Below are 286,818 nucleotides of genomic sequence, written 5' to 3' on the forward strand. Positions count from 1 at the left end.
AGTGCTCTAGGGCTTCCGTAGCACTGAAACTTACTTACGATTTCAAATGGAAAATGAAGTCTAGGAGCCACTTCCTTAGTTCCCGGAAATCTCAGGCCCGCGAGGTGGGAGAAGCCAGAGCTCCTTACTTCCTGGTCGCGAGTAGAGTGTGATCTTGCAGCGGCGTTAGCGTTTTCACCGCTAGAGTTTGCAGTGCCCCTTTGAAAGATCTATGCCTGCCCTTGAATTAGTTGTTTACTTATTTTGGCCCGTTTAGTTCCTGCCTGCTGGGGTAAGGAAGAGGCAAGTGAGAGCAGGGGGCAGTGGAAGGCCTCTGAGAAGACCCAATTCTTGTCTTGTTTGGATAGGCGGGCAAGTCACAATCTTTAACAAAATCTATTTCCTCCTGAGTGAAATAGAGATCAAAGACGTCTGCAAAGTTAGCTATGGAAACTACAGTCCAGGCTGAATTTTCCTGCCAGGTACAACAGGTCTGAGTCACTCAACTTGCCTCAGGTTGATCACTTTACAGCATTCAGAAGTAGGATTCCTTTCATTAACGGTTTGTGCTGGAAGACAATTCTCCACCTGTATGGTGTTTCTGTATGTTATCCAGAGACAATGCCATTTTTGAACTGTCATTTCAAGGATGTTTCTATGATGAAGAGCCTAGGAAGAGAGAGACAATGCCTCCCTTCAGGCAATCTCTCTGCATTGCAAAAGTCTTGGGTTCCCAACCCAATCAAAAAGTGGGTCAAAGAACTAAACAGACATTTCTCCAAAGAAGATGTATAGATGGCTAATAAACACATGAAAAGATGCCCAACATCACTCATTATTCAGTTCAGTCCAGTTCAGTTCAGTCACTCAGTCGTGTCCGACTCTTTGCGACCCCATGAATCACAGCACGCCAGGCCTCCCTGTCCATCACCAACTCCTGGAGTTCACTCAGACTCACCTCCATCGAGTCAGTGATGCCATCCAACCAGAGAAATGCAAATCAAAATGATGATACAGTGAGGTATCATGTCACGCTTGTCAGAATGGCTGCCACCAAAAAATCTACAAACAATAAATGCTGGAGAGGGTGTAAAGAAAAGGGAACCCTCTTACACTGTTGATGAGAATGCAAACTATTACAGCCACTATGGAGAACAGTGTGGAGATTCCTTAAAAAACTGTTAATAGAATTGCCATATGACCCAGCAATCCCACTTCTGGGAATACACACCGAGGAAACCAGAATTGAAAGAGACACGTGTACCCCAATGTTCATCGCAGCACTGTTTACAATAGCCAGGACATGGAAGCAACCTAGATATCCATCGGCAGACAAATGGTTAAAAAAGTTGTGGTATATATACACAATGGCATATTACTCAGCTATAAAAAAGAACATGTTTGAGTCAGTTCTAATGAGGTGGATGAAACTGGAGCCTGTTACACAGAGTGAAGTAAGTCAGAAAGAGAAACACCAATACTGTTTATTAACACATATATATGAAATTTAGAAAGACAGTAACAACAATCCTATATGCACGGCAGCAAAAGAGACACAGATGTAAAGAATAGAGTTTTGGACTATGTGGGAGAAGGTAAGTGTGGGACGATATGAAAGAATAGCATTGAAACATGTATATTGCCGTATGTGAAATAGATGACCAATGCAAGTCTGATGCATGAAGCAGGGCACTCAAAGCCAGTGCTCTGGGAAAACCCAGAAGGATGGGGTGGGGAGGGAGAGGGGGTTCAGGATGGGGGAACACATGTGCAACCCATGGCTGATTCATGTCAATGTATGGCAAAATCACCACAATATTGTAATTATCCTCCAATAAAAAAAAAAAGATTCGGGTTCTCTAAGCTCCATCCTCTGGCCCACTCTCCAAAGCCTTTTGGGAATTAAGTCAGGAAACTGGCTCAAGTAAGTATAATCTGACTACTGAAATTGCTGTTAGTAATAAACTGTCCTTTGTCTCTGAACCAAGAGTCTCATCTACCAGCATTCCTGAAACTTGCATACTAAAGTGTCAACTGAAAAAAAAAAATCTAAAAGTTGAGGATCATGTTTTATTTGGTGAACAAAACTGAGGACTTAAGCCAGGGACACAGCATCTCAGACAGCTCTGAGAGACTGCTCCAAGAGGTAAGGGAGGAGCCATATATAATTTTTGCAACAAAAACCAAGTAGTCAAAACTTCAAAAGATTGCTGTTAAGGAAAAGTAGATATCTCAAGGAATTTAGCACTTTTTCTGTGTACGGGAAAATACAACAGTCTGGACTCACTGAAATTATTCCTTTGGTATGCACCTCAGCTATCTGAGGCCAGTGTCCTGTGCTTTCTCCTGCTGAGTCTCTTCAAGGCACATCATTGCTGGGTGGCTGCAGTGGTTGACTGCTAGGCTGGGGCAGCTTTACTATGATGGATTGATGGCTGCAGCATCCTTTGTTAACTGATAAGGCAGGAACCTTTTTTTTTTTCATTGATAATGTGTTAGCTTGCAAGCAGGCTAAAATCTCAGACCTTTATCAGTTCAGTACAGTTGCTCAGTTGTGTCCGACTCTTTGTGACCCCATGAATTGCAGCACACCAGGCCTCCCTGTCCATCATCAACTGCCGGACTTTACCCAAACTCATGTACATCGAGTCGGTGATGCCATCCAGCCATCTCATCCTCTGTCGTTCCCTTCTCCTCCTGCCCCCAATCCCTCCCAGCATCAGGGTCTTTTCCAGTGAGTCAACTTTTCGCATGAGGTGGCCAAAGTATTGGAGTTTCAGCTTCAGCATTAGTTCTTCCAATGAACACCCAGGACTGATCTCCTTTAGGATGGACTGGTTGGATCTCCTTGCAGTCCAAGGGACTCTCAACAGTCTTCTCCAACACCACAGTTCAAAAGTATCAATTATTTGGTGCTCAGCTTTCTTCACAGTCCAACTCTCACATCCATACATAACCACTGGAAAAACCATAGCCTTGACTAGATGGACCTTTGTTGGCAAAGTAATGTCTCTGCTTTTAATATGCTGTCTAGGTTGGTCATAACTTTCCTTCCAAGGAGTAAGCGTCTTTTAATTTCATGGCTGCAATCAGCATCTGCAGTGATTTTGAAGCCCCAAAAAATAAAGTCTGACACTGTTTCCCCATCTATTTCCCATGAAGTGATGGGACTGGATGCCGTGACCTTAGTTTTCTGAATGTTGAGCTTCAAGCCAACCTTTTCACTCTCCTCTTTCACTTTCATCAAGAGGCTTTTTAGTTCCTCTTCACTTTCTGCCATAGGGTGTCATCTGCATATCTGAGGTTATTGATATTTCTCCCGGCAATCTTGATTCCAGTTTGTGCTTCTTCCAGCCCAGTGTTATAGTACTAGACAATTTCCTTCTAAACTTGTACTCAGAATAGGCCTTTAGTCACAATGCCTAGGGGATGGATGCCACTAATTCTTGTTGCCACCTGCAGTATGCTGACAAAAAAATACACACTGTGAGAGTTGTGAGTTAAATTTCATTGGGGGAAAAATGAAGACTATATTCTGAGTTTAAAAAAAAAAAAAGAGGACTATAGCTGGGGAGTTAGCATTTTAGATAGCTCTGAGAAATTGCTCCAAAGAGGTAGGGAGGAAGGTCAGTATATATGTGATTTTAGTGAGGGGGAGGTACATGAAATTAAGCACATATATTTTGCCAAAGGGGTCTGCTAGTCATAAGGAGCAGTTGTCACCGTGAAGGGTGTTAGTGCTTTTCTAAATATGAGGAGATACAAGAATTGGGCTCATAAAATCAGCTCCTGAAAATATCTAACTATTTGAAGATCTATCCCACTAGTTTTTCCCAGAGTGCAGAGCCTCATTTCTGCTGTCTACCCTAAACTCCTTTCAGAGGGTTGAAAGTCAGCATCTGCAGCGGCACATGATTTAATCCTTGTAGAGGTAGATGGCAAGTGCCAGTTTGTTGTTGACAAGTGTTTCTTGCTCAAGTGCCAGTTTGTTTCCCCTATAATCACCTGGGGAGCTTTCTAGAAGCACAGATTCTTGAGCCCAGATTCTTTGATCTATTTGCCTCTTTGGAGGGAAAGGCCTAGGAATCTGCATTTTCACACCCAGGTGATTTTCGGGTACTCCAGTTGAGTTTGAAAGTATAAAGAGTTAGTTGCTCAGTTGTGTCCAAGTCTTTGTGAACTAATGGCTCCTCTGGCCATGGAATTCTCCAGGCAAGAACACTGGAGCGGGTAGTCAGTCCCTTTTTCAGGGGTTCTTCCCAACCCAGGGATTGAACCCAGGCCTCCTCCATGTTGCAGGCAGATTCTTTACCATCTGAGCCATCAGGGAAACCCAGGAATGCTGCTCCAGTTATGTTGACTGGTTCAAAAATTAACCTTAAGCAATATCCAAAAGGGCCACAAGATGGGGCTCATAACCCCACATGATAGGATGTTTAGTTGCTCAGTCATGTCAGACTCTTTGCAATCCCATGGACTGTAGCCCAAAGGGCTCCTCTGTCCATAGGAATTCCCAGGCAAGAATACTGGAGTGGGTTGCCATTTTCTCTTCCAGGGGATCTTACCCACCCAGGATCAAACCCATGTCTCCTGCTTGGCAGGTGGATTCTTTACCACTGAGCCACTGGGGAAATCACATGCCAGGCACCTTGCTGGTAAATCTTATTTTCTAGTCTTGTTTTCTTTCACTGTTTTATCTATGTGTCCCAGTTGCTCTTTGAATCTGTTTTCCTGAATATTTGTTTCCTTCTGTTCTTATGATGTTCCTTGTTTGGTTGGTTGTTGGTTTTTTCTCAACTCTGTAAGTAGAGCCACAAATCAAACAAGGGTAAAGAGTATATATTAACAAATGGATTTTTATTTTTCCTTTAAGAAGAACACAAAGGTTAACATTAAACCAGTAAGGTCCTTCTGTCTTTCTGGAAATCTGGAAAGGATTCGGTCCTATTCCAAGCTCCACCATTAGCCAGGAGCATGACCTGGGGAATAATGTTTCACTTTTCTTACTTCCTTTTCCTCAACTGTTAAGGAAAGATTGGACTAATTGCTGCAAATTCTTACTAGCTCTGACACTCTGGACTTTTTTTTTCTTCTTTGCATGATTTCAGGGAAGAGGGTGACTAAGACATAGAGACCAGGAAAGAGAAGTCTTGGTGACCATAATTCATGTGTCAGCAGCTCCTGTTTCTTCTTCCAGTAGAAAGGACCTTCCTCAGAGGCCCTGAAGTTCAGATCCTCTGTATACCAGTTAAACTATTGCAAAACTTGACTGGCAGTTCTCACTGCTATAACTTGCCCCATTCCATATCATTCCCAGGCATTTTTGCCAGGACGTGCCACATTTCCAACCCCCTGCTGTCATCATATACATTTTTCTATTTACTTTAGTTTTTAGTGGAGGATAGTTACTTTACAATATTGTGATGTTTCTGCCATACTTCAACAGGAATCAGACATAGGTATACATATGTCCTCTACCTCTTAAACCTCCCTCCCACCTCCATCCTCATCCCACTCCTCTAGGTTGTCACAGAACACTGGTTTAGGGTTCCCTGTGTCATACAACAAATTCCCACCAGCTATCTATTTTACATACAGCAATATCACACAAATGTATGTCGGGAATGACTTATCTTTTTTAAATGCTGTGTTAGGAGAAAAAAATGTATATTCCTAGGTGCAGAAAGAAGAGTGACTTTTTGTCTCCCTTTTTTAAAGCAGTTGGTTAGAAAGTGACTACTGCAAATAAAAAGCAGAGATTGTTAGGTTAGATAAAAAGGCAAGACTCAACTTTATAAGGAAACCACTTCAAATATAACCTACAGGGAAGCTAAAAGTAAAAGAATAGGAAAAGTTATACCACACCAACATGAATCAAAGAAAGCTGGAGTGGCCCTATTTTTTTAAGAATTTTTTTTTGTGTGGACCATTTTTAAAGTCTTTATTGAATTTGTTACAATATTGCTTCTGTTTTGTGTTTTGGTTTTGGCTTTTTGGCCAACAGGCATGTGGGATGTTAGTTCCTCAACCAGGGATTGAACTCGTACCCCCTGCACTGGAAGGCGAAGTCTTAACCACTGGACTGTCAGGGAGTGCTAGGAGTGGCCCTATTAATACCAGACAAAGCAGATTTACTATTGGAGACTATTATAGGGATAAGGAAGATGACTTCTATATTTGACAATTACAGAGCTGGAAGTAGCATGAACCATTTTTAGAAACAAGCAACCAGAGATGCCGACATACTTGAACTTGTTCAGCAACATTACCAAGCACATTTTTGAGGAAATCACTGTAGTCTCACGCTTGATAGTAGACACATTGGTGGCTTGGGCCTTCTCTCAAGCCTACGCCATGAAGAAAAGGAGCTGGGGGTGGGGGCAGTGGGGCTCTGAGTTTGCCTGACTAATGCAGGGAGAACTGTCCTAAGAAATAGTCCAAGTGACTAGGGAAACATGAAATGGCAACCTACTCCAGTATTCTTGCCTGGAAAATCCCATCAACAGAGGAGCCTGGCGGGCTACAGGCCATGGGGTGGCAAAAAGTCAGACATGGCTTAGTGACAAAATGACAAAAACAGAAGAGAAACACCTGAGATAGTAAATCATTGGCCTCTGGATCAGATTCAGTTGCAGGCTTCTTTTATTGGATCCATATGCTTTTTCCCTCTCTAAATTACAACCCAACAGTAAGAGCATGATGATCTCACATAACAGAAAGTCTAGAGGCAAGAAGGCTACGTCCAAACCAGTGACACTGAGACCCCCAGATTCTTTCTGTTTTTCTGGTCTGTCCATGGCTGGCTTTGGGTTGGAAAATTACTGCACTGACCCAGGCATCTTATCCTGATATAAACCAATGTCCAGTAATGGAAAGGACCATTTCTCCTTAGTATGTCTCCTTTTCAGAGCCAAGAAACCTTTCCTACAAACCTCCAGAAGACCTTCCCTCACACCTTATGGGTCAGAACTGGGTCACATGCCCACCTCTAAATCCATCGCCAGCAAGGGAGATGAGCCCACTATGACTGACCTGAATCAATTAGGTGTTACCAGAATCAAATGCTGCAGAGATTGTCACTGAGATACATCTGGGACTTGGCTATTTATTACCAAAGAGGGGGAAATCACCAGAAATAGGCAACTGGAGGCTCAAAACAGTTGCCATCATATGCAAATTGGGAGATTTCCCATAAAAAAATTTTTTTAACTTTGCTTTCCCATTGTTTAAAAAAAAAATTTAATTGTGCTAAAATAAACATAAAATTGGCCATCCTAGGCATTTTTAAGTACAGTTCAGTAGTATAAAGTATATTCCCATTATTGTGCAACACAATACCCAGAACTTCTCATCTTGTTAAACTGAAACACCCTTTAAACAAATAGCCTCTCCCTCCCTTCCCCTCTCCCTGGCAACCACCAATCTACTTTAGGTCTCTAACAATTTGACTAGGCTAGGTACCGCAGTATAGGGAATCAAATAATAGTTGTCTTTTTGTGACTGGCTTATCTCACTAAGCATAATGTTCTCAAAGTTCATTCATCTGGTAGCATATCTTAGAGTTTCCCTCCTTTTTTTAAGCTGAATAATATTCCACTGTGCATACGTACCATATTTTTGCTAACCCAGTCATCTGTTGATGGACATTCGGATTTCTCCCACCTTATGGCTATTGTGAATGATGCTGCTGTGAACATGAGTGTCCAAATGTCTCTTTGAGACCCTGTCTTCAGTTCTTTAGAGTATATGCCCAGAAGTGGAATCCATGGATTGATTTTTACTTTCTTTAGGAACTGACATACTGTTGTCTACAACAGATTCACCATCTTAGCATTCCCAACAACAGTGCCTAAGGATTGCAAATTTCTCTACCTCCTGGCCAACATTTGTTATTTTCTTTCTTTCTTTCTTTTGTTTTAATGGTAGGCATCCTAATGGAGGTGAGGTAATATCTGCATGTGTTTTTGATCTGCATTTCCCTATTGATTAGTGATGTTGAACATCTTTTCCTATGTTTGTTGGCCACCTGGATATCATCTTTAGGGAAATGTCTATTAAGTCTTTTGCCCCTTTTAAAATCAGGTTATTCGAAGTTTTTGTTATTGAGTTGTATAAGTTCTTTATATATTCTGAGTATTATCCCCTTACCAGATCACTTGAAAAATATCTTCTCCCATTCTATCATTTTGTTGCCATCCATTTTCATTTTGCTTCACAGAATTTTTTTTAGTTTGATGCAGTCAAATTTATCTCTTTTTACTTTTGTTGCCTGTGCTTTTGATGTCATATCCAAGAAGTCATTCCCAATGTCATAAAAGTTTTCCCTATGTTTTCCTCTAAGAACTTTATAGTTTTAGGTCTTATGTATAAATCTTCATTTTATTTTGAATTAATTTTTTGTACAAGAAGTAAAGGAAGGGTCCGACTTCATTCTTTTGTATGTGGATATCCAGTTTTCACACCACCATTTGTTGACGAGACTGTCCTTTCCCCATTGAATGGTCTTGGCACCCTTGTTGAAGCCCATTTGACCATATATGCAAGGGTTCATTTCTTAACTCTATCTCACTGGCCTATATGCCTGTCTTTATGCTGGTACCATACTGTTTTGATTACCGCAGCTTTGTAACAAGTTTATAAATCTGGAAGTATGAGACCTCCAAATCTGTTTTTGTTTTAAAAGATTACTTTGAGTGTTGGGCTCTCTTCAGATTCCATATTAATTTTAGGATGATTTTTTATCTATTTCTGTATTAAATGGTGTTCAGATTTTCATAAGGAATGTGTTAAATCTGTAAATAGCTTGGGAGTAGTATTGCCATCTTAACAATATAGTCTTCCAATCTATGAATGCAGGATATCTTTCCATTTACTTGTGTACTATGATTACTTCCAAATTGGGAAAGGAGTATGTCAAAGCTATATATTGTCACCCAGTTTATTTAACTTCTATGCAGAGTACATCATGCAAAATGCTGGGCTGGATGAAGCACAAGCTAGAATCAAGATTGCCAGGAGAAATATCAATAACCTCAGATATACAAATGACACCACCCTTATGGCAGAAAGCAAAAAGAAACTGAAGAGCCTCTTGATGAAAGTGAAAGAGGAGAGTGAAAAAGCTGGCCTAAAACTCAACATTCAAAAACTGAAGATCATGGCACCTGGTCCCATCACTTAATGGCAAACAGATGGGGAAACAATGGAAACAGTGTCAGACTTTATTTTCTTGGGCTCCAAAAGCACTGCAGATGGTGACTATAGCCATGAAATTAAAAGACACTTGCTCCTTGGAAGAAAAGCTATGACCAACCTAGACAGCATATTAAAAAGCAGAGATATTACTTTGCCAACAAAGGTCCATCTAGTCAAAGCTATGGTTTTTCTAATAGTCATGTATGGGTGTGAGAGTTGGACCATAAAGAAAGCTGAGTGTCAAAGAACAGATGCTTTTGAACTGTGGTGTTGGAGAAGACTCTTGAGAGTCCCTTGGACTGCAAGGAGATCCAACCAGTCCATCCTAAAGGAAATCAGTCCTGAATATTCATTGGAAGACTGATATTGAACCTGAAGCTCCAATACTTTGGCCACCTGATGCGAAGAGCAGACTCATTGGAAAAGACCCTGAAGCTGGGAAAGATCGAAAGCAGGAGAAGGGGATGACAGAGGGTGAGATGGTTGGATGGCATCACTGATTCGATGGACATGAGTTTGAGGAATCTCCAGGAGTTGGTGATGGACAGGGAAGCCTGGCATGCTACAGTCCATGGCGTCACAGAGTCAGACATGACTGAGAGACTGAACTGAACTGAACTGATGATTTCTTACAGCAGTGTTTTACAATCTTCAGTGTACCAGTCTTTCGCCTCCATTTTATCCTTTTTGATACTATTGTAAATGAAAATATTTTCTTAATTTCCTTTTCAAATAACCAGTCTGCCTTTGCTCTTAAAGAAGGAAAGATCTGCCTACAATTGCCACATTAAGCTCCCTCTCCTACATGGCAGGAGACTTGAGCTGAATAGCAGCTGCTCCCTGTAGGAGGAACATTTGTTCCTGTTTGCCATGTTCCCCATCTAGCCAGCTTCCCTCACACTCCCTGCCTCCATCAACATTTGGGGTTTTGACCCGTTGTTTGGAGGTCCCCCTGGTGGCTCAGACAGTAAAGAATCTGCCTCCAGTGCAGGAAACCTGGGTTCGATCCCTGGGTCTGGAAGATCCCCTGGAGAAGAGAATGGCTATTCATTCCAGTATTCTTGCCTGGAGAATCCCATGGACAGAGGAGCCTGGCAGGCCATAGTCCATGGGGTCGCAAGGAGTCAGACACAACTGAGTGACTAACAGTAACACTTGGAGGTCCCCAGTGAAGGCTACACATTACTGCTACTCCTTGTGAAGGAGTGAGGGTGGTAAAAATACTCTGGTACAGACTGCAACTTGACAACTTGACAAAATGAAATCTAAACCGATGTTCCATGTTCCTAAAATTTATCTTTAAGCCCCCAATTATTTTATGGCAAACATTTTCAACAGAAAAATTTTTGAATTACATCATGTGCTTTTCTCTTTCTAAAATAGAGGATGCAGAATATCATTTAAGCTTTTCTTCATGACTTACTAAAATAGACAATAATCACTGCGCTCATCTGGGTAATAATGGGGTGCCCTCAGAAGTTAATGAAGTGTGCATGATTCTTTGTCTCTGCCCCTTCAGTGGCCACAGATCCCTGTGATTTGCAGGTTCTTGCATCGGCTGGGCTTTCTTTCTTTCTTTGTTTATTAGAGCCTGCCTACAGCAACCTGCACTTCCTTCCTAGTTGATGTTTCTAGCATAGTGTGGGCTGGAAGCTGATAGCCATGTGTGTTAGAATCTCTGGCATCAACAATGGCAAAACAAGATTCACACAGTCATTTGTTACTTCAGAGCTTTTCCATAGGCTGGAGGTGGGGGGACCTGGTGAGTTCATCCACAGGTGGGGCTAAGGATTGAAAACCAAAGTCAAAGTCACAGGACACTGAGCGGGCAAGGCGGGCTCCCCTTGCATGCAGGCACCCTCCAGGAGCATCCCAGAGCCCACTGACCTGCCTCCACCTTGAGGGGCTACAGAAAGGCTGGCAGCAGTGCCCCAGGCTGTGAAAACTGCTGAAAACAAAAACACTCTTCTGCCTTATCCATCTGCCCTTCCACTTGGGTACCCAAATTAATTTCTCAGTGCATTTAATATCATTTTATTTTTCCAAAGGAGATACTTTGGATTATGTCCCAGAATTCTTCCCCCCTCTGCCCCCGTGGAAAAATTTTATTTATTTTAACTTTGTTACTATGAATATTTTCAAACACAGTGTTAGAGATAATAGTATAATTAACCCCCACATACCTGTCATTCGTCTTATGTCAGTTCTAAATTTTGCTGTTTTTGTTTCTCTTTTCCCCTACACTGTTGGAGGTAGGATATGGAATATTTCTAAGTAACCATCATTTTTATTTCAGGAACACATTTTTTAAACTTACAACAGGTTATAATACCTCCCATTATTGTCCACTATGAACCACAGCACTAGCAAGAAAACTTCCATGTATTATTTCTAGTCTTATCACAACCCTGTCAACTATTCCCATTTTACAGATGGGGATGTTGAGGTTCTGTCTTAATTTGTATATTTAAAAAATGAGCTAAATGATGGTATATTCAAATGGGCTAAAGGATGCAGTTTTGGCTTTGGTTTTCAACAGAAAAACCTCAAGGCAGTAGTAACCTGAACAACTGAAGTGTTTCTTTCTCTCTCATGTAAAAAGTTTACCCAGGTCCAGGCCAAGCCTGGGCCCAGCATGGTGCCTTGATGACATTCAGTAGGGACCCAGGCTTTGTCCCTCATGTTGCTTAGCTATTTTCAAAGCCACAGGCCAAGAAGACTGCTTCAGCTTCCACCATCAGGTAGAAGTGGAAACGGGACTAGTGGAGGGCACACCCACTGGCCTGAAGGACTTGGCCCTGATGCTGCACACACGTGTCTACTCACCAGCCATCGCCCGGAACGTAATCACCGAGTCACACTTGCAAGGCAGACTGGGAAAGGCGGTCTTTATTTTGGGCAGCCTCTGGCCAGCTGAAAATCAGGGATACTACTATACGTGGAGAGAGGAGGACAAGCAGGAGTGCTTTTGTGGATGGAATAAAGGATTCTCTAGAAGTCGAGGGCGTGGTTTTGAGTCCTTCATTTTGGCTTCAACCGTGGCCCATTTAGTACACTTAGTGGTACCTGGTTAAATTAGAGGCAGATGGCTTTGGGTCGTGACCAACTTACTTATTCAGTCCTTGTGCCCATGAGTTTTTTTCTTTGTTTTTTGTTCAGGACACTTATAACCATGCTGTCCTTTTAAAATGAAATGTATTATAATAGTAAGTTTACATTATGCGATTTAACTCCATTGTCCATAATGGAGAGACTCCAATTACAACCATCATGTCCCTGCTATTAATGATTAATGGATTCAGCTTCTCTCTTTACCACCTGGGTGGTGGACAGATTTTTTATTTACCTTCTCCAAGCCTCCTTTACCTTTCTGCAAAATAGGAGTATTATAATCAACCTGAACTGTTGTGAAGATTACTTAGATGATGGGTAAAAGTTCCGGTCATGGTGAACACTCAACCAACTGTATACATATCTAAAAATAATAATTATAGTATTTTATAGCATTTTCATAGTTGTTAACTTAAGCATCACAGAACCTTGTGAAATAGGCCGTGAAGGTAGTCCTTAATCTTCTAGATTAGGAGATACGAGCTCAGAGAGAAGGATTCCACCTGTTCAAGTTCATGTCTTCCTTCTCAACTGGATCCTTGCCATGTGCATTTAAACCTGCATCTTAAGCAAATGATTAAATAGCCATGTTTCAACCCACAAGCACCTCAGCACCCCATCTCTTCAACATTCCTTTCAGCCAACATGCTGCCTCCATGTTCTCACTTCTATTTCATTCATTAACTGCCCCCACCCAACTTTTGCTCTTCACTCAGTTTGCTCCTGGCAAGAGCCTGACCTTAAGATCTCTGCTCCCTCTCACTGCTGTCCCACACCATCTCACCTATTCCTGTGGTTTCAGATGCCAACCGGAAGCTCATCACCTCATCACCACTTTACTGAGCTCTGGATAGCAGTGTGGGGCAGATCAAAAGACTCTTTTTCTAAAGTCTAGGCATAAAACAAACAGACCGTGACCTATGATAGGGGCAATAGGACTAGAATGAAAATGATGAATAGGAAAGATGCTTAGAAGGATTCCCAGAACCTAGAGACTGAATGACTATGGGGCAATGACTATAGAGTCAAAGGTGAATCCACCTGCGAATGCAGGAGCGCAACGGACACGGGTGCCATCCTTAGGTCTAGAAGATCCCCTGGAGGAGGAAATGGCAACCCATTCCAGTATTCTTGCCTGGAAAATTCCATGGACAGAGGAGCCTGGTGGGCTACAGTCCATGGGGTTGCAAAGAGTCAGACACGATTGAGCACACACACACTGGACAGAGTATAAGAAGACCTGAAGATGGAGTTATACATTGCAGGGAATTCCTCAAGGTCTCTTTCACAAATAAAACCTGTGATGCTACAATTCCAAGAGCTAGATTTTGGAGCTTCAAAAAAATTTCCTAAAGACTTCAACAATCTAAATATCTGAAAACTTTTCTTCCCCTGAATTAGGACTCAATGAAGATGTAATTCATGGATTTGGCCACACAGAGGCAGCATACACAAATGCACCTTTTATTAAACCAGTCTGGAGTAGCTTTGCTGTTGTTGAGTACCCACTGTCAAGACCTGGCACCAGACTCTCCACAGTTCACACAGGTCCCCTTGCCTTCACACCACTGGACCGTCATCACCTCATTCCCATGCCAGGAAGACAATCAGGTCACCCGCTTTCTGATGCCCTCTGACAAGTTCCTCATAGAGTGGTCAGTTAGTGCCTCATCTTCCCCCATAAGTTCCCTACTAACTCCAGTTTACCCTATCTGATTCACCTTGTCGCCTAAGCCCTAGCCAAGGTATCCCTGGGTACCTACTTGTGTGTCTTCTCACTGCTTTGTAGAACCCGGCAATACTTGGTGCTGAGAACATGGCTGATCAGTGTATGGGATTAACAAGGTTGTGAGTTCCAACAGATGGGTTGTAAGTTACCCTGCATGAGTGGGTGGGTCCCAGGCTCAGAGATTCTGATTTTCAGTAGCCCCAGAATCACATCCAGGTATCTGCATTTTAAGAGCTACAGATAGTCCACTGATCATACTTGCAGGAAACTTTGACTTTCTGATTTTGCAACCTTGGATATTTTAATCTAAATCTGTTTTCTTTTCAGAAAATGGGAAGAATGAAAGGAAATGTTAACATAGATAAAATGTAAACTGAGTGTTCCTTGGCACAGTGATTGGCATTTAGACATACTAACCAAATGCTGGCTTTTCTCCTGGGGTGGCCGGTCCTTTGAGTTTGGAAATGGTGGCAGGAGGAGGAAGACGGGGACTGGTTGTAGTGTACACTGGGCTGTCACAGGCAGCTGCACAACACCAGGGGGCGCCATGCTCAGAGATGCCTTTGTGAAGAGCATCCTCTAACAGTGTGGGAGATCCCAGTTCTTCTCAGGATACAGAATGAAGAAGTTTGGGGTGGGGCTCTGGAGAGGAACTTTGAGAAGGTGAGGAATGCTGAGTGACACACCAGCTTTTTGACTTTATGCTAAGTCCTGTTCACCTGCTCCTACTCAAGAAAAAATCTAGAATCTTTCTAGTGACAGAGAAAGGGGTTACTAAGTGTCCTTGAGTCACTGCCTCGACTCTTGCTGCCCTGCTGGCCTAAATGAAGAGGTAAACCAGACTCTTGGTCAACAAACCAAGTGGACTGATGTGGCGAGGGGACAAGAAAAGGCTGCCCAGCATCTATGACTATTGTGCCTCTGGTCCTGGCTGTTGCAGTGCAGGGACCTGGTCCATGGCATTCAGACCCCTGGACCAGTGCTGCCAAAGCCCCTGGTGACAGTCACCAGATCTCTGGTGCCCCCCCACCACCACCCTCCCAAAGCAGCACTTTAGGACTTGAAGAGACCCGTTGGGACACCGATGCTGGGAGTGTGGCAGGCTGCTAACGGTCTCTAGCTCTGCAACAAACCTGGGAGCTAAGAGGAAAGCTTCCCAGTGGAGAGGAAGGGAGAGCGAGGAGGAGCGGTAGGAGTTGGGGTGCTCAACTACTCAGGAGGTGGAAGCGGTGGTGACACAGAATATCAGGAGACCCCACGTGGGGTTGGGGGTGGCAGAGATGGCCCCCTCCCAGGTGGGCACGTGCAGCTCCGGAAATTGGCAGCGGCGTCTATTTCAGAGTTTATGGTAAGAGGCTGGAGCCACACACGCTCCGCACCGCAGACAACACACCCCACCCTTTAAGGAAGTGGGGAGGAGAGCGGCAGGGGTGTGGTTAAGTCGGAGGAGGAGAAGGGGAAAACACAAACCTGTCAGCGCTCTTCCTCAGCGGAGGCCTCCCGAGCCGCCGCGAGCCCCTTCGGAAGCGCCCCTTACCTGCCTAGCCCCGCCGCACCTGGCCGAGCAGAGGAGAAGCCGCAGCCGCCGCCACCGGAGCCGGCGCTTCGCCCCGAGTGAGTCCCCACCCGCGACCGATCGGCGCCGAGCGCCCGGCCAGAAGTTGGAGGCTGGACGAGGAAGGAGGGGTGGGGGGCGACTCCCGGGCCGCGGACCCAGAAGTGGGCGCCTCTGGGCCGGCTAGCCCTCGGCCAGGGGGAGAGGGAGTCTATTTGGGGAGTTAATTTGAAACTCAAGGGTGTTTTCTTTCCCCTCTTAGTTCTCTTATCGGGTTCAGACAGGGAAGGCCGGGTTATGATGAGAAGACTCAGAAGGGCCCCCTGCCTGCAAAGGTCAGATCAGAGAGCTTTCAGAATCCACCTTCCACTCCAGCCTCAGAGCCTTTGCCGGCGCCCTGCGCTGCACCCCCACCCCCCGTCCCTGCCCCTGAAGACAGCACGCCCACCCCGGTCACGGGCCCGTGAACACCCCGCAGCTCCCCGCATTGGATTCTTGTTCCCCCACCTGACCACCCCACGAGGCATCTTCTGTATGTTGCACTCCCGGCAAGGGCGTAGAGGCAGGACTCGTGTGTGTGTGTGTGTGTGTGTGTGTGTTTGTGTACCTGAGGCAGGACACGTGTGTGTGTGTGTGTGTACCTGAGGCAGGACTCGTGTGTGTGTGTGTGTACCTGTGTGCCCTGGGGGACTGAAGTGAACATCCGCTGCCGCCCTGGGTCTCTGTGAAACTACTTGGGAATGCCCCTAAAGAGTTAAGCTCCCAGCCGCCTTCTCCTCCTGGCAGGCGGTGCGTGGGCAAAGCCTGGGGTGGGTGAACAGGCAGCATATGGGTGCTGTTCTGAGCCCAGCAAGAACCCCACCAACTGCCCTAACCCTCAGCCATCTGACACTCTCTACTCCCTGCACCCCAAACTTGATGCTCAATCCAGTTAGACTCCTCCAAGGGTCAGAAGAAGGAACAGAATTTGGGACGCAGGGGACACTCACCAGGGGCACTCAGAAGCCAGAGCAGAGAAGAGCTTCCCCCGACCCGTAGCTGGACATGAGCCCTCGGGGGCAGTTGGTGCCAAAGATGAGGGAAGGGGCAGGAGGAGGCCCCTCCCTCGAGGGCAAGGAATGCAGTTGTGGACCTAACCCCAGATTTCACAACTCCTCTGGGGGCGGGTGAGAGGAGGCAGAGATGAAAAAGTGAGTGAAGATGGACGAAGGGAGGGAAGTAGACACACCAGGAGACAAGCTCTGGCAGGACACTGGGCTCTCCTTCCTTCATTCTGTACACATTGGCTGATTTCCTACCCCAGGCCAGGTGCTAGCACTGGGTGTCGGGGACCACGGTGTGCACCATCCACACCCCCACCCACCCACCCACCAGCAGTGCTGTGGGGAGGAAAGCAGCAGGTGCTGACCGCCCAGTGCTGGGGACTGTGGGAGGAACTGGTCAGGGTATCCAGGAAGGCTTCCTGGCAAAAGTGGCTCTAAGTGGAGACCTGAAGGATCAGAATTAGTCCAGGAGGGAAAGAGGGGGATGAACAGCACAGGGCACAGCAAGTGCTGAGACTGGAGGCCAGAAACAGCATGACGCACCCAGAAACTGAAAGTAGCTCGGGGTGTTCAGTGCGTGGAGAGTGCAGGGGCGAGGTGACGCTGCAGAGGTGGGGAGAGAAGATCCAGGAGGGTCTGCTCGGGCTGCCATGGCAACTCCTGTCACTCAGACCCTACAGCCAGCAGCCTCTGACTTGACTCAAGGGCGGGGCTTCCAGATTTAGCAAATGAAAATACAGAACACTCCTATTTGAATCTCAGATAAGCAATGTGTATTTGTCTAGTACAAGTATGTCCCATGCACTCTTTGGGACATACTTGTACTGAAACATTATTCACTGTTGATCTGAAATTCGGGTGTAACAAGACGTCTGGTATTTTATCTGACACCTGTCTTCCAGTATGGTGGTCCCCAACCTTTTTGGTTCCAGGGACCCATTTCATGGAAGACAGTCTTTCCACAGACTGGGAGGTGGGGAAGGATGGTTTCAGGATGATTCAAGCGCATTACATTTGTTGTGCATTTTATTTCTATGACTTTTACATCAGTTCCACCTTGGATCCCCAAGAATTAGATCCCGAGAGAAAGCCGAGGATGCTACTGTGCTTGGAAGTGAGGGGTGGGTAGTGTGCAGGCACCAAGGAAACAGTCTCATCTTGTAGCCAGTCCTCCTAGATTCCACTCTGGGGCTTGTCCACTAATTGACCATGTTGTCTCTTAAAAACAAAACCAAACAAAAACAATTCCTTAGTCTTTGGAGCTGAGTGGACCTGATCAAGTACCAGCTTGGCCACCTGCCTGCTGTGAGACCCCCATAAACCACTTAGCTCCTCAGATCCCCAGAACCTCTTCTCAGAAATGAGGACAAGAGTACCTGTTTGTCCAGGTTGCAGGCTGGATCCCTGGTCATGTATGTAAGTTACCCAGGGAATGCTGAAGAAAAAGTGGTAGATATTAATGTTTATAACACTTTCCTGGGGGTGACCAAAGTAGCATCCTCAAAGGACTTGGGGCTCATTTGTTTCTGTTTATATTTATTGAGTGCTCAGAGGTACCAAAGTCTTCCCAGGTGGCACAGTGGTAAAGAATCCGTCTGCCAATGCAGGAGATGTGGGTTCGATCCCTGGATCGGGAAGTTGCCCTGGAATAGGAAATGGCAACCCACTCCAGTATTCTTGCCTGGGAAATCCCATGGACAGAGTCTAGTGGGTTACAGTCCATGGGGTCACATGGAGTCAAACACTACTGCGTGACTGAGCACACATAGGTCCCAGGGGAAATATGTGGTGGGATCCCGCTCCCACAGAGAGAGTAGGTTAGCTCCTGAGAGGGAGAGCCTGGCTCATTTTTCAACTTTGTCTTTGACCGGCTGCCTCGATGCCCTGCTTCAAGGGAAGACATACCCAGCTCTTCTATTGGAGGACACCGGGGCGGGGAGCGGGGGCGGTGGTGAGGGGAGAGGAATGATTCAAAGAATTAACTGAAAGGAAATGTGAGTGAAGTAACAGGGAGAATCCAGGTAAACGGCTAACACAGTGGCTAACAGAGACAAACATGCCATAAAATTTGGCTGTCAATGTTCCCATTTTTATATTTTTTAAGATTTATTCATTTGACTGTGCTGGGTCTTCACTGCTGTGTCTGGACTTTCTCTGGCTGCATCCAGCTGGGGCCACTCCTCTTTGCAGTGTTGAGCCTTAGACTCTAGGTGCATGGGCTTCAGTAGTTGTGGTGCATGGGCTTAGTTGCTCTGCTGCCTGTGGGATCTTCCCAGACTAGTGATTGAACCTGTGTCCCCTGCATTGGCAGTCAACCACTGGACCACCAGGGAAGCCCAATGTACCCATTTTTATACTGAGTAACTTATTAGGAAAATAGAACTCAGGGGTAGAAGTAAGGATGCCTTGTTTTGACTTTTATGGGGGTGTTTGTAAGGGCAAATTAACTGGCATCCTGAAAGGGAACCTGGAAGGAGCTAAGAATCTGTTAAGAGAAAGAGGAAATGGAAAGTGTGTTTCCCTATGAGAACCTCTGGGTTAAAAATGGCCACTCTTTCCAGTGACTGAGTCTCCCCATCCTCCTTCCCAGTAATAAGCATTTTGTCCCCAGCTCTTAGAGCAGCATTGACCAAACAGTATTCAGAGGAACTCTGTGCCATGAGATGGTTACAGGTGTTCCACTGGTGGCACGTTCCAAGGAGCCCACTCCCGGATAAATATGCATTTGTCCCACATGTTTGCATGATCTAGACCATGGTCAATTCCACAGAAAACTCATCTGTATCGCTGAACTTACTTGGTGGTGGTGGTTTACTCATTAACTCATGTCCAACTCTTTCGACCCCATGGACTGCAGCCTACCAGGCTCCTCTGTCCATAGGATTCTCCAGGCAGAGAATAGAGTGGGTTACCATTTCCTTCTCCAGGGGATCTTCCTGACCCAGGAATCAAACCCAGGTCTCCAGCATTGCAGACAGATTCTTTACCGACTGAGCTATGAGGGAAGTCCCAGAAGTCCCTAAATTTTACTATAGACCCCTTGTAGTGGGTTGTTGTTGTTCAGTAGCTAAGTCGTGTCCGACTCTTTGTGACCCCATGGACTGCAGCACGGAACTCTTCCCTGTCCTTCACCATCTCCCGGAGCTTGCTCAAACTCATGTTCACTGAGTTGATGATGCCACCCAGCCATCTCATCCTCTGTCACCCCCTTCTTCTCTTCCCTCGATCTTTCCCACCGTCAGGATCTTTACCAGTGTGAGTCAGCTCCTCGCATCAGGTGGCCCAAGTATTGGAGCTTCAGCTTCAGCATCACTGCTTCTTATGAATATTCAGGGTTGATTTCCTTTAGGATTGACTGGTTTGATCTCCTTCCAGTCCAAGGGAACTCTCAAGAGTCTTCTCCAGCACCACAGTCCAAAAGCATCAATTCTTCGGCACTCAGCCTTCTTTATGGTCCCGCCCTCACATTCGTATGTGTAGTGGGTTGGAGAGGCCACTGTTACCTTCTCAAGGGAAACAGCAAATCCACACCTAGTGATTGTTGATGTGAGTGCAGTTCTTGGACCGAGCAGATCTTTCTGTGAGCATCATTCATCCCATACTTCTAGGCTGGACTCAGTAGTGTTCAACTTATGGAAGATCTTCGGGTACTGGGCACCATGTGCTCTGTCCCAGCATCACTCATGCCTCATGGACACAAACCCCAACATGTGTCAGCCTGCAGCCTCCTACGACAGTTCCCACCCATTTCCCGTGGTTCAGAGGACCCTGGAAAAGTATGTCTCTCAGCCCATAAGCCCTCTGGGGGTTATGGAGGAGTTCCGTGTGTTCAGATACTATTAAGTACAATTGAGGTAGGGGAGGGGAAGGAGTGTACCTTGGGTTAACCCTGCATGGTAGGTCTCCTGACCCCTAGTTTTCTCCCTGCCCAGGAGTCTTAGGCTCAGAGACCATGTGGTCCCAGCCTCCCAGGTAAATGGAATAGATATGGATAATCCGAGATGGCTGGAGTAGAGATGGACAATTGCCAAGGTGTGCAGGCAGAAGGGGTGGTAATTAACACAAGTTCTTGCTGGCTCCTGATCGAGAGTTTCTCTTAGACTCTGGGCCAGTTCTAGAGTAAAAGGGGAGGAGCAGGGAGATGGGTAATGGTCTCCGAAACACTAATGTGGTTGCTGGTTCTGTGGGCCAGTGCCTGGACTTGGTCAGCCAGTCCAGGTTCCAGCTTCAGCGCTGGGACTCCTGGTATGACATTGGCTTGGCCAAGCCCTGTCACCCTCTCTTCCTCATCTCTGAGATGGAGATGATGACAAGGATTTCTGTGAGGGGATACCAGGAGTAATAGTCAAAATATTAATACCTGCTAAGGCCTGGGCAGGAATCTAACAGAACCCAGCCCGCTGTGTCAGTGGTCATGGGTAACCTGGAGGGTGGACCAGGTAGGCAGTCAGGGCGCTGAGGGAGTGGACGCTTACTAACTTGGATGGACTGCTGTGCTGTGCTAAGTCACTTCAGTGGTGTCTGACTCTTTGTGACCCCATGGACTGTAGCCTGCCAGGCTCCTCTGTCCAAGGGATTTCCCAGGCAAGAATACTGGAGTGGGTTGCCATGCCCTCCTCCAGGGGATCTTCCTGACCCAGGGATCAAACTCATGTCTCTGATGTCTCCTGCATTGGCAAGCATGTTCTTTACCACTAGCGCCACCTGGGAGGCCCTCCAACATGGATGGACTAGTCCAGTGTTTTCATCTCCCAGATGGACTTAGGCACCAGCTTCATTGCCTTGACTGTACATAAGACATTCAGTCTTTTATCGGGCACATGGTAGGCATCCAATAAGTGTCAACTCTCCTTATCATTCTGTATTCACACTTAGAGTTAATCTGAGCTGCTGGGGAAGGAGCTTTTTTTTTTCCTGGTGATAAAGGCCTTCTTCTGAGGGGCAGAAGTCATCTTCTCACATGGACTGTCTCACCAACGTGCGATCACATATGAGACAGAATTCGTGTCTTGCCCCCAACCCATACCCCCTACTCCTGCCCCCAGTTCACTCTGTCAGCAGCCTGGCCAAATCAGCTCTTCAACCAACTGAGAACCTTTCTACTCCCACACATCAGACACGAGCCTGTGTGGTCACTGAAGGTGCAGAGGGCTGACAGGAGAAAATGGTGGCTTCAGCTTCCGGGTCGCTAGGCACCCAGCACAAAGCTCTGAGCCGTGTAAGGGGGTGGTGTTGGGGGAGGGGTGCAGCTTTTTTAGTCACTCTGCTGTTTCCCAGGGTATAATTATTACTCATGATCATGGTTTGATCAAGAGAGCAGGCTGGAGACTGTGTGCTCCGATGTACTTTTTACCTAGACCCAAGGAGTGGGTTGATAGCGGTGCAAGATTTTGTCTCCAAGTGACCCTCTGGGTGGGCTGTGGGTGGGCTGCAGACCCCACCTAGCTCTGACCTTACCCAGCACTAAAGGCAGCCAGTCAGTGTGATTAGAACCAAGATCAACCACCTCCAGTGCCTCGGAAGGGAACCTTCCCCTTTTCTATCCTGGTGACCATCCACTAACATTTTCCTCCTCTTCTGTGTTCTTCCCTTTTATGTCCTGAAATTCTCCCTCACAGGACCTGACACCATCACTGCCTAGACAAGGGTTCAAGGAATCCACTGGCCTGGTGTTGAGAGCTTGCTCCTTGTCTCGTGGACTATCTCCCTTTCAATAGGTCAATTCTCCCAACAACTTTGAGGGCACTCTGTTTCATGCCCCTTTTTTCTCTGACAGTCTTCCAGCTGGCTCTCTGACTCCCCAGCTGTTGCAGTCCCCATGGGACACATGCAGGGTGACCCGTCCAGGCCCCGAGAGTGGGCTCTTGTCTGACACTTGGAAATGAATTGTCTGAGGAGACATGCGTACTGACGAAGCAAGAGACCTAATTGGGAAGGAGCGCCCGGGCAAAGAGCATTAGGGTAAAAGGACCCAGGAGAACTGCTCTGCCACGCGACTCACAGTCTCAGGTTTTATGGTGATGGGATTTATTTCTAGGTTGCCTTTGACCAGTCGTTCTGGCTCAGGGTCCTTCATGGACCCTGAGTTCACACGTTGCTCAGCCAAGATGGACGTCAGCAAAAAAGATTCTGGGAGGTAGTTGGACATGTGGCATCTCCTTTTGACTTTTCCCCAACTCTTCTGTTTGGGGGTGGCCTATTGGTTTAAGACAGGATCTCCTGTCATAAAATAACACACACAAGTGGCTACTATGGTGCCTGGTCAGGTGGGCGGTTTCAGTCAGTGTGCTTCCCCTAACAGGCCCATTGGGAACTCTACCCCAAGTTCAAGTTTTGCATGGGTACCATTTCCCACCAGTGAGAGAATAGTCCCTCCTCTGGTCTGTGCCACTTGGAGCATCACGTGTTTTTCGGGTTTCTAAATTAATGTCAACTGTCCCTCCTCAACAACCCCCCTCAACTTCCTCTCTAGCCTTAAGTAGTGTCTTTGTTCTTTAGGAGCTTTGAGGGTGAGAACCCAGCTCCTCTCTTTTTGGTTCAGGTGTATGCTCTTCCCACCCTTAGCTCCTGCTCCGGGAGGTAACCAGAGATCTAATACTCTAGCGCCTTCAAAGATGCTCTTACCAGCATCGGCTTATCTATGGTAAGACACCAGGCGCTGAAACACGGTCATGCCTGTTGAGCCAGTTGTGAGTGGCTGTGAAGTTCCCGAGTCCCCAGCTCAGCACTGGCAGATTGTCAGCTTGGGTGAGTGGGAGAACAGTCAGGGGTCAGGAGACCCAGCTCTGGTTTAAATTCTTCCAGTTGTTAGCTGTGTGACTTCGGGCAAAGTAACTTCGCTTTTCTCACTCAAAATGAAGAAATAGTACCTCAAGTTTGATAGGGTCATTGAGAGAAACACTTAACTTATGTGAAGTTGTTCCATAAGACACCCCAGGCATGATTCCTGGAAAGATGAAGAGTTTGGGTCAGAAAGACATGGGTTGAGTCCTTTTTTTCTTATTATTTATTTATTGATTGGCTATGCTGGGTCTTCATTGCTGTGCGGGTTTTTACCTCGTTGAGGAGCACAGGCTTCTAATTGCAGTGGCTTCTCTTGTTGCAGAGCACAGGCTCTCAGGTGCCCTGGCTTCAGTGGCTGTGACTCCCAGGCTCTAGAGTGCAGGCTCAGTAGTTGTGGAGCATGGGCTTAGCTTCCCCGTGGCATGTGGAATCTTCCCAGACCAGGGATCGAACCCATCCATATCTCCTGCATTGGCAGGCAGATCCCTATCCACTGGACCACAAGGGAATCCCCGTGGGTTGAGTCTTGATCTGTCACTTTTTTCCCTAGATGACATAAAGCCAGTTATGTAACCTCTCAAAGCCTGAGTTTTCTCACTTGTGACTAATTCTTGGCATTTGTTCAACATTTCTCCCCTCCTTCAGCCCCTTGTCACTCACAGAGTATATTCTTTCCCCGAGTTTGAAGGATTGTATCTTTCCTCAATGAGTTTGCAGTCTTCTTAGGGACATAATGAAAGTGAAAGTGTTAGTCTCTCAGTTGTGTCTGACTCTTTGCAACCCTATGGACTGTAGGCTCCTCTGTCGATGGGATTCTCCAGGCAAAGATACTGGAGTGGGCAAGCCATTCCCTTCTCTAGGGGATATTCCTGACCATAATACATAAAGATAAATAACTGTGAGACCAGATAGGGACTTTTGGTTCCATAAAGGAGGCACCAATAAAGTACAATGAGGTCAGAGAACAGAGAGAATTCTTCTGTCTTGGGAGTCTTGGAATGCTTCCTGGATGAAGTAGCATTTGAAAAAGCTCTCAAAAGATGTCCAGAGTATGACCCTGGAAACATGGAATGATGGTTGTTGTCAAAGAGCATGAATAAGAGGGAGGCTGGAAGGCATGATTTGAATGACTCATTTTGGCTGGAGCCAAGAGTATCAAAGGGCAATTAAGATAAGGGTGGAGAATAAGATAAGGTTGGAACATGGTGGCTGAGGGATTGGACATGATTCCGCAGGCTATTGGGAGCCACTGGACTTTGTTCTGAACATGGGTAAAGGGTTAATGATCAGGTTTGGGCAGCAGTGTATAAAGTAGATCAGAAAGAAGAGAGCTTGACCTGGAAAGAGGGGCATGGAGGAGTCTATTATAACAGCTCCTGCCTCAAGAGTCTGGATAAATTCTGTGATCTGGGATGATTTGCAGGTCCTGGAGAGTGTCTGCTGGTTAGTCGGAGGCTTCTGTGTTCTATGAGTTGAAATTGGTCCTGACGTGGATTTAAAAGATGTAGCATTTATGGGAGCATCAAACTGTTTAGGCTATATAAGTAATTCGTCATTCCCCTTAATCTTCTCCTTCCTCCACGTTCCTGATTCACATGTAAGCCATTTCCTGTGGACCTCATCTTTGGTGGAGATGCACTGTCATCTTGTCTCGAGATCCAATGGCGGCTTTCTGGAGAGGCATGCAGCTCTATCTACCGCCTCCAATCCACCCTCATCGCTTCAGACGACTCCTGGTTCCCTCCTCCTGCCTGATCCTCCTCCCTTGCTTCAGCTCTCCACTTCCAAGAAACTGTGAGAGATGTCCACTTGAGTAACTCATCTTCAATGCTGCAGGCTGAAAAAGGAAACTTGCTGTTTTCCTACCCGGAAGCCTCACCTTCTGGCTCCGCTCCTCGTCACAAAGTTGCAGTTCTCCTGGGCACACAGTTGTAGTCATCCTAGTCAGAAACTCTGGGTTATCTTCCCTTTCTCCTCTGCTCACATCTTACCACTCACTCATCCTGCAAATTCTTTCTTCGTGCCTCTCATTCCTTCCTCCCCCTTCCCATGGCCCTGCTCTAGTCTGAGCCATGTTACCTGATATCACCGGATATTACCTCACTGCCTCTCCTTGCTTCTAGATTCCTCAGAAGGTCGTATGCCTCTAGGCAGATCTGGATCCCTTACATTTACTGTTTAATGCCCTCTGTAATCTCACCTCCATTTACCGTCTCTCCTAACTTCCCCATACTTTCCAAACTAAGCCCTTCACCCCAAGTAGCCTGGTCTGCTTGCTACTGCTGCTGCTAGGTCACTTCATCTGGCCTCCATCAAACCTATGCCCAAATCAAACCTCTGCCCAAATCCTCTTGGACTACCTGCCGGGACTGCCAGCCCCTTCACCCTTTTTCAATCAGACTCCTCCCCCAGGGCTCAGGCCAAGCCCCATCCACTTGTCTGTCCTTCTTCCAAACGCCCTCAAATACCAAGGGTTGGAAATTCCATTTTCCTCCTTTACACACTCATCTGGCTTGGCTCCCTGGGGCCAGATGCAATCTTTGTCCTCTGTGCTGGGCTTCACAACAGTCGGTTGCAACAGAGAGAGGACTGCATTCTCCATGTCCACCCACCATCCCCTACCCCCTACCCCCGACCCCCTGAGGTCAGGATGCTATCCTGGCCTCTCAGGGAATGTGCAGGTTTTCCAGAGCCCAGAGAGAGGGAGTGGGTGATTTAGAGCTTGATAATCCCTTTGATCTGCCTCTTGAGAAACCTATATGCAGGTCAGGAAGCAATAGTTAGAACTGGACTTGGAACAACAGACTGGTTCCAAATAGGAAAAGGAGTACGTCACCCTGCTTATATAACTTATATGCAGAGTACATCATGAGAAACGCTGGGCTGGAAGAAGCACAAGCTGGAATCAAGATTGCCAGAAGAAATATCAATAACCTCAGGTATGCAGATGACACCACCCTTATGGCAGAAAGTGAAGAGGAACTAAAAAGCCTCTTGATGAAAGTGACAGAGGAGAGTGAAAAAGTTGGCTTAAAGCTCAACATTCAGGAAACTAAGATCATGGTATCCAGTCCCATCACTTCATGGCAAATAGATGGGGAAACAGTGGAAACAGTGTCAGACTATTTTTGGGGGGCTCCAAAATCACTGCAGATGGTGACTGCAGCCATGAAATTAAAAGACGCTCACTCCTTGGAAGGAAAGTTGTGACCAACCTAGATATCATATTAAAAAACAGAGACATTACTTCACCAACAAAGGTCTGTCTAGTCAAGGCTATGGTTTTTCCCGTGGTCATGTATGGATGTGAGAGTTGGACTGTGAAGAAAGCTGATCACCGAAGAATTGATGCTTTTGAACTGTGGTGTTGGAGAAGACTCTTGAGAATCCCTTGGACTGCAAGGAAATCCAACTAGTCCATTCTAAAGGAGATCAGTCCTGGGTGTTCATTGGAAGGACTGATGTTGAAGTTGAAGCTCCAATACTTTGGCCACCTCATGCAAAGAGTTGACTCATTGGAAAAGACCCTGATGCTGGGAAGGATTGGGAGCAGGAGGAGAAGGGGATGACAGAGGATGAGATGGCTGGATGGCGTCACCAACTCGATGCACATGAGTTTGGGTAAACTCCGGGAGTTGGTGATGGACAGGGAGGCCTGGAGTGCTGCGATTCATGGGGTTGCAAAGAGTTGGACACGACTGAGCAACTGAACTGAATCCCTTTGTTGAGCTGCTCCTCTCTCTAATCCATTGTATCCTTGCTTTCTTTTCCCTCTCATCCTCCTGCTTATTGAAATCATCCTAGCCAGGCTGAGTGACAGTGAAAAGTCAGGGAGTAGGAAAAAAGACCAGAAGCCCTGGTCAAGGGTGAAGTCACTTTGGGGATACAGGAGAGATTTGCATGGCACAGGTTGGCAAAGTGATTGGTCAGGAGTACGTACATGGTGGTAATGAGAATCTCACTTGAGATTCGGGCTTTGGATGCTGGAAAGAGTCTCTCCTCCACTGAGAGCCTGAGTGATGAGGAGATCCTGAGTGATGAGAGCCATTCTTTTTAGCCACTTGGGCTTCCACCCACCTGTGCATAGGCCTGGGGCTTGTCGTGGTGGCTGCAAATGAGCTGTCCAGAGGGTGGCTCTCCATGGTCCCCAGAGTGGCTTCTGGACCTCCTCCCTCTTTCTCTACCTGACTCTGTCTAGAAAAACTTCCTGCACCTGTTTGCTAAATGCTTAGCGGCCAGCCTGAGTTCACTCCTGGGGAGAGGCGTGGGGACAGAGAGAGCGCTGCCTGGGAAGCAGACCCAGGAAGTGGCTGCTCAGTCACCTCCCTGTCACTTGACCTTGGGTGAGTCACTTGGGTGGGCCGCTTCAAGCCTCAGGGCTTTTATTTTTACTTACAATAAGGGGGTTTGGGAGTTGTTAACCAGAGGATATCTCCTTCAACATGGATCTTAGGGGAAAGCCCAATGTGTAAACCAGGTCACAGTAGATCTTCCCAAAGTTCAAGCAGGGAGGGCAGGTCCCTCCATGCATCTCGAGGGGCCCAGAGCATCTGGGATCCTCTCCAGGCCTCCAGTTCCTGAGGTCCTCATTGTTTATGTGTCTAAACACACAGACAGTGGACAGCAGCTCTAGATTCAGGTGCATTCAGTGAAGAATGAACTCAAAGTAAGGAATGCAATCTGGGGCATGGCATGTGTACTGCAGGGGCTGAGAGGGGATTGCATACATGAGCACACTTGGAGAGATGCATAATTTCCACCTCTGAGGAAATGCACATGTTTATGAGAAGAAAGTCCAAAGCTTTCATCTAAGCTTCAAGGAACCTATGGCACCCCACCACCAAATATTAAGAATGACCCACAGGGTTTTGTAATCAATTTTATAGATTTTTAAAGGAATGATCTCCAACTTAAGCTCTGTTTTATTTCAGGTGAACTAGGCTGTAAGTTCTGTGGAGGTCAGAACACAGGTCTCAGCATTGGTACTGAGAGTGAGATGGACAGGTAGTGTTTGATATACAGCTGGCATTTGATACATACGTGTTTCATGCCTGGGCACATGTGTCTTCCAGTAAGGAGGGATGTGTACAGCACAGCTAATGTAAATATGTAAACATTTCAAAATGGGCTTCCCGAGTGTCTCAATGGTAAAGAATCCAACTGCCAATGCAGGAGATGCGGGTTTGATCCCTGGGTCAGAAAGATCCCCTGGAGGAAGAAATGGCAACACAATCCAGTATTCTTATCTAGAGAATCCCATGGACAGAGGAGCCACACAAGCGTTTCAAAATATTTAATGTATAAATTTAGAGACACGCATTTTAAAGCACTTGCTATTTGTATAAAATAATATATTACATTTAAAGTATGGCTTTCCTCCAACTCTCCCTGTTTACGAAACAGTCAACATTTCACTCACATCTTGACACCAGGGTCCTCTTCGCGTTTCGAATCAGCTTTCTGTGTTGGGGCCTGCATCACCTTCCCAACAGTCTAAAGAGTGTTGACTGTTTCTTATGAACACAAAAGCTGTTTGTATGTTTTTTAGTAACAGCCTTTTGGAGATAGAATTCATATACTATGAAGTTCATCCTTTCAAAATGTACAGTCTGGTGAATTTTGGATCTACAGAGTTGTGTAACCATCACGGCTGTCTAATTGCATGACATTTGTATCACTCTCTAAGAAACCTCATCCCGTCAGTGGTCACTCATCATTCTCCCCTCCTCCCAGTCCCTGGCAACCACTACTCTACTTTCTGTTTTTATGGATTTGTTTATTCTGGACATTTCATATGAATGGAATCATGTAACATCATAGGTCTTTTTGTGACTGGCTTCTTTCACTTACAATAATGTTTTTAAAGTTTATCCATGCTGTAGCATGTATTGGTCCTTCATGCCTTTATATTTACAGTTCAGTTCAGTTCAGTCGCTCAGTCGTGTCCAACCCTTTGCGACCCCTTGAATCACAGCACGCCAGGCCTCCCTGTCCATCACCAACTCCCGGAGTACACTCAAACTCATGTCCATCGAGTCGGTGATGCCATCCAGCCATATCATTCTCTGTTGTCCCCGTCTCCTCCCACCCGCAATCCCTCCTAGCATCAGAGTCTTTTCCAGTGAGTCAACTCGTCGCATGAGGTGGCCAAAGTATTGCAGTTTCAGCTTTAGCATAAGTCCTTCCAATGAACACCCAGGATTGATCTCCTCTAGAATGGACTGGTTGGATCTCCTTGCAGTCCAAGGGACTCTCAAGAGTCTTCTCCAGCACCACAGTTCAAAAGCATCAATTCTTCGGCGATCAGCTTTCTTCACAGTCCAACTCTCACATCCATACATGACCACGGGTAAAACCATAGCCTTGACTAGATGGACCTTGGTTGGCAAAGTAATGTCTCTGCTTTTTAATATGCTATCTAGGTTGGTCATAACTTTCCTTCCAAGGAGTAAGCGTCTTTGAATTTCATGCCTGCAATCAGCATCTGCAGTGATTTTGGAGCCCAAAAAGATAAAGTCTGACACTGTTTCCACTGTTTTCCCATCTATTTCCCATGAAGTGAAGGGACCAGATGCCATGATCTTCGTTTTCTGAATGTTGAGCTTCAAGCCAAACTTTTCACTCTCCTCTGTCACTTTCATCAAGAGGCTTTTTAGTTCCTCTTCACTTTTTCCCATAAGGGTGGTGTCATCTGCATATCTGAGGTTATTGATATTTCTCCCAGCAATCTTGATTCCAGCTGGTGCTTCTTCCAGCCCAGCGTTCCTCATGATGTACTCTGCATATAAGTTAAATAAGCAGGGTGACAATATACAACCTTGACGTACACCTTTTCCTATTTGGAACCAGTCTTTTCCAGTTAATAGTCCACTATTTGTATATGCCACATTTTAGTTAACCATTCGTCAGTTGATGAACATCTGAGTTGTTTCTACTTTTTTAACATTATGAGTAATGTTGCTGGGAACATTCATGTACAAGTTTTGGCATAGACTTGTATTTTCATTTCTCTTAGTTATAAACCCAGAAGTAGAATTGCTGGGCCATGTGATAACTACATTTACCATTTTGAGTAATGGCCAAACTGCTTTCAACAGCAGCTGCACCATTTTATACTCACATCAGCAATGTGTGATGGTTTCCATTCTTGAAACTCTTGTTATTGTCCGTAATTTTGATTCCCTGGTAGCTTAGACGGTAAAGTATCTGCCCGTGATGCAGGAGACCCGGGTTCAATCCCTGGGTCAGGAAGATCCCCTGGAGAAGGAAATGGCAACCCACTCCAGTACACTTGCCTAGAAAATTCCATGGATAGAGGAGCCTGGTGGGCTGCAGTCCATGGGGTCACAAAGAGTCGGACACGATTGAGCGACTTCACTCAGTAGCCATGAAGTGGTACCCTGTTGTGGTTTTCACTTTCTTTTCCCTAATGATTGATGATGTTGAGCTTCTTTTCATGTGTTTATTGACCATTCATACAGCACTTTGGAAAAATGTTTAATCAAACCTTATAGAAGATATTTCTTTTCAACGTCTAGAGCATAACTACTTAGTACATTGCTTTTTGAAAAATGATCTTTAACAAAATTGAGCACTTAAGGCTATGGTTGTTCCCGTGCTCATGTATGGATGTGAGAGTTGGACTGTGAAGAAAGCTGATCGCCGAAGAATTGATGCTTTTGAACTGTGGTGCTGGAGAAGACTCTTGAGAGTCCCTTGGACTGCAAGGAGATCCAACCAGTCCATTCTAGAGGAGATCAATCCTGGGTGTTCATTGGAAGGACTGATGCTAAAGCTGAAACTGCAATACTTTGGCCACCTCATGCGACGAGCTGACTCACTGGAAAAGAGTCTGATGCTAGGAAAGGTTGGGGGCGGGAGGAGAAGGGGACGACAGAGAATGAGATGGCTGGGTGGCATCACCGACTCTGTGGACATGAGTTTGAGTGAACTCCGGGAGTTGGTGATGGACAGAGAGGCCTGGCGTGCTGTGATTCATGGGGTCGCGGAGAGTCGGACACAACTGAGCGACTGAACTGAACTGAACTGAACCCCGAAATAAAGTTTCTGAATCTATATTATAGTAATATAATATGGAGATAAACTTTAAAAACATTACTGTAAGTGAAATCTATATTATAGTCCTGTGCTTCTTCTCTAAAACAGTTCTATCAGGTGACCTTTGTAAACAGTCCAAACTAACACTTATTGTAGTGGCGTCAAACTAATATGCTTTCCCAGCTTGTTCAAAATAGGGTGATTGTGAAAGCAGCCCGTAAAATGAAAGATTCGATAAGGACTAGAATACAAACTTCCTGTTTTATGACAGATAATTTGGGGAGAGAAAGAGCACACGTGATATTTAAAAATAGATGATGACCGAATGGATGGATGGATGGACAAAGGAAGGAATGTCCGCTGGTGAGACAGTCAATCAAGCAGCCACACCAACCTGGCCTCTTTTATTTCTTTATTCTCATGCAGAAAACCAGCACCGGTCTTTCATCTGTACTCAATAGAATCATATATAAGTTATTAATTTTTTTTCAAAAACTTGTAGTTCCAGGTTGGAAACAAGACATTTCATTTTATGTTGTCTGACAGTCTTTCTCATCTTCTTTAAAATGGGAGAACCACAGTCTGCCTGATTTCTGAAAGTGAGAAACCAAAGACCACGTAACAGGACTGCGTGGCTGAGGGCTATGCATTGGTGGAGCAGGACCTTTAGGGATGTGACGTGGTACAAGGGTTTTCTTGGGTTTGCCCCACCACTACTCTTCCTGCTAGCGTGAGGACTTGGGGTGTCTAGCCCTGGAGGCTTCTCTCCCTCGCTTCTCAGGGGTGGAATGGTCTGACCATCTCACAAACCACATTCCCTGGTGATTCACCAGCAGACTCCTCAGAGAGAGACTGCCCCTTCCATACTTCCCTTCCGGTTTTCTCTTAAGATACATGTGAGCTGGAGCATATAGCCCTCCTGGGTTTGGGGTATTGCTGCTGCTGCTCAGTTGTGTCTGACTCTTTTGACTCCAGGGGCTGTAGCCCACCAGACTCATCTGTCCATGGAATTCTCCAAGCAAGAATACTGGTGTAGGTTGCCATTTCCTTATCCAAGTGATCTTCCTGACCCAGAGATTGAACCCACATCTCCTGCATTGAAGGCAGATTCTTTGCTACTGCGCCACCTGGGACGTCCAGGTTTGCTATAAGAGTGAGGAAGGGAAAGAGGAAGATTGACTGGCAGGAAGACTAGAGTGGAAGTTGTGGCCAGACGTGTGAAGAAGTGACAGACAGGGACGGAAGCTTGAGGGGAGGCTTTTAGAGGCCCAGACCCTAGAGGGGAAATCAGTGATGGATAAGACTGCTCTTTAGAAAGACCTTCCCAGCAGCCACAGAGGGACAGCCATGGTGTGGGCAGTCTGGGAGGCTGTGAACAGCTCAGGGATCCTGGACCCAGCAGGACGGCAGTTCTGCTGGAGTGTGTATGGTTGGAGTTGGGATCAGAGAACAAGGGGTGCTGAAGGGAAGTGTTGATGGGGCCTGGTCCCCACTTCCTTGACAGATGGTGGTCCTCAGGGAAATGGGGGGCACATCTGGTAAGTCAGGCAAAGCCTGGGTCCCTTCCCACCACTTCATTTCCTTTTAAAGGTATATTTTTTATTTTTAAAGTCCTTACTGAATGTGTTACAATATTGCCTCTGGTTTATGTTTTGTTGTTGTTTTTGCCACGTGGGATCTTAGTTCCCTACCCAGGGACTGAACCTTCAACCCCTGCATTGGAAGGTGAAGTCTTAACCACTGAACTCCCAGGAAAGTGCGTCCAGCACTTAGTCCCTTCCTAGGCAGTGTCCCAGCATCCTCTAGTGACAGCTAGTCCTTACTTCTTTGCCGAGACAGGACTAAGTCTAAGCTCTCTTCCCCTCTCCCACCCCCTATGTGATTGTTTATCTTGATGTTAAACCTCTGCAAGGAAGGAGAGTCTGTATTCTTCCTCCCTGAAGTGCTGTTTCCTTCTTTAAGAATGTGGGATCAGTGGGAATGTTATGTGGTGAATCTGAAGCCCAGCTCCTCATCACTTAGTACCTGCCTTGAGCCAGGTGATAAGCAAGGTGTCAGAGTTACAAGGGTGCACAAGAGAGCATCCTCAAGGTGAAAGAACCATGTAAGAGCCTCATTAAAACCAGATGGGCTGTGAGATGATGGCCAAACCCTGTAGATACACAAAGCCCAGAGCCACCCACGTTATCGGGGGAGGCTAACAATGCTATACTGTTGAGGTGATGCTGGGAAGGGTTTTAAAGAATGTATAGGAGTGTACCAGGCAGAGAAAGGGCAGGGAGGCACCCCACCAGGCAGACAGCACAGCAAATTTAAAGACAAGGCATCAAAGAGTGTGGATGGTCTGGGAAGCTGTGAACAGCTCAGGGAAGCTGGAGCTGGCCAGACAGCAGTGGGAATAAAGCTGGAGGGATGCAGAGAGGCACTTTATTATGGTCACTAGGCACTGGACTTTGTTCTCTAGCAATAAGAAACAACAAGACAGATAAGAGAGTGTGTCTATAGGATGTGTAGCCATAGGAGTTTTCGAGCAGGGAAGCGAGTCAGATTTTTGTTTTGGGAAAGAGGACTCTGGCCCCAGACCAGAGTGGCTCTTGCGCCAAGTGCAGACAAGGGTTGGCTCAGAGACCTGTAGACAGGCATTTCTGGGGCACGGCCATGGCCAGCAGCGGTGCTGTGCCAATGGCCCAGAGTCCCTGTCGTCAGCTTGGGTGTCGCAGCTACCCACACCGCTGGCTGGCCAGAGACGGTGGTGACAAGAACTGGCCCACAGAGCTGGCTCTGAGAAAGAGCCTACTTCTCGTTTCCTTCCCCTGGACATCCATCCTCGTGTAGTGAGGAGGGGGCTGAGTGGACAGAGAGGGGCTTAGCCAGGGGAAGGGGAACCAGCCTGCCTTCAGTGAGTGGTGCAGTGGGTGAGACTCAAGCTGCAGGAACAGGGAATCTAGGAGAGGGTGCCTACTGCAAAGCAAGGGGGGTGCCAGGCATCCTTGTTGGCCCCTCCAGTTGGAATAGGGTGTCCCACAGGTATTATGGGATGTATAGGATATTCAGGGCTTCCCAGGTGGCGCTAGTGGTAAAAAGCCTGCCTGCCAATGCAAGAGACACAAGAGATGCAGGTTTGATCCCTGGGTCAGGAAGGTCCCCTGGAGGAGGAAATGGCAAGCCCACTCCAGTATTCTTGCCTGGAGATTGAATCCCATGGATAGAGGAGCCTGGTGGGCTACCATCAATAGGGTCGCAAAGAGTAAAACACGACTTGAAGAAACTGAGCACGCTCGAACGCACTGGATATTCAGGGCCAGAAGACTCTGGTGGAGGAGGGTAGGCAGAGGGATTTGTCACAGGATGGAAGCTCACACTCCGCCTCCCCCGTGCCCCCCTCCCCCAGAGCTCTTGGCTGTACCCTCCACTTATGCCAGGCACATGTTATCTTGAGATAAAATTATTTTTTCACAAGTACACGCCTTGTTCAATGGAATGGGGGAAGGCGGGGACCTCGCCTCCTGCCCCTGTATCTCCCGACACTATTCCAGCAAATGTCAGGCTACAAACTCGTGCTCAGTAAACACTTGTACAGACAGAGAAGAGAGCAGAGGAAAAAGTGCTTTATTTAGAGATGGTCTCCAATACTGGTGAAAATGAGGGACATCAGAGGAGTTCAGATAAAGCAGGATGTGAAAAATCTCATCAGCTACTGCAAGAGACAAGCGGGCAGAGGACTTCCTGACCCCAGGACATGTGTACCTCGTAGAACTTTCAGGGCGGAAGCAACCTAGGTCCTCCAGCGGAGCAGACAGTGGTGCTGATCAACCATCAATACCACCTCAGAATCAGCTGGAGAGCTTTCAAAAGCACAGACAACTGGGCTCCGACTCCCTCTGCGTTTCTGACAGGTTTAGAAGTGATGGCGATGCTGCTAGCCTGGGGACCACTCTGTGTGTTGTGACCACTCTGTTTCTTGGGGTGTGTCTTAGAGCTCCCCTGGAACCCCTGTGTCTGTCTGCAGTCGGACCCACACAGGCATCTCTTCCCTCTTTTGGTTTTGCTCTGTTTTGTCCTTAACGCTCCCCAAATGGTTCCGATGCCCTCCGAGGTTGAAATACATACCGCATCTCCACAGACTTTGATATGACGCCTTTCCTGTCCGCAGCCTCACTGGCTTCAGCTCACCATCCTCTCTATCCCCAACACTCTCTTCCTGACTCTGCTAGCACTTTCTTCCTGCCTTGTTTTGTCATTTGTTATGTGTGTGCCCTCTGTCTGAGTCAGTGCGGGTGGCCAAAACAAACTCAACTGAGTGGTTTAAACAGCAGTCCTTTATTTTCTCATGGGTCTAGAGGCTGGGAGGCTAAGGTCAGGCTGTCAGCACGGTTGGTTTCTGGTGAGGACTCTCTTCCTGCCTTGGACATGGCCACCTTCTTGTGTGTCCTTTCTTGCTTTATCTTTGGTGGGAGTGTGTGTATAAGAAAGCGGGAGGGAGAGAAAGAGGGAGAAAGACAGAGGGATGGAGGAGAGCACGCTCTGGTCTCTCTTCCTCTTCTTACAAAGACTAATTCCATCCAATCAAGGCCCACCCTTACAACCTCCTGCGTGTGTGCAAGGTTGCTTCAGTCACATCCCACTCTTTGTGACCCCATGGACTGTAGCCCACCAGGCTCCTCTGTCCGTGGGATTCTCTAGGCAAGAATATTGGAGTGTGTTGCCATGCCCTTATTCAAGGGATCTTACTGACCCAGGGATTGACTTCATGTCTCCTGCATTGGCAGGCAGGTTCTTCACCACTAGCGCCACCTGGGAAGCCTCGTAAGACATTCAGTTCAGTTCAGTTCAATTCAGTCACTCAGTCGTGTCTGATTCTTTACAACCCCATGAATCACAGCACGCCAGGCCTCCCTGTCCATCACCAACTCCCGGAGTTCACTCAAACTCATGTCCATCGAGTCGGTGATGCCATCCAGCCATCTCATTCTCTCGTCCCCATCTCCTCCCGCCCCCAATCACTCCCAGCATCAGAGTTTTTTCCAGTGAGTCAACTCGTTGCATGAGGTGACCAAAGTATTGCAGTTTCAGCTTTAGCATCAGTCCTTCCAATGAACACCCAGGATTGATCTCCTCTAGAATGGACTGGTTGGATCTCCTTGCAGTCCAAGGGACTCTCTTCTCCAGCACCACAGTTCAAAAGTATCAATTCTTCGGCGATCAGCTTTCTTCACAGTCCAACTCTCACATCCATACATGACCACGGGAAAAACCATAGCCTGGACTAAATGGACCTTGGGTGGCAAAGTAATGTCTCTGCTTTTTAATATACTATCTAGGTTGGTCATAACTTTCCTTCCAAGGAGTAAGTGTCTTTTAATTTCATGGCTGCAATCAGCATCTGCAGTGATTTTGGAACCCCAAAAAATAAAGTCTGATACTGTTTCCCCATCTATTTCCCATGAAGTGATGGGACCAGATGCCATGATCTTAGTTTCTGAATGTTGAGCTTCAAGCCAACCTTTTCACTCTCCTCTTTCACTTTCATCAAGAGGTTTTTTAGTTCCTCTTCACTTTCTGCCATAAGGGTGGTGTCATCTGCATATCTGAGGTTATTGATATTTCTCCCAGCAATCTTGATTCCAGCTTGTGCTTCTTCCAGCCCAGCGTTCCTCATGATGTACTCTGCATATAAGTTAAATAAGCAGGGTGACAATATACAACCTTGACATACTCCTTTTCCTATTTGGAACCAGTCTGTTGTTCCACGTCCAGTTCTAACTGTTGCTTCCTGACCTGCATACAGGTTTCTCAAGAGGCAGGTCAGGTGGTCTAGTATTCCCATCTCTTTCAGAATGTTCCACAGTTTATTGTGATCCACACAGTCAAAGGCTTTGGCATAGTCAATGAAGCAGAAATAGATGTTTTTCTGGAAGTCTGTTGCTTTCTCCATGATCCAGCGGATGGTGGTAATTTGATCTCTGGTTCCTCTGCCTTTTCTAAATCCAGCTTGAACATCTGGAAGTTCACGGTTCACACATTGCTGAAGGCTGGCTTCCTTAATTACTTCTGTAAAAGCCTTATCTCTAAATACAGTTGCATGAGCCATTAGGGCTTTCACATATGGATGGGGTGGGATGGAGTGGGAGGGGACAGTGGGAAGGCCTCTCTGTCCATAACAGGAAACACTCTGTCCATAACACTGTCTTTCCCAATTAGACTGGAAACCTGGGAGATCACAGGCATGGTGCCCACATGCCCCTCAATGGGTCTGTAGAGGACTAATTCAATCTGTTTGCTGAATCACACTGAGCATCTGAAAGAAACCAAAACAAACTGAGACCTGTTTACTTTGACCTTCCCTGGGCCCCCGTTCTTTGAAAGACTGAGGTGATGGAGAAGAGAAGGCATTTGCTGAACCCCATCTGTGAGCTGATATGGCCAGCATTGTGGATGGGCTCATCAGCCTTGAAACTAATTTGATTACTAATCTGTATCACTCAGAGAACTACCACCCCCAGAGCTGTATTAAGAATGTTTTTCTCAGGGGAAAAAAAAAAAAGTGCTGTTTTTGGCATTCAAGGCAGCCTCAGGAATTTCTTTTTATGATTGATTCTTCTCTCTGTGTGTGTTTTTTTTTTGCTCTTTCCTGTACTCCTTCCAGATCTCTCAGTTGACATATAACCAACCACCATGCTGCCCTCTCAACACTCAAAAACCTTTCCAACATAGTTGCCTTCCCCCAACACTGTCTTGCAGTTCTTGCTAAGAGAACTCACTCCTTTCCAGTGGGGCTGCTGAGGTTCACTGGGTATTTGGTCTCCCTGCCCTGAGGACCCCTTGTGAATCACTGAAGTCCGGGTGACTGGCATACATCTCTGGGCCCACGGCCCTTTGCTGTTTATTTACGACTGTCTGATGACAGGACTTCCCTGGTGACTCAGATGGTAAAATGTCTGCTTACAATGTGGGAGACCTGGGCTCAATCCCTGGGTTGGGAAGATCTCCTGGAGAAGGAAATGGCAACCCACTCCAGTATTCTTGCCTGGAAAATCCCATGGACGGAGGAGCCTAATGGGCTACAGTCCATGGGGTCGCAAAGAGTCGGACACAACTAAGAGACTTCACTTCACTAATGACAGGTGACTCAATGGTAAAGAACCCACCTGCCAAAGCAAGAGACTCAGGTTCGATCTCTGGGTCAGGAAGATCCCCTGGAGAGAAGGAAATGCAACCCACTCCAGTATTCTTGCCTGGAGAATCCCATGGACAGTTCTCCCTGGAGAAGCCTATAGCCTGGCTGGCTATAGTTCATGCGATTTCAACAGTCAGACACAACTGAGCGACTAAACAACAACAAATGACAAAGTCAGCCGGAGGAGACCACAGTTTGCAGGGGGGTGCCCTTAGTAATCCTTCCACAAGCTGTACATTATTCATTAACCTTGTCCTCTGCCTTCTGGCCTTTCCCCTCTGTTTTGTTCCTCTGGGAGCTGTGACTAAGTTTAAAATGGCCTCAGGTTGGAGAATGGGCTCCCGGACTCTGTTCTTGACCCCATCTTTCACTTCTCAGGAAAATGGCAAGCATATCAGCCGCCTTATTTGTGTGCCACTACACCCCCACCACCACTCCAAATCCTCCCCTCCCCAGCCCCCACCCACTCCCCAGCACAAGCTTAGGTCTGACATTATTGCTCCCTTAAACATGGGGCAGTTGAGTTTCCCAAGGAGGCAGAGGTTCATGCAGCTCACACACAAACAGTGACAGTCCATCAGCGAGCAACGTTGGTAACAGGAAGGAGCAGTGGTCTGCATCCTGTGCCCAAGGTGTAGCTCCTTACTCCCCAGCCATGTGGTCACTAATCCTCAACTTTCCTCCCAGCCAAGCAGTCATCAAGCTAGTGCTTTCCTTAAAGGGATACTGCAGAGATTAGAGAGACATAATATGTTTATGTATGTAAAGCACTCAGCCTGGGTGCAAGGCATGTAACAAGTACTCCATTCATGGAGCAGTTGCTCTTATCAATGGCACCTACGATTGGAAGACAGAAGTAGGTGCAACTGAAGTATCTCCGGGGGCCCTTGCTCCTCACCTGTCTGGTCACGGCTGACAGAAACCCCAGTTCCATAGCCCATGCCTGCCCATGATCTCTGGCAGTGTTAGATTCACTTCCTTGTGCCTCTGGTCACCTCTGTGCCATCAGGTCTAGTTCTGTCATGTCACTCCAAGGCCCAGAACTCAGCCCCCTTCCCCAGTTCCCTACACACAAATCCTACAACGTTCCATTCATTCTCTGGTCTCCCCCACCCCACCATTCATTGTCTCCATTCTTTCCCAATACAGTGAGCAAAGCACACCTGCTGGGATTCCCTGAGCTTCACCTTCTAACTCCAGTGATGCAGCAGAGTATTACCTGAATCCACTTGACAGCTAAAACAAGACACCATAGATTGAGTGGCTTATCAGTAGAAGAAATGTATTTCTCAGTTCTGTTGTCTGGAAATCCAAGATTAAGGCACCAGCAGATTCTGTGTCTCATGGGCACCTGCTTTCTGGTTCATAGATAGAAGTCTTCTCGCTGTGTCCTCACATGGTGGAAGGGGCAAGAGACCTCTCTGGGGTCTCGTCATGAAGGCCCCACCTTCGTGAACTCATCATCTCCCACCTCCTAGTACGTCACCTTATGAGTTAGGATTTCCACATACGGATTTTTGAGGAACACAAATATTCGGACCATAGCAGACATATTTCTAAGTAACTACAGCTTTATTCCTGGAGGAATTCTGTTACAGTCTCCTAAGGGAGTAGAGATCTCATCATTCCTTTTATTTATTGATTGATTGCTTCATCAGCGTTGGGTTTTAGTTACAGCCAACAGGATCTTTGTTGCATCATGCAGGATCTTTCCTTGCAACACAGACTCTCTAGTTGTGGCCGATGGGCTCAGTAGTTGTGGCACGTGGGCTTCGTTCCTCCACGGCATGTGGAATCTTAGTTCCCAGACCAGGAATCAAACCCTCATCCACTGCATTGCTAGGCTGATTCTTAACTACTGGACCACCAGGGAAGTCCTTCTTTATTCTTTACATGTGTTTAAACAAACACAAGATGCTGCCACATCCTGCCGACAGGACCCCGAAGTTGATGTCTGGGGATCCGAAATGGTGAACAAGGCCACATGGGACAGCTGCCCATGGCTGGGGACAGAGCAGTCAGAGAATAGAGATTATGAAACAGATGCCCACTCCCTGTGAAGGTAAACTGAGCCTGGTTGGGGTGTTTACTGCTCGTGAAGGGCGGCAGATTGCAGACCTGACATTCTGGCGATGAGACTTGTTAACCCCCACATGGACTTCCTGATCAAACAAGTCAACGAGAGAGAGAGGTTCTGTTAGATATGGTTGAGTCAGACTTGGAAAATCGAACCAAACCTAATACAGGGTTGATGCATCCCAGGGCAAGCGAGTCAGATGAAAATGTAGAAACAGCTGCCATGGAGGAGCCAAGAGCTCATGACCCTGGAGGTCTCAGCGAGGACTCCAGGCTGTGGTATGGAATTTTGAGAAGCAGGAGAGGCTCAGGGAGGGACTAAGCCTGTCCCACTTACTCCATCACAGGGGTCCAAACTCCTAGTCCCCCAAACTGCTGTTTGCTCTCACACTTTTTCCCAGAAGGGGATTCCTTGATAGTTCAGTTGGTAAAGAATCCACCTGCAATGAAGGAGACCCTGGTTCAATTCTTAGGTTGGGAAGATCCGCTGAAGATTCTGGCCTGGAGTATTACATGGGTCCATGCGGTTGCAAAGAGTCAGTCACAATTGAGCAACTTTCACTTCACTTCACTTCACTTTTTTTGCCAGAAGTGCTGTTTCATCTTCCCAAATGCTCCTCAACCCCGCATCTCACTGTTTTTAGTCACCTTTTAAAATTCTTCTCATCTTTCCCCCACACCACCCCTGAGGGGGCCTTCCTGAGTTCCTTTTGCCCATCATCAGAGTGAACCACCCTATTCTCACTGGTCTCCTAGCTCACAGCCTTGGATGACAGTGGGCATTCCCCTCCTTCCGACTTCCAGCGAACTCTGTAAAACATCTAACGTTTTCCAATCCACTTTCAGCCGTATCTAGTGGCTTTAAATGTCTGGAATGCAGTAAGGTCTCCACAAATCTTTTAGAAACCCATGCGATGAAATTCTGAAATTTCAGTTTCAACTGAAAGTCTGGTCACTCAGGACCACGTTTGGTGTCATGGGCAGTTGGCCCTCATGGAGTTTCCACTTCCCACTTGCAGGTGGGGAAGAAAGAGCTCAAGAAGGAGGTTCTGTGGATCCTTATTTCCACTCTATTCTTATAGAACTACTTGCCTTCTGCAGGCCATGCTGCTGTGAGTAATGAGAAAAGTGATGGAGAATTTCTTCTGAGCACAGAAGAGCAGAGCATCCCTAAAGACCAGAGATTACCCTGCTGATGAGAACATTATTGGGGGAAGGAGCAGGTGGCCTGCTGAAGTTGTCTAAACTCACGAAGAAAATTCTTCTATTCCTTGAGCACTTGTGGGAAATGCCTCATCCATAGAACTCATTGTTATTGGAAAACTCTTATTGCTAGAAGGTTCTCCCTTTCACTGAGCTGAAGTAGCTCTGAAACACACCTCCACCAATGTTAGATCTGCTCTCTGCAACAGCTGTGATCATGACTTTTTAAATATGGCTGCCCTGAAAGATAGGGACCACCCACCCCATGATTCTTGTTGAAGGCTTCACATAAAGAACTGTTTCACCTCTTCCTTGCATGACATAGTTTTCAGATGCCCTGCCTTCTGGCTCTCCACTTCTGCATGAGGGATTTTTTTGCCATCTTAAAAATGCTAAAGCCAGCCATAGACATTAACACTCCATGAGAAACAAGACCTTTTAGCTGGTTCCAGCCTCTTCATCACTTACAGGCTCCCATCTTTCCCCTGTCCAGTGGGACTTCTGTTTTGAAACATCCTCGTTAAACTTAAAAAGTAAAACCCATCTACAGTCCCTTTGAATTCCTCAGCCTGGCTCTCATGTTCCCAGAAACTTCCATCGGTTTCTCTCTGGTCCATTCTCTCAGTCTTGCGTCTCATCATTCTTGTATTCCTCAGCTCAGCTGCGTAACAAATACCACTGACTGGGCAGCTTAAACAAACATTTATTCTCTCACAGTTCTGGAAACTGAAAGCCCAAGATCAAATATTCACAAGATTAGTTCATAGCTAATGAACTAATTAGTTCCCTCAGTTCATATCCTTGTCTGTATTTCCTCTTCGTATAAGGACACAAGTCGTGCTGGTGAGGATCCACCCCCAATGACCTTGTTTTACCTTAATCACCTCGTTTTACCTTAATCACCTCATTAAAAGTCAAAGCTCCAAATACAGCCACATTCTGAAGTCCTGGGTGTTAGGACAATAACATATGAATTTGTGTGTGGGGGAAGACAATTCAGCCCCTTACATTCTACCTTATCTTTTGCTGGTTTGACCCAGTCTTCTCAGAACACATCCTTTACTTCATCTCTCCCACCTTTGTTCCTACTGCCTCTTGCCCTGCCTCCCCTGTTTCTCCTTCAAGGCCACTCTTCAAAGAAGCTGTCATGCCAAGGGGTTGTCTAGTCTGTGTAGACATCCCAGAGATGAAGAATTCCTGTTATCCTAAACCAGTCCATTCTCCTGGCTTCCACAGGTTTCTATACCAGCAACCTGTACCTAGAAGCTCCAGTCTTCACAAACAGAAGGAGCTTTCCCTTCCAATTCAGATAAAATGATCCCAAATAAGTAAAATGATCTCTGGACACAGTGAGAACTGAATAGCATGTGGGGGAAAAAATCTGAAATATTCCGGAAGTTGAAAACTAGTGAGACTAGATGCCTGAGAACTGTCTACCCTGAGATATCGTTCTTGAGATACAGGCTTAAACAGAACTTGGTCCTCTTTGCATATGGTGAATAGTCAGGTTTCTTCATGGGTTCCTCACAATTCAGAGTCTTGCAGTCTCCTCCATGTTCCCTCCGCAAGACAAGGCTCTCCCAGACTTCACCTGTTGAGATGCCTGAGTTAAAATGAAATCCACAGAGCCTATTTCTCTTTCCACTCCACTCTGCAACTCTTCCCCAGCATGCACACCCTCCAACACACACCTCCCAGAGCTTCAGCCTGGCATATCATCTTAATGCTGTTGCTTAGCAACGAGCAGGGGAAGTGTGATCACACCTCCGCGCACTGTCCATGGAGCACTGCAGACAATACAAACAGTTCCCTGGTTTCTCCGTGCAACAAGAGGAAGGTAACTGTCAGAGGTGGCCAGCATCATGCTCCAGAGATATTGGCTCATCCCCTGGGAGCCCTAAATTGGTTGCCGCTTCGCTCTTACTTGGCATTGGGTAATGTCTTTGTGGGGGCGACTGGGTAGGTGGTTCTTGAAGGGCCGGATCTCTCTGCTTGCACTTGTTCTCAGGATGCCTGTGATGCAGACAGGGCAGCTTGCAGATCCTCTCTGCTCCCACGCAGCCCTGCCCTGCACCAGGCCCGCGTCCCCCAACCCCCAGCCACCACAGTTCCCCTCACTTTCTTCCATTTGGAGGTTGTTCTTCAATGTGCTGGCACTGCCCTTTCCCCACCCTACCCGCTTGCAGCCTCTGTTCTTCCAGTCCCTGGTCCCTCTGCCTTTCAGATGTGCCTCTTGTGACCAGACAGCCCCCAGTTCCTCAGATCAGCAATTCCCCCAACCTTACCCCCCCACCCCCCGCCATTTCCTGTATTCCTGTATGTTCTTTACATTCCAACCTCAGGCCACTGGACCAGACACCACTCAGTGGACTGAAGTCCTCCTCCTACCCGCTGTTGGTGTCCTGATCAGAACCAGATTTTTGTGAGTTGGAGTTTACAGATGTGGTGTAGCATGAAACAGTAGAGCAGGTGAGAGTCTGGAGTCTGAAGACCTATATTCCAACTCCTGATCCTCTTTTTTCCCCCTTGATTCTATTATTTAGATCGTTTCTTTAACCTCTCCAAGTCTTTGTTTTCTAAGGGGATTGGAATATTTGCCTCACCAGGCAATGATGACAGTCATACAATGTAACATAGAAAGAGCCCAGCAAAATACATTGCAGAGAGCTGGAGACCTCTGTTTTTGTCCTTCTCCTTCCATCTCTATCTCTTTGCCCTTTCTTTGGCGGCTTCTCTCTCTCCAGAGAAAACCAGTTTTCTGGTTGGATTCTTAAGTGGCACTACTGTGCAGTGACAAGGACATGGGGCCCAGAGGGGGTGGATACGCTCCAGGTCTCGGGTCAGTTCCTCTGATCTTGGGTCCTGCCTCAATAGCCCTGAGATTCCCTCTGTTCGCCTGTAAAATGGAACTGAGAACACCTGAGTTGTCCAATGCATATTCAAACGCATGTTATCTCCTCTGAGCTGTGTGCACTCTAAGTCGCTTCAGTTATGTCTGACTCTGTGACCCCATGGACCACAGCCCACCAGGCTCCTCTCTCTATGGGATTCTTCAGGCAAGAATACTGGTGTGGGTTGCCATGCCCTCCTGCAGGGGATCCTCCCCACTCAGGGATCAAACCCACGTCTCTTATGTCTCCTGCACTGGCAGGTTCTTTACCACTAGTACCATCTGGGAAGCCCATCAGTATCCTTTACACATTTTAAAGTCTTTCACAAATTTTAGAGATCAGGATTATTTTGGACATAGCTGGTCCCATTTCCCTCCTTGTCAAATGAAAGAGTTAGATTAAAAAATGCCTAAAGCCCCCTTAAATGCAAAAACTATAGCAAACTGAGAAATGACAGTGCCCTTCAAAAGCCTCTGTGGAGAGAACTGAATCCTTCTTTACAGAGTGTATTTGTCCTGTGGCCAGAAGAACAGATTCCTCATCTCTGGACCCCATGACCAAGGTGGCTGTTTATTATCCAGTTAGAGGCTTCTTCTAGTTCTGGTTTGGAAGTATATAGAGAGCTCTGTCTTTTAAGTAATGAAAACAAATAAGTCAGAACTTGCCCAAGTTGTGACAGAGGTGCTGGGAAAGAGGTGTTTGGATGGGTATCATGGAGACTTCCACGGCGCTTCTTTGTTTAATAGTGACCTGAAAAGGCTGAATTTGCAAATACAGGAGTCCTGAAGCCAGAGACAAAAGTTTGTGACGTCAGAGGTTTACAGGAAGTTAACAAAATGCTGGGAAAGGTTGCGGGCGGGAGGAGAAGGGGACAACAGAGAATGAGATGGCTGGATGGCATCACCGACTCTGTGGACATGAGTTTGAGTGAACTCCGGGAGTTGGTGATGGACAGGGAGGCCTGGCGTGCTGTGATTCATGGGGTCGCGGAGAGTCGGACACAACTGAGCGACTGAACTGAACTGAACTGAACAAAATAAAAGTGTAGCCAAACCATAGAATTTGGATATTACTGAAATCTTGAAGGGACTTCTCTGGCAGTACAGTGGTTAAGACTCCAGGCTTCCACTGCAGGGATGGTGGGTTTTTATCCCTGGTCTATGCAGGTAACTGCATAAGTCAGGCATAAGATCCTGCATGACTCACAGTGTGGCCAAAAACAAAAATCTTGGAGCTTGGGAGTCTGGCCAAGGATGAACAAACATTGCAGAGCCTTTGCAATTTCTTCAGTGAGACTTCCCCCGGCAAGCACAGCGTCTTCATACAAAGAAGATTCCAAGAGGAAAGATGGATACTTCAAGCAACTCTCAAAGCTCTGGCTTTGCCCGGAAGATCTATTTCCAAATCCTTAGGAGAGAAGGGTCAACTTCACTCTGGGCCTTTACCCATTCTCCAATCCCATGGCTTCAGGGGAAAGATGAATAAACACATTACAAAGTTGGGAATTCTTCCTGGAGAAAGAAATGGCAACCCACTCCCGTATTCTTGCCTGGGAAATCCCATGGACAGAGGAGCCTGGCAGGCTACAGTCCATGGGATCGCAAAAGAGTCAGACACGACTTAGCTGCTTGACTAAACAACAATCTCAGGCCATGGGGTATCATTTTTTAGCAATCATTTGCAAATCACTTAAAATTTTATAATAAAAATTTGATATTTTTTAAGAGTCAACAATAAAAGTTGGGAATTCTTGCTTTGTATTCAAGCTGCAAGGGGTCCTGTTTGTACAAGCATCAATGGTTAACCACATATTACCACCAACTTTTCAAAAATATAGGTGTTTGGTGGGGGAGCACCAGGGAGACAGATCTGATCTCTGTTATGACTGGACCCATGTAATAATTGGGCTTCCCAGGTGGCGCTAGTGGTAAAGAACCCGCCTGCCAATGCAGGAGATGTAGGAGACATAAGAGATGTGAGTTCAATCCCTGGGTTGGGAAGGAGGAGGGCATGGTAACCCACTCCAGTATTCTTGACTGGAGAATCCCATGGACAGAGGAGCCTGGTGGGCCTGGTGGGCTTGCAGAGTCGGACACAACTGAAGGAACTTTGCACGTACATGTGGAATAATTAGTCATAGAATTAGAGAAAGTTAAGCTGGACAGGACCTTGGCCATGACAGTCCTTTGGTCAACAAACAAGGCAAGAGTCTGCAAACAGTACTTCATTTGGAATTGTGGAAATGTGGGTGACCACCACTTTCTACATTTTTGCTTTTCAAATAAAAATACAAAAATGAGAAACCAGGAAAGTGATTTGCCTGAGGCCCTGTAGCAGTGTCAGGACAGAACCTGCCAAGCCCCCCTGTCAACTTTTGTTCCTCTGCTTGTCCCCAGAGGATTCCACCCAGGGCTAGACCTGGGTTTGCAAAAAGACCCTTTACAAGAAGAGCAGAATCATGCCTCCAATGAGACACCACTTTAAAACCTAAAATGATCAGCATTTCCCAGGCACCCAGGTTCATCTTATAAACGTTTTCTGTTGAATACCAAGGGGCTTCACTGTGCTGGTCTTGTTGCTGTTGTTTAGTCGCTCAATTGTCTCTGACTCTTTGTGACCTTATAGACCACAACCCACCAGTCTCCTCTGTCCACGCGATTCTCCAGGCAAGAATACTGGAGTGTGTTGCCATTTCCTTCTCCAGGGCATCTTCCCAACCCAGGGATCGAACCCGGGTCTCCTGCATTGAAGGCAGATTCTTTACCGCAGAGCCACCAGGGAAGCCACCTCACTCTCTGGGGAATGTTAAAAGTAAAATGTCAGTTGTAAGTCAGTCTCTCCAAACACACCTGGTTTATGGGGTTAAACCTGCCCGCTGAAGGAGGATGTGCAAAATGGAACCTGTGTTTGATTTTCTTAACCCACAGCCCACGTAGCCCGTCCACTTGAGGAAAGAGAAATGCTGCTAATGGGTGGTAAAAGCAGTGTGAATGCTGGCCCCCGCACAGGCTCCCAGTGACAGCTTTTGTTCCCATAGTCTCTTCAATAAGTATGACTCAGTCCGCTGTTCAGGCCCCGCTTCCCCAAGCTGGGAGTTGACTTCGGCACTTGCTCTGCAGGGCCTGTCATGCATGACTCAGGGGGCATGTTGGGGGGGGGGGCGGGACCCTGATTGAGTTACCTCCCCTCTCCCTTGCTGATCCCCTTTCTGTTCTTCTGAGCTCCAAGACCCCCACCCTTCCCACCTTTCAAAATGCTCACCCATTAATACAAATGGTGTCCCCCTACCACCTCGTTTTTTAAAATGTACTCTACACATATCCTGACAAAGTGCCAAAGCTTTTTTTCTCACTCACCTACTCATCCTCAGAACTGGTAGTCTCCAGTACAGGCAACATAGGCATGATACCCCGAAGGCCAAGTCAAGGTCAACATGGGTTCCTGTGAGCAAGGAAAACAAAAGACAGGAAAAGCCTTGCAACCAGCTTGCCTCATGTCAGTGCTTGTTAGAGCAAGAACAGTATCCTCACCATGCAAAGGGGACGTGTCATCAGGGCCAGCCCACACTTGTGGACTTGTTTTGGCTCTAAGAGTCAAGAGAGGAACTGTAATTAATTGGGAGGCACGTGATTTTGAACCCAAGGGGATGGCATGGTGTCCTGCATTTTCTATCTCAAGAGCAGCAAGAAGCATTGAAGGAGAAGCGTGTCTCCTTGCCCTGAGACAGAGGAGGCCACGCCCCCTCAAGGAGACACAAGGCAGAGAACTGCATGCTCACAGGACTGCCTATCTAATCTCAGACTTGAAAGGGATTCATTCCAGAATCCTACTCCAAAAGAGATCCAAAAAGTCTAGAGCACAAATTTGCTGTGAGCTCTTCATGGATGGGGTTGTTCCTGTTGGAGGTTTGTTCTATCAGATGTTCAAGATGAAGGCAGTGGGGCAGATAAAGAGCTACCAGGCCAAGTCAGTGAGTCACCCTTAATTCGGGGATGGCCTGCCTGTCCCAAAAGTCTATTGTTTACTAGGACAATTCAGAGACAGTGTCCATTGCTCTCTAATCCATTGTCAAGTTTTTTCTCCCTCCTTTCTTTTCATGGTATTCACTCAGCCATGTCAGACTCTTTGTGACCCCATGGACTGTAGCCTACCAGGTCCCTCCATCCATGGGATTTTCCAGGCAAGAATACTGGAGTGGGTTGCCATTTCCTTCTCCAGGAGATCTTCCCGACCCAGAGATTGAACCTGGGTCCCCTGAATTGTAGGCAGACACTTTACTGTCTGAGCCACCAGGGAAGTCCAAGGAAGGAAGGGCCCAGCTTGGACTAATTGTATGTGTTGACCTATAAATTGTTCTTGTTGCTGTTTAGTCGCTCAGTCTTGTCTGACTCTTTGAGACTCCATGGACTGTAGCCTTCCAGGCTCCTCTGTTCATGGGATTTTCCATGCAGGAATACTGGAGTGGGTTGCCGTTTCCTTCTTCGGGGAGTCTCCTCGGCCCAGGGCTCAAACCCGTGTCTCTTGCATCTCTCACATTGGCAGGCAGATTCTTTACCACTGTGGCCACCTGGGAAGCCTTGTGAGTGTGAATAAGCAAAGTCCCTAGTGCATTCATTCACACATTCACAACCTCTCTCTCTCTCACACACACGCGCGCACTCAGGCTTTGGTTACCACAACATAATCTCCATGTGTACCCTGTAATGGCAGCTTGCACCAAGACCAGAACTTAAGTAAAAGAGTCACTTTGGTCACAGGATTGTTCTAAGGTGATGCTGCTTTGAAAGTGTGATCTCCCACTATTTATCTGCTTGAGGATGACTAGCCTGCAAGTGCCTACTCATGAAACATCATCAGTCACAAAGACCTTCAAAGGGTGGCTTTGGAATAAGTTTCCCAAAAGCAGGAGCAAGAAAGCATCCACAGAAAAGAACCTGCTATTGAGGATAGAACAAGAAAAGGAAGGCATTCCACACCTGTCATTGTCACGTCAATAGCCTCGTAGATGCAGATGACACAGACTCCAAAGATGCTGGTCCAAAGACAGGATTTGCAGGATCACATATCCAAACTAAGGGAAGATTCAGGAAGCAACTGAACTCAGGGTCAACTCAAACTAGGCATTTAGACATGGCCAGAGGCCCCTGGCTCTGCCCATCTGCCTCTCTGGCTCTCATTGCATGTTGGCTTCATTCTTTCAGAACAACTTCTCCAAAAGCCAGGGGCATTGCCACTAATTGTGTCAAGGTTTCATCTACAGCCTTCTCACCCACAAGGGAAATCCTCACTCCCTAAGCCAAAGTTTGAAAAATGCCAAAGAAAACTATGATTGGTCTGGCTAAGGTCACGTGTCCATTTCTAGGCCACTGACTCATTTGAAAAGACCCTGATGCTGGGAAAGATTGAAGGCAGGAGGAGAAGGGGAATGACAGAGGATGAGATGGTTGGATGGCATTACTGACTCAATGGACATGAGTTTGGGTAAACTCCAGGAGTTGGTGATGGACAGGGAGACCTGGCGTTCTGCAGTCCATGGGGTCACAAAGAGTCGGACACGACTGAGCGACTAAACTGAATGGAACTGAACCTCCTGGCCAACAGGGCGGGTGCCATTTTGCCCCAAATTGCAAAATGGCAAGGGTGTCCTGCATCCTATCTTGTAATCCAGACAGGAGGAGATGGTCTCCCATGATGGGCAGCCTCCACTAGAACCAGCTGGTTGCCATGGAAGGAGGACTAGCTGCCCACAAAGAGAGCTAGGGAAATTCTGAAGAAGGGGAAGGAGGTGTTGAAGGCAGACAAAACAATGGAGGTCCCCCTGCAGTAGTCTTGCCAACTTTGATCATACAGCAAAGTTACGTCTCCTGGAAGGTGTGTGTGTCTGTTGGGAAGATAATTCAACTTGAGGAATGGAGGGAAATGGTGACATCTAAAGTGCTTGGGAGCTGGCAATGTAGAATTATGTTACAACCAAGGATTAAATACAGCTTTGCAGAAAGGACGGGTGGTAAGGTCATAAATTATATGTCCATAAATCATTTACATACTGCTGGACTGCTTAACAACAGTTATTATATGAAGGAGGAGATGACTGAGTTCGACTTCCTGGTCATGCAGCCAAACTTGTAGGATTTCCCAGACCAAGTCACTTGCTCACTGGTCTTTCTTTCCTGGACTTGAAGGCAATGTCACTAATAGTGGTGGTCTTCCCACAGAATCATCCCTGATTTTCTTTTTTATTTACTTATTGTTTTGGCCACACCATGCACTACTTGGAACTTCCCCATCCAGGGATCGAACCCATGCCCCCTGCAGTGGAAGCCCAGAGTCTTAACCACTGGATCATCAGGGAAGTCCCATCCTCTGTTTTCAAGAATGACATTTTTATTGTACTGCTTATGTCTGAAATTTTAAAACCAGCGTGCCCTTTCGTCATGAGTGAAAGTTGTTTCTAGAGTAAATAACTATTTTCAATTCTGCCTCTTTAGTCTCTAGACTATACTTTGCTCTTGTTTAAAAGGAGTCTTAACACTTTAATACTGTGCATCTGGTATATAATGAGAACCTCCCAAAGATGGCCAGGTCCTAATCTGAAAACCTGTGAATGAGTTGATTTACAGGAAAAAGGAGACTCTGCAAATGTGATTAGGTTCAGGACCTTGTGATGGGCAAATGATCCTAGGTTACCTGGTTGCCTGTCACATGGGGTCTTATAAGAGAGTGACAGGAGGGTCTGGGTCAAAGAAGGTGATGTGATGTTGGACGTATGGCTCACATGGAGAGTGTTGAAGATGTTATTCTGCTGGCTTTAAAGACAGAGGTAGGGACCAGCGAGCTAACAAACAGTTTCTAGAAGCTGACAAAGAGAAGAAAAGGGTTTCTGAAGGAATGCAGCCCTGTGTATCTGTGTCTGTGCTCATTCATTAAGTTGTGTCTGATTCTTAGTGACCCCATGGACTGTAGCCCACCAGGTTCCTCTGGCCATGGGATTCTCCAGGTAAGAATATTGGAGTGGGTTGCCATTTCTTTCTTCCTTCTCCAGGGTATCTTCCTGACCCAGGAATCATACCCACATCTCTGCATTTGCAGGCAGATTCTGTACCCCTGAGCCACCAGGGTGGCCCACACAATACAAAACTACTCAGTAAAAAGAAAGAAGGGACTGTTGATAAACACAGCAACCTGGGTGAATCTTGAGGGCATTATACGTAGTGAAAAGAAGAGTCAATGCCAAAAGATTCCTGTATGATCCCAACATGTAACGATCTTACAAGAGAAAATTGTAGAGACAGAGAACAAAGCAGTAGTTCCAGAAATGAAGGGTAACAGAAGTGAGTTCTTTCATAGCGCTGGAACAGTTCTGCATTTTGATTGGGGAGATGGTTACACAATCATACACATGGAATAAGAGTGCATAGTACTACACACAGAGAGACACACACAAATCCCTGTGGAAAGTGGTGAAAATGGAATTAGGTCTGTTGTCCATTCATGGCAGTAAACCGATGTCAGTTTCCTGGCTTAGATATTATACTACAAGATGTCAGCATCACGGGAAGATGCATCAAGGGTGCTTGGACTCTGTACTACTTTTGCAACTTCCTATGAGTCTATAATTATTTCAAAATAAGAAATTTTTAAAAAGCTACCAGCTAAAATTCATCTGTCTGATGATATTTCTTCTGTCCCCAAGAACTTCCTCACCACTCAAATAGTTCTGGGTCCATTTCAGTTACTGTTTAAACACCTCATGGTTCCCCCATCACTTTTAGACATCTGCTCAGGATGGGGAGATGATGCTAGCAACTGACAGCAAAGAATAGAAAACTCACCTCCTCCCAGATCTCGTGCTGTGCAACACTCCACGCCTGCCTTCTCCCTCAGCACCCACCAGGAGCATCATTTCCTGGTATATAGCAAGATTGGCTGTGTTTATGAGACACACTGGACATATGAGAGCCTGGATTTCTTCTGTTTCCTCTGCCAACTCTGGATGAGGGAGGGGAAGTGGCCAGTAAACAGAGTGGAGAAAGGAGAAGCCTTTGTTGTGGGGGGAGATCTAGGGGAAGTGAAGAGACAGATAGTTAAGATTAAGATGGGTAAAACAGGCGCTATAACTTAATAGAAAAAGCACAGACTTGGAGTATTATCTGAATTCATCCATTTATTCAGCAAACATCTTTATCTGTTCAAGCTGCTGTAACAAAAGGACCATAGACTAGGTGGCTTAAACATCCAACATTTATTTCTCACAGTGCTGGAGACGCGGAGGTCAAGGTGTCTGCAGTCTGGTTAGAACCTGCTTCCTGTTCACAGCTGTCTTCTCACTGCGTCCTCCCGTGGTGGTGGAGGAGTAGTAATTCCTCTAACATCTCTATTACAAGGGTGCTAATCATTGGAAGGACTGATGCTAAAGCTGAAGCTCCAATACTTTGGCCACCTCATGTGAAGAGTTGACTCACTGAAAAAGACTGATGCTGGGAGGGATTGGGGGCGGGAGGAGAAGGGGACGACAGAGAATGAGATGGCTGGGTGGCATCACTGACTTGATGGAGGTGAGTTTGAGTGAACTCCGGGAGTTGGTGATGGACAGGGAGGCCTGGCGTGCTGCGACTCATGGGGTCGCAAAGAGTCGGACACGACTGAGCGACTGAACAGAACTGAACTGAATCCCATTATTGGGACTCTACCCTCATGACCAGAGGACTTGGCTTCTAATTCCATCACTTTGGGCATCTGCACAGTTCTGTAGAGCTCAGACAAATGAAGTATGGAAGGTGAAAATTCTTTATGTATTTCTGTTCATTTTTGCTTTATATTTTTATTTTGTTGTGTTTTGTTACGTTCATTATTGTATCTTCTTGGTAAATTGTTTTCTTTTAAAAATCTTTCTTCCTCATAATCATATTTTTATTTTTTTCTTCAAATCCAGCTAGTTTGTTATTTTATATACTTGTATCAACTGGCTTTCATTTAGTAACAGTCTGATTTACAGTTTTCCCCTAATCTTCAACTTTTCTAATATTTTAGTGTTATTTCTTGTAAAATACATAGAACTGGTTTTTAAAAAATTGAATCCAAATGTTTTTGTCTTTTAACAGACAATTTAAGCTTTTTAAAAAGAATTTATTAAGACTTCTAATATATTCAGTATGTTTCTACTATATTATTATATATTTGGAAATCCATTTTCCCTTTGTCTTTTTCCTGGCTTATTGTCTTTCACTGGATTGACTGTGTTTCTTTAATTCCCTCCTCTTTTACCCTCCTACTTTAGAAGTTATACATTACAGTTCTATTATTTTAGTGACTTACCTCATCTTTAACATGTTACTTGATTTGAAAGTCTAGCATTAGCCAATATCATTATCTTCCTCCCCAAAGCAGAGGATAGGACACCTCAGCTCGAATCTTTGACCTTCCATCTCCAAGCTATTATAGACAAGCATTTTAATGTCACCTCGTTTTTAAACTTCTCCCTTCCAAATTTAGCCTAGTATTGGAAGAATTATCATCTTCGATTTCTCATATATTTCCCCTGCTCACTCTCACATTTACATATTTGAAATAGACTCTTTATGGTCCTGGAATTATTCTCTTAACCCCAAGTCTTGCTTTTCAAATCTGTGATTTTTGTCTGCTGAGCCTTCTTCACAGGTGTGTTGTTAATCTGCAATGGTTTGTAATTTTGAATTGTGTGTTTGTATATGTGAAGGGTGGGGATTCCCACTTCATTTCTGATTGAACTCTCCCCCCTCAGCAAAGAGTTTTGTTTTTTCCTCTGCCAGAATCACTTGTCACCATTTCTGCATTTGTTTTCATTGATTTGTTTTTAGTCATGCCGCCACCATGGCATGTAGGATCTTAGTTCTTCAACTAGGGATCAAACCCACAGCCCCAGCAGTCAAAGTGAGGGGTCTTAACCCCTGGACCACCAGGGAAGTCCTTAAATTTGTTTGTTTTAATTACTTGGATTAGAATTCCTAGTACACATTGCTAGAATGGCACAGGCTTTCGTTTCTAAGAAAAATTTCTTTCTTTCTTTTTTTAATTGGGCCCCAGACAGAGGTCAAGCTTTTTCACCTCTCTGGGCTGGTAAGCGGTGTTCCCAGGGCCCATCTCTATTTATTCTCTGTGCACCACCCCTGCCTTGAAAGGATCTGGACCTGGAAGTCACCCTCTGCTTTTGTTCATCCCCAGCCCCTGGCATCTCCACAGTGTCAGCCCCCACTCATCTACCCTGGCTGTGAGTCCTTCCATTTCTGATACCTAAGAATATCCCTCCACATTGGCTGTGATAAGATTTTTCTGTTATATTCTGCCCAGCATTTCTGTATATTTGGAGCAGGGTAGGCCAGATCTATACTATCAATCTCACTATGACTGTAAATCAGCCGATCTCACGTTCTTAACCCTGGCGGAAACCCACTTTCATTCTTTTCAGTCAGCAAACGTCACTGAGCCAATGAGATCAGAGGGCTACAGTGCAGAGAGAAGATCTGCCCTGCCCTTCCAGAAGGTAACCCCCAGAGAAGGAGAAAGCCTTGAATCAGGTAGCCTGAGGAATAAGTGTAAATTTGCAACCTTAGCTAAGGAAATAACAACCTTAGCTTGTTATTGTGTCCCAACTGAGGCCTGATTCAGCCAACAGTCAGGAGAGAAGCAGCCCAAATGTCACAAAGGCTGGAGGACCAGGTACCCAATGTGATCCAACCTTACAGGTGTGGGAATGGATGGCAGGGGCAGGATTTCCCCTGGCACGATGCCCTAAAATACTGCAAAATACCCTCACATATGATGGCATATAAGCCGTGAACAAAGAAAAAGGATGTGAAAGACCTGTCTGTGGAACACTGCACCTGGTATATTTTGACTGGCAGGATGGAGGGGGGGAAAAAAGGCAGAACTGTGTTTCTTTTGTCCTCTGGGTCTAGGACTGGGGGGTTCTTCTCCTTACAGGTGATGGCCAGACGAAAGAGTCCTCGATTATTCTCGAAATACAACATTTTGATTATTCAAATAGCCCGGGGGGTGATGAAGGATGGGTGCGTGCATGTGTACTAAGTTGCTTCCATCATGTCTGACTCTTTGGGACCCTATGTACTGTAACCCACCAGGCTCCTCTGTCCAGGAGATTCTCCAGGCAAGAATATTAGAGTGGGTTGCCATGCCCTCCTCCAGGGGATCTTCCCAACCCAGGGATCGAACCTGAGTCTCTTACATCTCCTGCATTGGCAGTCAAGTTCCTTACCACTAGTGCCACCTGGGAAACCTGAAGGATAGGTGGGGAGGATGTTTTACAGGAAAGAGCCCTGGGAGAACCACGGCCCAGCTCTTTCTCCAACTTCCTGGTGGGACCACGGTCAGGGGCACCTGGCACCAGGCCCCTTCTCTGTAAGGTGAGGAGGGCTCTGGGTCTGGAAGGACCCTTCTACTTCTGATGTTCAAGATGCCTCCCCAGGGGAAATGGGATGCTGGGGAGGCCCAGACACCCTGCTCTCCCAGGGTCCCCAGTGAACTACCCTATTCATGGGGCTATGGAGCAGCCTCCCAGCTCACCTCCGCACCCCTCCCACTTCCTGTCACTGGTGACCCCATGATCCAACACCATCCCTTAGTAATTCTTCTCGTCCTCAAATCCATCTTGGCAGCCAGATCAGCCCTTTTGTGCCAAGAAAACAGTCTCTGCGTCATGAGTGTGAGTGTGCACCTTCTCGGTGTTTACCAACCTACCCGCGTCAGGTGGTGGGGAGCCCAGGCCTGGTCTCCCTTTGCAACTTCCATTTATGGACACAGACTGCTGACCAACCCTTTGCAGGCCTGTACTAATCCAGGGCTGGCCCCGAGCCTTCTCCCTCCTCCAGTTCTGCTGACCCAGTTTATAAGCCTGGAGGCAGGACAGATGGAGTTGAAAAGTCAGGGCCTGCAGCAGTCAGGAGCCCCAGCTTCCCAGGGCCTCACTTCCCTCCCCTTTTCCCCACCCCGAGCTCCTCTGGGCCAACCAGTTCTCCCCTTTCCACTTCCGGGGCGTGATTCGCCTGGAGGCTCCCTCTCAGCATGGCAGGTATGTGTCATTTCCTTATTGCTCTGAGACCCAGGCTTTGAGTGTGTCCCACCCCTCTACCTCCGAGACCCCTCTGATCTGATTGAACTGGACTGAAAGGGTTGGACCTTCAAGCCCACTGCAGCATCCTGGTAGGGATTTATTTTTGGAGTGAATTTATCTATCACCTGCGGGAGAGGCTGTCTGTGTTTTCCACTGGGAGATGTTTGGGAGAAGCAGGGGCCTGGGACAGTGGGCTTCATCTTGTTCTCTGCCACCCCCACCCCACCTCCATCCCCACACCCTCCCTACCAGTCTCCAGAACTGTTCCACTTTATCCCCACCTTCCCACCAGTGATGCATCCTTTGGCCTTGAGGGCAACCCTGATATGGCAGCCTGCCACTCCCTGGGAAGGCCAGTGGGGTGGTGCTGGGCACTGTGACTGGGAAGGAAGGATCCAGCCTCACAAGTCCATCCCCGGCCTTCATGGTTAGAGCAGGATGGGAGAGACCACCAAGCAGGCAAAGAACCATTCCTGTGTGAAAACTGGAACTTCTGGGTGGAAATGAGGCTCCATCATGCAGGCATGGCACCACCCTGTAGGCACTGTCCCGCCTCTCTGTGACCTGTGATGCCTGTGAGGCTCACACAGCCAGAGTTCAGCCGGGAATCCTCGTGATGTGGGCTCCAGAGACAGGTCTTCTGAGGAGAGCAGCCATTCTGCTGCTCACAGTGGGAAGTGGGGAAAAGGGCAGGGTCCCACTGACCTCAGGGGAGTCTCCCTGTTGGCGGAGTGACCAGGATTGGGCCAGCACAGTCCAGGAGACCATGGTACTTGTGTGGTTCTTGGACCCAGTTCTGAGGCCCCATCTCCAACTAACAGTACAAAGCTTGCTGGAAGGATCTAGGGAGATGAAGTAGCTGAAGGTCATGTCTCGCGAGAACTGTCTGAAGGACTGGAGAACACCTGGAGGAGCAGGTGAGCTGCTCTCTGCTACCAAAAGGCTGTTCCGTGAAAAGTGAGATGCGCTTTGTCAAGTGGAGGTCCAGGAGACAGACTCAGAAAGTTACAGCACAGTGTATCTGGGCTGACTGGAAACAGATGCCTGCCTGTAATGAGAGCTTTGAATAGTGTGAACAGACTGCTCACATTTTGAGATAGTGAGCTTCTTATTGCTAGAGGAATTCAAGCAGAAGTTGGCCAAGATGGAGCTTCTGCAACTGGGCTAAAGCTCAGGCTGCAGGGTTGTTCTACTCTCACCTCCACGAGTCTCTGATCGGGTCTAGCTCTGCCTTTCTTCCAAACCCACAACACTCTTGCAGCAAATCTCCATCTTTCTCATCGTAGGACTCCTCCCACAGTCTGGCCTGTGCTCCGGCCTGGGGTGGCGCTAGTGGTAAAGAACTGCCTGCCAATGCAGAAGACACAAGAGACATGGGTTTGATTCCTGAGTTGGGAAGATCCCCAGGAAGAGGGCATAGCAACCCACTCCAGTATTCTTACCTGGAGAATCCCATGGACAGAGGAGCCTGGCGGGCTATATAGTCCATAGGGTCACCAAGAGTCGGACATGACTAAAGTGACTTAACACACACAGCAGCCTGGGGTGGGCTGGGTGACAGCTCTTGGCAGAGGCCCCAGAAAAGTCTGCCATGTGTTGAGCCAGTCCAGTCACCAAGCGTTTCTGTGACATATGTCTGTGAATTCTTACTGGTCATCTCACCCACCCACCAGTCCTGTGGGTCAAGATTACTCTCCCTCAGGCTACAGATGAGGAAGTAAGGAAATATCCAGGCCACTGCAGGGCTAAGATTAGGCCTGGAGCCTAGCTGCTGTTTCTGACACTGTTCATGGGGTGTCTGCATGCTGTACATCCTACATGCAACCTCAAGTCGAATCCTTAAGGCCAGTCCAAAACAGCTGTGAGGAGGAAACCGAGGCTCAGAATAGTTGAAACTGTGCCTGGGACACAGCTAGTAAGGGACAGAGCTCTGCTGCTGGCATCTCCACCCGGAGCTGTGAGGGACATCCCGTGGACATGCCAGAGGGAGCCCCAGGCAGCTACCTGTGTGTACTCCAGGGTTCAGGACCGAGCATTTCAATTCCATACTCCTGGAGGTGTGACCTTCTCCATAGATTCCAAGCCCTGTGCTAAATACAACAGGGGTGAGGGGAGGAAGAGTACGAGGTACTATTTCCAGCTTATGAGAAAGCTGTGGTCCCAAAAAGTGAACACTGAATGTTCACAATAAGCCAGGTGCACCTCATTGGACTTGAAGGACAGGAGGAAAAGCTTCATAACAGAGATGGAACTTGAAATGGACTTTGCCAACAAGAGCCTTGGGTAACAGAATTGGGCCTGTGAAGTCTTGAGCTGTTGTTAAGCAAGCATGGCTGACCCTCATATTTTCTCTACCCACCCTTGGGTGGCCCCAACACCCAACAGAACTGTTCAACCCAAGCTTCTCCTCCTCTGACTTGACAAAGAGCCTTACCAGGCTGCCAGCAACTGGAGGTTGTAGTAGGCAACATCAGGGCCTCTTCCAAACCACTACCGATGCCTGCAGCTTCTCTGTGGACACCTCCCTTTATCCATCCCTTACTGCTACCTCCTATCCTGGCTGAGACTCCTGTGCTTCTTGCCTAAATCAATGTATCAGGCACCAGGGTCTTTCCCTGCAAATCCACCTTATGCATAGTTGTGTGTAGAGTCACCTTTGTAAACCTTGGCACTAGGACTGAATCCGCAGCAGGACTTCCCTTTGCTGTGGTTTTGCCCACATTTATTCTAGGCTTTGCTGACAACCTTCTCTGCCCATCTCCTTTGTTTTACAAACTTTGTTTGTTTGTTTTTTAAATATTTATTTTTATTATTTTTTAATTGGAGGCTAAGTACTTTACAATATTATATGGTTGGTTTTGCCATACATTGACGTGAATCCGCCCCGGGTGTACATGTGTTCCCCTTCTTGAGCCCCCCCCACCTCCCTCCTCCCCTTATCCTCCCTATGGGTCATCCCTGTGCACCAACCCCGAGCATCCTGTATCATGCGTCGAACCTGGACTGGTGATTCATTTCACATATGATAATATACATGTTTCAACCATGTTCCTGGATTACAAACTTTGTTTACAAACCTCGCCACTCCCGCCCCCAAGAGCCGCACCTCCTTAGGTGAAGTTAACTCCTTCTGTTTCCTTGCTCACGGGTATGATTAGATCTACGCTCCTCTGCTAGCATATAGGGCACTTTGCCACGTGGAGTTAATCTGTGGACACGCCTGCCTGTCTGCCTAGTTCAGCTCTAAGTTCCCACACGGCGAATCACTTGCCTTTGTTGTCCCTCTTGTGTCAGCCCGCTCGTGGGCACTCAGTGATGTTCATGGATTTGATTGTAATCACAGGGCCTGAGGTCCAGCCCCAGACTGAAGGGAAGCAGATGGAGACCCTGGGAAAGCGGCTGCACACAGGGCTTGAACTTGGCACAGTGCCATACACACTTTCTATGGGAAAAGAAACAAGTTAGCTAGAACCGGGACCTGCCATAGCCGTGGCTGTTCTCCTCCTCCACTTCGTGACAAAATTCTGTATGTTTCCTTGAGAGATGTGTGATATACTGTGAAGGAAGTGGGAGCCAGATCTGCAGCTTCCAAGCTCCATGACCCTGGGAAAATCATTTAACCTCTCTATTCCCCGCAAGTAACATGGCAGGAGAATAATAGTGTTGACCTCTTTGCTTCATTTTGAGAATTAAGTTAATATTTATGTCACTGGCATATTAAAAATACCCAATATATGTTATTATTTTAAGGTTATTATATTAACCTTATAACTATAGTTGTGTTCGTGCATGTGTGTGCTAAGTCGCTTCAGTGGTGTCTGACTCTGTGTGACCCTATGGACCATAACCCACCAGACTCCTCTGTCCATGGGATTCTCCAGGCAAGAATACTGGAGTGGGTTGCCAAGCCCTCCTCCAGGGCATCTTCCTGACCCAGGAATCAAATCTGTATCTCTATGTCTTCTGCATTGGCAGGCGGGATCTTTACCACTAGAACCACTTGGAAATACTATAATCCAAATAATATAATAATAATATATTACTAATAACCTGGCTTCCTCCTAGCAGGCAAGAGGCACATATCTGAGAACCAGAGATCCTGAAGGGGGCCCAAGTGATGGGTACTGTTGGGGACAGTTGTTGGAAATGTACCTTCCTGACCACAAAACAGACCCTGGGAGGGTTCAGATGTGAGCTAAGGTCATGAGGGGCTGCAGACTGAGCAGTCCTGAGAGAAGGACTCAGAACACTCATCAGACCTCATGTTATAATGTTTCCCATTGGTGTTACCCCAGAAATACAAGACCTCCAGCCACCAGTCCTACCAGCACCCTCTCCTTTGCTCAGCCTCTTTCTCAAATAGGACAGTAACCCACCTGACATTCTACTTCCTGTGCTCAACAGGAAATCTGAAACCCAAAAGGCAAATCAGGCTAGGGACTTGAGTCTCGGGGATAGCAAACACATTCTAGAAAATCTTAGGGGACTCCAGAATTAATTCAACCTCCCTGAGGACAGGTGCCCCCTGGGCACTCTCATCTCCTCAATCTCTCCATCTGATGTGATCTGAATATGTGACCCCACCCCACCCTGTCACCACACACAAATCCATGTGTTCAAGTCTGTAACCCCCTTAGGTGATGGTCTTAGGAGGTGGGGCCTTTGGGAGGTGCTGAGGTCATGATGGTGGAGCCCTCATGAATGGGATTAGTGCCCTTATAAATGAGACCCCCTCCTGGTTTCCTTAGCCTCTTTTCCCATGTGAGGACAGCCCACCCAGAAGAGGACACTGTCACCCTCATCTCAGACTTGCCAGCCTCCATAACTGCTCAGCCACCCCAGCCTGTCCCTGTAGGCTTCGGACTTATTTCAGACTTTGGACTAATTCCCACGCCTCCCTCTTGTGAAGCCATAGATTTTCCAATAACCCAGTTTGTTTTCCATGTAAACAGCACGGTCTGTCCAGGCAAAACCAGCTTCTAAAGATGTGGGTGCCTCTTTCAGTGCAGGAGGTCTTTCAGCTGCTCAGTCAGCATCTGCCTTGAATGGTGCAGAGTCTGTTCCAGGCCAAGATCAGTGACATCAGGGGAGGGCGGAGACCTTCAGCCTCTTCCTTGTCCCCCTTGCTACCTAATCTTCCCCTCCCCCACCCCCTCCCTACTGCCAGGGAGGTACTGCCTGAGCAGAGCTCCTGTGCTGGTCTGGTCAGACTGCACAGTATGCAAATTGCTCACAAAAGAGCCTGTATCCCCCAGGGAGGCAGTGGAACAGACTCCAAGAGAAGACAGCTCAGGGCTCCAGCTCAGGTTTGTCTGGGGTGTTTGTGCTTATGGGTCAGTGCGTGGGGGCTGTGGGGTGGGAGCAGGGTGGGTGCTGGGCAGAGGGGAGTGATAAGCAGCAAGGGAAGTGGAGGAGAGAAGATGGGAAAGGAGAGAGTGAGAGACTGCTCTCTGACTTACCTGGCGTTCAAATCTTCAATTTTAAAAAGTAAAAGTTCCCTGATGATGGGACCTCTCGAGTTCTAGAGAAGTCTGGACTACTTCCATTTTTGGAAGCTCTCTGAATTAAAAAAGCAGAACTCTCAAAAGAGGGCAATAGATATCATGATGTAGTTTAAATGTTTACTTTCATCAACTAATAGTTTTACATACAAGATACACACACACACACAGATACATGGTGACTTTGTGAATAGACTCACTTAGAAATAATGACAGAGGCCCTTTGTCCACTGAAGCCTGAGCCAGTGGCCCTCTTGGCTTTGGGGCAGCCCAGTCCTCCCTGAGGGACCATCTTGGGGGCACTGGGAGGCAGAAGGAGACCTTACATTCTGGGAAGTTAATAGAAAGGTCCAGAGCCAGGGACCAGGAAGGCCCCATGAATCAAGACTCAGTGGAGTCAGGCCTAGGCTGGGCTGTTCTGTGTGGGGAATGGCCCACACTGCCCATGTGACCAATTCCAGGTAGCGAGAACTATCCTTTCACTCTGCCCCAGGGTGAGTGGGTGACCATCCTGTGGCCCTTATGAGAGCTGATGCTCATTCTGGTTTATTTCTGAGGATGGAAAGAAGGGAGGCAGCAGCTTATTGTCCCAAAAGTAATCTCTACTTCCATCCTCATCCTGCTGACAAGGACCCTGTCCTTGACCGAACTTGAGTCAGGAGCCCTCTTCTCAATGGGGCCCTATCCTGGGCCTGACAAGTTCAGTTCTGGAATATCCCCACCCCGACACCTAACCAAGTTCCTCTTAGTCATTTTCCATCCACTAATTCCCTCTCCTGCCCATTTGATGTAGACCCCCAGCTGCTTCTGTTGTATTGGGATGAGCTCATTCTCTCTCCCCTGCTGCAGTAGTCTTGAGAAGAGTCTGCCTTGCCTGTTGGACTCCCTCCCGTGCATTGTTTTCTTTGTGTACATGTACCAACACACTGTTGACAAACTCTCTGGTTCTGTTGGGTCATCTCATTATCTCTCCTGAGCTCAGGAAATTCAGGTCCAGGGAGAGGAAAGCCATCTGTCACACCCTGCCATGGGGGCCCTCATGGGGAAGAGTTGATCACTGTTACCCAGGCCTGCAAGTGATGGCAGAGCCATGTTCAGCTCCAAGCCCTGGGGACTCTGGGAAGAACCACGACTGCCCTGGACTGGAGGGGACAAGAGGGAAGCCGTCAGTGTCCCCTTGTAGGCTCTTCCTGCTCCCATTGCTTGAAAAGAGCTGTTCTAACCTTGGTTCCCGCAGAAACATTCTGTCATTAGAGGCGTTTCTTGGCATATCTATTTTGGAGCTGCAGCTGGTTGCTTCTCAGAATAAACAGAGCTGTGATATTGAGATAAAAGAAGAAAGGAATATCATCTCCTCTTTATGCCCTCACTCCTCCCAATGTTTTCTAGTCTCCACTTTCCTCTTTTTACAGGTCTTCCCCTAAAATCCTTCCACCTCCCTCCCTGCCCTGTAGCCTTCCTTCAACCATCTGATAATCACAGAATCCCCTTTCAGGCATGGATGGGTCCCTGCTATAGCCAGCCTGTGCTAGGCTTGGGGGCTCCTGGGCCTACAAAGAATCCAATGTCAAGTGATACAAGGGTTCTTATACTAAGGACTTGAGTCAGAGACTGTTAAGAACTGGCTCAGTCCCTCCTGCTTAGATAAGCAACTAATGTCTTGCTGGGGATGTCCTGTGCCAAGGATTAAGGCAGGAACTGTAACACCCTGAATTGCAGTTGTCCTCAGACCCTCCTATTTTGTTTTCAGAACGGGTGTGGGTTTTTGTTTTGTTTTTTATTGAATTTGTTGCAATATTGCTTTGGTTTATGTTTTGGTTTTTTTTTGGCTGTGAGGCATATGAGATCTTAGCTCCTCAACCAGGGATCAAACCTGCACTCCTTGCATGCATGGGAACTAAGTCACTTTAGTCGTGTCAGATTTTATGCAACCATATGGACTGCAGTCAGCCAGGCTCCTCTGTCCATGGGGATTCTCCAGGCAAGAATATTGAAGTGGGTTGCCATGCCCACCTCCTAGGGATCTTCCTGACTCATGGATCGAAGCCGGGTCTCTTATGTCTCCTGCAGTGGCAGGCGGCTTCTTTACCACTAGTACCACCTGGGAAGCCCCCTGTACACCCCACACTGGAAGGCAGTCTTAACCACTGGACCACCAAGGAAGTCCTGGCTGTGTTGTATTGCAGTCATTGAAATGAGAGCTCATTGTTTCTGGAACAGAAAGAGAAACCAGACTGTTGTTTGTTCTAGATAAAGCAAATGTGGCATATACAGAGTACTTATGGACTGAAATGGCCCCCTGGAGGGATCCAGACAATGATGCTTTCCAGATACAGGCTGGTGGGAGGGGTTGGTCATTAAGAAGCGAATGAAGAGACAAGTCTGTGGCCACTTTCCAGACCAAGTTCTTAGTCATCCTTTGCTGTGCCTTCTACTCCAGGTGCGTCCCATGGGCATCCATGGTTGGTGAACCTCGCATCTCTTTGTGGTCCATCTGGAGCTCCTCCTTCACTTCCCCCTCCAGCCTCTTTCCTGTGCTTGCTGTGTTTTGCCATTCACGAGCTTTACCTAACTCCACTCACCACCTGCTGTTTATCTGCCAGCTTGCTGTGCAGCTTGACCCACGTTGGGTTACAGAGGCCAAATGTAAGGAGGTGGTAGTTTCTAGAAATTTCCTCAAAGCCTTTTTCCTTGCCAGGGCCAAGAGTGGTCAGCCTGCCCTCAGTCGTCCGATGATCTGGCCTCTCAGCCTGGGCGTCTGCCTACTCAGTCTCCTCTGCTCCCTGAGGCAGTTCTGAAAAAAGGAGGTGAACAAAGGCCTCTGCAGCCAGTTTCCTGTCTTGCTTTTGTCTTATTTTTAAAGATGAAGCTGTGGTTAGATGCTCAAATTAGTCTTTAGAAACCTCGGTGGACAGCTTGGTAGCAGGGCTATCAGTGTGCAGGTGGGTGAGGGGTGCTGAGCTGTGAAGGCTCTCACTCCAGGCAGCCACACTGGCTGAGAGTGGTGGGCATGAATGTCAAGGTCGGGCACTGGAGACCACCACCCTGACTCCAGGCTCTTCCATGTTCATTAGGAAGAGGGCAGAGGGCCAGGAATGTGGGATGCTAACTCAGGTGATCTTGGGGTTGTCTCAGCTCCACCATTCCTTAGTCTTGTGACCCTGGGTATTAGCATCTCTGAGATTTCATTTCCCTACTTGTAACATGAGGATATTGACTGTATCTCTTTTTAAGAACATTCAACTTCAATGCATAATTTATTGAGCACCCCCTTCTTGGTAAGTACTTGCCAGGCACAAGCATCAGTGGTGGGAAGGGTTGATATGGCTCTTGTCCTCTTGATACTCATGTATTGCAATAAAGGACTAGGTGATGTTCAGATTAAGAAAGTACATGTGTATGTATGTGTGTGTACATATGTGTATGTGCACGTTACCTATCGTCATACGTGGTGTACAAAAGTGCTTGATAAATGGTGGTTGGTACTGTTATTATATTTATTACATCTAACACTAAAAATATGGTATAAATGGCCAGGCAGAGAATCAGAAATGGTGTTTTCATTCAGTATATATATAAAATATATATATTGAGCTATAAAATATATAGCTTCTTCAGATTTATAGATCTCTTTTGGTTAAGGAAAGACTGTATTAGTCAGGGTTTCCCAGAGAAACAGAAACAGTAGGAGATGGGTGTGTGTGTGTGTATATATATATATATATAGTAATATATATGTATCTCATATATATGATGCATATATGTGTGTGTGTGTATGTATACCTGCTATGTGCTGAGTCATGTCCAATTCTGCAAACCAGGCTCTTCTATCCATGGAATTTTCCAGGCAATAATACTGGAGTGATTTGCATGTACATGTGAATGTATAAAGAGATTTATTATAAGACATTGGTTTATGTGATTATGGAGGCTGACAAATCCCAAGATCTGAAGTCCCAATCTGGAAACCCAGGAGAGACAGTGGTATAGTTGGAATTAGCAGCCTCAAGACTCAGGAGGAGCCAGTTCAAGATCAAAAGACAGGAAAAATCCAATGTCCTACTTCAAAGGCCATGAGACAGGAAGAATTCTCTCTTATTTGGGGGAAGTTCAGCCTTTTTTTTTTTTTTCTATTAGGCCTTCAGCTGATTGGATAAAGCCCACCTACATTAAGGAGGGAAATCTGCTTTATTTGATTTACCAATTCGAATGTTATATGCTGATGTACTCAGTCATGGCTGGCTCTTTGCAAACACATGGACTGTAGCCCACCATGTTCCTCTGTCCATGGAATTTTCTAGGCAAGAATACTGGAGTGGGTTTCCATTTCCTTCTCCAGGGAATTCAAATGTTAACCTTAATCCAAAACGCTCCTACAAAAATATGCAGAATAATCTTTGATGAAATATCTGGGCACCCCAGTCAAATTGACACATCACAATAAACCAGCCCCGGGACCTATGGCTGGAGGATGTTTTAGCTGAGCAAGTCCTTGAGGAATCACTGAGTGACCACCCTTTCCTGAAGGGGAGGGTAACCCTGGCTGAGGTCAGGACAGAATGCAAACTAGTTGTCCTGGGCTCTATCCAATCCAAAGATGTATTGTTGATGGTTTATGCTGTATTTTATAAGTTTGTGCCAACATCTTGAAGCGTTCCCATTAAAAGTCTGAATTTCTAGCTTCTTATAAAAAAAAATAGAAGGCTTCCTCAATGGCTCAGTGGGTAAAGAATCCACCTGCAATACACAGGAGATGCAGAGACACAGGAGACGTGGGTTCGATCCCTGGGCCAGGGGAAGATGCCCTGGAAAAGGAAATGGCCAACCCCTCCTGTATTCTTGCCTGGAAAATCCCATGGACAAAGGAGCCTGGCAGGCTATAGTCCATGAGGTCACAAAGAGTCAGACACAACTGAGCACATGAAAAAATAGAAGTGATTGTGTCGAGGTTAGACATCTGAGCTGGGGCTGCCCCCGTCCCCCACCGTGAGGTACCCCCCAACCTGTTGGCTTAGCCTCCATCACCCTCTCCTGACCTGCTGAACTCATGTCTACTGCTATCAGTCTGCAATGTGGGAGACCTGGGTTCAATTCCTGTGTAGGGAAGATCCCCTGGAGAAGGGAATGGCTATCTACTCCAGTATTCTTGCCTGGAGAATTCCGTGGACAGAGTTAGTAGCCTGGTGGGCTATGGTCCATGGGGTCACAAAAAGTTGGACATGACTGAGCGACTAACACTTTCACTTATTCACTGCTATAGGAACAGAGACACCTGACCTGAACATCAGCACCCCACCCCACCCCCCGCCGCTGCCCCTAGCAGAGAGCCTGCGCCAACAGCAGGCTGTGTCCTCTCCTTGTGAGAGCAGAGAGGGAAGCAAGGATGAGACTGTTCAAAGCACTCACCGAGATCTTGACCAGGTCTCCTCACAAGCTTCTCTAACAAGGTTCTATCCAAAGTAGCCCCATCCACAGGCCCTCCAGAGTTCTATGACTGGGAGGGATCTTGGGTGGCAGTGGGAAAGCTCGAGGTGCCCTCCAACCAGGGAACAGCCAAGCCATCTGGAAGGAATTGGCCTTGAGCGAGTGGCTGGGAGAGGACCAGCAGCCCCATGCTGCTACCGTGTTTTGTGAGTACATAGCAACATTTAAAAATTTGATTTCACATTCAAAATCTCATGAAAACCTAGAATTGGTCACATGTAAGTCAGGCATCTTTAAGGTCAGGGTGTCTTTTCTTCTTCTTCAAGTCCAATGCTCAGAGATGGGCCTTGGGATGGAAACTTCTAGAGTCACAGAATCATGAAAAACATGACTATCCATTAATGAGGCACAGTGAAGGAACCAGGGGTGTTGAGATGGGAGAAGAAATGCCTCTAGGGAAACCAAGAGCTGCTTTTAAAAAGCTGAAGGGATGTCATATGGAAGTTTGGGATTGCACCAATTTGGTACATCCCCAGAGGGCAGGCGGCAAACCAGGGACCAACAGTCATGAGAAGGCAAGTTTGTGGTGAGCATAATACAGATTTTTCTAGCAAAGAAGGCTCCTTGGAAGTAGAAAGACATAGTGCGTAACACAGTAAAGCCCCATGGCCATGGGGACTACAGAGGGGATTTGATCTTTAGACTGGAGGATGACTGTATCAAGAGTCCCAAACCTCCTTCATGGGTGGTACACATAGGCAATGAAAACATTCTTATGACAATAGGAGGCTGACTAGTGGGGATTTTAACCCTAAAGGGGTTGCATACAGGCCCAGGGTTCTAGGCCATGGCAGTTTTGAGGAGATCAGGGTTTATTATTATTTTTAATAATTTCAGTTATTTATTTGTGGCTGTGCTGGGTCTTGATTGTTGCATGTGCTTTCTCTGATTGCAAAGAGTGGGGGTTAGTCTCTAGTTGTGGTTCATGGTCTTCTGATTGCAATGGTTTCTCTTGTTGCCGAGCATGGACTTTAGGTGCACGGGCTTCAGTAGTCATGGCTCCCAGGCTCTAAAGCAAGGCTCAATAGTTGTGGCGTGTGAGCTTTGTTGCTCCTTGGCATGTGGGATCTTCCCGAATCAGGGCTCGAATCCATGACTCCCGCACTGGCAGGCAGATTCTTTACTACTGAGCCTTCAGGGAAGCCCAACCAAGGATTATTTTTAAGCGGGTCTGGAAAGATGTGCAGACATGGAGATGACAGTCATGCAGGAAGAATCCTGCGGACAGAAGAGCCTGGTGGGCTACAGTCTATAGGGTCGCAAAGAGTTGGACACAGCTGAAGTGACTTAGCTTGCATGTCACGCAGGAAGAAGCTTACACACATGGGTTTCTAGAATAAGAGGCAGAACACACCACACAGGGGGCTGCATGGGGAAGCACCAGGTTGTGTCAGGAGGCAGAGGGAATGAGGGGGAAAACATGAGGAAGAGCCTTCCATGTGATTTTTTTTTTCTGAATAACATCAGAGGGCTCTGGGGCATGGGGACTGTCTCTGGTTGTCTGATACCTGGCCCTGGGGTGATGAGGAGAGGGGGGTAGTGACCAGAGTATGAGAACCCAGTAAATAGGGTGATTAGGGACTCAGCTGGATTTAGAAAAGGCAGAGGAACCAGAGATCAAATTGCCAACATCTGTTGGGTCATCGAAAACGCAAGAGGATTCTACGAAAACATCTACTTCTGCTTTATTGACTATGCCAAAGCCTTTGACTGTGTAGATCACAACAAACTGTGGAAAATTCTTCAAGAGATGGGAATCCCAGACCACCTGATCTGCCTTCTGAGAAATCTGTATGCAGGTCAAGAAGCAACAGTTAGAACCCGACATGGAACAACAGACTGGTTCCAAATTGGGAAAGGAGTACGTCAAGACCGTATACTTTCACCTGCTTATTTAAATTATATGCAGAGTACATTATGCAAAATGTCGGGCTAAATGAAGCACAAGCTGGAATCAAGATTGCAGAGAGAAATATCAATAACCTCAGATATGCAAATGACATTACCCTTATGGCAGAAAACAAACAGGAACTAAAGAGCCTCTTGATGAAAGTGAAAGAGAAGAGTGAAAGAGTTGGCTTAAAACTGAACATTCAAAAAAATGAAGATCATGGCATCCGGTCCCATCACCTCATGGCAAATAGATGGGGAAACAATGGAAACAGTGACAGACTTTATTTTCTTGGGCTACAAAATCACTGCAGGTGGTGACTACAGCCATGAAATCAAAAGACGCTTGCTCCCTGGAAGAAAAGTTATGACCAACCTAGACAACATATTAAAAAGCAGAGACATTACTTTGCCAACAAAGGTCCGTTTAGTCAAAGCTATGGTTTTTCCAGGGGTCATGTATGGATGTGAGAGTTGGACTGCAAAGAAAACTGAGCACTGAAGAATTGATGCTTTTGAACTGTGGTGTTGAAGAAGACTCTTGAGAGTCCCTTGGACTGCAAGGAGATCCAACTAGTCCATCCTAAAGGAAAGCAACCTTGAATATTCATTGGAAGGACTGAAGCTGAAACTCCAATACTTTGGCCATCCGATGGGAAGAACTGACTCATTTGAAAAGACCCTGATGCTGGGAAAGATTGAAGGCAGGAGGAGAAGGGGACAACAGAGGATGAGATGGCTGGATGGCATCACCGACTCAATGGACATGTTTGAATAAACTCCAGAAGTTGGTGTTGGACAGAGAAGCCTGGCATATTGCAGTCCATGGGGTCACAAAGGGTCGGACACGACTGAACGACTGAACTGAACTGAGGGACTCAGGATTGCCAGGTTTGTACATGAAAGGCACCTTCTCAAGAATTTGCTAGCAGAGGGAGGAGCAGTCCCTCCAGAGTCAGCGCAGCCCCTGGAGTCAGAGCACCAAACACAGAAACGAGGAAACATGGTGATTAACAAGGCTCGGCCCACGTGCCTGGGGGCTGGAGAGATGGGTTTCTCCAGGGGCACCAGGAGGGGAGCCCCAGACCAAGTGATGCCTGCATCTCCTTCCAGTCCAGAAGTGCTGTCCATCAGGTAGCACCTTTGAGCCAGAGGTAACCCAAGAGTCCAGCCTTACTCTTGCTTTGTTCAGAGGGAACCCTGGACCCAAAGGGGTAAACAGACACAGTCAAAGTCTCAGGTTCACTTCAGAGAAGGGCCTGGAACCCAGTGCCCCTTTGGACACTCTCTGTGGTTAGAAGAGGCTAGAGGGAGCAGGCACGGATTCCTCATGCATAAAAGTCCACAATGGGAGAATGTGGACTAGCCAGCAACGTCTGGGGCTCCTGTTATTGTTAGTCGCCAAGTTGTGTCCAATTCTTTGCAACCCCCTGAACTGTAGCCGGCCAGGCTCCTCTGGCCATAAGATTTCGCAGGCAAGGATACTGGAGTGGGTTGCCATTTCCCTCTCCAGGGGATCTTCCCGACCCAGAGATCAAACCCACTTCTCCTGCCTTGCCAGGTGGATTCTTTACCACTGAACCACGTGGGAAGCCCCTGGGCTTTCTAGGACAGGTCAGAAGTGCAGTTTCTGGTAGTGCATCAATGCTCCTGGTTTCCCTTCCTCTGCCCTGGAGGCACAAGGAAGACCTGGAACCGGGGTCTGCAAGCAGATGCAGCCTGGGGGGAGGAGGTGCCACACTGGTCTCAGCTTTGCTGGCCCTTCCGAGTGTCTCACTGGGCAGCTTATTTCCCTCCCTGTCATCAGGCTTATCAGCTGCGATCCAGTCATTCCCAACCTGCTGCCTGATATCCTCCCGGAAATTAAAGTTTCTTCTTTCTTTGCCCCACCCACTCATTCTGCCTGATAGACCTTGAGTTCTACGGTGCTACTGCTACTGTTCTTAGTAACTCAGTCGTGTCCGACTCTTTGCCACCCCGTGGGCTGTAGCCCACCAGGCTCTTCTGTCCGTGGAATTCTCCAGGCAAGAAGACTGGAGTGGGTTGCCATTTCCTTCTCCACGGGATCTTCCCGGACCAGGGATCAAACACATGTCTCCTGCACTGGCAGATGGATTCTTTACCACTGAGCCACTATTGACTTCACTTTTCCCTAATTACGTCTCTAAAGGCCAAGTCTCCAAATGCAGTCACATCTGAGGGCCTGTGGGGAGGGCTTCAGCACAGGAAGCCCATAGCCCTGTCTCCTGAGGCCGTGTTTCTGCTCTGGCCCACATGTCTCTCCCATAGTGGGCCTCTCCCCACCCGAATCCCATCCCCCATTATGCACTTAGCCCTGCTCCCCACTGAGCCCAATGTATACAACAAGTGCACTGTGTCCATCCGCATCAGGCTCAGCATTCTGCCCATGCCAGCTGTTTGCCCTCAGAAGGACTGTGGGCTGCAATGGCACATGGGGCAGCCCGTGCTCTGGGTTCTTTATTCCCCCCACCTGGCACATGGCCATGTGCAACTAGACACTTGACAAACGATGGTGGTGGTGATGGCAATGTTGACAGCTGAGAATAGCACCAACGAGTGGGAGGTGAGTCTGCTCAACGGGTGCTATGGGGACTAAAGGGGGCAGGTGCAGTTGCCACCCCAGTTCGAGGATGAGCAGGGACCAGTGCTCAGAGTGGACTGAAGGTCCCCTGGAGCCACATCGGTGACTACAAGGCCACGGGGAATATCTGGTCTTCAAAGTCTGTTTGTTGTTGTTGTTTAGTCACTCAGTCATGTCCCACTGTTTGCGACCCCATGGACTGTAGCCCGCCAGTCTCCTCTATCCATGGAATTTTCCAGGCAAGAATACTGGAGTGGGCTGCCATTCTCTCCTCCAGGGGATTTTCCCAACCCAGGGATCAAACCCATGTCTCCTGCATTGGCAGGCAGATTCTTTACTGCTGAGTCACCAGAGAAGCCCTTCAAAACCCATGAATTGAAGTGAAGAGTTAGTCGCTCAGTCATGTCTGAGTCTTTGCAACCCCATGGGCTGTAGCCCACCCAGCTTCTCTGTCCGTGGAATTCTCCAGGCAAGAAAATTGGAATGGGTTGCAATTTCCTTCTCCAGGGACTCTTCCTGACCCAGGGATCGAGCCCGGGTCTCCTTCTTTGTACACAGATTCTTTTCCATCTGAGCCAACACATATGCAGCTCTAAAATCCTAAGAACCTAAGTTTAGATCCAGAGACCTGGGACCTGGGGCAGGCTCAGGCCAGGCAAATCTGCAGGCTGAGTGGTCTCTGGAAGTGTCCAGTTACCATCACACGGATGCTGGCATAGCTCATCCATATGATTTCTATGGGTTTCTTGGCATTAAGGTGTGTACGTGCAGCAGGTGGTTCTGGTGTGGAATGATCCGAGAGTTCTACAAACCTTTCTGTTTCCCTGCAGCCTTGTGTTTGGAACCAGGACTGGCTGTGCCAAGGATAGGTGAAGGGGCAGAGCTCATGATTAGCAGCTCCTGGGGCAGGTCCAGCACTTACTGATACAGAAAAGTGCCTTTAACACATCACAGGAAAAACCTCTCTAGTACTGAAATTGGCCCCAACATGGGACAAATGAGTTTCTTTGACAGGAATGAGTCCCTCTCATGGAAATGTTTGTGTAGATGCTTGAAGGAACCCAGGGATTGTGGATTAGGTATGATTATGACCAAAGCTCAAGGATTTAGTGTTTCCCCAATGCTTTTTTTAAAAAATATTGTAGTAACGTTCAGTTGCTAAGTCATATCCGACTCTTTGCGACCCCATGGACTATAGCACGCCAGCTTCCCTGTCCTTCACTCATTTTATTTATATATTCATTTTTGGCTGCGCTGGTCTTCGTTGCTACCCACCGGCTTTCTCTAGTTGCAGACAGCAGGACTACTCTCTAGTTGCTGTGTGCAAGGTTCTCATTGCAGTGGCTTCTCTTATTGTGGAGCACAGACTCCAGAGTGTCTGAATTTCTGTAGTTGTGGTCCACAGGCTTAATTGTTCTGCGTCATGAGGGATCTTCCCAGATCAGGGATCGAATCTATGTCCCCTGCATTCCAAGGCAGACTCTTAACCACTGGACTGCCAGAGAAGCCCCTCGGAAATGCTTTTATATACAGTTTTTTCATTCCTCTTCACAGCAGTTCTAGGGAAGATAGTATTAACATACCTAAATTTTGTGGGTGAGCACACTGAGGTGCAGAGAGGTATCAGAATTTGTCCCAGATGAGTGGCCTAAACCAGGACAGACCTCCAAACATGTGCTTCTTCCAGCATGATATGAACTTTGCTCTCCCGGAAGGCCTCCTTCGGCTGTTGTTTGGGAGGCTTCAGTTCTGTTTCCAGCTGATCATGGACCTTAACTTTTCTAAGCCAGTGTCTCTTCCTCTGTAAAGGGATCAGTACCACCTCCAGAGAGAGGAGGAAGGAGAAGGACAAGTGCTCTGTGGACTGTCACTTTCAACTACCTGTGTGAGGGGGGAGTGTTTCTAGCTTGAAAGTGTGAAAGTGTTAGTCACTCAGTCGTGTCCAGTTCTTTGAGACCCCATGGACCATAACCCACCAGGCTCCTCTATCCGTGGAATTCTCCAGGCAAGAAAACTGGAATGGGTTGCCATTTCATTCTCCAGGGGATCTTCCTGAGCCAAGGATCAAACCCGTGTCTCCTGCATTGCAGATACATTCTTTACCGCTCAGTTATTGGGGAAGCCCCGTTTCTAGCTTAGGTCACCATTGAAATGTAGGCTTCCTTTCTGGGCAGCAAGAAAGCTCTCCCAAGAGGAATGTCCATGATGGGCAGGGCAAGGTAAAGATCACAGAAGTGTTAGAGGGAGATGCAGAAGGTTCTAGAAGGTTCCTCCTCTGTTTAACCCTGTTCCTGGCTGGCATCACCTACATAGTCAGTCCCTATGGGGTCCCCTGGACTCTAGCACCCACAGGGGATTCCCTTTTGGTGAGATGGACCACCTGACAAAGACTCAGGCCCCCCAGTTTGGGGGCTGACACATCAAAGGTCTCCTGCTCTGCTCCCCCACATCAAGATTTCAGCTCTGTGTCTTTGGGAAGGTCACTTGACAGCTCTGACCTCAGTTTCCTCACCTACAGGTGAAGTAAAAATAAGACAGAAGAGGTAAAAATATGTCATTCATGAGCCCCTTCAGCTCTGGTTCTCACCACCAATGAGTTTATATTCAGAGTCATTATGTTTTCTCCCTCATCAATATCCCAAATCATTCCTTTTCTTTTTGTACTCATGACTTACCCCTCCCTTCCCTTGTTTCAACAACCCAAGGTCTCTCTTTGGGGCTAATGATCTCAGCTTCCAGACTTTTCCATCTAAGAGGGCCCTTTGGGAGGCATCTAACCTGGTCCAGTAGTTCTAGCCTGGAACTCAGGGCCATTGAAAAGGACTTGGGTGGGGGGTTGCAAAAATGGAAGCATTTTCAGCCAAACAATGAGCTGAGCCACCCCAGGAACCCCTTTTAAAGTGAAACGTTTGTGCTGTAGACTTTGTTGGAAAAAATCTTCCTCTTACCCAATCCCCTCACTTTTTAGATGAGAAAATTGAGGTCCCAGCAGGTGAGGTGACTTGGCATAGTTAACCAAGCATTTTTTTGGCATTTAAGTTAGATGTGATTCAAAAGAATTCACATGTTATAGCTTTTGTGGGTGTATGTGAGGTAACCAGCAAATTCTCAGTCAACAGAAGGAGGGAGGTACCAGAACTGGGTTCCTCTGGAGACCCTACAAGACCTGGCTGTGGACATAACCCCTGCTGCTATCCTCCCACCTCTTTCTGCGGTCTCCCATCCCTGCCCTGTGGGGCACAGAGGGCCCACCGGTCCCCACGCCCCTCATCTGACACGGGGCCCTTTCTGGGATCTGCTTTGCTCTGCACCCCACCCCCCACCGCCTCTCATCTGTGGTGAAGCTGTGGAGGAGTGGGTTGCTGTTCTTTTTTCTGACTTCCTGTGTGCTTCAGAAACCTCAGCGAAAGACCAACTAAAGGAAGAAAGGGCCAAGGACCGTTATGCCAAACATAGTCTTACATCCGACATGCAGGGAGCTAGATTCATGACTTTTATAGAACCAGACCCCAAGATTCTGACCCCGGTTTCCTACCTGGCCTCTAGGGAACACAAATGCCTGGAAGTAGATAGTGGGATCCTCAATATTTTCAGGCTTGGGTCCACTATGCCTCAGGAGGTAGCCGAAATGATTCTTGAGAAATATGTATCACCAAAATCAAACGCATTAAAAGAGAATGCTTACTTACCTCTTTACCACAACCATTTTAATTTCTCTGTCTCCTTTTCTGCATGCAGCTAGCTGTAACCATGGGAGCATATATATTTGTGTAACGAATATGCATCGAATCTTTGGAGTTTTTTTTTTATATTACTTTAATTGTATATGCCAAGGAGATCCAACCAGTCCATTCTAGAGGAGATCAATCCTGGGTGTTCATTGGAGGGACTGATGCTAAAGCTGAAACTCCAATACTTTGGCCACCTCATGCGGCGAGTTGACTCACTGGAAAAGAGTCTGATGCTAGGAGGGATTGAGGGCGGGAGGTGACGGGGACGACAGAGAATGAGATGGCTGGATGGCATCACCGACTCGATGGACATGAGTTTGAGTGAACTCCGGGAGTTGGTGATGGACAGGGAGGCCTGGCGTGCTGTGATTCATGGGGTCGCAAAGAGTTGGACACGACTAAGCGACTGAACTGAACTGAAGTAGTCTCTTTATTAAATACTTTTTAGAACAGACCAGAAGTAATATATGAGTGAAATTTTATACCTGGGTGAGAAAGACAAAACTATGGAGAAATACCAGACTCCTTCTTTCTTTCTCTTTCCTTTTTCCTTCCTTCCTTTCCGTGTTTTTTTTATTTTTTTTTGATGGCACATTGCTGAGCTTTCTACCCATAAACCCCCATTCTCAGGGCTTCCTACTCAAATCATGACCCAAACTTGGTCCCTAAGGGTCAGTTTTTCCCCATCCTAGCCTGGCCGCCTGGCATCAAGTTTGTATGCCTGCCTTTGGGTCCATGAGACCTTTTCCTTGCATAGCCCTTGTAAATGGCTAACCATAATTTTGCTACCTTTCGGGCTCAGGAAATTTTGGCTTGGGTTTTCCCTTTGTATTTTGTTTTATTTTTCTAACCAGGGGAGGAAAAAAAATCCTACCACACTTTGAGAAGTGGTTGAGAAGATAGTGAGAGAAGGGGTATAAGCTGGGGGGTTTCTTGCAACCGCACTGAGGGTTTCCCTCCCTTGGAACTGCAGTGGCCAGAGTTTTCAAAGACCAGAGTTCCCCCAAATTTTCTGATTTTTCTGAGCTCTGAATAACTGAAGCCACCTGTCTCTCAGTCCATTTCCCAGTAAAAGGCTTGGGTAACAACAAGAAACTGAAATAGAAACCAATACTGTGCTTTGCACTCAGTCACAATGACAGCCAGGAAGCTCCCACACTTAAGAGTCGTAACTCACTGAGACCTGTCTACATCAAGTGTTTATCAGACACCACCCTGCTAGTGGGAGCCTGCAGCCTAGGAATGGGGAGACCTGGGGTTCAGCCAAGAGTTCTCAGATTTTAGTCTCTCTGAAACTAAGTGCTCACCAGGGAGACAAAGGCCAAACCAGCTGTTCTGCACCCTCAGTGTTATGTATCAGAATCACCCTAGGATGTGATTTAAAAAGCAGATGACTGGGCCCCAGCTCAGAGGGCGTCTTCATTCATGGAAACTAAGATGAGACTTCTTGTTCTTTAGTCGCTCCGTCGTGTCTGACTGTTTGCGACCCCATGGACTGTAGCCGGCCAGGCTTCTCTGTCCATGGGATTTCCCAGGTAAAATTGCTAGAGTGGTCTGCCATTACCTTCTCCAGAGGATCTTCCTGACCCAGAGAAATCAAACCCGAGTTTCCTGCATTGGCAGGTGGGTTCTTTGCCACTGAGCCACCACGCTTTACACATGTAAATTGTGAAAGCACAACTATTAACATTCAGAGGCTCACTAAAGAAAGGTAAGGCAGACTTTATTCAAGGGAACTTGAATTTTTTGCAATAGGGGAAAGAAATTGAAACCAAACAAGGGAAAGAGGAAATTATTGCCAAGAACCAGAGTGGGGGATGGGGATCAGTGGATAAACGGAGTAACAGGACAGAGTATTTCTTTTCTAAGTTAACCTAACAGGATTCTTACTGAAGGCAGGCTACAGCGATCAGATGTTACCTTGAGGGTGGGAGTGGGGAGCTATAGAAAGTAGGGAATTCTAACTAAACCCGCTTAGTGAGATTCTTACTAAAATCTGGACTCTACAAAGACAGGAACAGAAGCTGATATCCAGGCTTAATAGAGCAGAGGGGCTCAGAGGAGCCAGACCAAAGTGTGGTCAAGGAGAGAATCTTTATCCATACGTGTATTAGCACATGAGCTCACAGCCAGGTGAAGAAGGCAGAGTCCAAGTGCTGTTAGGTGTAATGTATCAGGTCCAATAGTCCACTGTTTTCCCCATTAGAATTCAGACCCCCAAAGGGAATTACCCTGGTGTTTATGTGCCGAGGCCTCCTCCCCAAGTCATCCCAGACACAATTACTGCAGGATGTGGCAGCAAGAGCCCACACTCAGAGCCCTCAGGACAATGTGGGAATCCCATCTGGTCTCTGCCTCCCCTGTGATCTTCGGGAAGTCACTTTACTCAGCCTCAGCTGCCCCATCCATGAGGTGGGTGATAACAGTACCTACCTTCTCAATTTGTTGTTAGGGCTGAACAGGCTTTATGTGAATTGCTGCCTGTTCTCAGAAGTGAGCCTTCCACGGGTGTGCAGGGGAGCAGGCAGGGAACACGGGCTCAGGCTGGAGTCCTGTGGCCAAGAGCCCCCCACCAGGCCTTGCTCTGGTCTCTTGGAGGACTGTTTTGGCCTGAGGGTAACTTTCTGTAGCTCCAGGTTCTCTTGGTAGCTTTTACTGAGCTCCTCTCTGCCTTTTCACCCCAATTCCTGATTTGAGTGGGATGCTGACATCTAGATATGGGGTCTGTTTGCTCTCTAGTCAATCTCTGGGGTAGGAGGACTGGCCATTCAGGGCTACGTGGAAAGCACAGAAAATAAGAAAGTCAGACCATCAGAAGGGGAGCTGGAGGTCAGAAGGAGAGACAGGGCCAGATTCCAGCCTTGTAGGAGCCACTTAACATTTGCTTATATTTAACCCAAGAGACAGTGTGTGCATTCTCAGTCGTGTCCAACTCTTTGCGACCCCATGGACTATAGCCTGCCAGGTTCCTCTGTCCATGGGATTTCCCAGGCAAGAATACTATTGTGGGTTGCCATGCCCTCCTTCAGGGGACCTTCCCAACCCAGAGATCAAACCCAAGACTCCCATTTCTCCTGCATTGGCAGGTAGATTCTTTACCACTGAGCTACCTGGGAAGCAAACCTAACAACAAAACAACGTCTTTTAACTGTATGTAATTCAGAATGTATTTTTACATAGTTACAATCTGTACTTAAGCTCCATTCCCTGTCACTTAACATTTTTAATATAAATATTAGGTTGGCGAAAATTCATTCAAGTTTTTCCATACGATGTTGTAGGGGAACCCAAATGAACTTTTTGGCCAACCCAGTATTTTCATGAATTACTGCTGCAGTCCACGTGGTCACGAAGAGTCGGACACGACTGAGAGACTTCACTTTCATGCATTGGAGAAGGAAATGGCAACCCACTCCAGTGTTCTTGCCTGGAGAATCCCAGGGACGGTGGAGCCTGGTGGGCTGCCGTCTGTGGGGTCTCACAGAGTCGGACACGACTGAAGCAACTTAGCAGCAGCAGCATGTTTTTAAATGGGGTTTATCATTATGGATATTGCCTAGATAGAATTCCCCCTCAGCATTTCCCTGAGCATTTTGTTCTGATTTCACTTTTACTCTATTATAAATATTATAGTTATAAACATTTCTGTGCACGTGATCCTTGCTTTAGATATGTGGGATGTGCATTTCCCAAAGTTGAATGGCCAGGTCAACCTATGTCAGTTACTTGTTTTTGTTTTGTTTTTGTTTTTGAAGTATAGTTGATTCACAATGTTGTATTTGTTTCTGCTATACAACAAAGTGACTCAATTATACATATATGTCTGTGTGTATATTGTGTATTTTTTTCAGATCCTTTTCCATTAGAGATTATTACAGGATATTGAATATAGTTCCTTGTGCTATACATACATAAATCCTTGTTGTTTATTTTATATATATATATAGTATATATATATATATATATATATAGTAGGATTGTTCTGTTAATCCCAAACTCCTGACTTATCCCTCTCTCTCCCCCTTTCCCCTTTGGTAGCCATAAGTTTGTTTTCTACATCTGTGAGTCTGTTTCTGTTTTATAAATAAGTTTATTTGTATTGTTTTTTAGATTGCACATATAAATGATGTCATGTATTTGTCTTTGTCTCACTTGGTATGATAACCTCTAGGTCTATCCATGTTGCTGAAAGTGGCAGTATTTCATTCTTTTTTATGGCTGCATAATATTCCGTTGTATATATGCATCACATCTTCTTTACCCATTCATCTGTCAGTGGACACTTAGGTTGCTTTCACATCTTGGTTTTTGTAAATAATGTTGCTGTGAACACTGGGGCGCATGTGTCTTTTCGAACTATGGTTTTCATCTTTTCTGGATATATACCTGGGAGTGGGATTGCTAGATCATATGGTGGCTTTATTTTTAGTTTTTTAAGGAACCTGCATACTGTTCTCCATAGTGGCTGCACCAATTTACATTCCCACCAACAGTGTAGGAGGGTTCTCTTTTCTCCACATCCTCTCCAGCATATATTATTTTTGATAGACTTTTTGATGCTAGCCATTCTGACCAGTCGGAGAAGGCAATGGCAAGCCACTCCAGTACTCTTGCCTAGAAAATCCCATGGATGGAGGAGCCTGGTGGGCTGTAGTACGTGGGGTCGCTAAGGGTTGGACACGACTGAGCGACTTCACTTTCACTTTTCACTTTCACACATTGGAGAGGGAAATGGCAACCCACTCCAGTGTTCTTGCCTGGAGAATCCCAGGGACAGGGGAGCCTGGTGGACTTCCATCTATGGGGTCACACAGAGTCAGACACGACTGAAGTGACTTAGCGGCAGCAGTAGCAGCAGCAGCAGCATTCTGACCAGTATCAGGTGATGCCTTATTGTAGTTTTAATTTGCATTCTCTGATAATTAGTGATGTTGAGCATCTCTTCATGTTCCTGTTGTCTTCTCTGGAGGAATTTCTGTCTAGGTCTTCTGCCCTTCATCAATTGTTTTCTATTCAACTAGCTTATTCTTCAGGAAGCTGGTTCTGAATCAACTGGTAATTGTACTAGTTTTATTTCAGGTCCGTAAACATAAGATTGTATTATTTTCTCCAGCTATGTTGGCTTGTTCAAAAGGTTTGTAGTGGTGCCTCAGAGTGTTTTTTTATTAGTATTTTTAACTGCTGAAGATTTTCCCCTCTATGTTTAATTTTCCCAAGTCTTTTCACACACAGGTAGCATCCTGTTTACTTGACAGGGCATCTAATTTCACTAAAGTGAAAGGCAATCACTGCAGTGTACCGGGCCACCAGCATGTTTAATGGCTTGGATATCTGTGTACAAAAAGCAAATTTGTAGTATCTACTGAAGTTACAAAGAGCAGCATATTGGGGGCTGTCAGGTGGAGAAGCTTGTTCAGGAGGATGTTTTGGTTGTTTTCAAGTGGTACTAGATGAGAAGACAATATCCGTACTGTCAGACCTGGGTTTGTACTGTCTAGTTGAAAAAAAAAAAAAAACTTGAGTTTTCTTGGTCAATTTTTTTCTGTTTATTAAATGTGTCATCAAAGATAAAATTCTATACACCATGATTATAATATTAATATATCAAAAGGCCAGTATCCCTTTTGGCACTGTAGGGCTGGAAATTGACATTTATGTGTGAGCTTTTGTCTGAGCAGAATTCTGGGGGCCATATCAGAAAAGCAGTGTCCACCTGAGCACAGGAATCACTTGCTGTGTGGAGACAAAGCACAGAGTTGGGGGACTCAAGCTTTGGGCTTTGTTTGTTGGGTTAAAATGAGAAATTCTGAGTTCTGGTCCTGCCTCTGCCATTTAACAACAGTGACCCCGGGCAAGCTACTTGATCACTTTTCCTCATCCTCCAAATGGGAGTGACGTCTGCCTTGGGAGAGAGCAACAAGATAGCAAGTGAGGGTGCAAACACTCCAGAAATGGGTGCACAGTGGGTATTCTGTGTGTATAAAGACCCTCTTTCCTCCCATCGTCTGTTGCACTTTTATATTTTTTAATGTGGATAATTTTCTAAAGTCTTTATTGAATTTGTTACAGCATTGTTCCTGTTTTGTGTTTTGGTTTTTTGGCCGCAAGTCATGTGGGATCTTAGTTCCCCCACCAGGGATTGAACTTGCACCCTTTGCTTTGGAAGGCGAAGTCCCAACCACTGGACTACCAGGGAATTCCCTGTTGTACTTTTTTTAAAACAATGACCTGGATGGGGGAAGTGAGTCCATCTCTTGCATAGCAACCCTGCAACCATTTGAAACCAGCCATCCAGTCCTCACTTCCCAGGACTCTCGTCTCCCTTTAGCCTCAGGGTTGACCTTTCAGGTTCCCAGGGCTCTGAGTGTCCTGGGATGTTCATCTTAGAACACAGCCTATCAAACCTCGGGGCCCTAGACCACCAGTTCCATAGATGAGGTTGTCTCCACGCAGAGCCCCCCCGGGGGGGGGGGCATCACCAACCTTATATTAGGGATTTTTCTAGTAACTCCAACAGTGTTAACTTTTTGGCAGCTATTTCATGGTGACACAGCTTAAACCCCACTTTTTAATCCATGCTGTTGCTCAACCACATCTTCCTCATCCCAGATTGGGGAAGATCTTTTTTCTCTACATGAAGAACTTCACATTTAGCCCATTTCACACTGGTTGCATTCTGTTCCCCTTGGCGTGTCTTCCCGCTCGTGCAGATGTCAGGGGTCCTTCAGCCAGAGTCACAATCTCCCCTAATCCTGTGCTGATCTTGGTGCTTCTTGTCTGACAACCACAAACTCCTTAAAGTCAGGTGCAGCGGTGTGAACAAGGGCCAGTTGGAACTGCCATTGGTCCTCAGGTTAACACAGACATTTGATCAGTTGTTGGGGAAACCATTTGACCAGTTGTGAATTCACCTGCTTGTCATCTGGCCTCCTCATTCACTTCTCAGGAAAATGGGGAAGAGCTCAAAACACCCAATGGAGCATGGATTCATCATAGTGCCGAATTTCCCAGCCCAACAACCAACACTTAAGCACGCACAAAAAGAGAAATGGGATTTGCTGGAGCTGAAAGCTGGGAGAGATGAAAAAGGCTGAGATGGGGACTCATAGTGGAGAAGCTGGAGAATTTAGCTGATGGTTAATGAGGACAGGGTATGGCTTTGAAAACTACAACTTTTAGGAAACTGGAGAGAAACAGAAGTTCCTTGAAAGAAGAAGCGAATCTCAACATTCTGTGCTTCTGGGTCTTCCCTGGTGGTCCAGCGGCTAAGACTCCATGCTCCCAATGCAGGCGGCCAGGGTTTGATCCCTGGTCAGGGAGCTGAGATCCCACATGCCCCAACTAAGGGTTCTCTTGCCCCAACTGAAGTTCCCATATGCTGCAATGAAGGTCGAAGATCCTACCTGCCACAACTAAAATCTGGAGCAGACAAATAGATACAATAATTATATATATTTTTAAAATTCTGTGCTTCCATACACCTTCTAATATGTTGCTATCTTGCAGTACTGGCTGGCCATACCACTTCCAAGAGCAGGCGATATCCAGGGTCAGAGTTGGGCTTGAAGCAAATGCTCTAGTCTCTGCCCCCATCCTACTCCCAGGTCTCTCCCTGATAAAGCCCCACAGTGCTGGAACCAGCGTGAGACACCCTTCTCTCCCCGAGTCTGCCGTCAATGAGGTCACACTGGTAGCTTAAAATCAGAGATGCCAGAAGCATTTACACCAGAGAAATCAGCAAACACTGCAATTGAGCCATCTTTCCTCTGGATTGCTGGTTGTGAAACTCATGTGCATGCTGAGTCACTTAAGCCGTGTCCAACTCTTGCAACCCCATGGACTGTAGCCCGCCAGGCTCCTCTGTCCATGGGATTTCCCGGGCAAGAATACTGGAATGGGTTGCCATTCCCATCTCCAGGAGCTCTTCCTGACCCAAAGATGGAACCTGCATCTCCTGCATTGGCAGGTGGATTCTCTACCACTGAGCGACCCGGGAAGCCCATTGTGAAACTCATACAAAGGCATTATCTGAGCCTCTCCTCCTGCCTCCCATCTCTCGCCTGTACTTCATTGTATGGCCCAAATTCTATTTTCTAAATGAAAATCTGCCTCTCTACGGGGTGGTAGGTTGATACCACCTCATCTCATTTCCCAACAGCCCTTCAGCACCCTCCTGGCCAGCCTTGTATCATGTCACATGATTTTCTGATCTTGCTGTGTCCCCTTTTCCTGAGACCCCAGGGGCCCAGAGGCAAGTCCTCTTCTGTGATCCTCTGACACCTAGTCGAGACCCCATTAGATCCTGTATCACATTGTGGCTGCTTTGCTTAATCCTTTTCCTTCTTATTGGATGAGTCCCTGCTGGATGGGGACCCTCTTCCCTCTTCTGTTTATCTTCTTATCTCTGGATTCTGGCATGCCTCCTGAAACATAGCAAGGCAGAGAAGGAGAGAGAAAAGTGGGGGGAAGGAAGGGGAAGGAGGGGAAGAGAAGAAGAAGAAAAAGAAGGAAGGATAAAAGAAAGGGAGGGAGGGAGGGGGAGAAAAACCGGCCAGCCCAAATCACTCATGAACTGGCCAGTTAGAAGCAAGAGGAGGGGAATTTCATGAAGGGCTGGGGAAACAGGGATGCCCAGAAGTCACCAGGAGGTAACAAGTCTCTGCCCTGCTGTAGGGCTCAGGGCCCTTGAACTAGTGAGAGAACAGAGGTTCTGTGAACAAGAAAGGACAGGTACTGCACCTCAGCCAGCCCCCTCCCGCCCCCTTGAGAGCCAGCCCCAGTCAGGTGACCTCTGGTCACAAAGTGCTGGCAAGAGAATGATCCGGAGTGGGTAATGTGTGCAGAGGTGGCAGGCTGAAAACACGATAGAGTCTCAGTAGAGGTTTTTTGAATGACATTGAATTAGAGCTGGCATTAATCACAACCTTCCTGGGTCCTTCCTTTGCAAGGTGTTGGGGAGGGATGCTTGGAGGGGAGGGGAAGGGATTAAACAAGTGATGGATTGGGCTTCCCCAGGGCAAGCAGAATGCCACCACCCAGTGGGAACTGGGGTTTGAAAGGGATTGGGCTGGGGAGGGGCACTGCATGGAGCCAGTAGGTCTAGGCTTCCCAGAAACACAGGCCTGGCTCCCCAAGACTGCAAGGTCATTGCCAATTCGTTAAGTGGCTGTTCTCAGCAGGCCTCTGCAGAGGAAAGGCATGTGTTCCCCATTTTGTTGATGTGGAAACAGCAAGAGGAAGTGACTCAGAGGCAGAGTGGAAATAAAGTGTGTGTCTCATGACATTCTGGCTTCTGCTGGATGCAGAGGACTGGCCTTTCAACTGTGTCCTGAGGGGTCTCCTTCCATGTACAGAACAGATGATAGCTCTAAGTGTGAGCAGAGGGTTGGAGGTGGAGGTGATCTTTTCAGGTGCCAAGGTAGATGTAGTGGATGGGCACTGGTACTGGAGATAAGAAGGATTGTCACAAACCCCTGAGCCTTGACTTACTGGCTCTGTTTAATCTTTTACAAGTGGACACTGGTATTGGGTTTCTGGTTCTTTCTTCTGCCAAGTCACAGGCATTTTAAAAAATACACGTGCCAGGGAGTCTATCTAAGTAATCTCTGATTTTTCAGAAAATTCTCTAGGATAGGTAATGTTAGCCTCCCATCCCAAGAAAAGAAACTGAGGTCTTGAGAGGTATCCTTGTCCAGGTCACACAGCTGATAAGCAGCAGAGACTGAAGGTCACCACATTGCCTAACTCTGAAATCCCTCGTAACGCCCCAGACTTGTGCAGCATGGCAGCCCCGAGGACATGAGTTTTAAACCAGGTTCAAATGAGTCAGGTGTCTGTGCTCTCTTCCTGATACTGTGCCATCTTCCTGACTAATGGTGCCTTGTCTCTGCTCCCTGAAATCCAGGGCAGAACTTCCAATCCTCAAGACTTTGCCTTTTACCTTTGGAACTCCCAGTGTCACCTTAGGTCTGGTTGCCCAAGAGGCCCAGCTTCAATGTCAGTTGCCAAAGGCTATTACTGTCATCTCATAAATTAATGAACATTGGAAAACCAAACCAAAAAAAAAAAAAAAAGTGGAAAGACAAAGAATGAAAGACTGCTTCTGCGCCTCACATGGAATACATTGAGCTTTATGATGGATTCTCTATAGTGTCCTTATTTTTCTCATTTGGCCAAGGACACAGCAAAATATCACCAAAGACCATCATCCACCTGACAGCTGCTGTTTGGGAAATCTGTCCCATCCCAGCCTGACGTCTCAAGGTACAAGGGCTGGTTGGTGGCAGAGCCGGACACTTGGTTGGCAGGACGTTGATACCATGGGCCCTCTAATCTTTGGCAACTCGGAGGCCTTAATTCTCTGCCCTTACCAGTTGTGTGATCTGGACAAAGTCACCTCACTGGACCTCTCTAACGTTAACTATCCTGCAGACTCTTTCTAGAGAATGAGAGATTGCTTACACAAGCTCCATAACACACAGTATGTGTTCAATAAGATGTAATGTTACCCTGAAACATCTTCAAAAATAAGAGTATATTTTTCTAACAGAAACAGACTCATAGACTTAGAGAATGAACTCATGGTTGCCAGGGAAGAAGATAAGAGGAAGGGATAGTTAGGGAGTTTGGGATGGATGTATACACCCTTCTATGTTGAAAATAGATAGCCAACAAAGACTTACTGTATAGCCTAGGAAACTGTCTGTGCTGTGTGGCAGCCTGAATGGGAGGGGGGTTGGGGAGAGAATGGATACATGTATAGTATGGCTGAGTCCTTTCACTCTCCATCTGAAACGATCACAACATTGCTAATCAGCTATCGTTGTTCAGTTGCTAAGTCACGTCTGACTCTTTTCGACCCCATAGACTAAGTACACCAGGCTTCCCTGTCCTTCACTGTCTGCTGGAGTTTGCTCAAACTCATGTCCATTGAGTTGGTGATAGTATCTAACCATCTCATCAGCTATAATCCAATATAAAATAAAAAGTTAAAAATAAATAAATCTAATTTTCCCCCTGCCCTCTTCGGGCAGGTGAATGTCTCGTGTTCAGGAAGAGTGTCCTGTATTTTTTTCCTGAAGTCTTCAGGGACTCAGAGTCTGTTCAGCTTCCCTCAGTGCCCTTGGCAGGTCTTGTCCAAGACGTTCTTAGAGCCAATCAAAACTTTTCCTGTTTTAATTTGAGCCCATTTCCTTGTGTTTGTTATTCTTTGGCTCTGACTTGGGCAGATCTGGGGGTTGGGAAGCAGCCCGGAGCCCACACTGGCTCACTGCCAGGGTTCTCCCCGGGGTGGTGGGATGGTCTCTGCTCTGCCAGTGCTCACAGGGTCTGGGGCTGGCCGGGACGCAGGGGAAAAGGGTCACCAGGCTGCGGTCCAGGTCTGGACTGGAGGGCAGGGGTTTTGACTCACACATGGAGAGCCAGAGGATTTTGTGATCCTCACAATCCAGAGGCAAGCTGTCAATGAGAGATTCGAGTTATCAGGCAAAGTCTGGAGGAACAGGCAGGTTTTGTTGTCAGGAAGCATGAGCTAGAGTCAGTGGGTCATTCTTCTGTCCTCCACACTGCATGCACTGCCGTACATTGGTAGACTGAAGTCAGCCGTGGTGGGCTGGGAGAGAAGACCATGCATGAGACTGAGGGCTGTTTTCTCTGAGACCCCAGAGGGCGGTAACTGAGGCTGTGATTACAGAACACCTTTCAGTTACTCAGCTTCAGAGAGTTCAGGAGGGACCCTTTTGGCAGTTCACTGCAGATCTGTACTGACAGCTGGTGGTTTCGGATGCCCTTGAGGGAGTTGCCATGTGTCATCAGAGATGTGGGCACCACCTTTCTGGACTGAGGTCTTTTGCCCAGACTCTTAAGTCCCTCCGGGACCTGTCATGACCACATCCTAGCTTGGGAAGGGGTAACACTCTCTAAGCCAGGAGGGTTCAATACTCTTCACAGATTGGGATGTTCCATGCTGGGCTGACACTTTTTATTTTTTCTTGCATGGAGTTTGTGCCAATGTCAGTGGTATCACGGTATAGAGTTTCCCATCTATCCTCTGCCCTCAAACATGCATAGTCACCCTAGTTACCAACACCCCTCACCAGAGTGGTACATTCATTACGTTCTGGTGCATGGTGTATGTTCAATCGCTCAGTCATGTCCAACTCTTTGCAACCCCATGGACTGTAGCCCGCCAGGTTCCTCTGTCCATGGAATTTGCCCATCAAGAATACTGGAGTGGGTTACCATTTCCTTCTCCAGGGGATCTTCCCAACCCAGGGATCGAACCTGCGTCTCCTGCTTGGCAGGCAGTTTATTTACCACTGAGACACCTGGGAAGCCCAGGTCCTTATTAGTTATCTATTTTATATGTAGTAGTATGTATATGTCAGTCCAAATCTCCCAATTTGTGCTCACTTTGGCAGCACATATACAAATCTCCCAGTTTATCCCTCCCCTCCCCTTATTCTCTGCCAACCGGAAGTTTGTTTTTTACATCTGTGACTCTATTTCTGTTTCATGAATAAGTTCACTTGTCACTCCATTCTTCGGCCCCCAACTCCTAGTCTAGGAATGTCCCCCTAAAATCACAGTCTCTTGTTAGAAGGGAGAGATTTCTCTGTAGGAATGGGTTTCAATGAGAACTAAACTTAGTCTAGAACGGAAGTTCCCAACCTAGCCTGAATGTTAGACACATCTTTGGAAACTTAAAAATACCAATGCCAGGCCTCCCCCAGACCACCTCACGGACAATCTCTGGGCATGGGTCTGGATTTAGACTTTCTTAACAGCTTCCCAGGGGATATTAATGCGGAGGCAAGGTTGGCATCTCCAGTCTGTTGTCAGACTTACTTTGCTCCCTTTGGGTATTCCTAAAGCAGGAATAGCTTTAGACCAGTGATAGTAAACCCTACAGAGCTGTTATTGGATTAAGAAGCCAGGGCCAATGTTGGCTGAGATTTGGGGTGAACTGAAGATTCCTAGGATACTTATAGTCCATGTAGATATCAACCAAACTGTCATCAGAACTGGGCTGGGTCTTCTACGGGCCCAGTCGCACCCCCTAACCCCCTCGACACCCCTCCCACAGCAGAGACACCTCTCAGATTGGGATGCCAGGGTGCCATCTGATATGGTGACAGATGCTCTGGGAGATGACTTCCAGTGGGACCGAGGCTGCCAGCCCTGAAACCCAGGCTAGCGGCTGCATGGGTGCAGGCAAAGCCATCAGCCCCCAGCTGGTCCCCTACCTGGACCCTTTCCTGGCTTCCCCATCCCACTGCCCTCCAGGCTACCCATTTTCCACTTCTGTTTCTTCCTGGCTTCTCCCCCCTTGTCTCTGTTTCTCTCCTGCTATTTTCTACTATCTTGTTCTTCACTTTTTCTGCTCAGCTGTGCCTTGGAATCATGCTGGGGCCGCCCCCTCTCACAGCTGCGTTTGCAAAGTGTAGGCCCCTTGCCTAGGAGCCAGTGTGGGAGGAGGAAAGTGATGGGGAGAAGGGGCCCCTCGCAGAGAGCGCCCGCCTGCACGCACCAGGTCCTCTGGCTGGTACCTGGATGTTCATTCAGACTGCTTCTTTGTGCTTCCGCTTCCCCATCCTCCAAGCCGGATGCCTTTAAGGGGCATCATCAAGACTAGGAGGATGTGTGCTTGCTGGGTGCTGCCCCTGGTGGGTGAGGCAGGTGGGCCCACGCCCATCATTTCAGGGCCATCCCTCTGCTGTCTCCGCAGGACTGCGATGTGCTGGTCCTAGCCGCCGTCAGAGAGGATGTCCGGGGTGTCTGAGGCCCTGAGCCGAGTGAAGGTGGGCACATTACGTCGGCCTGAAGGCCCCGCAGAGCCCATGGTGGTGGTGCCAGTAGACGTGGAAAAGGAAGACGTGAGGATCCTCAAGGTCTGCTTCTATAGCAACAGCTTCAACCCTGGGAAGAACTTCAAACTGGTTAAATGCACTGTGCAGACCGAGATCCGGGTGAGTGTGGCGGGCGCCACCTGCTCCATCCATTTGTCTGTCTCTCCCTCACTCTTCCTGGGTGGCTGAGCATCTCTCCTTCAGCCTGACAGCTCTCCTGTATCCACTCCCTGGATGGCGGGGAGGGGTGGGCACCAGAGGGATGCTCTCCCCCTGCAGCTCTGGGCTTCCTCTCCAAGGCTCTGCAGCTCTAGGGGTGGGGGCAGAGTGTGTAGCCTTCCTTCAAACCCTAGGTCATTTTCTCAAGCTTTGATTTATCTCATTTCAACTTGTTCTTTATTTATGACATTTGAGGCTTTGCAAGGGATATATATGCTCCCTCCCCCCTCAAAGAGTTCACACTCTCATGGAATTGGAATACACAAGTGATTGCATTGAACACAGAACGAGAGTGATTTACCTAGACATGCCCTGGATGCTTAGAAAAGGGAGCTGTGGAGACATTTAGAAGATGGTAATAAACTAGAGATGCCCTTGACCAGGTGCCTGGTGGCCAGGCCCTTTCTGACGCTGTACTTCAACTGGTTCATTCTCATCCAGAGTCACAGATTCTGTTTTGCAAATCCAAGTACCCACAGTCACCAGAGCACCTTGACACCAGGAAGCCAACTCACAAATGTATCAAAGCTTGTCATCAGAAGCCGAGCCACAGTACACCGATTAATTTTAAATGCAACATTTATTGAACAATTCCTATATGCATGGGGCTTTCCTGGTGGCTCAGATGGTAAAGAATCCACTTGCAATGCAGGAGACCCAGGTTCAATCCCCAGGTCAGGAAGATCCCCCTGGAGAAGGACATGGCAACCCACTCTAGTATTCTTGCCTGGAGAATCCCATGGACAGAGGAGCCTGGTGGGCTACAGTCCATGGAGTCACAAAGAGTCGGACATAACTAAGCAACTAATACTTTTCTTTCTTTCCTATATATATGCCTAAATCAATCCCTCTACATTACCTGGTTGAACCTTTGAGATAGATACAGCAAGGATATCACTTTCCACTGCTCAGAGTATTCCTTTCTGATGATGTGAAAGTAAGCCAAAGCCAAACTGATTCTCCAGAACTGGCTTTGCTGGGTTTGTCATTTGAACAAAGGAAGCAGGAGGATCTTGGGAGCACTCATCAGATCTGAGAGAGTTGGATGAACCATCTCCAGTCCTGTAATCACCAACCCTGCCATGTCCCAGAAGTCAGCATTTCCCAGATTCGGCAAGCATCTCTTCCAGTCGGCACTGGCAGGAGCCTCTCCACGTCTGTGCATTTGGCTGCCTTCTGTCTGTAACAGCACACGCTGTGCTTCAACACACCGAACCTGATGTAATTGATTAGGTCGCTGTCTTGGCCTGTTGTCACAATTGATTCTGGGTTGGTTCTTCCCTCTGTTTCCTATAACTGATCCGATGAGGGCCCTGTCTGCATCTTATGGTTCCAGATATGTGTGTACAATTGTGTCCCAGGAGTAAGTCCTAGGCACTTTCCTCCAAAAGGATGTTTTCAGATCTCCTTAACTCTCTACTTCTTGAGCCTTCCTTTGGGTATATCATCTCTGCAGATAGCTGATGCCATCTACAATGGGGTTTACTAGTTTAATTTCAGAAGGCAACCCAATGTCCAAGTTTGGAGCACCTCCTTGCCCTTTAGAGCTGAAACCCAAAGAGCATGTGGTTAGACTAATCAGATTAGGATGTGCTCTCTGCTGTGCATGCGTGCTAAGTTGCTCAGTCATGTCCAATTCTTTTCAACCCCATATACTGTAGCCCATGCTCCTCTGGCCATGGGATTTCCCAGGCAGGAATACTTATGTGAATAGCCATCCCCTTCTCTAGGGTACCTTCCCAACCCAGGGATTGAACCCAGCGCTCCTGCATTGCAGGCATATTCTTTACCATCTGAGTCACCAGGGAAGCCCTGGTGGCTGTGGTGTTATGTGGAGGTATGGTGAAAAGGGACCCGAAGGGATTGGTGGACTGGAAGAGGCAGTACTGAAGAGGGCTTTCTAAGAGGAGGACACGGCAAGAACAAAGACAGGGAGGCTGCTGAACAGTGGGTAGTTGGGTTTGGCTGGGGCATGGGTTATATTTAGAAAAGTATTTAGAGTCAAGATCAGAAAGGAAATTTGATGGCGGATAAGGGAGGGCCTAGAATATCAAGCTGAGGAATCTGGGCTCAGACAGGCACTAGAGACACACAGCTTTCAAGACCTCTCAAGAGAGAGGTTTTCCTGGAGCTGTCTGATGTCCTGCTAGGTGCTTAAGGGGAAAAAATACAAAAGCCTACAGAAAGGGCAAGGAGACCCGAGCTTAGAAAGAATGGCTCAGGGACTTCCCTGGTCTCCAGTGATGAAGACTTCACCTTCCAATGAAGGGGGTGCAGGTTCAATCCCTGGTCAAGGAGCTAAGATCCCACATGCTTCATGGCCAAAAAAATAAAACACAATACAAAAGAATAAAACACAAAACAGAAGCACTGTTGTAACACTTTCAATAAAGACTTTAAAAATGATCCACATCAAAAAAATCTTAAGAAAAAATGAAGAATGACTAGTACTTGAAGTATTATCTGGAGAAGTATGAAAACAGAGGTGGAAAAAGAACAAAGAAAGAAGTGATAGCCTCCTAGTTTATATCCCAGCCTTCTGATTTTTCCTGTTTCACATCTGTCCTAGAGGCAACATGTCACCTGCTCATTGAAAACAGCCATGGCTTTAAAACCATCTAGACCCAGAGCTTGATACCACTCTACCCTTACTGGTTGTATGGCCTTAGACCCAACGCTTAGCCAGCCTGGCTCAGTCCCCTCACCTAGGGATTCTGCCTGCCTGTAGCCCCGTTGTTAAGGATCAGAGATGATAGATGAGAAGCATCCAGAATATAGCAGGAGCTCAGTCCTTGGAAGTTATTGACTATGTGGGTATTATGTCTTTACCCTGCTCAAGAATCTCCAAGGGTTTCTAATCACCTGTAGAATAAAATTAAAATCATCTTCTTTTAGTGTTTATCCACTTACCTGTCATATCTTCAAGTAAAGTAAGATGATCAGATTTGTATTTTGAAACAGTTTGTAGTGTCCTGCAAGATGTTAGGAAGTACATTCTGGGGAAGGTTTTTTAATGGTCAAAAGAGTTTGGAGATGCTTGGCTAAATAATTCTGAACCAATTCCTTTGTGACAGGACTTCTTAGAATCTTTAATATGCTGTTCTGCATGGTGGGTTCTAATAAAGAACCAAAGCAGTGATGTTCTCTTAAGTCAGTCATTTCTTATTTGCCTAAGAAACCCTTTTTCATATAAGTTGGACAGCCAGTTCTCTAAGAAATCATTTAGGGATCTGTTTTCCCTCAACTCCGACCAAAGTACAAAAAGTGTAAGAGAAAGGAAAGGCTGGTGAAAGGCAGAGGAATTGGAAAGCCATGGCTGTAGTGTAGGTGGGATATGATGAACTAAGGGAGTAGCATAGGTTACAAAGACAAGTCAACAGATCCATGTGCATCTAAACAGGCAGAGTCAATAGAACTTGATGATTAACTTAATGTAAGGAGGAAGAGAAAGAAAGGAAACAAGATGACTCAAGCTTTTGCTTGGGGAACTGAATGGGCGTTGGTACCGTTCACTGAGATACCAACAGAGAAAGGAAGGGCGTTCTGAGATTTCAGCTTTATGAGTGTTCTATTTGACATCTTTATGAAACACCCTCATAAAGGAGCATGGACTTGGAGCTGAGGAGGGAGAAAGGCCCTAGAGATGAGGATTTAGGAGTCATTATGCAGTCAATATCATATGAATAGTTAGGATCACCCACGGAGAATGAGAAGAGCAAAAGAAAGGTTCTAAGTAGGAAACCTTGGGCAATCAACTTCTAAGGGGCTGATAAAGAAGGGCAAATGAAGGAAAAAAGAAGAATCATCCAGAGGAAGATAAAAAGAACCAAGAGAGCAGGAAGGAGAGACAAAGGCAGAAGAAACTTTGAGGAAAGAGTGGTTAGCTGTGTGAGATTCTCAGAAAGGTCAAGTCAGATAAGGCTAAAAATAGACTCATTGACTTCACCAGCAGGTGCTATAATGCTCTTTTTCTGGTCAATTTCAATGAAAAGATCGGGGAAGAAGCCATTGTGCAGTCAGTTGAAGAGCAGAGACAGTGAATGTTACCATTCCAGAGAGGCTTTGCACATGTAAGGAAGGAAAGAGGAAAAGGCAAGAGGAACAGTGTTACTGGCAAAGGAAGGAACTTTTGCTAAGATCCTGAAGTGACCAATACACCTGTCAGTTTTGAGGCTAAAGGATGTCCAAGGTTGGCTAGTTAAACCATGTTAACAATTTTAACTTTTACCTCATCTTCCATGGAGAGCTACTGATATAGTTTAAATATGTTAGTGACATGAGATTGTGTTTTTAAAAGATCATTTGGGTTACATACAGTGGAAAATAGATTGGAGGGGGCAAGAATGGATGTGAGAAGATATTAGGGGGCTATTGTGATGATCCAGATAAGAGATGATAGTAGTTTAGATTAAGACTGTGGCCATGGAGGTGATGGTGGATCATGATGGTGATGGTAATCTTGACAGGGTGGATGATGCTGGTGGTGGTGATAACGGTGCCGGTGGTAAGGATGGTGATGATGATAATGATGACATTTATGGTGATGGTGATGACCTAGTGATGATGGAGGCAGTAGTAGTGATGATGACGGCGGTGGTGATGGTGAGGATCGATGATGATGACGATAACGTTGATGGTATTGATGGTGGTGGTGGTGATGATGGTGGAGATGATGATAACGTTGATGGTACTGATGGTGGTGGTGGTGATGATGGTGGAGATGATGATAACGTTGATGGTACTGATGGTGGTGGTGGTGATGATGGTGGAGATGATGATAATGTTGATGGTATTGATGGTGGTGGTGATGATGGTGGAGATGATGATAACGTTGATGGTATTGATGGTGGTGGTGATGATGGTGGAGATGATGATAACGTTGATGGTACTGATGGTGGTGGTGATGATGGTGGAGATGATGATAACGTTGATGGTACTGATGGTGGTGGTGATGATGGTGGAGATGATGATAACGTTGATGGTACTGATGGTGATGGTGATGATGGTGGAGATGATGATAACGTTGATGGTACTGAGTGGTGGTGATGATGGTGGAGATGATGATAACGTTGATGGTACTGATGGTGGTGGTGATGATGGTGGAGATGATGATAACGTTGATGGTACTGATGGTGGTGGTGATGATGGTGGAGATGATGATAACGTTGATGGTACTGATGGTGGTGGTGATGACGGTGGAGATGACGATAATGATGGTATTGATGGTGGTGGTGATGACGATGATATTATGGTGATGGCAGTGATGGTGATGATGGTGGTAGTGATGCAATAGTGGTACTGCTTGTGGTGATGATGATGATAATAGCAACTAGCAATTTTGAAAGTGCATCATCAGCATTACCTAATCAACATCTCAGAAGAAACCAATGAAGTACGTACTGCTATTATCTCCATTCTCTATATACAGAAATAAGGTTCAGAAGTGTTAAGCAAATTGCTAGTAAGTGGTGGAAACTGTTTTCAAGCCCAGGCAATCCACTTCCAGAGCCTGCACTCTTAATCACCATGGTCTATGGAGAGAAGTGATTGTAATCCAGAAAATTTAAGAGATGAAAATGAAAGGTTTGGCTAATGAGCCAGAGAGGCAGAAACAAAGAAGAAGGTGTCAAGAACAGTAGCCCTAGTTCAGGTGGTCAGAGTCCCACTCCCTAAGGTGAAAGACACATAAAGGGAAACTGGTTGGAGAGTGGGGAGATCACAGAACCAGTTGTGGACTGTCGAGCACAATTGGGATGCGCTGACATTTTCTTTTTTTTTTTTATCTTGAAATTGTAGGTTTTATTTTTTTTTTGTAATTAATTTATTTTTTTATTGGAGGCAAATTATTTTACAATATTATATTGGTTGGTTTTGCCATACATTGACATAAATTCGCCCCGGGTTTACATAAGTTCCCCCTCCTGAACCCCCCTCCCACCTCCCTCCTCCCTTTATCCTCCCCCTGGGGCATCCCCGCATGCGAGCCCCGAGCATCCTATAACATGCATTGACCCTGAACTAGTAATTCGTTTCACATATGACAACATACGTGTTTCAATGCCATTCTCCCAAATCATCCCACCCTCACCCTCTCCCATAGAGTCCCAAAGACTGTTCTATACATCTGTGTCTCTTTTGCTGTCTCGTATACAGGGTTATCATTTGCATCTTTCTAAATTCCATATATATGCGTTAGTATACTGTATTGGTGTTTTTCTTTCTGGCTTACTTCACTCTGTATAATAAGCTCCAGTTTCATCCACCTCATTAGAACTGATTCAAATGTATTCTTTTTAATGGCTGAATATTACTCCATTGTGTATATGTACCAAAGCTTTCTTATCCATTCGTCTGCAGATGGACATCTAGGTTGCTTCCATGTCCTGGCTATTATAAACAGTGCTGCAATGAACATTGGAGTACAGGTGTCTCTTTCAATTCTGGTTTCCTCGGTGTGTATGCCCAGGAGTGCGATTGCTTGATCATATGGCAGTTCTATTTCCAGTTTTTTGAGGAATCTCCACACTGTTCTCCATAGTGGCTGTACTAGTTCGCATTCCCACCAACAGTGTAAGAGGGTTCCTTTCTCTCCACATCCTCTCCAGCATTTATTGCATGTAGACTTTTGGATAGCAGCCATTCTGACTGGTGTGAAATGGTATCTCATTGTGGTTTTGATTTGCATCTCTCTGATTATGAGGGATGTTGAGCATTTTTTCATGTGTTTGTTAGCCATCTTTATGTCTTCTTTGGAGAAATGTCTGTTTAGTTCTTTGGCCCATTTTTTGATTGGGTCATTTATTTTTCTGGAATTGAGCTGCAGGAGCTGCTTGTATAATTTGGAGATTAATCATTTATCCGTTGCTTCATTTGCTATTATTTTCTCCCATTCTGAAGGCTGTCTTTTCACCTTCCTTATAGTTTCCTTTGCTGTGCAGAAGCTTTTGATTTTAATTAGGTCCCATTTGTTTATTTTTGCTTTTATTTCCAATATTCTGGGAGGTGGGTCATGGAGGATCCTGCTGTGATTTATGTCGGAGAGTGTTTTGCCTACGTTCTCCTCTAGGAGTTTAATAGTTTCTGGTCTTACATTTAGCTCTCTAATCCATTTTGAATTTATTTTTGTTTATGGTGTTAGACAGTGTTCTAGTTTAATTCTTTTACAAGCGGTTGACCAGTTTTCCCAGCACCACTTGTTAAAGAGACTGTCTTTTCTCCATTTTATATTCTTGCCTCCTTTGTCAAAGATGAGGTGTCCATAGGTGCGTGGATTTATCTCTGGGCTTTCTATTTTGTTCCATTGATCTATATTTCTGTCTTTATGCCAGTACCATACTGTCTTGATGATTGTGGCTTTGTAGTAGAGCCTGAAGTCCGGCAGGTTAATTCCCCCAGTTCCATTTTTCTTCCTCAAGATTGCTTTGGCTATTCGAGGTTTTTTGTATTTCCATATAAATTGTGAGATTATTTGTTCTAGTTCTGTGAAAAATATCGTTGGTAGCTTGATAGGGATTGCATTGAATGTATAAATTACTTTGGGTAGTATACTCATTTTTACAATATTTATTCTTCCAATCCATGAACATGGTATATTTCTCCATCTATTAGTGTCCTCTTTGATTGCTTTCAGTAGTGTTTTATAGTTTTCTATGTACAAGTCTTTTGTTTCCTTAGGTAGATATATTCCTAAGTATTTAATTGTTTTCATTGCAACAGTGAATGGAATAGTTTCCTTAATTTCTCTTTCTATTTTCTCATTATTAGTGTATAGGAATGCAAGGGATTTCTGTGTGTTGATTTTATATCCTGCAACGTTACTGTAATCATTGATTAGCTCTAGTAGTTTTCTGGTAGAGTCTCTAGGGTTTTCTGTGTAGAGGATCATGTCATCAGCGAACAGTGAAAGTTTTACTTCTTCTTTTCCAATTTGGATTCCTTTTATGTCTTTTTCTGCTCTGATTGCTGTGGCCAAAACTTCCAGAACTATGTTGAATAGTAGTGGTGAGAGTGGGCACCCTTGTCTTGTTCCTGACTTTAGGGGAAATGCTTTCAGTTTTTCATCATTGAGGATGTTTGCTGTGGGTTTGTCATATATAGCTTTTATTATGTTGAGGTATGTCCCTTCTATTCCCACTTTCTGGAGGGTTTTTATCATAAATGGATGTTGAATTTTGTCAAAGGCTTTCTCTGCATCTATTGAGATAATCATATGATTTTTATTTTTCAGTTTGTTAATGTGGTGTATTACGTTGATTGATTTGCGGATATTGAAGAATCCTTGCATTCCTGGGATAAAGCCCACTTGGTCCTGATGTATGATCTTCTTAATATGTTGTTGGATTCTGATTGCTAGAATTTTGTTAAGTATTTTTGCGTCTATGTTCATCAGTGATATTGGCCTGCAGTTTTCTTTTTTTGTGGGGTCTTTACCAGGTTTTGGGATTAGGGTGATGGTGGCCTCATAGAATGAGTTTGGAAGTTTCCCTTCCTCAGCAATTTTCTGGAAGAGTTTGAGTAGAATAGGTGTTAGCTCTTCTCTAAATTTTTGGTAGAATTCAGCTGTGAAGCCGTCTGGACCTGGGCTTTTGTTTGCTGGAAGATTCTTGATTACAGCCTCTAGTTCCGTGCTTGTGATGGGTCTGTTCAGATTTTCTATTTCTTCCTGGTTCAGTTTTGGAAAGTTGTACTTTTCTAGGAATTTGTCCATTTCTTCTAGGTTATTCATTTTATTGCCATATAATTGCTGATAGTATTCTCTAATAATCCTTTGTATTTCTGTGTTGTCAGTTGTGATCTCTCCATTTTCATTTCTAATTTTATTGATTTGGTTCTTCTCCCTTTGTTTCTTGATAAGTCTGGCTAGTGGTTTGTCAATTTTATTTACCTTCTCGAAGAACCAGCTTTTGGCTTTGTTGATTTTTGCTATGGTCTCTTTTGTTTCTTTTGCATTTATCTCTGCCCTAATTTTTACGATTTCTTTCCTTCTACTGACCCTGGGGTTCTTCATTTCTTCCTTTTCTAGTTGCTTTAGATGTAGAGTTAGGTTATTTAGTTGACTTTTTTCTTGTTTCTTGAGGTGTGCCTGTATTGCTATGAACTTCCCCCTTAGCACTGCTTTTACAGTGTCCCAGAGGTTTTGGGTTGTTGTGTTTTCATTTTCATTCATTTCTATGCATATTTTGATTTCTCTTTTGATTTCTTCTATGATTTGTTCATTATTCAGCAGCGTGTTGTTCAGCCTCCATATGTTGGCATTTTTAATAGTTTTTCTCCCGTAATTGAGATCTAATCTTACTGCATTGTGGTCAGAAAAGATGCATGGAATGATTTCAACTTTTTTGAATTTACCAAGGCTAGATTTATGGCCCAGGATGTGATCTATCCTGGAAAAGGTTCCGTGTGCACTTGAGAAAAAGGTGAAATTCATTGTTTTGGGGTGAAATGTCCTATAGATATCTATTAGGTCTAACTAGTCTGTTGTATCATTTAAAGTTTGTGTTTCCTTGTTAATTTTCTGCTTAGTTGATCTATCCATAGATGTAAGTGGGGTATTAAAATCTCCCATTATTACTGCATTATTGTTAATTTCCCCTTTCATACTTGTTAGTAATTGTCTTACATATTGTGGTGCTCCTATGTTGGGTGCATAAATATTTATAATTGTTATATCTTCATCTTGGATTGATCCTTTGATCATTATGTAGTTTCCTTCTTTGTCTCTTTTCACAGCCTTTGTTTTAAAGTCTATTTTATCTGATATGAGTATTGCTACTCCTGCTTTCTTTTGGTCTCTATTTGCATGGAATATCTTTTTCCAGCCCTTTACTTTCAGTCTGTATGTGTCCCTCGTTTTGAGGTGGGTCTCTTGCAGACAACATATATGGGGGTCTTGTTTTTGTATCCATTCAGCCAGCCTTTGTCTTTTGGTTGGGGCATTCAACCCATTTACGTTTAAGGTAATTATTGATAAGTACGATCCCGTAGCCATTTTCTTTATTGCCTTGGGTTCGAGTTTATACACCCTTTCTGTGTTTCCTGTCTAGAAAAGATCCTTTAGCATTTCTTGGAGAGCTGGTTTGGTAATGCTGAATTCTCTCAGCTTTTGCTTGTCTGTAAAGCTTTTGATTTCTCCTTCATATTTGAATGAGATCCTTGCTGGGTACAGTAGTCTGGGCTGTAGGTTATTTTCTTTCATCACTTTAAGTATGTCTTGCCATTCTCTCCTGGCCTGAAGAGTTTCTGTTGAAAGATCGGCTGTTATCCTTATGGGAATCCCCTTGTGTGTTATTTGCTGTTTTTCCGTTGCTGCTTTTAATATTTGTTCTTTGTGTTTGATCTTTGTTAATTTGATTAATATGTGTCTTGGAGTATTTCGCCTTGGGTTTATCCTGTTGGGGACTCTCTGGGTTTCTTGGACTTGGGTGATTATTTCTTTCCCTATTTTAGGGAAGTTTTCAACTATTATCTCCTCAAGTATTCTTTCATGGTCTTTCTTTTTGTCTTCTTCTTCTGGGACTCCTATGATTCGAATGTTGGAGCATTTAACATTGTCCCAGAGGTCTCTAATATTGTTCTCATTTCTTTTAATTTGTTTTTCTTTTTTCCTCTCTGTTTCATTTATTTCTACAATTCTATCTTCTAGCTCGCTTATCCTGTCTTCTGCCTCTGTTATTCTACTGTTTGTTCCCTCCAGAGTGTTTCTGATCTCATCTATTGCATTATTCATTGTATATTGACTCTTTTTTATTTCCTCTAAGTCCTTATTAAACCTTTCTTCCATCTTCTCAATCCTTTTCTCCAGGTTATTTATCTGTAACTCCATTTTGCTTTCAAGATTTTGAATCATTTTCACCACCAAAATTCGAAATTCTTTATCAGGTAGATTCCCTATATCTTCCTCTTTTGTTTGTGTTGGTGGGCATTTATCTTGTTCCTTTACTTGCTGGGTATTTCTCTGCCTCTTCATCTTGCTTATAATGCTTTGCTTGGGGTGGCCTTTCCCTCTTCTGGCCGTTTGTGGAGATCTCTTTATTATGTAGTTTCCTCTCTGTTTGTGGGGTTGGACAGGTGACTTGTCAAAGTTCCCTGGTTATGGAAGCTTGTGTCGGTGTTCTGGTGGGTGCAGCTGGATTTGTTCTCTCTGGAGTGCAATGAAGTGTCCAGTAATGAGTTATGAGATGTCAGTGGGTTTGGAGTGACTTTGGGCAGCCTGTATATTGAAGCTCAGGGCTAGTTTCCTGTGTTACTGGAGAATTTGTGTGGTATGTCTTGCTCTGGAACTTGTTGACCCTTGGGTGGTGCTTGGTTTTAGTGTAGGTATGGAGACGTTTGATGAGCTCCTATCGATTAATGTTCCCTGGAGTCAGGAGTTCTCTGGTGTTCTCAGGATTCGGCCTTAAGCCTCTTGCCTCTGGTTTTTGGTCTTATTCTTGGAGTAGCCTCTAGACGTCTCTATCTGTCATTTCCAAGGTGGTTCCCTCTGTTTTAGCTTCTGTTTGCTGGTCTCTTCAGTGTCTAATTTCTGCCCTGATACTAGGGGGTGGGTGGACACTTTTTAAGGCTCAGTTGTTCAGTCCTGTTCTGGGAAGGGAGGAACGCTGCAGTCGAATATCTCTGGCATCTGTGGAGAGTGCTCGCAGCGTCTCGGCCACACTGGGTTTGCCCCCGCTCACAGCACATATGCTGTCCCAGTCTATACTGCACAGGCTCTAGGTTGCTCTGCCGGGAACTGTCTGAGGCCGGCGCTGGGTTGTATGTACTTCCCAGGTCTGAGCGGCTCAAGTTCAGGTTCTCAGGTACTCCACAAAGGCGCAGACTTGGTTGGGCCTGCGTTTTGTGCCTTCCCCGGTCCGAGCAGCTCAGGGGACCAGGTGTTTGGCGAGCACAGTCTCTGCGACTTATCGCCTCCCCAGTCACCGCCATTCAGTTTTCTGGGTGTACAACTGGCGCACCTTCTCAGGGGGATATCAACTGGCCTGAGCCCAAGAAGTCCTGAATAGCAACAAGCCTGACTGCAGTTTGTATCAGATGCCTTTCTGGGGCCACGGTTGCCCGCTCCGGCTCTGGCTGCGCTCCCTGCCTGTCTCGGCGGGGAATGGGGGATGGGCCGACCGCAGCCGGCTCTCTCTGCTCAGTCCTTTATTCTGTGAGTGGGGCTGGCCGAGTCGTAGGTTAGAGCTTTTCGCCTTTTCATGGGGAAGCTATCCCACAGTCTGCTTTGCTCTCCCCAGTTCTCTCAAATTGTTCTCGCGGCATTCAAGCCCAGTCCTCTCTCTAAGCAGTTCAGCCGGCTCCTCTCTGCCCAGCCCTCGCTTGCTAATGGCGTATGCAGGCGTCTGCGCTGCTTCTCCGCTGGGAGTTATCGTTTGGCGGGTAATCTGTGGGTTTTTAAAAAATCTTAAAAAAAAAAAGAGGGTTATGTGGCCCTCTGAGCTTCCAAGGCTCACCACAGATTCGCCAGTGAGAGTGTTTCCTGGTGTTTGGAAAGTTCTCTCTTTTTAAAGCCTCCCTTCCCGGGCTGGAGCTCCGTCCTTACTTCTTTTGTCTCGCTTTTTATCTTTTATGTTTTTTCCTACCTCCTTTCGAAGACAATGGGCTGCTTTTCTGGGTGACTGACGTCCTCTGCCAGCATTCAGAAGTTGTTTTGTGGACTTTACTCCGCGTTAAATGTTCTTTTGATGAATTTGTGGGGGAGAAAGTGGTCTCGCCGTCCTATTCCTCCGCCATCTTGTTCCTTCCTCTGACATTTTCATGTTATGTTATATATGTGAAAATGTTGAGTAGACTGTTTGACACATGATTCTGGAGGAAAAACCAGGCTGGAGATAGACACTTGGATCTTGTCAGCCTCTGGATGGTGGTTAAAGCCATGAATGTGGGTAAAATCATCAATGAAGAAGTCCTGAATAATTTCATCATCCATTCCACAAGGATGTGTTAAGTGCCCCCATAACCTAGCACCATGCCGGTATGGCCTGGAAGTAAAACCAAACCCCCAAACACAAATACAATCCCTCCTTTCAATGGGCTTTCAGGCCAAGGACCCACAGTAACGAATGACATTGACCCCCACTGATGAATGAACCTTTACAAATGGAGACAAGTGCTCTGACAGGAAGACAGAAATTCTGTGAGAGCACAGAGGACAAAAGAGCTTGGTCTAAACATCAAGGAACTGTTTAGCTGTTCATGGCCTGTTTGTAGATGCTGTGTTCCAGTCATGTAGATACAGACCAGTTTCCCTACCAAGAATCTCCTGGGCTGGCCCCTCCCACCCTCTGCTTCCAGTATTTCCTTCCCCAGCTGGGCTTCATCCTCTGATGGGTTTTTCTCCTCGCAGTTCTGTATCTTCTCTCACCATCTTCTCTGCATCAAAGTACTGCCAGTCTTTTCAAGCTTGCCAAGCACTTGTCCTTCCACAAGAACACTTCAGAAATTCTGACCTCCAAATAGTGGAGGTGTCAGAATTGTGTCTGATGGAATAGAAGCCATGGAGAATGGCCCTGGCACAGTCCACTTGGCAACACATTTCCAAAACATAGTCACTCCATGTGTACTTGCTGATCTCTTGTTTTTCCCTTTTTTCTCAGCCTCTTTCTACATAAATACAGTTGCCTCAGGATATTTTCTCTAGGTTGTTAAAAACTTTGTAAATAAGCCCTGGCCCCTGTGTTTAGGACCCAACAGAAATTAGACAGGTGTTGGAGAGAATGGAGCAACGTGCTGAATGAGAAATGAAGTTTGCTCCTCTTGATTTCCTGTTTCCCTTTTGTTTGATTTTCATAGAAAATTGTGTGTGGGGGGGAGCTCTGGAGCAAGTGGAGGCTTCTATCAGCATATATTTTTCTAACATGCTAATTTGCTTGTCTGGGAAAGAGGTTAAGATAACACTTTGCAAACAACCAGCTGAGTGCCACCCAGACGTGCCCACACAGGGCGTCTCTCTTTGATTCTTACTGCCTCTCCTTTCTCTCTCTCTCCTGTCTCCCTCCTCTTTTCTCCTTCTCCTCTCTTTCTTTAGGGTAGGTTTACCATATGTCCCAGTTGTATGGGAGATTCCTTCTTTCCACACACTGTCCAGGGATGAATGTGAACAGTACCCCTACCAATCTTGAGAGCATCATGATTCGGAGGATAAATCACCTACGGCTAAGTGCTGTTCTCACTCCTGTCTGCATAACACACTGACTGGCTGGTTCGTGGTGTTTTCTCTCCCCTGCTGATACCAGCTGACCCACACCCCGCATGGACCCATCTCTCTCCATCAGTGGACCATCTGTGTCTCACACAGGAGGGCCTTAAGCAGAAAATGAGGCACTTGCCTGTGATTTAGTGTGGTTCCAAGGATGTCAGCCAAGCCCCCATGTTAAAACCCTCTCCTTCGGCCAGCCTCTATTGTGCTGAAAAGCCATGATCAAGATCTGTCCTTGGGACTTCCCTGGGGGTTCAGTGGTTAAGAGTCTGTGCTTCCACTGCAGGACGCACGGGTTCACTCTCTGGTCGGGGAACTAAGATCCTTCATGATGTGTGTACAGAAGAAGACAAACAAACAAAAAGATCCATCCTTACTTAGTCCCGAAGCATCACCCTACTTAGAATCCACATCTACATCCCCGGGAGGGTGAGAGACAGAACCATCCTGTGCCCTTTCCCGGCTGGGCCAGTTCTGTTCCCTCCCCTCTACAGCAGGGATTCCAGGCTGAGGGGCGGCCAGTAGAGGCCACACACATCTGGTGTGTGAGGAGAGCACAGTCCAGTCCCAAAGGCAGCCTGCTGTACGCCTGCTTCGACTCATTGCCCTCCCTGTAGATTCAGTGGTCTTACAGTACATCCCAGAATATTCCCAGAGAGGCAGATCTCAGATGCTGCCACCCATTGTGCCTGCCCTATCTTGTCAGACATTCATCCCAGTTACTCTTGAGTTTAACCCTATCACTTAACCAGACACAGGGTATTATGGCTTGAACATGTGCCCCCTCCCTGCCAGGTGGCTCAGTGGTAAAGAACCCACCCTGCCAATGTAGGGAGTCGTGGGTTTTATCGTGGGTTGGGAAGATCCCCTGGAGAAGGGAATGGCAATCCACTTGTCTTCCTGCCTGGAGAATCCCCATGGCCTACAGTCCATGGTGGTCACAAAGAGTCAGACATGACTGAGTGACTGAGCAGGCACACCCCCTCCAAAATCCATATGTTGAAGTGCTGACTCCCAGTGCAGTGGTATTACGAGGTGGGCTTGAGGTCATGACCTTTGAGCTCCCATGAGGTCTTAGTGTCCTGAGAAGAAGGTGAAGAGACCAGAGCTCTGTCCCCTGCCGTGTGAGGACACAGCCAGAGGGTGGGTCTCTGCAAACCAGGAAGACAGTGCCCACCAAGAACTGGGTCTGCCAACACCTTGACCTTGGACTTCTCAGCCTCTCCAACTCTGAGGAGTACATGTTGGCATGTAAGCCACTCAGTCTGTGGTCCTGTATTACAGTAGCCTCAGCAGACACAGGACCAACAACTCCTTGTGGTCAGAGGAGGGTCTACAGGCCACAAGTTCATGGGCTCAGGTTGTTTCCAGAACAATCCAAGACCATGAGGCTGAGGGGTAAAAGGAAAGGAATTCGTGTCCTGGGAAGCTGCTGTTGCTAAGAGAAAGGTTACCCTAAAGAGCCACACAAGACCAGCCCCCCATGCTTGAGACCAGTCCCTGGAAACCTGAGACAAGGGGTTCAGCCAGGAAGCCACAGATCGACACCACAGAGACACAGAAATAGGGACAAAAAGAGGTACATTCGCAAGGACCTCCTCCTTTCAGCACCGTCTCCCCATTTCCTGTGTGTGCTTGGCAGGCCAGCCCACCCACCCCCGACGCCCGCAGAGGTGAGCGTGAGGCAGCTGTGCAGACCTCTGGGCCCCTTTATTCACTGCGTACCCAGACTCATGACGTCCACAAATCAGCAGTCAGGTGCCGGTGATCACGTTTCTATTTTTAAATGGCAGTCGCATCACTGAATGTCCTTGTTAGGTACAGGCTTTTAGCACATCCAAATGAATGCTTTCAGAGTGATAAATCATGTTAACTTTTATTATTTTGCTCTTCAGGCACTTTTTAAAAATCATCCCTTAGGTGCGTGGAAAACTCAGAACTCGTCCTGCTGTTGTTATTTGTTTCCTAGAGCGGCTGTTGTAAATCACTGTGGTCCTTGTGGATTAAAACACAAAAGTGTTTTCTCTCATGGTTCCCAAGACTAGAAGTCCTGTATCAAGGGGTCCCAGGACTGGGCTCCCTAGGAGGCTCTAGGATGGAATCCTTTGCTTCTTCAAGCTTCTGGACACTCCAGACTTCCTTGGCTTGTGGGCTTATGGTTGCGTCACTGCACTGTTTGCCTTCATCTTCATGTTCCATTCCCTTCTGTCTCTGTTTCACTCCTTTGTGTGTCTTTTATAAGGACACTGGGTCATTGGATTTAAGAGCCGCCCCCCACCTCAGACAGTCCAGAATGATCTCATCTTGAGATCCTGAACTTGATGACATCAGCAGAGAACCTTTTTCCAAATGAAGTCATGATCACAGGTTCCAGGACACCCAGACTCATCTTCAGGGGGCCACCATTTAAGCCCTCTGTGGGATCACAATGGCAGATGCTGGTACCCTTGTTCAGGAGCCCATAGGGCTGTGTACACAATACACAGGAGGGTGTGAGTACTTTGCACACCTTTGCACATCCACACTAACACAAGGCCAAGTGTCAGAAAGTGACCACAGGCTGATGAAGGCCTATCACTTTGCCCTGCCTTCTCTAGGGGCTCTCAGTTGCTGGCCGGCTGTGGGCTGTCCCCGCCTCAGCCCGATTCCCATGACAGTCAGCCCAGGTGACTTCATAGCCTGGTCCCTTGTCACTCCGCAGGTGACCTCATCCAGTCACAGAGCTTGAATTTCTGATTTTACCCAGTGGCGCCTAAATGTGTAATACTGGCTCCAGCTTCCTTCCATGACCCCAGGCCACAGGTACACCTGCCTGCCCGCCATCTCCACTGGCTGCCCACCTCCGTGTGAAGACACAGCTCAGAATCCTCTCTTGAAATTCAGTTTCTCCTCTGGTCTTTCCAGCTCCAACTGCAGCTCTGTTCTTTCAGTCACCGTGTCTCCAGCTGTCAACCTCTGAGTCCTCCTTGAATTCTTTCCTTCTGTCACACTCTGTACTTCATGCGTTAGGAGATCCTGTCTGCTCGACTATTGAAACATATCCAGATTCGGAGCACTTCCTCCTCAGCACCTCCACTGCCTCTTCCCTGGTCCAGGCCGACAGCATCTTTTACCTAGAATAACTCATTCACCTCCTTACTGCCTCTGCCTGTATCCCCATGTGCTCCATTCCACAGGTAGCAGACATAGTGGATTTTTCAAACACAGGTCAGTAAGAGGGATATAGTTAAGGTATACCTTTGATCATATCACTGCTCTGCTTTAAACTCTCTGGTGCCTACCTTCCTCACCCAAGGTAAAATCCAAAGTGCTTGCCTTGACCTGCAACAGGGCCTGCAGGCCAAATATGGCTCACTACCTGTTTTTGTTAACAAATTTTGGGGGGGACCTAACCACATTTGTTTGTGTATTATTTCTGGTGCATTTGAGCTACAATAGCAGAAGTGAGTAGTTGCAACAGAAACTGTCTGGCCACAAAACCTGAAGTATTTGCTACCTGACCCTTCCAGAAAATGTCTGCTGAACTCTAGCCTGGCCTTCTAACCTTTTCTCCCATCATCTCCTCTGTGCCTTCCCCGCCTCAGCCCCACTGGCCTCTTCACAGTTCCCCAAATGTGCCAAGCACACAGAGCTTCATAAATGCTCCCCTTGGGGACTCTGTACATCTGGTCCCTTTGCCTGGAAGATCCTTCCCCTCACAAGGCCATCCCTCTCTCCCTGACTTCCTTCAGAGATCCATTCAAATGCCTCCTTATCAGAGAGAACTTTGCTGGCCACTCCACATAGAATGGCTCAGATGTTAAAGAATCTGCCTACAATGGAGGAGATCAAACCCAGCTTTGATCCCTGGGTTGGAAAGATTCCCTGGAAAAGGAAATGGTAATCCACTACAGTATTCTTGCCGGGGGAAATCCCGTGGACAGAGGAAACTGGCAGGCCACAATCCATGGGGTCGCAAAGAGTTGGACACAACTGAGCCCACGTGAACACACCACAAAAATAGCAGCGTCTCCTGACCATCATTCTGGTGCCCTGCCTTCTTTGTTTGTCTTCCTGGTATTTATTAGGACCTAAGACAGGGACGACAGAGAATGAGATGGCTGGATGGCATCACCGACTCGATGGACATGAGTTTGAGTGAACTCCGGGAGTTGGTGATGGACAGGGAGGCCTGGCGTGCTGTGATTCATGGGGTCGCAAAGAGTCGGACACGACTGAGCGACTGAACTGACTGAACTGATGATATTATTATGCTTATTTGTTTATAGTTAACCCTCCTCCCAACAGAAAATAAGCTCCATGAGAGAGCAAGCTTTTGTTTTCCCAGTTTGCTGAATTGAGTAGTTACTTAATGATGGATGGATGGATGGATGAACTCCAGTTATAAAGTCAACAGAGACTGGCTGGAATTCCATGTCTCAACTCTAGACTCCAGCAAGGTAAAGAGAGTTTTGGACTGACCTGCTGTGTACAGAGGGCAGTGTCTGGGGTCAGTGGCATTGAATGCCAAGAGATGCTGTGAATAGAGCAGGCAGAGGGGTTCATATAACCACTACTACAGTCTTACCAGATGAGGCAGACAAGCTAAGTCACCAGGGAGACTGAAAGTATCAGTTTTCCAAGTCACATCCCAAATTCACTGCATTGAAATCTCAGGGTGCTGGGACTGGTCACTGCCCTGAAGTACACACTTCTGCCTGCAGGCTGCCCACCTAGCTCACGTGCCCTGGAGAAGGATTATCAACCATCACCCAGGTCAGGCAGAGCCATGGTAGAGGATCTGAGCGCTCACAAAATACTCAGTCTTGGAGGGTCTGTGAAAAAGTGACAAGAGTAAGTGGGATGGGGTGGGGTGTAGGTGGATTTCATGGGATTGGAGGTGGTGCCACTGTGCTCCTGTTTTCCTAATCTGAGCCCTAGAAAGGTTTTACAGTGTCTGCCTCTTGTCAGCCTCTAAACAGAGGTGACTTCCTGGAAAGCCGGGACTATGTATCATTCACCATTGTCTCCCCAGTGGCTATTTAGTGCCTAACAGAAAGCAGACACTCAGATGTCTGTACAATAAACGGACGAATGAGTGAATGAGCTGAGACCGTAGAACACAAAGGAGACCAGGAATCTCCTACATCACTTGATGTAAAGACAAGGAGGAAGTTGACCTCAAGGAAGCTTGGCCTTCATAAATGATAAAGTGTAGGAGAGTTAATAGCATTTCAACTGGCTTAAAATAGAATTTCCTATATATTCCTGGGCAAGTCACTTGACCTCCAAGGCTCACAGTTTCTTCATTTAAAAACTGAATCAAATTAAGTGATCTCTAAATTTACTTAAGACTCTAGAATTCCGGTCTAAGTTTTATGAGCTTATTAATGTCTGAATATTTGAATATCTTTGGAGTTGTAGATTGTTTTGCTGTGGTTGCATCAATGAGGTTTGCTTTTACATATGAGCTTCCAGGATCCAGAAGGCAAAATAGTTGTTCAACTTAACTTTCATCAAGACCTGAGTGAGTTTTGGCCATTGTTTTTCTCTTACCCTGTGACATTTGCTGTCCAGTCAGCATTTTAATTTTAGAGTGTTATATTGCACAGGGCATTTGTATATCTCTTAAGAGCTGATCCTATAAGTTGGGTAGGAGGTCTCTACTGGGTAGCATGTGAGCCAAGCATGTAGGCAAAAGTTACCATTTGTCTCGAATTGGAAGCTGATGTCTGCTCTTATTTCACTGTGGATTTTTTATGCCTCATCTGCTAAACTAAGCCTAACACAATAGCCAAATTTAGACATTTATTTTCAAAGTTTTTTACAAGTATAATATGAATATGTGAAAGACAAACATGAATGGAAAACTATAAATCACTATCTCTCATGAATATAGAGGCAAAAATACTCAACAAAATATTAGAAAATTGAATCCAACGATATGTAGAATGGAATACATGTTCATTCAATAATAGTACTCGCTGTTGTTGCTGTTTTTTAGTCGCTAAGTCATGTCCGACTCTTGTGACCCCTTGGACTGTAGCCACCAGGCTCCCCTGTCCATGGAATTCTCCAGACAGGAACACTGGTGTGGGCTGCCATTTCCTTCTCCAGGGGATCTTCCTGACCCAGGTATTGAACCTGCATTTTCTGCTTGGCAGACTAAATTCTTTAGCCACCAGGGTATATATATACTACACCTCCCATTTATAATAGAAATTGTTTCCAAAAGTGATTACAAGCTCTTTATACAATTTTACAAGTTAGCACATAAACCCTCTGTGGTCCTCCCATCACTTTCATGGTCCTTTTCAAACTATTTGGATTGGTGGCTTATGGTGGGGCTTTTGCTGTTTTTATAACTGCTACAGTGAGTTTCTATGTATACAGAATATTTCTGGGGTTTGAATCAGTTCATCAGTTTATGCTTTGGCCGCTGTAACAGCGTGGCCACCATAACAACATGGCCGCCATAACAACAGAACACAGGCTGCGGAGCTTAAACAACAGAGATTTGTTACTCCCAGTCCTGGAAGCTGGAAATCCAAGACCAGGGTGCTAGGAGGGCTGGGTTCTGGTGAGAGCCCTCCTCCTGGCTTGCAGATGGCCACTTCTTGCTGTCCTCACATGACAGAGAAAATGTTCATCACCCTTTAGTCTCTTCTTATAAGGGCACTAGTCTCCTATGTGAGGGCTCCAGTGTCATGACTTATTCACCTCTCAAAGGCTTCACTTCTAGATACCATCCCATTGAGTATTAAGGCTTCAGAATATGCATTTTGGGGTGACACCAGCAGTCAGGCTATAGCACATTTCCAGGCATAGAACTAAATCCAAGATATAAACACATTTCGGATTCTTGATGTTGTGTTGTGCTCAATCACTCAGTGTTGTCCAACACTTTATGACCTCATGGACTGTAGCCCACCAGGCTCCTCTGTCCATGGGATTTCCCAGGCAAGAATACTGGAGTGGATTGCCATTTCTTCCTCCAGAGGATTGTCCCAACCCAGGGATCAAACCTGTATCTCCTGCATTGGTAGGCGGATTCTTTACCGCTGAGTCACCTGGGAAGCCCTTCAGATTCTTGATACAATACAGATATTCCTATCCATCTTTGCACTAGGATGGGAGCTCCCTGGGTACAGGAGTTTCTCTCATTCTCTGCTGTATCCACAGCACCTAGAAGGGAGCCTAATGCAAGAGTATGTTAATTATTGAATGCATGGATAAGAATCATTGAGAGGTTTTCTTGTGTAATTTTTGGTATTGATACATGCAGAAGAAAACAGTACCAAATAGTTGAGTTGGCAGTTCACCCTGAGGGCTGTTCCACATCTCCTGGAACCTGGCATTTGGAAATATGTATGGGCTTTCTTTTTACCTTGTCACATTGTCATCATTGTCAGAATGACAGGGGCAAGGCATTCAGTAGGCTGCAGCCATGGGTGCCACATGGCACCACATAGCAAATAATCATCTGGCCCCAAACGCCAATGCCTGTTAGGATTCACTGATGTAAGTTATGGAGCATTATAGTGAAATGAACAACCTGGAACCCATCACCCTATGTGAGAATAAAGCTTCACCAGTCACACTGACGTGAACTCACTCTAAGGCAGACACTGTACGCCACACAAACAAATCACCAAGCCATGACTTCAAGAGATATTTTGGTAGGAAGACTTTTCAAAGAAGAACATGAGGGACTTCCCTGGTGTTCCACTGGTGAAGGATCCGCCTGTTATTGCAGGGGACAAGTGGGTTTGATCCCTGGTTCCGGAAGATCCCACATGCTATGGAGCAACTAAGCCTGTGCTCTGCAATAAGAGAAGCCACTCCAATGAGAAGCTCGTGCACCTCAATGAATAGTAGCCCCCAATCACTGCATGCAGTGAGAGCCTGCGTGCAGCAATGAAGACCCAGTGAAGCCAAAAATAAATAAATGAACAAATGAAAAAAAATTAATATTTAAAGAAACACGAAAGAAAAAAAGAAGTACATGAAGTCCTCCTGGTTCTGTCATAATGGATTATCTCATTCCTCCTCCCGTCTATTAATAAATCTCAGCTTGGCAGCCAGAGTCTTTCCTTGGGGTTTGTTAGTAAATTCAAACATTTGACAAGAACAGTCTTATTCTTAACAAAATATTTTCCAGAGACACCTCTTAGGTTCTGTACAAGTCATTTAAAAAGAAGTCCTTTTCTACCTATTTCTGCACTTTCTCAGAACTTCACTTCCTGGCTCCATGTGTGGCTAAAGGGGAAAAGAAGAAGCCTGCTATCATGAGCTTTGCCCTGGGAATGCAAAGCCCTTTGTGGCTTTCTTGCTCCAGGCAGAAGGAAGTCATTTTTCTCTGCACTATTTCTTCCTGGGCGACTTCTCCACGGCCATCACCTGACATCCTCTGAGGCTCACTCATCGTTCGTCAGCCACCTGCTCCCACCAGGACTGTCTTCAGCTTGGAAATGGTCTCAGATCCTTTTACGAGAGACGGCTTTCCTTAGCCACCTGGACCCCTTCGATGGAGCTGGAGAGCTGTTACTGGAAGTTACTGGTAACCATGGCTCTCCTTATCCCTCAGTCTCTACTCAGACAGTTTCTCCATGGGTCCATTTCCCAGGGCGCCAGCTCCCACTCAGGCTGGGAGAGTCAGAGGAGCCTCTGGTCAGGCAACTTCAGACTCTATTTCAGGCTCTCAAATTTTATTTCTCAGCTATAGACTTCTTGGGGATCTTCCTGGTGGCTCAGTGGTAAAGAATTGCAGGCAGCACAGGTTCTATCCCTGGGTTGGGAAGATCCCCTGGAGAAGGAAATGACAACCCACTCCAGTATTCTTTCCTAAGAAATGCTGTGAACGAAGGAGCCTGGTGTGCTACAGTCCATGGGGTTTCAGAAGAGTTGGACATGACTTAGTGATGAAAACAATGACAAAATAGACTTCTTGAGTTCATTAATCCAACTCCCAGGATAACTTGACCTTGAGCCAAGCTCATCTCTTCTCCTTTGTCCACCCACCCTGACAATGGCCACTGTTTATTAAGCACATACTCCTCTGTGTTACTTTAAGGCTAGGTAAGCTTGCTACATAAGCTTTCTACGTAAGCTCTTTACATGTCTGCTGCTGCTGCTGCTGCTAAGTCACTTCAGTCGTGTCCGACTCTGTGTGACCCCATAGACGGCAGCCCACCAGGCTTCCCCGTCCCTGGGATTCTCCAGGCAAGAACACTGGAGTGGGTTGCCATTTCCTTCTCCAATGTGTGAAAGTAAAAAGTGAAATTGAAGTCGCTCAGTCGTGTCTGACTCGAAGCGGCCCCATGAACTGCAGCCTACCAGGCTCCTCCATCCATGGGACTTTCCAGGCAAGAGTACTGGAGTGCGTCGCCATTGCCTTCTCCACTTTACATGTCTGGAACCCACCAAAAGCTTGGCCTTGAAGCCAATCTTAGTAGTATCACATTCCAAAAAATTATTAGTCTGCTATCTAAAAGTAATTAGAAATCAGTTTGAATCTTTACTGTAATCTCTTAGGGGGAAAATATCATTGAGGGACCACTTTTAAGAAAAATAGAAACATTTCTTAACATTTTTATAACCATGTCTTAATATCCAATTGGGTTGAATGCTGACCAAAAATATCTTTACTTGCATTTTTAAAAAATTCCTGAAATCCAGCCAACGAAGGCTCTTATCTTCCTTCCCTCTACTGTTCATGGCAAAATCCATTCTTTTTCTTCCCTTAGTCAACTCTTTGGCTTCCCAGGTGGCACTACTGGTAAAGCACTCGCCTGCCGATGCAGGAGATGTAAGAGATGCCGGTTCGATCCCTGGGTCAGGAAGATCCTCTGGAAGAGGGCATGCCAACTCATTCCAGTATTCTTACCTGGAGAATCCCATGGACAGAGCAGCCTGGCGGGCTACCATTCATAGGGTTGCAAAGAGTCATACACAACTGAAGCGACTTAGCACACACACTCACAGTCAACCGTTTTCTTCTTCCAGTGTATAATTCAAATTCAACTGCATTGCTTCATGCTCCCCATTACCAAGTTCATGCTACCTAAGTTCAAGAGTTGAGTGGTACATGGAAACCTCCTTAGAAGGTGGAAAAGGGACAGCGTTACATGCTTATAATTTTATATCTGTTCCTTATATTTATACCACATGTTATCTTATCTAATCCCATCCAAAAATCTCATAACGAAAGAAATATTCTCCCCATTTTTCAGATGAGGAAGTAGAGGTTAGGTAACCTGGTCATGGCCTACTGCACAGTCTTGGCTGGATCCGATAGATGCCAAAGTCTTGGTGATGTCATTAGTCACCACACTCTTGACCTCTTGAACATATTTTAATGTGGGTCACTGTCTCTCATAACCCTGACTTGTTGCCCAGAGAGCTGGCTTCATTCATTCATCCCTGAAGTATTTGAGACACTCCTGTAGGCCTGGGCTTGTAAAGAGGATAATATTGTACGTAAGGTTTGGCTTCCGACCTTGCATTTGAAAGGTTAGAAAGACAAACATCAACCATTGTCTTAGTTTTAATTGGTGAATGTCTGTATTCATTTCTTCTGGCTTCTCTGACAAAGTAACACAAGTGGGGTGAGTCAAAACAACAAAAATTCATTTCTATCATAGATCTGGAGGCTAGAAGTCCAAGGTCAAGTTGTTGGCAGGGCCATGCTCCCTCAGAAACCTGTAAGAGAACAATGTTTCCTTGCATCTTCCTCACCTTGGGTGGTTCCTAGCAACCTTTACCTTTCCTGGGCTCGAAGAAGTATCACTCAGAATGAAAAGGAAAAGTTAAAATTTTATATAACCTCCTGCTCCTTCTGCCTCTGTAACTCAGCTTGCTCCTTGCAAAGTCTGGATCACCTATGTCATGTAGTCTCAGAAAGTGGGGACTTACAATACTAGAAACTGGAGCTTATCTCACTCACCCTTGTGCTGCTTTTTTCAAGCAAACCTGCTTAATCGTGCCTCTCCATGTAAAGGTCAGGCATCCCCTTCCCCATCTTGACTGCTGTTCCCAGTGCGCAAATCCCCTTAGTTTAAACCAGCCTATTAGCAGCTAGTGTTGCCCACTATAGTCTGTCTATAAAAACTCTGTAACCCCTTTGTTTGGGACTCAGAGCTTAGCGTGTTAACTCTTCTGGGCCTGCCGGCGTAATAAACCTGAGTTCTCCAACTCTCTGAGTGTGGTGCTTGGTTTCTCAATTACTGGTTTCTGCAGCAAGATCCCCTATCTTCACATGGCATTCTTCCTGGATGTGTAACTCCCATTGCGTCTGAATTTCCCTTTTATATAAAGACACCAGTCATATTGGATTAAGGTCCGATCTAACTATTTCATTTTAAGTTGATTAGTCTCTGAAGACCTTGCTTCCAAATAAGGTCATGTTCTAAGGTCTGGCAGTTCGGATTTCAACATATCCCAGCGGGGAGGGTGGGAAATTCAACCCATAACAGCAACTTGAAAGAAAAACATGAAAGTGAAAATTACTCAATCGTGTCCGACTCTGCAATCCCATGAACTGTAGTCTTCCAGGCTCCTCTGTCCGTGGAATTCTCTAGGCCAGAATACTGGAGTGGATAGCTGTTCCCTTCTCCAGGGGATCTTCCCAACCCAGAGATCAAACCCAGGTCTCCCGCATTCTGCATTGCAGGCAGATTCTTTACCATCTGAGCCACCAGGGAAGCCCAACAGCATCTTAGATTACACAAACTTCTTTGGGAACCCAGGGATGAAAACAAACCCTGTCAAGGCAATTCAGGCAGGGCTTCACAGGGGACCTCAGAGAACTTGTTATTACTGTTCAATTGCTAAGTCCTGTCTGACTCTTTGCAACAGGCTTTGCTGTCCTTCACTATCTCCAGGAGTTTGCTCAAATTCATGTCCATTTAGTTGGTGATGCTATCTAACCATCTCATCCTCTGCTGTCCCTTTCTCCTTTGGCCTTCCATCTTTCCCAGCATCAAGGTCTTTTCCAGTGAGTCGGCTCTTCGAATCAGGTGGCCAAAGTATTGGATCTTCAGCTTCAGCATCAGTTCTTTCAATGAATATTCATGGTTGATTTCCTTTAGGACCGACTGCTTTGATGGGACTGCTTTGATGCAACTCAATCAGGAGAGGACAGGAGGGGAGGGGACTGGGCATCCTCCAAGAGGGAAGAGCCTCCTGGGCATGGAGAGTAATACTGGGAGATGGCAGGTACTTAGAATTCATTGTGTGTCAGCATGGGAGATGATCTGGAAAAAACACACAGAGGAAAATTCCAGAGGGCCTTTTATGCCTCATGTTAAAGACTCTGATCTTATTGTCTAGAAAATGAGAACCCAGTAACAAAAGTCACCTCCTATATGTGCCTTTCGTCTCAAAGGGGTAACTTTTAACATACAATTTAAGCAGGACTTTATAAAACCGAAGTTTCAAGTTATTAAAATTTTAATTTCTGTTATTTTTAAAAGATTTTTTAAAAATATGGACCATATCGTATCTGTTTTATGTTTTGTTTTTTATGGCCACGAGGCATGTGGGATCTTAGCTCCCTGACCAGGGATGAACTCCAAACCGTGTGCATTGGAAGATGAAGTCTTAACTATGGACCACCAAGGAAGTCCCTAAGTTCCATCATTTTGTTTTCATAAGCCAAAGAGTAAGAAGTAAGGAGAGTGAGTTAGATCAAGCCTGGAAAGCAAATGAAGGCCAGAGCCTCCATTGGGTTTCCAGAAAGCAGACCCTAATGATCTTTGCAGGCAGGAGGCATCAGTGAGCATGCCCATGAACCTCACCTGGAGCGAGTGATAAAAAAAAAAAAATAGGACTGGGCAGAGGAAACAGTTGGGCTGTGACAGGACATGTCACAGGGAGCACTGGAGCTGGGATGGGATAGCTCTGCTGGGCATGAAAGGATAGGGGCTTGAAACCCCCACGGTGACCAATCCCTGGTTGCAGGCGTCCCCCAGTAAGGGGTGTGACATCATGCATGATGGTTTAGATGCTGGGCATATCTGATTCTTTGCACCCCCCTGGATTATAGCCCCCCAGGATCCTCTGTCCATAGGTTTCTCTAGGCAAGAAAACTGGAGTGGGTTGCCATTCCCTTCTTCAGGCAATCTTCCCAACCAGGGATCGAGCCCGGGTCTCCTGCATTGCAGGCAGATTCCTTACTGTCTGACCCCTCACACTATATATAAAAATCAATTTCAAAAAAAAAATCAATTTCAGATGGAAAAAAATGTGACTCAACTCCAACAGAAGAGCAAGAAAATGGAGAGAGGAATTAATTGCTCGGGTGATCTTTTTTCCTTTAGAACTAAATTATCCTGGTCATGGGGATAGGCATCTAGTCCTGCCCCTTGTTTGTTTCTGACCTGTAAGAGGAGATGCCAGAGAACAGGGAGAGAGGTGAAGACAGTCTGAGGTCTTCACGCTGGTTGATAAAGCCAACACTTTTCTGTCAGTCAAGCAGGAGGAAAAGCCACAGAAATCCCACTGTTTGCACATCTGAAGCTGTGAGCCATGGGCTGATTGGGGGCCTGCCTTTCGGTAGCCCTCACATGGGCAGAAGGAAAATTTTCTTGTAGGAAAAAAAAGAATCCTGGGCTTAGCTCAATAACAATTGATAAAATTAAGACAGCTTCCCCTACCCCTTTCTATCATGTTACATATGGCAATTTCGTGAGTAGGTAAACATCCTATACTATTGTTTTTCAAAGTGATTTATTCATAGAGAAAAAAATATGGAGCTCATTAATGACAGTTTGTGAGCTATGGGCAGAGGACTGATACTGCTGCTCCCACCATTTGGACAAGAAGCTGTGTGGATATGAGAGAAGAGGCAGTGAAGGGTGAGGGGGGCAGCAGGACGGATGCAGAAGCCTCCATGGTGAGATCATGTCAAACCTCAAAGTTTTTTTCTTTTAAATTGATTCCCCAGCTCACTCTAGGGCCCCCCTCCACTTAAGCCACTTTCTCCCTTCCACCCCATGAAAAGAAGCGTCTTCTTTTTTGTTTATTTTATTTTTAAAGTTTTCATCTTCTACTGGGGTACAGCCGATTATCAATGTTGTAATAGTCTCAGATGAACAGTGAAGGGACTCAGCCGTACACATGTATCCATTCTCCTCCAAACCAGGCTGTCACATAACTTTGAACAGAGTTCCCTGTGCTATATAGTAGGTTCTTGTTGGTTACCCATTTTAAATATAGCAGAGTGTACATGTCCATCCCAAATTCCCTAACTATCCCATCCCCCCATCTTTCCCCTTGGCAACCACAAGTTCATTTTTAAAATCTGCAAGTCTATTTCTGTTTTGTAAATAAATCCATTATATCATTTCGTTTTAGAGTCTGCATATAAGGGATATCATATTATATTTCTGTTTCTCTATCTGACTTACTTCACTGAGTATGACAATCTCCAGGTCTGTCCATGTTCCTGCAAATGGCCTTATTCCATTCCTTTTAATGGCTGAGTAATATTCCATTATATTTATGTATCACATTTTCTCTATCTATTTGATTTGATCTTCCAACCTTCCACCTCCTCCTCCTCCTCAGCCAGGCTAATATCATGTGACTCAAAGCTCTAAACCTCTAGTGACATGGTTGGTTTTTCCAACAAGGCCAGCCCCCATCATGAGACTTTTCAGGGGCCCACCATGAATCACTTCATCAGCATAAACTTCAGTCCAAGGAACCCACCGGGAGCAATAAAGATACTCTAAGTGATACTTAGGAAACGTCAGGGGCAAGGACAGAGAGCAGCCACGTTCTTTTACGTACAACATCCTCTCGTCAGTAACTGGTGGGGTGACGGTGACGGTGACGGTGGGTGCAGTAGCCATTTGGTAAAGCTCCCTCCCCCAGGAACTTCCGGTTTCCTCCTCTAGGAAGAATGCCTTCTGATAAAAGCCTGCTCAGTACCAGGCAGCCCCCCAAATAGTACACTTCATACTCTTCCTTACCTGAAGCTGAGATCCATCTTCCTATGAAAATCCGTTGGATGAAGAGTCTTTTAATGAATTTCCACTCTAAGGATCTAGAGTTAACCTTATCCCAACATCCCTATGGTAGAAGTTGGTTTCGTTTTAGAAAAAATCTAGGGGGAAAATATTTGCACCAGTTATGCCCTGGAGAGTTTTACAAACCACAGAGCAAAGTATGGATACAGTCTGGCTCCTCTCAGAGACTCTGAGTGGAAGAGAAGCTGGACGTAATGCCCCTGTCCAGCTGGGCAGAAATTCTATTAGTCCACTTGATATGGTGCCTTTAATTCTTATATGGCTGGGAATCTCCCTTACCAGAGACTTTCTTCATTTTGAAATTATTTAAAAGTTATTAAAAAAATGAAAGACATGTCTGAAGTCCCATATCACCTACACCCAGATTTCCCAATCATTTAAATGTGTCATTTTCCATATGTAGTGGCTCTATCTCCTCATAAACACGCATACACTATGCCCACTATCATTCTCTTTCTGAGTTATTTGAAAGCAAGTTGCAGCAGTACTGCTACATCACTGAGAAGCCTTCAGTGTTTATTTCTCCCACACAAGGACACTCTTCTACAGAATTGTGACCATCTAAAGTGGGAATCACCATTGCTACAATCACCACTACCATCTAAACCATTTGTTGTTCAGTTGCTAAGCCATGTCCTACTCTTCATGGCCCCATGGAATGTAACCCACCAGGCTCCTCTGTCCATGGGATTCTCCAGGCAAGAATACTAGAATGGGTTGCCATTTCCTTTTCCAGGGGATCTTCCTGACCCAGGGGTTGAACCCATGTCTCCTGCGCTGGCAGGTGAATTCTTTACTATTGAGCCACCAGGGAAGCCCAAACCATGGAACCCATTCAAATTTCAAAAACTGTACCTAAAATATCTATTTTTCCTGTCAGGTCCAAGAACACACATTGCATTTGATTGTCGTATCTCTCTGGTCTCCTCCAATCTGAAAGAGTTTCTCAGTCTGAGAGAGTTAAGCCCTTTATTCCATCCGTCTCTGAGACCACTCACCCAGGTCTGTTCCTAGACTCATCATGAACTCAGAGCAGAGACGGCACAGAAACGATGTCCTGTTCCATCTCAGTGTATCAAGGTAGGAGGCATGTCCTCTTTACCTTGTTCTGGCACCCCACTCCAGTACTCTTGCCTGGAAAATCCCATGGATGGAGGAGCCTGGTAGGCTGCAGTCCATGTGGTCGTGAAGAGTCGGACGCGACTGAGCGACTTTCCTTTAACTTTTCACTTTCATGCATTGGAGAAGGAAATGGCAACCCAGTCCAGTGTTCTTGCCTGGAGAATCCCAGGGACGAGGGAGCCTGGTGGGCTTTCGTCTATGGGGTCACACAGAGTCGGACACGACTGAAGCAACTTAGCAGCAGCAGCACTGGGTGAAGTTATTTTTGTTGACCTGGTCACTGTGTCTGCCAGGTTTTCCTTTGTATTTGATTAGTGTCTGAAATGAGATACACTCAGACCATGTCAGTATCCTCTGCCCTCCAGCCTTATCTTCCATTGATGAATCATGCCTGAACTAACCAACACTGAGTTTGTTGACAGTGATTTTCTATTTCCATCCTTTCTTCTACATTTCCTAGTTAGTATTCTACTCTACAGAAAAGCATCCTCTTCTCCCCCATTTATTGACTTATCTGTCCTAGATTCTATTTTATTCTGTGGATGCACTCCACCATAGTAGACTTTAATGTTTATGTTCTCCCAGACTTGGCTTGTCCAGCCCCGTTAAACTGATACTGGTTCCTTGTTATGTGTCCGCCAACATTCTCTAAACCCCCAACATTCTCTAAACACTTCCTTTTTTTCTAGCATAAAAAGATATTTCAGGCTCATCTCAGACCTTCTTTGCCCCAGCCGGGGAATCAGCATTTCTCCAGGGAATCCTGGATCTGTTTAGTACAGAAGGGTATTTGGAAAGTAAGACTGGGTGTTTGGTATCCAACTATCAGGGTGTCATTGGTCCTAGGTTCTCTCAGTAAACAGACCTTTCTCTCTCAAACCATGTTGTTGTTTTTCAGTTGCTAAGTCGTGTCCGACTCTTTGCGACCCCATGGACTGCAGCATTCCAGGCTTCCCTGTCTTTCACTATCTCCTGGAGTTTGCTCAAACTCATGTTCATTGAGTCAGTGATTCCACCCAACCATCTCATCCTCTGTCACCCACTTCTCCTCCTGCCCTCAATCTTTCCCAGCGTCAGGGTCTTTTCCAATGATTCAGCTCTTTACATCAGGTGGTCAAAGTATTGGAGTTTCAGCATGAGTCCTAATTGTTAAAATCAAAATAAATTTTATAAAAGACCGTAAAACCTATACACTGGAAACTACAGATCATTGCTAACAAACATGAAACACAAGCAAAATAAGTGGAAAGACATACCATGTGTGAGGACTGGAAGACTCCGTGCTGTTAAGATGCCAGTTCTCCCTCGCCAAGCTGTAGATGTAACACAATCTCAATCATAATTCAGCAGATATTTTAAATAGAAAGTGACAAACTGATTCAAAAATGTATATGGAGTTGCAGAGACCCAGAATAGCACAATAATCTTGGGAAGGAAATGGCGGAAGGCTTATGCTGTTTGACTTCAAGATCTCCTCTAGGGACTTCCCTGGAGTTTCACTGGTTAAGAATGGCGGTTAGGTGGGTCACTGGTTCTCTGGTCTGCCTGCCAATGCAGGGGACACAGGTTCGATCCCTGGTATGGGAACTAAGATCTCACATGCCTTGGCACCACTGAGTCTGCACACTGTGACTACTGAAGCCCGGGTACCTAGGGCTCCTACTCCGAAACAAGGAAAAGACACTACAAAGAGAAGCCCACGTACATCTACTAGGGAGTATCCCCCACTCACTGCACCTAGAGAAAGCCAGTGTGCAGCAGTGAAGACCCAGCACACCAAACCAAATTAAATAAATAAATAAAAATTTAAAAGATCTTATCTAAAGCTACAGTAATGCAGACAGAGTGGCATTGGCACAGTGCAGGCAGAAATCAATAGAACAGAACTGAGAGCCCAGAATTTATATGGCCAATTGATTTTGACAAAGACAGCGAAACAATTCAATTAGGAAATGAAAATCAACAGCCAATGCTGAATAACCATAGATTTTTATGATTTTTAAAAAAAAAAATTATTTGACCCCTACTTCATGCCAGACACAAAAGTTAACTCAAGCTCAATCACAGAGACAAAGGTAAAAGCTAAAACTATGAAGTTTTTATTTTATAACCTTTTTAAAATCAATTAATTTTTGGCTGCACCAAGTCTTTGTTACTGCGTGAGGCCTTTTCCTAGTTTTGGAGAGCAGGAGTTCCTCTCCGCTTGCAGTCTGCAATCTTCTCTTATTGTGGAGCATGGGCTCTAGGGAATGAGGACTCCAATAGTTGTGGCACACAGGTTTAGTTGTCCCTCTGCACATGGAATCTTCCCAGACCAGGGATCGAACCCACGAGCCCTGCGTTGGCCACTGGACCACAGGGAAGTCCTGAAGCTATGAAGTTTATACAAGAAACCAGGAGAATATATTCATGATTTGGAGACAGGCAAACATTTCTTAAGATGCAAAGCTCGCTGACCATAAAAGAATATTTTGGTCAATAAGACTTTATTGAAAGATGCTGTTAAGGAGATAAATAATAGGCACAGTACAGATCTGGGCTTCCCTGGTAGCTCCGCTAAAGAACCCACCTGCAATGCAGGAGATCCTGGTTCAATTCCTGGGTCTGGAAGATCCCCTGGGGAAAGGATAAGCTACCCACTCCAGTGTTCTTGGGCTTCTCTGGTGTCTCAAATGCTAAAGAATCCACCTGCAATGTGGGAGTCCTGGGTTTGATCCCTGGGTTGGGAAGATCCCCTGGAGAAGAGAATGGCTACCTACTCCAGTGTTCTGAACTAGAGAACTTCATGGACAGAAGAGCCTGGCAGGCTACAGTTCAAGGAGTTGGACGTGACTGAGTGACTTTCACTTTCTTTCACGGTACAGATATAGAGAAAATATTCATAAAACATATGCAAAGTACTTTTATCTAGATTGTATAAGGACCTCCTACAATCAATAAAGACACACACACAATGGACAACGAATTTGAACAAGTACCTCACAAAGGAAGACATATCAATGGTTATAAGCAGATGGAACAGTGCTCAATATTGTTAGTCTTCAAGGAAATGCAAATTAAAAACACAATGGGATACTATGCATACTCACTAAAATGTCTAATATTAAAAACATTTCTAACACCAAAAGTTGGAGAGGATGTAGTGTAATGGACATCTCATGTATCATAATTTGCAGTCGTGTCCAACTCTTTGTGACCCTATGGACTGTAGCCCGCCAGGCTCCTCAGTCCATGGGATTTTCCAGGCAAGAATACTGGAGTGGGTTGCCATTTCCTTCTCCAGGGGATCTTCCCAACCCAGGGATCGAACCTGGGTCTCCCGCATTGCAGGCAGATGCTTTACCATCTGAGCCACCAGGGAAGCCCATATATCACAATATATGTATAAAATGGAATCATTATAGCAATCACCTATAAAGTTCATCTACCTTTGACCCAGTCATTTCTCTCCTAGGTATTTGTCCAGAGGAAATGACAATACACATACTCAGAAAGACTTGTACATTAATGCTCATAGTAATTTTATTTACAATAGCCAAAAATGAGAAATAGCCCCGGTATTTAGCAACAGGAGGATGAATAATATATACAAAATGATTCCAATTATATTAAGTTCTACAACAGGCAAAACTGAGGAAAAAATTGTTGCCTAGAACCGGAAGTAGGAATGTTCCATGAAAGTTGACTGAAAAGGGATATGAGGGAACTTTCTGGAGATCTGGAAATATCTTAATTGATATGTGGGTTGCGCAGGTGTGTTCATGTGTCAAACTGTGTAGCTAAACTTTGTGTCTTTAAATTAATATAAATTTCACTGTGAAAGAAGAGCTGTAAAAATTGATGATAGTTGAGTGATGGTGAAGTAGTAGATGGTAGTGTTATAGAAGAAGTAAAAATGGCGAAATGTTAGTAACTGTTGAAGATGGGTGGGGTATACATGGGGATTTATTATACTAATCTACTGACTTCTGTCTTCTTCACATATATTTGAATTTTTTAACATTCACAGGGGTCTCAGACTGGGTGGCGTGTACTGCAAAGATACTCAACAGAGATTGGTTAGTGCTTGTGAGTTTTTTCACTTGCCTTTAGAGTACTTTTTACTCCATCAGGAGTGGGCTTGATTGACCAGTTATGTGTGGAACTCCATGAGAAACCTGAGTTAAAGTGGAACCAATGTGATTTCAGAACTCAACAAGACTTTATAGATGGTGGTTTTCCAGGCTGCTGTCAATGGGCCTCTTAATCCAACTCAGGCTCCAGGCCAGGAAGCTATGGCATCAGGCTGTGGGGTGGGCTAGCTTCTGATCAAGAAAGCAGGAATAAGGAGGGCACCTAATTTTTAGTCAATATTCTGTTTCTGGTGGCCATGCTTCTTGTGCAGAAGTGGTGCCACTTAATCCCTAATGCGAGTCCTGCCCTTCTATCTTACCCAGCCCACCTTTCCATGAAGCAGCTTGATCTAATACTAGTCCTCAGAGTCCAGGGCTCAGAGTCCATATTCCAGCTTAATGCCATGAGCTGTGTGATCTCCATTAAAGTGAAGTGAAGTGAAAGTCAGGCTTCCCTGGTGGCTCAGAGGTTAAAGCGTCTGCCTCCAATGCTGGAGACCTGGTTCGATCCCTGGGTCGGGAAGATCCCCTGGAGAAGGAAACGGTAACCCACTCCAGTATTCTTGCCTCGAGAATCCCATGGACGGAGAAGCCTGGTAGGCTACAGTCCACGGGGTCGCAAAGAGTCAGACACGACTGAGCGACTGAACGGAACGGAACGGAAGTGAAAGTCGCCCAGTTGTGTCCGACTCTTTGCAACCCCATGGACTATGTAGTACATGGAATTCTCCAGGCCAGAATACTGGAGTGGGTTCCCTTTCCCTTCTCCGGGGGATCTTCCCAACCCAGGGATTGAACCCAGTTCTTGAATCCAGCTCTCCCGCATTGCAGGTGGATTCTTTACCAGCTGAGCCACAAGGGAAGCCCAAGAATCCTGGACTGGATAGCCTAGCCCCTCTCCAGCGGATCTTCCCAGCCCAGGCATTGAACCTGGGTCTTCTACATTGCAGATGGATTCTTTACCCACTGAGCTACCAGGGAAGCCCCTGTGATCTCCATAAGTTTCCCCATCAGTCAGATGGGGATGTCACACCTGCTCCCGTGTGCTGCACAGATTCAGTGGAATAATGTTTGCACAGTTCCCAGAAATGCCTGCTGCAGACGCTTAGCAATGCTGGCTGAACTGGAAGCCCTTCAGAGGGTGCTTCTTACACAGTCGGTGCTCGGTAGTTATGGATTGGTTGAGTTGGAATGAAATGCACAAGCATGGAATCCATGCTCTTTGCCTCACTGCATTTTCTCCTTTGCTTCTGCTCTCAGTTCCGCCACCTCTGTCTGATTTTGCAAACTTGTTCATTCACCACATAGAGCCTACTGTGTACCAAGCCTTTCACTAAGCGCTAGTGAATCAGACGAATAAAACGTCTAAGTCAGAATCCCACCCTAGAGAATCACACTTCCGGGGGCTCTGTGAGGACTGTGGGAGCCCAGAAGGGCATACCCCTGAGTCAAGTCCCCTCTCTTCTCCTCTGTAGGAAGTCATCGCCTCCATCCTGCTGAGCGGGCGGATTGGGCCCAACATCCAGCTGGCCGACTGCTATGGGCTGAGGCTGAAGCACATGAAGTCAGACGAGATCCACTGGCTGCACCCGCTGATGACAGTGGGGGAGGTGCAGGACAAGTATGAATGTCTACATGTGGAAGCCGAGTGGAGGTACCAGAGGAGCCGCAGGTTCTGGAATGGGGGAGGGGGAGATGAGGCGTGGGGAGACCCTGGGAGGCCTTTCCTCAGAGCGTTTACCAACCTCTGAGAATACTATAGAAAATCTGAGTGGCATATTAGGTTGGCCCTTCTGCAGCATCCAGTGCATGTGTTTGCTTCAAGACCTAATAAGGCTCACCACACATCCGCATTCCAAGATGGATATCTCAGTGCATCCCTGGACTGGATGCTCTTGGCGCTATGGAGGAGGAGGAGCAGAAGTATAAGGAGGAGGGGGAGCCAGGCCAAGGGCTGGGCAGTGAGCCTGAGGAGAACAGCTACCATCGCAGGGAGGAGAGGGAGAGTCAGAACCAGCAGTGACCACTGTGGCTGGCAACCCACCCCTCTGTCCGCTGCGGTCCTCCACCCACCCATGGGAAAGAAGGAAAGAAGGAGCAAGTCCTAAATGGGTAGCCAGGAGCTCCGTGGGCAACCCCTGGTAGGACCAGCTTCCCTCTGTCAACCAGAGAATTTTAACTTCCTGTCCCAGGTATGACCTTCAAATCCGCTACCTGCCAGAGGACTTCATGGAGAGCCTGAAAGAAGACAGAACCACGCTGCTTTATTTTTACCAACAGGTAAAAGTATTTTATCTTCCAGTCCCCTGGGTCCTATGACCATCTCTCCTGGGGAGATGGAAAGACAAGGCTTGCATTTTGAAGGTCCCATTCCAGGAAACTTCTCTCGGGGATATTCTTTGGTCCCTGGTCAGCTATCCAAACCTGCTTCCTTCACACCTGAGGGCTGAATGACCCCTCCCCATAGGCACAGGGCCTCTTGGATTTTCCTAGTGGCTATTTACTACCCAGAAGACCTGGCTGGGGAAGCAGGCAGAGCAAGTCCAAAGAGAAGGGAACCAATCATAGCACACAGGCTCGGCTGTCTGACACACCTGGCTTCTAGCCCAGTTTTACCACTTCCCAACCTGAAACCCCTCGGGACCTAATTTACCTGCATGAGGCTGTTTCCTCTTCTATAAAAAGGGGATGATAAGAAGAATACGTACATTATTGGGTTGCCATGAAGACCTAACGATAGTACTAGCAGTGTGCTGGTAAACCAACATCTGATTTGTAGTACTTGCCAATTTCCATGGTGTAAATAACCCCTGGTAACTCAGGCAGTAAAGAATCCACCTGCAATGCAGGAGACCTGGGTCCAGAAGATCCCCTATAAAAGGAAGTGGCAACCCACTCCAGTATTCTTACTTGGGAAATCCCAAGGACAGAGGAAACTGATGGGCTACAGTCTGTGGGGTCACAAGAGTCAAACACAACTTAGCAACTAAACTAAATCAAATACTCCCATCTTGGCCTATTTCAAAAAACTAATATATCAAGCAGCTCACAAAATTTTGGAAAACTTAATAACTGACTTCCATGAGCTGTTTGGAGCAGCTCGCCACACTCCTGGATGTAGTGCCTCTGAGGGGCCCAGCACAAGACACGGCGGGGAATAAGCACAAAGTGCACAAGAGCCGCCACGGCTGTTTTGTGTCTGGCCTTTGCCCCAGCCTACATCTCCCTCCTGGTCCTCTAGAGACCAAGCCAGACTTTCCTTGTATCTTGAGTGACATCCATCACTACTTACCAACACGGCTTTGGGTAAATTACTGCGTGCGTGTGTGCTCAGTCGTTCAGTTGTGTCCAACTCTTTGCAAACCCAAGGACTGTAGTCCACCAGGCTCCTCTCACCTCTCCAGGCTAGAATACTGGAGTGGATTGCCATGCCCTTCTCCAGGGGATCTTCCCAACCCAGGGGTCAAAGCCTTATCTGTGTCTCCTGCACTGCAGGAGGATTCTTTACCGCTGAGCCATCGGGAAGCCAGAATAAATGAATAACTCCTCCCCCCATTCCCAGTTTCTTGATCTCCAAAGTGGGGGGTGGGAGAGGGGAACCTGAACTTCCTGCCTTGTGAACCCTTAAAAAATGTGCTATGACAGTGCTTCAAAAACTCGATCACGCCTGTGGGGGCACAATCAACACTACCCAGGGCACCTCCCCCTCCTGCTACGCAGTTGTGCCTTTGTGGGGGGAGGGAGGAGAGACCACTCAGGGCAGCAGGATGGTGTTCAAAGCCCCCTCCACCTCCTGGGGCCTCTGCTCATCTCAGGGAAATGGGGAGCGAGGGCGGGAGTCTGAACCGTGGCCTTTCTCCCTGCCAGCTCCGGAATGACTACATGCAGCGCTATGCCAGCAAGGTCAGCGAGGGGATGGCCCTGCAGCTGGGCTGTCTGGAGCTCAGGTAGGTGGCCTCCGGGTCACTCCAGGGAAGTTGCCTGCTCCTTCCTTCCTCCACTGGGCTCTCGGCCAGCTTGGACTCTCCTCCAAGGCAGGAATGTGAGAGCCGGAAGGGGACAAGTGGTGGCCGACAGACGGTAAGGCCCGAGGTGCTCACCGTCTGGCCCTGGGAAGAGAGGCGCCAGCCCTCTCTCTGGTCGGTGTCCCCTGTCTGCCTTTCACTGCCACTGTTCTTGCCTCCAGGCTCCGACTTCTTCCTTCTACCTGCCATCCAGGTGATCCAGTAAACGTTCCTTTGGACACTAGGCAAGCTTCTGGGAGATATTCAAATGCTGGGATTCCATCTGTGTTGCTCACTGCTGTATCCCCCACTCCAGTAGGTGCTAATAGATGTGTACAGAGTTAGTAAATCATCCAGCTCAGACACTTAGTCCTTTCTGACTCTGCAACCCCACGGACTGTAGCCCACCAAGCTCCACTGTCTGTTGGATTCTCCAGGCAAGAATACTGGAGTGGGTTGCCATGTCTCCTCCAGGAGATCTTCCCAACCCAGGGATCGAACCTGCATCTCCTGCACTGCAGACTAATTCTTTACCCCTGAGCCACCAAGGAAGTCCCCAAAGTTGTTCGCTTTCCCTCAACATTCATAGAAAACCTCGGAGCACACCTGTGAAGCACACGTGATAACAGGCAGTGTGACCCTGGGCTCTTCCTTCAGTGCCCACTCAAGGGCTCCATCTCAAAGTCTCCCATTCCCCAGGTCCACCCCACCTACCCCTCCCTGCACGGATTGGCCATAAGGCCGTATATATGCACCACCCTGTCTGATGCCGAGTGGTTCACATGCACTAGTCTGAAATCTATCAAACCCTTGAACTCAGGGTTGGTGCCACCTTCTCCTGGCACACAGTGAGGGCACAGTTTGAATTTGAATGATTGGGTAACCATGAAAGATCTAAAGACCTCTTTGCTGGCGGACCCGTGCTGACATTTATTTTGCAGAGTTACTTAACTGCATGCAGCATGCCAACATGGTCAGTTACCTGGAAGTACATTTTGCAGCTCACCCAACCTAGGGGGGATTGCAGATGGCCACACTACCTTGTACAATGTGGAGTATTTTCCACATGTAGGGAAGGATAAAAAATGACTAAAATCTTTTGAAATTCCATTAACCAGAGATAACCTCAATTAGCAGAGTAGCTCCAGGTCAGGTTTTTCCCAATGCATTTTTTTCCCTCTAAAATTGAGACCATAATTATTACTACTTATCTTGATTGACAATATGTTCAAAAATACCTTTTATTAAAATTGTTAAGGACATAGCACTACATGTTTTAAGTTTTATGTAGATCTCTTCTATGATTTCATGCTTTAGATATTCTTCTCAGTTCCATGATTTGAGAATATTTCCTTAGCTTTTCTTCTAGTTTTAAAATAATTTCATTATTAACATTTTCCCTTTAATCTATCTAGAATAAATATTTAAAATAAAGTGTGAGATGAAGGCTTAATCATACTCTTTTCTAAACACTGTAAATTTTGTAAATTTACTGTTTATGAATCATAAGTTACTTGCCCTTCTCTGCTTATGGTATCAGCGGCATAAAACTATTCCCAGATATGCCCAAGGACACGTGGGTTAAAGTAACACTGACTTACTAATATATGATCAGGAGTGGGACAGTGTCTGCAACAGTTGAAGAAATTACTAGACACGATGATCCAAATAGGGAAGGGATGATAAGACAAATAGTATTGGCTATTTGGTCTCCACGTAAACAATTATTATAAATAAATAATACATAAAAATCTCCATGAAGACATACATTTAAAGGGAAAATCATACTTAAAGAATATGTATAAAAATTTAATAGATGTCACCCCAGGTGGCAGGATTATGGATTTGTTTTATTTTCTTCTTCTGTCCCATAAATGCTAAAGTTTTTATGTGTACTATATTTTATAATTATTTGCTCTCATACACATAGATTTTCAGAGGTAGCAAATGAGGGGAATGGAAGTCACAAAGGGAACACAGAACCTAAAAGGTGGATGTCAGTGTTCCGCAGCTACAAGTCGAGTGTTGGCTGCCTTGGGTCATTTATTTGTAGAGACCACTGGTATAACCCCTGTCCTCCTCTTCTGCCCACCAACTGCATAAGCCAGAGGTGGACACCCTGGAGTACAACTGGAGTCTTTCCTAGGAAGGAAATTTGTGGGTTTTCTAAAATTCATAGTTTTCTAAATACAGAATTTTTCTCCTCTCCTTCCTTTCTCCCTCCCAGTGATTCCCACATCCGGCAGGGGAGGGTGCTTCTGGGCCAACATGTGGGCATTGGTGGCCCAGCTCTGATGGCCCTGTTTCTCCCCGTGGCTTCTCTCTCTGCAGGAGGTTCTTCAAGGACATGCCCCACAACGCACTTGACAAAAAGTCCAACTTCGAGCTCCTGGAGTAAGTCCTGGGACTGGCCCCAGCCTCTCCTCCCTTCCCTCCTCCTGCTTTGCTCTTCTTGCTCACCTGCTATACACCTCCATCCCCAGACCAGAGCCAGGCAAGACCCATCTCCCTGGTGTGCTCACCTTTCCCTGATTGGCCCAAAGTCCTGAGTTGGGAATATAGAAAGTATTAGTCACTCAGTCTTGTCCAATTCTTTGCAACCCCATGGACGGTAGCCCACCAGGCTCCTCTGTCCAAGGGATTCTCCAGGCAAGAATACTAGAATGGGTTGCTGCTGCTGCTGCGAAGTCACTTCAGTCATGTCTGACTCTGTGCAACCCCATAGACAGCAGCCCACCAGGCTCCGCTGTCCCTGGGATTCTCCAGGCAAGAACACTGGAGTGGGCTGCCATTTCCTTCTCCAGAGGATCTTCCTGACCCAGGGATCAAACCTGGGTCTCCCGCAATGCAGGCAGTTCTTTACCATTTGAGCCACCAAAGGGGACTCAAATGCTGCTTTTCCCCCCTTACTTTCAGGAAAGAAGTGGGCCTGGACCTGTTTTTCCCAAAGCAAATGCAGGAGAACTTAAAGGTGAGGAAACCAATGGATGAAGAGCCCAGAAAGACTCCCTTCGTGTCTCCCTTATGTCCCCCAAGGATTAGATCTATAAGGGATGGAGCTGGGGACCCTCAGGGAAGCCAGGGTGTCTGTGCTGCCTTAGGCCATCTGGACCTGGGACTGCTCCATGCATCCCATGGGCCCATCTGTGTCCGGGAATCAAGAAACCCTGCTCTAGTTCCACATTAAAGGCCAGTTAGCTCTATGGCCTGAGCACCAGGGATGCTACCACCCCTGCCTCCCTCCCAGGGCCATGGTGAGCTCCCTTGAGACCACCATGGTGTAAGAGATCACCACTGCCCTCACGGTCTTCAGAGGCCTAAGGACTGTCCTACAGCAGCGCGCAGGCCTGCGGTGAGATCCTAAGGGAAGGAATCGGGCCCCGCTCACCCCTGACCCTCTCACCCAGCCCAAGCAGTTCCGGAAGATGATCCAGCAGACGTTCCAGCAGTACGCCTCGCTCCGGGAGGAGGAGTGCGTCATGAAGTTCTTCAACACCCTCGCAGGCTTCGCCAACATTGACCAGGAGACCTATCGCTGTGAACTCATTGTAACACCACCTTCTCTTCATTCTCCCCCTGACCCAAATCCCAAGCCTCTCAGGAGAGCAGACCACGAGGGCAGCTCAGGGTGGGGATGGGGGTCAAGACAACCCTCCAACCTACTGCTTGTAGGTTCTGTGGCACCAGGACCTCCCCCAGTAACTGAAAATGCAACTAAGGCTAAGCTACTTGCTTGCCGAAGGGAGCTGAAACCTTGGCTCCAACTCTGGGAGGAGGTGGGCAGTGCTGGCAGAGTGTTGGAAGCAGGGTAATCTGTATGGTGGGAAGTTAGGATGGAAGGAGCTGGAGGACCCAGGAGACATGGCTTGTGTCTAGCTAGTGAACTGTTTTCAAGCCTCTGAAATACGGGCAGGCAGAGCAGAGGCAACAACCTGTCTCTCCTTTGATTCCAGCAAGGATGGAACATTACTGTGGACCTGGTCATTGGCCCTAAAGGCATCCGCCAGCTGACAAGTCAAGATGCAAAGGTAGAGAGAGATGGGGTGGGGAGGGGGGCAGGCCCCACCCAGCTCCAGGCAGAACATTCTTCCCCTTTTAGCTGCCTCCCATCCTGGCCTATCCCATCGGTTCTTCCACCCCGCTGCTGACAGCAAAGAGGCTCTTGGGATCAGTAGCTGTGGGGAGGCTATTTGGGATAACGGCATGGGGAGCGTGGGCCATTGCATCCCTGGGACTGTCTGTGGCACAGAGGCGGTGGGGACAGGTGTGGTTAAGGTGGGGGAGGGGAAGAGGGAAGGATACTACTGTTGCTTTTCTGGCAATAGCAGTTGCTCTTTCAATGGCATATGGGGCTATCATGTCCCTGGGAGTCAGAAGAACCAGGTCCAGCCCTGGCCCTACCACCAGCTTGGCATATGACCGTGGGCAAACCCTGACTCTTTCCGGGCTCATATTTTCTTCTGCAAGGGGCTTGGGCTAGGTGATCCTTCTAACCTGAATGGTCTTTGATTCCCTCTCCATCCCCGCCGAGAGACTCCAATGCCTGTTTCTTCCTTGCTCCCCACCCCCACCCCATACTGATCAATCCTCATGGCCCAATCCCAGGAATGGGATGGTTTGAAGGACCCCCTCCTTTCCCACAGCCCACGTGCCTGGCCGAGTTCAAGCAGATCAAGTCCATCAGGTGCCTCCCTCTGGAGGAGGGCCAGGCGGTACTGCAGCTGGGCATCGAAGGCGCTCCCCAGGTGAGCATCTCTGAGAGCATTGGGCATGCCTGCTCAGGCCAGCCTGACCAGGGCTTCCCTGGCTGCGGAGATCTTGTTAAGTAAAGGGCACCTAGTTCTTAGACCAGGTAGCAGGATGATGTCAAACTAAGGAAAAGTACATCAGGAAGCAAAACTGTGGTTTAAAAGGTCAAGAAAGGAGTTGTAGGAAGTTTGGGGGAGGGCAGGAGTGAAGTGACCAGAAATCAAGGTACAGATCAGAGGTCTAACTGTGAACAGGTAACAATGACTCAGAACCAAGACCTTGGAGACCCACGGCTTTTTGTAGGTGGGAGAATGAGAGAGACCTCAGACCACAAACAGGTTGTATGTTTGTCCTTTCATCCACATGTCCTCTGCCCCACTCCCTCCCTCTTCCCTTTTCTCCATTTCTGCTCAAGCATACAAGGCTTGTGCTGTACATTCAGTGACTAGAGAAAGGAATTCCCTTCCTGGAGTGTAAGGTGGTCAGTTGGACGGGGTTACGAGAGCGCCCCCTGGTGGCAATGGGAAATGCAAGCCGAGCCCCAGAAGAGGAGCTGGTGGAGTCCAGGCAGGCCATGGTTAGAAGTCCTGCAGTCCCGTGGGGTTGACTCTAGCCAAGGCTCTGGGGTCTCATCCTTGGCTGGTCTCTTCCCTGCAGTCCTTGTCCATCAAAACCTCCTCTCTGGCAGAGGCCGAGAACATGGCTGACCTCGTAGATGGTTACTGCCGGCTGCAAGGAGAGCACAAGGGCTCTCTCATCATTCGAGCCAAAAAAGGTGTGTTTCCACTTGAAGGCAACCTGGCCCAACAGGCAGTAGGTGGCATACCCGAGCCAAGCCTCCGGGGCGGAGCAGGAGAAGCTAAATCATTGACGGACATGTGAATGAAGAGCCTTTGGAAGTGTGGGGAGGGGCTCACCCAGCCCTGCTGGACACTCCCTGTGATCCCATCCCAGATGCTTGGCTACAGCCCTGGCCCCGCTGACCAAGGGTGGCACGGGGTGAGGGGGGCAACTTGTGATCGAAAGATGTTTGTCACCCTGGGAAGATCAAAGCTGTTCCCAGAACATGGCTGGTCCGTCCTGTTTGGGGATGTAATCAGAAAGGAAGGGTCAGGCTGGGACGTGTGACAGTGGCAGAGGAAGTCTGAGAGTTTCTTCTGCTAAAAGGATTCTAGTTCAGGGCAACAGCCTATCCAGCTTCCATTCCGACTCTCAGGGGCCATAGAGTGGCGGGAGGGGTCTCCTGTGTGTCGGCTGGTAGAAGCAGTGAGGTCCGTCATCCATCTGGGACCCTGTGTCCCTGGTTCCAGCTCCCTTTCTTCCTCTCCTCTCTCTAGATGGGGAGAAGCGGAACAGTCTGCCCCAGATCCCCACGCTGTGAGTACAACCAACCGCGAGGCAGAGAACCGGCCCCGCCCTCAGCCGGTGTCTTCCTTACAAACGCGGACCGAACAGGGAGGGGGCCTCCCCCGCCATGGTTTCCAGTTTCTGGCCCCCAGGAGAAAATGCTGGAATTCTAGCATTTCAAAAGTGGTTATTTTTCACCAGTAAATTTCTCCCAGTAAATTCGTGCAGGGTTATTCCTGTGTCCTAAAGCCACCTGGCACCATCTTGGGCAGGGAATTGCTGCTGTCCCCTCAGGTGGCGCTAGGGGTAAAGAACTTGCCTGCCAGTGCAAGAAACATGGGTTCAATCCCTGGGTTGGGAAGATCCCCTGGAGAAGGGCATGGCAACCCACGCCAGTACTCTTGCCTGGAGAATCCCATGGACAGAGGAGCCTGGCAGGCTACAGTCCATAGGGTCGCAGAGTCAGACACAACTGAAACGACTTAGCAAGCAAAGCTCCCTCCTGTCTTCCTGGTGGCCTGGGCCGTGCTCCCAGCTTAGTGCCATCAGAACACACTGCTTCTCCAGGCAGGGTGGGAGGGAGAGGGGGGAATGAGGCTGCCCTGGGTCGGCACTGCCAGGCTCTGAGCTCACTGGGCTCCTGCCCTGTCCTCTCCTCCTGTAGAAACCTGGAGGCTCGGCGGCCCCACCTCTCAGAAAGCTGCAGCATAGGTAAGCCTACACACCTGCTGTCCTCTGCCTGCGCCCAGAGCCTCCCTTCTGCCTGCTCTTGTGGCATCCTGAAGGATGTCCCTCAAACTTACAGAAAAATGAACTTCCCCTATGACTGCTTGATGACGGCTAAAAATATCATAATAGCTAACATGTATTGGACGGGGCTTCCCTTGTGTCTTAATGGTAAAGAACTGACCTGCCAATGCAAGAGACACAAGAGACATAGGTTTGATCCCTGCGTCGGGAAGATCACTGGAGAAGGAAATTGCAATCCAGTATTCTTGCCTGGAGAATCCCATGGGCAGAGGAGCCTGGCAGGCTACAGTCCATGGGGTTGAAAAGAGTTGGACATGACTTAGCAACTGAGCATGAGCACGAACATGTATTAGGCAGCTAGCACGGGGCACCGTGTTTGTCTTGGTCAGCTCAAGCTTCATAAAAAAGCCACAGACTGGGGAGCTTAAACAACCGACACTGATTTCTGACGGCTCTGGAGGTGGAAGTCAAAGATCAAGGCGCCAGTGTGGTGGGGTCCTGGTGAGATCTCCCTTCCCAGCTTGCAGACAGCCGCCTTCTCTGTGTCCTCATGGGGTGGACAGATGGAGAGCTCTAGTCTCTCTTCCTCTTCTTCTAAGGACACTCATCCCACCATGGGGGCCCCACCCTCACGACCTCATCTAACCCTAATCACCTCCCAAAGACCCCTTCAAACACCACCACTCCTAGGGTCAGGGTTTCAACACATGCATTTGAGGGGACACAAGCATTCAGTTCATGACAGTGTCAAATGCATAATCAGTATTGTTTTCTTTAATATTTACATTCCCCAGAAATAGTCATTTCACAGAAAGGGAAACAGATTAAAGGAGATGAACCAGCTTGCCCTAAATAGCCAGGCAGCAGCAAAGAGAGATTCAGGCCGAGGTCCCTGGGCCCTGTGGCCACTCAGATACCTGGGATGGAAACCCATTCTCCCCTGGCTCCTCCCCAAGCCCCTCCCAGTGATGTCAGCTTAGTTCCACTGACCTGTGGCGGGCAGGGCAGGAGAGGGGCTCACACCTGTTTCCTGGTGGTGCCCCCCCCAAGGCATCTTGCCCATAGGGTGTCCTCCTGTCATTTCAGAATCAGACATCTATGCTGAGATCCCTGACGAGACCCTGCGAAGACCAGGAGGTAGATCCCTGACCACCCCCAGCCCCATGTCAACCACCTCCAGGGCCATGGGAAGTGACATCTGGGGACACATATGACATCACAGGGGGACTTTGTTTCCTTCCTGTGTCATCTTCCACATGTGTCTCAGCCAGGGACACGGCTGAATGAGGCACCTGTGGTTTGAAAGCAGAGATCATTGTTTTTAACCCGTCATCTTTGACCTTTGGTGTGTCTGTGGTGGAGAGGTGTGCTAAGAGCATGGATATGGGACTCAGCTTTCCCAAGTCTGAGACAATGGAACCTTCTAGACCCCCTTTCCCAGCCTAGCCCCTGATTCCTGGCTGAGGTGTTGGTTGGGGAGGTCTGGTCACACCTGGGCAGGAGGGGTCAGAGCCTGGTGTTAGAGCCTCTGGGTACTCAGAATCCCAGGGACGTAGATTCTTGGATTCCCAGGGGGTGCCAACCAGTTTCTGTGCCCCAGGACTGTCTGTTTTATCACCTGTGCAGGCCCACAGTATGGCATCGCCCGGGAAGATGTGGTCCTGAACCGTATTCTCGGTGAAGGCTTTTTTGGGGAGGTCTATGAAGGTGTCTACACAAATCACGTGAGTTCGTGATATCCAAGTTCTGCTCTTCGGTAGAAAGAGAAAGGAGCTCAAATACTCTAGTGTTGGGGGAGGGGGTGTGCTGTGGTTTGTGGAACTTCACGCACTTGGCCTTTGCAGTGTTTATGAAATATGCAGGGGGTGATGAATACAAGAGTCATTTCCCAGAAAGACTGCAATTGCAGGGATCAGAAGAGAGGCAGCAGTTATGGGGCATGGGACGGGGCCCAGCGGCCTGGACTGACTCTTATGGGAGAACATGAAGGGGGAAACTCCATGTGAAGCAGTTGTAAGAAAGGGAAGGTGGGCTCCAAGGTTGCCGATGGGACTGGACAAGTTTGCCTTTGTGTTCGTGCTTCAACCAGGCCTGGGGAAAAAGCAAAATTGTAAAAACCAACAATAAAGAGAAAAAGACCTGGGCGCCATGTCCGATAATGGCTTTGCATGTGACCTGCACACACCTGCTAACTTTGGGCAGGTCACGTGGACCCCCAGCCTCCGTGTCCTCACCTGGACAGCAGGGGCTCAAGGGATCTGATCTTCAGCGTTCCTCCAGTCCAAATGTACCCTGATCAGGAGGAAGTGGGTGTGGAGGAGAGGAGGGGAAGAGATAGGAAGTGCAGGCTTTGCAGAGATTCAGACGTCACCTGTCTCCTGGGGACGCCGGGGTTGGGAGCTCTGGGCAGGACTGAGGGTCCCTGGACACACTCTTATTGCAGAAAGGGGAGGTGATCAATGTGGCTGTGAAGACCTGCAAGAAAGACTGCACTCTGGATAACAAGGAGAAGTTCATGAGTGAGGCAGGTAGGTGTCCCTAGGGAGACATCAGCACTGGAGCTGGAAAAAAGCTCGGAGACTATGCAGACCAGGAAGCGGAAAGGGGTCAAAGCATCTGCGGTGGAGGTCGGGGAGATAGCAGACAGAGCTGATATCCACAGGGGAACAGGTTGCACCCCTGGCTCTGGGTCTAGCCAGCAGACCTTGATTCTTGCTTTTGACCTTGGAGGCGCTGGAGCACCTATCCCTAACCCCTAGTCCCTAGTCCCTAGCCCCTAAACCAAACCCCTCACCCTAACCCTAACTGCTAACCATAACACCTAACCATAACCCTAACAGCTAACCCTACCCTAACCCTAAGCCTAAACACTAGCCCAAACCCTAACCCTAATCCCTAACCATAACCCTAAGTGCTAACCCTAACCCCTAAACCTAACTCCTAACCCCAAACCCTAATACCTCACCCCAACCCTAATCCCTAACCCCTAAACCCTAACCCTAACTCCTAATCCCTAGCTCCTAACACTAATCCCTAACCCTAACACCTAACCACTAACCATAACGCCTAACCCCTAACCCCGCCCTAACCCTGAACCTAACCCTAAACCTCTTACCCCCACTTGCAGTGATCATGAGGAACCTGGACCACCCGCACATCGTGAAGCTGATCGGCATCATCGAAGAGGAGCCCACCTGGATCATCATGGAACTGTACCCCTACGGGGAGGTGAGCTGGAGGGCCAAGGAGGACCGCTGTGAGGACAGCTGGACTGCAGTGGAGCAACACCTAGGGAGGGGGTGGCCAGGGACGAGGCTTTCGGAGCCAGGGGCCCTTAACTCCCGGCAAGGCTGTTTGGACAGGAAGTTGCCAGATTCTTCTGCCAGCCTGGGGGTGCCCTCCCCCATCCCCCGGGTCCACACCCAAGTCAGGCAGAACCCTCAGGGCATCTTCCCTTTCCTGCAGCTGGGCCACTACCTGGAGCGAACCAAGAACAGCCTGAAGGTGCTCACTCTTGTCCTGTACTCGCTGCAGATCTGCAAGGCCATGGCCTACCTGGAGAGCATCAACTGTGTCCACAGGTGGGCTGGGGAGGGGCCTGGAGAAGGTGGGGTCACGCGCAGAACAGGGTTGAAGGCCTGGCCTTGGTCCTGTTTAGGTGACAGCCTGAGCACCTTCTTGGGACCCGCGTCCTCTTCTAAAAGTACAACAGCCAGAGGTCCCTCCCAGGACTGCTAGGAAGAGGACACCTGAAATCTGAAATCAGGGTGTTTGCCTGTAACTCAGTAGCCCGCATCCCTGTGGGTGCAGGAAATCACTTCCCTGCTTACTGCTCACTTATTCTCTGGCATTTCCATTTGGTGGCACCCAGCCTAGCAGGAGAGTCTGGGTTCTAGGACACTGGCACTAGGACAATCCTGGGGTCCCGGGCCTTCCAGCCCAAGTGAGTGGCACTGACCTGGTCCCCGACACCTCCAACCTGACAAGTCCAGTCCTCTGTCTGACTGTGGCACTGGTCCCTTCTCCACCCGACTTTGTCCCCTTCCCTGAAGGGGGATATGATCCTCTGGAGGAGACAGAGTTCAGTTCAGTTGCTCAGTTGTGTCCAACTCTTTGTGACCCCATGGACTGTAGCACACCAGTCTTCCCTGTCCATCCCCATCTCCTGGAGCTTGCTCAAATTCATGTCCATTGAGTCAGTGATGCCATCCAACCATCTTATCCTCTGTCATCCTCTTCTCCTGCCTTCAGTCTTTTCCAGCATCAGGGTCTTTTCCAGTGAGTCAGTTCTTCACATCAAGTGGCCAAAATATCAGAGTTTCGTTTTCAGCATCAGTCCTTCCAATTAATGTTCAGGACTGATCTCCTTTAGGATTGACTGATTTGATCTCCTTGCAGTCCAAGGGACTCTCAAGAGTCTTCTCCACCACCATAGTTCAAAAGCATCAATTCTTCAGCACTCAACTCTTTTTATGGTCCAGCTCTCACATCCATACATGACTACTGGAAAAACCATAGCCTTGACTAGATGGACCTTTGTTGGCAAAGTAATGTCTTTCTTTTTAATATGCTCTCTAGGTTGGTCCGGAGAAGGCAATGGCAAGCCACCCCAGTACTATTGCCTAGAAAATCCCATGGATGGAGGAGCCTGGTGGGCTGTAGTCCATGGGGTCGCTAAGGGTCGGACACGACTGAGCGACTTCACTTTCACTTTTCACTTTCACACATTGGAGAAGGAAATGGCAACCCCCTCCAGTGTTCTTGCCTGGAGAATCCCAGGGACGGGGGAGCCTGGTGGGCTTCCATCTATGGGGTCACACAGAGTCGGACACGACTGAAGTGACTTAGCAGCAGCAGCAGCAGCTAGGTTGGTCATAGCTTTTCTTCCAAGGAGCAAGCGTCTTTTAATTTCACAGTTGCAGTCACCACCTGCAGTGATTTTGTAGCGCAAGAAAACAAAGTCTGTCACTGTTTCCATTGTTTCCCCATCTATTTGCCATGAAGTGATGGGACCAGATGCCATGATCTTCATTTTTTGAATGTTCAGTTTTAAGCCACCTCTTTCATTCTTCTCTTTCACTTTCTTCAAGAGGCTCTTTAGTTCTTCTTTGCTTTGTGCCATAAGGGTGATGTCATCTGCCTATCTGAGGTTATTGATATTTCTCTCTGCAATCTTGATTCCAGCTTGTGCTTCATCCAGCCCAGCATTTTGCATAATGTACTCTGCATATAATTTAAATAAGCAGGTGAAAATATACAGCCTTGACATACTCCTTTCCCAATTTGGAACCAGTCTGTTGTTCCATGTCGGGTTCTAACTGTTGCTTCTTGACCTGTATACAGATTTCTCAGGAGGCAGGTCAGGTGGTCTGGTATTCCCATCTCTTTCAGAATTTTCCACAGTTTGTTGTGATCCACGCAGTCAAAGGCTTTGGGGTAGTCAATAAAGAAGTAGGTGTTTTTCTGGAACTCTTGCTTTTTCTATGATCCAACTCAAAGCCCTGGGGTGAGTGAGCAGGCGAATTCTTCAGTCCAACGCCATCCCCCTCCAGTATGGGGCCATATGGGTGACAGTCTGCACAGCAATGTTGGGGGGTGTGAATATTGGATGGCCCACTCATTCATCCACTCACTCAGGCAGCAAACATGATGGAACTCTTCCTGTGGGCCTCCAGGCAGTGTCCTAAACTCTGGGATTAAGTCACAATCAAAACAAACAGAAACCCCTTTCCTTGTAAAGCTCATCTTCTAGCATCTTCTAGGGCGAACAGCCAGGGGCAAAGTGGTATAATAGATTTGCATCCTTGTGTGACATTGTCGGGCTTTGAAGTCATCTTTTCAATAACAAAGACAAACAGTGGGGTGCAGAATCTGCCTGGGGGAAGCAAGAGATGAGCCAGTTTGGGGTTAGAAGTGATGTGGGGATTCAGGATGACTCAGTCGGTAAGGGCTCTCAGAGTGGGGGATGGAAGTGGGGGAGGTGGGGTGAGAGCTCAGCTCTGGGCTGCGCCTCTCTCACCTGCCAGCTGCCAGGTGTGTTCTTCCAGCTCTCTGCCCCGCTCTCCTCCTCCGTCCCAGGGGTTCACAGGGACTCTGTGCCACGGCTCAGGGGCATGTAGCCTTTAGGGGGTCCTGGCTCTCCCACTTCCCCCTGAAAGTGAGCTGTGAGCGGCTGTGGGGTCACAGAACAAGGAGAGGTTTTCCCATCAGGAAAGTGGTTGGGCTTCCTCCCCTGAAGTGTCAGCAGGGTGACGGCATCCCCAGCAGAGGGGACAATACATGCAGTGACTGGAGCAAATACGGGGAACACAAGACAGGCTTGGAGGTGGAGATGCGTGAGAAGAGATGATGGGAGACAGGGCTCAGCAGCAAGATGCAGGGAGGCAACCAGGGCGTGTAAGCAGCAGGGAAGACCAGCCAAGGCTCCTGCCTGAGCCAGGTTCCAGCACAACGAGTTGTGGGGCCAGGAAGGACTAGCCCACAGAAGCTGCTTGATTCTCCTCCGGAGGCTGGGGCCCTGAAGCTCTCTTCTCTTCTGCCTCTCTGTCCATCTGTCTGTCCCCCTGAAGCGTTATGAACCACCTCACCCTGGTCTTTGCCTCCTTCCAGGGACATTGCCGTCCGGAACATCCTGGTAGCCTCCCCCGAGTGTGTGAAGCTGGGGGACTTTGGCCTTTCCCGATACATTGAGGATGAGGAGTATTACAAAGGTGAGGTGGGGGGGTGTGTTACAGCCTTGTCCCCAAAGGGTGTCCCTGAAGCCAAAATCCCCCCAAAAGGTGACTATAAGGCAAGTCTAGGCCAACAGTCTCTGGAGAGTAAGCTGCCTTTCTGGATAAGTCTGGATCGTTCTTCTCTAAGAGCTCCCATAAACCCTTGGTCCACCCACAGCCTCTGTGACCCGTCTACCAATCAAATGGATGTCCCCCGAGTCCATCAACTTCCGCCGCTTCACGACTGCCAGCGACGTCTGGATGTTTGGTGAGCAGACTCTCCATAGGGCGTGGACAAGGGTTTGATTACCCCACTGTGACCAGGGTCACAGGGGGCACGATAAGCAGGGATCTGGACCCTCGGGTTGCTTTGCTGCCATCCGTGAGGAGTCCCAGAGGTGGGGAGTCAGTAGTGGATCAGGGGTGACATGAGCTAAGGGCCAGTCTGCACTCATCTTCATGGAAAAGGCTCTTGATATGAGCGTGAGCTCCCCGAAACAGCCCCAGGACTGAGGTGAGGCCACCCCGCAGGGGAGCCTCAAAGGCAGAGCTGAGCTCTTCTCTGAGAAGAAGGTGCAGGGTGAGGAGAGAGGAAAACCAGGTGATGGATAGCCACTTAAAAGGCACACAGCTGTGTAGATTCTCTGTCTCAGGTCTCCACAGCCTGCCCAGTACAATCTCATTATTCTTCCCATTTTCCAGACAAAGGAACTGAGGCTCAGAAAGTCAGGGGCTTGCTCGTGATCACACAGGCAGCAAGCGCTGGCTCTAGGCTTCGTATGCCGCTTTCTGATGGAGGTGTCACTCCCTCCTGGAGGTCCCAATGAAGTTCCTTTGACAGTCCCCTTCACCAGAACCCTAACAACTCCATGTGGAAAGGGCCTGAGTATGGGAGCTTAGTTCACTTACAGTCATAGGGAATTGGTCCCTTAGCAGACCACCACGTGGGCAGGACCCCCGGGATGCTATCGATAGAGGAGAGAGGGAAACACAGGGCGGTCCCCAGCAGGCACGGAGTGTTGACTGCACAGCTATCTCTGGGGAGGGTGGGCTGCCTGTCCAGGTTCGAGTCCGCTCAGCACAGGCCCTGAGCCCTCTCCTCCCGCCTGCAGCTGTGTGCATGTGGGAAATCCTGAGCTTCGGAAAGCAGCCCTTCTTCTGGTTGGAGAACAAGGATGTCATTGGGGTGCTGGAGAAGGGGGACCGGCTGCCCAAGCCTGACCTCTGCCCGCCCATTCTCTACACCCTCATGACCCGCTGCTGGGACTATGACCCCAGTGAACGACCCCGCTTCACCGAGCTCGTGTGCAGCCTCAGGTGAGCAAGGAGATGGATGTGTGTGGGAGGACTGCAAGCCCAGGGCCCCCTGAGAGCAAGTCTCCTCTTTAGCAGCACATAGAGGTTTATAGCTGTGTATGTGTGTGCTCAGTCACTAAGTCATGTCCAGCTCTTTGTGACCCCATGAACAGTAGCCCACCAGGCTCTTCTGTCCATGGGATTTCCCAGGCAAGAATACTGGTGTGGGTAGCCATTCCCTTCTCCAGTGGATCTTTCTGACTCAGGGATCAAACCAGGGTCTCCTGCATTACAGACAGATTCTTTACCATTTGGGGCCACATAAAAATAGGTAGGGGGCTATATTTGGCCTGTGGGCCTAGTTTGCTGGCTCCTACTTTAAGGAACCCAATGCTTAATACTACAGTTAAATTAAATACTACAGTTTTAAACACTGTAGGCAACTTATGGGCATTTTTTTAGAAAATCATCCCCAGAATCTGCCACATGGGAAGGCACCACAGGAGAGGCTGGGAACCCCAGGTCCAGGCAATGGGAATCTTTGGAAAAAATTTGCACAGTGTGAGACCTGGGAGTTAAGTTTTATTGCAGGCAAAATGAAGACTGCAGCCTGGAAGACAACATTTCAAATAGCTCTGAGAAACTGCTCAGAAGAGGTGAAGGGGGAGCCAGCTTATATAGAAGTTTTGCAACAAAGGACAGGTTGTCTGAACAGCAAACAATTATTGTTAATTAAAGAAAACCAGATACCCAAATTAAGGAATTGAGTGTTTTTCTATGTATGGGAAGATGCGAGAGTCTGGGCTCACTGGAATCATTCCTTCGATATGCATCTCAGCTCTCTGGGGCCAGTATCCTGTGTTTTCACATCCTGAGTTTCCTCAGGGCTCACCGTAGGGAGTGGCTGCAGTTTGATGGCTCCTAGATGGCAGGTTTTCTGTCCTTCCTGAGTTCCCTCAGGGCCCACCAGCTCACTATCCATGGCGGAGGCAATTGCTGATGACTGTGACATCCTTGTGTACTGATATGGCAGGAAATATTTGTTTCTCAGAATGATAGTGCATTTGTTTATAGGTAGGACACGACTGAGTGACTGAACTGAACTGAGCTGAGGGCTCTATTAACAAGCCGTATCATGAATTTTTGAATTGCACACAGTAGAATGCATACACATCTGAAAACATGATACCAAACATTATATATTTAGTAGTACTGTTTAGGACTTCTCTGGTAGCTCAGATGATAAAGAATCCACCTGCAATGCAGGAGACCTGGGTTTGATCCATGGATTGGGAAGATCCCCTGGAGAAGGGCATGGCAACCCACTCCAGTATTCTTGCCTAGAGAATCCCCATGGACAGAGGAGCCTAGTAGGGGGCTACAGTCCATGGGGTCACAAATAGCTGGACATGACTGAGCAACTAAGCACAGCACAGCACTGTTTAAAATGATTAAACAGGGAAATTTAAGTGATACAGACAAACTTTAACACTGCGTGAAGTGGCTGTCTCCATTCCCAAGGGCCAGAGCAGTGGCAAATGGGAGCAGAAGGTAGGACACTTTTATAGGATAAAGAATAAGGAACAAAGAGGAGATAATTAGAGAATGAATAGGGAATAGGAAACAAGTATAAAACTGAATGGGCTTCCCTGGTGGCTGAGATGATAAAAAAAAATCTGCCTGTAATGCAGGAGACCTGGGTTCAATCCCTGGGTTGGGAAGATCCCCTGGAGGAGGACATGGCAACCCACTCCAGCATTCTTGCCTGGAGAGTCTGCATGGACAGAGGAGTGTGGCAGGCTGCAGTCAATGGGGTTGCAAAGAGTCAGACACTACTGAGCAACTAAGCACATAAAGCTGAATTGGCATTTGGATTGGTATTTGGGTTGGCGTTTGGGATGGTACTTTGATTCCGATAAAGCATAGTATTTAGAAGCACGCAAAAGTTATCTGCATTTTGACCTGCTGATGTGACCCCCTGGGCAGGAGTGGCTCCATCTTGGGCCTAGAAATGTGTTTCAACAACACATAATCCCTGTCTGCAGACAATGCTTGGTACACTTGTGGATTCATGGACCCCCGCCTTTATTCGAGTCCTTGGAGGTGTGTGATTCCCAGGTTGGGAACTGCTGTTGTGTAAAAGAAAAAAAAGGCAAGAAGTGTCCATTCAGCTAACCTGGGAGGAAATCCATGGCCCTTTCCCATTAGCACATACCAGGAATGTGTGTGTATCCTTTCCCATTAGCACACATCAGGAATGCGTAGGTTGGGGCAGCTGCAGCGTCCACAGTACTGTGGCCTGTCTCCTAGGGATCTCCCCAGTGCCCTCTGCAAAGGACTTGGGAGAAGACTTGGGAGTAGGATCCCGGCTGCAGTGGAGCACAGAGGGGAACCCCCAGGAGTGTATCTGACCTTGTGTCTGTCTCCTTATCTGACCTGACTTCCTGGCAGTGACATTTACCAGATGGAGAAGGACATCGCCTTAGAGCAGGAGAGGAATGCTCGCTACCGACCTCCCAAAATCTTAGAGCCCACAGCCTTCCAGGAACCCCCACCCAAGGTGAGCCAAGCCCCGAACTCATCAGCCCCACTGGCCCCATGAATCACAGCAGAGCGGGGACCCTGTCCAGCCCCTCCCACATCTGACTGTGAAGCTCCCCTTACAGTGGCGGTTGGATGGGCCCCTGCATCTTCTCAGCCCTTCCACCCAGCCATCCATCAGCCCTGAGGTCAGCCCCATTAGTCACCTCGGCAGATGGAACCTGAGACAGCCAGAGAGCAGGCACCTTGTGGGACTGCTGCAGCAGGGAGTCACCCTGGAAACATTTCTCTCGGAGACAGCAGCACTTTCCCTTTTGGTGTTTTTAGGGACAAATTAGATTCCCTTGAAGGTACGTGATGGGGAGCCCTGAAGCCCAGCATCTGATATCCATGGCATCTCTGGGCACAGGAGCTAGTGCCCTGCTGCCCCATTATTAGATGGGTGGGACCATGTCTGTAGAAGTCAGCTTGGGCTGCCATACAAGATACTACAGGCTGGGCAGCTTACACACAGACAGCATGGAGGCTGGGAAATCCAAGATCAAGGTACGTGGTGAGGACTCTCTTCCTGGATGGCAGACGTGTCCTCACATGTCCTCACATGGTGGGGAGAGTGAGCTCTGGTGTCTGTTATTGTTATTAATACGACTGCATGCTAAGTCGCTTCAGTCACGTCTGACTCTTTGCCACTCCATTGACTGTAGCCTGCAAGGATCCTCTGTCCATGGGATTCTCCAGGCAAGAATACCAGAGTGGGTTGCCATGGCCTCCTTTAGGGGATTTTCCCTACCCAGGGATTGAACCCACATCTCTTATTGTCCTGCATAGGCAGGCGGGTTCTTTACCACCACCTGGGAAGTTCATTAATGCTACTACTAATAAGAAGAATCACAGGAGTCCTACCCTTGTTACCTCATTTGATCCTAATTACCTCCCAAAGGCCCCACCTCCAAACACCATCACCCTGAGGGTTAAGACTTCAACATATGAATGAGGTGGGTGGGATGGGGTTGGGGGACAAACATTCAGTTCATAACAAAGCCCTGTGGGTGCTGGGCCTCTTTCTGAGGTCCCCCTGATCTACCGTGCCCTGCACCTTCCCGCAGTCAGGCCCAGATCAGGTTGCATCACCTCCAGGAAGCTGCTGTGGACACCTGGGCCTCCATTACCCACCTCTGGATGTCTGAAGCTCCCGATTACTGATTTGGCAAACTCTGCACATCCAGGGTTCACATACTGTTGAAGCCTAGCTTGAAGGATTTTGAGCATTACCTTGCTAGCTTGTGAAATGAATGCAATTGTGCGATAGTTTGAACATTGTTTGACACAGCCCTTCTTTGGGATTGAGATAGAAACTGATCTTTCCCAGTCCTATGGACATTGCTGAGTTTTCCAAATTTGCTGGCATATTGAGTGCAGCACTTTAACAGCATAATCTTTTAGGATTTGAAATAACTCAGCTGGAATTTCACCACCTCCACTAGCTTTGTTCATAGTAATGCTTCCTAAGCCATAGTTGACGTCACACTCCAGGATGCCTGGCACATGCAGAGAGGCTACACAGAGACTGGTATTGCCTCCAGTTAGCAGCGACCTCCAGAAGGGCAGAGAAAACTGGCCTCTTAGTACCCTCATATCACTCAGCAGTAACAGATGCACAGTTAGTGGACATGAATGATTTTAATGATTACTCTGTCCCTCGTCTTCATCATCCTGAACAAGCCTGACCCAACTCCTACCTGATATTCCCCTTGGTGAGCTGTGCTCCCTCAACTGGACAGAATGAGGGACTGACTCATCTCCATGTTTTCTCTGCAGCCCAGCCGACCCAAGTACAGACCCCCTCCACAAACCAACCTTCTGGCACCCAAGCTGCAGTTCCAGGTAAATACGTAACTGGAGGGCTGGGGAAGTGCAGGCCTCATCTCTGTCCTTCCTGAGTTTCCATCGTTATGCCTTAGCAGAGCAGCAGTCCTATCTGCTCAGGCAATGGAGACAGTCCTTCTTGAGTGCCCAGAAAAGAACTCGAACTCAATGTGCCCAGAGATCAAAGAATCTAACTGAACTTCTACCAGGTTAACCTCAGTTAAGACGGCTTGAACCCACATCTGTCTGTCCCCAGTATTGGCTGCTGCGTGCGCCCGCCTACAGCTAATTCTCTGTTCCTGGCCTCCCCAACCCTGAGCAGAGCCTCTGAAAAGGAATCCAGGAAGCCGTTGATGTTCCCCAGAGAATGGAGCTGCTTGCTGGGGCTCACTGAGAACCTCCGTAGCTGGTGGAGAGACAGCAGGGTTCCCCCTGTGCTTCCCCCTGCCCACCTTCATGTTTACCAACCACAGGACCTGCCCAAGCTGTTGGTCCCTCTCAGAATGTCTCTGTCACTCTGTTGCATCTAAGTCAGAAGGACCCAGGGCCCCCTCTCTTTCCTTCCTTTCTATCCCTCAGCTCAGAGTCCCTCCTTAAAAAATGGAAACAGTGTCTTTTATTTGGCGCTCCTTCATTTGGTGTCTTGTGGTCAAGGAAATGCTCCAGAGCCAAAACAAGCCTAACCAGGAACAAACAGACAAACCCTCTTCATGCGAGAAAAAGAAAACAAACCTCAAGGCAGAAGACAGGAGCCACATCCCTAGAAAGAAACATCATACCCCCATGTGATGTTTAAAATAGTGGGGGTTTTTTTATGTGGACCATTTTAGAAGTCTTTGTCAAATTTGTTACAATATTGCTTCTGCTTTTTATGTTTTGGTTTTTGGGACATGAAGCATGTGGGATCTTAGCTCCCTGACCAGGGATTGAGCCCAAACCCCCTGCATTGGAAGGTGAAGTCTTAACCACGGGACTGCCTGTGAAGTCCCAAAATAGTGGTTTTTAAAAATGTGTGTATATATATATATATATATATATATATATATATAGACTTCCCTGTGGGCTCAGGGGTAAAGAATCTGCCTGCAATTCAGGAGATGTGTGTTTGATTCCTTGATCAGGAAGATCCCTGGAGGAGGAAATGGCAACTCACTCTAGTATTCTTGCCTGGGAAATCCGAGGGATAGAGGAGCCTGGTGGGCTACAGTCCATGGGGTCACAAAAGAGTTAGACATGACTTAGCAAGTAAACAACAACAACATATATATGCATGCATATGTTTGTTTGTCTTAGTTGCTCAGTCATGTCCAGCTTTTTTGCATCCTGATGGACTGTAGCCCGCCAGGCTCCTCTGTCCTTGGGATTTCCCAGGCAAGAATACTGGAGTGAGTTGCCATTTCTTTCTCCAGGGGATCTTCCCAACCCTGGGATTGAACCCATGTCTCCTGCATTGTAGGCAAATTCTTTACCACTGAGCCATCAGGGGAGCCCACACACACACATACTTGTGGGTTAACAGTATCTGTTAGTTTCTAACACAATGATGACTTTTCCCTGAAAAGTCCTGAAGGAGGAGATGTAGTCAGTAGGTCAGTGCCACACGTGGACCCATGGTATGCACAGCATCACGGGGAGGGCTGTTAGATGAAAGAACAGCCACCACGTCTGTGCTGACTTCTAGCCAAGAGCCGCGTATGTCGCTCCGCCACGTCTCCCAAACTGGACCAGTGAAATGCCCACACTTTGTTTTTCATTAGCTCCTGGAGCGCAAGTCCTGTTTCTCCCATGGAGCTCTTGTATCGTTTCTCTGTGCTCGTGTTCGTAGCAGCTAACTGTCCACCTTCTTGCCTTGTCCCCGTGCCTGGTGCTTCTCTGCTTCTCCTGAATAGGTCCCTGAGGGTCTGTGTGCCAGCTCACCCACGCTCACCAGCCCTATGGAGTATCCATCTCCCGTAAACTCGCTGCACACCCCACCTCTCCACCGGCACAATGTCTTCAAGCGCCACAGCATGCGGGTAAGAGGACTCTGCATGCTGGGTCCCGGCCAGGACAAGGAGGCTGCTGGAGGGAGGTGCCTGGGATGCTGGGAACCCTGCGTCCTCAGGCTCAGGAGGTGCCCTCCCTGCACCAGTCAGCCACAGAGGGGCTCTGTGCCTCCTGCACCTCTACAAGCAGCAGAGTTTGGGGGCCAAGCCAGGCACTGCCCTTGAGACTCCAGCTGGACCCAGACCTGCCCCATCCCTACTCTGATGCTGTGGCAAAGATGTAAAACTATCCCTTTCCCTCAGCCCTGGTGATAGTGTGAAAGCTCATGAGCAGAGGGCAAGGAAGCCTGATGGTGCCAGAAAGTAAAAGATCCTGTAGGTCTTGCCCTGCTCTGTCCTTCCTCCTGCCTGATTGTTGTGATTGTTCAATTTCTCCTCAGTCAAAGGTACGTCTGCCTTGTGGTTGCCATTCCGGCTGCTTTGCAAAAGTTGCTGCTATATGAGAACAAACTTGGGGGCTAGCATAGGGCTAAGCCACACCCTCCCCAGTCACCTTTTTGTTGTCAACTACCAATGGAGCCTTGAGTATCTCATTGTCGGTCACTCACTCACTCATGTCTAACTCTTTGCAACCACATGGACTGTAGCCCTCCAGGCTCCGCTGTCCGTGGGATTTTTCCCCAAGAATACTGGAGTAGGTCACCATTTCCTCCTCCAGAGGATCTTCCCGACCCAGGGATCAAACCTGAGTCTCCTGCATTGGCAGGTGGATTCTTACCACTGCACCACCTGGGAACTAGCTTCTAATTGTCAGGTCTCCTTTAAAAAAAAAAAAAAAAGTGCACCTTTGCTTGTCCACTTGTTACTTGTCACCATCCATATTCTCCTCCTTCAATACAAATGGCCCCCATGGTCAGTTGCCATGAGCATTTGATATATTTTACTGAACTGAGTCTTGATATGTGATTTAACAGACTAAAACCCTTATTACTTTAGCTCTAACTCTGTAACCATGCATCATATTTCAGACTCAGGTATATAAGACTCTAAAAATTGGGGGAGACTACATTTCTATTGCAATAGCTTTACAAAACTGTAGGAAAGTATGTTGAGATATCCTTGCTGTTTTTCTTAATTTAGTAAAACTTTGACATGATTAAGATAACTTAGAATTCAAGGCAGTGAGAGCTTAGTGGAATATGTTTTCCCCTGACCTAGCTAATTTTTCTTTTTTACATTAGTTTAACCAATTTATGTCTTAGCATATACTCAATGATAATAAAATTGCATCTGTAAGCAAGCACTATCTTTTAGGCAGTGCTCAACTTCTCTCTCCTGCCCTTAACTCTTTATTCATAATTAATTGGGTTTTAGTGAGTTTGGCTTTAAAATGTGCCCTTTCAGAAAGAAGGTGTTTTGCACATTTGAGGGTCGGCACTGCCTTTGTCTAACCCCTGATTCACCATAAAGACTTTGTTCCCTTCCATAAAGACAAACTGTGCAGCAGGAAAAAGGGCCTTTTGTGTCAGGGGTTTAGATGTACTTACCATAAGAAAGCCTGCCTAAAAGAACATAATAAGCATTTCTTAAAATAAGCAAAAAAGAAAAAAGTTAAAAATATAAACTCCATTTTATGGTATGCATCAGAAACACTGAGAAAGCCTCTTCCAGGTAGAATGCTGAAAAGGTATAACAGACTCCCTGCAAAGCATTTGAAAGCATTTAACGAAAATCAGAGATGGTTTTCCCACAAAAACAACTTTTCTAGTGACTAACTCTATTGCCTGACTCATCTGAGAATCTGTGGGATTCAATTCCGGAGGCAGGATGGCAGCAGTCTCCCTCTTGAAGACTTCACAATTGAGGTTTAAAATAACAGTTCGGTAAACAGCACCTGTTTTTTTAAGGGACACTTTGCTGGGCGCTGTCCTAGGTGCTGAAGGGAGAATTGCCTTCAGTAAACTTACCATCAGCCAGAAGGAACAGGGCAGATGGTTGCCTATAATGTAAACCAGAGAGTTGTGAGTAGCACACAGAGGTATAGTCAAAGTGCAGCAGAAGTTCAGAGAGTAAAACAACTTTTTCCAGCTTCTGTTGTTTTTTTTTTTCAGTTGGGCCTCAATGGATGGGAAAAATTAGAAGGATCCCAGGGGATGAGGAAGGCAGAAGCATAAGTTGGAGCCTGGATTGAATGATGGGAAAACTTAGGATGAGTGCAGGAGCTGTTTAGTTACAATGGAAATAGGCCTAGCAGGATGAAGAGTCAATTACTGGAAAGGGTCACAGTTTATCAGAGTCTTTTTAAAACAACTCAAAGGTCTAATTCCTCTTAAAAATGACCAGCAATTTAAGCATTCATTGCCTGATAAGAATTCTTGAAGTATACTTTGGACAGTAAGCCCTAAGTCAGTCACTTCAGTCACTCAGTCGTGTCCGACTCTTTGTGACCCCATGAATCACAGCACACCAGACCTCCCTGTCCCCCACCAACTCCCAGAGTTCACTCAAACTCATGTCCATTGAGTCGGTGATGCCATCCAGCCATCTCATTCTCTGTCGTCCCCTTCTCCTCCTGCCCCCAATCCCTCCTAGCATCAGAGTCTTTTCCAATGAGTCAATTCATCGCATGAGGTGGCCAAAGTATTGCAGTTTCAGCTTTAGCATCAGTCCTTCCAATGAACACCCAGGGTTGATCTCCTCTAGAATGGACTGGTTGGATCTCCTTGCAGTCCAAGGGACTCTCAAGAGTCTTCTCCAGCACCACAGTTCAAAAGCATCAATTCTTCGGCACTCAGCTTTCTTCACAGTCCAACTCTCACATCCATACATGACCACGGGAAAAACCATAGCCTTGACTAGATGGACCTTGGTTGGCAAAGTAATGTCTCTGCTTTTTAATATACAATCTAGGTTGGTCATAACTTTCCTTCCAAGGAGTAAGCGTCTTTTAATTTCATGGCTGCAATCAGCATCTGCAGTGATTCTGGAGCCCCAAAAAATAAAGTCTGACACTGTTTCCCCATCTATTTCCCATGAAGTGATGGGACCAGATGCCATGATCTTTGTTTTCTGAATGTTGGGCTTCAAGCCAACCTTTTCACTCTCTTTCACTTTCATCAAGAGGCTTTTGAGTTCCTCTTCACTTTCTGCCATAAGGGTGGTGTCATCTGCATATCTGAGGTTATTGATATTTCTCCCAGCAATCTTGATTCCAGCTTGTGCTTCTTCCAGCCCAGTGTTCCTCATGATGTACTCTGCATATAAGTTAAATAAGCAGGGTGACAATATACAACCTTGACGTACTCCTTTTCCTATTTGGAACCAGTTTGTTGTTCCATGTCCAGTTCTAACTGTTGCTTCCTGACCTGCATACAGGTTTCTCAAGAGGCAGGTCAGGTGGTCTGGTATTCCCATCTCTTTAATAGAGGAAAACAACAGAATAGGAAAAACAAGAGATCTCTTCAAGAAAATTAGAGATACCAAGGGAACATTTCATGCAAAGATGGGCTCAATAAAGGACAGAAATGGTATGGACCTACCAGAAGCAGAAGATATTAAGAAGAGGTGGCAAGAATACACAGAAGAACTGTACAAAAAAGATCTTCATGACCAAGATAATCACGATGGCGTGATCACTCACCTAGAGCCAGACATCTTGGAATGTGAAGTCAAGTGGGCCTTAGAAAGCATCACTACGAACAGAGCTAGTGGAGGTGATAGAATTCCAGTTGAGCTCTTTCAAATCCTGAAAGATGATGCTGTGAAAGTGCTGCACTCAATATGCCAGCAAATTTGGAAAACTCAGCGGTGGCCACAGGACTGGAAAAGGTCAATCTTCATTCCAATCCCAAAGAAAGGCAATGCCAAAGAATGCTCAAACGACCGCACAATTGCACTCATCTCACACGCTAGTAAAGTCATGCTCAAAATTCTCCAAGCCAGGCTTCAGCAATATGTGAACCGTGAACTTCCAGATGTTCAAGCAGGTTTTAGAAAAGGCAGAGGCACCAGAGATCAAATTGCCAACATCCGCTGGATCATGGAGAAAGCAAGAGAGTTCCAGAAAAACATCTATTTCTGCTTCATTGACTATGCCAAAGCCTTCGACTGTGTGGATCACAATAAACTGTGGAAAATTCTGAAAGTAAACCCTAAAGAGATCCAATTTTTTTAAAAATCTCATTTTCTTCTTGAGTTTTATTAGAAAATTGGAAGACATAGGAATACATCCACCAATATATGTTAAAATATTTGGTCAGATGGTGATCAAGCCTGGGGCATACTAGACATTTGAGTGGTAGGAATCTTCTTTGGCAATTTCAAAACTACAAAGTGTCTTCTTGAGTCTGGAAACTCCTTCTGTCAGCATCTACTCTAGTCTTCCTCAGTCCATACATATTCCTTACCTGGAGATTCCTAATGCTATATTCAGAACGTTTGACACTTAGTTCCTATTTGTCATGATTCGTCAATAGCCTGATATAGACATACCATTGTGTTTGTACATGCTGGCATTTAACTGAGGATATTTACAGCCTTAAAATCTTTTTACTTGGGGGGCATAAGCCTTTATGAAGTAAATCTTATGTATTTTATCAGTCCTATGATGATAAAATAGTCTTATGTTCTGAAGTTTGCTTTTATTTTTTCATTGGGATAGGTATAGCTGCTTTACAATGTTGTACAATGAAGTGAATCAGCTATAGTATACATATATCCCCTCCTTCTTGGACCTCCCCCCTCCCACGCTACCCATCTAGGTCATCACAGAGCACTGAGCTAAGCTCCCTGTGCTGTATAGCAGCTTCCCACTAGTTATCTTTTTTTCACATGGCAGTGGACATACGTCAATCCCAATCTCCCAACTCATCCCACCCTCCCCCACACCATGTCCACAGATTAGTTTAAAATAAGGTCTAACTCAGTAAGTCAACTCTGGGTGGACATTTGGTAATGTGTAGAAACATTTTTGTTACAACAGGGGAGGTGCTGTAGGCTTCTAGTGAGTGGGGTTGCTGTAAGCATCCTACAGGTTACAGGAAATCCTTCCCCAATAAGGAATCATCTGGCTCCAACGTTAATAGTGTTGGTTCCATAGCTTCATGAAAACAGGAAGGACACTGCATATTTAACCATCACTGCCCTCCCAGCGCCCAGCCCTATCCCTGCCACATAGTAGGTGCTCAATAAACAGTCGTTGACTAGCGTAATGAACAAGGACTATTTCAGCAAGACATCTTATGAGGAGAAGTATTGTTAGAAATTGAGAGCAGTTATTGTAGCTGACAGCCTAGGAAAAACACACCAGTGTCACTATTTTCAAACTGTGCTGTTTAGAGACTTTAGTGGGGATAATCTTTTTTAGAGGTTTGGCAGAGATTATGGCTTGTTAAAGCAGACTGAGAATCATTTTTAGCATTTTATGTAAGTGACTTGTATGTAAACGGGCCACTTCAAAGAAAGGGATCTGAGCAGCTTGCGGACCTGCCCCCAGCATAGGTCACCCCAGGCTTTACACAATCAAAAGAATGCTGGTAACACTTGTGTGTCCAGGAGACCCAGGTAATCTTGTGCAGCAGAAAAAAGCAAGTCAGTTTAAAGGGACTGAGCAGATATTTATATAAATGAACCCTGGGGAAGATTGAGGGAAGAGAAATAATAGGAAAGGGAAACATGCAGGGAGAAATAACAGGGAGAACTATGAATAGGTCCAAAGCCCTATAAATGAGTTGAAACAGGGTTAGATTAATAAAACTCAGGAGAGGAACCACTTATTGTATATCCATAGATCCTTATTTCTTTAAATTTTGTGCTTCACTTTATCTCTCAGCTCATGCATCTCTTTTAACCTTTGGTGACATAACCCAGGCTAGTTTCTTAATCAAGAGAATGATACAGAAAGATTCTTTACCTTCTGAGCCACAGAAAGTGAAAGTGAAGTCGCTCAGTCGTGTCCGACTCTTTGCGACCCCATGGACTGTAGCCTACCAGGCTCCTCTGTCCATGGAATTTTCCAGGCAAGAGTACTGGAGTGGGTTGCCATTTCCTTACCCAGAAGATTGTCCCAACCCAGGGATTGAACCCTGGTCCCCCACATTTCAGGCAGACACTTTACTGTCTGAACCATCAATAACTAGGATGGGGAAGCCCAAACGAGTATCTTCTAATAAAAAGGCACGATCAGATGGGTGCATGCTCTTGCTCCTTCTCTCAGGCTCCACCCTTCAGTGGACAGCTTTGGGGGACCACACACCATTGCTCCTTGAAGCTTCCAGATCTGCCATCTCAGTTTTAGCTAAGCACTCGAGGCCTCCCAGAGGGCTGGCTTTGCATTCCTAAGTATAAATTCAGTGACAGCAACCATGACACATGCCAACTGAGAAAATAATATTAAGACAGTCACTTGAAAATAAAATGGTACTAACAGATCACGTGACGATTTGAAACCAGTATCTGTTAAACGCTATGTCCTGCAATTCAGCATTTCACGGACACACCACGTGTGATTGGGGTTGATGGAGCCAACAGTAATAACTATTTGCATAGTTGGCTGCAGATCTGAGGCCAGTGAGGCCAAGGCATGTGGCTCCCACAAGGCTCTCCAGAGGACTGTCCTCCCTGGGTGCGGAGACTGAGCTGACTGTGTCCTCTGCCATCTCCCCCGCTGTGCTCCCAGGAGGAGGACTTCGTCCGGCCCAGCAGCCGGGAGGAGGCCCAGCAGCTGTGGGAGGCCGAGAGGCTCAAGATGCGGCAACTCCTGGACAAGCAGCAGAAGCAGATGATGGAAGATTACCAGTGGCTGAGGCAGGAGGAGAAAGCCCTGGTGAGGAGAAAGCCCAGCCAGGGGAGGGAGAGGACATGCCCCAACACCACTGCTGGACACCTTCTTTTTTTAAATAATTTTACTTATTTTTTTATTTTGGGCTGTGCTGGGTCTTCGTTTCTGCACACAGGCTTTTCTCTAGTTGTGGCAAGCTACTCTACAGTTGCAATGCCCAGACTTCTCATGGCAGTGGCTTCTCTTGTTGCAGAGCACAGGCTTTTGGGAGCTTGGGCTTCAGTAGTTGTGGCTCACAGGCTTTAGAGCCCAAGCTCAGTAGTTGCAGTGCATGGGCTTAGTTGCCCTGCAGCATGTGGAATCCTCCAAGACCAGGGATCAAACCGGTGTCTCCTGCATTGGCAGGTGGACTCACTACCGCTGAGTCACCCGGGAAGCCCCTGAACACTTTTTGATAACCGTGCTCCCCTGGGAGAGAGCCATGCCAACTTGTCCCCTTTCAGCTCCCCACCTGGCTGGAGTGAACTGCTCTCCAGGCAGCCTTGGAGTTTTTGGTTATAGAATCCTAAGTCCTCTGATTTGTTTTCCCCCTCTGCAGGACCCCATGGTTTACATGAACGACAAGTCCCCACTGGTGAGTCACCGGGAGAGCACTCTACCTGGAGGGAGGGCTTGGAGGGTAGTTAGTGGGACCTCCAACTCCACACCTGCCCACCTTGCCCTCTCTGCCTCTCATGAGAGCACCTTTTTTCACTTCACTCTGATCTTGGAGTCTCTTTGCTGAGCTCACCCTTGATCTGCTCTCTTAGCACCAGGCCGCCCCCTCCCCAAGTCACTTCCGGTCAGGGAGTCCCCAGGTCCCCCTGCAGCTATGATCTCCAATCCTCTCAATAGACACTCAAGGGGGATGGGAACAAGCTAAGGGGGGACGTGGGTGGCCCCCAGGGCTGCACCAGTGACCTCTTCTCTTTCCTTCCTTCCAGACCCCAGAGAAGGAGGCCGGCTACAGTAAGTGTGAGCACCCTTCCTCTTGGCGGGAATGTTCCCGGGCGTGGCATCTTGTGTGCAGCTGCCTTCCCTGCCCCTTGCAGAGAGCAAGCAGAGTTTATTTGCCATAGAAAGAAACATCTGCCCTGAGTTCAGAGTGTGCAGAGAGGCCCAGTTTGGGAGTCGATATACACTACCTCCTATCCTCCACCTCCACCCCTGCTCTGACTGCTGCCCCCCACCCCTCTCGCGGCATGGCTCCTGTTCACGCCTCTCTGCTGCTGCATTTATTTGGAGGACTTGGTGATCCTTCCTGTCTCTGACCCACTCTATCGGAAGCTCTAAAGTAGTGCCATGGCATCTCTCCGAAGTGCCTCTTCTCCCTAGGCCACAGGAAGGGAAGAAAGAAAGAGGGTGGGGCCAACTGACTTTCCCACCCACGCCTGCCCGGACCCCAGGGTCTTTCCAGGAGCCTCCCTAAAAGGCAGGGAGTGGGTGGTACCCATCAGGATCGTTGGCCTTTCCCAATTAACAGAAATTGACTAAATGCCTGACAGGAAATTCAAGCAAAGTTTATCGGGGCTCCTGCACTGCTGGCTGCAGGAGGAAGTGAGAACAACAGGCTCCCTTGCTCACTCCCAGAGGCAGGGGCGAGTTCATTCCTTATATGGGGTGAGGATAGGGGTGGATCCAGGGGTCATGCAGGAGGGGTGGCTTAGGTGGTTTGCCCACCCCTCTGTGATGGTGCGTGCAGTGGGGCATGCAGCAGTACCCTGCTTTTGCTCCCAACACCCAGTTTTTTGCTCCTCAGTTCAGTTCAGTTCAGTTCAGTCGCTCAGTCGTGTCGGACTTTGCGACACCATGAATCACAGCACGCCAGGCCTCCCTGTCCATCACCAAATCCCGGAGTTCACTCAAACTCATGTCCATCAAGTCAGTGATGCCATCCAGCATCTCATTCTCTGTCGTCCCCTTCTCCTCCTGCCCTCAATCCTTCCCAGCATCAGAGTCTTTTCCAGTGAGTCAGCTCGTCGCATGAGGTGGCCATATTGGAGTTCCAGCTTTAGCATCAGTCCTTCCAATGAACACCCAGGATTGATCTCTTTTAGAATGGACTGGTTGGATCTTTTTGCAGTCCAAGGGACTCTCAAGAGTCTTCTCCAGCACCACAGTTCACAGTTTTTGCTCCTGGCTCTTCAGAAATGGTTCTTGAGTTTTATTTTGGGTTTATTTTTTGTCTCTTTTGTATCTTTTGGTCCAGAATTTTCCCCAACTGCGGCATGCACACAGCTATTTTTAGTCCCATATCATTTCTTTGTATTGTCCTGTTGCAAACTTTGCTGCAAAGGTTCCCAGGTCCCAGTCCTGCAGTGAGCCAAGCTCTTTATCACCATCCTAGGGGAATGGGGCTGATGATGGTGGTGATGGTGACCATGGCAGCCACCAAAGACGATGACAAGCATGGCCCCAATTTGCTTTAAAATGTCAGTTTAGACCCCACAGTCCTTCCTGTGCAATAGGTACAACGTATCATGATGCCCATTTTACAAAGGACATGAAACATACACAGGAAGGGCAAGTGACTTACCCAAAGTCACACAGCTAGTGATTAGCAGGGCCCAGATTTGAGCCCAGGCATCTGGCTCCTGCAGGGCCCTTCTAAGCAAACCCTCCTACTTGACGGATGACACTTAAGGCCCGGGGCCTGTCAGTGAGCTGCCCTAGTCTCGCCCCACTCAGGGGGAAGAGTTGAAAGTGGAATCAGGTCTTCTGACTGTTACTCCAAGCAGTCCCACGCGGCCTGTGTGTCTTTGTTCATCAGAGTGGCCAGAGAACAGCATGCTTCTAGCAGTTCACTTCCTTGACCCCCAGATGGACAAAGCAGACAATAGGGAAGCTTCACAAATCTACCACATCGGTGGCTGTTGCACCCACTGGGTGAGGCTCCAGGGTCACCTGCTGCCTTCAGAGCAGGTTTCTCCCTCATGACAGTCAAGGTCAGCGTCTCAGGGCCCAGTGTGCTGGAACACCCACCACCATCACTCCATCTCCACTGGGACTCTGGCTTTTTCTCTCTTTGAAATGGACAGTAGCGCCTGTCCCTGCATACAGAGGACCAGGGAGACCAGAGGTTACTTTCCATTGTCCCGGGTTTCAGGTCCCATTTCCCTGGGGTCTCCTGGCAGTAGTAGAGAAGGGCTGGGCTTGGTCATCAGCACCTACGAAGGGAGGGGTCAGGGTGCTGAGGACATCCCCTACTCATTGTCCCTTCCCTTTGCAGCGGAATTCACAGCTCCCCCGCAGAAACCACCACGGCTTGGCGCACAGGTATGTGCTGGCTCTGCTGAAGCTGGTAATGGATTGGAATCAGGGCCACACAAGACTGAAGGCCTGGACTGCAAAGACTGCAGAGGCCCACAGAAAGAATCCAGTCCTGTATCCTCATTATATAGCTGAGGCCCAGAGGTCAAATGCCTTGTCTAAGCCACACAGCTAATTCATTTAAAAAAAAAAAAAAGCAGGGGGAAGACCAGCCCCCTCCCTGACCTGGAGGAAAGCTCACCTGTCCCAAGGAGCAGGAGGTGTGGACCCCCATTGGCTCCCTGCACCCCCGTGTTCTGGGGTAGCTGCTGCTTTCTTCACTCAGGAGCAGCAGTTCTCAGCCTTGGCAGCCCATGAGAATCCTCTGAGAGCTTTGACACCGCCTGGCCCCCACGCCCAGGTGATGGTTCGGTTGCTTTTCTGTGAGGCTGGCCACCAGCAGTTTTTTAAGACACCCAGGCAGACTCTCACATAAGAACCATTGCCCCAGAAGCAGAAGAGAAGGAGGCCCCCCCAGGACCAGGCACTATTATTTCAGAGAAACGTCTTGGTGGCTGAGCTGGCACCACTAGTGCATGCCCAGGAAAGAACAGTGTGTCCCTCTGACTCTCCACCCTTCCCTCCGGCCACCTGCTTCTCCTCCTTCTCTCCCTGCTACAGTCCATCCAGCCCACAGCCAACCTGGATCGGACCGACGACCTGGTGTACCTCAACGTCATGGAGCTGGTGCGGGCCGTGCTGGATCTCAAGAATGAGCTCTGCCAGCTGCCTCCCGAGGGCTACGTGGTGGTGGTGAAGGTGAGAGCCAGGGATGAGCCGTGGACGTAGGGGACGAGGCCACTCAGCCCATCCCTGGAAGGACGTGGGAGGGCTGAGCTTCCCAGTCTGCCCGACTAGACCCCATTAGAGCAAGGTTGTCAAAGAGATGTTAGTCCCAGGTAGCCTTGGAAGGCAGGCACCATCCCAGGAGGGCTCTTCTCAAGGGAGACATGGCTTTCTCAAAGAGCAAAGGGTGGGACTTCCCTGGCGGTCCAGTGGTTAAGACTTCACCTTCCAGTACAGGGAATGCAGGTTCAATCCCTGGTCGGGGAGCTAAGATTCCCACATGCCTTGGGGCCAAAAAAACCAAAACATAAAACAGAAGTAATGTAACAAATTCAATAAAGACTGTTAAAAAAAAAAAGCAAAGGGTGACAGCCACCCACCCCTCTCTGTCCCAGAATGTGGGCCTGACCCTGAGGAAGCTCATTGGCAGTGTGGATGACCTCCTGCCCTCCTTGCCATCATCTTCACGGACAGAGGTGAGTGTCTCGTCCCGTCGGTGTCATCCACTGTCCCTTGCCCCCTTATCCTGCTCCAGCTGTGTTTCAACAGGAGACCCAGAAGGGCCACCTGGGCAGCCCCATGTCCTCTCAGAGCCTTCAGCAGGTGGCTCTGCACTGTATATCTCTGCAGGTACCACTAGGGGGCAGAGTTGGAACCCAGGGACCTTGCCCTCTTTCTGGGGCGAATTTCCTAGTTTAGGTCTCAGATGGTGGCTGCTGCTGCTGCTACTGCTAAGTCGCTTCAGTCGTGTCCGACTCTGTGCGACCCCACAGATGGCAGCCCACCAGGCTCCACCGTCCGTGGGATTCTCCAGGCAAGAACACTGGAGTGCGTGGCCGTTTCCTTCTTAATGCCCGAGGACAGGCAAAGGAGGACACACACGCTCCTTTTTAGCCCCATCCTGTCCATGATTCTTTGACTAGTCACCCTTCTTACTAAGGTCAAGGTGAGTGTGTCCCAGAAATAGCAGTTAAGATTTCTTCAATTGATCATTTAATCTAATTTTCTTTATTTAAATGAGAAGCAACCACTGAAAACCAAAATGGGAGTGCCAGTGCTCTATCTTGAGATGGTGCCAGTGGTAGGCAGAATAATGTGCCCCCATAAGATAGCTGGAAAAGACCCTGATTTGAAGATCATGGCATCTGGTCCCATCACTTCATGGGAAATAGATGGAAAAACAGTGGAAACAGTGTCAGACTTTATTTTTTGGGGCTCCAAAATCACTGCAGATGCTGATTGCAGCCATGAAATTAAAAGACGCTTGCTCCTTGGAAGGAAAGTTATGACCAACCTTGATAGTATATTAAAAAGCAGAGACATTACTTTGCCAACCAAGGTCCGTCTAGTCAAGGCAATGGTTTTTCCCGTGGTCATGTATGGATGTGAGAGTTGGACTGTGAAGAAAGCTGATCGCCGAAGAATCGATGCTTTTGAACTGTGGTGTTGGAGAAGACTCTTGGGAGTCCCTTATACTGCAAGGAGATCCAACCAGTCCATTCTAAAGGAGATCAATCCTGGGTGTTCATTGGAGGGACTGATGCTAAAGCTGAAACTGCAATACTTTGGCCACCTCATGCGACGAGTTGACTCACTGGAAAAGACTCTGATGCTGGGAAAGGTTGGGGGCGGGAGGAGAAGGGGACGACGGAGAATGAGATGGCTGGATGCCATCACCGACTCTGTGGACATGAGTTTGAGTGTACTCCGGGAGTTGGTGATGGACAGGGAGGCCTGGCGTGCTGTGATTCATGGGGTCGTGGAGAGTCGGACACGACTGAGCGACTGAACTGAACTGAACTAAACTGAAGGCAAAAGGAGAAGCGGGCAGCAGAGGATGAGATGGTTAGATAGCATCAGTGACTCAACGGACATGAGTTTGAGCAAACTCCGGGAGACAGTGGAAGACAGGGGAGCCTGGCATGCTGCAGTCCATGGGGTCACAAAGAGTCAGACATGACTTAGCAACTGAACAACAACCAAAAAAAGGATGTCTGGGTCCTCAGAGCTTGTGTCTGTGTGACCTTACGTGACAAACAAGACATTGCAGATGATTAAGTTAAGGATCTTCAGATGAGAAACTTATGCTGGATTATCCAAGTGGGTCCAATGTAGTCACAAGGGTCCTTGTAAGAAGGAGGTGGAAGCAGAGATTTGTTTCATAAGAGTCAGAGAAGGAGATGGGATAACAGAAGCAGAGGTTGGAATGAGGCCATTGCTGGAAGAATCCACAAGCCGAGGACGGCAGCAGCCTTGTGAAGCTGGAAAAGGCAGGGAACAAATTCTCCCCTGGAAGAGGGAAGTTCCCCTTCTGGCAGAAGGAATTTAGCTCTGCTGTCACCTGGACGTTGGCCCCAGGGGCCGCATTCCAGACTTGTGACCCCCAGAACTGTAAGAGCATAAATCTGCCTTATTTTAAGCCACTGTATGATAATTTGTTGCCGTGGGACTAGAAACAGAGGCAATGCCTCTGAGCGTTTGTTGGTTTTCTATCTGGAAACCCAGTCACAGCCCCCACACCCCCTTGAGCTACCACTTCCTAGCTGTCAGCAGTGTGACACACAGCTGACCCACTGCATCCCGCCACTGTCTCCACCATCTGTGACCACTCAAGACAGGCAGGGCAGGGCAGGGGGGCCTGGGCACTTCCCAGGTCCCTTCAGGGTGGCTGCAGCAGCCCAGCGGAGCACCCTCCGGGTGGGTCCCATCCGGCACGAGAATGCTGCACCTGGGCAGTGAAGGCCCAGTCTTTTCTTTCACTTGATAAATATCTCATGAACGCCAAGTCTTTGTTCAGCAGTGCACTAGATACCAGGATATAGCGGTTAATAAAACCCTACAGCCCAGACCGCAGCCCGTGATCTATTGATGAGATTGTAGAGAGTTTACAGATGTGTGGAGGCACTTGACTTCTCTCCATTCACTCCGTGTCAGGCCAGCACCCAGGCATTTTGCCAGGGAGGGAGCGCTTGTGGGGCTGGATCGGAGGGGGCTGACTTGGGTAGGCTGGGGCCTGGGGTGCCTGCAGTGTTTGACCTGGACGACCTGGCTTCAACCAGCAGGGGCCTTGGACTCAGCCCAGGGCTGGGTCACACCCGCCCCCCCCCAGCCCCTCCCCCGGCCCCACCTTCCTGGGCCGGCACCTAGGTGGACCTCTGCAGGGCTTCCCTGTCCTCCGGGCCTGGACTTGGCAGCCCCTCAGGGTCCCAGCCCCTCCCGTGTGCTCTTCCTGCAGATCGAGGGGACCCAGAAACTGCTCAACAAGGACCTGGCGGAGCTCATCAACAAGATGCGCCTGGCCCAGCAGAACGCCGTGACTTCCCTGAGCGAGGAGTGCAAGCGGCAGATGCTCACTGCCTCCCACACGCTGGCCGTGGACGCCAAGAACCTGCTGGACGCCGTGGACCAAGCCAAGGTCCTGGCCAACCTGGCCCGCCCGCTGGCAGAGTGAAGAGGGCGGCGCCCCCGCCCGCGTCTCCGCCCCGCCCGCCCTCCCTGCCCGCCCTCGCCCCCGCCTCGCCTTCGGTCCCGTGGGCCCACTTGGGGAGGGAAGGCCGGGGTGGGGGGTCCTTCTTCCCTTGCCGTTTTGCACGACCCTTCGCCCCCACCCTACTCCCAGACTGTGCTGCCCGGGCCGCAGCTGGACAGAGGGGACTCAGGGCTGCAGGACACCAGGGGGTGACAAAGAGGCTCAGAGGGAGCGCGGCTGCTGCCCGCCTGGCCCAAGGGGGTCACGTGGCAGTCCCCTGTGGCCAAGATGGCTTTACGCGGGGACAGGGCAGGCCGATTGGAGAACCAAGCTAGTCCTTCTTGAAGGCCTTCATCCTCCGCCCACGGAGATCCCTTCCCCTAACCCCGGGCACAGAGGGAGGGACCGAGAGGGGTTTTCAGTGGGGAGGCTGGGGCTGGTGCCATGAGGGATGGCCCTGGCCTTCTTGTACAGTGTATATTGGAATTTATTTAATGTGAGTCTGGTCTGGACCGACAGCCATGGGCCCCACTGAGGGGCGGAGCGGGGCCTGGGACGGTCAAGGGACAATCTATTGGGAGCTGGCGCCCAGGAGGCTGTGTCCTCCACACGCGGAGAGGGGAGGAGGGTAGAAACAAGGCCAAACTGGACCTGGACGCCTTCCGCATTCTCGCCCCCTTGCTTTTCTTCCCTTCCTGGCCCCTTCCTTCTCTTTTCTTACTGTCTTTTCTTACTGGTCTTTTCTCTCCCCTTCTCTCATCCGCACCGTGTCTCCCTCCCTCTCTTGTGTTTGTGCAGAACATTCTTTTACCTCCTTTATATTTGACTTGTGGATGAATTAAAATTGTACCATTTGCTTTGTGGTTTGATTGTTTTGTTTGACCTTCTGAGGCCCTGGAAGGAATCGATTGTGCTTGTGCTGGGCAGAGATCAAAAAGCCAAAAGAAGCCAGGGTTCAACCCCCAGGGTACATGATAAAGCCAGGGTGGTAGGGTCAGGTACCTGCGTGCTCCAGCCCTTCGCCCCGGTGCCTGACCCGAGGGCTGCTCTCTAGTGGGGACCCAGACAGCCCTTCCACTGCCACAAAGAAAAGCCAGTGCACCCTCCCAGCTGCCATCCACGTAACCAGGGCTCTGGGGGGCTAAAGAGGGGTCCCAGCTGCCTGAGCAGTGACTGCAGCTTTATTTGCTCTGTTTCCTCATTTGCAAGTTGGTTGGGAGATGGATTAACCAGAAGGAACATCTCTACATTAGGAGGTCAAGGCTGGGAGTATCTCTGAGTCAGGAGAGGTGGGAGGAGTGGTAGCGGGGCTGGGGCTGCATCCACAGAGCAGGAGGGGCAGAAACAAGAATGACCCCTGTGGGGGGAGGTCTTGGAAAGAACTGAGGCAGGTGGACTGGGCCTGGGGTGGCCAGTTTTCCCTGGAGTGTCAGAGAGAGCACGTGGAGGTGCGGAAAGGGTGGGCACATGAGCTACCTGTTCCCTGAGGCACCCTCTCCCCACACACCCCTCCTTTGATGTCTGAGCCTCCTCACATGGCCCCAACCCCATCCCCTGGGTCCCCCAACTTGGCCCTCCCATCCCTCTTGCATCCCAGGAGCATCTTATCACCACATCACCATCTTCACACTGTCCTCACCACATGGTAACCCTCTGCAAAGCAAGTTCCTCCTCGCCCAACTCCTAAAACCCAAACAGGGCTCTGTACCCAGCAGATTCTCAGCACATAGTATAAAAATGTCAAGTGAAGCATTCTAAGATGACTTCCACGTTGGGACTCCATGGAGAGACACCTGCAGTCGGATGGCATTGACCCCAAAGGCGAACTCCAGAGATGGCAGCCGGGAACGAAAGTCAGCCATGCCACCTCTGGGCCAGAGCAGGCGATGTGACATCAGATCATTCCAGCCAGGAAGGGAGGGAGGAAGAGTCCGACAGTCCCCAGGAAGCAAACGAGGATAAACAACCAGAGGAATATCCTATCAATGACCATGGCCACGTACCTCCAGTCTTCCTTCACCTGCAGGGGGAGATGGGTGTACGGTGAAAGGCGAGGTGACCCATCCACACGCAGCCCCTATGAGGATGGTGCTGGGGGCAGTGGCAACCCCACTGAGACCTTGGGAAGCTAAGGCAGTGGAATGGGCGGGGAAAACAGAGATGTCTCAAAACTCAAATAACCCTCACTTAGTGATTTCCATCCTATCCCACCCCTATGACAATAGCCCAGAGCCTTTCCATGGCTCAAGTTCCAGGTTATGGAAGTTAGAGGGAGACAGAAGGTTCTAGAATCACCCAGGGGTGTGACCCCTCCCTGGAGGAGGGTGATTTTCAGCACAACACTCAGAAGTTGCAAAACGGTGAAGACTTTGTCTCCCCCACAGTTGCCTCCCCAACCATTCACCTGGCCACTGGGAAAGTAGGTACGGGGGTGGCCCAGAGAAGGCTAGTAGGGGGTATATGCAGCGGGGTTGAGGGTTTCGTGGGATTGGGGCTCACAGCCCAGTCACGTGCCTCCAGATTAAATAATAATTAATTTTTCTTATCTACTCAACAAGGCCACCCAGTCATAACCTCCTGGACTTTCATCCTTCCCAAGGTTGGTGAGAAGAATTCTGTGACCCTAGGCAGTGGCCTTCTCACCTGATATGCAGAACACAGCAGGGGTGGGGTGGAGGGGAACCCACTTGGCCCAGCCAAGCTCTTCAGGGTTTGTGGGTGAATAGTGAAGTTGACAAAGTGCCCAGATCCCAGGACAAGGACAAGGAAGGGGAGCCCACCAGGACAAAGGAGCAGGCCGGTTTTGGGGGATCTCCCGATGAATTCCCTCCGCCCACCTCCGCTCACCCCCATTCCGCCCACCTATGGGCACTGGTGGGAAGCAGCTGGCGTGAGGATGGCGTGGGGGACCCCTCCTTCTCTGTCCTACTGCCTCCCAGTTAAGCTGAGCTGGGACAGCCTTTACTGCTGTTCTGCCAATAAATGTCATTAAGAGCTGCCAGCCAGCTGTTCTCCATCACAATGTTTTCCAGATTCCAAGGCCATGACTAAGGGAGTTGGTCCTTATGGAGGAGACCGGGTTGGTGCAAACTAACATCCTTGGGGGAAGGGGAGTGGTTCCATTCTAGGCTGGTAGAGTCACCCAGGGGAGGGACCCTCCCCTAGCCCCTACTCACCGAAGAATCAGCATCCTCAGCCCGCAGGTGATCAGCAATATAGTGCACACCCTCCAGGGCCTTCTGTACACGAGGGGACAGCAGGAGCCCGCCCTCCGGCACCTGAGCCTCTGCCTTGGGACCCGAGGCCCCTGGGTGCAGACCACTGTGAGTATAGACGCCCACGGAGGGGGACGAAGGACCCGCACACACCCATCTGCTTTCCTCCTCCTCCTCGTCTCTCTCCTCCACATCCACGTTGGTCTCCAGCCAGTGATAGGAGGGGCAGAGCTTCAGATCCGGAGTGTCTCGGAGCTCCAAGGGTGGCAAAGGCCGGCTTATCAGAAGCCACCGGGACACACAGCCCAGAAAGGCCACCCGCACCCAGTGGGGCATATTGTGGGTGCTGGCGGAGCGGTGGTGGACATTGAGCACGAAGACGGTGATGACAATGGACAGGGTGACGAAGATCATGGTGAAGAGCAGGTACTCGCTGATGAGCGGGATGACCAGCGAGGTGGACGGGATGATCTCGGTGATGAGCAGCAGGAAAACGGTGAGGGAGAGCAGCACGGAGATGCAGAGGGTGATCTTCTCGCCGCAGTCGGAGGGCAGGTAGAAGACGAGCACGGTGAGGCAGGAGATGAGCAGGCAGGGGATGATGAGGTTGATGGTGTAGAAGAGCGGCAGGCGCCGGATGATGAAGTAGTAGGTGACGTCGGCGTAGACCTCGGCGCAGCAGTCGTACTTCTTGGTGTTGTAGGTGCCCGTGGCGTTGACGATGGCCCACTCGCCGCTCTCCCAGTAATCCTTCAGGTCCACCGTCTGCTCCATCTGCACCAGGTCGATCTTGGCCTTGTCGTACGACCAGGAGCCAAACTTCATCTTGCAGTTCTGCTGGTCGAAGGGGAAGAAGGTGACGTCGATGCTGCAGGAGCTCTTGTAGATGGCGGGTGGTACCCAGTGTACTGTGCCCGAGGAGAAGAGGTGGGCCTTGGTCATGTGGGTCACCACGAACTCCCCGTCTGCACTGAGGAGAGGAGAGGCATTGGGCGGAGGGGAGTGCTGGGGCACCCCAGCTGCCCAACCCAGGCTACTCCAGATAACTACCAGCAGGGGCACCCCAATAGCACAGCCAGACGGCGCCGGGTTGTTGGGACTTGAAGAAGCAAGACTCTTCAGCACACAGACAGCTAGAGCTACCTGAGTTGTCTTTCAAACACCATCTTCTTAACTACAAAAGTAGGAATTTTGAAGAATATAGGAAAGCACCAAGAATTTTAAAAATATTCACTGTTGTTGATGATATATGTATACATATACATATATATATCACACATATTTGATCATCATCTAGACAACACATATTGAATTTTTATATATTTGTGATCATAAGGTATATACATAGTTTGATGGCCTGTTTGTATTCATTTAACATTTTAGGGTAATTGTGCTGCGACCCCATGGACTGGAGCCACCCAAGCTCCTCTGTCCATGGGATTTCCCGGACAAGATACTGGAGTGGGCTGCCATTTCCTTCTCCAGGGGATCTTCTCCAGGGGACTCAGGGATTGAACCCATTTCCTGTGCCTCTTGCATTGGCAGGCAGATTCTTCACCGCTGAGCCACCCTGGTTGTTTTTTATTATATCCCCCACCACCTGCCGCAGGTGGTGACGAAGCCCCTCTGCTGGAGGTCTTGTCTTTTCTACCTGGCATTTTAGTTTCTTCCTCAACAGAGACCTGATAATTTTGCTGGTGAAGAAGGAATCCATCCAGTTAACAGGCATATTTGAGTCAGCTGCCCCCACCAGGGCCACTGTAGGGGTTGTTGTGGGGGATGGAATGGGCGACTCAATGCCTGCCCCGAGGGAACCACGAGGAAAAGATGGGCCCGAACATCTACAGTCCAAGGGAGGCAGTTTGGTAACAGCATTAGGAGGCCAATCAGAGTGCTCCCCAAGAACTATTGGGGAGAACTCCCTTCCGGTGAGCATGGATGGATGGTAGGATCTGGCAGAAAGCTGGGGTGGAGAATGGACCAGCAGAGCTTCCGCGGAACAGGGAATGGAGGATGAAAGGCTATGGCTCAGACTATGCTTGGCTAGGGGAACTGCTGGACGGTGAGTTAGGGGCGGGGTGGGGCCTAGGTGGGGGTGGTGAGAGAGGAGGCCAGCAGCGTCCTGAGGCTACCCATCTAAGGGCCCATAAGGACGCTGGTGACACTGGAACAGCGGTGACCAGTCCTGTTGGGCTTCCTAGGCGCCTGAGTCCCTGACTGCCCCTGCAAAGTGGCGCAATGGACTCTTGGCCCCAGCCATACTTCCCTCCGCAGTTTCCACAGTCAATCCTAAAAGCAGGTGAACCAGAATACACAGGAAGAAACAATTCTTTCCCTTGCAGTAGTTCCAGGCTACAGATTGAAGCCAATTGGAAACCAGAATTTTGAAAAGGAGGTACAAACTGATTAGGGCAAAAGTTTCATTTTTGAAGACATCATACTGAATGACCACTAGATGGCACCATGGGCCCGTTTTGAGGAAAGAACCAAGCTGTTCCGGGTCTTAACCTGAAGTGGAGGGTTTGCCTGGAGGAAAGACCTTTCTTTAAATGTCTGTAAGAATTTGATTTGAACTTTTGTTCTATCAGAGGAATTTCCTGTTATAATCAGGTAACACTGGCCTTATTGGCAATCCTAAAACTCCAGGCCCTAGCTGATGTGAGGACTTTGCTCCTGCCCTCTGCCAGAAATTAGAAGCAGAAACTAGAGGGATCCTGAGTGAGGTGAGTGGTCTAACAGTGGCACTGTGAAACAGTGCGGATAATCCCTGCCAAATGTGTGTTTACAGAGATGGTTCAGATGAAAGGACTCTGGACCTAGTTGGGGCTGGGCAGTGTAAAGGGATCACTGTCATCTTCCTGACCTATCCAAGGACACCAAACTTCAGAATTGAATCTGTTTCCCTTTATTCTATTGTTTAAAAATAGCTTTTCCCAAATTTGGGTCAAACAAATTGGGAAATGCTGGACTCAGGGGGTGTCTTGTCTGTCCAACTTCTAACATTTAAAATGACATTTTCCAAAGGACTAGGGATGGGGTGCCAAAGGGGTTTTAATGACATACAACGTTATCTAGAATTATTTGACCATAAAACTATTTTTCATACCTAGTCATATCTCCAGGGACTAGTGCTTTCTGGAGCCCCACTTTAGAAAACATTTTTAGACAAATATCATGCCAAACGTCTCTTAATTTTCGGTTCTTGACTTCTAAATAAAGAATTACTAAGTTATGACCAACCTAGATAGCATATTAAAAACCAGAGATATTACTTTGCCAACAAAGGTCCGCCTAGTCAAGGCTATGGTTTTTCCAGTGGTCATGTATGGATGTGAGAGTTGGACTATAAAGAAAACTGAGCACCAAAGAATTGATGGTTTTGAACTGTGGTGTTGGAGATGACTCTTGAGAGTCCCTTCGATTGCAAGGAGATCCAACCAGTCCATCCTAAAGATCAGTCCTGGGTGTTCATTGGAAGGACTGATGCTAAAGCTGAAACTGCAATACTTTGGCCACTTCATGCGACGAGTTGACTCACTGGAAAAGACTCTGATGCTGGGAAGGGTTGGGAGCGGGAGGAGAAGGGGACGACCGAGAATGAGATGGCTGGATGGCATCACCGACTCTGTGGACATGAGTTTGAGTGAACTCCGGGAGTTGGTGATGGACAGGGAGGCCTGGCATGCTGTGATTCATGGGGTCGCAAAGAGTCAGTCACGACTGAGCGACTGAACTGAACTGAAACATAAATGAAGTTATAGTTCTTTATATCTTCAATTAAAAAAAAAAAAACCAACCTGGTCCTCTGGGGCTCTCTTTAGATTCCCCTGTCTTTTGTTTTGGGGCTTCTTTGGGGGCTCAGATAGCAAAGAATCTGCCTGCTAATGCAGGAGACCCAGTGAGCCTGGGTCAGGAAGATCCCCTGGAGAACTTCTAGTCCTCACATTCAAGGACTGGTCTTTTTTGGTTCTGAATACAAGGCAACTATAAATAACATTTTTAAATGTCACTTTCGCTCCCTTCAAAGGTGCCACCGGGAAATGCTGCTTACCTGTTCCAACAATCATGCCATCCTGCAAAACTCCAACACTTAGACATTGTTTTCAGAGCCTGCATCAACCGCATTTTTAAAAAAATATTCAGTGTTGGTAAATCTGTGTCCCACTAGCAGAGCGCAGGCACGGATGTACAGTAGGTGCTCAGTAAACTTGGGGTGTATGAGTGAAAGCATGAAATGAAAGAAGAGAATCAAGAGACAAGGTGGAGCGTCGAGCAAAGCAGGAGTTTGAGAGGAAGGCAACGTCGCTGGGCCACGAGGGGGCGCGCCTCCCAAGGGCAACGCAGCCCAGCATCAAGTTACCCGCCCCTCGCAGGCACGGTGTCCCAGGACCCCAGCCGCTGCCTACTTGTTGTAGAGGACTATGTCTGGGATCCAGATCATCTCCGAAGGGACGCGGAGGGATGTGATGTTGCCGAAATCGACCGGGTTCCAACGCAGCTTGTAGTCGCTCCACTCCTGTGCGTGGGAAAGGGAGTCCCGTAAGCGGCCCGGCCAGGGGAGGGGGCCTGGGAAAACCTCGGGCAGTTTAGGGACGCCCCGCAGCCGGTTACAGAGCATCTGGAGCTCCTCACCCGCTCCTGCAGCATAGTAAGGGCCACGATGCCCCAAAAGGGCCCTGAGATGGGAAAGGGGAGTTCAGTCTAAGATGACCAAGCTCTCGGTTTGCCCCAACTCTAGTGCTCAAAGTCCGGGTCACATCTGACCATGGGTCACCCTACTCCCGCCTTTGTTATGCTGGTCCCTAGCTGGACGACCCCCGCAAGCAACCTCACTCATTTATAGTAACATTTCTTTTTTTCAGTGCATCACAGTTTACAAAGGTTTTTCACACCCTCTGTCTAGAAAGAACCTCAATGGGAAGAGCTGGGCAAAGAGGGCAGAGCAGGTAGAAGTATGGCCCCATCTAACAGATAAGGAAACTGAGGACCAGATAGGTAAAAACACATCAGAGTTACACAGCTGAGAAAGGAGAGTCAGCCAGTGACTTTCCAACTGTGCTCCAGAGCGCCCCCTAGTAGTCCTGATTCCACTGGCTGGTTCAAGTGAATCTGTTTTTCAAGTGAAGCTTGGAGATTTATGCCGTCAACAACGGCGGCGCTAGGGCTTGAACCCAAGTCTCCGAGTCGTCAAACTTGCCCTAATTCTAGGGGCCATTTTCCTTTTGTGCATTTGCAAAATTGATGCTTTTGAACTGTGGTGCTGGAGAAGACTCTTGAGAGTCCCTTGGACTGCAAGGAGATCCAACCAGTCCATTCTAAAGGACATCGATCCTGGGTGTTCATTGGAAGGACTGATGCTAAAGCTGAAACTGCAATACTTTGGCCACCTCATGCGACGAGTTGACTCACTGGAAAAGAGTCTGATGCTGGGAGGGATTGGGGGTGGGAAGAGACGGGGACAACAGAGAATGAGATGGCTGGATGGCATCACCGACTAGATGGACATGAGTTTGAGTGAACTCCGGGAGTTAGTGATGGACAGGGAGGCCTGGAGTGCTGTGATTCATGGGGTCGCAAAGAGTCGGACACGACTGAGCGACTGAACTGAACTGAACTGAGTGCAGTGGTGCGCTTTTGAAAAGGCTCCCGTGCATGGTAACCTTTCCCCTCTAAGGATAGCTGTGAATCATTTACACAAACTCATCAACTGGGTAGTGGTCCAAGAAGGAAAACAGGAGGCTTTGCAGGAGGCAGGCACATGGGAGGGAAAGCGTTGATCCTGCTCAATGCTTCCCAGACTTCAAGCACTCAAGCCCCAACTTCATAAGTTTTGCCCATATATGTGCTCCACCTTAGCGGTGTGTTAGCATTTACTTTGCTTTAGTATTAAGCATTTACTTAGTATTTTCCTTTAAACTGATTCACTAGTTTTAAGTTTACATAAATTTTTGAATTTTACATCACTGAAGCAGCTGGAAAACCCACATCATTTGAAGTCATCTACTAAAATATAAATGTATGACTTTTTTTAAAGAGATTTTGGAGCCAACTAAAATCATCTCAAGAAACTGCCATTGGTAGCAAACCATGCTTGGGAAGACATTGGCTTAGCAGTGGTGCTAATTACTTGTGTGTAGGTGAAAGCTTTGGAGAAGGAAAAGGCAACCCACTCCAGTACTCTTGCTTGGAAAATCCCATGGATGGAAAAGCCTGGTAGGCTACAGTCCTTGGGGTCTCAAAGAGTCGGACATGACTGAGCGACTTCACTTTTACTTTCAGATGAAAGCTTAGAAAGAGAAGCCAGATTGCAAATAGGAAAGATAAAAATGTTCCTAAAATTGTCATGATTTTTCAGGATATTGAGGAACCATTTTGAAAGGGATTGGTCTTTATAAATATTTGCTTTTCCCCCAGTCCACTGTGTGTCAAGTTTTCAGATTTGACCAAGAGTTGAGGGGCATCCACACCAAGTTGGGTTAAATTAATTGGCAAATAGATTATGGTACCCCCATTGTACAGATGAGAAAACTGAGGCCCTGAGACTAACTTGCATGGTATCACAGGCTGGTCAGAGGTGGTGCTGTTGGCCTGACTCCTGCTGCAGTGCTTCTTTCTCTCTTTACTACCCCAGTCCCTGAAGCCAAGTTAACTGGCCCACAGGGACAATTGCAGTCACCCAGGTTCAAGGTCTGATCTTTGCACTGCTGTGGCTTCCCAAGTCCCTTCATGGCTCTGCATCTCAACTGTAAAGAGGAACCTCATGGCCCCCACAGTTCCCCACAGGCCCCCACAAAGGTCAATAGCATCAGAGGGGTCTGATCCATGCCATCCATCTAAACATCCAGTTGTAAAGCCTGAATGGCCAGCAGACAGCCCCACACCATCTACAGCCTATGGAGCAGGAATGGCGCACCTGACACTGACAGAGTATCCCTGGTGGTCCAGTGGTTAAGAATCTGGCTTGCTACTGCATAGCACAAAGAACTATAGTCAATATCTTATAATACCCTATAGTGGGAAATAATTTCAAAAATCATATATGTGTATATGTATAACTGAACCACACAAAAAAGAAACCTACTTTTTAAATTTAGTTATGTTTATCTTTTTGCCAGTTTTTCTAAATGTTCTGTGGACATCTAATAACAGCATATGAGATACAAAAGTTTAAATATATTTGTGTAGGATATAAGATTTATACAAATTAATATAAATGGAAATCTATCATATTTAAATTGTTAATAACATCATTTAAGATGCTCCTATTCTTATTTTTTCTGCACTTGATAAAATATTCTCAGAGAGATGTTAACACGTAAAAATATTATATAATTTTATTATATATATAAACATTATATATTTTTTCTTTTCCCTTATATTTCTTCTGATTTTGCTTTATATATGTTAGCATCTTTATTGCTAAGTGTCTAATGGTTTATGATGTCTATCTTCTTTGTGCATTGTACCTTTTTTCATTAAAAATATTCATCTTTGTTTCATTTAAAAATAAATTAATTTTTTAAAAAAAGAATCTGGCTTGCAATGCAGGGGATACAGGTTGGACCCCTGGTCTGGGAAGATCCCACATGCTGGCGAGCAACTAAGCCCATGTACCACAACTATTGAACCCATGTGCAGCAACTACTAACGCCTGAGTGCTCACCATACTCTGCAACAAGAGAAGCCACCACAATGAGAAGCACGCACCCTGCAACTAGAGAAAGTCCATGCTCAGCAACAAAGACCCAGCGCAGCCAAAATAAAAAATAAATATATATATTTTAAAATGACGCCAACAGAAATGTCCATCAAAATTCTGATGGTTATAGTTTTCAAAGTGCCAGCCTCTGAGATGGGGAGGGTTAGGTTGCCAGTGGGTTGGGGAGAAGACGCCATGGGAGGGACGTAGGCAAAGGGCTGGGCCCTCTTTCTTGTCTTCTCCCATCTCCACTTCAGGGTCTGGGGAAGGGTGAGCACAAGGAGGGCAAGGGAGAGAAATCTAAAAAGCCCGCGCACCCGAGTTCTGCCCTTGTGAGTGGCACATCAAAAAGGGCCACTCACCCATTACCAGAACTGATGCTGAGCCAGTTTCTGGTTAAGACGCAGCAACTACATTTCCAGTCTCTTTGGACCCTTTCTCTGGGGTCCCTGGGCCATCAGGTGAGGAGTCCAGCTACTCTTCTGGAGAGAACAGATCGAGAGACCCTGAAAGTGCCTGGAGGAGAAGGCATGGCTGGGCCTGGCTTCCAGAATCTTTCAGAGTCTTCCAGACACCCATGCTGAGGGATGGACACGTGAGTGAAACCACCTTGGACCCTCCAGCCACCAGCCAAGTGCCACCAGGAGTCTCCAAGCAAAACACTAAAATGCCTGGCCATAAAATCTCTTGATACAATAAGCTATCTGTTGCTTTAAGCCGATGAGGTTTGGGGAAGCCTGTTAGGCAGTGTAGACACAGAACACTCAGTGTCCTCCAGTAGAAGGAGCCTGGGATACGGAGTGGGACACACCTGGCCCTCTCTTCTAGCCAAGATGCACTCTGCTTCTCTTTCCCTCGGCTGTAAAGCGGACAGAACAAAACTCCCCGTGTTTTCAGCGACAGTTTAGTGAGCTGACCTGCAGATGTAGCAGGGATGTAGGCAATGTCCACTCCCGGAAAGGGAACCACGTGGCTCTTGTGGGTGGAGTCTCTATACGGGGCTCAGAGACTGGCCATAGGAGCACAGCCCCTCGCGAGAAGCAGCCTGCAATCGGCTGGCTTTGGAAGGGTCCTGAGTGGCAAGTCTCAGGCAAAAGGTGAGTTTAGAATCATGCTGCTGGTGAAAGAGTCCTGGGAGGGTCTGGGGTTCATGAGTTCCCACCCTGCTCCTGCCTTGCGCCAGGGTAGGGACACTCACCTGCTTTAGCCAGACGTTGGTAGTCATCATTTGGTTCTTTTCATCCTGACCAGTAGCGGAAGAGAAAGCAGTTAGACTGAGGAGAGAGTCCCAGAAAACAGGGCAGAGTGGGAGGAGCAGATTCAGGATCCCACTCACCAAAGAAGCTTTGACATGACACCACAAGTCCAGCCCGCCCTCCACCCCTCCTGATACTGCCCTTCTCACTCAGATTCTTCAGGATCACACAGCCCTCTGGGTCCTCTGGGCTTACGTCAGGTAACACAAGTAGGGCATTTAGAAAACCCACTGCTGCCAATCAACACCCTCCCTGGAGGGGCTCCAGAGCTGAGAGTGGGAGGGAGACTGAACACCTGTGACACTAAAGGGTGATGCTCTGACTGAGGTGGGCCGGGAGGGCTGGAGATGGGGAGGAGCAGAGGAGCCCTGGAAAGGGGTCTGTGTCCAGGGCTGACCCCAAGGGGGAAGGATGTTAGGACAGACACACCACATCGATGAGCTGGGCAATGGACAGCCCAAAGCGCACGATCACCACGTCCGAGGTGTTGGGCACCGGTCTCGCCCAGCGGTTGTAGCCCCTAAAGAGGTGTTTGAAGAGGCGGTCCTCAGCTTGGGTGTGGGGGGCCCTCTTCGAGGATACTGTTGGACAGGAGGGGAAATGGGGGTTTCCAGGAGTCCGTGGTGCTAGGCGCTTGGCTCCCTCTCCCATCCAACCAGAGCCACTCAGCCTCACTGAACCTTAGTTTCTTTATCTGCAAAATGGGCACACTAATCCAGTACCTATGTCAAAACACTGCTGAGAATGAAATATAATAATGTCTGTTCGAGCTTACAAAGCAACCCATCAGTGCATAGTCGGCACTCAAGCAATATCAGTTACTCTGTGACTACTGGATAAGGACTGATGCTGAAGCTGAAGCTGCAGTACTTTGGCCATCTGATGCAAAGAGCTGAGTCATTGGAAAAGACCCTGATGTTGGAAAAGATTGAAGGCAGGAGGAGAAGGGGGCAGCAGAGCATGAGATGATTGAATGGCATCATCGAGTCAATGGACATGAGTTTGAGCAAACTCCAGGAAATGGTGAAGGACAGGCAAGCCTGGCGTGCCAAAGTCCATGAGGTCACAAAGAGTCGGACACAACTTAGCAACTGAACAGCAACAACAATGGATAAAGGGTGAAAACAAGTGCTCAGAGAGGTGCAGAGCAGTGGGAAGAAGTCAGACAGAGGGAAAAGATTAAGCCTGAAACTGAGGAGACCCAAGGGACCGCAAACTGTGAGAGGCATCTGATCGTGTGGGGTGAGCTGGCCCCGGGAATTTTCACTCCCATTCTCTTATAAGGAATCTCTAATGCTAACCATGAAGTTCTCTGCCACTTGGAGAATCTCCCGTTTTTCCTCAAACCACTGGTATCTGCTCCTTCTCATTAGCTAGGCAAAATGTCCCCAGATTATCTGATGGAATCACCCTTGTCTGGTTTCACCCTGTTCTGCAAACAGCTTCACCTCTTCAGGGTTCTCCTGCCTGAGCAGGTCTAGAACCACCGCTCTAAAACCCATAACATCGATAGCGGCTGCCATGTATGTATCTCAGGTGCTAGTCACTAGCCTTCATTCCTGGTCATGCCCAAGAGCCCTGGGAGGGTCACAGCACAGTTAGCGTTTTGCAGATGGGGAGAACTGGGCTTGGGAGGTTCAGATGCTGCAGCGAGCGCCCCCTACCTTCCCGAGATGGAACAGCTACACCCCCTGAGGCTCTGGCGGGTCACCACCAACCCACTTGCAGCAGTTTCAACCCGAGGCATGTGCGCTTGCATGTGTGACAGGATGCCCTGGGGACCGCCCCTGCTCACCTGCCGGGATCAGAAGAAGCCACCAGAGCCCGAGCTTTGTCTTGAACGGGAGCACAAGACGGGAGGGACCCATGGCTTCAGAGGAGGGGTCTGGCTGCTGTTGGACATCAGAAGGAAGGCCGGCTTGGGCTTGGCTGTCGGTTGAAGCTGGTACCACTCTGCCAGCAGGGCCTGGGGATCTAGCAAGGCAGAACTCCCTGGGGGATTCCAAGGGGGTTCCCTCTCACCTCAGAACCTGAGTGAGCCCAGCAAAGTGTTCTTAGGGTGATGCCTCCTTGACACAAGAAGGCATCACCCCCAGTGCCTCACACCTTTGACCTCATTTGGACCTCCCATCAATCCTAGGAAGGTATGGGGAAGGGGATAGCATTATCCTTTTTATTTAAATTAAAAATACTGACGATCAGAAAAATTGACTGATTTGCCCAAGGCCACATAATTATTGATGCTTTTGAATTGTGGTGCTGGAGAAGACTCTTAAGAGTTCCTTGGACTGCAAGGAGATCAAATCAGTCTGTCTTAAAGGAAATAAGCTCTAAATATTCACTGAAAGGACTGATGTTGAAGCTGAAGCTCCAATACTTTGGCCACCTGAGGCGAAGAGCTGTCTCACTGGAAAAGACCCTGATGCTGGAAAAGACTGAAGCAAAAGGAGAAGTAGGCGGGAGAGGGTGAGATGGTTAGATAGCATCTCTGACTCGATGGACATGAATTTGAGCAAATTCTGGGAGATAGTAGAGCACAGGGAAGCCTGGTGTGCTGCAGTTCATGGGGTCGCCAAGAGTCAGACACAACTTAGCAACTGAACAACAACACAGTTAACACATGATGATGTTGGAATTCAAGCTCATGTCTCGGCTTCTCAACTATAACATGTTCTAGTGCTACTCAGTGGTGGCAACTAGAAAGATAATTTTGTATGGGAGGCTCGGCCAGTACTGGCCTGTGTTTTGTAGGTTGTGACTGTCATTGCTCTGCCACAATCACAACTAAGGTCTGTGACAGACAGGTGGTGACAAGGCCCAGGGGCCCCACACCAAAGCCAGTCTCACCTAGATCCAAAGTTCTAGGAGGTTCCTCCGTGCACAGCTTCACTCCCTTCTCCTTCCAACCAGTATCATGGTTGCAGATCCCAAGACTATAATCTGTTTCACCTTCCAACCAAGGGCACTAAATAAAAGCATGTTTTTTCCCCACTCGTAAGAATAGGGGAAAAGAAGTAGAAATCAAGGCATGCTGAACTTGCATCATATAAAGATTCAATCAGAGACATCCGAGACCGTCAGAAGAAGGTGCAGAGGAGAGTCAGTCGACTCCGGTGGACATATTCCTGCAAGAAGACTCGCACTTCATATCCTGTAATTAGTCCACTATGATAATTTAATTGTCACTGGAAACCAAAGGAGAAACTGTTCCAGGTAATTAGCAGTAATTAGAGTAAACATCCACCTCCTGTTAGAAAGATATGAAAAGAGAAAGAGCCCCAAACCCTTTAATCTTCTACATGCCTGGATTGGCAGGTTAGGGGGGCGGTGCCTGCAGGGTGATGACTCTATTTGTAAAATGGGTCTGGATGAATGGGGTGCACAGGAAAGCTACACAAAATGTATTGCATATATAAAGGACTCAAGGCTTCCGTGTGGCTCAGATGGTAAAGAATTTGCCTGCACTGCAGGAGACCTGAATTCGATCCCTGGGTTGGAAAGATCCCCTGGAGAAGGGAATGGCTACCCACTTCAGTATCTTTGCCCAGAGAACTCCATGGACAGAGGAGACTGGCAGACTACTGTCTATGGGGGTTGCAAAGAGTCAGACATGATGGAGTGACTAACCCTTTCACTTTCATTTCAAAGGGCTCAGACATGCTCACTGGGCTTGCATTGCCGTGACTAGAGCTCCCCAGACCCCAACCCAAGTCAGCCTCTCTTGCCCACGTCCTAAGCCCTGATTCCACTGAAGTTGAGGTGGTAGCTGGTTTTCAACTTCTCAGACTGTTCTGCTCTTTTCACAAGGCTCACCTTCTCCATAAAATGTGCTTGCATCTCACCGAGCCCCTGTCCATTACCCGGCACATGCCCAGGCACGGGAGTCATTGCTCTCCTGTAACTGTCAATACCCCAGAGAAAGTTCCTTGGTTAGAGGAAATAATAGTGTTTCTTCTTCCAAATCACTTCATCAGAACTGCTTAGACAGTGATAGAGAGAGCCTATTTCTAGCTTTCTTATGATCGGCTCAATACATTGATTGGTCACAGAAGCTGAACCTCTCAAGGTTGGATGGAATCTTAAAGGTCATCTGGATTACCACACCAGCTGGTCATTTTCCTGGTCATTTTCTTCTACAAATTCCAGCCTCAGGGGGCGGGGGGGAACAGCAATGATAGAACTTGCTACCCTCCAAGTCAGTGAATACCATGGAGGTCTGTTAGCCTTTATCCAAGGATATGGAATACTGAATGAATAAATAAATGACAAAAGAGGAATACTGATATTAAAGACATAGAAGCAGATTCAGTAAAGTAAAGCCAATAATGCCTGAGATGGAGCTACCTTCACAGTGAGAGAAGGTGACTGTCACTGGACTTGTACAGCCCCAGAAGGGACAACCAAAAAACTAAAATTTTTCTAGAGGCAGGCGTCTTCCAGCAGTCTGACATACACCCTCCCCCCAAGTACCCAGAAGCTGCTAATCCTCTCATATTCCTTTGAATCACCCACTTAATGTCCGCATACCCACCAAATCACCAACACAAGCCGGGGTGGGGGGCACCTTTCTTACCTGTGATCACAGAAAACAAGCCATTCAACAAATCAGCCCAGTTTAGAGGTCCTGATCAGCTGGAAAAAGTTCCCCCTCCACCCCAAGAATAGAAAAGCAGGCACAAACCAAGGCTGGGTGACTTCTCTTCCTGGTCAGACAGATGCTGGGGCAGGACTCGCCTTGGTGCATGAGAGAGGTCTGACTCTGACAGGCAGGTTGTCTTCCTGGGGAGGGCTGAGCAAGTTCTGAAATCAGGCTGCTGTTTCCAGGCTGTCATCTCTGGAGGCAGAGAAGCTGCACATTTAAGTCCTACAGAAGAGCCTGGCATGGAGGCTTCTGCAGGTAAGAATCAGGCAGGTCCAGGGGAGGGATCGCCAGCTTGGCAAGCACACAGATTCATGCTCGTATTCTGTCTCTCTCTCTCTTATACACACACACACACACACACACACACTGTGGGAGGAGGAGGAGCCTCTGACTTTCCAGTCCGTGTCCAGTGGGGACCGACAGCAGATTGCTCAACCTCTGCGTGGTTACCAGGACGCTTCGTTCTTTGCTCTGAAGGATTCTGTGCTCCAGGATCACTTCCTGGGCCCTGACCCTCACCCATTAGATGGGGGACCTCCTGGGTCCATCTGTCGATAGAGCAGTGCAGTTTTAAGTAAAGCAGGACCACGGAGAGAGCTGCAGGTCAGCAACCTGCCATCCTCTCCATTCCCTCCCCCCTCTAGAAACCCCCCCCTCGCCTCCTCCCCGCATCCAGCCTCCTGCAGGACCCCGGGGTCACTCATGCTGAGACCTGGTTTGGCTACAGCTTTCCTGTCTCCTCCTCAGCCCCCTTGCCAGTGACCTTGCCTTCAATTTCGCAGACAAGTAAGGTCACCTGACTTCAAACCAGAAACTGACCCCTTGCCTCCTTCTGGACCACATCAAACCAGGACTCCTGTTCCTCCTGCCATGTATGGTATACGGTGGAGCTTGGCCCTGGGGTTCTGACAGCGACTCCATCCATCAAACGTCCCCAGGCTTCCTCATCTCTTCCTCTCGTCCTTGTTCCTGCCCCTCAGCCCATAAGGAAGTTCATCCTCCATTCTAAATACACCCTTTGGGGTCTCCTCCCTGCTGTCTCATCTCCCACATATTGTTGAAAGCCAACGACCCAGGACATGACTGCCAAGGTTTAGCTTCTGGTTCTGCTCCCTAAAAGCTGTATGGTTTTGGACAGGTCTCTAGTAGAGCTTTCTGTGCCTCGGTTTCCTCATGTGTGAGAGGAGGATGTGAATACTGGTTCCACTGAATAAGCGTGTAATGATGAGTAAAAGAGTTAGCATAAATAAAGGGCTTAGAAAATGGAAATTGTACATGATACATATATGTAGGTATGGAAATATACATGTGATACATGTGTGTGATATATACAAATATGGGAGCCCTAGTGACTTAGTGGTAAAGAATCTGCTTGCAATGCAGGGGATATGGGCTCAATCCCTGGCTTGGAAAGATCCCCTGGTGGAGGGCATTGCAACCCACTCCAGTCTTCTTACCTGGAGAATCACATGGACAGAGGAGCCTGGTGGGCTACAGTCCATGGGGTCGCAAAGAGTTGGACACGACTGAAATGACTAAGCACTCACGCACACACATATGCAAATATGATATATAAGAGTATATATTTACATATGTGTAGACGATAGATCATCTTTTGACAAAAAGATAATAACCCATAAAATACAAAAAATTTAACCACCCATATTCCCACTATCCAGAATTAATAAATGTTAATATTTTACCCTATGTACTTTCATATTTATATATATGGATATTTCTGTGTGCATAGAGTTAAAGTATTAAAGACATAAAGAGAGAAAGATAGAAGTAAGGAAAGAAAGGGGAAAATAATCATTGATTGTATCAATCAGGGTTTTTGGTTTGAGCAACAAAAAAATCTATTGATTAAGCAGAAAGCAATTTTATTAAAGGGCAACAAGAAGTTCACGGGTGCACTTACAAAGCGAGAGAACCCCGTTGGGGCACAGGTGAGAGCCAGGGAAATGCCTGTTGGACTAGAGCCCAAGTCACAGGCCACCCCCTGCACAGTAGGCCCTGCTGCCACAGAACTGGATGTGAAGGCTTGCACCGTCTGTCACTGGTTCTGTGTCACCGCTGTCCCTGGAAACCAGCCACTCCTGCTGCTGCCAGAATTGCTTCTCCTCTCTCCCTGCTTCTCTGTGTCACTGGCTCCCAAGACAAAGGTCAAAACAGATGCATCTGATTAATCTTGTGCTGGTCAACTCTCTGTATGAAGCCTGAGGAAGCAGGAATCTGGTGTTCTGAGCTTCTGTGTGGAAGGTGGCCTCTGTCTCCTTCAAGGGGGGAACTTTCACAGAATGCAGTACCCTTCTAGTTGCAAACTTTCAAAGATGAGAACATGCATCTGGTTCCTGCAAGGAACCAGAACCTATGCCATCAACGTCAGGTGTGAGTGAAATCACAGCTTGCCCTCGGTCTTCTATGGCTGATGATCCTTCATCTCTACCATCTACCACCTCCTCTCCCGCCTCCAGTCAGCAACTCTTCTTGCCTGTTCACTTGATGCCAGCCTCTGTATGCCAGCTGTCGTACTGGACTACTGTACTTTTCAAGGTACTGTTCTGATTAAAAATGATTAAATGATTAATGATTTAAATCTTTAATGATGTGAAAAGTATTATAAACCTATTACAGTACAGTACTATATAGCCAATTGTGTTAGCTGAGTACTCAGGCTAACTTGTTGGATTTACAAACAAATCAGACTTACGAATGCACTTTCAGAACAGAACTCATTTGTATGTAGGGGACTTAATGTATTAGAAAGCAATTTAAATGCTGGGAAGCTCCCCCAACGCACTTTGTAAGAGTTGACACACCCAAGTTTCTTCCGTAATTACACTTTGAAAAAATGCATACATCTACATATCCTGTTCTAAAATGTATACTCAGAATTTGTTTTAATCAGGTATGCTGAGACAGGCAGACATGTGATTGATTTCATGGAGGAAGAAGTTTATATGCACAGATCCGCAGAAGCAGGAATCATAGCATGTAATGTAGGGCCACTTGGGGAAGCACTTGGGCCAGACAGGGCAGAAAGGGCAGTGGAGAAAGCATGTCCCAGAGTGCGTACTGGAGTTTCTGTAGGGAACACAAAGCAGGACAGGGTAAGCAGCCTAGGATTGGAGGTTTGGGGTGTGACTGCATCTCCTCCCAGGTTTGTCCTGCCTGCTGGGGCATGTGGGAACCCGACCCTTGTTCAAGTCTAGAGGCAGTGAGAGGTGGTTAGGAGAGGGAAGAAAGCTGTCTTGTCTGGTCCATGATAAACCTTTCAGGTGAAGAAGGGAAGGGAGTCAGGGGAATGAGTGAAATAGGTAAACTAAGAGGTATAACTCCCAGTTACAAGATAAATGAGTCAGGGAAATGGAATATACAGTGGGGAACAGGGTCAATAATACTGTGATAATTTGGTAGAGTGACAGATGTAACTAGACTGTGGTGATCCCTTTGTAGTACATAGAAATATCCAATCACTGTGTTGTACAGATGGAATTAACAGGGTGTTGTAGGTCAATTATACTTCAATTAAAAAATTTTTAGATTAAAGAATAAAAATCCTTAGGTGACTTTGTTGCAAGAATTTTTGCTAAGGCAGAAACAAGCTCATCTGATAGAGGAAGAAAAATACATTTCCCTGACAAAGGAGGCTCCCTGGCATTTGTCCTGGGACCTTGCCCACTCCCCCACTATAGATGCTATAAATTAAATTGACGCCATAATCAGACAAATCACAGTATCTAAACCTGAGTTTGGACTTTAGCCCTCTGATCAGTTATCTAGGTACAGCCTCTCATTTCTAAATGTAGGTCTGACACATGTTTCTTCAAGCATTTCTCCTTTGAAGGGTGCACGATGCTAAGCATTCTCAGGAGAGAACATTGCAGGTGAAAGAGAGACAGGTTTCCTGCAATTTCCTGCACAGAAAGGGCTGGGGTGCAGCTTGTAGTCTCAGCATGGCAATCACTGCAGCTTTTTGAACATGAAAATCAGAGGCCTGTATGGCCTTCACACAGAGCTGTCTGTGGCCAGGCAGTCACATATGAGGAAGACCACAGAAGACAGAGTTTAGGGAGGAGGAGATCAGTTGAGATAACCAACAGGATGAATGTAGATGAAGAAGAGAAGAGGCCCAAGGACTGACTTTTAACTTAGAAATCAAAATGATGGGAAGGGGGCATTTCTCTGGTTGTCCAGTGGTTAAGACTTTACCTCCCAATGCAGAGTGTGTGGGTTGGATACCTAGTTTGGGAGCTAAGATCCCACAGGCCTCCTGGCTGAAAATAAATATATATATATACAAAACAGAATAACAAATTCAATAAAGAGTTTAAAAATGGTCCACATCAAAAAACAAAAATATTTTAAAAAGAAAGGAAAAAATTATAGGAAACCCGCAAAGAACACTGTAACTGATATTGCTTAAGGCGGAGGGCCTTGGGCCCTGCATCACCTCTGGCAGCTATGGACCCCAGATGCTGCTGTTGCCCTGGCACCGCCAACCAAAACCGTTTTCCTCTCTCCCTGTTCTTCTCACCAGCCCCTCTTGTAAAGTCTGGGCTGGGTGCCCCTGATTTGCTGGGCTAAACTCACTGACCTTCACCCCAGCTTCAAGGCAGGGATACGGGAAAGTGAGCACTTGGCAATTTTAGATTCTATGGTCAAGGTGGCTTTTCTAAGATTCATAAGGTGGCTACATCTGGAGTGTGTGCTAAGTAGCTTTAGTTGTGTCCAACTCTGTGAGACCTCATGGACTGAAGCCCACCAGGCTCCTCTGTCTGTGGAATTTCCCAGGCAAGAATACTGGAGTGGGCTGCATTTCCTCCTCCAGGGGATCTTCCCAACACAGGGATCAAACCCATATCTTTTATGTCTCTTCCATTGGCACTAGCGTCACCTGGGAAGTCCTAGCTACGACTTATGTGGATCTTATTTGCTACCATAGACATTTCTCTTGGTCTTATAAGAAAAAAGGGGCTTATTACAGGATACTGATAGCTCACAGACTCTCAGGGAGGATGAGAGAAGCAGGTGTGGAAACCACACAGCCAAGAACAATGTAGTGACAGCAAATCATGCCAGTACAATGTTAACAAGGCCACCACTGCACAGCAAGCACACCCAGGATTAGACTGGAGAAGCTCTGTCTCAGCTCCCCAGTGAATCTGAAGTGGGAGATAGATGGGCCCCTGGGCTGGACAGCTGGTATTTATCCAGTGGGGGAAAATTCAAGCTTTGTATTCACCCAGACACTCCAAGGACAGAATCTGAGCTCTGCTGAAGTGAAGGGATAAGATGACCACTCCTGAGGTCAGGAAAACTCCCCTACCCACACATACACAGGAAGGCTCCTTGGGGGTAAAAAAGGGAGGGGATGCCACCCCATAATAAGTGTGGACATGCACGCATAGTCCTCTGTGGTGGGATCCATCTTAACAAAAAGTTGCATATAGATGTTGGGGAGGATCCTAGGGAAAAAAATGAGATAATTGGCCAAAGGCAAAGAAAAACCAGGAAGGACTGTCCCATACAAGAGATTTAAATCAGGAGTTCACAGCCTCCGGGATCTAATGCTTGGCGATCTTGTTACTAAAAGGTATGTGGTGACCCTGGCTGCTTGCTGCTCAAAAGCCAATAAACAGGCCAGGTTGGTGGAAAGGAAAGTTTGTTTTATTTCAGATGGGTGAGAGTGGACACCTGTTTCAAGGCCAAGTCCCCCAACCCTACATGACAAGCAGGGGGTGAGAGCTTTTGTGGACAGAGTGGCAGGGGGCTACATGCAGAAACAGCACAGTCAGCTCTCAGAGCCACCTTCAAATTGGTTGTCGTGGTCTCACCAGCATCCTCTTGGTTGTTTTAGGTACAGTGAATCTTCAGTTTCAGGGTCTATTTGTTACCGTTTCTCTGTGGTCAGTTCACGGAACTGTGGCAGCTTATGTCATGGCTACAGTCTGGTCATCATGCAAGTAACTTCTCCACCTGGTGTTTCAGAATCTATAAGACAGCTCACAGGACATGGCTCAGAATATCATCTGTGGCCCTTGAGAAAGAACTAAAGGTCCTTGACTATACTTAATGACTCATTATCATTATTCGGTCTCCTTTGACTATTTTCCTTTGTTTTCATATGTTCTCACTTCTCTGATTAAACTTATTCTTTGACTGAAGTTTTCCAGACAAAAGGCAGGCAGAGGGCATGGTAGGACAAGGACCATACCGTCCTGCTCTGTTTCAGTTTGAGATAGAGCTGATGTAATAATAATAGGGATAAAGTGTCCAATAAATGTAATGCACTTGAATTATCCTGAAACCATCCCCCCTCCCCCGCCATCACCCGGTATGTGGAAAAACTGTCTTCCACAAAACTGGTCCCTACTGCCAAAAATGTTGGGGACTGCCGATTTAAATCACCTCTTTAATGTGTTGCTCATTTAGGACACCTGTGCTCCTCCCTGGGTATGTATTTCTGTCTCACTTCTGCTTTAAATAAACGAACTGTTTCTCTGTGTGCTCTCCCACATGTTATGCTGTGTCTCTAGTAATAAACTTTGTAACTGTTTGTAGAGTTTTTGACTCCTTAAAACAATTCTTGCTTTCAAACCAGGAAAGAGCCAGGGCCACTTTGCTTCTTCCAACGATGGAGAAGCTCTATACAGTCAGCAAAAACAAAACCGGGAGCTGATTGTGGCTCAGATCATGAAGTCCTTATTGCCAAAATCAGACTGAAATTGAAAAAAGTGGAGAAAACCACTAGACCATTCAGTTCAGTTCAGTCGCTCAGTCGTGTCCGACTCTTTGCGACCCCATGAACTGCAGCACGCCAGGCCTCCCTGTCCATCACCAACTCCCGGAGTTCACTCAAACTCATGTCCATTGAGTTGGTGATGCCATCCAGCCATCTCATTCTCTGTCGTCCCCTTCTTCTCCCACCCCCAATCCTTCCCATCATCAGAGTCTTTTCCAGTGAGTCAACTCGTCACATGAGGTGGCCACAGTATTGGAGTTTCAGTTTCAGCATCAGTCCTTCCAATGAACACCCAGGATTGATCTCCTTTAGAATGGACTGGCTGGATCTCCTTGCAGTCCAAGGGACTCTCAGGAGTCTTCTCCAGCACCACAGTTCATCCAGGTTACCCAGGTTCAATTCCTGGGCAGGGAGTTAAAAATCTCTCTTCAAGATCACTCACAGCTATCTCTCCAAGATCAAAGCAGGATGCTTCTGCCACTGCCAAGGCTGGAAGCAAGTTCCACCTCACACGGCTGTCACTTCAGCTTGCTCATTCCCTTACCCAATCTCAGGTGAGAACACTGACTGGCACCACCCAAGTCACGTGATCAGAGGACAGCCTGACTAATGTGGTGTTTGTGTAAAGTTCAAAATGTGAGAGGTATCAAAATAGAGATGTTTGAAGAACATTGTGCATCTCTGACTGACAGATGTCCACTTTGGGGCAGAATTTTCTAAAGGTAGCAAGAGTTATTGGTGTTGACAGCCCAAAAAGTGACAAATAAGAAAAAGCAACTTAAATTTGAAAAAAGTTCCACAGTTTTAAATACAAGCTTTACACTTCTATTAAGCTTATTTTTATTATTTTATTCTTTTTGATGCTATTATAAATGGAATTGTTTTTACATTTTGTTTTCATATTTTTCACTGCTAGTGTGTAGAAATACAGTTGACTATTTTATATTGACCCTATGTCCTGCAACTTGCTCAGCTTACTAGTTCTAGCAGTTTTTAGTGGATTCCTTAGGATTTTCTATTTTTAAGAACACGTCTTCTGAAAATAAAGACAGTTATATTTCTTGCTTAAAAAAAAAATCAAGTAGCTACCATCACTATTCCCAGTCTCATTTTTCTCTCTGCCCCACAAGCAACTGACGACTCCTTAATTCATCATTACACTAAAAATGGAAACTTTTGTTCCTATTTTTGGTCTGTTTTATTTCCCAGTGGATCCCAAGTGCTGAGAAAGTACCTGGCACACCGCAGGTACTTGATACATATTTATTGAATGAATAAAAAAATTCATTTGCTGCACTGAAGAAGGACCAACCTTCAGATGAAATGAGGGCTTAGAAAACACTTGAGACAATTTTAAGCTTGATTCAAACACCTACAGCAGGAGAAGCAGCACTGTGAACCTCTCTCTCAACTAGTAGGAATTAAACAGAGTTTTAAAATAGGGTTGGAGGATTTTCCTGGTGGTCCAGTGGTTGAGAATCATCCTGCCAATGCAGGGGCCATGGATTTGATCCCTGGTCCACGAATATCCCACATGTCATTGAGCAACTAAGCCCATGCACCACAACTCTTGAGCCTGTGCGCTAAAGCCCTCAAACCACAACTGCTGAGCCTACAGACCACAACTACTGAAGCCTGTGGGCCTAGAGCCCGTGCGCCACAACAAGAGAAGCCACCACAATGAGAAGCCCACGCACCGCAATGAAGAGTAGCCCCTGACGACTGCAATGAAGACCCACTGCAGCCAAAACTAAATAAAAATAAACGAGTCTTTAAAATAGGGTTGGAAGACCAATGTCTGGCAGGAGGTGGGGAAGGGGTTGCAGGGGCAGGAAATCCAAAATGAAATCTGATAAGCTCATTACAAATTGATTGATTGACAGCAGGTATAATTTCTGAATTTTCACTACTACACTGGCCATGTTTTATGATTCCAATGCTATCACCACAGACATATTTATAAATATTAAGATTAGTAGACATAAGGGTTAGGATTAACATCTCAAAAAGATATACCATTTCCATTGTCCAGCTAAGTGAACTCACATCTTCCTATATCTTGTGTGGCAGAAAACAGAGGGGGAAAATGACCTATGAGAAAAAGTGGAACACAGAGAAATGCAATTGAGACCTCTCATCTTTCCCTAAGCAGTTTATCCAGGAAGTCCTGTAACTCACAAGGTATTATAAAATAGTCCAGATCAAATCAGTCTCCTAGTTTACAGCCCTGGAATAAACAAAGGGTCACAATTTCGTCTTCAGCAAAGATGACTCCCATCTAAAGTAGGGTCTCATATTCTAACTTTCTTATTCTTTTTTTCTCAAAGGGGGGGTTTATAAAATCTAATTCTGTTGATGTGACCTTCCTCTTCACTTCGCTGCATTTCACAAACACATATATGTATTCCTAAACAGTAATGTATCAGGCAGGCAACAGAAATCACTCTAGTTAATTTAAACAGCGAGAGATTGAATACAGGAAATTAGGAACCTGTAGAATCTTTGGGCCTGGAGAATCCCAGGGACGGGGGAGCCTGGTGGGCTTCCGTCTATGGGGTCACACAGAGTCGGACACGACTGAAGTGACTCAGCAGCAGCAGCAGCAGCAGAATCTTTGGGGGAAAATTGCAGAATGAGCTCCAGACGGGGCCTTTAAGAAAGCAGTAGCTAATGATATTCCACTTTCTCTGTCTGAACTACTTCATTCACTATAACAATCTCTAGGCCCATCCACGTTGCTAAAAATGGCATTATTTCATTCTTTCTATGGCTGAGTAATATTCCATTGTAATGTGAAACAAAATATTTCCTGCCATATTGGTGGGTAAGAAATATCACAGCTATCCATGATCCTGGCCCTCCAAATGTGAGTTTCTGAGCCGTGTTGACAAGTGGCACCACTCCCTACATGAGGGATGTAAGGATTTCATAATCATCAGTGAGTATAGCAACCCAGTGTGAGCTGCAAGGTCTTAAGGAAATTCAAGAAAGAGAAAAATATCTCTGTGCAGGATGCTGGCCCCAGATAGCTGGTATGCATATGAAAGGAATGACTTCAATAATCCCATACTCTTGCATCTTTCCATGCATAGAAGAACACTCAATTCCTTAACTTGATATCTGGTTTTCCTTACTTCACAATAATCTTTGATGTTCAGACTGCTTGCTCCCTATATTGCAAATTTGTATATAGCCTGATTCCCTCTCCTGCCTCTTCGGAGCAGTCTTCTCATGGCTGCTGAAATGATATCTCCCAGGCTTGAAGTCCTTAACATCCCCACCAAATAAAATAACTCTACTTTCAGGTCGTGATTAATTTTTTAGTTGACGGTATATATGTACCATATCTTCTTTATCCACTCCTCTGTCAATGGACATTTAGGTTGCTTCCATGTCTGGGCTATTATAAACAGTGCTGTAGTTAACTTTAGGGTGCATATATACTTTCAGACCATGTTTTTCTGCAGATACATGCCCAGGAGTGAGCTTCAGTTCAGTTTAGTCACTCAGTCATGTCCGACTCTTTGCGACCCCATGAATCACAGCACACCAGGCCTCCCTGTCCATCACCAACTCCCAGAGTTCATTCAAACTCATGTGCATTGAGTCGGTGATGCCATCCAGCCATCTCATTCTCTGTCGTCCCCTTCTCCTCCTGCCCTCAATCCCTCCCAGCATCAGAGTCTTTTCTAATGAGTCAACTCTTCACATGAGGTGGCCAAAGTATTGGAGTTTCAGTTTTAGCATCAGTCCTTCCAATGAACACCCAGGACTGATCTCCTTTAGAATGGACTGGTTGGATCTCCTTGCAGTCCAAGGGACTCTCAAGAGTCTTCTCCAGCACCACAGTTCAAAAGCATCAATTCTTCGGCGCTCAGCTTTCTTCACAGTCCAACTCTCACATCCATACATGACCACTGGAAAAACCATAGCCTTGACTAGAGGGACCTTTGTTGGCAAAGTAATGTCTCCGCTTTTTAAGGAGTGAGCTTACAGGATCATATAAATGGGAAACGAATTTGAATAAGGATATATGTATCAGTTATACAATATGTATAGCTGAATCACTTCTCTGTACATCTGAAACTATCACAGCATTGTTAATAACTCTACTCCAAGATAAAATAAAAAGTTTTTAAAAATAAAAAGCCAATATCTAGAGAGATAAATTGCATATGTTGTCACTCAAATGCTCATGGTTAATTAATTTATAAAAGGATGATTAATAAAAAATATTTTATTTACTTAAAAAAAAAAGAAAGAAAGACTCCCAGGAAAACACCACCACTGAACTGGAAGTTGTCACCTCTGCCCCAGTCAGCCAGCCTCCACTGGGATTAAGTTCAAGGACACACTTAGCTGGGAACCAGGGATATGTAAGCCGCTCCAAGTTCTTTAGATTGAGCAACTGCCTGAATGGAAATACCCTTTAATAAGACCAGGAGCAGACTTGCTAGGTGTGAATGCAGCAGGAACTCTGTTTCAATCCTGAGAAATTCAAGATGCCTATGAGATATTCACAAGGAGGTATTGAGTAGGAAATTGCATGTGCATATGTGGAGGCCACAGAGAAGTCTAAATTATAGATTTCAATTTAAGAGGTTTTAAACTACATAAGTCAGGCAGCCATTTTCTTTCTTTTTTTTTTCCGACTCAATTTTGCTTTTGAGATCACCAACTTTTTAAAAAAATTTCTCTGATGTGGATCATATTTATTTATTTATTTTTGAAATGAACAAGTTATTTAATTAGGTTCTTTGCAAGAAGTTCAGAATACTACTTTGTGAAGATAAATTCCATTTATGAGAGCAAACACAGAGCGGAGGTAGCCCTGGAGCTGAGGGACAGCTTTGATTCTTCGCAGAATTTGTGAGTCCACAGCTTTCTGATCAACCTTGCGCTGCTCTGTGATCTCGTATTTCTCTCTCTGTGTGTCAAAGATCTCACCCTCCTGGTGTCTGGGTTTACGAAGCTTCTTCTTCTTAAAGTAAGTGTCAGTGAGATGTTCTGGGATTTTCACACCACTGATATCGATTTTGGTGGAGGTGGCAATGACAAATTTCTGGTGTGTTCTACGCAGAGGAATTTGATTGAGGGATAGAGGCCCAGTCACAAGTAGCAAACCACTGCCCAGCTGCTTCAACAAAAAGACCCTCTTGTCTCTGTGACGCCCAGTGAGGATGATCAGAATGGTCCCAGGAGTGATGCTGGCACGCAGCTTCCTCACACGCTTACTGAAGGGTTTTTTGCCATGACTCAACAGTTTCCAAGGCACATCTTCAGTAGGGTAATACCTAGGCATTTTGCGAAGTTTGACCAGTCAGGTACCACCATTCTTGTCACCACCAACTGGTTTTGTGACAGTAGCAAGAACCCGAAACTTCTTTTTCTTTTCAACCTTGGATTTAGCTGCTGAATACTTTCTCTTGTACAGGGCCTTTCTGGAGTACATGGCTGATCAGGAATATCTGTCAATTCCTCTGACCAGACAGGATTTCGGCTGCAGTGGGGCTTCCCCTTCTTAACTTTCTTCACCTTTCCCACCTTTTTAGCCTTGTTGCCAGCATCAGCCTTCTTGGCTTCAGGTTTTTTCTCCTTAGTATCTGGCTTCTCAGCCTTTTCACCCACCATCTTGCAAGATGGGAAAGAGCTGATGCAGATCACTTTCAAAGTCTTTTAGTGAATTTAAGACAACATTGCTTCTATTTCATGTTTTGATTTTATGGCCCCAGGCTTCCTGACCAGGGATGGAACCTGCAACCCCAACATTGAGAGGTGAAGTCTTAAGCATTGGACCATCAGGGAAGTCCCTAAGATCATCAACTTCTTGAGTGACTACTGTATTTATTCACTTTAACTCTGGTTCAGTCTTCAAACCTAGGGTCTTTGAGCATACATGCGAAGTCGCTTCATTTGTGTCCAATTCTTTGCAACCCTCCCTTTGGACTGTAGGCCCCCAAGCTCCTCTATCCATGGGATTCTCCAGGCAAGAACACTGGAGTGAGTTGCCATGCCTGCCTCCAAGGAATTTTCCCAACCCAGGGATCGGACCCACATTTCAGCAAGTTGGAACATTAGGCCAGGAGTATGCTTTAACTCACAGAACTTACTACAAAGGCACAGAGAATCCAACAACCCATTAGTGAGCACAGCTCAGACACTCCTAAGGTTTAGGTTTTCCAAAAACACAAATGAGCCAAGAGTATAGTTTAAAATGAAGTTCAAACATTTTAAGGCAGCATTAGCATAAAAAGAATGTACAAAGGAGTAATCATAGTTCAAATGTATGTCTTTTAAAGGAAATCAACCCTGAATACTCATTGAAAGGACTGATGCTGAAGCTGAAATTCCAATACTTTGGCCACTTGATGCAAAGAACCGACTCATTCGAAAAGACCCTGATGTTAAAGATTGAAGGCAAAAGGAGAAGGGGGAGGCAGAGGATGAGATGGTTAGACAGCAACACTGACTCAATGGACATGAATTTGAGCAAACTCTAGGAGATCATGAAGGACAGGGAAGACTGGTGTGCTGCAGTCCATGGGGTTGCAAAGAGTTAGACACGTCTGAGCGACTGAACAACAAGCCTCCACAAGAGACTGGGGTGGAATTGGCATACCATACCTGGGGCATTCTATTTTATTCTAGAATTACATTTTGCCTTGACAAACAAGTGTGACTAGAGGCACATGGTCAGGATAGTGAGGAATCTGTAAGTATATGTACTGAATCTAGAAAATAAGGGACACAAATATATTATTTTCCTAGATATTCCAACTGAGATGGATACAGAATATCCAAATATTGAATGAAGAAAGATATCGCAACACACACTCTCTCTCTCTCTCTCAAGGGTTCTGTGGCCTCTGGCTTTTTCTCAGGTCCCCATCTTTGCCCAGACTTGAAAGTCTGGCAAGTACACTTTAAGCCTGTCAGCCCGTTCCCTGGCCTGCGTCCATCTCTTCAAGCAGCCACTGCTCCAGCCTGAGGCTACTTGTTGTTTAATCGCTCAGTCGTGTTCAATTCTTTTGTAACCCCATGGATTGTAGCCTGCCAGGCTGCTCTGTCCATGGAATTCTCCAGGCAAGAATACTGGGGTGGGTTGCCATTTCCTTCTCCAGGGGATCTTCTTAGGACTTTCGTTTTGGGGACAGACGATGATGCATTCAGAAGCGAGATTCCAGCCCCAGAGCCAGGCGCCAGGAGACAAGGAGATGGAATCCGGACCTCGGACGGTGCGGGTACATCAAGGGAGGCCCCATGGGACCTCCTGGCGACCCCTGCGGGGACCAGGACAGGAGGCGGGCGAAGATCAAGTCTGGTACGGGGGGCGTGGCGGAGGAGGGGCAGGGGCGGGGCCGGGGTCAGGGTGGATCCAGTCTTAAGGCAGTGGGTGGGGCCGAGGCTCGGACTGGAGCGGGGCCGAGCTCGACTTCGGTGTCCTTGGTGGCCCGTTGCTCCAGTCTGGCCGTTCGGCTTTCGTGCATCTTGCTTCGCTTGGTTTCTGGGTGAAAGACCTCCATGGCGCTGCGTGCAGCCGTGTTCGACCTGGCCGGGGTCCTGTGTCTGCCCTCGATCACCAGTTTCTGGGATCGCGCCGAAGAGGAGCTGGCGCTGCCCAGGTAAGGGACCCCGCGTCGCTGCCAGTTCTCAGACGCCTGCTTGGGTTGGTCCGGGCGGCTGGGGCGCCACTCCTTGGAGAAGTTGCTTTTCGAGACTCGCAGTTCTGGTTTAAGATTGCTGTAGGGCGAGAGCGCTGGATGGAAGGTTAGAACAATTATTCGGCCCTCAAATACCAGTGCGTCTAAGTAGATCCGCTGTCTTTCTAAATGTTGAGTGTGTAAAGCTCTCTAAGGACTCCAATGGCAACCCACTCCAGTACTCTTGCCTGGGAAATCCCGTGGACGGAGGAGCCTGGTAGGCTACAGTCAGTCCATGGGGTTGCGAAGAGTAAGACACGACTGAGCGACTTACTTTCACTTTTCACTTTCATGCACTGGAGCAGGAAATAGCAACCCACTCCAGTATTCTTGCCTGGAGAATCCCAGGGACGGGGGAGCCTGGTGGGCTGCCGTCTATGGGGTCTCACAGAGTCGGACATGACTGACGTGACTTAGCATCAGCAGAAGGACTCCAAAATTGACCTTTATATTGAAATCTTTTCTTAAAGTCAGAGAAATTACTCGCTGAGGTGTCTGCCGCCCACTTACTTCTCTGTAATGGAATGGGCTCGGGCTTTCCTTGTGGCTCAGCTGGTAAAGAATCCGTCGGCAAAGAGGAAGACCCGGGTTCGATCCCTGGGTTGGGAAAATACCCTGGAGAAGGGAAAGGCTACCCCTTCAGCATTCTGACCTAGAGAATTCGAAGGAATGTATGGTCCATGCGGTCGCAAAGACTCGGACACGACTGAGCGACCTTGACTTCACTTAGAGAGCTGCGCTGAAGGTTTTTAGAGAAAAAAGTCCTGTGCTTGCACAATGTTAACAGCAAAGCAGAAATGGCCCCCAAACCTAACTACTGGAAAATGATGAACTAGGAAGCATAACCAGTAACCGGAATGTTCAGGATGAGGTTTCAGTGACATCAGAAAATATGTTACAATAAGTGCAGAAAAACAAACCCACCATAATGTACAACTGTTTATACAGCATGGAAACTATGGAAAAACTATTTCAACTATGGAAAAACTATTTCAACTATGGAAAAACTATTTCAACTATGGAAAAACAGCTACATGTTGAAGATGCCTGAAAGATATGTTCCAAAATATCCCTGTGGCTGCACCAATTTACATTTCATTCAATAGTGAAGGCAGGTTTCTCATTCTCCACATTCTTGCCAACACATGTTATTGCTTGTCTTTTGATAATAGCCATTCTAACAGATGTGAGGTGATATCTCACTGTAGTTTTGATTGACTTTCCTTGAAGTCCTTTTAACCATGGTATTGTTTCACTTTTTTTAGCCTGTAAGTTGTATTATTTTTTTTAAAAGACATAAAAAGAGAGTAAGGTATGTCATATGTTTATACCTGAGACTTCATCAGTGGGGAAGAGAACATGACTTGTGAATGTACAAGTCACAAGAATACTTGTCAGTATACCAGTGCATATACTTGAGAGTATATCTGTGAGTATACAGGTCACAGGTAGTCAAGTTTACAAATGTACAAAATTTCAGAATCCAGAGTGCTAACCATTACACAATGGAACCCACAAATGTACAGAACTTCAAACAGCACTGGACTTTGAGTCCAACCCAGGTTAAAATCTCAGTTCTAACACTTAGCGTTGGGCCACCTTGCTTAACCTGACTTATTCAACTCAACTGAGACGTTAGTCCTAAAATAAGAAAATACCTCCCCTCAAATTTCTGTATGGGTTAGATTAGATGACACATAAGATAGGTGGGCCACTGTGTTCCTGATCCATTTTTTATTTATTCAGGTCTCATGCACAGGGAGAGCAATGTACTGGGATATTCTGTTCATCCAGTGTGGCACTGACTCACATACTATCTCTGTGACCATGGTGGTGAGGATTGTTCCCAGCAGTCACAAAACAGTATAGCAAAGCTAGCTGACCTGGGAAGTCAGAGTCCATGACTTTGACCTTATTAGCCTGTGGACAGAAAATGGAAGTGCCTCTTCACTTTTGCTTGTTTCTCTCCACATCCCAGACTTCATCATAGTTGATACATAAATCATTTAGGCAAAACCCAGGGTTTTGTTTGTTTATTTATTTTATAATTTGGCAGAAAAGTCTGACCTGGCTTCATTTGGTGGCAAATCTGATCTGAACAAACATGAGGTTATTTATCACCATTATCTATCCTACTACTGTAAATAATCAGATGGGCATGTGCGTGTGTTCTCAGTCATGTCTGACTCTTTTGTGACCCCATGGACTGTAGCCCATCAGGCTCCTCTGTCCATGGGATTCTCCAGGTGAGAATACTGCAGTGGGTTGCCAGCGGATCTTCCCGATCCAGGAATTAAACCGGTGTTTCCTGCTTCTTCTTTGTTGGCAGGTGGATTCTTTACCACTTGAGCCACCTGGGAAACCTCAAATAGTCACACCTTTCACTATAAACATATTCATGAGTTTGATTACACAGGCTGCCACAGGCCCTCCTGGAGATGTTAGTTAATATATGGTATATCCCCCATTTTACCTTTACAGTCTGAAAAATGCAGACACATTTATGAATAAATTGGTAGGTAGGTAGGTTGGTAGACAGGTAGGTTTAAAACAAACAGTAGAATTCTAGTACATGTATTGTTCTAGGTTTTAACTCTTTATTTAATTTTAACCATTTTATTTCATTCAACAGTTGGATATCTTTTTGTTTACATAGACCTACTTTTCTCTCTTTAACCACTCCATAGTATTCCACAAAATGGAAGTTCCATAATTTCTTTAACCATTTTCCCTGTTGGTGGACATTTATTTGTTAGTGGTCACTATTACAAATAATGTCACTGTCATATTTCCACAGGGTAGTTTTCTAAAAGTGGAGTTGCCAAGTAAAAGCAAGTAGTATTTACATTTAAAATATTGACTGATTCTGCCAAGCTATTCTCCAAAAAATGCTGTACCTTCCCTGACTATACTTGAGTAGGCCAGCCCAGATCCTCCCTAAGGTGGAGATGACTCTCCTGAACTTTTGCCAGACAGAGGGGAAAACATTGTCCTGCATCAGTCTGCATTTTCCTCTCTGATATTCATTTTTATTGGTCATCTGTATTTTCCCCCCTTGGTGTTTACCTTTTTATACCATTTTCCCATTTTTGTATTTGATTGTCACTTTCTTCTTGATTTCTAGGAACTTTTTATTTCTACCATGATGTTTTATGTTTTTTACTTACATCTCTTCTGCTACTTCTTTTTTAAAAAATATTTATTTATTTGATTGTGCCGTGGCATGTAGGATCTAGTTCCCTGCCCAGGGATTGAACCCGGCCCCTGGCAGTGATAGCTTGGAGTCCTAACCAGGGAATTCCTAAAATTGGACCACCAGGGAGTTCCTGAAATTGGTTTTTTGAAAAATCTTTTAATGCTATCTTTTGTGTAATTTCAGTGGTATTTTAGACAGAGAGAGAAACAGATAAGTGCCCAGAGTGGTGTCTTGGTACAACCCCTCTTTCAATAGCATCAAGGCTGCAAAGAACAAAGCGCTTGATTTGGGAGTCTTACGAACCGTGATTCAGGAGAAATAAATTTGGGTAAAACCGAGAGTGTTTTGGGGAAAAGAAAGAATCAAGGGCTTATTAAGGCAAAAGCCACAAGGCTGTGCTCTGATTCAAGAAAGGAAATAGTTGCCCTTTGGGGAGGGAGCCTTGTACATATCCTGAGTTTCTGGCAGGTATTCTGATGCCTTCTAGGACAGTACGTAGGACAGTACATGGTCTCACCCAGATTGAGACGTACATAAGTCATGTGTCCTCGGCAGCCTCCTGGCTCCATTCTAGACCACCTACTTGTACATTATTGTTATTGCTCAGTCACTCAGTCATGTCCGACTCTTTGCGACCCCATGGACCACAGCATGCCAGGCTTCCCTGTCCTTCACCATCTCCTGGAGTTTGGTCAAATTCATGTTCGTTGATTCGGTGATGGTATCCAACCATCTCAATCTTGGTTGCCCCCTTCTCCTCCTACTCTCAGTCTTTCCCAGCATCAGGGTCTCTTTTGGTTTTCCTTTCACACTATTTTAATCAGTGCATAATGTTGTGTGCCTTATAACTCTACTGCATAAAGGTTTGTGCCCTTTGTCAATATAAAAGTGCTCAGTAGGTATACAATTTTTCTAAAGCAGTTGTATCGAATCCTGCTCCTACCAGAAATATAAGAGAGTTCTAGTTTCTCCACATTGTCATTAGTACTTGATATCATTCTGTTTAAATTTAGCAAGTCTGGTGGATTTATGGTGTTATCTCATGGTTCGTTTGTGTGTTTTTTTAGCCCTTGGATTTTTAAAAAAAAATTTTGTGTTTTTTTTTAATTTCTACAGTGTTGTGTTGGTTTCTGCCATACAACAACTCAACTCAAATCAGACATAATTGTACTTGTATGCTCTCCCTCTTGAGCCTCCTTCCCTTCCCCCCATCCCACAGAGAAAGATGAAAACAAATGCATATTTATGCCTAAATGTGGAATCTAGAAAAATGGTACTGATGAACCTATTTGCAGGCAAAGAATGGCAACACGGATGTAGAGAATGGACTTGTAGACATGGAGGAGGAAGGAGAGAGTGGGACAAATAGAGAAAGTAGCATCAACATATATACACCATTGTGTGTAAAATGGATAGTTAGTGAGAAGTTGCCATGCCACACAGGGAGCCCGGCCTGGTGCTCTGTCACCGTGGCTTTAATTCGTGTTTCTCTGACGAATAATGATGTTGAACTTCTTATTAGGTGCTTACTGGCCATTTGATAATTCTCTTGAATGAGACAGCTGTTTGTTGTAATTTCTTTTAAACCATTTCTTTCTTCTCAGGATTTTTCTTTTGATCTATCTTTAAGTTGACTGAAAGTCTTTCTTGTATTTTTTTTTTTTTCTTCCAAGAAAGGCATGATGGCAAACTACTATATTAGTTTTCCCTGCCTGAACCTGGTTTGTGTGGGTCTCAGCTTACCAATAACCAATGTTCTGTTTGGGCCAGTCCTTTAAGTTCTTATTGTGATTACAAGACACCCTTCAGCAGTAGCCATTGGGGAACTTTGAAAAACATATAGATTTATCACTTATGAGACCTGGAAATTGCACAGCACACCTGGGGCCACATAGTGAGGATTTGAGGAGAATGAGAGCACCTGGGCCTGGATTCTGCTTTTATCGGGGTTCAGGATGTGGGCCATGGTTTCGTTGGCTCACTCTTTATTGGTGAATTTCAAACAAGAGCAGGAATTTAAAGCATGGAAATAGAACAAATAGCCCGTTTGATCAGTTATGAAAATCAACCAAGATCTCTAAAACAAAGGCGCCTCCTTGGACATAAAACAAGTTGTCTGGGAATAGAATTGGGGGGCATTCTTTCTTGGCATCTTTTTGTCTCAATGTCTAGTGTGTATGACTCCACCATTTTCTCACATTGAAAGCTACAAGCATGGAAGGCTATTGTCAGTCTGAATTGTTCTTCTTTTGTGTATAGTCTATTTTTTTTTACCCAAAATGTTGTCTGTTAGACTTTCTTATCCCAGTAATTGAAACATTTCCCCACCCTCTATCTGCTGTGGTTATTTTTTTCATTAATTTTGACTGGTGAACACTTCTTTTCGGTGAACACCTTTGATTTAAGAACTCAGATTTTTCTTTAGCCTGGTGACATCTTCTCCCATTTTTCCTTTGACTATTGCTTTCTGATCTTTCCTTCTGTGATTCTTCTTGTTTATTGAAGGAATTCGGCCTCCATAGGCCTTATCTCTTTGTACATTAATTCTTTTTTTAAACTTTTTTTAAAAATTGAAATATAATTACAATGTTGTGTTAGCTTCTACTGTATAACATAGTGACTCAGCTCTGTGTATAAATATATCCTCCCTCCTGGACCTCCTTTCTCACCCCTCACCTCTCTAGATCACAGAGCACCAAGTTGACCTCCCTGTTTGCACATTAATTTTAATTGCTTCATCATTTTACTCTTTGTCCTTGAAATTTTGTTGGGTCTTTTGATTCACTAATTTCATTTCTGTGATAGCCATTTCACTGTTTCCTGCTTTTATTAAGCAACCTTAAAATTTGAAAGTCCTGCTTTCCAGTGCCAACAACTTATCTCCAATTGCTTTTCTGAGACGCCAATAAAAATACTGGCTCCTTTAGTTTTATAGAGTTATCAACCTCTCCTTCCTGTACAGCTACATTCTTCCTTCAATTCCTCTTCTTTTACCTACCCCCAAGTTCAGGCAGCAAAATCAATTTTCCCTGTGCTTTTCCATCTCACTCATCCAGTGTGTAATAGTTATGTGTTTATTTATTGCCCCACTTGTTTCCCTAGGAGCTCCCTAAGAATATATCCATACTTTTTCATTTTTCTATCACAGCACCAGACACAATGCCCTGACGCACAGGTCCTCAATGAAAGATTGTTGAGTTGAACTGTGTGTTGCTTCTTAAAAGGGGATGGCAGCTGAGTAGGGCATGAGGGATCTTTTCGAGGTGATGTGCCATGTTGTGCTTAATCATTCAGTCATGTCTGACTCTTTGTGACCCCATGAACCATAGCCCACCTCTGTCCATGGGGATTCTCCAGGCAAGAATACTGGAGTGGGCTGCCGTGCCCTCCTCCAAGGGATCTTCCCAACCCAGGGATCGAACCCAGGTCTTCCCCATTGCAGGTGTATTCTTCACCATCTGAGCCACCAGGGAAGATAGAAATGTCCTAAAACTGCAACACAGTGATGTTTGTGCCCCACTACAAAAATTACTACAAGTCATTGACTTGTACCCTGAAAACTTGTGAGTTTGATGACATGAAAGTATAATTTAACAAAGTCATATCTGAAAAAAGACAACCAGTGGCAAAGATGTGCCAAAGCCGTTGTTGATGTTGGAAAATTGAACAAGGCTATAAATAGTAGGGATTTTTTTTTATGTTATGTCTTAATGTCAATCTGCAAGACAAATAGTTGGGTAAAAGGTTGTTGACTTATCAAATATGAAACTCCCAGATACCTGTCCTTTTAACATGGAATGTTAAATAATAATACTTTCAACTGGGTTGCCAATTCCATTCCATTCTAAGTTTTTGCCTAGAGCGCTATACTAAGAAGGACTATAAATCAGTGTCCGAATACAGTGCTATAGGATGTGAGGGGTTAGAAAAATCCGCCAGGAATTTGAGGGAACAGAGTTGTATGTGCCGTCTGCTACCTGTCTGATATCACCCAGCCAGCCATGGGAGGTGAGAAATTATCAAGAAAGTGGAATGGAACCTTTTGTTTTGTAATGTAGGAAAGTAAGAGGGTAATGACCTGGTCTCTCTCTGTCTGCCTCTCCTCTGGGCCACACACACAGGATGAACGTGAACCAGTGTATTAATCATCTAGGGTTACTGTAAAGAAGAACTACAAACCGGGTGTTTTCAACAGCAATTCCAGAAGCTAGAAGTCCCCCATCGAGGTGTCTGTCCCCTACCTGCTGCTGTGATGAAGTCATTTAAATGTTCCTGATGTTTCTTTGTGTCTTGCAGAGGCTTTCTGAGTAAAGCTTTCCTGAAAGGAGGCCCAGATGGTTCCGGAACCCGTGTGTTGAGGGGAGAGATCACATTTTCCCAGGTGCAGTGACGTCTCATAGACCCCCTTGAGGAGGTGTTCTGTGCCTACACACCCATTTTCCCCCGTTGACCGTAAGCTCTGTGAGGGCAGGGCCACATCGTCTGCCTCATCCATTTACCCCTTATAACGCTTAACTCACAAGACTGGTGTGGAGACATTTCAGGCTGGTAAACTGTCTCTTTGAGCCAGGCAGAGAGGCATGCCCCAGTGACTAGGAAATTCCCCAAGCCCTTGAAGATATGTGCCAGGGAATTACAGCAGTCAGAGTAGCTATTTTTCCCCACCGCCTTGGTCATTTTTAAGTATACAATGCAGTAATGTTATGTATATTCACGTTAGGTAACCAAATCCATCATCCATCTTCAGAACTGTTTTTAAAAATTTTTTTAAGTTGATATGTTGTATTTTCTTTCTTTCTTTTTTGGTCACATGGAATGTGGGATTTTAGCTCCACCACCAGGGATTGACCCCACACTCCGTGCTGTAGAAACTCAGAGTCTTATCCAAGAAAGTCCCAGAATTCTTTTTATCTTCAAAAACTGAAACTCTATACCCATTAAACAGCAACTTCCCACCTGTCCTTACCCCCAGTCTCTGGCAACCACTGTTGCATTTTCTATGTATTTGGCTACTCTAGATACTTTATATGGGCTTCTCTGGTGGCTCAGACAGTAAAGAATCTGCCTGCCTATGCAGGAGACCCAGGTTCCATCCCTGGGTCGGGAAGATCCCCTGAAGGAGAAATGGCAACCCACTCCAGTATTCTTGCCTGGAGAATCCCATGCATAGAGAGAGGTTCCTTGTAGGCTATAGTCCCTGGGGTCACAAAGAATAGGGCACAACTGAAGTAACTAACACTCATGCAATATTTGTCCTCTTGTGACTGGCTTATTTCACTTTGTGTGAAGTCTTCAAGTTTCATACATACTGTAGCATGTGTCACCATTTCCTTCTTTCTAGGGGTGAGTGGTATTCCGCTGTAGGATAGACCACACTCTGCTTATCCATTCATCTTTCAAAGGATGTTTGGGTTGCTCGCTCCTTTTAGTTATCATGAACAGTGCTGCTTTGAACATGAGTATACAAACATCTGTTTGAAACCTTGCTTTCAGTTTTTCTGGGTATATATCCAGAAGTGGGATGGCTAGATCATAGGGAAGTTTCACTTTTTAATTTTTTGAGGAACCACCATATGATTTTCCATAGTGGGTGCACCATTTTACATTTCTCTGCAACACACCCAAGGTTACCAGTATTTCCATATCCTTGCCAACTTATTATTTTCGTGTGTTTTTTTTAATGGTAGTCATCCTTAGAGTAGTTGTTTTCAGGCCAAGCCACTGGGTCAGAGGCAGTTTTGCGAATTGATAACTATGTGATGGGTGGACTTTGGAGTCTAGGGACAGAATGTGGGTCACAGCTCCCACTTACAGACATGTGAGCACACCAAGTCACAGAAGCTCTCAAAGTCAGTTTTGCCATCTATAAAATGAGACAAATAACACTGTCCATCTCCTAGGTTGTTATGAAGATTGAAAAGTGCTTAGCACAGTGCTTATCATGTAATAAGTGCTTAAGAAATAGTAGTTGTTATTATTACTACAACCTTGACTTTTTAAATTTGTAGTATGTACATGCTCAGTCGCTTTGGTCATGTCCAACTCTTTTGTGACCCTCTGGGCTGTAGCCCACCAGGCTGCTCTGTCCATGGGATTTCCCAGGGAAGAATACTGGAGTGGGTTGCCATTTCCTCCTCCAGGGTAATCTTCCCATCCCAGGGATCAAACTCAAGTCTGTTGCTTGTGCTGCCATTAAAAAAAATTGCCACAGACTAGGTGACTTAAACAACAAAAATTTATTTTCTCAGAGGTCGAGAAGTAGAAACCCAGGATCAAGGTGTCAGCAGGGCTGGTTTCTCCTGAGGCCTCTCTCATTCGCTTGCAGATGGCCTCCTTTTCCCTGTCCAGACACTTTGGTCCCTCTGTGTTTATCTGTGTCCTTATCTCCTGTTCTTTAAAGGACACCCATCAGATTGGATTAGGGCCCCTGGTGACCTCATTTTACCTTAGGGAAGTGAGTGAGTGAAAGTCACTCAGTTGTGTCTGACTTTGGGTGACCCCATGCACTGTAGCCCGCGAGGCTCCTCTGTCCGTGGGATTCTCCAGGCAAGAATATTGGAGTGGGTTGCCATTCCCTTCTCCAGGGGATCTTCCCAACCCTGGGATCAAACCCAGGTCTCCCGCATTGCAAGAGGATTCTTTACCATCTGAGCTACCTTAATGATTCTTTAAAGACCCTCTTGCCAACGACATCACATTCCAAGGTCCTGGGGTTTAGGACTTGAACATGAATTTAGGGGAAACAAAAGCAGGCTCATAATAGGGATGTTTGAGTAGTTTCCAACTGGGAGCTCTTCGGAATATCACTGTTAGAATGCTTTGACTCATGTCTTTTGACATGTGTAGACAATTTCCACTGGGTGTGTGTACAGGACCCTAATGCTGAGAAAAGACCCTGATGCTGGGAAAGATTGAGGGCAGAAGGAGAAGGGGGCGGCAGAGGATGAGATGGTTGCATGGCATCACCAACTCAATGGACATGAGTTTGAGCAAACTCCGGGAGATAGTGAAGGACAAGGAAGCCCAGTGTGCTGCAGTCTGTGGGGCTGCAGAGAGTCGGACGTGACTGAGTGACGAACAGTATGATGTGTCCAGGAACAGATCTGGTGGATCACAGGCAATGAATGCATGTGTTCAGATTAAGTGCATGCTGCCCAAATCTTTCCCAAGTGGTTGAACCGACCGACAGTCCCTCATCGATTCACTTTTGCAGTGGGTGCCGTTCATGGAAGAAAATTGCAGGAAATGCTCCGAGGACTCTGGAATCTGCCTCCCCGAGAATTTCTCTATAAAGCAAATCTTTGAGAAGGTGTTTTCAACAAGAAAGATCAACTACCCCATGCTTCAGGCAGCTGTCACTCTCAAAAAGAAGGGTAAGGATCCAATACTGGCCATTCTCTGACCTAATTGCAACAGAACCATTGGGAAGGTCAAGTCGTAGTATGTTGAAATGTGGTTTGAGATCAGGAATCTTCTGGGCCTAGATGGAGAGCTGTTTTAGGAAATGGCCAAAATCAGCACTCTCAGAATAGCTGTAAGAAAGAATTTTGTTTAATTAGCAATTTATGCCTCATGAACAAAATTCTCCCCCTACCATGGTACCAGTAATGACCTGAATGACCCAACTTCTTGTCACGGTGATTAGAAAACAAAGCCTTTTCATTTTATTTTGTTTTGATTGTGCCATGCAACACAGAGGATCTAAGTTCCCCAACCAGAAATCAAACCCATATCCCCTGCAGTGGAAGCACATAGTCTTAACCACTGGACCACCAAGGAAGTCCCAAAAATAAGACCTTTTAAGCAACCATGATTTTCTCAACCTCTTCATGTCACAGTGGTTGAGCTATGTGAGCTGGCTGACAAGGCTTCAGGTGGTGTCAAATAGTCTAGGACATGAGGTTATGCCCATTCAATAGGCATTTACTTATTTGTTTATCGCAGAAATTTCAATTGTTAATTACAAAGATGATTTAAAATATGGGAAAATGCTTTAGACAGGAGGTTAAATAATAAAAGCAGAATGGTAAAACTGTCAGAACACTAAGATTACATTTATGTAAAAATGCAGTTGGGTATAAAGAAAGAAAGGGCTTCCCAGGTGGCACTAGTTGTAAAGAACCCACCTGCCAATGCCGAAGACTTGGGTTTGATCAACGGGTCATCATGATTCCCTGGAGGGAGAGCATGGCAACCCACTCCAGTATTCTTGCCTGGAGAATGCCATGGACAGAGGAGCCTGGAGGGCTACAGTCCATAGGGTGTCAAAGAGTCAGACACAACTGAACACACACACACACACATACAATAACAAAGTTTGCAGTAACGTGGACTGGGAGGAGGGTGGAGGGTTGGAGTGGCAGTCAGAGGTGGGATTCTAGGCCTTGCTTGTCTCTACCTGTACTGTGTGGCTCTGGGCAGGTTAGAATTTGTCTGAGCTTTCATTTTCCTGTTGGTAAAGGTGGGATGGTAAGGCCTGCCCTGCCTGCCCCAAAGGTGTAAGGATCAAAGGGGCTGATGAAAGTTAAGACACTTTGATCAGATGAGCTGACAAATGTCACAACTTCTTGCTCTGCAATTGCAAAGAATGAAGGGATGTATCATCTCCATCCAAAAACCCTTGGTACACACCATTAGCTGGCTCTCACATCTGCATCAGAAGGGGTGGATGGGTAAAGATGGTGCTGTTTCAACTTGTCAGTTGAGAAGCCGGGCATCAGGAGATTGATGTAAGTGAGCAGAGCCCTGTTTGGCCCCATTTTGGGGCCCCCCTCAGTGGGACACCCAGAGCTTCTCAGAGCAAAGTTCTAGATCTGGCTGATTCACTGGCGCCTTCTTGCTTAGGATTTACAACCTGCATCCTCACCAACAACTGGCTAGATGACAGCGCTGAGAGAAGCAGTCTGGCCCAGATGTTTTGTGAGTTCAAGCCACACTTCGATTTCCTGATTGAGTCATGCCAGATTGGAATGGTCAAGCCTGACCCTCAGATCTACAAGTTTGCACTGGACACCTTGAAGACCAACCCCAGTGAGGTACATGGACACTGCCTTTCAATGGAAAAGAATGTTCTAGAGTGATTTCAATCAAGAAAAATTGAGGGACCTTCCCTAGAGGGTCCAATGGTTAAGAATCTGACTTCCAAGGCAGGGGACACAGGTTCAGTCCCTGGTTGGGGAACTGATATCCTACATGCTGTGGGGTAACTAAGCCCAAACACCCCAATGGAGAAATCCAGGGTGCCACGACTAAGAGTTGATGCAGCCAAATAAATAAATTTTTAAAAAATTAAGAGGTGTGAACAGGTTGGGGACACCTGGGACTTGGTAGAGTGGTCCAGTGTCCAGGGGTGGGAGCAACTTCTCCCAGGCCAGGACTTCTAAAGGATTTTCACCTGCTCCTTCAGCCTAGAAATTTCTACCAGAGATGGGCCTCTGGTTGACCTCTGTGGCTCTTGCAGGACCTTGGTTAAAACAGGCATTATTGTCCAGACCATTCAGAATGTCTTCCCAGGTGGCGCTGGTGGTGAAGAACCCACCTGCCAATGCAGTGAGACTTCAGAGATGCGGGTTAAATCCCTGGGTTGGGAAGATACCCTGGAGAGCTTGGTTAAAACAGTCATTATTGTCCAAAGCTGCCAGACCAGCTGCCTGCATTTACCTATAAAGAAACATAGACCCTGGGAGACTTTCCCAAGACCACAGGCTAGTCAGTGTCAGCCAACCAAAGACTGTGCAGGAAGGGGATCCAATACTGCAGGAGTCTCCTTGTAGGCACCCCCGCACCCCTAAATCCTGCCTTCATGCTGTCTCTAGATTATCTGGTCTAAAATGTTGTTTTTGTTGTGTTTCACTACTCTATTCTCCACAAAGGTGGTCGGACCAAGATAAAACTTCCTCTCTGACACTTTCCTGTTGGCCCCTTTCACCCATAAGCTGATCATTGTGATGCACGGACTGTCTAGTTGCGACGTGCAAGCTCAGTAGTTGCGGAGTCGGGCTTAGTCGCTCTGCAGCATGTAGGATCTCAGTTCCCTGACCAGGGATCTAACCAGTGTCCCCTGCATCGCAAGGCAGATTCTTAACCAATGGGCCACCAGGGAAGTGCCAAAGAATCTTTTTCAATTTAGATCTGATCTATTCAGAATTTATATAAGGAATAAGTGAAGGAAGGAATAACTTTTCTTCCCCCCAAACAGCTGAAATAATTAATCTTTTAAGTAATCCTTTTCCTTACCAATTGGGCATGACACTTTTATTAGAAACTAAATTCTCATTTGTGTGTGTCTATTCCTAGACTCTTCTGTTTCATTAATATGTTTATTTCTTTTCTAGAGCAAAACTTTTTACCTTTTGTACCTTCATATTTTATGAAACCTTTTATTATCTGACCTTATTATAGGTCTATTCCAAACATTTTTTGGTGGGGTCTATTCATACATGTTGATTTTCCTAGATGAATTTGAAGTTTCATCTGGTAAGTTTATATGCTTCTTTCATCTTCTTACAGTTTCAGATTCAGGGAACATGTGTATATAACTGTGTGTTTATATGTATGCTTACATAATTAAATTAATTACAAAATTAATTTTAAGAGTGAACAGTTACATGGAGAGACAATAACTCAATATTTCATCAATCTGCTCACGAGATTACTAATTCTTTTTTTTTTCTTTTAACTTTTTTTATATGGACCATTTTTAAAGTCTTTATTGAATTTGTTTCAACATTGCTCCTGTTTTACGTTTTGGTTTTTTGGCTGAGATGTTTGTGGGATCTTAGCTCCCTGACTAGGGGTAGAACCGGCACCTCCTGCATTGGAAGGCAAAGTCTTAACCACTGGACTGTCAGGGAAGTCCTGAGATTACTAATTCTTAACCTCAGCCACTGTCCACATTGTAGCATATTTCAGGCTAGTGGCCCTCATGCTTCAGTTTTGCTTTGATCAAACTAACGCTACCATCCATGCTCTTTGCATTCAGGTGGTTTTCTTAGATAACTTCGAAACTAATCTGAAGCCGGCCCGTGAACTGGGGATGGTCACCATTCTCGTCCACGACACTGATACAGCCCTGAAGGAGCTGGAGAAAGTAACCGGAGTACAGGTAACTTTCCATCTGTGCTGAGTCGGATTTTCTGTCATTTGCCTGTGTTTAGCCACACTCAACAAAACACGTGAGGAGTTCCAGGCGAGGACCTCCTGGGTGGGAGACTGTTACCCTTCCTGTAACCAGCATGATGTCTGTGACGAACTTCCCATTTCCTTCTCTGCAGTCAGCGAACAGGGAAAGGATGCTTGGAGAGCAATAATCTATACTGGTCAGAGGCAGGGGACCAAGACTAGAGCAAGGCCCTCAGAGTCACGCGTTCAGAGTAAATACTGAGAATGTCGCTGCTGGGTCCTCCCCTGAGGTGGTCAGGAGCCCTGTTCTTCTCTGATCTGCCTGGTGATGCTACTGGCACTCAGGCATAGTGGTGTGGTTCCACCTGGGTCGCAACCTCTTGGCAGTCAGAGGGAAGGCTCCAGAGTAAACCTGTTCCTCTCTCAGGAGGCAGAGAGGCCCACCAAGATGTTGCTGGGGGCTGCTAGGCGTTAGCCTGCTCTGCCAGAGAGGAGGCATCTTTTGTTCTTTTAAAAATAGACTTATTTATTTGGTTGCCGCAAGTCTTAGTTGCCTCACACAGTCTTTCTGACACTTATTAACACCAAATGTGTGGTTTTTCCCCACACCAAGCAGCTCTCTGCCACAAAAGCTGGGTGGCCTACAATTTATCTTAGTTCTGACACCATCTACCTGGAGAGGGTATCAGAGCTCACAGGTTAAGGGCTCAGTCTGACAAGACTGACCCCTCGACTTCAGATGCCAACACCACATTCAGGTTGTACCTGTGTTTCCAACTGATTGGCTATAAATTGGAGGGTCTCAGGACCCCACCCCCCGAATCTATTAACTTGTTACAGTGGCTCACGGTACTCAGGGAAGCACTTTTGTTTACCAGTTTATAAAGTGTTATTCGGGCTTTCCTGGTGTCAGTCGGGAAAGAGTTTGCCTGCAATGCAGGAGGCCCAGGTTCCATCCCTGGGTTGGGAAGATCCCCTGGAGAACCCTAACCCTAACCAATTTATAAAAGAATTTAATAAAGGACACAGAGGAACAGCCAGATGAAGGGAGGCACAGGGCAAGATCTGGGAGAGTCCCAAGCACAGGAGCCTCTGTCTCCCTGGAGTTGTGGCATGTTACCCTTTCAGTGTGGATTTCACCAGCCTAGAAGCTCTCTGAACTCCATGCTCCTGGAGTTGGGTAGATGTTCATGGAGACTTCCTCATGTAGGCACGATCAATTATTAACTCTACTTCCAGTCCTTCCTCCCTCACTCCCCTTCCAGATGTTGTAGGGGAAGGGGAGGTGGCTGAAAATCCCAAGCTTCTAATCCTGGTTTTGTCTTTCTGGTGGCCAGCCCCAACCCAGGAACCCACCCAGAGTCAGTCACCTCATTAGAACAAAAGATGCTCTGAGCGCTCTTCAGTTCAGTTCAGTTCAGTTCAGTCGCTCAGTCGTGTCCGACTCTTTGTGACCCCATGGACTGCAGCACTCCAGGCCTCCCTGTCCATCACCAACTCCCAGAGTTTACTCAAACTCATGTCCATTGAGTCGGCGATGCCATCCAACCATCTCATCCTCTGTCATCCCCTTCTCCTGCCTTCAATCTTTCCCAGCATCAGGGTCTTTTCCAGTGAGTCAGCTCTTTGCATCAGGTGGCCAAAGTATTGGAGTCTCAGCTTCAACATCAGTCCTTGCAATGGACATTCAGGACTGATTTCCTTTAGGATGGACTGGTTGGATCTCCTTGCAGTTCCAGGGAGTTGCATTCAAGAGTCTTCTCCAACACCACAGTTCAAAAGCATCAGTTCTTCAGCACTCAGCTTTCTTTATAGTCCAACTCTCTCATCCATACATGACTACTGGAAAAACCATAGCCTTGACTAGAGGGACCTTTGTTGGCAAAGTAATGTCTCTGCTTTTTAATGTGCTGTCTAGGTTGGCCATAACTTCCCTTCCAAGGAGTAAGCGTCTTTTTATTTCATGGCTGCAATCACCATCTGCAGTGATTTTGGAGCCCCCCAAAATAAAGTCTGCCTCTGTTTCCACTGTTTCTCCATCTATTTCCCATGAAGTGATGGGACCAGATGCCATGATCTTTGTTTTCTGAATGTTGAGCTTTAAGCCAACTTTTCACTCTCCTGTTTCATTTTCATCAAGAGGCTCTTTAGTTCTTCACTTTCTGCCATAAGGGTGGTGTCATCTGCATATCTGAGGTTATTGATATTTCTCCCGGCAATCTTGATTCCAGCTTGTGCTTCTTCCAGTCCAGCGTTCCTCATGATGTACTCTGCATATAAGTTAAATAAGCAGGGTGACAATATACAGTCTTGATGTACTCCTTTTCCTATTTGGAACCAGTCTGTTGTTCCATGTCCAGTTCTAACTGTTGCTTCCTGACCTGCATACAGGTTTCTCAAGAGGCAGGTCAGGTGGTCTGGTATTCCCATCTCTTTCAGAATCTTCCACAGTTTATTGTGATCCACACAGTCAAAGGCTTTGTCATAGTCAATAAAGCAGAAATAGATGTTTTTCTGGAACTCTCTTGCTTTTTCAATGAGCACTCTTACTACTTAGGAATTTACAAGGGCTTCAGGAGCTCTGTGCCAGGCACCAGGGGCAGAGACCAGGATGTATTAATACATTTTTTAATCTCTTACACAATCATTGTAGATCTTCAGTAATAGTGGTGCCTCCTTCACACAAAGCATGTGGTGAAAACAAAGCCAGACCACAGTAGTGCTGTGAGGGGTCTTTGTGGGGAGTTAAGAGTGGCTCAGTGGTAAAGAACCTGCCTGCGAATGCAGGAGACTCAGGTTCCATCCCTGGGTCTGAAAGATCCCCGGAGAAGGAAATGGCAACCCACTCCAGTTTTCTTGCCGGGAGAATCCCATGGACAGAGGGGCCTGGTGGGCTACAGTCCGTAGGATCGCAGAGTCAGACACAACTGAAGCAACTTAGCACAGCACACACAGCACGATGACCTCACAACATTAGAGCATCTCTCCCAAGCTTGGTTTGTCTTTCTGCAAGCCCAGAAGCCTTGTGCAGCAGAGAAGGAAGCACCAAACCCGGAATTAGAGTGGCCCCTTGCTGGTCCCACTTATGAGATTTATCCCCTCATCACATCTGAGCCACACACACCGGCCTTGTGTCACAGGGAAAGTAAGCTATGTCCCACTTGTCCTCAGAAGGGGCATGGGGAAGGTGTAAGGGAAAATGCTAATCACTCCTTTTTAAACAGGGAAGTGCCTCTTATCTGTCAGAAAGGCTATGGAAATCAGTCATGAATGGACTTTATAAGCTGGACAAAAACATGGGAGAACCATGTGTTTGTAGGAAACCCCCACCTTCCCCACCCATGGAATCAGGAGACATCCCCTAGTGTGTAACCTAGGAAGTTGGGGACACATTAGAAAAAGGACTCCAGGGTACACTGGCCCTGGGGACTGTCTTGACTTCCTCATCACTGTCAGAGGCACCCAGCTGCCTGTCCCTGCCACCACAGCCTGGGTCCTTTCTGAACACTGCAGAGGTGGAGACCCACCAGCCTCACCCTCTACAGATTCCCAGGCAGACTCTTCCATGTTTAAAAGGAGGTGAATTTCACAGCCTACTCCCTCCATTATTCACATGTGGATTTTCACAGGTCTGGTGGTCAGACCATACTCTTCTTTTATTTTTCATGTATTTTAAAAATCTTTTCCATGAGCTTCCCTGGTGGCTTAGCGGTAAAGATTCCTCTTGCAATCCAGGTGATGCAGGTTCGATTCCTGGTCTGGGAAGATCCCCTGGAGAAGGAAATGGCAACCCACTCCAGTATCCTTGCCTGGGAAATCCCATGGACAGAGGAGCTAGTGGGTTACAGTCCATGGGATCACAAAAGAGTCAGACATGACTTAGCTACTACACGACAGCATTGAATATAGTTCCCTAAGCTATATAGTAGGGCCTTGTTGTTTAATCTGTCTTATATATAACAGTTTGCATCTACTAATCCCAAACTCCCAACCCATCCCTCTCTTCCTCCACCCCCACCACTGGCAACCACAAGTCTATTCTCTTTGTCCGAGTCTGTGTCTCTTTCGCAGATAGGTTCATCTGTGCGTATTTTTTAGTCTACCTATAAGTGACAGTATGGTATTTGTCTTTCTCTTTCTGAGTTTTTTCTCTCAGTATGATCACCTCTAGTTGCATGGGCCATACTCTTTTGTCTGCTACCCATTGGCCAGAACTTACCAGACTCCGCTGACCCAAGGGGAAATGGAGGCAGTGAAGCCTGGCTATGACCCAAGGGGAGAGGGGGCCAGTAGGTCAGTCACCTCATCGGCTCAGGAGGCCATGGCACAACTTGGGGCTGTCTGGCAATACTTTGTGAACTCAGAAGTCTTCTTGTGGACAGAAGCAGAGCCGTCTCCCTTACTGTGTGTCTCTCACTTTCAGCTCCTCCAAACCGCAGCCCCCCAGCCCACCTCATGTGATCCAAGCACTGTGACCCATGGATACGTGCCCATAAAGGTGAGTCCGTGCGCTCTCGCCATCAACCTAGTCCTCTCCAACCAGCCCATGTAAGACAACTCATGAGACATTTGTGAAATCTCCCAGGGAGCTGCACACCCACCATTTATAGGGAAAAGGCCTTTCCGATAAGCATCCAGCTTCCCTGGTGGCTCAGTGATAAAGAATCCATCTGCCAATACAGGAGATGTGGATTCGACCCCTGGATCAGGAAGATCCCCTGGAGGAGGAAATGGCAACGCACTCCAGTATATTTGCCTGGGAAATCCCAAGGACAAAGGAGCCTGGTGGGCTATATAGTCCATAGGGTCGAAAAAGATTGGACATGACTTAGCAATTAAACAACACAACAAAAGCATCATTCCTCAAAACTTGACAACAGATGTGGGCCAGTGTGGTCAGACTCCCACAAAACAACAGGCCACGTTGGGACCTTGCTCGGCCTGCACGGCCTGTGTGTCTGGCACTTAATTTCACTATTTCATCTGGCGGGTGTGATTGGGGCCTTCCTTTGTGTCAGGCATGAGCCAGATATGAAGGGTGCAGGGAGGCACCAGATCTGTCCTGGGGAACCTGCAGGGAAAAGAAAAAGAGGGAGACAGCCAGTTTTAAGCCCAGGGATCAGGGCTTCGGCAAGATGAAGGCCATGTGCAGAGCGGCCCTGACTTCTGACCCAGTCGGCATACAGGGCAGGGCTTTGGGACATCTACTCAGGTTCATTTTGGGATCTTTCTTCATTTGGCCCTGTGACCATTTAACTAAGAAAGCACGTTTAGCTATGGGCCAGCTGACACACAAAACAAAACCCAACAGTTGCTTTGGAGCCAGAAAGAACCAGTTAGAATCCTGCTTGAGCACTTACTCAGTCTGCAAATATGGGTAGATTTCTTAATGTCCTGAACCTCAGTATACACAGCTATGTAATGTGATGGTGCTAATACCTGGTCTTGGTGTTCTTGCAAGGATTAACTGAAATATCCTGTGTTGATCATGGGGCGTAGTGCCTCATGCCCCACAAAGAAGAGAGCTGAGGACAAAGAGAGCAGGTGTCCTGAGCTGTGCGGGTCTGGGACCTGGGGGGTGCCTGATGCCCTGGAGGAGAGCCGCAGGGATATTCAGGGAGCAGTGGCTGTTTGCTCGGCACCTCAAGAAATAACATAGATGAATGGAGGTCTTCCATGACCTCGGGGCTTGTGCAGTCTGCAGTCTGCCAGGAAAATATTTCCCATGGTGACATCACAGGATGTGGCCCTACTGGCAGTGACTCAGGTACTCAGAATGGGCTCTATGGGGATGGAGAAAGTGACTATAATGTAATTGCTGGGGATGAGGCTCAGTGGCGAAGCAGGCATCAGAGAATGAGTGGGATTTGAACAGTGAGAAAGGGCGTTTCTGGTGAGCATCAGTGAGTGCGGTCCTGGGTACTCCTGGAGTGGTGAAGGTTTCATAAGCTCCCTCCAGACCTCATCTCTAATACTGAAGCAGCGTGAGGGGCTCCTTGCCTGGCACTGGAGTCTGGGCTGTGACCCTGCGTCTCCGACCCTAAACATCCTCCTGATGTTTGAATATCCAGCCAGTTTCAATAGATTCCTATTTGACCTTGAAGGAGTGTGATTCAGAGCTGCCTAACCACCTCCTCTGGCCTCACCCCAAACTTAAGGACTAGGGTATTAGCCTCTGGGGATCCCAGACTCTGAGCGTACTGTTGTCTTGATGCCAATGAAACTCAAAGTAGGCTAATAATAGATCTCCGATTTCTGGCTTAATGACAATTGTGTTAACAAGTCGTTAAAATGATGGGAAAGTGCACATGTTTGCTGAGCTACTCAAAGAAAGAACAAACCTTTTAGTTAAGATCCATTAAGAACAGGGGGTGGTTAGGATCATTTGACTGGACAATAGCACTGTAATATTTTTCAATATAAAGGAGTATAGAATTTAAAGTTCAATTCCCGGAGAAAGAAATGGCAACCCACTCCAGTATTCTTGCCTGGGAAAGTCTCATAGACAGAGGAGCCTGGTACACTACAGTCCACGGGGTCGCCAAAGAGTCAGACATGACTTAGTGACTAAATAACAACAATTTTACATATAAAATTCAAGTTTTACAAATTAAAGCATATTAACTGTTGCCTAAACCAAAAAGTTCAATTCCCTTTCTTTGCCAAGTACTAAAGGAAAGACTATAGAACATATTCTGATTAAAAAAAAAAAAAAGACTATTGTCCATGAAATAGTTTGTGAAACATCAGCCTGATGTTTTCTTGAGCAAAATAGCTCATTGGGAATTATAAGTGAAACTTCCAGTTTGGAATGCCCACCTTGGAGTTGTATGAGATTCAGTGAAATAGAGTTGTTCCAAGTAGATTTCCATAAGATGGAGCTTATTTTTTTTCATTTGTTTCCATTAGAAAGTTAAAGATATGTATTTTGAGGGGAAAATAGAGTGCTTTGACTACGTATTGCTTTAGCTCTTTTGCTTAGACCCTGCTGTAATGGTCAGGGTAGGCTCGGTGCTGTAATAAACAGGCCCACACTTTCAGTGACTTGACTCCAAGTTTGTTTCTGTCTGGCAGCGCAATCCGATGTGGTTTGGGAGTGGGCTGTCTCCTCACAGTCATTCAAGCACCCAGGCTTCTTCTTTTTGCAGGTTCTTCCTTCCTCACAGTCCAGTCCATTCGGGTACAGATAGGAAAAGCGAGAGGGAACCAGGTGCAAGAGAGGTTTATGGCCCAGATGGAGCACAGGGCTCTTGCACTTAGGTAGCACTGGCCAGTCACATGGCCACGCCCATTGCAAGGAGGTTGGGAGAGGCCTGGAAAATGTCAGCAGGAGCCAAGGAGAAGAGAAGAAGGTGGATTTTCAGCCCCAGCAGTCTTGGGCACACCTGTATAGTCTACAAAAGACCAGAAGTATAGCAAAGTTGGGGAAAAAATTCATATTCAAAAGACAAACAGCTTTTAACAGAACAGTCACGGTGTTCTGCACTTCATGTGAATATTATGCCCTGCACAAGATCAGCCCCCAGTTTACTTTATTTTTAATTAATTGATTGATTTTATTTTTCTCTATTCTGGGTCTTTGTTGCTGTTTGAGGGCTTTCTTTAGTTGCAGCAAGGAGGGGGCTACTCTGTAGTTGTGGTGCTCAGGCTTCTTGTTGCCGTGGCTTCTCTTGTTGCAGAGCATGGGCTCTCGGGGGCACAGCCTTCAGTAGCTGCAGCTCTTGGGCTCCAGAGTGCAGGCTCATTAGTTGTGGTGCACGGGTTTAGTTGTGCCATGGCATGTGGGATCCTCCCAGACCTCAGATGGAGCTGGTGTCCCTTGCATTGCAAGGAGGATTGTTAACCACTAGACCACCAGGAAAGGCCCAGCCCCCAGTTTAAAATATGCAATACATACGGTACCAGAAACCCTGACAGGATGAGGGCCTTTTAGGGAGGAAGGCAAAGTCAGTTTGTTTTCCGACATTCAGTTCAGTTCAGTCGCTCAGTCGTGTCTGACTCTTTGTGACCCCATGAACCACAGCATGCCAGGCCTCCCTGTCCATCACCAACTCCTGGAGCCTACCCAAACTCATGTCCATTGAGTCAGTGATGCCATCCAACCATCTCATCCTCTCTTGTCCCCTTCTCCTCCTGCCCTCAATCTTTCCCAGCATCAGGGTCTTTTCAAATGAGTCAGCTCTACACATCAGGTGGCCAAAGTATTGGAGTTTCAGCTTCAACATCAGTCCTTCCAATGAACACCCAGGACTGACCTCCTTTAGGATGGACTGTTTGTATCTCCTTGCAGTCCAAGGAAGTCTCAAGAGTCTTCTCCAACACCACAGTTCAAAAGCTTCAATTCTTCAGCCCTCAGCTTTCTTTATAGTCCAACTCTCACATGCATACATGACTACTGAAAAGCCTTGACTAGACAGACATTTGTTGGCAAAGTAATGTCTCTGCTTTTAAATATGCTGTCCAGGTTGGCCATAACTTTTCTTCCAAGGAGTAAGCGTCTTTTTATTTCATGGCTGCAATCACCATCTGCAGTGATTTTGGAGCCCAAAAAAATAAAGTCTGACACTGTTTCCACTGTTTCTCCATCTATTTGCCATGAAGTGATGGGTCTGGATGCCATGATCTTAGTTTTCTGAATGCTGAGCTTTAAACCAACTTTTCACTCTCCTCTTTCATTTTCATCAAGAGGCTCTTTAGTTCTTCTTCACTTTCTACCATAAAGGTGGTGTCATCTGCATATCTGAGGTTTTGATATTTCTCCCGGCAATCTTGATTCCAGCTTGTGCTTCATCCAGTCCAGCGTTTCTCATGATGTACTCTGCATATAAGTTAAATAAGCAGGGTGACAATATAAAGGCCTTGATGTACTCCTTTTTCTATTTGGAACCAGTCTGTTGTTCCATGTCCAGTTCTAACTGTTGCTTCCTGACCTGCATACAGGTTTCTCAAGAGGAAGATCAGATGGTCTGGTATTCCCGTCTCTTTCAGAATTTTCCACAGTTTATTGTGATCCACACAGTCAAAGGCTTTGGCATAGTCCATAAAGCAGAAATAGATACTTTTCTAGAACTCTCTTGCTTTTTCAATGATCCATCAGATGTTGGCAATTTGATCTCTGGTTCCTCTGCCTTTTCTAAAACCAGCTTGAATATCTGGAAGTTCATGGTTCATGTACTGCTGAAGCCTGTCTTGGAGAGGTTTGAACATTACTAGCATGTGGATGAGTGTAATTATGAGGTAGTTTGAGCATTCTTTGGCATTTCCTTTCTTTGGGATTGACATTATGATCTACTTTTTTGTTCCAGTGAAACTGCCTATTTCTGTTGCACAGTTTGGCCATTTATCTCTTCTCAGACATTTTCTTCTAACATTGGGGGTTTTCGCTGAGAAAGCAAGGCCAGGCGCAAGTGATCCGGCAGCATACTGAAATGGCCGTGTGGTCTGGAGAAGAGGTGTTGGTTCCCTCTGACCTGCAGGCTGTGATCACTCCCTGCTCCCCTCTCTCTTCTACAGCCTGGGGTGCGTCTGCATTTTGTGGAGCTGGGCTCCGGCCCTGTCGTGTGCCTCTGCCATGGATTTCCTGAGAGTTGGTTCTCTTGGAGGTACCAGGTAAGAGAAACTGGGAGAAGGTACACCCGGTCAGGTGAGGGGAGAGAAGCATCTAGATGGTGTGACCCAGCCTTGGCTATCATTAAGAAGCTGACACCTTGCTGTGGAGCATCGTCTCCCAAGGATGACCACGATATCTCTGAAATATTGGGGTCAGAGATGGCTTCAGAGCTCAGAGCTGTGCTAGTCCCTATACTCCCTTTGCAGATTACATAAAAGTAGGCTTCCTCAAGATGCTTTGAGGCATCTTCCCACCTGCTGGGAAGTCTCTGTAGTGATTATAAAAATCTGCAAGGTCTTTGCTAGGAAAGCTGCTTTCTTTGGTGTCACATTAGGTGCAGTGTACAAACCCTACCACCGTCCATGGCAGCCCTATCCCAGTGAGATTCCAACCCCATGGCAAGGATTCCAGGTAGTGTCATGTGGCACTTAGAACCAAGCCATTTATAAGAAGCAAAGAGGGAGTGTCCAAAAAATACTGAAGAGACCACAGCGGAGGGTATCTGAACTGTTTGTGCTCTAGATCCCTGCTCTGGCCCAGGCGGGCTTCCGGGTCCTAGCCGTGGACATGAAAGGCTATGGAGAGTCATCTGCTCCTCCTGGTGAGTTTGCTGTTTTGCAGCTGTTCCTGTGTGTCATGCCCTCTGACTGCCTGAGCTCTCCAACTGCACTGTCTTCCCCTGGTCCCATGTCAGAGCAGGCAGCCCTCCCAGGAGGTCTGACTTCCCCCCTCCCCTCCCAACTCCTGCAGTGTCCATGTCTGCGCACTTTGGGCCCCAGATGACTCCGGTCCTCATACTCTGAGTGAACATAAGAAACCCAGCGGTCTGTACTCCCAAGGGAGTCTCCTGTGAGTCAGTGAGGATATAGGGTGTAATTGGTACCATCTAGCTTCTTTTTTCATCTTGCAGAACTGAATCTCTGGACCATTAACCAGTAACTCCCCATTCTTTCTCCCCTCAGTTCCCACCAAGCTCCCTTCTGCTCTCTGATTCTATAAACTTGACCAGGTACCTCATCTAAGTGGATCATACAGTATCTATCCTTTTGTAATTGACTTATTTCACTTAGCATAACGTCATCAGGGTTCATCCATGTTATACCCTGCATCACAATTTCCTTCCTTTTAAGGGTGAGTAATATTCCATTGTGGGAGGCTCAGTAGGTCAGTGATAAAAGAATATGCCTGACAGTGCAGGAGCCTCAGGAGATGCAGGTTTGACCCTTTGGTGGGGGAGATCTCCTAGAGGAGGGCATGGCAGCCCAACTCTAGTATTCTTTCCAGAATAACCCCATGGACAGAGGAGCCTGGTGGGCTACAGTTCAGAGGGTTGCAAAGAGTTGGACACCACTGAGGGATTGAACACACACAATATTTCGTTGTATGAATAGACCACAGTTTGTTTATACTTGCATCCATTGATGGACACTGTAATGGCTTCACCTTTTGGCTATTGTGAATAATGCTGCAATTAACACGGGTGTACAAATATCTCTGCATCCCTCCTGTCAGTTCTTTGGCATATATACCCAGAAGTGGAATTGCTGAATCATACAGTAATTTGTAGGCTAGATTCTTACTTAACCCAGCATCTATGGGTCCCAGTGGGAGCCCATCCGAGGAAGTCAGGGCCTGTGAACCCTTGAGACCATGTGTGGGTTTATGAACATTTTCCCTGGGAAGGGAGGAATCCATTTTATTTTTAAGATTTTTTTTTTATTAGGACAGTTTTTAAAGTCTTTGTTGAATTTGTTACAACGTTGCTTCTGTTTTATGTTTTTGGTTTTTTGGCCACAAGTCATGTGGGATCTTGGCTCCCTGACCAGATATCGAACCTGCATCCCCTGCACTGAAAGGCGAAGTCTTAACTACTGGATTGCCCAAGAGTGCATTGTCTTTATCAGTGTCAGAGAGATCCTCACCTTTAAGAATGCTGTGTGGAGGAGGGAATGGGAAGCAGTCAGGCGTGCAGCAGAGTCGCTGGTCCCTCTGTCGTCAAGGATGCTCTTAGCAGCTTAGTGAGCCCAGGCAGTGGCTCACCACCCCTTTCCTGAGCTGCCGCAGCCCATTCACATCAGCCCTGCTATGCTGAGTTGGAAGCCCACTGACATGGGCTGGGGTTCTCAGGCACTCAGGGGCCACCTCCAGGTCACTCAGCCTATCATGGCAAGAGTGTGCCTCTGTGATTGTTCCCTAAATGTCATCATGTCAACTCAGCCTCAGCTTATTACCTCTTGAATGACGCAGAAATATTTTAGATAAAAGGAAGGACTCAGTCCAGATATTCAGGAAAGATGTCTAAGGGTTTTTTCTTTAATTATTTAAGTGTTTATTTTTATTCATCTCTATTGTAATCTTCCCTGAATCCCTTGTACAGACTGTATCAATCTAATCATATAATAAAATACATTTTTTTTGCAAAAGGGCCTTTTTAGTTTGTTGGTGACTGGGAGGGATTGAGGGCAGGAGGAGAAGCGGATGACAGAGGATGAGATGGCTGGATGGCATCACCGACTCAATGGACATGAGTTTGGGTAAACTCCGGGAGTTGGTGATGGACAGGGAGGCCTGGTGTGCTGCGATTCATGGGGTCGCAAAGAGTCAGACAAGAGTGAGCGACTAAACTAAACTGAACTGAATTTTTAATCACACAAATTAAATTACATGTTTCTTTTATTTATAATTGCAGAAATAGAAGAATATTCCTTGAAAGTGTTAAGTGAGGTAAGAAAGTTCTTTGGGTAACATCTGTAACTTCTTTTCCATCCTGTGTTTTCATTGATAAAAGACAGAAGTGTGACTTAAGTCCTAAGAATGCAGAATTTCACAGCATTTGGGTATAAGTTCTTTCTGAAGGTTGAAATATTTTTAAATAATAGCCAACTTTTACTGTATATCAAGTAGGTTTTCCCAGGTGATGCTAGTGGTAAAGAACCTGCCTGCCAAAGTGGGAGACATAAGAGATGCTAGTTGGATCCCTGGGTTGGGAAGATTCCCTGGAGGAGGGCATAGCAACCCACTCCAGTATTCTTGCCTGGAGAATCCCATGGACAGAGGAGCCTGGCAGGCTACAGTCCATAGAGTTGTAAAGAGTCATGACTGAAGCAACTCAGCATGCATGCACACCCTGTATATCAAGTATTTTTCTAAGTGTTTGATGGAAGAGGAAATTGAGTATGAGGGGTCATATAATTTGCCTGAGGTCAGCAGTTTTAGAGCCAGGTTTGAAATCTGTAGTAGCTCCCCTGCTCCTGCTACTCCACCATATCACCTTTCCATCCTGAGAATTTTAAAAAATCACTTTATTTTGGTAAAGACGTTTTTGGTCAGACCCTGGGAGTGAGTGTGTGGACTGGAGACTGGTCTTCCTATTCTAAGGCATAAGCACCATTAGGAGGGGGACCCTCATCTCAGAGCTTGCACCCAAACCTCCATCAGCCCTAGAGCAAAAGCAAAGGCTGGAGGAACCAGGAGGAAGAAACAGCCTCCTGTGTGGCCTGAAAACTGGTGATGCCACTGATTATGCTAAAATTACAGATGCTTATTACTGACAGGATGAGGGGACTGTGGCCTGACCAGGTATAAGCCTACCTGTCATACAGAAAAAGTACACTTAGTACATTTTCCAGTGGACAGTTACCTGGATAGACCCCCGAGAATATGTATGGATCCAGGACCTTCCTTCTGGAAACGATTTCCCAGGACCAGAGATCCTTCAGGAAACTGTGAGAATGATGCTGTTTCTTGTTAGAAAAGAAATGGTCCTAGGAACAGCACAGGATTCTGGCTGCCCTGGAATTAGTGACCCTGACTTCACTCTGGCCTGTGAACAGCCTCTGTAAGTTGCCAAAAAGCAAAGCCCATGCTCTGAGTTGCTTCCAAAGCAGCGTTGTGGACTCGGCAAACTACACCCGTGTTCAGGCAAGTCTGAGGAACCAGTCTGAGAACCCGGAAATTAACGGAATAATAAAGAAAGAAGGAAGTGGAAAGATGCTATGAGTAAAACTTTAGTGCTGAGTGGTATGGACAATATCAGCTAGGAGGAGAAGGTAAAGGGGTTCCTGCATTTATTTCATTTCCCACATTCCTCCTTAATCGTTTTTCTCACTGATGGGGGACTCAGGTCTCCCCAGTCACTGTAGCTGGACCACAGTTCTGCACCCCTCACCCCTTAGAGATGCTCTTACATCAGACAGTCTGTTGGTTCCTCATCAGGAACCTCATGGGTGCTGCCACTTTGCATGTCATGGAGTTTCTGGGAATCCCTCAGCTAAATTCCCCATTAGTGTGTACATTAGTCGGCTCAAGCTTACATGACAAACCACAGACCAGAGAGCTTAAATCACAGAAATGTATTTCTCCCCTTTCTGGAGGCTGAAAGTCTGGGATCTAGTGCCAGTAGGCTCAGGTTCTCGTGAGGGTTCCCCTGGCCTGCAGGTGACTGCCTTCTTGCTGTGTCTTCACACGGCTCAGGGCCCCACCCTTATGGGCTCCGTATATGCAGCTCTGTAGACTTATTGTACCGAGCAGAGGCCCTTTGCGTTGGCTCAGACAAACAGAGATGGTGTGACAAGTTACCCGGGAGTCTTTTCGGAGAAGCGGGGCTGATAAACAGGAAGCCATAGTTGTTTTCCCTTTTATATTGGATTAAGGCTTACCCTGGAGAAGGCAGTGGCAACCCACTCCAGTACTCTCACCTGGAAAATCCCATGGACGGAGGAGCCTGTAGGCTGCAGTCCATGGGGTCACTAAGAGTCGGACACGACTGAGCAACTTCACTTTCACTTTTCCTTTCATGCATTGGAGAAGGAAATGGCAACCCACTCCAGTGTTCTTGCCTGGAGAAACCCAGGGACGGGGGAACCTGCTGGGCTGCCGTCTATGCGGTCGCACAGAGTCAGACACGACTGAAGCGACTTAGCAGCAGCAGCAGCAAGGCTCACTCTAATGACCCAATTTAACTTCATCACTTTTTAAATGACTCTACCTTCAGGTATTTAATACAGCCATATTCTGAAGTACCAGGGGTTAGGGGAATTTGGGGGTGGGATTGGGGGTGGGGAGGACACAATTCAGACTGTAACAAAGGCAAACACAGAAATTCTAATCTTCAAGCTTGCTGAATTGGATGGCTACAGTTCTGATTTTGCTGTGTGTTTTCTTTCTTAGGACATGATCACCTTCCTGGATAAGTTGGTAAGTTAATTATCTTGAACTGATCTCTTTGGAGAATTCTGTTTGGGGCTGGGCAGTTAAAGAAAAAATATAACCCTAGAAGATGTCATCTGTCAGAGCTCTCAAGGGAGTGGCACAGGCCGGGAAAGTGGGGGTGGTGGGTGGGAAGGGACCACAAAGACAGGTTTGGAGAATACACAGATGAATTTGTTTTGGTTCCTGTTTTATGAAAAGCATCTTCTGAAGGATAGGATATCTTTGTTGGCTTTAAGCCAGGTGGAGAGCCTTAGTGCCAAGTTAAGAAGTTTGGAAAATATCCTAATATTCCCACAGTGCTTCCCAGATGGCTCAGTGGTAAGGAATCCACCTGCCAATGCAGGGGATGTGGGTTTGACCCCTGAGTCAGAAAGATCCCCTGGAGAAGGAAATGGCAACCCACTCCAGTATTCTTGCCTGGGAAATCCCATGGACAGAGGAGTCTGGCGGGCTACAGCCCATGGGGTCACAAAAGAGTTGGACATGACTTAGCAACTGAACAACAATATTACACAACTTATAAAAAGTTACACCCCTTTCGAAATATTTAAAATCTAATGCCTTCATTTAATGTGGTTTGGAATGTTTGAGCATATAATGAGGTCTACTGGAGGTCGAAACTTTTCCCATCTTGGGCCTTGTACATTCTAACAAAATTTTGTGATATCCTGTTCTTAATGGTTGTATCATTCTTTTAATGATTGTGCCCTGCCCACTTCCTTCCAGTGGGGCTGGGAAGGATCTGAAGGTCCTGTGATCAGTAGGTAGGATAGAGGAGGGAGCCCAATTTTAGGTTGGGGGTTGTGTGCATGCTAAGTCACTTTGGTAGTGTCCAACTTTTTGCAACACTATGGACTAGCCCACCAGGCTCCTCTGTCCATTGGATTTCCCAGGCAAGAATACTGGAGTGGGTTGCCATGCCCTCCTTCAGGGGATCTTCCTGACTCAGGGAAGCATCTCTTACGCTTCCTGCATTGGCAGGTTCGTTCTTTACTACTAGCGCCACCCGGGAAGTCCTTAGGTTTGGGGACCTGGGTCTGACCTCCACCTGGGACCTCCACCACTTATCATCCTGTGCAGCGTGGGCAAGTCTCTTGACCACTGTGAGCCATCTTCTCATTTGCAAAATGTGCGTTAGAAGACAAAGAGCCTGTGACAAAGCAGGTCTTCCATGGAAGGGAGTGTGGTCATTCATGGTTACAGCAGCAGAGAAGAGGAAGATGCAGGGAGAAATCAGGAGATATAAGATGCTTTTGAGGCTCTCCTGGCTACTTAGGGGAGAGAAGATCCAAAAAGAATGGGGAACAGAATAATAACCACTCAATGGGAGATGAGCACAGGAAGGGAGGGGAGTCATTCTAACTTTAGGACAAATAGGAGGAAAGAAGGTGAAAAAAATTTTTGATTGGAGAGAAGGTAGAGAGGGAATTCATGGCCAGTGGCCTCAGTCTTCCAAGAAGATTTAAAAGGCCAGTCGTTTGTGTGGCAGGTCTGTGGGGTCCACACGTGGGGACAGAGGTTTCAAGACAGTGGACATTGGAAGTAGTTGCTGTGGTTGGACCTCAGGGGGGAACCAGGCCTCCAGCTCTCAGCACCTATCCACCATCCCAGGAACCTGCTCACACTCTTCCCCTTTCTTCGTCCTCCTAGGGCATCTCCCAGGCTGTATTCATTGGCCACGACTGGGGCGGCATGCTGGTGTGGACCATTGCTCTCTTCTACCCCGAGAGAGTGAGGTAATTAGGCAATGGGCATCAAGAGTTTGGTTCAGACTGGACTTGAATTCCCTAAAATCCTTCCTCGGGTCTTGAGTTCCAGAAAACATCTTAAAAATGGTAGGTTGTTATCTGAGAAGGTAAAACCTTATTCCCTTAGCTCACTGGTGTGTGAGTAGCATTGAAAAAATTTTTCACAACTCAAGTGTTTCAAGTTTTATTTGCAGCAAAGTGAGGACTGCAGCCTGGAGACAGTGTTTCAGATAGCTCTGAGAAACCGCTCTGAGGAGGTGAGGGTGGTGGGGCCAGGTTGTACAGCAGTCAGTTTTGCAGCAGATGGCCGATGTATGGCAGAAACCAGCTTCATATTGTCAAGCAATTATCTTCCAATAACTTTTTTAAGTTGATTGTTAATTAAAGAAAATGAGACATCTCAAGTTAAGGGAATTGAGTACTTTTCCATGTATGGGAAGATGCAAGAGTCTGGGCTCACTGAAATCATTCCTTTGACATGCACTTCAGCTGTCTGAGGCCAGCATGCTGTGTTTTTACATCCTGAGTTTTCTCGGGGCTCAGCATAGGGAGTGGCTGCAGTCTGATGGCTCCTGCTGGTGCTGCTGCTAAGTCACTTCAGTCGTGTCCGACTCTGTGTGACCGCATAGACGGAAGCCCACCAGGCTCCCCCGTCCCTGGGATTCTCCAGGCAAGAACACTGGAGTGGGTTGCCATTTCCTTCTCCAATGTGTGAAAGTGAAAAGTGAAAGTGAAGTTGCTCAGTCGTGTCCGACCCCTAGCGACCCCACGGACTTCAGCCCACCAGGCTCCTCCATCCATGGGATTTTCCAGGCAAGAGTACTGGAGTGGCTTGCCATTGCCTTCTCCGTGATGGCTCCTAGATGGTAGGTATTCTTTCTTTCCTGAGTTCCCTCAGGGCTTACCTGCTCACTTTGGAGGGTTGCAGTTGCTGATGACTGTGACATCCTTTGTTTACTGACATGGCAGAAAATATTCCATTTCTTAGTAGGGACAGTTTAGTGAGCTGATATCTTAGGCACAAGACCTGTCCCAGTCACCAGTAATGCAGTGAATAATGTAGCACCCAAGTAGCCAGAATGCAGGACAATGAGGTTGGACTTTGAGGGGAGTGGGTGAGGTAGCACGGATGTCAGCTTCATAGAATTGAGGACCAGGAGAGACTTTAGCCCTGGTCAGAGTCGGAAAATGCAGCTTTCGATTTTGCCCTGAACTGGCTGCGTGACAACTCACTTCACCCATTAGGCCCTGGTTTCTTCAACCACTCCTACCCAACTATTCCAGGGCTTCCCAGGTGGCTCCATGGTAGAGAATCTGCCTGATAATATAGGAGCTGCAGGAGACACAGGTTCAATCCCTGGGCTGGGAAGATCCCCTGGGGGAGGAAATGGCAACCCACCCCAGTATTCTTGTCTGGAGAAGCCCATGGACAGAGGAGCCTGAAGGGCTACAGTCCAGGGGCTTGCAAAGATCTGGCACAACTAAACGACTGAACACACACACACACACACACACACACACATGGCTACTCCACCTGCAAAATGCTGTACAGAAGTCAGATTGGAGTGATATTTCATGATCATGATCACATCACTCACAATCATTTTCAGAATGGCATTTCAGGGTACCCATGGGAGCTTTCAGATGACCTGTTTTGAACCTGGAGGGTCAGGTGGTCTTTCTGGCCACACAACACTTGAGTTGGTAACTGCAGTTAAAACCTGTCTGACATCCCATTTCAGCCTTCAATCTTAGCAAATTAACTATAACATCATCCTTAGCAGTCATCTGTGTTTCCCTAACTAACCCAATTACTTTTTGTTTCGCAGAGTTTATACGAATGGAAACACTCGAGATACTTTAAAAATATTTATGCTCAGTTCAACCTCAGTTCAAACGGTTGGGTGATCTAAAAGACCAGAGAAAATCAAACATTTCCTAAAATAGTTTTAAAGTTTTTGTGCTGTGTTCTTCTGATCTCTTTAGCTTCTCTCGCTGTTTTCTCTCTCTCATTCAAAAGCAAGGTAAGAAACCAACTCTTAAGAATCAGTTTCACCAAAAAGTTACTCTGCAGACTGTGTTAGGTGCTTCTTCTTCTTTTTTTTGTTTATTTGACTGCACTGGGCCTTAGTTGTGATTTAGTTGCCCTTCAGCACGTGGGGTCCTAGTTCCCCGACCAGAGATTAAACCCGCAGACCCTGCATTGGAAAGCACACTCTTAACCACTGGGTCACCAGGGAAGTCCCTGAATGCTTCTCGAAGGGAACAAAAAGAAATAGAGCAACAATATATGGTCTCCACATTGTTGTTGTTCTATTAAACTTAGCCTGTCTCTCTTTGTCTCTTTCTCTCCTGTGAGAATTTTAAAAGATTTAACATGAGCCAAGTGAAATTTTGTGCATAACATCAGATCTGAGAGACACACAGGCATGCTCTGGTTTCCTGTTTCTTTTCTCCTTGTGCCGTTTCCACCATATCTGCTGTTGGTTCTGGAGTAGTAGCTCCTCCTCCATCTGCTCTCATCAAATCAGCCCTGTTACCTTATTCCTGGGAGGTTGTAGGGGAGCTGAGACCCTCTCAGAGTCTCTCATCTCTGGGTCTCCAGGGAATGGGACTGTGCATCTCTGGGTCTGGGAGCATCTTTTATTAAAAAATATTGTTGACAGTGCTGATCTCTGCCTTTCTATTCAGACAGTGACTGAAGGAAAAAGAAAAGGCAACATTTGATGTGGAATATTTCTTTGAATCGTGGTTTTGCCTTTCTACTGAAATAAGCTTTCAGTTCAGTTCAGTTCAGTCACTCAGTCGTGTCTGACTCTTTGCGACCCCATGAATCACAGCACCCAGGCCTCCCTGTCCATCACCAACTCCCAGAGTTCACTCAAACTCATGTCCATCGAGTCGGTGATGCCATCCAGCCATCTCATTCTCTGTTGTCCCCTTCTCCTCCTGACCCCAATCCCTCCCAGCATCAGACTCTTTTCCAGTGAGTCAACTCGTCACATGAGGTGGCCAAAGTATTGGAGTTTCAGCTTTAGCATCAGTCCTTCCAATGAATACCCAGGATTGATCTCCTTTAGAATGGACTGGTTATTGGAGAAGGAAATGGCAACCCACTCCAGTGTTCTTGCTTGGAGAATCCCAGGGATGGGGGAGCCTGGTGGGCTGCCGTCTATGGGGTCACACAGAGTAGGACACGACTGACGTGACTTAGCAGCAGCAGCAGCAGAATGGACTGGTTGGATCTCCCTGCAGTCCAAGGGACTCTCAAGTGTCTTCTCCAGCACCACAGTTCAAAAGTATCAATTCTTTGGCGATCAGCTTTCTTCACAGTCCAACTCTCACATCCATACATGACCACTGGAAAAACCATAGCCTTGACTAGATGGACCTTGGTTGGCAAAGTAATGTCTCTGCTTTTTAATATGCTGTCTAGGTTGGTCATAACTTTCCTTCCAAGGAGTAAGCGTCTTTTAATTTCATGGCTGTAATCAGCATCCGCAGTGATTTTGGAGCCCAAAAAAATAGTCTGACTGTTTCCACTCTTTCCCCATCTATTTTCCATGAAGTGATGGTACCAGATGCCATGATCTTTGTTTTCTGAATGTTGAGCTTCAAGACCTATTTAAAATAAGGATATACTCACTAGTTTGTTTTATATCCTTTCTTTAACAATCACCTAAAGATGCTACTGCCAGCAGGAGGCTATGGTTCGGCTTTTTCTAACCCTAATGCAGTTTATATGTATTAAGCAGCCTTTAAATATTTACATGCTATCATCTCATTTAGTGATGGTTTTTAATATGTGTCAATATTGTGTCAAATAATGTGTCAAAGTGATTAAAAAGAAAACCCCATTCTGTCCAGAATATTTAGTAAAAGTTATACTTTCTTGGCTTGTGACTTAAATAACACTTAAAATGGGTTCACTATGGCATGAACCTATGGTTCACTAGGTTCACTAAAAACCTATAGGCACAAATATAACTTATTTATACCATAACCTGCACTAATCATGGCTATTGAACCTTTGAAATGTGGCCAGTTTTGAATTGAGATTACTAAAGTAGAAAATGCCTTCCAGATTCCAAAGACTTAGTATGAGAAAAAGAACGTAAAATAGCTTCTTAGTAATTCTTAATATTGATTACATATTAAAATTATTAATATTATTGATATATTGGGTTAAATATTAAATTAATGTTTCAGTTAACATTAAATTAAAATTAATATCAAATTAATTAATATTAAATAATGTTTAAAATTAACCTCACATATTCCTTTTTACTGGTTTTAATTTGCCTGCTGTGCTGTGCTTAGTTGCTCAGTCATGTCCAATTCTTTGCGACCCCGTGGACTGTAGCCCGCCAGGCTCCTATATCCATGGGGATCCTCCAAGCAAGAATACTGGAGTGGGTTGCCATGCCCTCCTCCAGGGGAATCTTCCCAATCCAGAAATTGAACCCAGGTCTCCTGCACTGGGAGGAGCAGGCTACTAGGAAATTTTTAATCATATGTGGTTTGAATTATATTTCTGTTGGCTGGTATGGAATAAGCCTTACCAGTCCTTCCTCTGATTATTTCTTTTGCCCTGATTATCCCATTGCTCCTATTTTATATATAAAATAGGTATATTTTTTATATATCTTATATTTTATATATTTTTTAATATATTTTATATATCTTTTTTTTTTTAATTTTAATGGGATTTTTTTAACTGTTTATTTGGGGGGCTGGGGGTTGTGCCAAGTGGCATGTGGGTTGTTAGTTCCCTAACCAGGGGTCACACCCACACCCCTTGCATTGGAAACACAGAGATTTAACCAGTGGACCACCAAGAAAGTCCCCTATACATCTGTTTCTTTGGTAGGAAAAAGTTTCCCCAAGGTACGAGTGGGATATGGAATTCTTGCCAACCAGCCAAGCTAACTATATTCCTGGCCAACTTCTGTTAGTTCTGCATTCATGGGGTCTTTCAAATTCACCCTCTCTTTTATTCCTATGGGAAGCCTAGTAACTCAGATGGTTAAGAATCTGCCTACAATGCAGGAGACCCAGGTTTGATCCCTGGGTGAGGAAGATTCCCTGGAGAAGAAAATGGCAACCCGCTCTAATATTCCTCCCTGGGAAATCCCATGGACAGAGGAGCCTGGCTGGCTATAGTCCATGGGGTTGCCAAGGGTCAGACACTACAGAGCACACATGCATGTATTTGTCTAGGCTTCCTATGAGACCATAGTAAGCTCCTGGAGTATTGGTTTTATGTTTTCTCTCCCCTAGTATGTGCCATGGAATTACACTCAACATAGAGGAAACAGTGGGTGAAGCAAGGAAGGAAAAATGTCTGTGTCTTTAAAATCTAGAGAAAGATTATGCTATGCACTTATTCTAATCGAGACAGATATACTGCATGTAACATACACGAGGGCATGCTTGTGTGCGTGTCTTTGTCGAAGGCAAGTAGGTGAGAAATACTGCAGTTATGGTTGCTGGGGAGAAGGGATAGTTAGGAACTTTGGGAAGGTCATATACACACTGCTATATTTAAAATGTATAACCAGCAAGAACCTACTGTACAGCACAGGGAACTCTGCTCAATGTTACGTGGCAGCCCGGATGGGAGGGGAATTCGGGGGGAAGTGGATGCATGTAGATGTAAGGCTGAGTCCCTTTGCTGTCCACCTGACACTACCACAACATTGTTAATTGGTCATACCCCAATAAAAAATGTCTTTGGTTTTGTATTGGGGTATAGAAAATAAATAAAAATTAAATTAAAAGAAAAAAAACCCACTGGACTGGAAAGTCAAGAAGGGTGGTTTAATTTTAGGTCCTGTTCTCCATGCACTGCTGGAGTGAGATCATGTATGTGGCACTTCCCCACTCCAAGCTCACGTTTTGACACATAAGATCCTTTCTGGTCCTTGCAGACTGTCTTCTTATGGGGTCTGTGTCTTGACGCCTCTTCTTCCCACAGGGCAGTGGCCAGTTTGAATACTCCCTTCATGCCGTCAAATCCCAAAGTGTCTTCCATGGAGATCATCAAGGCCAACCCCGCCTTCAATTACCAGCTCTACTTCCAGGAACCAGTAAGTTCGGGGCCCTGCCAGCCCACTGAGGGTTTTGTTCTTTCTCCTTTCTCCCTCCTTCTCCCTGATGGTCTAATCTGTCTCTGCCCTCTTGAGCTTTCTGTGGCTTCAGCAAGAAAGGTGTTCACAAGTAGGCTCAGGTGAAGCTGAGCTCAGTTGGTCCTTCCTGGGTGATGGCACATTTCTACATGTGTGTGTGTGTATTTGGGGTGTTGATGGAATCACAGTGTGGTGGATGGGATTCTCCTGCTTCTCTGAAATGGGGAAGCAGGGGGCTGAGCTTTCCTTTGAAGCCACCTCTTCTTAGTTCTCTGGCTGAGCAGCTGGTGAAACCCACCTCTGGTTGTGATCACCTCCTGGCTTCCTGCCTGGGACCAGATAGCTCTGTGCACTGAGGAGTGATGTTTGTAGTTACAGACAGCACCGGAGCCTAAAAGCCCCTCACAAGACCCCCCTGCAGATGTGGGAGGCTTCTAGGTATCACCTGTGGGCCTCAAAGCCTAGGATGCCTTTCAGAGTTGCCTCCCAGGGTTTGGGTGCTGTGTGATGCATGTGGCTACTCCACCTGTCCCTGGATTCCCTGAGAGCAACATCGTCCAGCCTGGCTGCCCCCCTGCAGCTGCCCTCATCTGATCCTCCTCCATTTGTGGTCTCTGCACTCTGATGCCCGGATATGTCTGGGTAATTCCAGAAAGGATAAAAGATGCTCCCTAACACTCCAAAGAGAGAAGGATGGATTGAGTTTATTGATAAAGATCATAACAGCATCTCACCACATCTGTCATCCAGCCTTTTCCTGTCTGCTGCTCATGTGTGTGTGTGAGAGAGAGAGAGAGAGAGTGTGTGTGTGTGTGTGTGTGTGTGCTCAGTCGCTAAGTTGTATCTAACTGTTTGCGACCCTATGGACTGTAGCCTGTCAGGCTCCTCTGTCCATCGGATTTCCCAGGCAAGGAAACTGGAGTGGGTTGCCATTCCCTTCTCCAGGGGATCTTCTTGACCCAAGGATCTAACCCACATTTCCTGGATCAGGAAGATCCCCTGGAGTTAGAAATGGCAACCCACTCCAGAATCCTCGCCTGGGAAATTGCATGGACAGAGGAGCCTGGCAGACTACAGTCCGTGGGGTTCCAGAGTGAACTGAACATTCACACATGCATGCAGTATCCCATTGCGTGTGTGCTTGGCTCATCCATTCTTCCCTTGATGAATGCTTGGGCTGCAACTCCTGCTGTCTGGGTGCCTGTTGGGCCAGGTGGTTCTGTTTGCATCATCACATGGCCTTCTATCCCATCTTTTCAGCTGAGCTGGCTCGAGAAGTCTTACTCAGTGGCCTGAGACCAGATACTTGACTGGGTCAGGATGCTGACCTTGCCTTGTTTGTCTTCAAAGCCCTCACACCTCCTCTTCAGTCACACTCAGAGGGAGTTTGGACTTTATCTGTGCATCCTGTGCATCCAAGCAGGGAGGGGAGGGGCAACCCAGGATAAGCTCAAGGTCAGAGTGACCTCAGGGGAGGGGGAACGATGCTTACTAAGAGCAGCCATTGTAGAGCAATGATTTTTGTTTCAAAGGTTGTTACGGTCATTGTGGAAAAAATCAGGACCTCGATTGTTCTGTGATCACTGTTTGGGGCTGGCTTTGTTCTTAAGGACAAAGCTTCTTGGCAGGGAAGTGTTCTATATTCAAATTAGTGATCTGGCTACTAGAAGACCAGATTGAGTGAATCCAGTATCTGGGGCTGGTAGGATGGGGCCCAAGCTGGGTCTTGAGGAGAAGCCATGGTGGCTGATGAGTCCCTCCAGCCTGTATACTCCCTGCTCACTGAGGAAATGGACAGGCCATGTCCACTTCTGTTTCCACACTCAGTTTCCTCATTTGAAAAAGGCGGGTCTGGTTGGATAGTTTTCAACCAGGTGATAGCTTTAAAGATAAGCTGAATTCAGGCCAATGAATAAAACACAACATAAAGCAAGTCTTCGATTCAGGTGTGGGCACAGGGAGCCCTGGGCTTCCCATGTGCCGCCAGTAGTAAAGAACCCGCCTGCCAGTACAGGAGATGTAAGAGACTCAGGTTCTATCCCTGGGTCAGGAAGATCCCCTGGAGGAGGGCAAGGCAACGCACTCCAGTATTCTTGCCTGGAGAGTCCCATGGACAGAGGAGCCTGGCGGGCTACCGTCCATAGGATTGCAAAGAGTCAGACACAACTGAGTGACTCAGCACACATGCAGGCTGGGAGCCTCTCCCCCACCCTTTACCTATGCTGCACCACCACCACCCTCTTACCTCCCTACCACAGCTGCCACCTCCTCTCTCCAGCCTGAAGATGGCATCTGTGAGCTCTCAGGGGTCCAGACTCCTGTCCCCAGCCCTCCCACCTCAAGTTCTTTGGAGCACCTCCAGATGTAGCTTAGACAAAAGCCACCTTGAGATCCAGCTCTTTGAACTGTTAGCCAACATGTACTGTCCTGTCCTGGGAACTCACCAAGTCTGGTGGAAATGCAGATCAAAAGTTGTGTTTTTCTTCTCAGGGAAGGGATTATGACCTTCACCTTTTTGTAGGAAGAAAAGGAGGAAGAGGAGGAGGAGGGGAAGGCGGTGGAAGCTCAAGACAGCAAAGACAAATAGAATTGGCTGGGTGACTTCAGTACAACCTGTTCCGTTTTATTTTAATCTTAAGATCCTGACCCTGGGGACATCTCAGCATGTCCAGTGTGTCCTGTTAACCCTGCCCTCTGCCACTCCCAACACTTCTTCCTCTTTATTTCTCCTTAGCAATGTATTTATATATATTTTTCTTTGGAGAAGATTTTACGGTGCCCATGGGTGTGCACCTGTGTGTGTGTGTAAAACTATAGCTATAGGCAGATTTCAAGCACCAAACACACTTTTAGCTGAGAAACTAGGGAACAGAGAGAAAAATGTGGGGGAAAATTATAGGTAATTAAGAGAGATGGTTTTGAGATAGGAGGAAGGAACCTTGACATCCACACCCACAGTACCATCTACATCCTCATTACCCTTGAAGTTTTGAATCTTTCTTAATCCCTAGAACACAGTAATTCCTTCAGCTACAGAGACTGCTGGTGGTTTGTGACATCATTTACCCTTTAGGTATTTCATGCTTGCTACCTGAAAAAAAGTACCGAGTTGTCCAAAATAAAAAGTCAGATCCCCCTTCACTTCTGTAGAGCTAGCTACTATGAATAGCTTGATGAGTATTTCCCAGATGTTTTAAAACTATGCTATTAATTGTGCCTGTACTTAAGCATATTGTTGTTCCCTCTCTCAGTCATGTACAACTCTGAGAGCCCATGGACTGCAACACTCCAGGCTCCACTGTCCTTCACTATCTCCCGAAGTTTGCTCAAACTCATGTCCATTGAGTCAGTGATGCCATCCAACCATCTCATCCTCTGTTGCTCCCTTCTCCTCCTGTCCTCAATCTTTCCCAGCATCGGGGTCTTTTCCAGTGAGTCATCTCTTCCCATCAGGTGACCAAAATATTGGAGCTTCAGCGTCAGTCCTTCCAGTGAATATTCAGGGTTGATTTCCTTTAGGATTGACTGGTTTGATCTCCTGGGCTGTCCAAGGGACTCTCAAGAGTCTTCTCCAACACCACAGTTCGAAAGCATCAATTCTTTGGCCCTCAGCCTACTTTATGGTCCAACTCTCACATCTGTACTTGACTACTAGAAAAACTGTACAGACCTTTGTTGGCAAAGTAATGCCTCTGGTTTTCAGTACACTGTCTAGGTTTGTCCACCAGGGAAGTCCTAGAAATGCAAAATTTTATTCAAGTCAAATTGAGGACTGTAATCCAGAAACAGTCTCTCAGAAAATTCTGAGAACTGTCCTACCAATTAGAGGTATAGACACAGCTACACTTTTTGAGACAGAGGGCTGTATATTAAATGACGTCCTATCAACAGTTTACACAATCTAGTAAGTCATCGTGGTTCATCAGGGCCCCTTACAAGGTCAAAGTTATCTTTTAAGGAGTTGTCTTGTTGATGTGAGAAGAATGTTGATCTTTATGGTATTTCTTTATGGTTGAGCAGGTATTTCTGCTGATGGGGGTTTGTTCCATGTCTAATGCAGATACACGGTGCACACTGTCAGGGGAGAGGAGGCCGAAAGGCACAGAAAAAATTTTTATGTCTAAATTTTTCTTGTCCTGCCATCAGTTCAGTTCAGTTAGGTCGCTCAGTCTTGTCCGGCTCTTTGAGACCCCATGAACCACAGCACGCCAGGCCTCCCTGTCCATCACCAACTCCCGGAGTTCACTCAAACACATGTCCATCGAGTCGGTGATGCCATCCAACCATCTCATCCTCTGTCGTCCCCTTCTCCTCCTGCCCCCAATCTTTCCCAGCATCAGGGTCTTTTCAAATGAGTCAGCTCTTCGCATCAGGTGGCCAAAGTATTGGAGTTTCAGCTTTAGCATCAGTCCTTCCATTGAACACCCAGGACTGATCTCCTTTAGGACGGACTGGTTGGATCTCCTTGCAGTCCAAGGGACTCTCAAGAGTCTTCTCCAACACCACAGTTCAAAAACATCAATTCTTCGGCCCTCAGCTCTCTTTATAGACCAACTCCCACATCCATACATAACTACTGGAAAAACCATAGCCTTGACTAGACAGACCTTTGTTGGCAAAGTAATGTCTCTGCTTTTTAATATGCTGTCTAGGTTGGTCATAACTTTCCTTCCAAGGAGTAAGCATCTTTTAATTTCATGGCTGCAATCACCATCTGCACTGATTTTGGAACCCAGAAAAATAAGGTCAGCCACTGTTTCCCCATCTATTTGCCATGAAGTGATGGGCCCGGATGCCATGATCTTAGTTTTCTGAATGTTGAGCTTTAAGCCAACTTTTTCACTCTCCTCTTTCACTTTCATCAAGAGGCTCTTTAGTTCTTCTTCACTTCCTGCCATAAAATCTGCATTTTCTTTCACACTTTCTTTGGTGAATAGGAGCTTACAGTAGAGGGCAATAAAATAAAAGCCACAATCCATGTGGTCATTTAGAAGACATTCCCACCAAAGTCTTCATCTCACATTCTTTCCTTTTTTCTCCTCTCTTCTTCTCATCCATCTAGCCTTTGTTGGAATGTATTTATTACCCGGGCTATCACAGTGGGAATAAAAATATAAATAAGATACAGTGTGTGTCCCTAAGAAATCCCCAGGCTTGTGAGGGGACCAGATCCCAAACTAGACACTTCTCATGCAATCAAATAACTTTTAACTGTTAGGTAGTTAGAATAGGAAAAAGGAGTCCAAAATGGTGGTGGCTAAAAGACAAAGATGGGCTCGATAAAGGACAGAGAAGCAGAAGATATTAAGAAGAGGTGGCAAGAATACACAGTAGAACTGTACAAAAAAGAGCTTCACAACCCAGATAATCACGATAGTGTGATCACTCACCTAGAGTCAGACATCCTGGAATGTGAAGTCAAATGGGACTTAGAAAGCATCACTGTGAACAAAGCTAGTGGCGGTGATGGAATTCCAGTTGAGCTATTTCAAATCCTGAAAGATGATGCTGTGAAAGTGCTGCACTCAATATGCCAGCAAATCTGGAAAACTCAGCAGGGGCCACAGGACTGGAAAAGGTCAACTTTCATTCCAATCGCAAAGAAAGGCAATGCCAAAGAATGCTCAAACTACCGCACCATTGCACTCATCTCACACACTAGTAAAGTCATGCTTAAAATTCTCCAAGCCAAGCTTCAGCAATACGTGAACCGTGAACTTCCAGGCTTCAACAATACGTGAACCTTGAACTTCAAGCTGGTTTTAAAAAAGACAGAGGAACCAGAGATCAAATTGCCAACATCTGATGGATCATTGAAAAAGCAAGAGAGTTCTAGAAAAATGTCTATTTCTGCTTAATTGACTATGCCAAAGCCTTTGACTGTGTGGATCACAACAAACTGTGGAAAATTCTGAAAGAGATGGGAATACCAGACCACCTGACCTGCCTCTTGAGAAACCTATATGCAGGTCAGGAAGCTACAGTTAGAACTGGACATGGAACAACAGACTGGTTCCAAATAGGAAAAGGAGTACGTCAAGGCTGTATATTGTCACCCTGCTTATTTAAAAATCTTATACACAAAGTACATCATGAGAAACACTGGGCTGGAGGAAACACAAGCTGGAATCAAGATTGCCAGGAGAAGTATCAATAACCTCAGATATGCAGATGACACCACCCTTATGGCAGAAAGCGAACAGGAACTAAAAAGCCTCTTGATGAAAGTGAAAGAGGAGAGTGAAAAGGTTGGCTTAAAGCTCAACATTCAGAAAACGAAGATCATGGCATCTGGTCCCATCACTTCATGGGAAATAGATGGGGAAACAGTGTCAGACTTTATTTTTCTGGGCTCCAAAATCACTGCAGATGGTGATTGTAGCCATGAAATTAAAAGACGCTTACTACTTGGAAGGAACGTTATGACCAACCTAGATAGCATATTAAAAAAGCAGAGATATTACTTTGAAAACAAAGGTCCATCTAGTCAAGGCTATGGTTTTTCCCGTGGTCATGTATGGATGTGAGAGTTGGACTGTGAAGAAAGCTGATTGCCAAAGAATTGATGCTTTTGAACTGTGGTGCTGGAGAAGACTCTTGAGAGTCCCTTGGACTGCAAGGAGATCCAGCCAGTCCTTCCTAAAGGAGATCAGTCCTGGGTGTTCATTGCAAGGACTGATGCTAAAGCTGAAACTCCAATACTTTGGCCACCTCATGCGAAGAGTTGACTCATTGGAAAAGACCCTGATGCTGGAAGGGTTTAGGGGCAGGAGGAGAAGGGGACGACAGAGGATGAGATGGTTGGATGGCATCACCGACTCGATGCACATGAGTTTGAGTGAACTCCAGGAGTTGGTGATAGACAGGGAGGCCTGGAATGCTGCGATTCATGGGGTCGCAAAGAGTCAGACACGACTGAGCGACTGAACTGAACTGAAAAGACAAAGAAAGGGAAAAGCCCTCGAAAATGGAACAAAAGAAAATCTGAGTCACTTTTAACTATGGAGGTAATAATAACAATAATCACCATTTATTGGCATCTCTCCTATGTATAATCTACCAGGCGTGATTAGAAACAATCATTATCTCCTGTTATCCTTATAAAACTCCCATTTTACAGATGAGAAAACTGAGGCTCTGGAAGATTAAGTTGCTCAATTAATAAGGAGAAGTAGTGGGGCTGCCCTGGTGGCTCAGACAGTTAAGAATCTGCCTACAATGCTGGAGACCCAAATTTGATCCCTAGATTGGGAAGATCCACTGGAGAAGGGAATGGCAACCCACTCCAGTATTTTTGCCTGGAGAACTCCACAGACAGAGGAGCCTGGCGGGCTACAGTCCATGGGGTTGCAAAGAGTTGGACCCAACTAAGTGATTAACACTTGGAGTGGGGCTTGAAACCTTGTTTGTTGTATTCCAAAGTTCATCCTTTAATTCCTCAGATCAGGAGCACAAAGGGAGGAGCCCCATCCAGTGGACTAACAGGAGGCTTGTCATTGGTCTGTGGGACTTAAAAATAGAGTATCACCTTTTATAAATTACAGAGCCCGAGAATATCAACAGGGCACACCACCAGAGTACAAATGCTCTTATCTCCCCTTCTGGCCCTCACCTTTGTCCTCATCACCCCTGTTGATCTGATATGCTTTCACGTGGGTGGATAGACTTATTTACCTTTGTGTTCTCTTTGATTTTCCGGTTGACCCTTTTGATATTCATTTGCTCTTTTGTGGATTGTTTGAGCTCTGCAGCCTGTCCAGACCTCTGACCCCGTGGAGATTCCTCCACATGCTGAGACATATCCCAAGCTCATGAACACCAAGCTGTTTCCCAGATGGGGGCTGCTCACAATAAATAAGAATGATGGGGCTTTCCTGATGGCTCAGTGGTAAAGAATCCACTTGCCAATGCAGGAGACACAGGTTCGATCCCTGATCCAGGAAGATCCCACATGCTGCAGAGCAGCTAAGCGCATGGGCCACAACTACTGACCCAGCACTTTAGAGCCTGGGAGCTGCAACTACTGAACCCACATGCTGCAAGTACGGAAGCTCGGGCGCCCTAGAGCCTGTGCTCCACAAGAGAAGCCACCACAATGAGAAGCCTGTACACTGCTACTGGAGCGTAGCCTCTGGGGGCTTGTTGCAGCTAGAGAAAAGCCTGAGCAGCAATGAAGACCCAGCGCAGTCAAAAATAAAATAAATAAATAAGAAAGCAAAGAAACCAATAAAAAGAAGAAGAAGAATGATGACCTGTGGTAACATGCGGGGCCTTTATTGAGCACATAAAATGCACTGCCTTCCATGGCTATTTCTGGCTTCGACATTCATCACGTCACTGAAGGCCATGATTGATTCTCCATTGTGATGGAATCTTATGCTTGTCAAGGGACTGTGATTAACATGCCAAAATTGCTTTCATCAGAAAACCTCAAACCGCCAATACAGCGCTGCTTGATGATAAATGTTTCGTTGCCGTAGTGCTGCTCTTGTAAATCCAGAGCTCTCATGATGTGCAACCTACACAATAAGCAAGTGCAGGGTAGCAGGACCTCTTAAAGTGTGCAGGGTCTGCGGGCCACCAGCACGCTTTGCCAGCCTGGCTTACAGGACCCTCCTCTTAAAACAGAGCAGGACCCTATTAGGGCCCTTGCCCCAACCCCACCCATATCGTCTGCCAGGCTTTTGTCTGTGGGAAACTGTAGTCAGAGAACAAGTTTAATCAGCCAAGTGAGAAACAGTTAAAGGAAAAGAATCGAAGGAAACCAAATAGCAGTAATGTACTCACTGAGCATAGTTGAGGACCTTTAGTTCTTTCTCAAGGGCTATAGATAATATTCTGAGTCATCTCCTGTTAAGTCGTTTTATAGATACCGAAATCCCGGGTAGAAGATGTTAACTACATGATGACCAAACTATAGCCATGACATCAGTTGCCACAATTCCAAGAACTGAGCTCAGAGAAATGGAAACAAATGGACCCTGGAACTGAAGACTGACTGTACCTAAAACAATCAAGATGAAGCTGGTTGGACCACCGATGACCAATTCGAAAGACAACTGTCAGAGCTGACTGTGCTGTTTCTGCATGTAGTTCCCCCACCTGCTGTCTATAAAAGCTCTTGCCCACTGGTTGCCAGTGGGGGTGGGGGGGAGTCAGGCTTTGGACAGACATCTGCCACCCTCCCCCTCCAGTTGTCAACATCTGAAATGAAGCAAACTTTCCTTTCCACCAACCTGGCCTGTTTATTGGCTTTTGAGCAGCAAGCAGCCAGACCCCACACCCACCTTTCAGGAACACTCTCTGGGAATGTTACTAGCAGGAGATGAATACACCTTTCACTACATCCAGCTTCTGGTCCATCCAGGACCAGTCACAGATGCCCCCGGCGTGGGTGTTTTCCTGCTTTCTCAGGGTTGACCAATGGAGAGCACATGCAAGACCCTGTAGGAATCAGGAAGAGCAGAGCTGTTTTATTGTGATGAGGGAGGTGGGGCTTTAAGGAGAAGGCTGGGTTTGGTACAGGGTTTGGTTTGGCCTGGAAATGACCAAAGAATCAGATATGGATGAAAGAGTCCAGTGTACCAACTTGAGCTCCCATGTGGCGGGAAGAACTGGGAGCACAAGTGATTTGAGTCCCAGCTCCTCAGCCAAAGACACCTTACTGTCCTGTTTTTGGGGAGACAACCTAGGCCCAAATCAAAGGAGTTGGTTTTGATGTTACCATGGCAATTCGAGACCCATGGATGGAACCGCCTTTGGCTTCTAGGCCTCTTTGAAACCCTCCTCTTCCCCTCACCACCCTTCAGCCCCTAACACTTCATTCCTGCCCCAGTCTATAATAATAAAGTGATTATTATAAGTATTACATTCTCGTTGTAAAAATTTAGAAAAAGAGGAAAAAAAAAGTGATAGCCATAAACCTACCTCCCAGGTGCAGGGTGGGGTAGAGGGGACCACTGTCAGCCTCCCATATTTTATTTGAAGCTTTAAAAAAAAATGCTTTTCAATATGAAAATTCAAAATCATGCACTTCTGATGAATCTTGGGCTGGATGGGACAGAGGTCATGGGCTTCTTGCTTTGGGTCAGATAACTTTCTGAGATCTCTGCCGCATCTTTCATTTTGCTTTCTTGATTGCTTTAGGGGGTGGCTGAGGCTGAACTGGAAAAGAACCTGAATCGAACTTTCAAAAGCTTCTTCAGATCAAGCGATGAGGTGAGGAGTGCGGGGCATGGGGTGGGTTTTCAGCAGAAAGTGGGAGCTGCAGGGGTGCAGGTCCCCAGATGCCTCCCACGGGAGGATGTGGGGATGGGAGGATGGGGGTGTCAGGGTCTGGAAGTTATCAACTGGCCTTCTTTTCTTTGACTTCTGTGGTCAGGATGATTGGGGTTCTCACTCCCACTGGTCCCTTCATTATAATGGGGAAAGATCTGGTCCTGACTGAAACACACCAGGAAGGCTTTGAAACATATATCCATATAGATGAGATAGTTGGATGGCATCACCGACTGGATGGACATGAGTTTGAGCAAGCTCCATGAGTTGGTCAAACAGGGTTGGTCAGACAGGGAAGCTAGCATGCTGTAGTCCACAGGGTCTCAAAGAGTCGGACACAACTGAGTAACTGAACTGAACTGATCATAATGGTGACAGCTAAAAAATTATTACCATTATCATTTTCATATGCATAATTGCTTATGAAGGTACAGAATGAATTGATGCTTCTAACTCTTCTGGAACAAAGCAACAGCCTAGACTGCTTTATTGTGGTAATCCCACTGTCCTGTCTGATGTGTTAGGAATCACTGTTGCTTTGTCTGGTCATTGCCTGCTCAGATGTCCCGATTTTTGCCAGTTTCTTTGCTGAGCACTTCTGGCACCTCACTCTTTTATATTCAGTTCAATTTCTTTCTTCCTGAAGTACCTTCTTTTGTAGTTTTTTCAATAAGAGTTTGTTAGGAATAAACTCATCATTTTTTGGCCTAGAAAATATCTTTATTTTGCTCTTAGGCCTGAGGAACAGTTTATCAGAGCATTCTAGGTTGACAGTTATTTTTTTCTAGAAGCTTCTATTGCTGTTTGTAAGAAATCAGTCTCAAGTCTACCTTCTGGTGTATTATTTGTCTTTTAGTCATGCCTGATCCACAGTTTAACATCTTTGAGGTTTTAATTTTAATTTCAATGAACAGTTGTTTGTTTTTTTTAATTTTTGAAAGTTATATTCGATTATTTTTCAAAGCATTCAGATCTCTGTCCATAGAGTCTTGGTTCTAGTCTTGTTCAGTTCCTTCTTCTATCTTAGTCTGACTCCATGTGACCCCATGGTCTGTCCATGGAATTCTCCAGGCAAGAATACTGGAGTGGGTTGCCATTCCCTTCTCCAGGGGATCTTCCCCACCCAGGGGTTGAACCTGGGTCTCCTGCACCGCAGGCAAATTCTTCACCATCTGAGCCACCAGCGAAGCCACGTTAATCATTTTAAGCATACTCATTTTTTATTCTCTCTCTCTTCAGATTCTATTATTTAGTATTCTTGAAGAGTCTTGTTTACTGTTTGCTTTGCTTGCTGTCTCTTGCAGTGGGGCCTTAGTGTATATATGGGGGTAGGGGAGAGCGTTCTGTAATTTTGGTTTGCAAGCTCATCTTCAGTAGCACTTAATCTGCTCCAACCTGCTTCAGATGAAATGGAGGAAACGCCCTTCCTGGGTGGTCCAGCATTTACTGCTCCTGCCAGGCCTCCTGGTAGAATTTACCAGCCCAAACTCACTTTCGCTACTGTTGTGGTTTACTTCATTTACTGGGGCTTTCCAGATCTCACAGTGTGATTCAAACTCAAATACATGCAAAGGCAGACTTGTAGCTGTGAATTCCCAGGGAAGTGTTTTTAGCGTCTTCTTAGTATCAAACTGAATAGACATCTCCCTTGATTTCTCTCTATCATGGTGGCTGGATTTTTTCCTGCTGCTGATGCTAAGTTGCTTCAGTTGTGTTCGACTGTGTGTGACCCCACAGACGTCAGCCCACCAGGCTCCTTTGACCATGGGATTCTCTAGGCAAGAATACTGGAGTGGGTTGCCATTTCCTCCTCCAGGGTTTTTCCTAGTCCACCCTTTAACTGATGACCCCAGATTGACTTGATTCATTGTGGATGGCAGGGACAATCTCATTTTTAACTTCCCATCTGCCATAGACCTAAGGCCTAATCTCTTGTTCCTATTAATTGGTACACCCAGGTTTTTACGTTGCCAAGACCTGCAAGCACCCAGGAGCAGCTGTAACCTGGAGCTTGGTGGGAACTATCTCTACCATGACCACTCAGGACCAGCCTAGCTCTCCTGGGCATTTAGAATATTTGTTTGATCTGCTGGCACTCACAGGGCTTTTAGATGCCCTATTCATACATATTTCCTTTGCTTGACCCATCACATCGTTTCTAACTTTTCTCCCTCCAGACTTTTATCACCGTGAGCAGAGTCTGTGAAATGGGTAAGAGACATTCTCAGGAGGGAAGGGAGACAGGAGGGGCCATGGCAGGAACCAGCTGAATGTTGAATGATTGTTTCTCATCTGTCGGCTGCAGGCAGAAGCAGTCACCTGCCAGCCTGAACTCTGACATGCTTAACATAGAGCTTCTGCTGGTGAATCACATTTACCCTGACCCGGGGTGACCATGAGGCCCCGGCTTCCTTTCACCCACAGTGTTTTAAAGCCAAGAGCTTGGAGAGCTCTCCGAGCTCATCAAGGCATCCTCTACTGATTAGGACAGAGACCCAAGATAGAACCTGACCTCTGCACGGTCACCTGGTGCAGGTAGGGAGGAAATCAGGCCAGACCCCAGCCAGGTCACTTCTGTCACAATTCCCTGGCCTCCCCTCCATCAAGCTCTGTTCCAACAACCCCTGTTCTCCCTCCCAGTTTGGAAATAAGCAAGGAGCCATAGCCGGAAGCAGACCAAGTGCTCATCCCCTCAGCTCCTGGATCCAGCACTGTTTCCAGAGAACCTTGCTTGGCCCCAAGTCTGTGACTTTGCCATGATTCCCCTGTATTTTGTATTAATAACAATGATCGCTACCACTCGTCTGAGCACGTACTCTGTGCATCAGACACTGGGCTAGCCCTTTTTAGATATATTATTTATAATCCTCATGACATCCCTGAAAACTCTATTATCTCTGTTCTACAGATGAGAAAAATGAGTCTTACAAGAGTGCCAGAGTTTGTCCAGAGTGGCCAGGCTGGGGTTAAACTCCTGTCACTGGTCAGGAACACCTCTCCCTGCCCTCCCTTCACCCCTGTACATGGTCACCGATTCCTTCCTTCATTCCTCAGACGTTTAAAGTGTACACTTGGTGTAAGGCAGGAGCAGGTATCCAAACCCACGGGACAGCGTCATTGCCCTCAGGGAGTCCCAGTCTGTTTTTTAAAATTTATTTACTTTTAATTGGAGGATGATAGCTTTACAACATTGTGTTGACTTCTGCCATATAGTCTCTTGAGGAGGCAAAGAGCACCCTCATAAGAAGGAGAGGTGGTGGAGGGTCTCAAGAGACACCAAGGTGCTGTAACTCAGACATCCGACCCCAGAGAGGGGATGGTGCTGAAGAACAATGGGAAGGGGATGGCGGAGAAGAAACAAGCGGCTTTTTGCAGGAGGACTCTTTGTGAACACCCCAGAGGAGCCCACCCTCAGCAAGATGCTCACTGAGGAGGACATCCAGTTCTATGTGCAGGAGTTCAAGAAGTCTGGTTTCAGGTAAAGAGGACAGCGCCCCGAACGCAGGAAAGAGAAGGTGGGCAGACAGCTGCTTCTGCTCACACGGTGCAGGGCGAAGCCCGGGGATCCTCCAGCTCAGCTCCCTTGAATGTCTGGCTGGCCTCTGCTTGAATGCTTCCAGGGTCAGGAGGCTCTTTCCTGACGATACTCAGCCTGCTCTAGTTTGGAGAGTTCAGTTTGTTCTCCCTTATGCTTAGGGGTTCCTTCAGAGCACATGTTTTTAACTTTTTTTCGGTCGTGATCTCAGTGAGGATCAGAAGACAGTTCTGAGTTCTTACTTCAAAAGAACACAAAAACCCACATAAACTCAAAACTGCATACATATTCCTGAAGTGGGTAGCAATTTAGGAGCCTCAGACTGGGGCACAGATGTGCTCTAGAAAGGAGCATAGAAGGCAATCTGCTCCAGCCCCTCCTCTCACAGGAGGGAAACTTAGAAGCCCTTGAAGTATTAGAAGCCCACTCCAGTACTCTTGCCCAGAAAATCCTATAGACAGAGGAGCCTGGCAGACTATGGTCCATGGGGTCGCAAAGAGCCAGACACGATTGAGCACACCACACACACACACTTGGGGCTTCCCTGGTGGCTCAGTGGCAAGGAATCTCCCTGCAATGCAGGAGACTCAGGAGACATGGGTTTGATCCCTGGGTCAGGAAAATACCCTGGAGGAGGGCATGGAAACCCACTCTAGTCTTCTTGCTGGGAGAATCCCATGGACAGAGGAGCCTGGCTACCGTCCATGGAGACAACTGAAGCATGCATGCTGAAAGGACACATGGCTTGTCTAAGGTCTTTCCAGGCCCTTGTTTACACTGGAGAAGTCTCAAGAGCCCAACATCACCAACCCCTACTGTGCCTGAAGACTGGGAGAATGTTCCAGGCACAGCCCTGGGGCCACCCTGCTAGGCCGGTGGAGATGCCTCGGCATCACTCACTGGTGTCCCGTTAGGAGGAAGCATCTCCTTGTATCCCTTTTCTGTGGGTTTCCTGGGGCAGGGGGAGTGGCTCTGGCTGGCAAGGGCACTAACCCTACTTCCCCTCCCTCTTCTGAGACAGCCCTGGGAGGAAATGGAGAGTCCTGTGGGGCTGGCTTCTCTGTGTCCCCTCATGCTGGTTGCAGAGTGTCAGCTCTCAGTCCGGGGCCAGGCCTGCACCAGGCTGTGCTCCATAAAACCTGGCAGGCATGTAGGGCACCAGGGCATGACTCCCGGGCTGTGTTCTCAACCCCCTGCCAGAATCTTGGCTCTTCCTGGGAAGACTGGCTCTACACCGAGCTGGTTGCTGGTGGGGTAGCACAAACATCTACTAAAAGCTTTCCTCTTTTTATTTCCCAATCTGCCCCTCCAAGGGGGCCTCTAAACTGGTACCGAAACATGGACAAGAACTGGGAGTGGGGCTGCAAAGGCTCAGGAAGGAAGGTGAGTCCCATGCTGTTCTCTCCCAAGTCGCCCTCCGGGCATCCATGGACCCCACTTAGCTGGTCAGAATTAGGGGTGGATAGACTGCCAGCTGCTCTGGGAAGTACCTCCACTGCAGGGTTTCCTCTTAGGACCTCTGTGCGGCTGCTTCTCTTGGAATGGCAGAGGGTGGGGCAGGGGGGATAGGGGTCTGCCAGGTGACTGCACCCTGGTCTCCCAGCCGTGTCCCAGCTCATGGTGCAGGTGGTCCAGGGCAACCCCCAGAGATCACAAGGTTGAAGCCCCCAGCTCACAAAATGAGCATCACGTGCTCTCAGAGAGACAGGAGAGATAGGGCTTTAACCCTTGGGTGTGTCACCTTGACCAAGTCAGTCTGAGTCTCAGTTTCCTCATTTGTCGAGCAGAAGACAGGTTTCCAATCTCCAGATCAGCAAACGGAGTAATGGGGTCCCAGGTTTACATTCAGAGCATTAAAAATCTAAAGGAAATTGCATTTTCACATCCCCAGCTCATTCGGTAACCCCAGCCATCTCCTTGATTCAGTTGAAAATGAACATCCTCTATGTGCCAGGAACTGTACTAGACTTTGGAGCACCAGACAAATAAAACAAGGGAGGTTCCGACCTCTCGGGATCAGGTATTCAGGCAGGAGAACATGAAACATAGTAGTTAAGAGCAGGTGGGGCAGGGATCTGCCTGGTGTTCCAGTGGCTAAGACTCCATGCCCCCAGTGCAAGCACCCAGGTTTGATCCCTGGTCAGGGAACTAGATCCCACATGCCGCAGCTATGAGTTCGCATGTCACAACTAAATATCTGGGCTTCCCTGGTGGCTCAGATGGTAAAGAATCTGCCTGCAATGCAGGAGACCTGGGTTCAATCCCTGGGTCTGGAAGATCCCCTGGAGGAACATGGCAACCCACCATTCTTGCCTGGAGAATCCCACGAACAGAGGAGCTGAGCAGTTTGCTTTTCATGGGGCTGCAGAAAGTCAGACTTGACTGAACACACATAACTAAAGATCCCATGTACTGCAACTAAGACCTGACAGCCAAATAAATAAAATTAAAAAAAAGAAAGAACAGGATGGGCAGAAACTGCCTTGTAATCCCTGTGTGACCATGGGCAAGGCACTTAACCACTCTGTTCTCTGTGGCTGCTTAAGATGGAAATGACAGGAGTGGTGCCTTCCTCAGGACCTCTGTAAGGATACAGTGGGTTGATACATGTGTAATACTGAGCTAGAACAATGCTTGATACATAGTAGTGGCTTAATTAATGCTCTTGAGCCAATCATCACTCTACTCTGTGATGGACAAAACCCCAGTGTGATTGGTAGATTCTCTCATCGCGTGAGGGATGAAGATGAGGTCTTTAGGGAGGTGAAACCCAGAGATCTAAGGTTGGGGACCCCTTCTTGTGAGGTTTCCTTCCAGCTCTTCTCTCCCACCTCCTTCTACACCTCTACTACGCCTTCATATTTTCACTTGGAACACTGTGGAGGGCGTCCCTGCACACCCCCACACACAGCAGCCTCAGGATTCATTTCAGTCACAAAACCACCCCTGGGTCTTTACTCCTCAGAGGAGGGGGTGCAATGAGAAGCACACAGCTCTGCATTGTAGGTAAAAAAAAAAAATAGTGCAAATTCCTTAACCAGAGACAATGAACGCTGTCTGGAAGTTGTAATCGTGGTGTGAGAGCAAGAATAAAGGGGGGTTCTCTCGATCTGGCAGTGCCCTATTAATCAGTGGATAAAAGAGAAGTCATTTTGCTGCCTCGAATGTCACACTGGTCACCTCGTGGCTGACCCAGTCACACTCTGGCTGCCCTTTTGAAGCATCCGTTCAATTCAAAGAAAAGGAATATTGATTTCCATCCATCCAAGGACATCATCCTCCTTCCTGGTGCCATTTGATTAATTCCAGAAATATCAGTCCCTGGAGCAGACCACATGCATGTATTACACACACATACACAGAACCTGAGTGGTCACTGCATGCCCAAATCCATCCATACTGAGAAAAGCATAGTCTTTTCCTTCTCTGTGTCTCTTTTACTTTCACACAAAACACTTTCTTCTTTTTTAAAAAAACTTTTTATTTATTTATTTATTTGACTGGACCAGGTCTTAGGTGCGACATGTGGGGTCTAGTTCTCCAACCAGGGATTGAACCCGATCCCTCCATACTGGAAGCAGAGAGTCTTATCCACTGAACCGCCCAGGAAGTCCCCAAAACACTTTCTTTCTGACACTTATTACCACCAAATGTGGAAGTTTTTCCCCACACCAAGCAGCTCTCTGCCACACGAGCTGGGTGGCCTACAATTTAACTTAGTTCTGACACCATCTACCTGGAGAGGGTATCAGAGCTCACAGGTTAAGGGCTCAGTCTGACAAGACTGACCCCTCGACTTCAGATGCCAACACCACATTCAGGTTGTCACCTGTGCTTCCAACTGATTGGCTATAAATTGGAGGGTCTCAGGACCCCACCCCCCAAATCTATTAACTTGTTACAGTGGCTCACGGTACTCAGGGAAGCACTTTTGTTTACCAGTTTATAAAGTGTTATTCGGGCTTTCCTGGTGGCTCAGTCGGGAAAGAATCTGCCTGCAATGCAGGAGGCCCAGGTTCCATCCCTGGGTTGGGAAGATCCCCTGGAGAACCCTAACCCTAACCAGTTTATAAAAGAATTTAATAAAGGACACAGATGAACAGCCAGATGAAGGGAGGCACAGGGCAAGATCTGGGAGAGTCCCAAGCACAGGAGCCTCTGTCTCCCTGGAGTTGTGGCATGTTACCCTTTCAGTGTGGATTTCACCAGCCTAGAAGCTCTCTGAACTCCATGCTCCTGGAGTTGGGTAGATGTTCATGGAGACTTCCTCATGTAGGCACGATCAATTATTAACTCTACTTCCAGCCCTTCCTCCCTCCCTCCCCTTCCAGATGTTGTAGGGGAAGGGGAGGTGGCTGAAAATCCCAAGCTTCTAATCCTGGCTTTGTCTTTCTGGTGATCAGCCCTCACCCAGGAACCCACCCAGAGTCAGTCACCTCATTAGAACAAAAGATGCTCTGAGCACTCTTACCACTTAGGAATTTACAAGGGCTTCAGGAGCTCTGTGCCAGGCACCAGGGGCAGAGACCAGGATGTATTAATACATGTTTTAATCTCTTACACAGTCACTGTAGATCTTCAATAATAGTGGTGCCTCCTTCGCACAAAGCATGTGGTGAAAACAAAGCCAGACCACAGTAGTGCTGTGAGGGGTCTTTGGGGGAAGTTAAGAGTGGTTCAGTAGTAAAGAACCCGCCTGCCAATGCAGGAGACTCAGGTTCCATCCCTGGGTCTGGAAGATCCCCTGGAGAAGGAAATGGCAACCCACTCCAGTTTTCTTGCCTGGAGAATCCCATAAACAGAGGAGCCTGGCTGGTTACAGTCCATGGGGTCACAAAATAATCGGGCACAACTTGGTGACTAAACAATAGTGGAGGAAGCCACAGGGTGTGAAAATAACATTTCCTTTCCCAGGTGATGGGGGAGCTCAAGCATGGAGATTGCTTCTACTTCCTATTAATCTCTCCCCAGATCCTGATTCCAGCCCTGATGGTCACCGCGGAGAAGGACTTCGTGCTCACTCCTGAGCTGTCCAAGCATATGGAGGACTGGGTAAGGGAACAATCCTGCTCGGGGTCATCGGGGCTTCCCGGCAGAGGGCTCAGGTGTCCCAGAGGATGCAGACTGGGATGTTCAGGGAAACCACTTGCTTGCTAAGGCCTTCCTCCACAGTGAGACAGTCACCTTTTGGGAGTAGCGATTAAGACTCCCTTTCCACCACCCACTTACTCTTTCATTTCATGGGCTTTTACAGTGCACTGAAATGCATTGGGATAGTGCAAGCTACCAGGGAGGTAAAGATGAAGAAGGTACAGAGCCTGCCATGCAGGAGCTCATGGCCAGCAGTTCATGCGGTACCCAAGAGGCCTGGGAGGATGGGGGCACAGCTGGGAGCAGGGGCGTCACAGAAATGCTGACCACCACTTCTGGGCTTGAGGAACTCTTAAGGATTGCCTGGCAGAGAGAGAATGGGAGAGGAGATGGGGTGTTGAGAGGTGAGGGTAGATGGAAGAGCTCAGAGGATGGCAGGAACCCAATGGGTATCAGGGTTTCCCTGAGCCAGCTGGGAGCTGCTGAGCTGCGTGGACCTAAGCGCGTGGGGACCACTGAAGTGGAATTGTTGTTGTTGTTCAGTTGCTAAGTGGCGTCCGACTCTTTATGACCTCATGGACTGCCACACGTCAGGCTTCCCTATCACCAACTCCCGGAGTTTGTTCAAACTCATGTCCATTGAGTCCGTGATGCCATCCAACCATCTCATCCTCTGTCGTCCCCTTCTCCTGCCTTCAATCTTTCCCAGCATCAGGGTCTTTTCCAATCTTTCCCAGCATCTAGTTTTTCGCATCAGGTGGCCAAGGTATTGGAGCTTCAGCTTAAGCATCAGTCCTTTCAATGAATATTCAGGGTTGATTTCCGGGGATTGACTGGTTTGATCTCTTTGCTGTCCAAGAGACTCTCAAGAGTCAAACCTGTGATTTGGAAGTGTTCTCTGCCAAAAGCTTGGAGGTTGGTGGGAACTGGGAGGTCTGTGAGTGGGGTCACCGTGACTGCTCAAGTATCAGGGCTGGATACTGAGAGCATTCGCCTCCACTTGGCCATGGCTTTGTTAGCATCATCTTGTGCGACAGAGAGAGTGTGTTTCAAGGGCTGCTGCAAGGGACGCCCTTTGTGGACTGTGGAACCAGTCAAGAAGTGCTGTGACCTACTTTGGGGGTTCAGGTGCCAAAGAGAGGTGGAACAGCCCTGCACACAGACCACCAGGGAGGAGGGAGGCAGCCTGGGGAGGGGACAAGATCATGGCTGCAGGGCAAGAGTCAACCAAGCTTGACTTGGCCTTTTCCAGGCAGCGAATGGATCAAGTCCTAATGGTTCTGAAGGGAGGCAATCTGTTGTGATGAGTATGGGGCAGCCTGAATTTGAGTCTTAGCCCAGCCACTTTCTGTGTGGCTTTGGGCCAGTCACCTAGCTTCTTTTCTGAGCCTTCAAGTGACCCAGAGGATCATGGTCAAGGTTAAATGATCCAGTGCATTTAGAGCACCTAACACATAGTAGGAGCTTGAGCAGTGGTCATTCCTTTTGTAAATAATGTGGGGTTTTCAGCGGGGTGGCCTGTGGGGAGCAGAAAACTTGCCTTCTGCTATTTACATTTCTGTGTGGGATTTTCTTCCAGATTCCCCACCTGAAAAGGGGACACATTAAGGATTGTGGACACTGGACACAGATGGAGAAGTAAGGAGATGGGGGTCCCTGGGTGGGGGGACATCAGGGCTCCTTGTTCACCTCCAATAAGCCGCTCGCTTTGTCACCCCTACCTTCCCGCGAGCCAGGTGAGTGGGTGGAGACAAATGGGAATCACCTTCTGTTCCCTTTCCAGGCCCACCGAGTTGAATCGGATCCTCATTGAGTGGCTGGAGACTGACGCCCGGGACCTGCCGGTGGTCTCAAAGCTTTAGGGTGTGATGTGTCAGCTGCCAGCAGGTGTTCTGACCTCTTCATCTGCTGGGGCACTGCTCTGGTACCCACATGAAGCTTAAAATGTGTTTCTCACAACCAGAAGGGGTTTGCAGCCATGAGTGATTTTCTTTCAATGAAATGAGCCAAGTTTGACCTAATTTTAGATACAGGAAAAATCACATGTGATTAATTCTCTGGGTACAAAGGCATCAATTTGTCTCTAAGGATGGTTAGTGTTCTGTGGGGGACAGAATGAGATGATCGGGGATGATTTCTCTTTAAGGATCAATTTACTGTTTTGATGATGCAGAATCAGCAATTGAGAAGCTTTTCAACTCCTTTATTCAATAAAGCAAAGGCAATGATGATACTGCTGTTTTCATTCTTCAGAGGAAGGCAGGGTAACTGTTCTAAGAAAGTATCCTGTTCAGGTGAACCCAGTTCCCTCTGCTCTTGTGTCTGCAAGGCTCTGCATGGGTTAGAACAACGTAGTCGGGTAGAACTTGCTAATGTTATAAAAATGATCTGTTCCGTGCTGTCGGATAGAGGGGCCACCAGTCAGACACACTTAGCCTTTCACCCTGTCTCCCTGCTCCCCTGGCATGGTGTCCCCAGTAACTTATGCTCACCTCCCTCGCTGCTCTTCCTGCAGGGAAGTCTTGTGGACAAGGTGGTGTCACCAGGCTGAATTCTGATGAATATAAATTAACTAGAAGAAAAAAGGGTATGTGTGTCTAGGTATACGCAGAAAGCAAAGGGTAGGTTAGAAATGTTAGCAGCTATCATTCTTCTTTTTAAAAAAATATTTATTTTTATTTATTTGGCTATGCCTGATCTTAGTTGTGGCGCACAGGATCTTTAGTTGTGGCATATGAACTCTTTGTTGCAGCATGTGGGAATCTAGCTTCCTGACCAGGGATTGAACCCAGGCCCCTGCCTTGGGAGCATGGAGTCTTAGCCACTGGACCACCAGGGAACCCCCAGAAGCTCATTGTTAAGTACTTCTGTGTGCCTGGAGCCCAATACAGACCATCTCTTATTCTTCCCATTTAACAGATTAGGAAAACTGAGGGTCAGATAACTTGCCCAAGGTCACTTGGCTAGTGTGGGACAGAGCCTAGATTCAGACGCATGGTATCTGGTTCTTCAAGCAGAGCTCCTTCCAGCAAAAGCTCTTCTCTTTTCTAAATCTGGAATCAAACTACCCAGATCAGACTCTGCTGGGCCACTGATCACAGTGTGACCTCAAGAAAGGGGTTCCTCTGCCTCAGCTTCCTCTGTTGAAAAAAGGACATTAATAGCACTGAACTCTTAGGGGCTGTGTTGTGGAATCTGGAGTCACAAAACACATCTTGAAGAACACACAGGACAGCGGAGTGCAGTTCGTCACTCCAGTGGGTCCAGGGGAATCAGTTCCCAACAAGGACCCTGGTGTTTCTGAGAGACTTAGTTTTATACCTCTAGACTGGTTACATGTTAGCAACCTCTTTGAGGGTATGATTGAGCTTTACAACAAGCAGGTGCTAGGAGAACAAACCATTAAGGTTAAAGGGTGGGAACAATGATTATATGCAGGGAGAGGGCGGCAAGGGGAGTCTCCATGGTTAATCTAACAGCAACCAGACTTCAACTACAATCTCCATTTGCCATCTATAGGGAGGGAAGGAGACCTGGTCTTTGTTGGTAGTGGTTTTCTCATTCTTGAGCAGAATTCAGGCCCAGTTCACATCCTTTCTTTAAGATGTATGACAGGCTTCAAGATGGAGTCTCTCCTGCTTTCTTCCTAGTGACCCTTAGGTCACTAGGGTTGTATTAAATGAGTGAATACATGCAGGACCCCTAGAGCAGTGCCTGGCACAGAGAAAGTCTTCCAAAGCAATAACTGTAAGATTTCCATTTTTAATTCTTAAAAAGATGGGAATACTTTACCACCTTACCCGCCTCCTGAGAAATCTGTATGCAGGTCAAGAAGCAACAGTTAGAACCAGACATGGAACAATGGACTGGTTCCAAATTGGGAAAGGAGTATGTCAAGGCTGTATATTGTCACCTTGCTTGTTTAGCTTATGTGCAGAGTACATCATGCTGGGCTGGGTGAAGCACAAGCTGGAATCAAGATTGCCAGGAGAAATATCAATAACCTCAGATACGCAGAAGACACCACTCTTATGGCAAGCGAACAGGAACTAAAGAACCTCTTGATGAAAGTTAAAAAGGAGAGTGGAAAAGCTGGCTTAAAACTCAGCATTCGGAAAACTAAGATCATGGCATCTGGTCTCATCACTTTATGGCAAATAGATGGGTAAACAATGGAAACAGTGACAGACTTTATTTTCTTGGGCTCCAAAATCACTGCAGATGGTGACTGCAGCCATGAAATTAAAAGACACTTGCTTCTTGGAAGAAAAGCTATAACCTAAAGAGAGAATATTAAAAAGCAAAGGCAATATTTTGCTGACAAAGGTCCATGTGGTCAAAGCTATGGTTTTTCCAGTAGTCATGTATGGCTGTGAGAGTTGAACCGTAAAGAAAGCTGCTGCTGCTGCTACTAAGTCACTTCAGTTGTGTCCGACTCTATGTGACCCCATAGACGGAAGCCCACCAGGCTCCCCCATCCCTGGGATTCTCCAGGCAAGAACACTGGAGTGGGTTGCCATTTCCTTCTCCGATGTGTGAAAGTGAAAAGTGAAGTCGTGTCCGACCCTTAGCAACCCCACAGACTGCAGCCTACCAGGCTCCTCCATCCATGGGATTTTCTAGGCAAGAGTACTAGAGTGGCTTGCCATTGCCTTCTCCGAAAGAAAGCTGAGCATTCAAGAATTGATGCTTTTGAACTGTGGTGTTGGAGAAGACTCTTAAGAGTCCCTTGGACTGCAAGGAGATCAAACTAGTCCATCCTAAAGGAAAGCAATCCTTAATATTCATTGGAAGGACTGATACTGTAGCTGAAGCTCCAGTACTTTGGCCACCTGATATGAAAGAGCTGACTCATTAGAAAGACCCTGATGCTGAAAAAGATTGAAGGCAAGAGGAGAAGGGGACAACAGAGGATGAAATGGTTGGATGGCATCACTGACTCAATATCCATGAATTTGAGCAAGCCCTGGGAGTTGGTGAAGGACAGGGAAGCCTGGGGTGCTGCAGTCCATGGGGTCGCAAAGAGTCTGACACAACTGAGGCACTGAACTGAACTTTCCAGTTTATCACAGGACAAGGTTTCTGAGGACTTTAAACTCCCAACCACTCTACCACCACCTCCTCTCTTTTGGATCTGAGAATTAAAGGACTCATTTCAAATGCAAACATGCGCCCCCAGGGGATGACTACAGAATCCAGATAGCATTATTTCACTAACTGTGTCCAGGCTTATTTGTCAGGAAGCAGTTGCTGGAAGAAAGTGAAAGTGAAGTCGCTCAGTCGTGTCCGACTCTTTGCGACCCCATGGACTATAGCCCACCAGGCTCCTCCATCCATGGAATTTTCCAGGCAAGAGTACTGGAGTGGGTTGCCATTTCCTTCTCCGGGGGATCTTCCTGACCCAGGGATCAAACCTGGGTCTCCAGCACTGCAGGCAAACTCTTTACCGTCTGAGCCACCAGGGAAGCCCAGTTGCTGGAAAGAAGAATCTTAAAACATCTTTCATCAGAAAAAACACAAGTAGGCAAACCTCTTCAGCCTGTTTCCATTTCCAGAATTCTACCCAGAAATCTCCGTAAACCATTCAAAATATTCAGAAATTCTCTTTTGGCAAATAAGGGCCAGAAGAATGAAGTTCAAAGCACTGCAACACCAATATCACCAGTCGGACAAGACTGCAGTTCATTTAAAAAAAAATTGCTTCATCGGGAAAGAGTGTTTAGGTCATTCCCAAAAATACTTTTCAGAGGCCATGTTAAATACAACTTGTTTGATGTATGTTCAAACTGCTTTGATTTTAAAATGTTATTTTTATCTCAGACTACAGCGAGTGCTCATTCATGTCCAACTCTGTTGGGACCCCATGGACTGTGGCCCGCCAAGCTCCTCTGTCCATGGGATTTCCCAGGCAAGAATACTATAGTGTGTTGCCATTTCCTTCTCCAGGGGACTTTCCCGATCAAGGGATCAAACTTGCATTTCCTACATTGGCAGGTGAGTTCTTTACCACTGAGCCACCTAGTGAGCTAAAAGAAGCATGGCAGACTCCGTATTCTCTATGACACCCACATCCCACTGGGGGCAGGAATGCCAAGCTCGCTCACAGGCACTGTCCTCACACCCAGTGACTGTCAACTAGCAGTGTCCAAGGTTTCCAGGAGAAATGTCTTCTAAAAGTGGATCCATTTAGAACACGCAACAAAAAGCTACTTTTGTCTCTCTTGGAGCATAATGAAGCCATGGTTTTAGGCCTGGCAGTGACTCTGAGGCCCACTGTTCACACTGACGTTAACATGAACACAAATTAAAACCAAACAATGGTTAAAATATGTAGGTCAAAGAAGAAAATATGTAGAAGATCAGAAGCTCAAAGATTTTAGAAACAAGAATTAGGGACTTGCCTAGTGGTCCAGTGGTTGAGACTTCGTCTTCTAATGCAGGGGCTGGTAGTTTGATCCCTGATCCAGGACTAAGATCCCACATGTCTCAGGGCCAAAAACCAAAACATAAAACAGAAGCAATATTGCAACAAATTCAATAAAGACTTTAAAGATGGTCCACACCAAAAAAAGAAAGGAAAAGAAATAAGAATTGCGTGGAAAATATCATACCTCGCTATTCAAAGGAAACCGGCTGGCCACAAATGATAAAATACTTTCTTAGCAACTGGGAAGTTTCTCCCCAGTGTTGTCTAAATACATTTTGTCTAATTTTCATCCATATTTCCATGTTTCAGATGTTGGGTGCGTAGGCGTTTGCCCCGCTGTCAGAAGAGTTAAAAATCCAACTGCAATGCGGGAGACCCAGGTTCGATCCCTAGGTTGGAAAGATCCCCTAGAGAAGGAAATGGTTACCTGCGCCAGTATTCTTCCCCAGAGAATCCCATGGGCAGAGAAGCCTGGTGGGCTACAGTCCATGGGATTGCAAAGAGTCAGATATGACTGAGTGACTAACAGTTTCTCTTTTCACTTTCAGTGCTGTGTAGATGGTGCCATTCAGATAAAATCTATTTTCAGTAATAACTCTTTTCTACAAAAATCCCCAATTTGAATTCTAGGTAGTTGAGGAAGGAGCAATAGTTTCTCTTGAACCCAGAGGGTCTCTACTGCCTTTAGGTCCTCAGGCAAAAGGAGCACATTTTGGCTTGTTCTGAGCCCCTGTCATCCTCAGGCTCATCCATATTATAGCACTCGTAAGAAGGTCCTTCCTTCAGGAGGGGCTTCCCTGGTGACTCAGATGGTAAAGAATCTGCCCCATGTTTGATCCCTGGGTCAAGAAGATCCCCCAGAAAAGGGAATGGCTACCCACTCCAGTATTCCTACCTGGAGAATTGCGTGGACAGAGGAGTCTGGTGGGTTACAGTTCATGGGGTCGCCAAGAGTTGGACATGACTGAGCAACTTTCTATTCTATGATATTCAGGAGATGGATTATTTGGTCACCGTCTCCATCAATTATCCTGGATTGAGGTAGGAAAGGAACCTTAAGAGTCAGGGGAAATTTTAGACAGTGCCATCCTGCTTTGTCAAGTGTTGAATGAACTGTATGCCTCACATTAGCCTTTTTAAAAGAGAATGAGCAGGCTGAGCAGGTCAAGGAAGTAGTATCTGCCAATCAGAAATCATTAAACACTCTTCCAGATGTTCACGGTGTTTCAAAGAAATGTGTTATGTTGTGCAGTCACTAAGTCATGTCCAACTCTTTGCAACCCCATGGACTGCAGCACACCAGGCTTCCCTGTCCTTCACTATCTCTTGGAATGGAATTTGTTCAACCTAGTGTCCATTGAATCGGTGATGCCATCCAACCATTATCTTCTGCCTCCCCCTTTCTCCTTCTGCCCTTAATTTATTGTATATTAAGGACTCATTTTCACTGATTGATAAGCACAGGAGGGGGAAAGATTAAAAAAAAAACAAGCTTCAGTGGCCATCAAGACAGTAACATTAATTTTCCTTGCCAGCAAATGTTTGAAAAAGTTAAGACTCAGCAAGTATAGAACAAGCTGAGTCCTTCAGACAAGCAGTAAGCAATCAACCATCGACCTCAACCACGAGATGGCAGCGACGGAGATCGAATTAACTGATAGACACGATTTTTGCTGATCTTTCTATTTCTTTTCATGTCATTTTATTTTCTTCAATAAGGGCAATTTACAGGATGATGCTCCTGGTTGGAGGGAGGTGAGGGAGGACGAGTTCTGTGCAAGGGCAGCAGCGCGGAGTGAACAAAGCAAGCTCCAGGGTGACTCCAGGCTCCAGGGGATCTCAGCGGAGAACAGAAGAAGGCCCCCAGGCAGTTTGGGGGCACAGTCCAGGTGCATCCACACCCATGGCTCCCAGTTTCTGGACTGTTCTGCCTCAGAATGCATATGCCCAAAGGAGAAAACCTGGCTTCAGCTGTAGTTGTAGGAGGCATTTGTGGGTGGGGGCAGGACACATTTTGCCTGAAGTGTGGGAAACAAACTCTTACATCTCCTGCATTGGCAAGCAGGTTCTTTACCACTAGAACACCTGGGAAGCCTGTGTGTGTGTGTGTATATGTGTGTGTGTGTGTGTGTCCTAATCTCCTCTTATCCAGAGTTGTATTGGATCAAGGCCCATTCTAACTTCATTATTTCTAAAAACCTTATCTAAACACAGTCACCTTTTGAGGTCCTGGGGGTTAAGCCTTCAACTTAGAAACTTGAGGGTGGCGGAGGGGACACAATTCAGCCCATAACATAGGCTTCATCTCTTGTTCCCAGTCAGCTCTGCTCTGTGGCCCTGAGCTCTGCAGATTCCTTACCCATCCCATTTTTTCCTCTCTGCTGTTGAGCTGCCTCTAAGCAATCATAAACAGCAGTGTCTCCACTAGCTGTGATCTCCCTGTGGGGAGCATGTAGCTGCCACCCCTCCCCGCCCCCCCCCAGCACATATATTCACAGTTGGGTGTGATCATGTTCACACACACACGCACATGAACATGAATACGAACATGAACATGAATACACACATGCACCTGGCAGCTGTATGAGATCCTGGTTTTGAGAACACAGGTGCGACTCTGACCACCCCATCCCAGAACTTCTCCTGTATGTATCTGACCGCACACTCTGCTCCTCCAGCCCAGCCTCACCTCCCAAACCCCAGAGTTGTCGCTCTCACTTCCCACTAGACCCCAGCCCTTGGCTTGGACAGATCTGATGCCAGGGTACTCAGTCATGATTATGTTCTATTGCACAAACGTGCCTCAGAGGCCAGTGCAGTGCCAGGCATGGAGCCAAGGGGCAGTGATGTGGACGAATATCCCAAGGAATCTGCCACTGGAAATTCAGCATCGGGAGCAAATACAAGAGCTTGATACCATTTCAGGCTCTGATTGCATCCCAGTGCTTCTCAGACGTCTGCTCTAACCTTGATGTCTGCCCACAGAAGTAGGCAAAAGTGCCCCCACTTTAGGGCTTCCCAGGTGTCACTAGTAGTAAAGAACCCGCCTGCCAATGCAGGAGACCTAAGAAATGTGGATTTGATCCCTGGGCCGGGAAGATCCCCTGGAAAAGGGCATGGCAACCCACTCCCGTATTCTTGCCTGGAGAATCCCATAGACAGAGGAGCCTGGCGGGCTACAGTCCACAGGGTCACACAGAGTTGGACACGACTGAAGCAACTCAGCACTCACGCACATGCGCCTGCTTTACTGAAGAGAAAACAGGTTCACGGAGGTTAACCAGCAAAGCATGAAAGAGGAACCCTGTCTGCCCTAAGGCCTGGAGAAGGAAGACTTCAGCTAGAAGACTCTGCCTGGGCTGTGTCACTTGTCCCTCTCCTCCCCCCCCACACCACCCCCCATTACAGCCACCAGCATTCTGTCCTGTCTCCCTGTAGCTGTGGGCAGCCTGGTGAATTCCTCCCCCAGCTCTGACAAATGAACTGACACATGGGCTTCATGTCACAACCTCCCCTGATCTGTGGTATTAAGGACTCAGTTTCAAGGCCAGGGGTCCTTCAGCTCCAGAAAGCCCCCAAAGACCCTGTTGGGTTCAGAGCGCCACAGCTTTGGGGGACAAACCAGCCACCCTGTGAAGGCTGCCTCTCCACCCTGCTGCCTGAGAGGGGCTGAGGGGCAGAGGGCCGGCCTAGCGGCTGTTTGTCTGGGTGGAGCCTGTCGTCACACTGCTTATCTGCCTCCAGCGGGCCCCTCCGTGCCTTTCTGAACTTCTGTGTTCACTGTCACCACACTGCTTGTTCCAGCCCCTCTGCTTTGCCCCAGGTCCCTGCTGCCCTGTGCTCTGTTCCCAGAGGAAGCCGGAGTCAGCCGAGGCCACTGACCCACCACTGGAGCCATGGTAGGGCCAAATGGCACTTCTGTCAGTTCGGCCGGTCAGCCCCACCGGCTACATCCAGACTGAGCCCGTGAATCTGGCTTGGGGCAGGGGGGCAAAATTGGGCAGGTGTGGGGCTGAGGGGTGGCTGAAGGGAAGCCTTCATATTGGACTCAAGGCTCTGAGGAGCCGTTGGGATGCTGGGGAAGGGATAGAAGAGGAAGGCCTGGGTTGGGCTCCTGTGTCCTTTCTCGGCTGCTGTGTGAGCTTGGGGAAGTTACTGCATCTCTCTGGGCCTCGGTTTCTGGCTCCTGAAAATGAGCATTGATATCATCCATCCGGTGGTATCGCTATAAGACCTAAAAAGGTATGACATGTGGAGGAAGCTAGGCACACAGCAGAGGTCCCCTCAAAGGGAATCCATTTCCCAGGGCTCCTTGCTTGGTCTCCAGGCCAGGAAAGGCTACCATGGAGTCTTCCAGACGCACCTCTTCCTGCAGGAGAAGACTGGTGGGAAAGCTGAAGGCCAGTTTCCTTCCTTCTTGGGCCACTGGGCCAGTTCACGCAGCCCCTCTCCCGTTGTCCTGGTCAGCCCAGTGCACCTGTCCTACTGGGTCCTTCAGAGGGCTCACCACACCAGAGCAGGAACCCAAATACTGCTTTCTCCAGCTGCACCCCTGATCTCATCTCCCTGCTTCTCCTAAGAGTTCTGAGTTTTCTGCATGATCTGCCCAACACCCCCAACCACCCCCCTCCACCATGAGCCAATTGAGAAAAATGGTAGCAGGAAGCCCCAACAGGGCCGCTTGGCTTCAGAACTTCTGACGTGTTTAGGCTTTCCAGGGGTGCAGAGAGGTGACGAGGGCAAACACAGAGGCTGGTTCAGCACCGTGGCCTGAGGCTCCCGCCTCTACAAAGTCAGGGCAGTGGATGGATGGGGGTCAGGCAGCCTGCGACCATTCACTGGAGGTGACCCAGCTTTTGTCCTATCACATAGGTCCACGGGTACAAGGGGGTCAAATTCCAAAACTGGGCGAAGACCTATGGCTGTTGCCCGGAGATGTACTTTCAGCCCACATCTGTGGAGGAGATCAGAGAGGTGAGTATCTTGTCTCAGAACAGCGCCCGTTGGTCCAGCCACCAGACCTCCAGTTCCATCTGGATCAGGAATGTGGATCAGAAATGCCCCCAGAGAGGAGGCTGAGAGGAGGACTTCCCGGCGAAGATCCCCATCCCCACCCCAGAATTGCTAGCCGGGCAACAGCACCAACGGCTCCAACTGAACTCCACTGTCACGTGACCACCTGGGGTGTCCACCAGTGACTGTCCGATTGTTATTTCTGGCTCAGGTCTCTTCTCTGAGCTGCAAATTGGCATATGACTTCTTTCACAAACTTTGATGCCCCAAAGGATGTTTTTGATGTTTGTTTGCTTTCAACCTATTCTATTGCGGTCTTCCTAACTCTGTACCAACCACCTGGTTGCTCAAACTAGAAGCCAGGAAGTAGATCACTGTCCCTTCTTTACCCTTATCTGACTTCAGTAAGTCCTGGCTTGGAAGTTTCTAGAACCCACTTCCTTCTCTCCAGCACTGTTGTCACTAAGCCCAGGCCACCACCCCTCCCCCACCTGCCATGGCCTGAAATGGCCTCACCCCTGATCTCTGTCCAACTCTTTGTGACCCCGTGGACTGTAGCCCGCCAGGCTTCTCTGTCCAGGGGATTTTCCAGGCAAGAATACTGGAGTGGGTTGCCATGTCCTTCTCCAGGGGATCTTCCTGACCCAGGGATTGAACCCGCATCTCCTGCTCTGGCAGGCGGATTCTTTACTTTTGATCACAGGACAGACCAAGCTTTTTCCCACCTCTGTATCTTAGCCCTTGCTGTTCCCACTACCTGGGATGCCTGCCCCCTTCACTTTTCATGGGACCAACTCCTTTGCATCCTTTAGCACTCAGGGTAAATCACCTCCTCAGAGACTTCCAGAGCACTTCATCTGAGGATGTGTGCTCCCCATCTTCTGCATCTCAGCTCCTTGCTTATTTCTTTCACTGCATTCAAAACCTGCAGTTATTTCATTGACATGAACTTTTTCATGCTTTTTTCTCTCTCCCTCATAAGGATGTCAGGCCACATTTTTCCTGTTTTCCATTGCAGCCTTAGCACACCTAGCCCTTTATCAGGCACACAGGAAGCACTTAATGAATATTTGTTGGAATGAATGAATGAGTGAATGAATGGACAAGACCCAATCTCTGCTCTTGAAAGGCTTACCCCTAAGACAGGTTGCACAGGACTAACCCAGAGGATGCAGATATTTCACTAGTATTAGCAGAGCACAAGGAGGGGAGAGATTCACGTGTTTGTGAGCCTGTGCATGCGTGTGTGTGAGGACACTCAGAGGAGAGTGGTGGGAATGACATGGTCACCACTGGTGATCAGCACCACCTGTTTCATATCTGTGGTCTCACCTGTCCCCATCCATACCTGTGAGGTAGTGATTATTAGCCCATTTAACAGAAGGGCAAACTGAGGCTCAGAGAGGCTTTGGAATTTCCCCTTGTTATTAAATAGTAAGTATCAGAGCCAGATTTTAAACCTGGATTCAAAGCCCCCAAAGCAGAAGAATGAAGAAAAATGATCACTGAGTCAGCCCAGAGGATGAATAGGAGCTCAAAAGGGAGCTGGGGGAGGGCACTGGGAGATGAGGGGAGGACAGGTGGAGATTGATCAGAGTCTTCAGTGGCTGTGTGTGAGGGGGAGGCGGTGTTTGCAGAGCAGAGAGGGCAAAAGAGGAAGGCTAGGAGGTGGAGTTGCTTTGAACAGGTCTGAGGGCCTTGAATGCCGAGAAAACAGGCTTCATACCGAGCTGAGGGCTGATGTGCTGTGTGCAAATGTTGTTCCTAGCCATGATGGCCTGCACCCACTCACTTCCTGGCCCTTCTCTCTGGCTCTTTCCCAGAGTGGCCTGCATGGCAGCCTCCAGCCAGGCAGTGCCTGGGGGACTGGGGGTGCAATGCCTGGGTGGCCCGGCTGCCTCACAGAGAAAGGCCTTGGCTGAGGCTGATGCAGGTGCTGCCTCCACAGGTGCTGGCCCTGGCCAGGCAGCAGAACAAGCGGGTGAAGGTGGTGGGCGGTGGCCACTCGCCCTCAGACATCGCCTGCACTGATGGCTTCATGATCCACATGGGCAAGATGAACCGCATCCTCAAGGTACTTGGAGATCTAGGCTCCCTGCCTCTTCTGCACCCTATGCCGCTCCTCCATCCCAGACTCCGGGGTGGAGGTGGAGGCTCCTTTTCCCTCATGCCTCATCCCCTCCTGGCCTCTGAGTCCCAAAGTAACCCCCCCATTCCTGGTCCACTTGTGATCCCCCTCACCCCCACCAGGGCCTGCCCTGGACTCCTTCAAGCCTCACATCTGGTCTGTGTGCAACCTTGTGGCCACAGAGAGGATGTCCACAAGTCAGGCCCCCAAAGGTGGATTCATGACAAATCCAGGATTTGCACTTAACTTGTTCTGCATATGGGGAAACTGCAGATCAGAGAGGGGGAATGACCTGCCCAAGGTCACATAGCTGACCAGTTGCAGAGCTGGTCGCAGACTCAGGAGTCTGACACCAGCCCTATGCTGGGATATATTAATTCAGGCGTCTCACACCCTCCCCTCCCCCACCCACAACCAGGAGCCTGCCAGGGAGTGAGAGTGTAGGCACATGCAGGGCTCTTGTTCTCACCTGGCAGGGCCAGCTCCTCTGAGCTATTTTTGCCTGGTACCTGCCCCTCCAGCTCTGCTAGCAGAGATTCTAGATTTATCTGTTCTATTTATTTCCTGATTTTCTCAGGCCAACCATCTCCACCCCGTAGAAAATGTTCTGGTCAAAACATCGGTCATGGCAGGAATTAACTCTGATCGCTAATTAGTGAGGACTGGGCTCTGGTAATTGATTTTGCCCAGGCTCTGTGCTCAGGGTCGGTGAAATGTGTGTTCTGGAGTCCACAGATGTGAATTCTTATCTCAGTTCCACTGCCGATGTTTGTGTGACCTTGGGTGAGTGACTTAGAGCCCCTGAACTTTAGTCTCCAAGCTGTGAAATGGAGAGACTGCTCCTCCTCTCCCTTCCCCACCACCCCCGGGCAGCCATGGGGGTCTCAGGGCATAGAACCACTCTCCCACATGGCTTAGGAGACCTGAGCACCAGTCCCAGCCCTATGGTGACCTTGAGTAAACCTCTTCTCTTCCCTGCCCCTTATTTCTTTCCCCTATGACTAGAAGGGTTGCACAGGATAATCCCTGAGCCCCAGCACTCTAGGGCTCTGCCTGCACCCCCTTTTGGCTGCCTGCAGCGGGAGGCAGCTTGAGCTGACTGTGGGCTGGGACAGACACACTTGTACTCACAGCCTTGTGTGGCTGCAGGACGAGGGCTGGGTGACAGCCTAGCTCATCCTAGCCTGTGCCGGTCTCTTGCAGGTGGACACAGAGAAGAAGCAGGTGACCGTGGAGGCCGGCATCCTCCTGGCGGATCTGCACCCACAGCTGGATAAGCATGGCCTGGCTTTGTCCAAGTAAGAGCCACCTCGCCCATTCCCGGGACAAGTGCCAGTGATGGCCATTGCTTCCCACCCTGACCTCAGGCAGACATTCAAGGATCTGGCAGGGGCCAGAGAGGAGCATGTTTTAGGATTCACCTGTTTCTCTGGATCCCTGTCCCATCCCCATCGGGTACCCATCTCCCCATCCCCAGGTGTCCAGGGGCTATTAAGAAATCGTTGTTTAGTTGCTGAGTCATGTCTGACTCTTTGCAAGCTAAACTGGGGACGAGATTCCCAGGCAGGAGGTGGATCAGCTGTTCTGCTCTGAGGGGCCTCGCACCACAACCCTGGGAGGTATTGTCGCAGAAAGCCTAATTGTGTCCCTCCTCACCCCCGCCCCCCAGCCTGGGAGCCGTGTCAGATGTGACCGCAGGTGGCGTCATCGGGTCTGGAACCCACAACACAGGGATCAAGCACGGCATCCTGGCCACACAAGTGAGTTCACTTGCTTCGATGCTGACCACCAGAGAGAGGGGAGGATGGGTCAGGGCCCCTTCAACCTTGTCATCAATGCTGCTGACAAGCAGGCATTCCAGGATGGTGTCGGCAGAACTCTCTGGGGGCCTTGAACACACCTGGGTCTCTCTTCTGACAGAGACTCTGCAGGGCCCTCCAGAAACATTGTCTGTCTGAACCTCATGAGTCCCCAGCAGACACAACTGACGAAGGCACCCCCATGTGTGTTGACAGCCCCATCTCTGGGGAGCTTCCTGGCCACCCTGGGGAAAGGGGCAAGCAGAGCAAAGGGTTCCATCCCAGGAAAAGCTCTGAACTGGAAGCCAGGCAGGGCAAGGGGCCTTTTCAGGTTAGCAAGTTGGGGAGGAGCCAAGAAGGAGCCAAGCACATGGGACTGGGATCACATCTGACCTTCACCCAAAAGCTTTTAAGATTTTTGGATGTGGACCACTTTGCTTCCCTGGTAAAGAGTCTACCTGCAGTGCGGGGGACCAGTGTTCAATCCCTAGGTCAGGAAGATCCCCTGGAGAAGGAAATGGCAACCCACTTCAATATTCTTGCGGGAAAATCCCATGGGTGGAGGAGCCTGGCAGGCTACAGTCCATGGGGTCACAAAGAGTCGGACAGGACTGAAAGACTTCACTTTCTTTTCTTTCACTTTCTTTTCTTTCACTTTCTTTTCTTTCACTTTTTATAATCTTTACTGAATTTGTTACAATATTGCTTCTTTCTTATGTTTTGGTTTTTGGCATGTGAGATCTTAGTTCCCCAACCAAGGATCAAACCCCCTGCCCTCTGCACTGGAAGGCAGAGTCTTAACCACTGGACTGCCAGGGAAGTTCCCACCCAAAAGTATTTCTTAAACTTCATGGGAATCCAGTATGGGGCACAGGTTTGGGACTCAGATGTGGGCCCAAAACCTGCCTCCCACATGCATTGGGTGTGCACATGTGTGCAGGTTGTTTAACTCATCTGGGCATCCCTGTTTTCAGCTGTTACCTCGAGAATCTTCCTCAACCTGTGGGGGGCTGGGGGTTAATGAGACAGTGTGTATGAGAGCCTGGGGGGCCCAGTGACAGTTCACGACACTTGCGTCGGGAGCCACCCCTTCCACCTGCAATGCAGGAGTCCCTGGTTCGATTCCAGGGTCAGGAAGATTCCCTTGAGAAGGGATAAGCTATCAACTCCAGTATTCTTGGGCCTCCTTGGTGGCTCAGACAGTAAAGAAGCTGCCTGCAATGCAGGAGACCTGGGTTCAATTCCTGGGTTGGGAAGATCCTCTGGGGGAGGGCATAGCAACCGACCCCAGTATTCTTACCTGAAGAATTCCATGGACAGAGGAGCCTGGTGGGCTACAGTCCATGGGGTCACAGAGTCTTTCACTTTCACAAGGGACTTTCACTTTTACTTTCTTTCCCCTAGGAAGCCCAGGTGAGCACGACAGGCCCTGGCACGTGGGGGTGAGAGCTCCTCTGTTTAATTCTACACTTATGTTGATGGCAGGGAGCCAGGGGAGGACACTGGCATCTTTAATATCGACTGTCCCCCAGGCACTTAGCTGGGTGCTTCACCTACTCTGAGATGATTATGACCCTCATTTCACAGATGAGGAAACAGAGAGGTTAAGTCACACATCCAAGATCACACAGCTGGTGAGTCAGTGCCTGCCTTTATTATCGCTGGACCCCGCTGCTGTGTTTCACTGGCCAGCACTCAGCTCAGCCCCAGATCTCCAACACAGTCTGTTTGTTTGTTTGTTTGTTTTTTTAATAAAAATCATCCTAACACCCTCACTCCCACAGTAGGCCACTGTGCCCCACTTCTGCCAGTTTCTCTTCTCTGGTTTAGGTCGCTGTTAATCAGAATTAGTTCAGCTTTATCTGTTCTCTCACCCTGGGCACCCCACCACCAACTGCACATGTCAAAAGCAATTTCTGTCCCAGTGAGCAGATAGCAGAGCGTGGAGAGGGACTTCAGCAGGCAATGAAAGAGGGTTCCTCTGGATACAGGAGCCGAGGGCAAGGAGAGTGATGTTCATCACCTGTCTCCAACTGGGCAGCCCACTCTGCAGAGCCCAGAGATCCTGAGTTTGGTAGAACCAAGTAGGGGAATCTAGTTCCTAAGGCAAGGGAGAGGTCCCCAAATGAGAAAATGGACTAGACTTGGCTGAAATGGTGCTCAGAGGGCAACAAGCAGACAGCCTGCAAGGGACTCTGGTCCCCAGGGCTGGATGTTGGGACAGCGGGGCCAGCTCCCCACCCCCAAAATGCAAGCACACCCTTTGCTTTTATGAGCCACTTCCAGCCAGGGCCTCATGGCTCTTTGGAGTCGATCTCATCTTAGCTCTCTTCCAGGCAGAGGACAAGCTTGCTGAATCCTGACATTGAAATCCACAGGATAAGCAAGGCAGCTGGGGGAGGGCAAGCCACTGGGGTGCCATGGAAACGCCTGTGATGGATGGGCCCCCTCCCTGCTGAGGGCTGATGCTACCCAGACACAGCCCCCCTCATTCCATTTCTCCTTCTACCCTCCCCCAAGACTGAGGATCCCTCGGGCTGTGATTGGAGACCTAGCTGGGAAAGTCCCCAGGGCCAGATACATGGTGGGAATCATGGCCAGATACTCTGGGAATCGGAGACACTTGGCCTCACTTGCAAGGACAAACAGGGAAGTGAGGGGTTTGCCAGAAGCCTGGGGATACTGAAGCGTGATTCTTCTCCCACTACCAGGTGGTGGCACTGACCCTGCTGACGGCCGATGGGACCATTCTCAAGTGTTCAGAGTCCAGCAATGCAGAGGTGTTCCAGGCCGCGCGCGTGCACCTAGGCTGCCTTGGAGTCATCCTCACAGTCACACTGCAGTGTGTGCCCCAGTTCCTCCTGCAGGAGACCACCTTCCCCTCAACCTTGAAAGAGGTACCGTCTCCCGTTTGCCACTGCTCAGCCTCAGAAAAGAAATGGAGGACATTAATAAGTCATGCTCCTCTGAGCTCTGCAGGTCCCCAGAATGGGGCAGTGAGCTGACCTCACCAGCCCTTCCTTGACCCCAGAATACTATGGCAGTATCCCTTTGTGAGCAGGTCAGGGGAGCTCAGAGAAGCTGGGTGATGAGGGGCAGAAAGGATGGCTTCTAAATGATAGCAATGTTTTTTGAATGAATGAAAACCCATGTTGGTTAGCTGGAAAAATGGATGATTGGATGGATGGATTAATGGATACATGGATGGATGACTAGATGGACAGATGATCAGATGGATGACGGATTGATGCATGGATGGATGGACAGCATGCAATAGACCAGAAATGCCTAGTAAGCATGGATCTATCCCTGGTAATTGCTAAGCTACAGGACTCAAATCTATGGTTCCAAGTTCCTTAGCATCTGAGTTCCTCCATAATCACCTCACCATTCAATATGAGTAGACCCTCTGCACAGATAGAGTTGGTAGTGATGTGAACAATACTGGCCCCACATAGTTATGGTGGAATTTGGGGTCAAACAGAATGCTGGCAGTACCACCCCCAAGCTGTGACCTTGAGTCAGCCATTGAACCTTGCTGAGCCCCAGTCTCCTCATGCAAAAACAGAGTAAATTATGTTCACTTTAAGGTATTGAACCTGAGCATTAAATCAGATAACACTTGTAAAGTATCTAGTTCAGTACTAAAATACGCTCCCCAGGGTACCTAGTCAGCGAAAAACGGAAAATACTGTTATCTAGCATCTGGTCTAAAAAATCCTTACCATTGGAATTTCTAATACATTAAACCTCACAGCAAAGGATTTAAATGCAGAAGGTCCTTTATGCAGAGGCATGGTGTTGGTGGGGCTTCCCTGGTGGCTCAGCAGCAAAGTATCTGCCTGTGATACAGGAGACACAGGAGATGTGGATTCAATCCTTGGGTTGGAAAGATCCCCTGGAAGACAGTATGGCAACCCACTCCAGTATTCTTGCCTGGAGAATCCCATGGACAGAGAAGCCTGGTGGACTATAGTCGGTGGGGTTGCAAAGAGTCGGACCCAACTGAAGCAACTGAGCACGCGTGCACACATGGTGTTTGTGGAACTTTAGCCCCAGAACTCTCCATTGGTGGCTGAAAAAGTGATTCCAGGGATGCTCTTGGGCAGGGGTCCCATCCCCTGAGATCTAATGCCTGATGACCTGAGGTGGAGCTGATGCAGTAATGACAGAAATAAAGTGCACTTGAATCATCCTGAAACCATTACCCCTGTTCCCATCCTTGGAAAATTTGTCTTCCATGAGACCAATCCCTGGTGCCAAAAATGTTGGGGATGCTGGTCCAGGGGATGCGGCACTGATTCCTAGAGCATCAATGCTGAGCACATGTGGGTCAGTCTTGGCAAATGAGTTGCCTGATGCTTTGGCCCAAGAAAGGATTACAAGGACATTTCATGGAATTGTTTGGCAGTGATACTGTGTGGCTAAGCCAGGGAGCTCCAAGAGGGTAGAACCAGTCCACTTGGAGCCACCCCAGACTCTGAGCAACCTCAAGAGCCTGCTTCAACTAGCCACATCCCCAGACCAGTGTTAAGGGGCTGATCTTAGCTTCTTGTTCACTCCAAGCAGGCCCTAGCTTCAAATATAGTTACATGCCAAGGATGAGGGCTTCTACATGTTGCATTTTGCTGCTGCTGCTGCTGCTAAGTCACTTCAGTCGTGTCCGACTCTGTGTGACCCCATAGACGGAAGCCCACCAGGCTCCCCCGTCCCTGGGATTCTCCAGGCAAGAACACCGGAGTGGGTTGCCATTTCCTTCTCCAATGTGTGAAAGTGAAAAGTGAAAGTGAAGTCGCTCAGTCGTGTCCGACCCTTAGCGACCTCACGGACTGCAGCCTACCAGGCTCCTCCACCCATGGGATTTTCTAGGCAAGAGTACTGGAGTGGCTTGCCATTGCCTTCTCCGATGTTGCATTTTAGGTCGATGCAATTCAGTGCAAAGCAGAGGTCAACACTCCCCTCAGCGATTGACCGTGAGAGTAGATGTGATCACCCATGGAGAGAGGGCTTGGGTGAGGAGAGAAGGGAGCCTTAGTGCTTAGTGTCCAGAACAGAGCAGCCAGACGAGTCCAACACTGTGAGGAGTTGGGGAGCAACACCAGGGTCTGGTCATTAGGAGATCACTGCTGACCTCAGGGAGCATGGTGTCAATGGAGCGGCGGGCAGGTTAAGGGGTCGGCATCTCAGGCAAAGAAGGAAGAGGGGCAGAGATCACCTTCAACCAGAAAGGGACCACCTTCCAGCCTCTCACTTAGGTCAGAACTTGTTCATTTTTAAGCTGAATAATCTGACCCAGAGATAAAGAGATTGCTTCTTCTTTTGCCAGTAGGATTGGCCCCTGGGCTCCTATCAGGGCGTCAGAACCGAGTGGACAGACTCCACCCTCTTTCTGCTCCTCCTTTGACCTGGCAGAGATATACTAAGACTGACCACACCTAAGGCCTGGTTCTTGGAGTCTTATCTCAAGCTGTCCCCCAACCCCAACACACACACATAGTTGCTGCTGCTGCTGCTGCTAAGTCGCTTCAGTCGTGTCCGACTCTGTGCGACGCCATAGACGGCAGCCCACGAGGCTCCCCCGTCCCTGGGATTTTCGAGGCAAGAACATTGGAGTGGGTTGCCATTCCCTTCTCCAATACACACACAATTACACAGTAATAAATGCTCAGTGAGTATTTAGAGGGGCTCTGGGGAGGCAGGGAGCCCCAAGCCTGATTGTGCAGCTCCCTCTCTGTGACCTGGACCAAGCCCTTCAAACTTTTGGAGCCTTTTTATTTTTTAAATTATTTATTTGCCTGTGTCAGGTCTCAGTTGCAGCATGTGGGATCTAGTTCCCTGACCAGGGATCGAAACCAAGTCCCCTGCATTGGGAGCGTGGAGTCTTAGCCACTGGACCACCAGGGAAGTCCCGTCTTTGCCGTTTTAAAAGTAGGGTCAGATTAGACGAACCCTGAGGTCTTTTCCAACACTGGCATTACATAAACCAGTGCAGCACTTGGATACAGAACTGTGCCCCACCCTGGAGACCGAGGGTCCTTCTCTCCCCTGGAGCATCTGGGGATGTTCTTGGGTCTTACCCCTGGGGAGGGGCATGAATCCTGGTGTGGAGTCCCCCATCATTCCCCTGTGACCCCAGCCCATCCCTCAAGGGCTCACAAGGCTAGATGCTGCTGCTGCTCCTCCTCTGAGTCAGCAGGTCCTCTGTGGATCCTCTCCCTCCCTCTGCACAGCTCCGGCTGCTCTTCCGCCCAGAGCTGCGCGGGTCTCCACCAGGCCCATCATCAGTGTCCATCACACCCGTGGACAAGCCTTCCCTGCCCAGTCTCTGGCCACAGACAAGGACCACGCAGAGAGGGTAGGTGGCATTTACAGCCCTATGATTTCCTCCCAGGGGCGTGTGCTGTCCATGGCCCTGCATTCAATTCTCTTTTACTCTCTCTGCTCAGAGCAGCCTTTAAAGGGCCCCTTCAAGGGGCTTGGAATGCTTGGGAGGAAGAGTAAGATGCAGGTGGGAAGCTGAGTTCCAGGCTGCTCCCCTCGGAGGAGAGCTGTCCAGAGAGGAAAGAAAGAGGACCGGTCAGAAAACTGTCACTGGAGCAGCTTCTCCTCACTCTTGCTCCCCCTGAATGTTTTCCTTCTGAAAAGAAAAATGATGAGACCTCATTTCCAGGAGCAGGCAGGTGCCCGAGAACCAATGTGTGTTTAGTCACTTAGTCCTGTCTGACTCTTTGCGACCCCATGGACTGTAGCCCACCAGACTCCTCTGTCCATGGGATTTCCCAGGCAAGAATATTGAAGTGGGTTGCCATTCGCTTTTCCAGGGGATCTTCCCTACTCAGGGATCAAACCTGGGTCTCGCACATTGAGAGCAGATTTGCTGTCTGAGCCACAAGGAAGAATTTATTAAATATCCACCCCTCTCTGAGGTTTACCCTCTCCTTCCCACCCCCGTGCTGTGTGTGGTCCATCTCAGATGCAGCTCCCTGCTTCCCAGGTCTGATTCTCTTATCTGCACCTCAACACAGCTTCTGAAGGCTGCTCAAAGCCATCTGAGGGGAAGGGAGAGTTGGAATCAGTGCTTCTGGGCAGAGGGGCCAAGAAAGGGGTGGCCTCCCTGGCTTCTTATGACAAGGTCTCAGCATTCCCAACTTTCTGCAGTCTAACTGGTGTGAAATCACAGTCAGCGAGAAATGACAATTGGAAATGGCTGTCAACCTTTGCCCTTTATGCCACGCAAACCATAATGAGATGTGAGAAGTACAGCCGGCTGCCTGCATCACCGCCTCCCCCAATGCCGCAGGAAGTAGGGTTGGTCCCTGGGACACAACAACCTTTCAGCATCATCCCAATGCCCGCCACTCTCTTGGGTGGCCGGCCACTGACGATGGGACATTGACCCGCAACCATGGGACAGGGAGCCCTCAGCTTCTGCTCACAGGCCTGGTAATCAGTTCTTGTGAGTCAGTTCAGTAGTGGTGCTAATTTTGGAGGGGACAGAACCCTCCAGAACCCTTCCTGCCAATGACATGCCAAGGAAGATGTTCCTCTGGGGCCCACCCCCTTTGATGGTGCTCCCAGGAACCACCAGTTAGACTGAGGAAACATGATCCTGGGGACCCTCCTCCCCCAGATAGGATTGTTTGTAGGCCCCGAAGAGAGTCACAGTGGGATCGGTCCAGGGCAGGGGGCTCCATCCTTCAGTGACCACACAATGCTCAGTTAGGGACCACAGAGGGCACAGAGCTGGAGTGTGCATGCTGCCTGCCTCAAGGAGCTTAGAGTTCAGCATGGGGGGAAGGATACGCCTTGTCCCTCTAAAGCAGGGAGGAAAAGAAATGACAGATGCCAGGAGAGAGGCAAGAAGTGTGACGTGAAAGTGGCTCTCATTACTCCATTCTGGGTGGGAACCTGGGCACCCAGAAAGGGGTGCCACCGTTACTTTTACTGCTAAGATTCTGGGCAACCTAGGATGGCCCTGGAGGCTGGGACAGGAGAGAAGGGGGATTTTCCACTCTCTCAGTCCCATCCTCCAGGCAGAGCTCCAGACCATGTTCCTATTCTCCCAGGAGAAATGGTTCTGCCCAGAGGTGATGGGCCATGGGTCCATCACCCAGTCAGGATGGAAGTGATAGTGACAGGGACCTGGTGTTTCTTCCTGAACTTTTCACAGATCTACAGCCCAGCAGAAGAGGGCCTCCTCTTCAAATAAGGAATCATAGGGCTGTTTATTTTCTTGGACTTCAAAATCACTGTGGACAGTGACTGCAGCCATGAAAAGCCATAAAAAACACTTGCTCCTTAGAAGAAAATCTACGACAAACCTAGACAGCATATTAAAAACAGAGACATTACTTTGTGGACAAAGGTCCATATAGTGTTTTCCCAGGAGTCATGGACAGATGTGAGGGTTGAACCATAAAGAAGGCTGAGTGCCAAAGAACTGGTACTGTCAAACTGTGGTTCAGAAGAGCCAGTGAGAGCTAAGAAGGGCCTGGGCTAAGCCACATGAGCAGGAGCAGATTTTAGGGGAAGGCTGGAGAGATATGAACAGAGATGCAATAGGGTGACCCACAGCCTGGGCTGACGTGTGGCAGGGGAGGTTCGAGATGGCAGCCAGGTCACTGGAAGGTGACAATGGTCCGCCCATTCCTGTATCTCCTGGGCCCCAAAGCATCAGTTAACAAGTCAGGGGTCCTCCCCGAAGTGATGACCAGGATCCAGAATTCTAAAATTTCACTGCTCCCCGGTGTTCCAAATTAAAGTTTTAGATGGGCTCATTCCCTGGTGTTTCACCTTGGTTTTCCTTCCTTTCTGGTCAGATATGGAAGTCACAGGTTGTTTGTGTTGTTGTTGTTCAGTCACTAAGCCATGTCCAATTCTTTGTGACCCCATGGACTGCAGCGCACCAGGCTTCCCTGTCTTTCACTATCTCCCAGAGTTTGCTCAACTTCATGTCCATTGAGTCTGTGATGCCATCCAACCATCTCATCCTATGCTGCCCCCTTCTCCTTTTGCCTTCAATTTTCCCCAGCAACAGAGTCTTTTCCAATGAGTTGATTCTTGGCATCAAGTGGCCAAAGTTTTGGAACTTCAGCATCAGTCCTTCCAATGAATATTCAGGGTTGATTCCCTTTCAGATTGACTGGTTTGATCTCCTTGCTGTGTTTACAGCTTGTAAACTACTTTCACATCCATGACCTCCCTTGGTTCTCACAACAGTCCTGGAAGGAAGGAAGAAAAGAAGGACAGAAAGCTATTTCTGTCTTGGTTCTACAGATGAAGAGATGCTGCTTCCTGAGACTCACAGCTGGGAACCTGGTGGGGAATAGGGCTGGATCCCCAGATGTATGCCAGGGTTGCTCACATTCAGAACTTAAACTCTCCACTGGGTACATGTCACAAGCCACTCTACTCAGGAGCTTCAGCATAGATTATCTCATTTCATTTGCACAACTGCCCATGTGTTGTTGGAGAGGGTGGGAAACCAAGGCTCCGGCGATATGGATCCGGCAAAGTTGTGCAGCTGGCAAGTCACCAGACCAGGACTTGAATCCAGAACTTACTCCAAAACCAGCACTCTCCCTCTCCCTCCCAGCTGCCTGTCAAACCCCAAATCTGCATCTCCTTTGTGGAGAATAAGAGATTGTGGGAATAAGAGATGCTGACAGTGATGCTGACAATGACAATGTAAGAGCAATAGTAGCAGCAGCAGCTTACACCTGTATGGAGCTTACTGTGCTTATGACACCATATTAAGGGCTTTCTAGGCATTAGTATGTTTAATCTTTATAACAATCCTGACATAGATATGGTTGTTAATCCTATTTTGCAGATGAGGAAATTGAGGCACTTGCCCAAACTTACACAGCTAGTCATTGTTCAAGTCAGGATAAACGAGAACTCATTTTTATCCTCTGCATAACTCAATGAAGTCAACCTATAAGTGGATCATTTTAATGTCCATGGCATGCGTGTGCTCAGTCATGTCCAACTCTTTGTGATTCCATGGACGGTAGCCCACCAGGCTCCTCTGTCCATGGGATTCTCCAGGCAAGAATACTGGAGTAGGTTGCCATTCCCTTCTCTAGGGGATCTTCCCAACCCAGAGATCGAAACTGTATCTCTTGCATCTCCTGCATTGGCGGTGGATTCCTTACCACTTAACATCCAGCATCTTATAAGACACATCCCTTGATCTTTAGCAATGTTAGGACAATTTGGGATATTTTCTTTGGATGGGGGGCCCTGACTTCCAGCATCCCCACCATCAAATGTGACCAACACAATCTCTGCTCCTTTCTCAGGTTCTTGACAACCTGGACAGTCACCTGAAGAAATCTGAATACTTCCGCTTTCTCTGGTTCCCACACAGTGAGAACGTCAGTGTAATCTACCAGGACCACACCAACAAGGTAGCCGTGGGCATCTTCCCCATTCCTCCCCACTGCCCAGCTCCCAGGGCACCTAACACCTATTACCATCCTGATGATCGGTGAGAGGTGAGAGGAAAAGCAAAAGGTGAGCATCCGTGAGCCTGAGGCGGGGAGCACTAAATGTCAGAGGGTGGAAGGAAGAGGGAAGGTGGTCCCAGTAAGGCTCCATGAGTCCACGAGGATGGATACAGGGGTGGGAGCTCAAGTGACAATCCAGACGTGGGAAGCAGAGATGGAGGTGTTGGCAGGACTGGCTAATGAGTCCTGAGCAGTCAGGATAGACCTCAGAAGCCAGCTAGTGCATCCCACCTTCCCTCCAGCACCCCATCCTTCCCACCCCCAGGGGAAGAAACCCATGGTTCTGTCTCCTCACCACCATGTCCTTGGCAAACAGGCTGCTTCTCAGCAGAATAAAATAAAGTCATCACTTAGGAAGATGTTGGAGAAGGCAATGGTACCCCACTCTAGTACTCTTGCCTGGAAAATCCCAGGGAAGGGGGAGCCTGGTGGGCTGCCGTCTATGGGGTCACAGAGTCAGACACGACTGAAGTGACTTAGCAGCGGTAGCAGCAGGAAGATGTTGACCAGACAAGTCAGGCAAAGGCCAGAACACCTATTATGTGTATGGGGCTGGCATGCGGTTCATAAAGGGTGACTGCCAAACACCAGGCTCATCAGCTCTGCAGAGAAGAGAATAGGCACTTCTTGATCTTGAGCAAAATGATCACATAAGCACGAAACAGAAGGGGACAGGACATGGGGATCGGCAGTGCCACCAAGAATGAGGCTTTCAATCGTCCCGGCCAGTGGGTTCCCCCTCCCTCAGCACACACACATACAGCCTTTCCTGGGACACTCAGCTCCAACTCGGAACTGACCACAGTCTCTGCTTCCCAGCCGCCCTCCTCTTCAGCCAACTGGTTCTGGGACTACGCTATTGGATTCTACTTACTGGAGTTCCTACTCTGGATCAGGTAGGAATGCCACTGTATCTTTTCCCAGCACCTGTCATCTACTGCTGGGGATGTGGTCCATCAGAAGAACAACATCCCGCTTTCAGACATGCAAACCGGGTCTGTCTGCACGGTCCAGAGCAGTGAATTCCAACCCTGGGGGGCTTTTTTAAAAAATACCCATGCCCAGGCTGCACACCCTGGCTTATGGGTGATGTGAACCTTCATATTGTCGTTTCTTACCTCCTTCCCAGCCTGAAGTCTGCGCTCAGGCTCAAGCACCAGACACATAACTATAAGTGATGAGGAAGGCCTTATGGGTCCTTGAGCAGTGACACTATATTCAGCCAAGACGTGGAATGGCATCTGATAAAAACTTCTGAAATGTTTCATACACATAAATAATATAGGCAACACATATTTAAAGTATGTTGCTGTTGTTGTTCAGCCACTAAGTTGGGTCAGACTCTTTGAGACTCCCTGGACTGTAGGCCAGCAGGATTCTCTGTCCATGGGATTTCCTAGGCAAGAATACAGGAGTGGGTTGCCATTTCCTGCTTCAGGAGATCTTGACCCAGGGATCAAACCCACTTCTTTTGTGTCTCCTGTATTGACAGGCAGATTCTTTACCACCTGGGAAGCCTTTATGGTGTATAGACATATTTAAACTTACTGTCAAGTGTATCCATCTATTCTTTTATCTTGGAGACTTTGGTGTCTTATTAAAGACAGTGAGTCCAGCCTGGAGGCCATTGCTCCATCAGATGATGGACTGGGGGTGAGAGTGGAAAATGCCCAGCCAGACTTCTCTCCCCTTGCATCACAGCAGCCTGGAAGCTTTATGTGCCTGTGTCTGTGGAGTCCAAGCTAGGAAGCACCCAAATAAATTGAGCTCTAAATCACAGTGGCCACATCCCGGGCCGGGACGCATGCTCTGAGGGAGCTCCATGGCCTCTGAGCCCCACCCATGTGGCTCTCACTTAGTGCCTTCTGGAAACCACGTCCACTTGGCCTCACCCTTGCTGCTCTGGGCTGCTCGCTGAGCCATGTGCCCAAGGATGCAACGATGAAAGCTAAATAATGGATTGGGTCTTGGTGATTTGGCTTCCCTGGTGGCTCAGTGGTAAAGAACCTGCCTGCCAATGCAGTAGATGCAGGTTCGATCCCTGGGTCAGGAAGATCCCCTGGAGGAAGAAATGGCAACCCCCTCCAGTATTCTTGCCTGAGAAATCCCATGGACAGAGGAGCCTGACAGGTTACCGTCCACAGGGTCACAGAGAGTTGGATGCGACTTAGGATGCATGCGCTGTTGGTGAGAATGTAAACTGGTGCAGCCACTATGGAAAACAGTATGAGGTTTCTCAAAAAGTTAAAAATAGAATTCCCTTCAGTTCAGTTCAGTTCAGTTCAGTCGCTCAGTCGTGTCCGACTCTCCGCGACCCCATGAATCACAGCACGCCAGGCCTCCCTGTCCATCACCAACTCCCGGAGTTCACTCAAACTCATGTCCACAGAGTCGGTGATGCCATCCAGCCATCTCATTCTCCGTCGTCCCCTTCTCCTCCCGCCCCCAACCTTTCCCAGCATCAGAGTCTTTTCCAGTGAGTCAACTCGTCGCATGAGGTGGCCAAAGTATTGCAGTTTCAGCTTCAGCATCAGTCCCTCCAATGAACATCCAGGATTGATCTCCTCTAGAATGGACTGGTTGGATCTCCTTGCAGTATAAGGGACTCTCAAGAGTCTTCTCCAGCACCACAGTTCAAAAGCATCGATTCTTCGGCGATCAGCCTTCTTCACAGTCCAACTCTCACATCCATACATGACCACGGGAAAAACCATTGCCTTGACTAGACGGACCTTGGTTGGCAAAGTAATGTCTCTGCTTTTTAATATACTATCAAGGTTGGTCATAACTTTCCTTCCAAGGAGCAAGCGTCTTTTAATTTCATGGCTGCAATCAGCATCTGCAGTGATTTTGGAGCCCAAAAAAACGAAGTCTGACACTGTTTCCACTGTTTTTCCATCTATTTCCCATGAAGTGATGGGACCAGATGCCATGATCTTTGTTTTCTGAATGTTGAGCTTCAAACCAACCTTTTCACTCTCCTCTTTCACTTTCATCAAGAGGCTTTTGAGTTCCTCTTCACTTTCTGCCATAAGGGTAGTGTCATCTGCATATCTGAGGTTATTGATATTTCTCCCGGCAATCTTGATTCCAGCTTGTGCTTCTTCCAGCCCAGCGTTCCTCATGATGTACTCTGCATATAAGTTAAATAAGCAAGGTGACAATATACAACCTTGACGTACACCTTTTCCTATTTGAAACCAGTCTGTTGTTCCATGTCCAGTTCTAACAGTTGCTTCCTGACCTGCATACAGGTTTCTCTTATGACCCAGCAATTCCACCTCTGACTATATGTCAGAAAGAACTGAAAGCACAATTTCAAAGTGATATTTGCACATTTGTGTTCACAACCAAAAAGTGAACATAACTATCCAACTGATGACTAAACAAAATGGGACATATAGATATGCAATGGAAAATGATACAGCCTTTAAAAAGGAAGGAAATTCTGACACAGGCTACAATGTGAATGAATCTTGAAGACATGATGATAACTGAAATAAGCCAGACACATAAGAGGACAAATATTGAGTGATTCCACTTATATGAGGCAGCCAGAGTAGTCAAATTCATAGAGACAAAAAGTATGGAAGGTTGTTGGAGAAGAATGGAGGTTGCCAGAGGCTGGAGGAAGGGAGAAATGGGGAGTTATTTTTAGTGGAGACAGAGTTTCAGTTTTGCAAGATTCTGGAGATCCAGTGCTCAGTGATGTAAATATACTTAACACTACTTTACTGCACACTTAAACAATGGTTAAGAGGGTAAATTTTATATTATGTGGTTTTTTCTTTTAAATCACAATTAAGATGAAACACTCTAACACTAAAAACAACCTAGTCATTAAAGAGGGAGAGAAAAATAAAATGTAGGCTAAAATCCATAACTGGAGCCCTGGGCAGCCACAAAGAGAGTGATGCAGGGTGATCGTCACATTCCCTGGAGGGATTTCCAGGCTGCAGATTAGCACACATGGCACAGGATGTAGAGAATGAAGCCCCAGTTTGTCGGTCCACTGCCCACAACACAGCCAGTATTTACCCACCGCTGGATAATTTGATGATCACTACCCCTCTGCCCTGCCCCCCAGCACCTTCCTGCCAGGCCTTGTGGGCTGGATCAATCGCTTTTTCTTCTGGCTCCTGTTCAATGGGAAGAAGGAAAACTGCAACCTCAGCCACAAGATCTTCACCTACGAGTGCCGCTTCAAGCAGCATGTCCAGGACTGGGCCATCCCCAGGTAAGGGCCAAGCGGGCCACCCTGAGGGTGGGTCAGCAACATATAGCTCCCTTTGGGTCCTGCTCACAGCCCATGCACTGCCAACCAGGCTCCCCATCCTACCTGTTATTTCTGGGGGAAACAGGAAGTTCTGAATCCCCATCCAGTGTCCTTGCACCATTGTGCCTCTCAGGAAACCAGCCAGGGGATCCACTCCACTCTCCCCACTGGCCCCTCTCCAGCCATGAGGCTGGGAGAGCAGGTTTAGACTTGAAACATAGGACTTCGTGGCCAGCATCTGGTTCTTCTGAAAGACACCCTGTGTTCAGTCCCTCCGTTAGCAGAGCCCACCTGGCAGGCTGGGGGCCTCTTCATGGGGAGAGACCCCCTTGAGACGGAGGCTAGGTCCATACCCGACTCACTGCAGCTTCCTCTGAATTGCCCCTCTTTGTCTTTCTCCAGGAAAAGGGGGATCAGTGCTCAGGGCTTAAGAGATCCCTCTGTCACAGTTTTCAGGGGCTGAGGCCACCAGAGTCTCAGGGCTGGACTATTAGAAAAAGTAGGAATCTTGGCATCACAGTGGCTTGATCTTGTCTGAAGAAGAGGAGGCCTGGGACAGCTGTGGCCAGAAAAGAGACCTGAGGAGAGCCTCCAATTGGGTGGGGGTCCTGAGGGCTGGGGCGGGAGCAGGAGGTAGCTCTCTGCTTCTGTGAGAAGAACTTTAAGAGCAGAAGCCATGAGGAAGGGGCTTCCTGGGGGCTGTGCTAAGCCTCATGGCACATCTCCGGAGGCCCCTTCCTCAGGTCTGTGTTCCATCCCCTCTCCCACCCCGGGTCGAGCGCAGAGAGAAGACCAAAGAGGCCCTGCTGGAGCTGAAGGCCATGCTGGAGGCGAACCCCAAGGTGGTGGCCCACTACCCCGTGGAGGTACGCTTCACTCGCGGGGACGACATCCTGCTGAGCCCCTGCTTCCAGCGCGACAGCTGCTACATGAACATCATCATGTACAGGTGAATGGTTCGCTCGGGGCGGGGCGGGGCTGCGGAAGCCGGTAGTGAAGGGGGCGGGGCTGCGGAAGCAGGTCCCTCCGCTTCGAAGGGCCCCTGCCTCCTTCCACAGCTTTCAGTTCGGTTCAGTTCAGTCGCTCATTCGTGTCCGACTCTTTGCGACCCCATGAATCACAGCACGCCAGGCCTCCCTGTCCATCACCAACTCCTGGAGTTCACTCAAACTCATGTCCATCGAGTCGGTGATGCCATCCAGCCATCTCATCCTCTGTCGTCCCCTTCCCCTGCCCCCAATCCCTCCCAGCATCAGAGTCTTTTCCAGTGAGTCAACTCTTCACATGAGGTGGCCAAAGTATTGGAGTTTAAGCCTCAGCATCAGTCCTTCCAATGAACACTCAGGACTGGTCTCCTTTAGAATGGACTGGTTGGATCTCCTTGCAGTCCAGGGGACTCGCAAGAGTCTTCTCCAGCACCACAGTTCAAAACCATCAATTCTTCAGCGCTCAGCTTTCTTCACAGTCCAACTCTCACATCCATAAATGACCATGGAAAAGGCCAGTTCAAATGCCACCTTCTCCAGGGAGACTTCCCTGGTCCAAGCAGCAGAAAATAGTCTTTCTCTCCTTCCAGTTCCAACAACTACCCTTTCTAGCTGTACTGTATTAATGTGGTCATTAATATTAATTAATATATAATATTATTGTTAATTAGAATTGTTTTATTTATATATAGTAATTATAATTGTTAACTGGACTGCAAGGAGATCCAACCAGTCCATTCTAAAGGAGATCAATCCTGGGTGTTCATTGGAAGGACTGATGCTAAAGCTGAAACTGCAATACTTTGGCCACCTCATGCGAAGAGTTGACTCACTGGAAAAGACTCTGATGCTGGGAAGGATTGGGGGCAGGAGGAGAAGGGGACGACAGAGAATGAGACGGCTGGATGGCATCACCGAGTTGATGGACACGAGTTTGAGTGAACTCCGGGAGCTGGTGATGGACAGGGAGGCCTGGCGTGCCGTGATTCATGGGGTCGCAAAGAGTCGGACATGACTGAGAGACTGAACTGAACTGAACTGAATATTATTATTAATTATATCTAATATGTAATGGCTCCCCTGGTGGTAAAGAATTCATCTGCCAGTGCAGGAATCACAGGTTTGATTCCCTGGGTCCAGAAGATTCCCCTGGAGGAGGGCATGGCAACCCATTCCAGTATTCTTACCTGGAAAATCCCATGGACAGGGGAGCCTGGTGAGCTATAGCCTATGGGATCACAAAGAGTCAGACACAACTGAGTGACTAAGCATACCGGCTAATGTTAATATTAATGTTAATATGCAAAGCTGCCCTTTGCAAAACTGATATTAAGGAATGACAAGTTTATGCTGTCTCATGTGCTGCCCTAGGCAAGTGATTCTGAGAGCCCGGAACATAGTGTTGAGAAGGATTGTGAGGCCAGGTTTCAGTTCAGCAGAAAAGAGAGTTATGCCTGGACACAGTACCCATCTAACCAGCTCCACTGGGCCATAGGCAGACACCTTATGCTCACACTGTGTAATTGTTTCCCGAGTTGGTTGGGCAGTGACCTCCCGTACGAGGTTATGGACACACACAGTTTAAGAAACTCATCTTTTCTAAAACTTCCTGCTTAAGACACATCTTTCTTCCTTCCCATCCACCACTGATAATATCCTTCCCTGACTTTGTAAAAGACAAACAGACCATCTCTCACCCAGCCTGAATCTTACTATGCTTTATTTCTCCAGTCTGTAAAATACCCCCAAACTCAGGGGATCCCAAGGGACAATTTAAGATGGTGCTGTCCTGCAGGGGGGTCCCGAAGCCAGAAAAGAGAATTTCAGAAACCCACCTCAAACGGGAGGCAGCTTATTTCACGCAGGGACAAACTTAGGGCTTGGCTCAGTCCTCAAGCTGTTTGTCCGTTTTGTCCCTGCCTGTGAATGCAAATTCAGAAGCAAGAAATTCCCCTGGGGGCTGCATCATAACATTTGAGTTTTTGCGAGTTCTGACTCTTCTCTGTCAGTAAGTCTGACTTTGCAGCAAGGACTGACCAACTAGGTTACATTGGCCGTGATTTCCATACATCAAATGACGTGATTCTGATAGAAATATTCATTTATCTATTTATTATAAAGATTTTTGTATATATCTTTTAAATAATCTTTACATTAGTTTTTTTTAATTTACATTTTAAACTATTTAGATTTAAAATTCAAAATCTTTAAATAAGTGTGTGTGCTGTGCTTAGTCACTCAATCATGTCCAACTCTTTTGCAGCCCTATGGACTGTAGCCTACCAGGCTCCTCTGTTCATGGGATTTTCCCCCTGTTCATGGGATTTTCCCTCTGTTCATGGGATTTTCCAGGCAAGAATACTGGAGAGGGTTGCCATTTCCTCTTCCAGGGAATCTTCCCAACCCGTGTCTCCTGCGTCTTCTGCATTGGCAGGTGGATTCTGTACCACTAAGCCACAAGAGAAGCCCAAATAAGTGTGTGTGTATTTATATACACACATAGAGGGAAAAAACGTATTAATTTAAAATTATTCACACTCATACACATGGGGTTGCAGTCGGACATGACTGAGTGACTGAACAACAACAAAAATACAGCAACTTTCAGTTGACAGTTAAAATATATGTAAGAGGTTGTAAACTTTTTCCAAATCCTTCTGAGCAAAAGCTGCAGGGTGCTGAGTCACTGCCATCCGTACCCTGTGGACAAGTGCTGGGCAAGATGCCTGATAACCACGGGTAAGACCACACAAGACAAGAGTCTAGCCTCACATCCTTCTGCCCCCTCCTCAGGCCCTATGGCAAGGACGTACCACGGCTGGACTACTGGCTGGCCTATGAGACCATCATGAAGAAGGTGGGAGGCAGGCCCCACTGGGCCAAGGTAAGACGCGTCTGTCGGAGCCTCACCATGGGTGGGAGCCGGGCAGCTACTGTGAGCCAGGGCTTCCACTAGAGGGTGCCTCTCTTCCCTATTGCCCTGCCTGCCCAGGGCTCCAACCTCCTGGGGAAACCATGAGCTGAGCAAGTCATAGGAAGGAGGACCTCCGCTACCTTAACTAGACCAGCTTCTCTGCATTCACGTTCCAGCAGCCCAATGACTGTGGTTCCCTTCGAGTTTTTAGTGCTCACCTTTCATTTGATTTAATTCTCATAGAAACCCTATAAGCAGGATAAGGCAATGAGTCCATTCAGCAGACAGGAAACTAGGGGTCTCTCAGAGATGATGGTTCTTACTAATTAGCAGTAGAACTGGGGCCAGAGCCCCCTCCACTGCCCAATGGCAAATGGAACGGGAACTTTAATACTGCATTTTAACCGCTTCCTTCTCTACTTTCCAAGAACTTCCGCCCTCCTGTTTGGGTTCTTTACATTATACGTGTATGTGGATGCATGCATGCATGTGTGTGTGTGCATATGTTCTCACACACCACACATGGGTTTGTGCATGGGCCTGTATGAATGTATACATGTGCATACATGCACACATGGGTGTGGGTACGCACGTGTGTGCATGCATGTGTGTGCATGTGGGTTTGTGAGTGTGTGCATGCATACACCTGCACACATGTGCTCTGTGTGTGCCTAGGGATGGGGGATCACACATGCAGGCACACCGACACAGGTTTGCAGCCCTGCTGAAATGCCAGCTCCAGGAATCAAGGCCTGTTGTCTCCGGTTGCTTCCTCAGGCCCACAACTGCACCCGGAAGGACTTTGAGAAAATGTACCCAGCCTTCCAGAGGTTCTGTGCCATCCGAGAAAAGCTGGACCCCACGGGGATGTTCCTGAATGCCTATTTGGAGAAGGTGTTCTACTGAAGCACAAACAGAAAACAAGTCTAGCCCACCTCATCCCACCTCCAGGCCCACCTCCCACAGGGCTGAAAGCTCAGCGTCCCGCTGTCCTGATAGGGAACAGACATCTCCCCTGGAGCCCTCTACCAGGACACCCACAGCTGCTCACACCCACAGCAAGGAACCTGGATCTGGGCATCCCCTACCTCCTTCATCCTCACAGCACCCCCATGTAAGGAAGAGCACCAAATCCCTTTACCTCTCCAGCAGCATCCTCTTAGCCCAAGCCTGCAGTCACCACATCCTGTTCCTAGGAGACAGAGAAGCCCCCAAATGTTCTGTGTGTCTAGGAGGTAAGGATTCGGCCATTCACAGGTTCCACCTGCCAACTGGGTGTCTGGAGCTCCAGGGGTCACCCTGCCCACCCTCATAGGGAGGAGTCCCACCAGCATACGT

At 47.3% G+C, this 286,818-nt stretch overlaps 4 protein-coding genes and 1 pseudogene across 10 annotated transcripts in view; 3 read left to right on the forward strand and 2 right to left on the reverse strand.

Moving 5' to 3' along the window:
* Positions 1 to 15,445: 15,445 nt before the first annotated feature.
* PTK2B (protein tyrosine kinase 2 beta) lies at positions 15,446 to 165,105 on the forward strand. Of its 5 annotated transcripts, none has more exons than XM_055427266.2 (31): positions 15,446 to 15,628; positions 89,841 to 90,081; positions 126,092 to 126,270; positions 126,809 to 126,896; positions 128,484 to 128,563; positions 130,952 to 131,014; positions 131,537 to 131,591; positions 132,028 to 132,168; positions 132,574 to 132,648; positions 133,264 to 133,365; positions 134,027 to 134,144; positions 134,707 to 134,746; positions 135,381 to 135,427; positions 136,553 to 136,603; positions 137,093 to 137,190; positions 137,910 to 137,994; positions 138,594 to 138,694; positions 138,932 to 139,047; positions 142,076 to 142,176; positions 142,358 to 142,447; positions 143,292 to 143,496; positions 145,927 to 146,035; positions 147,835 to 147,900; positions 149,772 to 149,897; positions 156,544 to 156,690; positions 157,244 to 157,279; positions 157,629 to 157,659; positions 159,914 to 159,960; positions 160,615 to 160,752; positions 161,175 to 161,255; positions 164,015 to 165,105. In XM_055427266.2, exons 2-31 carry the CDS (start codon positions 89,878 to 89,880, stop codon positions 164,228 to 164,230), a joined length of 3,036 nt encoding a protein of 1,011 aa, XP_055283241.1. In that variant the 5' UTR covers positions 15,446 to 15,628; positions 89,841 to 89,877; the 3' UTR covers positions 164,231 to 165,105. The 5 variants fall into 5 exon arrangements, with proteins under 5 accessions (XP_055283241.1, XP_055283245.1, XP_055283242.1 ...); XM_055427267.2 differs by having other exon boundaries at positions 15,447 to 15,628; positions 157,629 to 157,653; XM_055427270.2 differs by lacking the exon at positions 89,841 to 90,081.
* A 1,037-nt stretch (positions 165,106 to 166,142) lies between these two features.
* On the reverse strand, positions 166,143 to 184,399 carry CHRNA2 (cholinergic receptor nicotinic alpha 2 subunit). Of its 3 annotated transcripts, XM_088837723.1 has the most exons (7): positions 184,363 to 184,399; positions 180,802 to 180,841; positions 176,848 to 176,986; positions 176,361 to 176,405; positions 171,870 to 171,979; positions 167,425 to 168,433; positions 166,143 to 166,268 (listed from the first exon to the last, which is right to left on the reverse strand). In XM_088837723.1, exons 4-7 carry the CDS (start codon positions 176,388 to 176,390, stop codon positions 166,143 to 166,145), a joined length of 1,275 nt encoding a protein of 424 aa, XP_088693849.1. In that variant the 5' UTR covers positions 176,391 to 176,405; positions 176,848 to 176,986; positions 180,802 to 180,841; positions 184,363 to 184,399. The 3 variants fall into 3 exon arrangements, with proteins under 3 accessions (XP_088693849.1, XP_055283886.2, XP_088693850.1); XM_055427911.2 differs by lacking the exons at positions 180,802 to 180,841; positions 184,363 to 184,399 and adding an exon at positions 178,214 to 178,286 and having other exon boundaries at positions 176,848 to 176,999; XM_088837724.1 differs by lacking the exons at positions 180,802 to 180,841; positions 184,363 to 184,399 and having other exon boundaries at positions 176,893 to 176,973.
* An 8,140-nt stretch (positions 184,400 to 192,539) lies between these two features.
* On the reverse strand, positions 192,540 to 193,291 carry LOC129557363 (large ribosomal subunit protein eL6 pseudogene; annotated as a pseudogene).
* Positions 193,292 to 195,202: 1,911 nt separating this feature from the next.
* Positions 195,203 to 253,657, forward strand: EPHX2 (epoxide hydrolase 2). Its single transcript, XM_055427271.2, has 19 exons — positions 195,203 to 195,430; positions 203,001 to 203,085; positions 205,918 to 206,077; positions 207,549 to 207,739; positions 209,686 to 209,808; positions 214,249 to 214,323; positions 219,339 to 219,434; positions 219,958 to 220,036; positions 222,125 to 222,159; positions 224,605 to 224,631; positions 226,297 to 226,382; positions 232,372 to 232,483; positions 242,669 to 242,740; positions 244,978 to 245,011; positions 246,176 to 246,278; positions 247,649 to 247,718; positions 251,307 to 251,387; positions 253,006 to 253,064; positions 253,210 to 253,657. The coding sequence occupies exons 1-19, from the start codon at positions 195,330 to 195,332 to the stop codon at positions 253,286 to 253,288; spliced, it is 1,668 nt and encodes a 555-aa protein (XP_055283246.2). The 5' UTR covers positions 195,203 to 195,329; the 3' UTR covers positions 253,289 to 253,657.
* Positions 253,658 to 253,779: 122 nt separating this feature from the next.
* LOC129556922 (L-gulonolactone oxidase) overlaps positions 253,780 to 286,818 on the forward strand; it is a 33,783-nt gene continuing 744 nt past the window's right edge. Inside the window, exons 1-11 of the mRNA XM_088838052.1 lie at positions 253,780 to 262,827; positions 264,815 to 264,940; positions 266,198 to 266,292; positions 266,664 to 266,754; positions 269,505 to 269,690; positions 277,098 to 277,205; positions 278,124 to 278,200; positions 281,392 to 281,541; positions 282,365 to 282,529; positions 285,360 to 285,450; positions 286,258 to 286,818. The exon at positions 286,258 to 286,818 is cut by the window's right edge and continues 744 nt beyond it. Of these exons, the coding sequence (XP_088694178.1) occupies positions 262,789 to 262,827; positions 264,815 to 264,940; positions 266,198 to 266,292; positions 266,664 to 266,754; positions 269,505 to 269,690; positions 277,098 to 277,205; positions 278,124 to 278,200; positions 281,392 to 281,541; positions 282,365 to 282,529; positions 285,360 to 285,450; positions 286,258 to 286,386 (1,257 nt within the window). The 5' untranslated portion in view covers positions 253,780 to 262,788 and the 3' untranslated portion in view covers positions 286,387 to 286,818. The remainder of the gene's footprint in view (positions 262,828 to 264,814; positions 264,941 to 266,197; positions 266,293 to 266,663; positions 266,755 to 269,504; positions 269,691 to 277,097; positions 277,206 to 278,123; positions 278,201 to 281,391; positions 281,542 to 282,364; positions 282,530 to 285,359; positions 285,451 to 286,257) is intronic.

Source organism: Moschus berezovskii, chromosome 7, assembly GCF_049115385.1.
Source record: "Moschus berezovskii isolate FMDL1 chromosome 7, NW_MosBer_1.0, whole genome shotgun sequence".
Lineage (NCBI taxonomy): Eukaryota > Metazoa > Chordata > Mammalia > Artiodactyla > Moschidae > Moschus > Moschus berezovskii.

Bases quoted from the DNA above. Each gene is read 5' to 3' on its own strand.
- PTK2B (XM_055427266.2), top strand. From the start codon at position 89,878: ATGTCCGGGGTGTCTGAGGCCCTGAGCCGAGTGAAGGTGGGCACATTA. The intron at 134,747-135,380 runs GTGAGTACAACC...CTCCTCCTGTAG, and splicing joins CTGCCCCAGATCCCCACGCT to AAACCTGGAGGCTCGGCGGC. The intron at 149,898-156,543 runs GTAAGAGGACTC...CTGTGCTCCCAG, and splicing joins TCAAGCGCCACAGCATGCGG to GAGGAGGACTTCGTCCGGCC.
- CHRNA2 (XM_055427911.2), bottom strand. From the start codon at position 178,286: ATGGGTCCCTCCCGTCTTGTGCTCCCGTTCAAGACAAAGCTCGGGCTC. The intron at 177,000-178,213 runs GTGAGCAGGGGC...CCTGTCCAACAG, and splicing joins GCTTCTTCTGATCCCGGCAG to TATCCTCGAAGAGGGCCCCC. The intron at 166,269-167,424 runs GTGAGTAGGGGC...CTCCCCCTGCAG, and splicing joins CTGAGGATGCTGATTCTTCG to GTGAAGGAAGACTGGAGGTA.
- EPHX2 (XM_055427271.2), top strand. From the start codon at position 195,330: ATGGCGCTGCGTGCAGCCGTGTTCGACCTGGCCGGGGTCCTGTGTCTG. The intron at 219,435-219,957 runs GTAAGAGAAACT...TTTGTGCTCTAG, and splicing joins GGTTCTCTTGGAGGTACCAG to ATCCCTGCTCTGGCCCAGGC. The intron at 232,484-242,668 runs GTAAGTTCGGGG...TGATTGCTTTAG, and splicing joins AGCTCTACTTCCAGGAACCA to GGGGTGGCTGAGGCTGAACT.